The sequence below is a fragment of the Mustela putorius genome, unplaced genomic scaffold, assembly GCF_011764305.1.
Source record: "Mustela putorius furo isolate JIRA1106 unplaced genomic scaffold, ASM1176430v1.1 tig00003909_pilon_pilon_pilon, whole genome shotgun sequence".
NCBI classification, from domain to species: Eukaryota; Metazoa; Chordata; class Mammalia; order Carnivora; family Mustelidae; genus Mustela; species Mustela putorius.
The window spans coordinates 31,017,723-31,306,080 of record NW_025422057.1 but is presented as its reverse complement, the minus strand read 5'-3'; the positions used below and the strand labels follow the sequence as shown (position 1 = coordinate 31,306,080).

Sequence of the window (288,358 nt, the reverse complement as noted above, 5' to 3'; positions counted from 1 at the left end):
ACTCAAAAATCCATTTAATGTTGGGGAAATGGGGAGGGACTCTTGATGAGTAGGGATGTATTTTCTTTTGGGGTGATGAAGATGTTCTGAAACTGACTATGATGATGGCTGGTTGCACAACCCTGAACACACAAAAAGCCATTGACGTAAATACTTTAGACAGTGAGTTGTATTATATGTGACTCATATCTCAATGTTTCTTATGTCTATTCAACAGTTATTTGGTGGGCACTCCTTTATCACCAACACCACTTGAAGTTATAATTCTCCTTTCCCTTCTGAGAAATAGGAGGAGTGAGGTTCAGGGAGGAATAAAGGCCACTGTGGCCATTTCCTGATGGCCAACTGTGGATACATTCTTTGCGGAGACGTGAGGTAGAAGCTGCTAATCTCCTTCTGCTTCCTTCCGATTCTGGCCACCTGCAGCTCTCTGGCTCTGGTGAGCTTCACATTAAGTGAGATGAGCTGAAACTTCTGCCGAGAGTTTGGCAAGGAACAATCCATCAGAAGCCCATAAATTTTCCGTAATGGTTACTCCGGCATGGCCAATTAGTGTCAATTAATTCTTGGAAGACACCACGGAAACGTGGGGAAGTAAGTACTGCTTACCAGTGAGGAGAGAGGCTTGCTGAACAGCCGTTCAACAACGTGGGATCACAAAAGGAATTCCTTCTTAGCCAAACCGAGTTTCAAGTCCAAATTTCTCCTTTTAAAACCCCAGCTGTCACAGCCACTGGAGACTGTTTGCAAAAAACAGAGCGACTTCCCATGCCTGCCTTGCTGCCCAAGAACCGAACCAGATGAGACGAACCACCCACCACCACCAGACCACAGGACAACCCTGGTCGGCTCACTGCTCTGGAGGAGGGAGGAGTTACTGCCTTGGCAAACACAGACTGGCTGGGATAAATTACAGATTACTCCAATCGCTGTGTATTCTTAACTAAAACCTTCTATTTTGTCCCGTTTTCTCAACACTCCCATCTCCACCATAATGGTTCTAAGGAAAGCCTTTTGCTTTTGAGCTTGACATTGTCCTAGGTACCCTACAGACATTATATAACTGCATTCTGCTACCCCCAAATTAGGTACTATCCATAATCTAGGATATGAGAAAACCAAGGATTGTAGAATTTGAGTTGAGCTGCATTCACTTTGAGTTACAGTCTAAGTTGTAAGTGAAGTGGGATTTGAACCTCAGCAGTCTGGGATCTTGACCTTCACCATCAATTTCACCTCCTAATTCATCACCACTGTCACCATCATCAAAAGGAAACTTCAGTATTCGAGGTGCAATTCTGGACACGGTCCGCTTTTGGATGAATAGACAGGAAATCTGGTCTCTGGGAATGTACACATCATTCCCCGTTTGGACACAGACAGGAAGGAAGGTCAAAAGCCTCCAGCCATACAGCGAGCTTGTGGCGATGCCAGCCTTGGCTCTTTGACTCCCACCAACGTTCCTGCTCACTTGGGAGACGGCCCCCGGCCCAGGGAGCCCCAGTAGTGGGGCCATGCAACTCTGATCAGCCAGCCTGGCCTTTATGAACTTCCCTCCCCACTTCAGGGAAAAGTTGGGAGAGGGGCTTTGTGTGTACTGTGGTGGTACAGAGTGCTCAAAGACAGTTCTGCATACAAGAGTGCATTGTTTGAGTAATTCCTCCACCAGAAATAAGGGAGGGGAATCCAATTAACATGACAGTACTTAAGAGTACTGATAAATTCTCTCTGTAGGCAACCCCCATTCCTCCCCACTTCAGGTGCAATCTCATGAGTGACCCCTGAAACTGAAAAACCAATTTAACCAATGGTGAACTATTCTCATTCTACTTACACTTCTCTTTAATCACTTTGTGAAAAAGTGGGTCTCCAACAGCCCCCTTCCAAGAGAACGAACAGGCTGGGCAGAAGCGGGACTAGAGAAAAGGTGGCAAATCCCCGAACTGATGCTGGTTCCTGGCTTTCGAGGAGGAGTTTAATAAGGATATCAAGAAGAGGAAATGCAGATGAGGACACTACAAGTGGACTCCGTGGGGAGTCATAAAGGGTTCATTCATAAAAAGTTATGCGTCCATTATGCCTGGATTTTCACACACTGCCCTGGGAAAATATGCAATGCACAGTTTTTCAGAGCAAGATGCATACTTTCACAATCAGCCCTAATCCGCTCTCCCTCCTGCCAAAGGGGCATTGACCTGCCTCCTCCCAGCAGATTTCATGGCACTGACCCCTCCCAGGGACCAGCTCGGCCCACACAATGCACTTGTTCCAAACACAAAAGTGCACTAACAACTGCATTTGGAAACATCAGAGCAGGGCCAAGTCGTTGGCAAAGGAGAATTCCCGCAAACGAAGAATGACGGTTACAGGCACTGGGCCATGCCTTGGCTGCGGCACGCGGACACACACACACACACACAGTACAAAAGTGTGTAAAATATGAGCCCCAACCCGCCCCCCCCCAAACCCAAACAAAGCAAACCATCACCAACAACAACGAATGGCAAAAGCCCCATCTCATCAATGGAAGTGTAGTCAGAAATGCCAGGATCTGCAGTGAGAAAGTTCTTGTTTCAGGTTCAAGAAAAGGGAATCCCTGGAAATGCCTCTGGCTGTGCCCAGCCTCAGGAGCGTGTCTTGGCCCTCTCTGGGGAACCTCAGTTAACAGAGAGCTTCCTTCCCTGAGCCCTTTGGGTCTACCACATTCCTCTGGGGGGCGTTAGGGTTGCCAGATTTTGCAAACAAAAATAGGGGAAGGCCAGACGCATTGGAATTTCAGCTAAACAGTGAATCATGCATTTTATCTGACGGTCCTACTACTGGGATACCCTTCTCAGAGGCAGCAGTCCCCACTCCTCATGACGAGGCCATCGGAGTTCTGGTCTGATCTCAGCCCCTAACTGGCTGTGCGGACTTAGCGAGTTGGTCCACGTTCGAAGAGTGTGGACTCTGCACTTTCCTGGTGAAGGTGTGGGCTTAGGGACTCTGATCCCTGCCTTGTCGAGGGGTTCATGATTCCGTGCTGTCATGGAAACTCCCCCACCCCACACAACCCCTTGTATTAGTTTAATTAGAAAATACTACCTGAATGCATTCTTGTAAAAAAATGTAGAATGATCCAAAAGTATACAAACCAAACCTCCAAGCTGCCGACTACCTGTGCCTCCTCTCCTTTCTCAAAGGTAACCAGCTGCGGCTGTTTGATGAGCACCCCTGCCGTCCCCTTTCTATGTGGTGCTAAACAGGTCCCCATGCACCTACATTGACGGGGAAGCAGGATCACTCCCTGACCCAGCTCATGGGGATTCTGATGCGGTGGTCTCCCAGGGATCTGTATTCACAGAAATCTTCCCAGCCGACTCGGGTTCAGGAACCAGGTTCAGGAACCTCTGCTAACCCAGAACACAGCCCTCAGTCTTTTTGCCACACCCAGTCGGTACTACCTTGGAGGCCGCGCCTCCTGCTGGCTGCGAGCATGCGCTGTGTCTGCTTGCCTGAGACAGGAAGCAGAAATCCAGGGCAGGCAGCAGCCGCCCTGCCGTCGGGTAACCAATCCCCTTTGTCCTATAGCGTGCACGCTCCTGGCTGTGCTCGGCTTGCCTACCTAGATGGCAGACTAGCCCACCGATGCCACCGATGGTGGTGGTAACCTGGCACCCACTCTCAGAGCCTGCCATGGCGGCTTTCTTAAGCACCAGTGCACACAGATTCCTTTCTGTTTGGACCTCTAGGAATTGAGACTCATGGTCTTCTGGACGGAAGGGGTTTATGTGATCTTCCCAATGAAAGCTGACGTGGCTGAGTCCCTGTGGCCAGACAGAGCTTAGTATTTGCCAGCCCACTCGGGGCCACCCAGACCCTCTGTCCCAATCTCTTCTGACCTACCCAGAATCTGACTCGAAGGCACGCGTGGTCTGGCTATGGAACTCTCCCCCGGTTAACTCTCCCCATCTCCTCCTGATTCCGTCTTTCATCTGCTGTCCCAACAGCAGCTCACTCCCAGGCCAGACAGTCAAAGAATAACCAGAGCGGGTTTTCTGCCCTTGTGAGGATATGCCAGGGACAAAGACCTCAGTGAAGGCTCAGATTTATCAACCTGGAAGCCCACCCTGCTATTGCTCTAAAAATGAGGACGATCCACTAACAGCCAAAACCCTTCCATCTGGCTCCTTATAAATCTACATCTCTTCCTGGCTCCCCCATTGCTATTCTTTAGCCAAATGAGTCCCTATGTCCATTTCCAGGACACTGTGCCATTAATTCTCTATACTTTCATCTTTTCAGGTCACCCATGGGAGATTGCAAATTGGTGACCAATCCTGAATGAACGGACTTTTCTCCTTGTGCCACCTGCCCACTGCCTCTTGTGGAAAGGTCCAAGCTGCCTTGTCACGTATGAGTTTATGCACTATGCATCTACCAGAAAGGGTACACAGTTATTGTAGAAAAATTAGAAAATATAGCTAAACAAGGAAAAAAGAATTAAAAAATTCTTAAGAGAGAGAGAAAGTATGCAGGGTACAGGAGAAAGGTACAGAGGGAGAGGGAGAATCCTTGAGCAGACTCCACGCTGAGGGCAGAGCCTGACGTAGGGCTGGATCTCATGCCCCCGAGATCATGACATGAACCAAAGTGAAGAATCAGATGCCTAACCGACTTAGCCACCCAGGAGCCCCCAGAATAAACTAAAACAAAAAACAACAAACAAAACAACAACAAAATCTCTGTCATTCTGAAATAACCACTATATGTTATTTATTTATATTCATGATTCTACTTGATATTTGTACTGTAGATCACAGAATGGTTTCTTCCAGTGGAATCCAACCTGTACATGTTTTAAGTAGTTTTGTTTTGAGTAATTCTGGTCAGGATATTCACTTGGCCACACTCCCCACCACTCCTTCATTTATTATCCAATCCCCTCGTCCTCACGTATGCCTTATTTCTGAGGGCACCTGAGTTTGCAAAGCCTCAAAATATACATATAACAGTATTTTTATTAAAATGGAAGTCAACCTCATGTTGTCTTTTGTAACACCTTTTTGTGTAATGACATACAGGAACCCCTTTCTGTATCAATAAGCAGGCACCTCCAACTTTATTTTTAGTGGCTGGATAGTTTTCCCCTGGAAAGTTGTATCCCAGTTTTTTCAGCGAACCCCTACTGTTGAACATGTAAACTGTTTTCCATTTTTCCTGCTCCAGTGAATACCCCCACAGCTAGAACTTTGCACGCTTCCTTAATTGGTTCCTTAGGATACATTCCAAGAAGCAGAATTGCCGGGTTGAAGGGCAGTCTCGGTCTTAAAAGCTTTTAACACGTGCTGCCAAATGGAGTGCTCGGAGTTTTACAACGACACCGACCCTTGTGAGCTTCCTGTGTCCGCTGTCGGGATGGGCCCTTCCGCGTGTTAATGGCATCCCATGGAACAGCCCATCACCCTCTCCCAAGGCCTTCTAAAGTCAACTTACCCAATAAGGGGGCTTTTCTCCAGTAACCATCCCGGACCTCCACATAGTCATACCAGCACAGGCGGCTTTTAAACAAATCCATGGATGTGAAGTTCAGGACAATCTGTAAAGAGTGACCGTAAAGTGAGTTTTGGCAGCAGAGCCCGAGGACTCTTGAAGACCCATCTCGCATGCCCGTGTTCTCACATTACCTCTTAGCATACAGAGCTCTCAGACCACAGTGGGAGCGTCCTCGCAAAGACACGCTCACAGGAAACCTCGTGACATGAAATAATAAACCTTGAGCAGGATGGGGAGTAAACAGAGGAGATGAGTCCCCTGGTTCTGTCCTGGAGCTTTTGAAGTCACTCGGTGGTTTATAGGAAACAGAATACATTAAAACGACGGGCTGGGACGCACTGAGACTGGGGATTTAGAAGGAGGTAGGGGTCAGTGAAGTTCAGAGATACAGAAAGATCTTATAACATCATCCATCATTCCAAAGGCCTGGGGTTAGCCTGGGTGCATCTGAGCAACCACCGTGATCACTGTTCCCCCTCGGCCATGACCTCACTCTTCTGGGATGGGGTGTAGCCGAAAGCTTTCCTAGAGTCAGTCTGTGTGTTCGTTCATTCCTGCATTCGTTCCTTCTTTCGTTCATCACACCATTGTTAGCTGACCACCTACTGTGTGCCCGTCTGTGTTGGCCAACTGACATCGAAAGATCAGCAAGAGAGGGCTCTTGCTTTTAGGGAGTTCAGAGAACACAGAGGGTTCAGGCCAGTTAGACAGAACACTCTGGAATAAATGTGGAAAAGAGAGGGACGCACAGGAAGGGAATCCTGCAGCTCCAGGGAGGGAGAACTAGAGGCTGCCAGGATACATCTCAGAAGAGGTGGCATTTAACCTAAGGGGAATAGGGACCCAGTGGGCAGAGACACAGAGCAGGAGCGCATTTTGGCGAGAGGGACTGACATGAGCTCAGGCAAGGAGAGTGTAGGTCATGCTGGGTGGTTCTGGAATGGGGAGTGAAGGCTGGGGAGCTTGGAGGTTCAGATGGACTAAAAAGGAAGGTTTCAGTTCTTCTGGACATGCTGAGGCCATTCCATGGATGTCCTTGTCCACAAAGAGTGGAGGCAGGTGGGTGGCCCTGTGGACTTGGCACACAGGTACTCTTCCCATATACCTGCTACCCTTCCAGCTTGGGGCATCCCTGGCAGATGGCCCAAAGCAGAGTTCAGGCATCCCTCCTTCCTCATTCCATCCAGCCCCACCATGTAGGGTACCCATGCCATGTCTGCCAGGCTCGGCCTGTCTCTCTGCTCCATCATTTCTCTGCTCTCTTCACTCACCAGGGACCCCATAAAGGCAGCCCTGCCCCACTATTGCAACCAGGTCCCTCGGGTCTCTAAGCAAAGCCCCAGGCTGGAAGGCTGCAGGTCAAAGTTCCAGGGCCTTCCCAGCCAGACTGAAAGGGCTGTTATTCGTTTGTCCCATTCTCCATGCCTCCCCTGCTTTGAACACCTCTCTGGGCTTCAACACACCTGTCCTCTCTCCGCTGCCCTCTGGCCTCTGCTGGCTCCCGCCCTCCCTGCTCCCCGGTGACTGTGATGGTCCCTTAGTGCAGCAGCATTTCCCTTCCAGCTCCCCTGTGCGCAGGTGACACCAGTCACGGGGGTGCAGCCCTATGCTGTCATGTCTGCTTCACCCCTATTGTTTATCCCCGAAGCTGACAGACCTCTTTCCCTTAAGATGCCTGTGTCCCTGTTGCAGGCCAGTCTGGTGTCCCTTCAGCAGCGCTGTCTGCATCACTCCTGCCACGTCCTGGCTCCTTCTGAGCACTTGGGCTTCTAGATCTATCTTGCTCTGACATCTTATGTTCATCAAACTCCTCCTATGCTCAGAGAACTTCCATGGCTCCCCCTGCCCCATCTCATAAATTAAACTCTCTACTTACCTCCCAGAGCCTCCAGCATCCGTCCTATGTGAACTTATTTCCTTGTGTGCCCTGAGGGATCCCGCTAATGGACGCTTCCCCAGGTCTAGCTCCAGCATCCCCTGCCTCTGCCCTGAGACCCTTTCTGACTGCCCAAATAGACGCGGCCTTTCCCTCCTTGGGACCCTCTCCTTGGCCCCTTATGGTGACTGCAGAGCAGGCGTCTTTAAGAGTCAGGCAGATCTGGATTTCTGAGCTCTACCACTTACTAGCTCTGAGATCCTACTATCACTTACTAGATCAACCACTTACTAGCTCTACCACTTACTAGCTCTACCTCTCACTTGCCCACTTGGGTGAGTGATATTTAGTTTCCTTATCTGCGAAACAACACGCACACCACTGGGTTATTGATGGGCGGCCGGAGAAACTGTATATTGAGCGTATTGTGCTCTGACACACGATAGGCACTCGATAAATGCGGTCTTAAAAATCAAGCCACACTGAGTGCTCCACAAACCTACACACTAAGCACTTTTCACAAGCTGCCTGTCCTAATTAGCGTTAAGCGTGTCCACCCCTCCTTTGGGCCAATCCCACCCGGTGTTCAGGTCTCAGGACAATTAATACCTTCTTCCACAAAGCCTTCTGATCATCTATGAAATGAAGAGGGAAAATATAATAGGCCAGCTCCCCTCCTGTGCTCCTGTGTTGTACAGTGTGTGTGTGTGTGTGTGTGAGAGAGAGAGAGAGAGAGAGAGGTCAAAATTCTTTCAAACTAGACAAGTGTTTCTCAACCCTGCTTGCTGATTAGTAAAAATGTAAAAACTAATACTGGGCCAAGCAAATACTCTTCCTTCAATGAAATCAGATTCCCTAAAGGTAAGGGGGAACCCTACCTAAACTCTAAGTCTCTTGAAGACAGGGATAATAAATTATCTTTCATTTGTAGCTCCCACAGTGTTCACGTTTGGGCAGAAGAGCTCAGTCATACTGACTAGCTGGTTGCAATATAATTCTTTGGCTTTTCAAATTTTCAGAAAGGAAATATTATTACAACTTCCTTAGTAACACATTCATGATCGAAATGAATGGGATAATCATTCAGACTGATTATTTTAAATACGTTAGGGAACCATAAAGACCATAGGAAAAGAGGTGACAAGCAAGAAGTGACACTTGAATCGATCAAGTTTGCTAATTACTAGCAGCTCAGGGAAGGCTGGTGAAGCCAAAATGGAAATCATTGGTACAGGAATCTCAATGATGTATATTCTCCCTGCCCCCCCCCCCCAGTTAGCAATAATAATTAAGGCTGGAGGGATTTTCTGCATATCCCATAGCTTCTGCTAGGTAGGACAATTCAACGATTTGGGGGCTGGATCACTTCCTCTTCCTCCTCCTTCTTCCTGCCTTCCTCTCATTACTGCCTCCAGCAGGCACAGAGACAGCGCACGAATGCAAAGGGGACAAGCCTGGAGTCTCTCAGGCTCTGGATGACAACCACAGTGTCATAAATACTTAGAGCCAGAATAAGAGTCGCGCATGGGCGTTGTGTGTGAGCACACGTTACGTGAGCACGTGCACGTGAATGCATGTTCAGATGCCTTTTCACCTGACCCTTTTGTGAAATAATACAGGATGATGGGTAAGCATCCAGGTTCTCACCTGCACTCAGATCCCAACTTCGCAACAAACTGAGTAGCCTCAGGCAAATCCATTTTTTAATCAGAAAAATTAATGTGCTAATAGCTCCTATCACATGAAGTTCTGAGGATTAAAAGAGATAAACTGCATAATATGCTGAGAATAGCACCGAGGCCAGAGAAAACATTTAAGTGGACATTATTAACAATTATGAATTAGGACTACTCGAAGGTTGGCTTCAGGCCTCCGGAAATCCATCACCCCATGGCACCCCCAGCTGCAGGTTTGTCACTTGGCCTCTCATCCATTCACATGCCCATTCAAAAAAGACTTTTTTTTTTTAAGATTTAATTTATATATTTATTTGACAGAGAGAGAGAGATCACAAGCAGGCATAGAGGCAGGCAGAGAGAGAGAGGAGGAAGCAGGCTCCCTGCTGAGCAGAAAGCCCGATGTGGGACTTGATCCCAGGACCCTGAGATCATGACCTGAGCCAAAGGCAGCGGCTTAACCCACTGAGCCACCCAGGTGCCCTCAACAAAGACTTTTTGTGTGACTTTGTGCCATGGGCTCTGTTGGGTGCTGGAGACCTCCAGCTGAATAGTCTCTGTCCTCAATGAGGTTAGGGTCTAGAAGGTAGACAACCAGATAAACCAGCAATCATGTTATTGTGAGGCAAGCTACGGCAGGTATGACTGTAGGAAGCCTGACCCAAGGGGCAGAGAGGGCATCTCAAAGATGGCAGTGTCTAGTCTGAAGAACTCTTGGATTTGAAGGGAGGTGTGAAAACTCACACACACACACACACACACACGTTTTAGGAGTGAAGAAGCCCCAAGTTCCAGTTCTATATTTTATTGTGAATTTGGGCAATTTTTTAAGTGTCTGGGCCTCAAATTCCTTATCCATATGATGGATGTGAAGAGATGCCAGAGGATTGAGAACTTAACACCCTTGGACCACGACAAAAGACGCTGCTGCCCTGGCTCAACTCTAGAGGGAATCTGGAGGGAATCGCAGAACCTTCAGACCCAAAGGATCGTGCTCACCCAGAGCTTGCATAGCTCCTAGACCTCACTGCAAGTGCCCAGGACCCTGGAGTTCCTGTCCAAATGGTCCTGAGCCTACTTCTAGATCATGCAGAGATCTCGGTCCTGGAACCCACCCTCCCAAAGGTAGACAGCATATCTAACCAATCTGCTCCTACTGGAGGAATAACTGTTTGCAAGGAGGGAGTGCAGAGTGTTTGGGAGAGTAGGCTGGGGTGTCACCATGGGTGCTCCTGAGATGAAATGGGGGTGCTGAGAAGAGAAGGAAGAGCCAGCTGTGGGTTGGGGGCCAGCTCTCCCTACATTGCTACCTCCCAGAGCAACACTCTGACATGTCAAGGAATTCTCAATTGGATCCTCACCTTCCAAGGCATTCTGATGGTGTCCTTATTAAGGAGAAAGGCTAGAGTCTACTTTGTTTTCCAAACTGTGAGCTTGATTTATAATTCACATGGACATTTTGCTTCTAGCCTCTATTTGTATGACACCAGTCAGAAGTCCAGAAATAAGCAAGCTGGCACACATTGGTGCTCATAGCATCGCAGCTGTTTTCACTACTGTCAATAATAGTACAACCCCCACACCTCAAAGAAAGCTATGTCACTTCCTGAGGTGGTTTCACACGTACCTTTTCCCCTGGCGTGACCGATATCCTCCAGACACAGTGGGAGTAAGAAGGGTAGCCATTTGGGAAACCAGGTGCAGAAAAGTTTCCTGTTGTGTCCTGCAGGGTCTCCCCACATGCTGCACAAGTAAAACAACAACTGTGATTCAGGCAGACACGCTCCCTATCCCAGAAGCTCCCTGTGCCAGGCCCCGTCAACACCCTGTGACCAGCCAAAGCCCCCGGGATGCCTCTGTGAGAAGCGTGTCAGTCAGACTGATGATTTTCTTCTGGCTGATAGAAGTGAAAATAGGGTCTGGGCACCAAAGAGCAATACCTAGGGGTTGCTGAGGTTCCTGAGGCTCTCACGATTGAGCATGGACTCAAGTGGGGTGCAAGTTTCCCAGACTTGCTGGGCCTTAGTTTTCTTGTCTGTAAAATGGGCCGGAGCTTCCTGAAGGGTTAATGACATGGATCCACTCAGTGCTTGGCACACAGTGAGCGTGCCACACACAGCGGCCGTTGTCATTATGACTAACATCTGAGGCAGTGAGCACAGAAAAGTACAAGTAGGTGAAGCAACAAGACAAAGAAAACACTCGGAAACCCATTTCATGAGAAACTCATTGGGTTGAATCTTGCCTCTTCTTTTTCTGCTGCCTATCTCTGAATGAGCTACCAAATAAACACTCAAGAAAACTCCAAGATGACCAGAGGTATGGGAAGCTATTCTGCCCTTGAATATTGGAGGGTTGCCTGGTTGCAAGTCTAGAAACTAGTCCTTACATATGTGAAAAATATTTCCCATGAGTCACCCCCAGAGTGTGGGAAACAAGCATCCTTACCCGTATCTGCCTACATGCAATTCAACCTCCACTGGGCAACAACCCTGCTCTTAGCTACTAATTGAAATTACTGGAAGCTGCAGTTTTAAAGCTGCAGGAAGGAATAGCTGGAGAGCGGCCCGTCATCAGCCTCAGGAAATCCTGGATGTTGGGGCTTCGATATCATGTTACTGAACAACTGCCAGGCATCACGAGGATTATGCCCAGCAGTCAACACCCCCAAGGGTTCCATGGAAATTATTTTCGAATAATCATCAACATTCTGCAAGAACAGATACATTACTCTATGGCTCCATGGTATTTACCAGCTGCCTCCAATCCTTTGGGGATGTAAGAGGCATATACATTATAACTAAATAAATACTATGGCATTTCCCAGAGAATGCTATAATGTTTCTCTTTCAATTCAGCTAGGTTATATGATATGTGCGTCCTGCACTGCAGCCCGAACACGCCCCCACATGACTAATAGCTGGATGGACATGTTTCCTAGAGTTTTGTGATGGACCAAACCCCACAGAGTCCTTTGCATGCTCTGTGATCCCACTTAGTAGGGTGATGTGATAGCCTACATTTTCTAGGATGGCCCCTTTTTCAAATATGCTGTCCCATGATCCAGCTGTGTGTCTGGTCTAGGGTCTAAAAAATGTTACTGGACCTGTGGGTCATGAATTTCCTTCTTCCTCCCCAAACTACTTAATTGTGTTCTCTTCCATCAGTGGTAAACCCGGGCTGCTGTAACAGATGTTTTGCACTGAAGTTCAACAGCTTAAAGGGGTCAAAGTGAGCTCACTCCCAGGACAGCAGGTTGGGGAGGTGGGGGGTGGGGGGGTGTGTGATGCTAAAGCCAAGGGGATGGAAGGCAAAGAGGGCACTTTCAAGGGGAGGGGCTTGTGGCTGGGCACGGAAGCAGACTCCTCAGACCCCAGGGTACTGTCCAGGCTCCGATGGCCGATTTCTAGCCAATGACCAGCACGTCGCATGGCTAGGGAAGCCCCAAGGCCATAGAAACAACCTCATTTACAGCTCTGAGGATGTGGGAGGTTGACCCCCCCTCCCTAAGAACTCCTTCATTCAAGATCTTTCTGCAAAACCCTTGGTTTTTATTCCAACAAACCCACATCTCTCACTCCCATAGGAAGTGAGGGGCATTCAGAGTTACGCACTGCGCCAGGCCCATGGTCACTGCTGCTATTCCTCTAGGCCTTCTTCCTCTTCGGGCTATCAGGGCTGGGCCAGAGAATTCCAAAGGTTCCCACAGACAAAGCTGTGAGCTCCCAGACCTATTCTTTGTGTCACTCCTGGCAATCACCTCCCCAGTTTGGGCCTCCTATGCTGTCTGGAACCTTCCTGAGAGCAGCACGCCAGAAATTACAGCAGCCTCGTCAGGTCCCCCGAGCTGCTTTCCCAGCAAAGAGGCGAGCTTGCAAAGCGTGGTCAAGTCACACTCCGAGGGTGCCCGCATGGCCCCGGGACTCCCGAGGACTCAGTTACCTGGGCATTTGTACAGCTTCCTGGCTTGAGCGATGTCTCCCTGACTGAGCCGCACGCGCTGGCCAATGGTTGGCCTGATGCCATTGTCGTCTCGGCGGGGGAGGATGGTGTCTAAGAAAACTCCTCTGTGGGAAGAAAAGAGAGAGAGAAAGGAGAAAGACAGGTCAAGGCTGGCTGGCTGGCCGCGCTGGGATGTACAGTCTTTATTTCCCTGCCCACAGCTGCCTCGACGTCCCTGGCCCCTGGGCTGCCTCTCCACAGACCCGTATGACTGAAAAGATTTGCTTTACTCATCCTGGCATGTGGGCTTTCTATTTCATGCGCTGCCTACTCACTTCCGATGGGAGAATGACTCTGCCACGTTTGCTGATCTACCCTAGTCCACTGGCCTGGGGGCTTCCTTATGGATGGGCACTGAGTATTGCCACGAAGCCCCTGATGGGTCCAGGCCCCCGGGCCGCCACATCGTACAACTTCGGGGAGTACCATTCGGAAAGACCTTGGTGTGCGTGGAGCCCCCTGGAGTTGTGCAGCGGGAACCACTGAGCATGGATAAATCTTGGAGAGGCTCCACAGAGAGCCTGGGAACCAGCACAGTGCGAGGCTCTCAGGGGCTCAAAAGTTAGTGCTGGTTGACGAGTTTGTGAATCATGGGAATCAGGGTTTGGGGGCCTTTTTAGCAATGGGGATGATTGCAGAGAGCAAAGGGTAGCTGTGAGGGCCCTGGTCTAAATATTTCCATGTACGGCCTGGCTCTGCCACCTGGGTGAACTTGGACAAGCCCCATCCCTTCCTTGAGCCTCAGTTTACTTCTCTGACAGTAAGAGACTGGCCCCGACAGTCCTGGCAGTCCCTTCCAGTTCTAACATCTTATTCTATTCCCACATGAAGGAAATGGAAATTGACCATAAGAGAGGAGCAGACGGCAGGCTGCCGGGCTGAGCACAGTCTTGGACCTCCATGACATGGGCCTGGTAGACCCCTGTCCGAGCCTCCTTTTCTGCCTCCAGACCCCTGACGCAGGGCCTCTCTAGAAGGGAGGGCCTTCTTCCGAACCAGCTCCTTCTCCAGTTACCTGTGTCTTCCCTCCCTTGTTAACCAGGTTTCCAGAAAGAACTATCTCCATTCTGTCTGACTGCCCACCTCCCATTCACTCCTCAATGCAACTGCAACCAGACTGTCCTACAAAGGTCCACAGCCACCAACTGACTGATGACCCCGATGGACACCTGTCACCCCTCACACACCCTCCCTGACAGCACTGACATCAGCTGCTCCTTCCTTCCTCAGACTCTCTTCCCCTGGCTCCCAGGGCACCGACATCTCTGAGCAGCAAGGGGACATCCATCTACTTCCCGTTTCCCTCTCTGGGCTCTCCCTGGAGGTTCTGCCTTCTTCTTCTTCTCCTGCTCCACTGGCTTCTCTGGGTTTTCCCCTGCCATGGAAAGGTATACAGAAAACTCTCTGATTCTGAGCCCCAGAATCACCTGCTAAGCTCCAGATGCCCAGTTACCCTTCCCAGTGACCACACTATCCTCTGGGTCTGACATCCACACTCAACCCATGAACCCTGTCTCCCAAGACTCAATCCAAAGGTGCCATGGCACCTTCCATCATGCCTCGATCCATGCCCTCCCCCTCATTCCAGACCACTGCCTCAGCTCAGACAGCATCCCCTTCCTGACTTCTTCCCAGCAGCTTCTCAACTGGCCTCCCTCCCGTAGACTCAGCCACCTCTGTGGGGCCCCTTTAACACGACAATGGGATTGTCCAGAAATTTGAGAGCAGGCTTGCATCCTCTCTGCTCAGAAGCCTCCACTGATCTCCAGTTACCACCTGGATCCCCAGGCTCTTGGCCCACTGGCCTCTGCCTTCCTCTCTAGCCACTTCTGACCCCTCTACCCCACTTGGTGTCTGAAGCAACACCAAACTGCTGCTAGCCCCAAATGTGCCCTTACTCATGCTGCCCATCTTCTTGTCCACCAGCAAACTCCTGTTCATTCGCCAAAACCCCAGTAGATGGCTTTCCCTCTTAAAAGTCTTCTTGAACCTTTTTTATCCAAACCATCTCGAGTTACTAGTTCCTTTCTCTGGGCTACGTCTGGGCCTTATTTGTCTCGTCTCTTTGTCTCATACTCTATTATCTTTTTTGAAGGATGAAGGTATTTGTCTTCTCTGCTCAATAGTAAGTTCCTCAAGCAGAGACACCAAGACCTTCATCTCTATGTTATCAGGGACTGGAGCATAACAGGTCAAGAAATGCTTTTTGAATTAAATTATGTAACCAAGGTAAGGCAGTGTCTTCAGAAAATCTTGCAAAGCAATGTACCCCCAAAGGAAATGTGAAAATCCACATTACCTATGTATTAGCTGAAATTCTGTACTACCTTGAAAGTTGCCCCAACTTTGCCAAGTTTTAAACCTCAAGTAATGACTCCCCATAAAATTCTAAATTCAATCACCTACTAAATCTAAAAAGAGGCACTTCTGCCCTAACATAAAATATGCCCATTTGTAATTATTTTCTTGATTCCCCTGAGGGAAGAAATTTCGCTGCACAAAATGTAAAGCTCCTCACAATCTCTCAGCAACCCAGGCCAGCCAACCCCGCTAAAGCCCCCACACACAGGTGACTCTGCCAGGAACGTGATGTGTGGGTGCCATTCTTATTAGAGTTTCCTCCCCACAGGTGAGAAAAAGCCTGCAGAGCTTAAGCATCTCTTCCAGAGTCCAGAGCTAGTAATGGCCAGCCAGCCCTGGGACGCAGGCAGGCCTGGAGCCCATCTCCCACATCCCCCTCCTTCCAGCCAGTGTTTCCCATGAGGGCGACTTCAGACACCAAAACAGCAGGAAAAACATCAGCTCACGCTCGGACAGCACTAGGGGGCTGGGACTCCCTCCCCAACTTTCCCCTGAGCTGCCAGCAAGGCAGTGGGCTCTGGAAGATAATTACCGCAAGAGGCGTCCCTTGCATGAACCACTGCAGTGACATCCCTCTTAGGTAGGACAACTCTTAGCATTGACATTCTGCTAAACTAAGAAAAGGTTGGGCAGATGCTTTAGGGAACAAAGCTGTTGGCTCTGAGCTCTCCAAACAAAGAGGTCCCTGGACCACAGAAGTGCATCCTCAGCTCCTGGACACCTGTCCAATGAAACCTGTAGAGATATCACTCCCCAGAGCCCGGGTCCAACCACGGGGGAGGAGAGAAGGCCGGCAAGAAACTAGAAACTGGGGGCGCCTGGGTGGCTCAGTGGGTTAAAGCCTCTGCCTTTGGCTTGGGTCGTGATCCCGGGGTCCTGGGATGGAGCCCCACATCGGGCTCTCTGCTCAGCGGGGAATCTACTTCCCCCTGTCTCTCTGCCAGCCTCTCTGCCTACTTGTGATCTCTGTCAGAAAATAAATAAAATCTTTAAAAAAAAAAAGAAAGAAACTAGAAACTGAAGCTGGAAGGAGACAGATCAATCATAAAGACACACAAAGATGGGTTTTCCTACCAGTAAATGCTTGATGGGCCATTCTCTACTCTTTAACAAACTCAGACGATGTGCAGGCTGGCTCCAGGGAGTAACGACATGGAATTAGGGAGTTAGGGACTGTGAAACTTGACAAAAAGTGGGCCAGGAAAGACCATCAGTAAGGAGGCTATTGATCCATGTCCCACTGAACAAATGAGTTTCCTGAAAATCCATGCAGAAAACTGGCAGAAAGGACAGTGAAGGGATCCACTTGCCACAAAATAGATTTGCCAAAAATCATTCCAAACTCTGAGGCAGGGGTAAGCATGTAGCTGTCAAAATAATGAATGGCGCCTCCTATTGTCCATATTCTGGGCCTTGCACCTTGCTTGGCCAATGGAAATGATGTCCTGCAGGTTCCAGAGCCTGGGTCTTAAGAGTCCTGCAGCCTCCCAGCTTGTCCTACAGGAGCTATGAGTCCCAATGCAGTGAGGAGTCCAGTCTAGCCTGTTGAGAATGAGAGGCCCCAGGGAGGAGAACTGAGGGGCCCCCCCGCCGGATAGGCAGCACAACAACCACACATGGGACCAGCCATCCTGGACTTCCCAGCCCAGTGGCACGGCCACACGACTATTGCCATGGAAATGATCCCAGGCAAAACCAGAGAATGAGCCAGAATGACCCACAATGTCACAAAAATAAGTGGTTGCTGTGACCCATTGGTTTGAGGATAGACTGTTCCGTGACACTGATGACATCATGGTGGCAGAAGGAGATGGCCACTTCCCTTCAAGGACTTCAGGGGAGCTGCTGGACTCCTATGTGGCGGCCCATCATGCCCATGGGCTGCTCCCTCGCCCATGTCTCCCTCTGAGGGATTCTGGGTACGCTTGGTGGTGAGCTATTATTTCAGGGGTTCGGTCTATGGGCTTCCACTGGTCTGTGCCGATAAGCGGCACCATGTTGACAACAGTGTTAATGAGGGTTATCTCCTTGAGGGGCAAAAGGGATGGCGTTACGAACTACAGATCACAGGAAAAAAACTAAAGATTTTTTTTTTTCTTAAAAGAAAAACAAGAAAAGGGGATGCCTGGCTGGTTCAGTCGGTGGAGCACGCAACTCTTGATCTCAGGGTTGTGAGTTTGAGCCCCACGCTGGATGGAGAAATAAAACCATGGGGCACCTGGGTGGCTCAGTCAGTTATGTGTCTGACTCCCGATCTCAGCTCAGGTCTTGATCCTGGGGTTGTGAGTTCAAGCCCCATGCTGGGCTCCATACTGGGCGTGGAGCCTACAACAAAACCAAACAAACCAAAAAGACAAAACAAAACAAAACAAAAAAACAAACAAAAAAAAGAAAGAAAGAAAGAAAGAATGCTGATGCCAGAAGCCACTAGCGGCATTCTGGCCCTGGCCTCTGGTTTCAGAGCTTCTCCTAGTAAATGGCACACGGTAGGTGCCAAGGAGGCAGTGCAGTTTCTGGAGCCCATTGGAAGTAATTTATCCCCAACCCCCCAACACAGGAGATGCTATGTAGATTCTCCTTATGACGTGACCACCATGTCTCTGGTATGTGGACAGAAATGCCTGAAGATAATGGAAGTTTCTTCCTTCACCTAGTCCCCAGCATTTTGGATCTCCCAGGCTCCTTTGATTGATTCATTCATTTATTTAAGAAATATTTATTGAGGGACACCTGGGTGGCTCAATCAGTTAAACGGCTGCCTTCAGCTCAGGACATGATCCCAGCGTCCTGAGATCGAGTCCCATGTCAGGCTTCTTGCTCAGCGGGGAGCCTGCTTCTCAACTCTGTTGCTGCCTGCCTCTCTGCCTGCTTGTGCTCTTTCTCTCTCAAATAAGTAAGTAAGTAAGTAAGTAAGTAAATAAATAAATCTTTTAAAAAAAGAAGTATTTATTGAACATCTATCGTGTTCTAGGCTTCATATGGTGCTGGGAATTAAAAGAGGATCCCCTCAAAGATCTTAGTCTAGGGAGAGAGAGGAGTTTAGATGAATGCACAAGAATTATTAACAGACAAATGATAAAGCAATATGGAGAGTTAGGACAGCTATGGAGACAAGATCCAAGGTATAACCTGCTCATTTGGACCAACTTGACAGTGGTTCTCTACAGAATCAACACTTTGTCTCTATTTAGCAGCCTGCAACCCCAGGGCTGATGTGGTGTGACCCCATATTTCCTACACCATTTCCCAAACCCGAGAGTCAGCCCAGCCTCCACACTCAAGCATCCTGCTCTGACCCCTGCAGGGTGGGCTAACATCCTGCCTATCCCCTTGTTTCCTGAGACACCCCCCCCCAAAGGTCCCCAGGAAGGTCCTTCAAAGTCTCTGCTTCCCAACATGCAAGAGGAAGCCTCGAACGTCCACATGGCAATGAAGGCAACCCAATCTGTCGGTGCCTCACCTGTCTGCACCAGATTCAGAAAGCACAATAGGAAATGTCTGAGCTGGGAGGGGCTCAGAGAACATCTAGTCCCACCCTCTCACGAGGAAACTGATGTCCAGGGAGGTGGCGATATGATCCAGCACAAAGCTATCCCCAGTTACTGTCTACATATCCCTCAATAGCACCGTGTGTGAGAGCACTAGGATTGGAACCCAGTCTTTGATTCTCATTTCAGGGGTCTCTTCATTACATGGTGCCCCCTGTGTCCTCTGATAAAGAGCCAGGAGAAGAGTAATAAGAACAGGGTCAGTCAGTCGCATGCCAGGTGTTCAAAGATGCTGACTTGGACACAACTCCACCCACCAGAGCTCCAGAGAGATCCCGCCTGGCTGCACGCAGATGACAGCTAAATCAGCTGTGTGCTCAGAGGGACGGCACCAAGCTCCCCCTGCAATGGAGAGCTTGGGGTGGGGAGGTTTGGAGGATCTCTCCCCCAGTCCTGTGACCTCATCAACAGCAGACTTCCAGCAGCCCTACCCAAGAGCCAACAAGCCCTGGGTGCCCAGTTCCCTGTTCACTCCCAAGAGCGCTATGTCACCCGAAAGAATGGCTTCCATTGATCTTTATGGACACAGGGACTCGTGAAATTATTTCCGTCTTTGCTATAACTGCTAAGAAGTGCACGGCGAGATTTGCTGCCGATCCCACCAAAGTGTACATGACTTCATGGCATGTATTCCCAATAGCCAGCTGATTCCAAGCTTCAGCGTAGCTCTCTACCCTTACTCTCCCCTCCCCCACCCTCAAGTTCCCTCATTTATTTGTTTCTTGTCCTATGTATATACTTGAACCCATTTCAAATCTTTTTTTCCCCCTCCGTGATCAAATAGATAAATAAAAAGCAAACAAGCTAGTTTTAAGAGGTAACTGACCAAAAAAAAAAAAAAAAAAAAAAAAAGTGCCGAGAGAAAATATTTACCCTGTGTCTCCTCTAACTCGAAGGTTTCAGAAAGACCCACAACACTGGGACCAGAGAGAGAAAACTTCTCTATACAAAACACTCATATGGTCTAGAAGCAAGGGCAGTACTGGCAATACTTAACATCCAGTCCAGCACAGCAATAACTCATTAGAACAGATCCCACTGATGCCAGCCATAAATCACCAGTCTGGCCATCCTTGGGTACACGGGCTACCATCGAGCGTGACCAGCAGGCAGGAAACCTGGATCTTTGTTCTCACTCTGACCCCAGCTACCTGTGTGCCCTCAAGCCGGCTGGAGTCTCATTTTCTTCCTCTCAAAAATGAATCCATGATTTACGACACTCCCAGCCCTCCTCTGGTCTAGCTTCCAATAAAGCACACCTCTTGGAGAGAAGCGGTAAGCGTCACCAGGCTTACACCAAGGACATGCTTTGGAAGACTCCCCCGCCCCCTGGATATTTTACCCAGAGCCCCTAAGTTATTATCCTGGCCAACCTCTCGATAATTTCCCCTTTCCAGTTTGCTGCTTGTGCCATTAGGGCGTGATGGAACGCCAGCTTCGCGACAGGATTCAATCTTATTAGCGGGAACCTGATTAGATTGTATTTCATGGCAGCCCGGAGGCCACTGTATTTCAAGGACAGACAGGCCAACTGTGCAAAGAGCATGCAGAGACCCACTCTCAGCACACCTCCAAGCATCCGACCCAAGCCCGCGGCAGGCACAGTAAAACACAGATGAGGCAGAAGCACAGATTCCGACCTTGAGAAGGTGTTCCGGGCGTAGTGCATGATGCTGTCAAAGTCGTAGGTTTCTCCCAGAGAGCTCACTTCCCCAGCTTCCATTTTTAAGAAATTATACTCCTGACCTGTGACACAACACTCTGTTAAGGCCTTTGAAAACAAGGCAAGTCCCTGAAAGGAGGCAGAGGGGGAGGAGGAGGCCCCATAGCCACTTCTGAGAGCTTCAGTTGGCCCAATCAAACAGCAAGGCTGCGGTTGTCCCCCTTGTCTTTAACAGACTGGAAATTTGAAACTTCCAACAGCCCTGTGTTCTCCCAACCCCACTCCCCAACAGCCCCTCCCCAGGTGCCACTGGAAACCCTTACTCTACGTTTGTAGACAGGTTCATTATTGATCTGATTGCTCAAAAACTTAAAAAACAGATCTCTGATCTTGCTACGGAAAGAAAAGAAGAAAAATCAGAGAGCTAAATTCGATCCCCAAGAATTCACTATTCGGATTCTCAAAAGCATTTAAGGCAACCAGATGACTCAGTGCTACTTTCAAGTTCATTATGAACTTCTATATAAAATTATTTCATATGAGAATTTCTGGGTTTTGTTTTCTGGTTTTTAAGGGTTTTGTTTTGTTTTGTTTTGTTTTAAATCTAGATACCCTATCTGCCTTGGGGCAGGCAGAAATTCTGCAGGCAGAAATACTGCATTTACATGTACTCATGTCCTAATTGTATTTGTTTCAAAAAGATGGGCTGCTGAAGTCAGCAAAAGGGGCTCTTAGAAAAGCTACCAGGAGAACTCCTCTTTTGGCTTCTCGGCTTTGATGCTACCAATAGTGTTCTGGTCCACTCTGTTCCTGTTGGGAAATGGAGCTGGATTTCATGGTCCTTTACAACGTAAAAAGTCATTTTGTTTCTGCTGTAACCTACAAGCTGGGGCTTCCTCCCAAGAAGGACCACAGAGGACACTGGCAATGCTGGTGACAAACGCCTGCACAATAGGGTTGCTGCCTCCTTACAGAACAAATGAGCATTGGTCGGCTCCCGGAAACCCCTCCCCTTCACAGCTGCCTGCCCTGGTGGATGCCAGCTTCCTGGTCAGTGGCTTCCGGACTCCATACTGGCTCCTTACCTGGTTGGATGTTCTCTCTGATGATGGTGACATGCTGGTCTCTATCTGGCCGGGTGTGTTCATGCCAGAACCCAACCACATGGCCCAACTCGTGCGCCACAATGCCAAACTTGTCACAGTTTTTCCCAATGGATATGGCCTGTGGGCCTCCTCCTCGGCGCCCAACATAGGAACAACAGCTGGACAGTTGCAGAAATACCCAGGTTAGCAGGTCAGAGAATAGGAAGAGTCTAATACCCTCCCCAATGTGTGTGTGTGTGTGTGTGTGTGTTTGTGCGCGTGTGTGTGTGTATACGTGTACACACATATGTATCTATGTGTGCTGAAAGCACTCTCATTGTCTGAGTTCCCTCCCAATACAGAAATACCCTCCAAAAATGGTTCACCTTTTTGGTGGTCATGGATCTACTTGAGAACCCAAGGAAAGATAAGGCCTAGATTCCCAAAATAAAGACCACACCCTTTCCAACCCCTGCACCCCCAAGTCTCTGCTGGATCATCTCTGATGACAAGGAAAAGAGATAATGAATGGAGTAAGCTGAGTTTCTGTGAAGGATGAGTCTTGATATCCTTATCAGAGGAGCCTTAGAAATGATGATTCCTCTTCTGGGCACAATTATTTTTTTCAAATAACATTTATTCCTAATATATTATTATATATTATTCCTAATATAGAAAGATATAAGAAATTAAAATGGCCCACAGTCCTACTGCCTTTACCACCCAGAAAACCTCTATCAAACATTAAAAAAAAAATACACAGTTGGGGCAATTGGGTGGTTCAGCTGGTTAAGTAAAGTGACTCTTGGTTTCAGCTCAGGTTGTGATCTCAGCATCGTAAGATCACGTCAGGTAAGTTCACGTCAGGTAAGTTCATGTCAGGTCCCACACTCATCAGGGAGTCTGCTTGAGATTCTCTCTTTCCCTCTGCCCTTACCCCTCCCCCACTCTCTCTCTTTCTCTCAAATAAATAAATTAATCTTTTAAAAATATATATGTTCAGGGGCGCCTGGGTGGCTCAGTGGGTTAAAGCCTCTGCCTTCGGCTCAGGTCATGATCCTGGGGTCCTGGGATCAAGCCCCACATCGGGCTTTCTGCTCAGCGGGGAGCCTGCTTACTCCTCTCTCTGTCTGCCTCTCTGCCTCCTTGTGATTTGTCTGTGAAATAAATAAATAAATCCTTTAAAAAAATAAATAAAAAATAAAAAATATATATGTTCAGAAGATTGAAGTATTGTCTCTCATCCCCTCTAATCTCTTCATCCAAAGATAACCATTGTTAACAGTGTCTCAGACATCCTTCATAAAAATTAGTATACATTTTTTAAAATTACAAAATGCATTATGTACATTGTCCTTCATTTTTTATATTTTTTCCTCCTTAATTTAGAGATCTTTTTATAATAGTGCATAAAGACCTCCTTCATTCTTTTTAAAGTACAATTAACTTTTATTTAATCAGGCTCCTAATAGGTATACATTTAGGCTGATTCCAATTTTTGCTATTTAAACAAAGCCTCATGGGAGAGGAAGAGAAAACAAACAAACAAATAATAATAAGGAAACCAAGAAATGGTTGGACTCTTGTTCATGTCAGGGTAAAGTCTTAGCATTGGGACTGATAGATAAAAGGGTATATGCATTTGAGATTCCGATAGATATTATCAAATCGCAATCCCCAAATGTGTCTACTTACATGCCCACTAATAATATATTAAAAAGCCCTATTTCCCCACAACCTGGACAACACTGGTTTTATCAAATTTTTTTTGGTCAGCTGGATAGGTGAAACATGGCATTTCACCATATCGAGATTGGATAGCTTTCCATGTTTTATAAGACATTTGTATTTCTCTTTCTTGTGAACTTTGTGATCACATCTTTTCCCTATATTCTTTTGGGTTGTCCATCTTTTTATTATTGATTTGTAAGAACCCTTTATGAATTAAGGAAATGAGTCTTTTTTTTTAAAACTTTTTATTTTTGATAAACATATATTTTTATCCCCAGTGGTACAGGTCTGTGAATCGCCAGGTTTACACACTTCACAGCACTCACCAAAGCACTTACCCTCCCCAATGTCCATAACCCCACACCCCTTCTCTCAACCCCCCTGAAATGAGTCTTTTGATTGCCAAATATATTGACAATTTTTTTTTTCACTTTATTTCTTATTTGGCTTTTTGTTTGTTTGTTTATGTGTTGTTTTGGTTTTGTTTTCACCATAGACAATTTTAAAATTTCAGTGTATGTAATGACTTCATTTTTTTTTTGCCCTGCTTAGAAAGGCCATCTCTAGGCCAAGATTATAAGTAAACTTCACTCTTGTTTCTCTCTAATACTTTTTAAATTTCTTTTTTTTCTTTTCTTTATCCTTTTAAAAATGTTTACATCTTTGATCCAGCTAGAATCATTTTGATGTAAGAAGTGAGGTAGGAATCCAGATTTTCTATTTTTTTTTTTAAGTTTTATTTATGTATTTGACAGAGATCACAAGTAGGCAGAGAGGGAGGCAGAGAGAGAGAAAGAGTGGGGAAAGCAGACTCCCCACTGAGGAGAGAGCCTGATGAGATTCGGGGCTCAATCCCAGGACCCTGAGACCAGGACCTGAGCCGAAGGCCGAGGCCCAACCCACTGAGCCACCCAGGTGCCCCCTCCAGCTTTGTTTTTTTCACAATGAGCTCTCTACCCCACTGTTAAAATATCCAAATGACTAATATAGCTCATTTAAGTAATACTCATTTAAAATGCTACCTAAATCTGTGTATAGGCATATTCACTTTAAACTCTTTTGTTATGTTCTAAGTGATCTTAATTATTATCATCTTCACTTGCATTTTAAACCCTAGATGTTTGACTAGACCATCAGACCTCTTCCCATAATCCCACACTACTTCTGTAACTGTTGTTACTGTTTCTCTCTCTGTGCCTCTTTCCACCTCCTCTCTCTCCCTCTCTCTCCCTCTGCCTCTGTCTCTGTCTCTCTCCTCTGTTGGCTATTTCTACATGGTCATTCCTCCAGATAAACTTTAGTATCATTTGTTAAATTTCTAAAACATAAATACACATATACCTACATATGTATAAATGTAGATATTTGCATCACAATGGCATGCATTTATAGGTTATTTCAAGGAGTTGTGACATCTTTACTATGTTAAGTATCCCTATACAGGGAGTGGTATGCATTTCCATTTTTACTTTTTTTTTAAGTTTCCTTAGAGTTTTAGCATTTTCTTCCTATAGGTCTGGCATATTTTTGCATTTTCGTTAAGTTTATTCTTAGATGTATTATTTATTATGTTTCTATTAAAGTGATACTTTTCTCATTACAAAAGTGTATCAAATTATTTCATTATAAGGAAAAGTAATTAATTTTCTTGTTACATTTGTAATCAGTCACCTCATCAGGGTCTCCTTTTGTTTCTAAGTTTCTCAATTGTTTTTCTGGGTTTTGGGGTACATGTTGCACTAACTTCAAACCATGCAAACACTGCCTTACTCCTGCCAATACTTACTGTGTGTATTTCCTTCTCTTATCTAATTATATTAGCTAGCATTTTCCAAAACGTGTAAAATAATTGTGGTGATCATGAATATCTTTGACTTGTTCCTGAGTCTAGAAATGCTTCTAGAATTATCATTGTTAAATCTGATGTGGGCTATTGGGACACACACACACACATACAGCTTTAGCCATATCTCTCTAACTTAGAATTGTAGGGCTTTTATTGCCTGGATAAGTTATAATATTCATCCTGATTCCTTTGTGACCTAAGAGTTGTACAAACAAAAAATGGAGCTTTTAACTTACTAGGTAATGCACGGGTATTTACTCTACTCTTTGTCATGATGTCCAGTCTCATTGCTTTGCAATCAGAGAACATGTTAATGCTCTTTCTGCCTTTGAGAATCCATCGAGGTGCGTTTCATGCTTAACAGATGGACAATGTCTATAAATGTTCAACACACGCATAAGAAGAAAAGATCTGTTATCAGATTGCAGAATCTGATAGATCCATAGGACCAACTCTATTCTATTTCTCCAGTCCGCTACAAATCTCTACTCATTTTTTGGTCACCTCAACATTGATCTTCTTGGGTGGACAGAAATGAAATAAGGTCGCCTGCTGCTGGTGTTTCTGTCAATTTCCCCTTGAATTCCCTGGGGCTGGTTTTATGACTCTTAATGCTGCACTGTTTGGTGCATAAAGATTTATGACGGTTATATTCTCACTGTAGCTTGGACTCCTTCTCAATATAAAGTGTCTCACCTTTTTTTTTTTTTTTTTTTAAAACACTCCCCTACTTTAAAAATGAAACAAAACAAGAATGAAACAAAAAAGGCCTTCTCTGTAACTAAAATTACGATCCTAACATTCTTTTTTTTTTTTTTTTTTTTTAAGGATCAATTTCTTTCTTTCTTTTTTTTTAAAGATTTTATTTTATTTATTTGTCATAGAGAGAGAAGCAAGAGCAAGCACAGGCAGACAGAATGGCAGGCAGAGGCAGAGGGAGAAGCAGGCTCCCTGCCAAGCAGGGAGCCCGATATGGGACTCGATCCCAGGACGCTGGGATCATGACCTGAGCCGAAGGCAGCGGCTTAACCAACTGAGCCACCCAGGCGTCCCCGATCCTAACATTCTTTTTGTTAGCATTTGCCTGTGTGCCTTCTTTCCTTTTGCCTGTAACCTTTCTGGGTCATTCTCTTCAGTAGTCATTTCATGCATATCCCATGTAGTTGGGTTGAAGTATATGAACCAGTAGGGGAAACTTTTTCTTTCAGTAGGAGAGGACATCACACTTATATTTCCTGGCATAACGGCTAAATTTGGTCATAATCCAGGCACCTTATTATTTGTTATGTTTTCTGGAGGAAGTCTCTTAGCCCAGGGAGCCCATAAAATTACATGCAGAATTTTGCATAAACGTATATCCATCATGAGGAAGCCATAGCTTTGTCAGACTCTCAGTACGATCCCGGGCCTCCAACTGGTTTGGAATCTCACTTCTCCATATGAAACACCCCAATTCCTTCAACTGCTCCCATGACAGGAGATCCAGACCCCTTGTCTTTCTAGAATCTTCTTCTTGACCGGCCTACTTTGTCCTGGGATTATGAGTTCATTGGGGGCAAGGGGAGTTTCTGACAAACCCTATGTTGCTATTGATCACAGCTCCTTGGAAATATTTGGTTTTACAGAGAAAATTCAATTCTCAGGAGCCATCAGATTTGTCTGGCTCAGGTTCCACTGAAGTGGCCTTGCAGGTGCCTACTTACCCACAGGTTCTGTAACTGAATACAATGAAGCTCTCCTCATCAGTCCTTTCTACGAAGGTCACACAGGTGTGCTTCTCCCAGTGTCTCATGGCCTGCTTGAAAATGGCCCTCTGGCTTCCTGAAACGACAGGGCAGGTCTCATCACTGTCCTGATGGGTCTTTGCCTCCCTCAGAGGCCATACGCAATGCTGACTCACAATGACGCTTTTTCCAATGAGAATTGGTCCCCCAGACTAGAAATGCACTAGGAATAAGGATTTCCCTTGCGAAGAATATAAATTTCCTGAATTGCCCAAACTCAGGGAGGAAGAGTTCGTGAAGGGAAAAGAGGATAAAAGTAGATTTTCAGAATATCCCAGACTCTCCGGCTTTTCCTTTGAATGGAGAGTACTTTCATCTAAACTTAAAACAAAAAAAGCTTACCCAGATTATTCAACTGGAAAATTTAAGGCTTTTGAAGTAGCTCACCAGCATTGCATTCTGAGGCTTCATTTTATTTTCTATCTACAGGAGTATGGGTCCATATGCTCTCAAAAGTTTGTTTTCAGGTACGGTCATGCTACTTTTGCCTGGGGCCACAGTGTTTTCTGGTGGCTCCTTGAGCGTCCTTTTCTACAAGCCCTTTGAAAACAGGTGAATTTCATGCTTTCTCTGAGCACATCTTCATATTTCCTTGAGTGGAAATGTGTTGAGAAATAGAACAGTAAGTAAACTGTCTGGGAGAAGAACAGAGTAGTAAACTGGCTGATAGTTACTTACAGTCAATATATGTTCTCTAAAAGAACACATCAATCTGTTCTTTATCAATCTGAGATAAAGAACACTATTTTGATTTTCCTAGAAACAATGAGAAGGATCTAGAAAAATAGTGTTTGGGGACTACAAAAAACAATCGGGGATGGTGTCTGAGTTCTAGAATGACCTTGTTGCCAAAAACAAGCAGAGCACTGGGGAGGCTTCCATCATAGTCTGGAAGACCTGGGTGTGATGTCATATTGTCCCAAAAACAAACAGACAGAATAAAGAATAACCTAGCCTAGCTGTCCACTTTTTTTTTTTTACATCTTGATATTTTTAGTTCAAATCATTTATAGCTCAATCACTCACCAAAATAGCAATCCCACTAATTAGAGAACAAGAAAAACCACCACGTTAAGAGAATTCTCTATATAAAATTAGCTAACTTTGATGAAGGTTGTGTAAATCTTTGGTCAGAAAAGCACACCGCATCTCAAAGAGCACGGTTAAGCACCAGGGAACAAAAGTCAACGCATTTCAGATAATGGGAAGTACTGTACAGACTAGAAAGTGGGGTGCTGAGAACAAGTAGCCAGTGGGATATTGGGGGTATCAGGGAGGCAAAGAGGCCTTTCTGGGGATGTGTCATCTGATCTGAGATGCAGTGATAAGAAGAAATCACGAGAAGGTCTGGGGAAAGAGTGTTCTAGGCGGATGGAGGGCAGGTGCAGGTGTGTTAAAGCAGGAATGAGCTGGGCATGTTCCAGAAGGGACATGTACCTGTAATGTCAACACGCAGGAACTGGGGAGAAGAGAGCAGGAGCAGGGCAGGAGACTGGGTGGAACAGGGCGCAAGGGCTGACCTTGGAGGCCATGGTCAGCAGTTTCAGTTTCACTAGTAGTGATGGGAAGCCACTGGCTGACCTACGTATTTTAAAGATAATAATACCAATAGCAAATGATTACTAATTACTATGTGCCAGGTACTAGTCAAGTGCTTCATCTAAATTAACTCGTTTAGTTCTCAAAACAACCCTATGAGCTAAAAAATATTATCATCCCCACTTACAGAAGAGGGACTTAACCTGGCAAGGTTAAGTACCTTCCCATAGGGTGTACTGCCGGCAAGCAGTACTAGCCGGGACTAGCCACATCTAAGGGCCCACTCTGCTTACCTTGCATATTGCTGCGGGGATGCGACCGGTGTGGGTGCCCACCCAGGCAGAAGACAGGTCAGCCACCCTGTGTGGCTTTGGCCTGGAGGGCTTTGCTTACCTACCCATTGTGCAAACCCTGTCCCTCTTTCAAGACCAGGATCATGTGTCATGAAGGCCTGGGGACTAGGTGATCACCACTGAGGACACAGTCCCAGCAGAGACCACAGTTTTGCCAGGCTTAGAGCACTAGCCCTGAAGGCATAATGGAGCACCAGCAGGTAGGACAGCCGTGTCCAGGCTCTGCTCCACCCCCCGGGGAGGACACAGCCCCAAAGGAGGTCTCCTCTGGGACTACTGACCAGTGAAGTTCCCACCGATGACGTAGGGGATGACCCCTCCAGGCCATATTCTCTCTGTCCTCGAGGTTGTGGCTCTTCGGACGCGTGGAGAAAAGGTCTCAGCTCGGGCATCCGAGGTCCGGGGGCTGTGCAGGAGCATGGCATTGTCCTCGCCATCTGCAAGAGAGGCACGCTGCCATTTACTCTGCCTTTAGTTCCTTCTGTCCATCATGGTTAAGACTATACTATCCATGAATCCACAAAGAACATGTGTTCTAAAGGGGGTGTTCGGTCTGCTCGGGGTTTTGAACCCCTGGGTGTCAGGAAGGGTGCCGGGGCTACGACGGAAGCAGGCTGGCTTCCTGGAAGCCTTGCACACCCTGTGGGGCTCCATGGAAGCCAGAGAGAATCAAGCAGGGACCGAACAAGGCATCCTTTGGGATGGAGTCGAGTCAGGGATGCGCTCTCTTCTCTGGGAATATCAGAGGGGACTTACTGAGCCAATCTCCAGCCCTGACCAAATACCCATCAATGCTGCAAATGTGGAAAATCATTTGGCCAGTCTGACAAAGTGAACCAGCTTGCAATGGTTCAGATACTCTTTGCAAGATGAGCCTCTGGAAAAAGCAGCGCCTCATAAAATCCCCCAGCTCTTCCCGATCTCTTGGCACAGCTAGACCTTTAAGAGAGGGAGGTGGAAAAGAAGTGGAGGCCCTTTTAAGGTTCGGAGTCCACGGTGGGGCCCCGGAAATAGTAGAGACAGACAGGTGGGGTAGAATCGCTTGAACCTGTGGCGCCCTAATCATCAAATCCACGTTCATTTTGTCCATCACTCAGACAACATAAGCTTTTGTTTTCAGCCTACTTATGTAGATTCCCTCATTATTCTCACTTGGAACATTTTCTCTTCAGTTTCTGTATCTTTTCCCTCAAAATCAGCTTTTGATTTTTTTTATCCATTTCATTTTTTATTATTCATTAATTTTATTTCTTTTATTACTTCCTTCCATTTGCACTTATTTTATTCCAATCTTTCCTTTCTATCTTCTTTTCTTTTTTAAAAAACTGGAGATATAACTCACACACCGTAATAGACATTCTTTTAAAGTATACAATTTAGTGGTTTTTAGTATATTCACAAAGTTGTGCAACCATCAGCACTACAGAACTCCACAACATTTTCATCGCCCCAAAAAGAAACACATTAGCAGTCACTTCCCATTTCTAGCCCCTGCCCCAGTCCTTGGCCATTAGTCATCTACTTTCTGTTTCTGTGGATGTGCCTATTCTGGACATCTCACACAAATGGAATCAGCTGATATGTGGTATTTTGTGTCTGGCTTCTTTTCCTTAGCATGTTTTCAAGGTTCATTGGTATCATACCATGTATTAGTACATTATTATATTTTATGGCTGGATAATATTCCATTGCATGTATCTACCACATTTTGTTTATCCATTTCTCAGATGATGGACATTTGGGTTGTTTCTGCTTTTTGGCTATCACGAATAATACTAGTATGGGCACTAATGTATACATTTGTGTGTGAATATATGTTTCCTGTTCTCCTGGGTATGCACCACAGACTGGAATTGTTGGGTCATTCAAGAACTTTACATTTAACAACCTTTTGAAGAACTAGCAGGCTGCTCTCCAAAGCATCATTTACATTCCCATCAGCAATGCATCAGGGTTCCAATGTCTCCATATACTTGTCAACACTTGTTATTGTCAAGCTTGTTGATTATAGCCATCTTAATGGGTGAACTGGCATCTCAGTGTGCTTTTGATTTGCATTTTCCTAGTGACTACTGATGCTAAACATCTCTTTATGTTCTTATGAGTCATTTGCATATCTTCTTTGAAGAAATGTGTATTCAAATCCTCTGCCTATTTCTTAATTGGGTTGTCTTTTTACTGTTATAATTATTCTTTGTATATTCTGGACACCGGACCCTTATCAGACATATGACTTATAAATATTTTCTCTTATTCTGTAGGTTATCTTTTCATTTTTACAATAGTATCCTTGGAACCATAAAAGTTTTAAATTTTGATAAAGTCCAATTTATCCATTTTTGTTTCTTATGGTTTTTGTGCCATATTTTAGAAATTACAGCCTAATCCAACCTCACAGAGATTTATATCTATATTTATAACTATGTTATATCTATTTATATCTACAGTTCTATAGTTTTGGTGCTTATATTTAAGTCTTTAATCATTTTGAGTTAATTTTTATATATGGTGTGAGGTAGGGGTCTAGTTTTATTATTTTGCCTGTGAATATCTAGTGTTTCCAGCATCATTTGTTGAAAAGATTAGTTTTTCCCCTATAGAACTGTCTTGGCACTCTTGTAACAAATCAGTTAGCCATCCTCTTCTGGCTTCTTGAGTTGAACATTCGGCACATAATTTTCAATTTTTCTTATATTCTACTGTTGATATTTTTAGGCTAAAATTTCTCTGAGTTCCTCTTTAGCAGCATTCTATCATTTGACATGTATATATCAATGTTAGACATTGATATATTCTGTTAGCTCCATTTAGACTTTCTTCTTTGATCTTTTAGTTATTTAAAAGTGTGATTTTCAAAATTCCTAAATATTTGTTTCTCTGTGGGTGTTACTGATTTCTAACATTGCTTTGTGTTCCAAGGACCCATTCTCCACGGTGGGGGTCAGCAAACTTTTTCTGAAAAAGAACAATAGTAAATATTTGAAGTTTTGTAGTTAATACATTCTCTGTTGCAACCAACCAGCTCTGCCACTGTAGTGTGACAGCAGCCATAAACAATATGTAAATGATTGGGTATGGCTGTGTTCCAATAACAGCTTATTTGCAAAAACAGATGGTAGGTTGGATTTGGCCTCCTGGCTGTAGATGACTAGCCTATGCTCCAAGGTATCAATTCTTTGGTATTCTGAATCTTCGTTTGCAGCCCAGTATGTGATTGGTTTTTATAAATGTCCCAAATGTCCTTGGATAATGTGTATTCATTTCTATAATTGATGGTTAAAGGATGCTACATATGTTATTCACATATTCTACCTACAACTATTTTGGCTCCTTGGTGTATCAGTTACTGAGAAAAGTGCCTTAAACAACCCTGACAACTAACATTGTGGACTGCCATTTTCTCCTTTATTCTTAATTTCTGCTTTGCATTGTTCAAGGCTATGTTGTTTAAGTAATACAAGTGAAGGACTGTTAAATGTTCCCAGTTGAATTATTTAAATGTTCCCAATAAATTATTTCTTTCATCATTAATGACCCTCTTTATCTGTAACAGTGTTTATCCACAATAAGGATTATTTTGGCTGATATGAATATTACTATGTCAGTTAAAATTTGATTACTCTTTGCCTCATAGAGCTTTTTCCCACTCATTTATTTTTGATCTTTTTATGTAATTATGTTTTTTTAAATGAGTTATTCAACAGGCATTATTCTGTGAGTAAATTACATTTCCCACAATAATAACACAAACTTTGCAATGGTCTTATGGTTGAGTTTCAATTTTTTAATTATATATGAAATAGTTTTTGTAAATTGAAATTTTTATTGATATACTTATAGATTCACATGCAGTTGTAAGAAATAATAGAGAGATTTTGTGTACCCTGTACTCCATTTCTCCCAATAGTAACATTTTATAAAACTATAGTACAATATCACAACTGGGATATGGACATTACTGTACTCCACTGATTGCATTCAGATTTCCCCAGCATCATGTATACTTGTGTGTGTGTGTGTGTGTGTGTGTGTAGTTGTATGGAATTTTATCACATGTATTGGTTTGTTTACCACACTTTCAAGATACTGACCAGTTGCATTACCATAAGAATCCTTCATGTTGGCATTTTATAATCCTATCCACATCCTTGCCCCTCTCCTCTCTACATCCCTGCCCCTCTCCTCTCCTCCATCCCTAAACTCTCAACCACTAATCTGTTCTCCATTTAGAAAATTTTTCATTTGAAGAATATTACATAAGTGGAATTTAACAGTGTATCACCTTTGGGAATTGGCTTTTCTTATTTGGCACAATTCCTTGGAGATTCATCAGGGTTGTTTTATGTATCAATAGTTTCCTTCTATTGCTGAGTCATATTCCATGGTATTCAGGTACCACCACTTGTTTTAACCATTCACCTGCGAAAGGATATCTGGGCTGTTTCCTGGTATTACAAATAAAGCTGCTATGAACATTCATATACAAGATTTTGTGTGGAAATAAACTTTTATTTCTCTGAGATAAATATCCAAGAGTGGAATTGCTGGATTGGTAGTTGATGGTAAATGAGTTGATTTCTGGGTTCTGTATTGTGTTCCATTGAACTATGTGTTTATCCCTCTGCTAAGAGGACATGGTCTTGATTACTGCAGTTATATAGTAAGCCTTAGTAACTGGGAGAGGGATTACTCCCATTTTAGACTTCTTTTCTATGACTGTTTTAGTTATGTTTCCATATAGAGTCTATGGCTGTCCATATAGATTTTAGAATAAAGTTGTCTCTGCCTACAAAAAAAAACATGCTGGGATTTTGATAGGAATTACATTAAAACAATAGATCAGTTTGGAGATAACTTTATCTTTACCATACTCAGTCTTCCAATCCCTGGACATACTATGTCTCTGCATTCATGTAGGCCTTTCTTGATTTCTTTCATCAGTCTTGTGTGATTTTTAGTATATAAATATTGTACATGTTTTTTAAAAAATGTATAGGAATTTCATTTTCTTTGGGTACTTATAAATTGTATTGTGTTTTAAATTTTTATTTATGCATAATTATTCTTAGTATATAGAAATGTAAGCAATTTGGGGGTTTGGGCCTTGTATCTGCCATGCTAAATTCACTTACTAGTTCTAAGGTTGTTTTGTTTTGTTTTTGTTTTAAGATTTTATTTATTTATTTGACAGAGGTCACAGTAGGCAGAGAGGCAGGCAGAGAGAGAGAGAGGGAAGCAGGCTCCCTGCTTAGCAGAGAGCCCTATGCGGGACTCAATCCCAGGACCCTGAGATCATGACCTGAGCCAAAGGCAGTGGCTTAATCCACTGAGCCATCCAGGCGCCCTAAGTTTTGTTTTGTTTTGTTTTGTTTTTTTTGTTGTTGTTTTTTTAGATTCATTAGGATCATTTACATAGCAAACAAGTCATTTGGAAATAGAAACAGTTTTATTTTTTCCGTTCTGATTTTCATGCCTTTAATTTATTTTTCTTGTGTCAATGCAGTGTCTGTAACTTCCAAAACTATGTTGAATAAGAGTATGACAGCAGACGTCTTTGCCTTGTTCCTGGTTTTAGGGGAAGTAGTCAGTCTTTCACTATTAAGTAAGATGTAAGCTGTAGGTTTTTGCTTTGTTTTGTTTGTTTTTATTATTTTTTTAAAGATCTTATTTATTTGAAAGAGAGAGCAAGCGAAAGAGAACATAAGCAGACTACCCACTGAACAGGGAGTGTGGTGTGGAACTTGATTCCGGGACTCTGGGATCATGATGTGAGCTGAAGGCAGATGGTTAACCAACTGAGCCACCTAGGTGCCCAGCTATAGGTTTTAGGCAGATGCTCATTATCAAGTTAAGATTATTTCTCTCTATTCCTAACTTGCTGTGTTTTTATTATAAATGTTAGATTTTGTTAAATGCTTTTTTTTTTTTTTCATTTAAATGCTCAGTTGATGTGATCATGGGATTTTTCTTTTTTAGTTTATTGATATGGTAAGGTTACACTGATTGATTTTCAAATGTCAAACCAGCCTTGCATATCTGGAATAAATTCCACTTGATCATGGTGTATAATTATTTTTTACATGTGGATGGTTTTGATTTGATATTTTGTTGAGGATTTTTGCATATAATTATAATTACATTTTAAGTATATCTGTTATGAACACCAAATATCTACATTTTTTTCTTGTTGTTCAATCCAAGAATCTCTCTTTTAACAGGTGAATTATAGTTATTTTATAACTGACATACCTGGCATTATTTCCTTCCTCGTGTTTGTGTGTGCATTATTTGCTATTTTTTTTCTTTGCTTCTTTTGTTTCTCCTTGACTGCTTTTGTAGGAATAAGATATTTTCCGTATTTAGTTTTTATTTCCATTATCTCCTTTCTAGTCTTTAGCATTGATTCTAATTTTTAACATTCAAACTGGACTTAAGAAAGTACAAAGAATTCACAAACTACAAGATAGACCTGAAGAAATCAGAATCTCCATTCTCATTCTGAGAATACAAGGATCTCAAGGCATTTTAATTTACAAAGAGACCTTTTGCTGTTTCACATTACTGTTTACTTGCTTTTAAGACCCCAAATAAATTGCTATTTACCAATGATTTGTTTTTAAGACAGATTTATATCTGCCTTCATATTTACCATTTCCTTGCTTACTGCTACTTCTTGCATTCCAAATCTCCTTCCTAGAAATGCATTCTTTATTATTCTTTGATGATGACAATAAACTCTCAGTTTATTTTATCCTCAATCTATTTCATCTTCACTCAGTTTATTTTATCCACACTCTAGAAATTAAGTCTAGCTGGAAATGTACAAAATCCCAAGTTGACAGATGTTTTTCTTCAAAGACAGTATTCCAGTATACTTCAGTCTTCATTATTAACAACAGGAGATATCCTTATAGTTTGATGGTCATTCCTTCACCTGTTATCAGTCTTATCTTTTGTTCTGTTCTCCTTTTGTTTTTTGTCTTTCTCAGCATGATTATAATTGTCTAAATATGGATTTATATGAATTCTCTGCTTGAGACCCAGTACAATTCTTCCTTCAACCGTGGAAAATTCTAATTCCTCATCTGTTTGACCACTGCCTCTTCTTTCCCAGTATCCCTATGAAATTTATCTCATTTTCAAGAATTTCTACTGATTATGTGCTTAACAGTCTCACTTTACCCATTGTGTCTCTTTCCCTTCTTCCATATTTTCTTTGTCTCTCAATGGTGAAATTTGTGTGGTTTCCTCAGATCTATTTTCTACTTCACTAATTCTCTCTTCATTTGTGTTCAATATACTATCCAATTTCAGTTTCAACAATATATTTATCATTTCTAAAAGCCCTAATGGCTTCTAAATCTGTCAATTCTTTTTTCCTCTCTACTATAGTTTCAAATTCTTCCATTGGTTCCTTTGTTATATATACTTATTTACTCCTTTAGATTGTCCTATTATTCTTATATCTCTGGGTACCAATTCTCCAATTTATTGTCTCTGCTGATTCTCCTCAATGGATTAACTTTTTGTGTTCCTAATGTTTTTATTTAAATCTCATTTTTAGGGGAGATCATTCCTTTCTAAAAGAGCCCCATATGCCATCAATTATGACTGTGAGCCCATTTTTTTTTTTTTTTTTTTTTTTTTTTTTTTGGTGCTGTGGGGATTTTAGGGTCCTAGATCAGTTTTTATGTTATTTCTAAGTTTAGGGTTTCCATATTTAGGAAATGTAATTTGAGAACTTATACCAACATGGGGAACAGGATTTCAGATTCAGTTTCTCATAGATGATATATTTTTACCCACACTTAGAGCCTAGGAAAGAGAACAAGATTTCTTGCCACTCCTCTTAACCATTGGGCAGAATTTTTTTTTTTACTCTCTCTCTCTTTTTTAATGAGTATGAAGCCCTTTGAGGGTGTTCATTTTATGCTATATCTCGTGCTTCACATGGACCAAGGCCATCTCTCCTATATTTATAGGCATGAAGACACCAGCCCCCGTCCCCCAAATCTTAGCCCAATTTGAATGCCCTCTACACATTCTTGCCACCATCTGAAGCTTAATTCTGTGGATTTGTGTTCCCTCTTCTCTTCTAATCATGGAAATTTCTCTTTCTATCCTTTGTTCTTAACTCTGTATCTTTTATTTGGGATGTTGGGAAGGTTATATATTATTTTCAGCAGTTCTGTTTTTGTATGGGGGTTCCTACTAATTCAATTGGTCATACGAACAAGAAGCCTGTCATGTAATACCTTTTAAACATGAAAATAATTGTTTTACTGGTAAAATTTCTAGATCAGAAGTCATACACTTGCAACTTTTGGGATAAACCCAACCCACAGATGTGCTTTGGTTGGCCTGGACACTTTTGGCCCACAATATGGGTGTTTGTTTTTTTTTTTGGTTGTTGTTGTTGTTTTAATATCACTTTAGAAGCCAACTTTTACAAATCAAGGGATTTCACATCAGGATCCAGATTTTCTAGTTTTTCTTTAAAGACAGAAAGATGTGGCAACACTGGGCCCACGTTCCCTCCATCATTTACAACCCCTTTGAGTTCAGTAGTACCTGCTCACCATAGGTACAGCATATGTTGTCCTGGTTGTGGGAGCCTCTCCCCCACTTCCCATTGTCCTATATAGCCCACACACACCCCCGCCACATTACCTGCTGGGCCTTTGCAGCTATGCCAACACCAGACAACAAATTGCATCCAAATGCATTCAAATGTGAGTTGCCCCCATCGGCGGGGAAGCTCTCCAGGGAGGGCACCCATCCCGGCAGGCCTGCTCAGTACTCCAGGCACACCCAGAACAGCGCCTACTTGCTGGTAAGTACGCACTGCTTTTGCAGTCTGAATGAATTAATTAAAGAATGGAAGAGTTATTCTAAAAATAAACAGCCCAACAGTCCAAACAATTCCGTGGCGGAAACGCCTCCAAAATGTTGGCAGCCCTAAGGCCCTTAATGTTTAAACCCTGAGAATCATCATGTCTGAAGTAATCACAGGCAGCGATGTAGCAAGTGGAAGTTTATTATTCATTTCCCAGAGGGTTTTCAACAAGTCTCTTAATTTTCTTCTGCCGCCAACTCTCCTTTGGAGAATGGGCAGAAATAGTCCCCTAGTCGAGGGACCAGTGCTGAGACAGCCCATGTTTCTCAGACAAGCTGGGCTGCGTCCGCACGTGGGCCGCTCTGGCAAGGGCTGGGCTGCGGCCGAGTCAGCGTGGGAAAATCTGAAGTGCACCTGGAAGGAGACGGGGCTGTAATTTCCAGAGATGGGTTATTGAATGACAGCTTCCCCCTCGGTCCAGTGAGAAATTTAATTTGCCGAGGACTCAACACAGGAAGCATTTGCCGATTAAAAATATGTCTAAACAGATGTTCTGCTGAGCCTGGAAGAAGGATCTTAATGCAACTGTCATTATTGGATTTTCTTGGATTACTACTATCTGGAATCAGAGTCCACAGAGAAGGATGTAATTATTGATTATGGCCAAGAGTCCTACATTTGAAGAGGAGCTCAGGGGCATCTGAAAGGATTTAACACGCTGCGGGGGGAAGGCAGGGGGTGCTGGGGGATAAAGTCCATTTAAATTCTCTGGCTCGGGGAGCAGACCCTGTCCTCTGCGGCCACAGCTCTTCAAGGTTCCATCTCCAGCGGAAGGCACAGGCGTGTCATAAACAGAACCAGGCCCACCCCAGCCGTCTCAAGTGAGGCACTGGGAATTTTCCATGATTCGACTGGTCAGCCCCACACTGGGAGCAAACATCCTGAGAGTCCAGCCGTCCACAACACCCCCCACCCCAGGGTGGTGGGCAACATAGCAGCTGGCCTGCGAACCTGGAGAGGCTCCTCCTCCCTGAGGAGGCCCTCCATGAAAGTGGAGACTGAATTATTCCCCATGACAGTTTTCGAACCTGGCTGCACATGTGAATCGGCTGGGGAGCTTTTAAAAAATTCTGGTGTCCGCCCCCTACCCCGAGATTGCCACTCAATCAAACAAGAGTGGAATCCAGGCATGATAGTTTTTAAAGCTCCCAGGTAGTTCCAAAGCACAGGGACGTTTGAGAACCATAGATAAGGTTAAGAGCAGGGGATTGTTTAGGGTCTGAAGAGACTTAGGTTCAAGATAAATGCTGCCATTTGCTACTTGTGTGGCCTTGGATAAGGCACTCTTCTTGCCTTCGGAATCTTCCTTCCTGCCGCATGCTGGTGTTGTGGGCACTGAACCAGGTAATTAATGTCAAACGCCTGCCATGGTGAGGGTTCCAAGCGAGCTTCAGTAATCGCTAGCCAGGTCTGCATTTGGGGACGGGCTAGAAAGAATGCCTAAAATTAGGTTCAGTGGTAACACCCATTACTGACATTAGTGACATTCAGGGGTTTGCGTGCTGGGCAGTGCTTTGTAAGTGCCAACAGTGCAAACAAGATTCCACTGTGATTTCCTGCAGCACAAAGCCCTTAGGAACTGTTACTGGGAGTGAAAGGTCCATTCTCATCTATGAAGATGGTTCTGGAAATCGGGCTCTATCGTAACAGTCAACAGCTTCATTGGAGGAGCAGTTACACACTCCATTTCATTAATCCCATTAGCAGCCCTGAAATGCAGGCTGAGCGCTCATCTCCAGGGGAGGGAGACTCCTCGGACCAAACAGTCTGCCAGGGGGATGCTGAGTGAGCAATTCTCTGAGCCACCCCCCACCTCCCCGCCCTTCCCAGAGCTGGGAGCACAAATCCCTGCCGTCAGGGCTGAGGGGAGCCACATAATGCCAGGAAATAAGCCTGCTGCTGAAGCCAGGGGGCCATGGTGGGGAGGGGGGCTTCCCTCAGATCCTTTCTCCTGCTTGGGCGGTCTCTTTTTCTGGGGGTGTTGGGAGGGGGTCGGGTTGTGATGAAAGGGGAATCTGAGATTGACACAACTTGTCTTATCTTTAATTCAAACAAAACAAGCAGCACCCACGCTGGAGCCTGACAGGGCCCTGGAGAGATGGATCAGATGGAGGGATGGCTGGAGGGACAGGCTAGAACAGCCTACCTGCGGCTCACCTCTGAGGGTGCCAAGGGTCTCCTTCCCCATCAGGCTTGCCCGAGATGCTTAAAGATGTGTCTGTCTGCTGCTGCAATATGGTGTGGAGAAACTTGGCCTAGCCTTGACTCTCTTTCAAAAAAAACCGGGGTCACTGGACGGTCTGCAGACTAGGATTTAGCCCACTGTAGGGATGTGAGGCATGGTGGCTAGGGCAGTGCTTTCACTGTCCTCCTTAAAAAGCCCAAGGAGATCTCGTGTTTCTGTGCAGGTGCCAGGCACAAGGCAACCTACCAGAGGCGGCATGGTAATGAGCTGCGGCAGCCATATTCCTTCCAGTCTCCCTTAATTGTGTTTCTGTGCAGCTGCTGCACAGCTGTGGAATCCCAGTCCAGAGGTGGAGGGTGTCCTTCCAGGGCTGCATAACATTATTCTTGGAGGTGGAGGTAAAGAGGAAAAAGTGGAGAAGCTACAGTCACTGAGTACCTCTTAAATTCCAGACACCTGGCTATGCACTTTGCATAAATATTTCTAATTCTCTCCAAACCTCATGTGAATACTTACCTGAGGTCCTAACTACTAAGTGGCTAAGCTGAAGTACAAACCCACGTGCGTCTGATGGTCCAAGTTTATTTGGTTGGGTCATTTTACACCAACAAAGGAGGCAATACTACGAACCCTGACCCTGTCCATTGCTGGTGGGCAGGTAAGAGGCAGTGAGAGAAGGCTGGAGTTGGTCTCTAAGCATGGCCACAGCTCTCCTCTCCGTGAGCTCATGATGCTATTCGCATTAAGGGGTGGAATCTCTTTTCTTCCTCTTGAAGCTGAGCAGCCCTTTTGGCTTGTCTGACCAATAGACTATGGCAGAAGGAGCATTCTGGGTACTCTTGAGTTCAGGCCTTAAAGAGACTGGTGGCTTCTGGCTCTTCCCTCTGAGAAGCTAGCCGCCATATTGTAAAAAATGGCAAGTTAGACAGCTAGATGAAAACCCATGTGGCGAGAAGAGCCACATGGAGGCCCATGTGACTACAGCTTTTTTTTTGGACCACCCAGGCCAGCCCAGGCCAGCTGCTAGATGAATGCAGTCAAGTGAGTGACCCAGCTGATGTCAGCCAAAGAAACACCCCACGGAATCCAGTCAACCCACAGGATCGTGAAAGATAACAAATCACTGTCTGAAGTCACTAAGATTGGGAATGGTTTTAGGCAACGATAAATCACTTAGGAAGGAAAAATCAGGTGTGGCATCTACATTACTGCGGTGCTAGCAAACCCCTCTAGTTTCGGTCCCACCTCCTAGGCTCCATTGTCGGCACAACGTGATGGTCATCCGTGGCCAAATCAGAGTGCCATGGAGATTACGAGATGTCTGGGGAATCTGAGAAAGCACAAGTCAAAATACTTTGAAAAAGCAAAGCAGGAAACCACAGATTTTCAAGGAAGCCCTGCACACGGTCCCAGCAACATGCTATGAGAGGGAGAAACAAATGTACATTTGACAAAGGAGGGGGTGCGACGTGGGAGCTGATGGATCTGCCTTTGTCTGAAAGAGGCCAAACTGGTAAGTGGGGAGGATCAGCAACCCAACAGAAAAATGGGCAAAGACAGGAAGAGGCAGATCACAGAAGTGCACCCCTATGTCACTGGCAAAGGCAGGAAAAGAGGCTGGGAGTCAGCAGCAGGCAGGGAAATCCAAATTCAATAATAATAAACTCCTATTTACATTATCAAAAACAGAGAGCACGTAGTGCTGGAGAGGATGGGGTAAGAGGGGCACACTCACAAGTCACTCTGGAAATGTGAGCAGCTTTAAGCCCACTCCAGGAACACCTGTTAAAAACATCCCAAATGCGTAGGATTTAGGTTTGGGAACGTCTACTGTGGCATTGCTCGTGATGGCAAAAACTTGACAGGGAGTGAATGTTAATAGATAAGGGAACCATTGGCTCAATTATGGCCCATCCACGCCAGGAATATTTTGCAAAATATTCAGAAGAATAAACCGAAGCTATCACCAGTGCGTTATTCAGGGATTTTCCCATGACATACTGCTGAGTGAGAAAAGCAGGATTCATAAAAAGCACGTATCGAATAGGATCCCGTTTTGTAAAATGATGAAGCTTATATTTGCATGTGTGTTTACATCCCTACAGAAGTGTCTGTGTGAACACACGTGCATGGAGGAAAATACGAAGGGTGCCCACAGAACCATCGGCTGGGGTTACTTGGGGAAGGGCAGAGGAGCGAGATGTGGGGAAGAGAAGGAAGGAAGGTAGCCCAATTAAAGGGAAACGAATTTTAAAAAAAATTAAGAAAGGATATGATGGTACCGTTACATGTATGCATTTGTGTGAAATGATATATATGCATATGTATGTATAAAATACAAAATAGCATTCATTAAAGCGAAAACATAAAGCAAATAATGATTTCTACTTTATCCCTAAATAGGCATCCTTGAAAACAAGGATTCTGGCATGTAAAAATTATTCCTTTTGACAGGGCCAGTGGTGGGATGGATAACCCATCTGACTGTAGATCAGAAGATTCTAGAAATTATTTCTTTTGACACTGTGTGTCAACTCTACTTCAATAAACAAAATTTATTCCCTCTGCCCTGCATTTATTTTATGTAGAAGAAGCGTCATCGGCAGCAGCAAGCCCTGATTCCTGCAGGGTGCTGGCCAGACAGAAGCCCACCCAGCAGCTTCTCTCAGCCAGCATGGCTTCTGAGCGGGAAAAACTCCTCCACATGGAGATGCTTCCAGTGAGACGCCCTCCTCGCAATCCCGGGAAGGTGCACACGTGTGAGCGTCAGTATGTAGACAGACAGACTTCCAGGCAGGCACCTGCTGATGAGTGTCCCTGCCCACAGGCAGGCACAACCTCACCAGCCCCCTCCCCCAGCCTCTCACAAGGTCTCTGAGCTACACCTTCTCCACAGCTCCCATCCTAGCTTTATTTTCCCTCCTTGCCTCCCACGCCCACTTGTTCTTGTTCTTGTTCAGATGTCTAGTCCCCAAAGCCCCATGATCCCTCCTGTCAGCCCTTGGGGGTTGCAACTCACAAGCTAAGCAGCGGTGAGAAAGGTCAAAGCCAGACTGAAGACCATTCCGTCCCTAAGTAGCCAAACACCACCCTCAGCCAGTCCGTCCTCAACAAAAGGACACACTCCCCCGTGCCCAGAGACTTTGGTGCTCCTAGTCCACTAAGATAGCAAGTAAAAAGTGGAATAAGAGGTTCCCAAAGCTGGGGCACCTGGGTGGTTCAGTTGGTGAAGCATCTGCCATCCACTCAGGTCCTGATCTCAGAGTCCTGGGATCGAGCCCCGGATTGGACTCCCTGCTCAGCAGAGTCTGCTTTTCCCTCTCCTTCTGCCCCTCTGCCTGCTCATGCGCATGCTCTCTCTCGTTCACTCTCAAATAAAAAAAATTTTTAGACCACAGTTAACGTTAGGTTACGTACACCTCACAACAAAGGTAATCCGCTTGGTAGCTAAACACTTTAGACCACAGTTAACGTTAGGTTACGCACACCTCACAACAAAGGTAAAAAAAATTTTTAAGAGGTTTGCAAAGCCAGGGGCAGGGGGAAAAGGGGAGTGACTTCTTAGTGGCTGTGGGGTCTCCTTTGGGGTGATGAAAATTTTATGGAACAAAAATTTTTCTGGAATGAAATAGTGGGATGGTCATACAACACTGTGAATGCACTTAATGTCACTAAGTTATCCACATTAAAATGGTTAAAATGGAAATTTTATATTATGTGAAATTTATCACAGCTGAAATGGGAAAAAAAAAAATAAATAAGTAAAAGACCCAAAGGCCTGGGAGGGCCTGACATTACCCTTGCTAGCTTCCTCACTGCTGGTGTTGGCAGCTGTTGCATTCTCCCAGCCCTCAGATGGCTGTTCCTCCAGTCCACCTAAAGGAACGAGAAAGAAAAGTGAGGATGCATCAACCTTCTTTGTAGGAGCACCAGGAGCTCGGGAGCAAACTTGATCCCCTGGGGGATGACCAGGATCCCTGGCAGAGCAGGAAAGATTTGACAACACGGGTTGATTGAGAGCCCATCACGGGCGGGGCACCGTTCTAGATGCTAGGGCAGAAAAGAACCCGCTTTTTCATACCACGCACATAATTCACCAGTTAGAAATGTATTACTCTCCTCTGTCAGTTCAAGGGTACTTGGAGTCAAATATACAAAGTTAGGAGGCAAATCCCAAAGTCAACCTGGAAGTCAGCTTCCTTGCGCTTACCCCCATTAGGAAGCCCGCATCGCATGTAAACAGGACACCAGCTTCTGAATGCAGCGAGGAGCCTCAACACTGCTTTTAAATACGTGATGTGGTCAGCTACTGCCTTGGCTTAAGTAGGCATTTGGGTTTTCTCTTTGGGGTGAGTCTCATTTTAGAAATTGTTCTGTTGACTTTATATATCAGACTCTGCAAACACGGCCTCAGTCAAAGACAGGCATGCTTGTCTTTATTTGCGAGTAGCCCTTGTGTATAAACCTGGTTCACATCTGTCCCCACCAGGAAGGCGGTCAATCAGCCATGAGTGTTAGACCTATGGTGAGCTGGACCTGTGTGCGGTTCCAGGAGCCAGGGGACTCAGCAGTGAGCTAAGACAAGACAGATGGGTCAAATGGGCAGCGGGACGAGAAACGCAAGGTAAGAGAACAAAAGGACAAAGTCATTGTGGGTTCAGAAAATCTGAAGATTGGATGCAGGATAAGGTAGAGTGCTCAAAAGGGGCCTTCCCTGACCATGGACGCAGAGGTCTGGACCAGGACCAGGAAAGAATCTGGACTGGGAATTAGCTTGCCCCACAGAGGGGCTCATCGTGGTAGGCAAGGGGGAACCAGGCAGCGAGCCAGATCCACAGGGATATGAGGAATATAGTTGCATGCAGGGAAGCAGGGAGCCTGATGGATTAGATAAGAGGGACTGAGAGAGGTCCCCAGTGACTCCCACATTTGGGGGTTGAACAACTGGGTGGGCTGTGACACCAGGGAGCAGATCTGAGGACAGAGCCCATGTCCAGAAGAGACTATTGTACATATGAAACCACATCCAAGCACCTACAGTATAATCAATTTATACAAAAATAATTTCTTGCGTCTGTTTAGAAATCTGCAGCTCACGGAGCTGTTTCTCCCTCATTAAACATTCTGTGGCAGAGGGAGTGTAACCCCATTTTACAGAGGAGAAAATCAAGTCACAAAATGAGTGGCCCAGGGTCGTGCTCAGGACACCGTCTCCCGGTCAGAAGCCTGAGGATCTTCCCTGTGCTCCACAGCCCACAGGCTTCCAGCAATGCTCAAGGTAAGGTCCCAAACAGGTGACCCAATGACCTGGCCCGGCACAACCCTGGGAGCCGGCCCCGAGGCCCCTCAGCCGGACCTCCACCACACAGCCCGCCTCTTTCCCTCTCCTGCCGGCGACCCTGGCGGCGGACCAGGCGCGCGCTGACATTTTTGCGGGCCTTCATCCTGCTCGTTCTGTGGCCTCTCTGGCCAACTTGGAATCCGCTCACACACTCCCTGCAGCTGCCGGGGGGTTGGCTGCCAGCTCCGAGCCCTCTGGGTATTCTTCCAGCTGCGGTATCATTTCCTCTCAGGCTGAAGGTCAGGGGAAATCCCGATGGTGTGAAAATCACAGGCCGGCAGAGGAATGTGGCATGTGAGGAGCGAGGGGGAGCCTGAAGCCAGAGCTCCGGGACTAGCTCCGTCTCTGCTGCGTAACTGCGGCTAAGACCTTGGGCGTTTGTATTTTTCATCTGTCAAATGGGCAGTTTGTTTTGAAGACCAAATGAGGTAATGGGTTTGTTTAGGCACTAACTCATTCAACAAATATTTATCCAACACCTGCTACAGGCCAGATGCTGTTTCTGCTGCTCAGGATACAACACAGAACAAACTCTACCCTGACCTCATGGAAATTATATTCTGATGGAAGGGAGGGGAGAAAACAATAAGCAAATAGGCGACTAAATATTTAAGTCAGTTGCTGAGAGGCGCTACAAAGAAAATAAATGAGGGTGAGGGGGAAAAGGGGAAGTCTAGGGTTAAGGGGTTGCTGTTTCGTGGGAGACGGAAAAGCAGAAACCTGGAGAGTGTGAAGGAGAGAGTCTACCAAAGACTGGGGAAGAACATTTCAAACTGGGAAAAACAAGGGGTGCAAAGGCCCTGGGGTGGGAGTGCGGGCTTGGTGGTAGGGAGGAGGTATGACTGGAATGGAGCAGATGAGAGAGACAGTAGTAGGTAGTGTGGCCAGAGGGCAGTGGAGAGTCTGGAGGGTTGGCTTGTGTGGTGCCATTTCCAGGATTTGGCTTTTATTCCGAGGGATCCAGGCGGGAGCCAGAGAACACGAGAGGGCTCTGGAACGGCACCAGTTTGAATGTGACCAGGGTTACTAGCAGTGGACAGGAGAGGACTCAGAGGCTGGCTTTCGGAAGGAAACTCCACACAGCAGCAGCCCCGCAGAGAAGGTCGGTCAGTTTAGATGTGCTTGGCCCCTGAGAAAGGGGTGGAGGGAGGCGAAGGAACGAAAGCTGAAGGACCCCTGGGCACAGCCTGGGTTTAGGGTTAGCTGTAGGCTGTGGCAGAGGAGGGCCGGGGTGGAGGACTTCTGACCCACTCGGCCCCCTGGTGCTCAGAGCTATAAAAGGAGCTCGAGCTCTGATGTTGAGGCAAGAACGGGCCCCTTAGTAGCTAGAGGGGGGAAAGGATCGGTGTTTACCAAGTCCAGTGATGGAGCCGAACACGCACTAAGAATAGGGCTAAATGCCCTCGTTGTATTGTGTTTAATGATTGTCGCCTCACAAAGACACAATGACAAAACAGCCATAACCATCCGCATTTTCCAGGGAGGACACAAGGCTCCAAAAGGTGAATCGACTTGCCTGTCTCGAGGGAACAGAGATGGTTAGCAAGGGAGATGGATGAAGGCGGGGGTGGGGGGTGTCTTATCCGACTCTCCAAATCTTTACTCCTTCCACTCAGCTTCGGGACCAGAAAGAACAAGTGCGGTGCCAGGGTCGCTCTCCCTGATGAAACCCTTCCTGAGGCTCCCCACTGCCCTTGGGATGAGTTCTAATTCCTTGGGGCCTCTCCTGCCTGGTGCCCTGGGGCTTCCTGCTACTTCCCTGCTGTCCTATTCAGCCACCCATTCTCACCTATAGCACCTTCATTTCTATTTTCCTCAGCCACACCCACCTCTCCGCTGGCCGGATCCTAGTGGTGCTTTAAATTTCCGCAGGGACACCACTTCCTCTAAGACACTGTCCCACAGTTCCTCCCAGGTTAGCAGCACTCTGTGTGCTCGTGCAGGGCTCGGGCTGATTCACGTCCCAAACCGCAAGGTGTGGACCTCTCCTGTCCATTCTAGTTTTTAGCATCTTGATGAAAGGGCCCTTGTCTTGTCCAACAATGAACACTGCGCCCGGCAGATAGCAGACACTCAGTAAAATACGGGATGGACGGATGAATGGACTGATGGACGGATGGACGAGTCAGGTAGACAGTTCTTAAAAAGATAACTCAATCTTTTCTAACTCAGCCTAACAGATGGAACAAATGGTTTTCATCAGCTTTTATGGAGAAAGGGAAGCAGATATTCTTGGGACAATGGTTCTCAACCTTCACTGCAATTTGGGATCACCTGGGAAGCTTTTTAGACAAACCAGCCCGGAGACCGGGACCCACCCATTCAGAGGTTCTTATTGAATCAGTCTGGGCCTGGGCTGGGCCTCAGGATTTTCAAAAGCTCCTGAGGGGAGTCTAAGGTACAGCCAAGCTTGTGATTCTCGACTCAGAGAACCTGTAAGAGGAAGCCTTATCTTAAATTTTCTTACAACTAAACTCTTCCTTCCCAAGCTCCCCAGGAATGAAGATGTGGAGCTGGAAACACATCAAACACTAAACAACAACAACAACAACAACAAAACTCCTTTCTCACATCTGTATCAATGAAAAATGTTGCTCTCTTCCAGTAAAAGCTAGCAAGTGAGTAAGGCAGGTGTGACAGTGGCTGGAACAGCAGCCCCAGGCACCATGGAACAGGAAGAAAAATATAGCCTGCCCGAGACAAAGATTGGGGACAAGGGCGGAGGGAGCATATTTCAGGGTGTGGGGCTATATTTTTCCTTGGGTGTAACTGCAAGACAAAAAATATTTGAAAAAAAAAATACATATATACGCCCGTATTTGATCTTTGGTTAATTACTCTTCGGTGAGAGGATATGCAGAGACCTTGTAGATTTCATTAGTCACAGGGGCTTATTCAAACGTCTCCTTTGCATAAGAAACCCAGGCTTACAGCTGGTCTCTGGGAAAGAATGCCCTCCAGGCCTTGAAAAGAGAGCTACAGGGCTGTTCACGCTCTCACTGAAACACAGCAGAGGTCAACGGCCCGTGATGCATGGGGCCAGGCTGAAATGTTTCTATCCAGCATTTGCAATTCAATCCCACAGTTTCCTTTATAGAACAATTCACTAAATTCAGAGTTGTTCTTTTTTCTAATTCACCATATAATTCACCTCCCAAGTTCAATTAAGAAGCAATCTGTTAGCAACTTTGGGAGCAAGCTGCTTTTCTTTGGGAAAGCCCAATTTTCTTCCGCTCCCAACAAAAAGTAGCTTAATTATATGCATCATACGAGACATTGATGTATATACAACACTCCTCCACCATAATTAATGAAATATTAACTATATACATCCAAAGACATCTAGGCAAAAAGAGATGGGCTCTTCCAAAGCCCAGGAGGACAGAGCCTTGTCCCAAATATCAATACTGATCATTTGAATATATGTTCATGCATAATGACTATGAATTAATATTCATTAATATGGTTTTATAGACAAAACTTGATATCAGTTATTCCTTCTATCCCTCATTCATAGAATCTAACATTACGTAGTCCTTGCTTTTCTTAAACACAAGAATAACTATGATTTAAAAAATTTTTTTATTTTTTATTAACATATAATGTATTATTAGCCCAGGGGTACAGGTCTGTGAATCGCCAGGTTTACACACTTCACAGCACTCACCATAGCACACACCTTCCCCAATGTCCATAACCCAAACCACCTTCTCCCTACCCACCTCCCCCCAGCAAACCTCAGTTTGTTTTGTGAGATTAAGAATCTCTTATGGTTTGTCTCCCTCCCTATCCCATCTTGTTTCATTTTTTTCCTTCCCTAACCCCCAAACCCCCCACGTTGCCTCTCAAATTCTTCATATCAGGTAGATCATATGATAATTGTCTTTCTCTGATTGACTTATTTCGCTCAGCATAATATCCTCTAGTTCCATCCAGGTCGTTGCAAATGGCAAGATTTCATTTCTTTTGATGGCTGCATAGTATTCCATTGTATATATATATACCACCTCTTCTTTATCCATTCATCTGTTGATGGACATCTAGATTCTTTCCATAGTTTGGCTATTGTGGACATTGCTGCTATAAACATTCGGGTGCATGTGCCCCTTCGGATCACTATATTTGTATCTTTAGGGTAAATACCCAGTAGTGCAATTGCTGGCTCATAGAGTAGCTCTATTTTCAACTTTCTGAGGAACCTCTATGCTGAATAACTACCATTTTTAAAGTGTTGATTATTTTCAGGTACTATACAGACGTAAATCAATTTAATCCTCAAGCCAACCCTTTGAGGTAGGTATCATTCCCATTTAACATGCAGGGTAACTGAGGCTTAGGGTAGTTAAGATATCATTGGACACACACAGCCATTGGGTAGAAAGGTTGAGATTCTCTCCAGACAGTCTGGTGTCAAATGCTTTAATATACATTACACACTGAAGTAACCCTGCCAGGCAACCTATACTCTCCATTTACTGACTTTTATTTCGTTTAAAAAAAAAAAAAATTATTTGAGAGAGAATGTGAGCTAAAGAACACAAACAGGGGTAGCAGCAGAGGGAAAGGGAGAAGCAGATTCCCCACTTAGAAGGGAGCCTGACATGGGGTTTGATCTCAGGACCCCAGGATCACGACAGGAGCCAAGGCAGATGCTTAACTGACTGAGCCACCTGGGCATCCCCTCCATTTACTCACTTTTAATACACCTGTATTTACAGCTATGACGCACCAGAGGTGGGTAAATCTATCATGAAACTGCTTTGCTTTACTCTAATAATAATAATTTTAAAATCTCTAGCACAAGATCCTAAAAATCGCTTTATTACTAGTCTCTTCAATAAATCCTGGTTGAGGGTCTGCTTTGGGCCGCACGGGGCTGGGCTCCTAAAGACAGGACAACCAGGGCATGCCTTTATGGGGCCTTCATGGTTCTCGTGCAAAGCATAAAAATCAACAATAAACAATGACATCATTCCACAGAGGGATGAAGCACTTTGAAGAAATCAGAACAGTTTTATGAAAGAGCAATGGGGGATGAGAGCCCAGGGATGGCATTTGAGCTGAGACCCAGACTCTCCTCCATCTGGGGAGAGCACTCCAGCGAAAAAACAAAACCAAAACACAACCAAAGCAGAAACTAGCAAACAAAAATCCAGCAAGTAAAACTGAGTCTTGCTGGCTGGAGCCAGGGCTGAGAGCAGGCAGCATGGCAGGAGGGCCTGAGGAATGCATGGCCAGCTCCTGTAAGCCTTTCTGATCCTCACAACCATGCCTTAAACGGTCTTAATTTGCCATGCCCTTTGGTCAGATGTAATATGCACAGCAATCCCATGAGTAAGTAACATTATTCCTCTTTTACAGAAGAGAAAACAGAGGGTCAGCAGTAAGTTGTTGGAGGTCACCCAGCGGCTAAGTGATGGGATCTGCATTACTGGTCTGGCCCATCTGACTCCAGAACCCGTGTTCCTCTGCCCTCTAGCCCACACCTGTGTGAATGTGGTCTGAGTGAACATCTCAGGCCAGGCTGACAGATGACATAGCTGCCTACCTCCGTCAGTATAAGAAACACCTGCTCGGCGGAGGTTTTCATTATTCATTAGATTAAAAAAGGGGGGTGCCAAGACCCCTTAACAGGTTGATTTGGGAATGAACTAGTCAACCAACCACTATGGTAATCAATGTGCAATCCTCAGCAATTTGGTGCCAAGTAAATTTTATATCTATGCCAGATTTCAAATGCTACAGAAGGGAAAGGGAAAATGAGTTAAAAGATCATTGCCAGCTTTCGTTAATGAAATGATTTAATATCAGCAAGTGTATAATAAAAAGGGAATTCTTATACACTGCTGGTGGGGCAGGAATATAAATTGGTAACATTTATGAGGTAATTTAGCAAGATGTATCAAAACAGGCAGTAAAATGACTTTGACCCAAGAATATGACTTCTGGATATGGGCACAAAGGAACTGATTGACAATAAAGACAAAGACTGTTTCATCTCCACATTTTTACAATAAAAACTGTGCTAACTACACCCCCAATTGGGGGAGGGTAGTAAAATGAATTACTATGTAATGGAACACTATGTAACCTCAAAAACTGTTTTAGAAGAGAGTTTACCAAGTGGGAAAAATGTTCATATTGTAAATCAAAAAACGGGTAAGGAAATAATGCCCAGGGTGATTCCAGTAGAACTGGGTATGATCCCATCTCTCCTGGAAAAGCATCACAAAAAAAATGGCGGAGAAAAGACGGGGATGGAAATACCCACAAGGCTCATCGTGATGATCTCTGGTCGGTGACGTTTGGGTGAATTTTCTTTTCCTACATACCTTTTGAAACTTCCAAATTGTGATTACTTTTATAATCAGGAAACAAAGGGATCCCCACCCAAAAAGAGCTAGATTATAGCACACACTTGGTTATGACATGTGCTCTGACTTTGTCATGCACATTTGCACACACACGTGCGTATACACATGTATGCGCGCGCGCGCACACACACACACACACACACACAGAGGCGGCTGCCAGGAAAACCTTTCTTTGCTGGGAACAGGGAACATAGTTGCAAGAAACAGAGCTGTGTTTCTGCAGATGAAAATGTTGTGGGTCTGTGGTATTTTCTGCTTTTCTGTTCTGACCATGGAAGGAAAAAGTCATGAGTCCGCACCTTAGCAAGATGGAAGGCAAGGAAAGCTCATGGCTGAGGAGTGAGAGGGCCAGTCAGAACCTTCTTCCCTCAGGTAGTGCTAGGTACTCGATTCCCAGATCCGGCCCTCCCTTCTCCAGCCAGTCACCTGGCTCCCACCCGTGTTCGAGCACTGGCTGATGAGGCCTCAGGACTTGCTTGGCTCCAGGGGCCAGCTCATGGACGGCTTCTTCATCACGCAAATTAGAGCTGCTCTCTTTCCAGAGCCTCTATCCAGACAGCCACTCGGGTTGGCATTGGACCCTCCTCCTACCCTGAATGCTGGCTCCTGCGTTTTTCCTGGTCCCTGATTTTTGTTAGAATGAGGCCAGACCTTTAGCCTAGGTGTGATCTCGAAGTGCTCGCTGCTGCTCACCTGGCTTCAAGCCTCCAGTGTTCTCCTGAGCCTGGGCTCTGGGGACTCTCACACACGTGGCCCAAGGCCTTTCACACCCAGCCTGGCCTTGGCTTCTCCGAAGGCTGTTTCCATCATTTATTGCTGCATAGCAAACTATCCCTCTCAACAGAGTGGCTTAAAATCATCATTTTATGCTTGCTTCTGAGTCTGTGGGCCAGGAATTGGGGGCAGAGAACCAGTGGCGTTGGCTTGTCTGCTCCATAGCGTCTGGGGCCTTAGCGGGGAGAATTCAGAGGGCTGGGGGAGGACTGTACATGGCTCGTGTGCAGCTGCACGTCTGGGGACTCGGCTCTCTTCCATGTGGCCTCTATTTCCAGTCCTCTTGGGCTTCCTAACAGCATGGCTCTCCTGGCAGGATGCTTCCAAGAGGCAGCATTCCAAAACGATACGTCCCAGTGTGCCACTGCTTTGTACAAGCCCCTGCTTCCATCACGCTCTCTAGGGTTCTACTGGCCAAGCAGGTCCCACATCGGAGCCCAGGGTCTCAGAGGGAGAGGACAGTACCAGGGAACGGCAGTGCCTGGGGAGGTCTGCACGAATGTAACAGCCTACCTCCCGCCTACCTGATCTCTGTTTGCCTGAGGTTCCGGGAAATCGGGGTGGGGGGGGGTGCAAGATGAGCCTGCAGCGTAAGTGCCAGGGCCAGAGGGCTTCGGATACAGCCTTTACTTCACCACATCCTAGCTGTGTGAACTTGAACAAGTCATTGAACGCTTTGCTCTTTCAGATTCCTCATCCATAAAGTGAGGGTAAGAGGATTCACCTCCTAGGGTTGTTATGAAGATTAAGAGAGCGAATACCCGCAAGGCATAGAACAAGGCTGGCCCCAAACCAGCACTCAGAGTTAGCTACTCCCACGATTACTATGATCACCATTGACTCTAAGTCATCCTCAGTCACACAGCCAGAAAGAGGCAAAACTCAGATGCAATCCCAGGCTCCAGTGAGGCTTTTATAACATGGGGTGATTTGGAGGCTTCTCCCATGCATAGATTTCTAGAAGCTTCTGAAGGCGTGCTTCTAAAGCAGGGAGTGGTCAGGTATGTCAGTGGTGGGGCACTAGAGAGACACGGGGGTAAAAATTCAGATGATCAACAAGGTGCTTGTGTGTTAACTGCCTGCCTCCATGACACCCTCTAAAACACCAGCTCCATCTTCCATGATGCATCCCAGGCCTGTGACGGGCCTGGCAAACAGGGAGGGAGGGAGGCAAGGGAGACCAGAGGACATGGAGTTGGGACTCCAAAGAAGAAGTGAAGACATCCTCAAGCGGGCAGACCATAGCAATGGAGAGGAGGGTGCTTAAGTGAGCTCGTTAGGTGATGGCACTCCAAACACTGCTATGTTTGGGGCACAGATGGCTAAGAGAAGCAGGTAGAGGAAAGCCCAAGTCTGGTCTGAGATGTGATCAAGGCACTCCCTTCCACAGTCATCATGCCAAAATAGGCCATTGGAGAGGAACGTTTCAGATGACCCAACAGAATAGTCAACGCAAGAGACCTGGGGTAAGTTTAACAGGAAATGTGTCTCACTGCACTGGGAGAATTACACACTTTATTGCAATCTGTAAAGATAATAGTAAGTGAGGAAGAATAATTCTATGTTCCTGGATGGAGTGAGTAAATGATATAAATGGGTCAGTTTCTCCAAAGGAAGTTAAGAATTTAATGCAAACATGATGCAAATTCTAAGAAGATTTTCTTGGGGTCCTCTTAGATTTTTGTAGAAATGTGATTCCTAGACTCACCTAGAAGAATAAACAAGTGAGATTATCTAAGACTTTAAAAAAAAAAACAAAAACAAAAACAAAAAACCCAGAGCAAGGGCGATGAGGAATAACACAGCCCATCAAATATTAAACACACGAAGAAACTAACATGACAAGACACATAAGTGAATGGAACACAAAACACACACTACATGATAAAGGAAAATATCGCCAAACCACCAGGAAAGAAGATGCGGTAGACGGTGTTGAGCTTATTATTTAGAAATTAGGGGGAAGAGTATCGAACCTAACCTCAGAGAAAACCCAAATGGATAGAAAGAGTGAAGTGTAAACAAACCAACCATAGGAAAACATTAGAAAAAATATTATTTCCCAAAGTTATAGAAGGAAAATTTTTATATGTTCATTAGCATAAGAAAAAGAAAAATTTGGTTTGACACATTCAACTTTAAAAACTTTCAAACATTTGTGTATCAGAAAGATAAATGCCTTAAATTGGAAACAAATCACCCAGACAGGGGAAGATGTCTAGACTGACGGTGACAGTGGGTACAATCCTTATTATACAAATATTCCAAGCAACTCAATGAGAAAAACTCTGTATCCAGTAGACATTGGATAAAGGAAGTTGGTGAACACGCCACAGAAGAAAAATCTAACCGGTAGGTAATTATACAGACGTTTACCCCCGAGAAATGAAAATAAAAGCAAAATGAGATACCATTTTCCCAACAATTTAAGTGGCAAAGTAATGAGGTTAATGGTAACAATTATGCTGAGTCTGGGGGAAATGGAATTTTCCCTTTGTGAAGAGTTGTTCATGCAGCCGCTTCGGTGACCATCACAGGACTAGGTACTAGGAACACACAGACACATGCTAGTTCACAGAGCTCACTGCCCCGCCTGGCAGGAAAGGAAGCGATCGGGGCATGCGGGGGCTTCCCAGAGAAGGGGTGGAAGAGTTTGAGGGAAAGGAGGATGGTAAGGGGCAAAGACATTGCTGGCCATGGGGCAGGGAAGAGGACAGCCTATGGGGGGACACTTCAGCCCAAGTCCCACCAGAGTGTGCTCCCAATGCATCATCCCAACTTCTCTCCCTCACCTGCCATGTCCCACCAGCCCGCCAGCCAGCCCGCACCACTCCATTCTCCCTGCCAAGCTCCCCCTGAATGACAGCATTCAACCTCTGCCTTCCCCCTGTAGCGCACAATCCTTCCAGCTACAGCCCTCGTCAAAATACCCAGGCCCAGCTCTGCCTCCTCCAGGAAGTATCCCCTCCTCCATGCTTTATGACCTCTCCTTTTCGTGACACATGCTTAACAAATACGTCCATCCGAGTTGAACGGGATGGGACTGGCGAATGTTGGCATGCGTTATCCCAACCAATATTCACTGCACCTGCAGGGGGTGAGGATTTGCTATTGTCCCCATTACAGGTGAGGAAACCAAGTTCCCCGATGTAAAGTACTTGATCTGGGGTCAGCAGCCGGCATGCAGCAGAGCTGGGAGGTCTAACCCCCAGCTCTTGGTCTTTGCCTCTGGGCTCTGTCCCTTACTGTGTGACAGGAGCAGCGAATGAAGGGGAAACCCCAGAGGCTGAAGAAAGGGTTACCTAGACACGAGGGGTAGGAGTCTCACTGCGCAGTAAGAAGTTCAGAAGAGGCACATGTGTGTCCTCATAGAACAATCTTAGAAGGGTTTTATCACATGGCTTTTGCACAGATGATCAAATGACCGGTAAAGGTTTATAGATGTCTTAAAGAGCAAGCCCCACAGATTGGATCGCAGAAGGAGTAGCAGGGAACTCAAGAAAACAGAGGAAGACCAACCCAAGCCCTCTCCAGGGAACTGGAGAAGAAAAGCAGAAAGGATCACAGAGCACTGTGGCCTGTCTTTGACCTTTCTGGGGAGAAGTCAGCTCGGTTCAAGGAGAGTTGCAGGGCAATGGCTTCACCGTTAGGACATGATACAGCTAAACAGAGGTTAAGGTGACTAGGGTTTTTCTAGGTGAAGGCATTTGTCGGTGAAGTGTAATGGCCCCTTTGCTTCAGAGCAGTTAATATCTATTAATGGTTCCATCTCAATGACTCACTAGGGCACAAAGACCCTGTTCTGATGCCAGGGCATTTGCTGGGCCATAAAACATGCCCTCCAAGGCCCTGAGTGTGCCCTGTCTGCCCTTTCCTGTGTTTCTTCCTCAGTGCCATGCAGAGCCCCAGACAAGGCACGCTGTATTGCAAGGAGGTGCCAGAGACTGAAAGTTCAAGAAAAGAGTCTCCAAAAGAAGGATCTTCTTTCACATTGCCAGGCAACAGCTGAAGCTCTGGGACACTCCTTCCTTGGCGGAGAAGAGAGAAGCGGCATGGTCAATGCCATGAGAGCTGATTTGGGGCCCAAGGATGGTGTCCTTTACCCACTGGCCAGTATGCAAACTCAGATGTCAGAGCTGGGGGGCCAGGCAAGCAACACATCAGAGTGCAAAAGCCTAGCCTAGAGAGATGAAGAGGGCTAGTGGGGTCTGTGGCAAGCCACAGAGCGCGTGCTCCTCCGCAGGTCAACCCATCCTTATGCAACTCCATTGATTGTTGCCACGTGGAAATTCTGGATCAGCGTGGCCAGATCTCCCAACTTTTCAAGAGAAGCCAGAGTTAGTTCCGGATTTTTATGAGAAATCTGATTTTTTTCAAATGTTGGCAGCAAGTTTAAAAATGTGAGCACTACAAAACAAACAAAACACATCTGCAGACCAGATTTGGCTGATAGGCTGAAGGCTTAGGACCTCTGGGCAGCTGAGGGAATGGGAAAGCCATGCCTCTAGGGGGTGCCAACGTCAGAAGAGACAGGAGCTCCTTCCTCGGGCAATGGCAGCCCAGGTCTAGGAGTGCAGGAGGGCAGCAGAAAACCTGGGAAGCAGAAAGCAAGAAGTAGCGGAAGCGAATTAGAGGCTCAGTGCCAAGGCCAGCTGGGGCTTTTCACTCACTGTTTGCGGGCAAACAAGCTCATTAAAGGACACCGAAGAGAAATAAGATGACCAGAACATAGGAGGAGAATTCCCTGGCAGCTCCGCCACCATCATCACCTCCTCTCCCTGGACCTCCTTGGAAACCACAGAAATAATGACCTGCAGACCTCGCTATAAACTGCCCCCAGAGAAATGGGATTTTGCACCGGCCATCCTGCACATCAGCCACAGGTTAGCACAATGCCGAGGAAACAGGAGTCTCATCACAAACACACTGGCAGGACCGCCAGCTGCCCCTGAGGCTGCATCTCCAGCTCTCTGGGCCCACCCACTTGTCACTAGTGCTTGGTGGCTTTGCCGTGGGAGACCGTCACGGCTCTCTTGACCTCTCTCCTGCCCATTGTTGTGTGTTGCTGTTTTCTAAGAAAGGATGTAGGGAGGCAACAGCCAGGTTTCTGCCCATGCCTAGGGGAGCCCACTGGAGCATCTCAGGTTCGATACAATTTGAGCAGAACATTCTGAAGTTCCAGGAGTCATCAGCTGAAGGAGGAGTCAAAGGTCCTGTGGTTCTCTAAGCAGCGGTGCATGCAGCAGAGAGCACACATTAAGTCTCCATACATTTCCAGATTATCATTGGCAAAAGAACCAAGAGATGCCTTTGTGGCCCTTAGGAAGCTTAGAATGCAACCCTTCATTCTATAGATAAGCAAAGTAAAGTCCCATGAAGCAAAGTGACATGGCTAAGGTCTGTCACAGCAGCTAACTTTGAAGGGCTGTGGCCTTTTGTCCAAAACAACTGAGTTCATTATCACACCCAAGAAGAAGACACTTGAGTAAAAAGTACATTTGCGACAGAGGTCATTTTCCCACTGTGACAAAATCTAGAAGGGCCAATTACAAAAGCAAAGGTGCGTAGCTTTAAGAAAACAAAATACTAACTTAAAAATATTTGGGGGGTGATTTTTTGTTGGATACAAGCATCCTTTATTTTATCCAAAAGGATTCACCACCAGGTTCTCTTAAGTCAGTATGGGGAATATTTTTTATGTCTAGGTCACTGATACTAGAACGAGCGATTGGAAGGCAGCATAAATAAGCAAGGATGAGTTATTTCATTTTGTTCTGCTCTAGAGATCTACTATTTAAGATCCACTTTAAAAAAAAGATTTTATTTTATTTATTTATTTGACAGAGAGAGAGATCACAAGTAGGCAGAAAGTCAGGCAGAGAGAGAGAGACAGAGAGAGAGGAAAGCAGGCTCCCAGCTGAGCAGAGAGCCCAATGTGGGGCTCAATCCCAGGACCCTGAGATCATGACTCAAGCTAAAGGTGAGTGACCCACTGAGTCACCCAGGTGCCCCAAGATCTACTACTTAAGTTAAAAACAGGCAACATAGAATTCCATCCAATAAATACAAACAAAGACATACCCAGTTAAAGGGCAGTAAGAAACAGAATCAGATTATGAAGAACCAAAGAATGATGTCTGGGGAGGTAAGGCACAGCCTTTCTGATAGCCAAACTGAGGGACAATGACTGGGTCCTCCTCTGCTACTGGCAATCCCCCGCTCCCGTGAGGGTGTGCTCCCAGAGCCCATGTATTAAGATGGCTGATGGGAACTCATAAAGTATTTCCTCATGGAAATAATATCAATGGCAAAGTGGGTGTGAGGTCACCAGGCATGGCCCCAAGATCAAGTTAACCCAAAAGGGGCTGCCTCCACAGCTCCACTCCTGAGGGTTTCACTCATCACCTCCTCAAAGGGAAGGCTGCTCCATCATTCATTGTTCTCTGGAGTGACGGACACAGACTCACCTGTTTCCATCATAGCTTTGGTGCCTCCACCTACCTCCCTGGGGCTCTGTCAGCTCTCTGGTCAACTCACGTTATACTCTCTCCTTGGGAGACTCCTTCTACTCTTAGGACTTCCACAGTCCCTTGCCTAGGGAGGCACTGAAGGCATCCAGCAGAGGACACTTGAGTTGAGGATCATGATGGAAACTCAGGCATGGCGGCCACGATGGGTCAGGTACAAGAAGAGGCAAATGCAAAAATAAGGCACTCTGTGGTCCCTGAGAAGAGGTGCCAGCTCTGCTCCTTTCTCTCCAATTCCTACTCCAGTTCCCAAGAGGCTGGCTCTTCTCTATTTCAGTCTATAGGTGGCCCTGAGAATATATTCTTTTTTTTTTTTTTAAGATTATTCATTTATTTATTTGACACAGAGAGAGAGAGATCACAAGTAGGTAGAGAGGCAGGCAGAGAGAGAGTGGGAAGCAGGTTCCTGGCTGAGCAGAGAGCCCAACTCGGGGCTCAATCCCAGGACCCTGAGATCATGATCCGAGCCACCCAGATGCCCCCCTGAGAATATATTCTTAAGTAAATTCTTCACTTGAGCTATCTTTTTTTTTAAAGATTTTATTTATTTATTTGACAGAGAGAAATCACAAGTAGATGGAGAGGCAGGCAGAGAGAGAGAGGGAAGCAGGCTCCCTGTTGAGCAGAGAGCCCGACGCAGGGCTCGATCCCAGGACCCTGGGATCACGACCCGAGCCGAAGGCAGCGGCTTAACCCACTGAGCCACCCAGGCGCCCCTTCACTTGAGCTATCTTGAGGGGGATTCTGTAAAGTGAAACGGAGAGAACTTTGCCTACAATACCAGGTGTTAAATCTTATTTGTCCTGGCTTCTCAAGCAGATCTCCCAATTTTGACTCAGGCTCCTGCATTCAAGGCTCATGAGGGGCCCCGGATTGTGGCTCCCTGAATGAGGGCCCGAGGGTGGTCACTGCTCCTCCCTCACCCAGCCCCATATCCCACTGTGGCTCCAAGTGGATGGCCCGCCCAGTGTCCCCAAATTCTGAGAAATGCAGTCATAACAAAAATCAGCCGAAAGGTGAATTTACTTTTCCCAACACTTCAAGTTCACAGCGAACTCTGGCTTCAATCCAAGTTATAAGTCAGCCTCTGAATGAGGCCCCAGGGAATGAGATGATAGAATCCTTATGTTGCATTCTTTTTTTCTTCCCAAAGAACAGATGTGCATTTTATCAGATGCCTTTTCATCATCTCAAATCATCTTACTAAATTGAAGACTTTATGGGCAGAATAACTGCCAGGCCTTGCCCAACTCCTGCCCCACTGCCCTCCCCTTCTCGGCTGTTAACTCTAGTCTGTGGGGTCAGTCCCGCCCTACACTGTGGCCAGCCCTGTCCTAGGTCAGGGGTGGGGGTGGGGGTAGATGTGGAGAGTTTAGGCTCAACATGGGAGGGTCTCGGCAGCACTTTACCTTTGACCCGGTTTGGATCTGTGTGCTCCTGCCTAATTTCTGACCCTTGTCTTCATTTTATTCTCTCGGGCCAAGTCTCCAGCTTATCATCCTCCCTAATATTTATGCCCCAGAAGGATTGGGGGGTCCTTGCCTTGTCCTCCCAAGCTCACAGCACAAAATGAGAACTTCCTACGAGTTCGACTAAAGGTCCTTCTGATGCTATTTGCCTGGGTCTCCACTCTTGCCCTCCTGGTGGCCCTGCTTTGCCCCCTGGCAGGCCCTGTGCCCCAGGCTGGATCCCCAACACCAACTCCTGCCTGGATGACAGCTGTCACCTGGGGCCTTCCCTCTGCCTACTGGACCACACCTCCTCTGGGAGATCGGTGGCTGCCCCACACCAGCAGGGGCTTTGGATCTCAGTTCCCCCCACTCTAGGCTGCCCCATTCCTCCCATACCCTAAAACATGGCCATAATCACATCCATCATTAACGCACCATCTCTTGAATGCCAGAAGAGAAAGTGGGCATCCTTGGTACTGAGCACAGAAGGGGTCCCCCATTAGCATCTGCTACCTGAAGGAGGGAGGGACGGAATGTTGGTGTCAGAGGGTCAGGAGAGCTGTGAGGCAGACACACGCCAGAGTAGGAGTTCAGCAAGTAAAGATCAAGTTCTACCCCAGGAGGCAAGGAGAATTCTCAGAGGAGGGCAGGGATGATGGGAGCGGTCAGCTGGGGGCGGGGAGGGGCTGCAGGTCTCCGGGGGAGAAGGGATAAAAGGAGCCCTGGAGGAGTGAGCAGGAATGCTGGCACTCCCTCTTGGGCATGGAAAAGACTTAAGAACCACATTCTCCCTCTGCGAATTTATGTGAGGGGCACCACAAAGATAAGCTTTCAGCCACATGGCTAAATGATGCCTTTTTTGGACACTTCCTGCAAGGCAGTCAGGGCTTGCCGAGCCCGAGGACATCACTCCAGGCATCACTCCCTAAGCATCTCTTCCACAGGGCTGGTACCCCACATTCAGTGCATCCTGCATTCAAGCAAACAGTCCTAACCCCAGCTGACCTCTGGGGGGAGCAGAGGAGCAGGGAGGCGCAGAGGCCACCAAGCACTCCTGAGACTGGTGGCCCCATCCGCAGACCACAGGTGTTTTGTCTGGCACCTTTCTCGAGCAGAGCCTGACGGCAGAACGAAAGAAGACGAGACAAGACCTAAGATGAGTCACGGCTGGGATAGGCTGGGGGATGTGGCAAGGCACACAGTGACCATGACCGGAGACCACTGAGGGCACGCTGAGGTGCAGCCCCGATGGTACACAGAACTCTTCCACGTCTTTCCCCATCAGCTCTCAAGGGTGCTGATGGGGAGAACCAGTCTCCCCAGTTCAAGGGGACAGCGTCAGTGGTGAGGTCAGCAGCTGTTTCCAGAAGCAGTGGAGTGTAGAGGCTAAAAGGAGGGCCTTTGACCTGAAAGTTAAGTCCTAATCTGGGTTTGGCCAATAATCCCTTGTATTAGAGTTAGTTACACACCTCTCTGAACGCTAGCCTTCGTGTCTATGCCAAGAATGCCCACCGCCTAGAACCATTGTGTGAAGGTTAAATGAGATCACATGTTTAGAGTCCGTAAGACATTCGCAGCATATAGCAAATGCTCGCTAGTATCATTCTCTTTGTCCTCACTACTAGCATCCAATCCATTTTCAGGTCTCTCTCTGGCCAACAGTGCAATCCTAGAGTTTGACACAGGAGGACCGGAGAAGGCTAGGGAACTGACAGAGATGTCCCAAGGATGGCCCAGCTCCAGAGACCGCAGGGAGGATGTGCAGAGCACACAGAGCAATGACAGAGAATTCTGGGGCTTACGGGGGGATGTGAAGTCAGAGACACAGAGGTGGCCAAGAGAAAAGAGAAGACAGAAGAGGCAGCCCAGGGGCAGCCCCAGAGGCTATGATTATGGGCCACCTACCAGGGGTCAGGCCCTAGCCTAAGTGCTTTTCCTATCACCTTTCAATCCCACTGCCAGACAGGCACTAATAACCCATTTTACAGATAAGGGACGAGTCACCCTGCGCCCCTCAGCTAATCAATACAGAGCCAGAGAGGAAAACTGAGGCCCACCTGTCTCCAACATCCAAGCCTTTCTACACTGCAGTTCTGCAAGGTCCGGAGGTCCCCATAAGAAGAACATCTCATGTGGCTCTTCAGTGGGCATGGTGAGGTCAGGTGATGGCAACGTGTGCCGTTCCAAGTCATGGGCAGAGTGAGAAAAGGAACTCTAAGAGCTTGAAGAATCCGCCAGGTGGAAGGGTCCTCAGGATTGGGAGAGGAGGCCCAGAGAAGGGAGGCAAGGCATCCCAACCTACGTCTTTCATGCCTGCTACTTCATTCTTTTGAACTCAGGAGCCCAAACCACTGGGCTCAGGCAGACACCCAAATGCTCAAACAGATAGCAGGAATTTAGGAACTGAGGTTTAGAAGCAAATTGGCTTCTTAAATAGAGCTGGACATGGCCCAGTGGCTCAGAACAGACAAGACGGGGCCATCAGTTGCCCTCAGAGCCAATAAGTCATTACAACCATCTCCCCTTTCCAAGTTCTCATGACAAAGCCCAAGAAATCAGAGCCATCATCCGGATGGAGGTAATGGCAAGGCGAGACTTCCTCTCTAGGTTTCCAGACATTTGCGAAGATGGGAACGTGCAACCCTGGCTTCCTGGACTCTTTGGGGAAGATAAAAACAAACGAAAGTCCAAAACATCAACCACGTTGCCCTCCACCTTGTGTGTTTAGCAGAAGAGGTGTCTCCAAACTCAGAAACGGGGCTCTCGGGCTCTGCTCCATCCCACTGAAGACGATGCAAGGCGGTCGGAGAGTGTGTGCGTGCCTGCGTGTGTGTCTGTGTGTGTGTCCCGCTAAGTACTTCCTTCACTACACAGCTAATCCGATTAGCTGCTTTAGGAAACTCGGCAATGTTAATTCAAGGGTCCCATTCATAGAACAGCTTGGCCCATGCCTGCTCAGAGCTCCCATTCTTCTATCTGCAAATAAAATGCACACAGAAGGACTTTCTCTCCGTGAAGAATGCGCTCTTGCCTCCTTACCCCGCACACAGCCCAGATGCTGCTGCCACTTCCTCTGGGAGCTCCCATGGTGGGGCCAGGGGCCTGTCAGAAAATGGGGAGAAAATATAGCTCTTTCCACCTTAAGTGCAACATGAAGCCCATTTTCATAGTGCTGTCAACCCAGGTGGCCTTTCAAGCCGGCAGCCGTGCTGAGTAAGTTGCATCATGAGAGCACGCCAGCTACAGGGTTCTGGTGGGGTCACTGGCTTTCCCTTCTTTCTTCACAGAATGGGGACCTGGAGCAGAGGGCACAGTTGGAACAAAAGGCTGAACAGAGGGAAAGTTGAGGCTTGTACAGACACGATGTCATTCTGTTTGGCTGGAGGAAAGGAGAGGGAACAGGGCTGGAGATCCAGGTTGTAGACAGAGCATGGACAACGCAGACCAAGGTCAGACTCAGGAATGTCTCTGCTAAGGGACAGGGATCCACGGAGGGTTTTATGAGACATAGCTGTTGTGTGGGTCTCTGAGGACTGCTCTAACAAAGAACCACAAAGTAGGTGGCTTGAAACAACAGAAAGCCATCCTCTCCCAGTTCTGGGGGCTAGCCGTCTGAAATTAGGGTATTGTCACAGTCCCACTTCCTCTGAAGGCTCCAGGGAAGGAGTACTCCTTGCCTCCTGCTAACCAGGAGTGGCTCGGGCAATCCTGGCCGTCCCCAGGCTCCTAGATGCTTCACTCCAGTCTCCACCGCCCTCTTCACACTCCCTCTTCCTCCTCGCCATGGCTGTGGGCTCCCCTCTTCTTCTAAAGACTCCCATCACTAGATGGAGGGCTCATCTCAAGACCCTTAACTAATTCCATCTGCAAATCCTCTAGCTCCAAACAAGGTCACTTTCTGAGGTTCCAGGTAGACATGAGTCTGAGGCGACATTACTCTACCCACTCCAAGGGGTTGCAAGGTCAGGGCCAGGAAGATCACCTGAAGGCAGGATGGGGAAGGAGGGACCAGAGGCAGGGAGACTGATTCCTCTAAGTGAATGATGAGCGGCTCCCTGGTTGGGGTCCCAGCAGCTTTCTTCTGGGGCCAGTGCAGGCCCCCATGTGGGCTCATAAACCAACCCAGGCACAAAGTCTTTGCTCACCCTTTGGCCCAGAGAGGCTCCAGCCTACCCTCCAAGTGATGGCAAAGGAACAATTACACACACATATGAGGTTCTCTGTTCCTTCTAACTGGCAACATGGTGGACATGTTGGTCTAGTGGAGGACACATGGGAGCTGGGAAAGCTGGTTCTAGTCCTGGTTCTGCCACTCACTGGATTTAGGACATTGGGCACCCCTAGGGAATGAGGTCACCTTGGTCACATCCAGGCCAATGAGATTGTTCCATTCTGAAGTCAAGAAAGCAGCTCCAAACTCACAGGAGGAACCAGGAAAAGAAGGCCTCTGGGGCTACACTGCAGGGTTCTGTGCCCTTTCCACTCGGATCTCCCTCCAGGGATTCAGCCCCACCCCCTCAACCCCCACCCCCCGCTTGAACCTCCTTCCCTCCCCTAAAACACAAGGGCACTAACCAAAGCTTGAAAAATGAAATAACCTAAATCTAAGAGCACATCCCTCCACACATTTGGAAGCAGGAAGACGGAGTAAAGATGTGGTTCCTTTTTATTTATTTATTTTTAATCAAAGCAAATGTTTAAGGATCAATGCTCAAAGTTGTTCACAGCACCATTGTTTCTAACAGAAAGAAATTACAGGAAGGAAAGGGAAACCCTCTCCGTGTCCGTCTGTATGGGACTAATTTGATGAATTATGGCAGAGTTGTGCATTAAGTGTGATAGACCACAATGTATCCCATGAAAAGATGTCTACAAGGTGGTGGTAACTGAAAGACGCAGGTTGCACCAGACAGTGTTGAGAAAAATCCCTTCTATGTTTCCAAAATATCTGTATGCACACAGCCTGAGCCCAGTGAGGCTGGAAGGAATCCAGTGAACAGATAATGACACGGATCCCTGGGGCTGGGAGAATGGGAGATTATTACATTCTACTTTGTACAATTTTAAGCTATTGGACTTAAAAAAAAAACGGGGTATTAGTTTCATCAACAAAAACAATAAAAAATATTCCCATTCTGAAAATAAAATAATGATTCTAGATGGAAGCGAAGTACTATTGGCCCACAGAGAAAAGTGATCAGGATAAAAATCACTTTGCCATAAAAGGGTACCAGAAAAAAAAGAAAGAAAGAAGGAAACAACATTCTAAGCTTGGGAAGGAGGAAACACCAGGTAGGTATATGTTACAAAGGCGTCAAACCCAAGCTGCCGACGTTCCTTCCCACACACAGCGAATTTCCCCCACTGTCCACGTTAGTCTAAACCCCTCAGGTCAGTGTGCTCTGCAAATAGTACTACTACTACTAATGAGGAGGTGGCAGAATTGATGTTTATTGAGCACTTATTATTAGCCAGGCACTGTGCTAAACACTTTATACGTGTTCTTTTTGTCCTAGTAACATCACTATTCTCATTTGATAGATGAAGAAACTGAGACCCAGCTCAAGGATCCAAACCCAGACAGTCTGATTCTAAAGCCCGTGACTACAATCAGTGCTTTACCCACACTTCTGGAAGCAAAGCCTTGATCATTTAGGCCACAGGAGATGGTTCCAGGCTCTGCCGCTCTCCGCCAACCCCTTCCTTCTTTCTCTGCACCTATGTTGGCCAATGCCTTGTAGATACAGGGGCCTGGGACACTTCCAAGGGATCCAAAGACAAATGTGAGATAGACCCTGCCCTCTCTGAGTTCACAGGGAAGAAGGAAAGAGAAGACTCAAGTTCTTAGACCAGAGGCTGAGTATGTTAGCCTTGGAGGAGTGCTGTGAGGGAGGCGAAGGCAAAGCTGTTAGGCTTCCCTTCACTGAAGCATCCTGAGAGAAACTTCCGGGCAGGCAGCTCTCCAGGAGCTGGCCTCCACCTGGCAGCTCCCAGCCTCTCCTTGGGGTCTCCATGGCTCTCTACCACAGCCTACCCCAAAGAGCCACCATCTAGTGACTCACACCTTTCTGCGGCTCCCTGAGGAAAGATGGGCCCTGTTATTCTCCCCATGTGGCTTCTCCACAGCCTGAAATGTTCTTTTCTCAATTCTTGACTTCAAGAACTCATTCTCTTCCTTCAAGACACAAGGCAAGAGCATCCATTCCCACAGTGCCTTTCCTGGCTCGCCCACCTGGCCTTCGTCCCCGCACTCTTCTCTCGGTTCATTACAGCCCTGGCCATGAGGAATCGGTTTATCTCTTCATCTGTCTGTCTCATTCCACTAGAGAGGAGCATCTCAGTGATAATATCTGCCATTGCCTGACAACTGGCTGCGAGCCAGGCACCAGGCTGGCCCATTACCCTGGGACTTGGTCCTTCCAAGCCCCCTGTGGCATGAGTGATGGTTTCATCCCCATTTTGCAGACAGGAAAACTGACCCTTAGAGATGTTAAAGAGCTTGTCCAGGTCTAAACCCTGTCTGCCTGACATGAATAGTCTCCCTGCTGGCAGGGATCCCGTCTTACTCTTCTTTTTCCAGTACTGCACTTGCCATGACAGGGCCGCCCAACAAGGGTACAAGGCTTCAGTTATGCAAGAGGAATAAGTTGTGGAGATCCGCCATGCCACACTGAGCCTATGGTTTATAATATTATTTGTGCACTTAAAAATGTATAGAGAGTAAATCTCTTGTGTTCTTAGCATAATAAGTTTTTTAAAAGTCTCAAAGGAAAGGAAAGAGGGGCACCTGGGTGGCTCAGTTGGTCAAAGCCTCTGCCTTTGGCTCAGGTCATGATCTCAGGGTCCTGGGTCCCTGCTTCCCCCCCCCCCCTCTCTGCCTGCCTCTCTGTTTGTGATCTCTGTCTGTCAAATAAATAAATAAAATCTTTAAAAAAAGAAAGAAAGATAGAAAGAAAGAAAGAAAAGGCAGGGGTGGGGGGAGAGGCAGCAGGGAGAAGTGGCAGTTGTAGCCTTGGGCACATGTGAGCCCTGGTCACCAAAAAGCCAGTCAGGGTAAGCCCCACCAGCCTTCCGCCTCATAGTGCAGCCCCTTTTGCTCCTGCTAAGAATGGGGGTTCCCCAGAGCTGAGATGTCTGAGCCCAGCTGGGAGAGAAGGGGGTAAGAACTCAAGAGACCAGTCTCACTAGAATTTCCCCCAGGATGGAGGTAAGGAGGGAGCCAAGTACTCAAAGTCTGAAGCCCATTGGACTTCTGGTTTGTTTGCAAAACAATGCACAGTGCCCCAAGCAAACATCTTTCCCAGAGCCTTGCCTTATTAACATTACCAACTTGGAGCCTGGGTAGTAATTCTCTCCAACCCTGGGAAGTGCTGAGAGCCCAGAGTGATCCCACTCCTGACAGCTTGGGCTCAAGCCTGAACCCTCTGAGCTGGAGCCTGAGCCTCCAGATAAAGAAGCAAGTGGAGATTCTCATACAAGGATCAGCAAGTCTGGAGGCTCTAGTTCCACAGCCCACAGTGCAGAAAGAGCGACCCCTCTGGTTTTCCCCAGACAGGTGGGCTTGGGACTGACAGGTCAAATACCAAAGTCTCGGGGTCCACATCCACCCTTGCCAGAGTCCCTGACCCTGCTCCCCAGAGAAAAAAAAACGGGGGACACAGTACTTACCTGTGCTATGTCCCCCTTCCTCTCCCGACTGCTTGATCCAGTCTCTGGCTTTGTCGATGTGAAATAACTTCAGATCCTCTTCATCTAAGGCAATGTCTCCCCAAAAGACAGCTGGAGAAAAAAATTAAAAAAATTTTTTAAAAATAAATGGGTCCATTTAAGCTGGATATCAGAAAAATATTGATTTATTAATGCCCCAGAGGACATGGGACATTGGGGAGCAAACTCTAGAAATAACAATACATCCAATCATATCTCTCCCTGAACCTAACACATAGAGCTGGTAGAGACAGAAGAACGGCATAGAATAATTCTGTGTATCAGAGCCACAGGGCTGGACTCAAACACCATGAAGATCAAGGCCTACTGTCGGGTATTTTGAAAGGGCACCCTATCTTACTCCAGCTCTAAGCAGCTCTGGGCAAAACCACCACATAGAGACAGCTGTTTCTTTCTTCTCCAGAGTCCCCAGGATATAAAAGAAAAGCATAATGTGATAAATGATACTATTGTTCACAATATTTGCTGCCTTACCCTGGGGGAAGATTATATTTCTTTGCTCCATTAATGTCGGAATTAGCCACTTCACCTGCTCTGATAAATAAATGGGAGAGAAAGCTTCAAGAGTTAGTGCACGATTCACATACCCTCTCTTCCCTTTCCCAAAAGACAAGCACCATTCCAGATAGGGATGACTCTATCAGCCTGGGTTCTAGAATAAATATGATGTGGGGCTGAGATATAGCCGATCGGGTTGCATATGTAGCATGAATGAGGAGAATGAAAACTGCTAGTTTTACAAGTCTCTGAGATTTGGGGCTATTTGTTACTAGAACACAATGTCTTTATCCTGACAAATACAGCAATTGCTATCAGGAGTAGTGTGCTTCTGTAACAAAAATCCACTGTGTTTGGGCAAGGCAGTGGGTGTCAAGGAAACTGTCACTGAAGCCTGGAAGGAGGTGACCTATGTTATGCAGTGATGGGGTGGCCTGGTAAAAATATGGGCAGATTCACTTGGAAGGCAGGTGATAAGCTGAATGAGTTATGGCTTTAAGTGAAGGAATTGAGAGTCAGAATGTTAGTAGCACACCTTAGTGGTTATTAGCTGTGTTTGATAAGGTATTACAAGAAAGAAAGGGGTTTTACAGAGAACTGGGCAGTTTATAGTGGAAATGAAAAGGCACAGAGAGAGTCCAGAAATTCAACACTAAGCAATAAAAGTAGAACTGAGAGGGCATTCAAGTAACAAAGGCTAATTAAAACTTAGCTTAGTGGTGTGGAGAAATGGGAACCCTAATCCATTGCTAGTTGGAAGATAAGATGGTATACTCCCTATGGAAAATCATTTGGCAGTTTCCTAAAAAGTTAAGTGTAATCTTATCATAAGATACCAAAGACTATATATTACATGATTCCATTTATATTAAATGTCTACAAAAGGCTAATTTATAGAGCTAGAAAGATTAGCGATTGCTAGGGTTGGGTGCAGGACTGAGATATGACTATAAATGAGCACAAGGGAGCTTTTCCATGTGGTAAAAATGTTCTGTAATTGAATATGGTGATGGTTACACAGCTATGAATTTACTAAAATCATTGAATTGTACACTTACAACGGTGAATTATACAGTATGTAAATTGTCCAAGAAATCTGTGTAAGAAAAAATAAACCATTCAACTTTATGGCAAGGACCAGTCAAGATGGTTCCCAGTACATTCTTTCAGTGGGATAAGAATGGGGAGGGATAGGAGACCAAAAGCATGGTTCCCTCACAGAGGCCTAGCAAATGTCAGGTGCCAGCAACTAAATCCAGAGAGACAGGCATGTCTAGAAAACAACCATGTTGTGACCACCCCACGTGCAGCTGAATCAAACAGGAAGATGACTAACATTTCAGAAAAGTATTGTGCCAGAAGAACCACTAGCACAGCCTGCAGGAGACTGCAACTGTTTGAGCCTTAAATGACCCCAAATGATCCTTGGGCCCCCAAGCTGAAAAAGATTGCCTCAGATACAGCCAATGAGAATAAGGGAAAAAAAAAGACAGACTCTCCCCTGAATGGAGCCATGGAGGGTCATGGAGGAAAGATGACTGGAGAACTACTCACAGGAGGTGGAATCAGAGCCCTCCCCCAGAGAGTACACATGGGGAAGACACCTCATTGTCTGCCACTGTGTCCTGTTCCTGCTCAAGAGCCAGGAAAGAGCAGGGCACTAAGGTATAAGTTTTGAAAACAACAATAGTTCAGGGAACAACAAAGAATGCTGTGATCGATTAGTGATGTCTGCCACGAGCAAGTGTGGGAGTGGCAACCCTCAGGGGGGTATGTTTGCCATCAGATGCTTTTATCTTTAGGAGGAAAATCTGGGTAATACTGCAGCAGAAAAGAAACCAGAAGTCTGGTATATAAGTGGCTGCTCTTCCTAGAAATCTAAAGTTATAAACCAAAAAGTGTTCCCAAATAAAATAAGACACTGTCACAACACATGAGAAAAAGTGATGGATCAACAATTAGGACTCACAACTGTGCACTAGTACTTTCTGCAATGGTGGTAGAGCTCTTCACTATGTTAGCCAATAACTACATGTGGTTACTGAGCACTTGTGGCTGATGCACCCGCGGAACTGAATTTTACATTTTATTTTCTTGTAATTAAAATTTAAATTACTATGTGTGGCTAATGGCTATATTCTGAATACAATGTAAATAATGTAAAATAAAAATGTATATCATATGAAATAAATAATATGATATAAAATAAATAATATTTAAAATAGCAGCAAAAAGCAACACATATCTAGCAATAACCTCGATACAAAAAGTGCGATACTATGTCAAGAATGTAAAATCCTACTAAAAGCTATAAAAAGTCACTTGACATGAAAAGAAAAACATACTATGTTGCTGAAATGCTCATTCTTTTCAAAGTAATGTGTAGGTTTACTAGACTTCAATCAAAATCCCAAGAATGCTTTTATTATTGACAAAATGATATTAAAGTTCATCTGCATAATTAAGTGATAACAGTGAAGAAAGAGTACTAAAGAAAGACTGGCTTCATTGGACTAATTAATGTTATATGTTATAATATATATGATATAAAAATACATGTTATAAATCTGTTATAAAGCTACAACAACCCTGAAACATGGAATAGTCTGGAACCAATCCCTAGGTTATATAAGAAAAGTCATATATGAGAAGCAGGCTCATAAATTTGTAGAAAGATGGGGACTAACCAATGAATTGTGTTGAGACAAAGAGGTTAACTGCTTGAGGAACTACCAGGTTGGCTTTGAACTTACACTACACCAAAATAAATTCCAAATAAGTAAAAAAAAAAAAAAAAAAAACACACAAAAAACTAAAATTTAAAAATTAAATCAACAAATTGGCCAAACAACATTTAGAAATAAATGAGCTAAGCCTATGCATTCGAAACACACAGCTACTGAATTCTGACCAAAAGGCAAAAACACGGCCCCAGGCAATCTCCTAAGAGAAGCTCGGGGAAAGATTCCTATCACTGGGGTAAACTTTCTCTTTCCCCCACCAACCCTGGCTACTAAAACGTAATCCATAGACAAGCAGCAGCATCACTGTCTCTGAGCTCCTTAGAAATACAAGATCACGGGACCCACACCAGACCGGCTGCATCAGAAGTCGTATGTTAACAAGAGTCCCAGGGAGAGCGCGGGCACACTCAAGTCTGAGAGGCAAGAACCCAAGGCACTAGAGATTTTGCTTCAATCCATCATGCCCTGAGGGACATAGGCCCCACTGAACCTCTTTTACTGCTTGTCAAGGCTGTAACGGCGAGGTCAAGTAGGGTAATTCTTCACAGAAATATAGAACCTGAGGACAGGCCAGAGGAAACATCTAAAATGCACATCAGTGAAAAAGCCATGGGCTTCCTTCTTGGTCCACCCCACTGAACTCCAACCTGCAATTTAGGGAGTTGTCACAAGGTGGTGGTGTTTTGTTAGGAAGCTCTGGCTAGGAACCATGTGGGGAATAGATTATGAAATACAGTAGGAAAAATGCTTTTTGGAATCCAAAAATAGAAATCTTTAAAGTAGTTGGATATAGCTTTAAAGCTATTATGTGAGAAATTTGCAAAGATAAAAGGGAGACTAATTTTAAAGAAATACCTTCTAATTATAGCTAATTAGTGATGTGCTAAGAATTAAGGATTGGCTAGGGGAGGGGAGAGCCCTGGTTTGTAGCGTTTGCTGATTTCCCTGTGTAACTCCCACCATGGCTGATTTCAAGGTGGCAGAATGTGGTGCTGGGAAAAGGAGCATACTATGGGCCCTCACAAGCTTGTGGATAAGAACCAGCTCCAGCACAGTAGTATAATAATTATGAGGAGTATCTATAATGTTATGTTCCCCCATATGATCCTGGGTGTATGCCTGACCCTCAAGGCTTCACACAATGACCACAAGTCAGCCTTGCAGGAAAAGGCTCCCATCCCGGGATTCTCACAGCATCTTGCCCTGCCTGTCTTTTCCCATCTACAACAGAAACAGCACTCTTGTCTCAGGTACCAGGACAAATGAATTCTATACATCAACCTCAAATGAAGGACCAGAGAGGAGAGAAGACTTTGTCAAGGTCATACCATCGGGAAGTCTTCCCAGATGTTTTAAGTTAACCAAGGCCTCCTAGATTCCCAAGCCAGATTTCTCCCTGACCAAGCCACTCTTCCCGAGGTTTCACATTCTAAATAAGAAATGTGGCATTAAATATCTTTCCTTACTGCAGAACTTCTCAGAGCCTTTACAACCCTAACAAATATCATGAGTCTCCAAGAGAAAGAAAATTCAGCCTTTCCCAACGTGGTTTGCCCTGGAATATATATTCACTGAATCGTGACCTAAGGAAAACGTTTTGGAGACTGTTCTGGAGACGGCTCAGCAATCCTCCAGGAATTATAGACTGTGAGGCCTAGAAGGGGCTCTACTGGTCCTCAGGTCCAACCTACCCACTGAATGGCCTCACACACTTCCAGTGACACAGAGTTCATGTCCTTCCAACACATCCCCCTTTATCTTGGGACAGCTCTCTCCTTTTCTCCCAAATCTGGTGCTTCAGTTCTTCACCAGGAGCAAGGCACTGAAGATATAGGGATTGATCATTCTTGAGCACCAGCCAGATACCAAGCTCTTACACTCCTTTAACCCTGCTGACAGCCAACTCCATGCAATACACATCATCACACTCATTCTTCAGATGAGAAAAGCCGGCACAGGTGATTAGGCAATTTGTTCTGGGCCACCTCTCAAGTCCACTCTCAACTGCTGTCCATCTTCGCCTTGAAATGATCCATGATGCTCTGTGAGGGAGGAAAGACTACAGAGGGACTAATTTAGCCTCGGGGTAGAATCAGGAAAGGCCTCAGAGAGGGGATGACACTTGAGTAGGAGGATGACTTATGAGCAGAAGTTTGTCAAGTGGACAACAGGAACAAAGGACATGCTGGCCAAAGAAGCAGCATGAGCAAAGGCCCTGTGGTGAGAAGCAGCAAAGCAGTGTCAGGACAGGAGCAGAAGGGACCCGATGATGGCAGCCTCCTTGATGTGGGGGACCTATTCATGGGACTGCCAATGACAGCAAGAGCAAGGCAGGATGTGAGGTCATGGGAAGTAAGGGGCTGGGCAGGGGGAAAAAAGGCCCAGACCCCAGGAACAGAATCTAGGGCTGTTAGAGCACCCACAGTGGAGCTGGTCAAAAGCAGCCCCTCACTTTGGTACAGCCCTTTACAGTTCCCTGTGACTCTCCTCTCCTCTCTACCACTCACTCCAGATCCTCCCCACTACTCACCCCTCCCCACCACTTACCCCAGACCCTAACTCAGAACCTGCTATGTGCTGGGCCTTCAGAACACGCTCATAAGTGACAACTGAAGGCATGCACACTCCCTGTTAAAGTCACAGGGGAAGGCAGAACCAGAATCGTGAGCCTCATTTTATGGGGGAAAGTAAGGCTTAGGGGAGTTAACAACTAGGCCACATTAACAACCTGTGAGAAGTGGGTGGGCCTTGAAATCAGACCTTTTGGCTCTAAACTTGGAGTTCAGTCCACCACCTCACACAGGACCCCGTCTCTCAAACTGGGGGCTGATCCCGTGGTGGAGATGATCTAGGTGGGGGCTGATACCATGGTCAGCAGCAAGAGACCTGTTTCCAGAGGAGCTGCTGGCCTGACAAAGGCTTCACAGCCCAGCAAGGCGTTTTGAGGGAACACAAGGGTTGGAGGGGTTAGCCAGGGTACTCCTACACACCCCTTCCCACCCGAGATTCTGAAAGTCTGGTGGGGGGTGGGGTGGGAATCCTCCGGGTGTTATGTGGTTCTTGGTTTGGGTCTTACAGAGCTGGAAGCCCGTGAGTCAGGCAGAAGCCCAGCCAGTCAGGGGAGGAGAGGACACCTTTGACTCCGCCATCACCCTTTCTCACCAGCCATACCCTCCCTGGGATCTGTTTCCTGGCACCCTGAGAGTGGGAAGCCCAGGGGGGCTGACCCAGCTTGGGGATGTCCCTGACCTTCCCAGTCCACGATGGCTGCAGGGCTCACTCCATCCTGGGGCTCACTCCCAAACCAACAGAGACCAGGATCTTTTGTCCCATGGGAGTGACCTCCCACAGGTGCTTACCTCCCCCTCCCCTCCCATTTACCAACCAGGCCCTTTCCTCACCTTCATATACAACTTGGGCCTGAGCTAAGAGGTGATCTATTTTTCATTCAGCTTCCCTCATAGGGACCTCATCACCCCTGTTCCACTGCAGTGCTGCATCTCAGGACACGCCAGCCCAGATTAAAGCAGTGTGGAGGCCCAGGCATCCCTATATTCAGAAAGAGGGGGTCTGGATGCTCTGTGTGACATGGGACAAATAAATTTTCCCTTTGATGGCATTTTCTTCACCCAAACAAGGAGAGAGCTGAACCAGCTCGGCGCTTCCCAAATCACAATTCACGAACCACTTGGGGTCGAAGTGTCTACGGAGAATGTTGATAGAACGACCCCCAGGCCTATGAAATCAGAATCTCTGGGGACAGGACCAGACCCCATGGTCTCATGACCCCCCCAACCCCCCAACACACAGGTGACTCATGCTCCCTGACCAAGCCCCCCATCACACAGGTGACTCATGCTCCCTGAAGTTTGGAGAACTACTTCCACAGCCTTTGAGGTCCCTCCAGCACTAATGTTTGATTTCCCTACAGTTTCTGTATCCACCCCCCAGGGCCTGTCCTTTGTCATCCCGATGACAAGCCACACAGGGAAGGATTGCGCTAATGCTCCGTTTAAGAGTCGCCTAGAGAGAAGCTGAGATTACCAGAGGAACTAAATAGGGCGCATTCTGACATGGGAATTCCTCTCGGCAAACAGGCTGAGGCAGGTAGGGTGTGAGGGCCCAAGGCCGGGACAGTGACAGGGAAATCCTACCCAGAGACACATTTAGTTCGCTTCAAGTTTCCAGCAGAGGGATTTAACAGGTTTAAAGCAGTTTTCTGTGAATCTTTGTCAAGGGAGTGTATGTACAAACAAACAGGGAGGGGTTTTTTTTTTTTGGTTTTGGGTTTTCTTTTTTTTTTTTTTAAGTAAAAAGTTAATCGGCTTAAAGTGTGCAACTAAATAAGCAAAGCTTACATTAAAGTGACCCACAGAGAAAGGACCCCATGGAAAGAAAGTTCTAGGAAATACAATATGGCCTCTATGTTCTTTTGTAGTTTCACGCTATAAATATTCATGGGGTGGTGTTAATGGGGTCCACAGCTCTATGCAACCACAATAGTTTTTTTGTTTATTCTCAGGACCATGAACTTTGAAACCATGAACCTAAATTTCAGGACTCTGCATTCAGGCGCATTTGCAGAGCACGAGGGGAGAGGTTCGGGCTCTCGGAGGACAGAAGAGAGGAAACCGGGCGAGATGTGAATCACGCCTCCTGGATCTTTTAGTAGAGATTAAAGAGTAGGGTCTGTTTAGTATGGGAGGCCTTCTGTCTCCGGGTGTCCAGCTGCTCCAGCTTTGGGAAATGGCCCTCACGAGGCACAGATAGCTTCGTTACTCAAGCATATGGCAGAGAGGACTGGGGAGTTGGAAATGTTTTAATTGGATCAGATTCATTGCAACTTTCACATGCTTTAAAAAAAACCTCATCTGAATCATGGAACTTCTAAGCTGGAGAGAGTTTAAAAGTCATCTAAGTAATGTCCTCCATGTGAGGAAACAGATCCGGGAAGGTCAGACGACGTGCTCAAAATATCACATCCAGAAGCCGTGTCTCCTGACTCTCCACCAGTGCTCTTTCCACTTACACCAGGGATGGCAAACACGAGACAAACATGTGCTCCTCTCCCTGCAGGGCAGATCTCCCTCATCGTGGCCCTCCCGTCCATCCCCACACAGTGCTGCAGAGGGCCCAGCACGAATTGATAGAGCTGGGACCTATTTGCCATCTACACCCTATGCTAGGCTGGCAACGTTCAGAGCCTATTATCTATTGGTTCCAGCTAAGGATTTTCTATTCAGAGTCACTTATAGCCTGAACTCAGCTGTCTGGGCGCACAGAGCAGAAACACAGCCGGCCTTAGACTCCACAGGGCTCTCCGTGTTAAAGGTCGGTCAGGACCGAGGAGAGCACCACATAGAGAGGGCTGAGCTCCGAAGCCTAGTTCCACCACAAGAGAACACCCAGCCCTGCCTTCTGCCTTGGTTGGCACCATCCTGTTTCACAGATGAGCCAACAGAGTCCGGCTGGTGCCTGGGCTGGTGGCCACCTAGCTCGAGGCAGATATGGCCTCCTGCCTCTCCATCACACTGTGGCTACCCCAGCGCATTGCGAGCCAGGCCACATCTGTGCTTTCCACGCAGGACTCGCTTGGTTTAAGAAACACCTGCTCGCCTATTTCCCAGAAAGAAAGGATTATCCACTAGACTGGCAAGAGCAGGAAGGTTGGCTGTATTTGCAAGGTTATTTAAGTTTTATAGCTCAGAATAGGTTTCATCTCATGCACCAAGCCCCCTCAATTAGGCATATTTCTTGGAGCACTGTGAGGTGACTTGGGCCCACAGAAAAGAGCACCATGGTCAATTAGCTATGTCTGCCTTTGGCATGGGGGAGAAGCGGCATCCTGGGTGCCACACATTGGCCATTTGGAACTGTATGTTTTAAAGATACTGCAAGCGCTTCCATCCATGTATAGGAATATGTGCAGCAAGTCCTGAGCTATGATTACAATTATTTACTTTATACCTCCTCTCCACCCTCTCCACCCTGCCCAGGAAGGCCGATCCTATGGACTGAATCCTCGACGGCCCCCTGCTCTCTGGCTTCTGCGGGCATTCAAACAGCAGGAGACCCCAGCAGACAAGACAGAAGAGGAGGGAGAGACACAAGCATGTCTTCCCTTCTCCCTCCCCCGGTTTCATGCCATGTCTCCCACAGCAGGTGTCCCTTCAGCCACAGGGGTGGCTTGCTGGCCTCTGGGTGCTTCCAGCTCTTCTTTGTTCCTTAACTCTGCCTCTGTAAGTAGTCTCTTCCTGAATCTCTTCCACTGAAACCTCTGGGGTAAACTCTGTTTCCCGCTGAGACCCTGGCTCGCCTTGTTCTAAGAAAAATCCTTCCATTATTTCCATAGCTAAACAGGAGGATGGCATTCAGACTGGTAAGGGGATTGACTACTTTGGCCTAAGAGCACACTTTCATGGCTTCACTCCAGTGGAATATGACTGACTGAGATCTCATACTCGCTGTGTTCCCAGCCGGAGCTCACAGGCCTCCACTCAGTGTTGGAGAGAGGGTGCAGTTTAGCTCCTAAGAGCCAGAAGCTTCTTGGGCTATAATTTTGCATCTTATGTGGCTGATCCCAGGACCAGGCATTATCTCATAAGCCCTAAAATCTCCACTGTGGAATGATCCTTCATAGGGCCACAAGTTACCAGGGCAATTATGCCAGACTCATTCTGAAGACAAAGGCGCACTGGAGATCCTATGTAATGCAGTGAGTGGGAAGATACGCAGGCCCAGAGTAAAGGAGACCTGGCATCCACCCCCAGGCCATAGCTGCCCACCTCCAGGCCATAGTGGTCCATGTGACCTTGGACAAGTTACTGTCCCCCTGTCTCCAGGCCCTCAGGATTCTCACAGGAAATGTGAAAAACTTAGAATAAGTAATGTCAGCAGTTCCTTCTAGCTCTAACAGTCTACAGGATTTTACTCTAAAATCTTACCTTGTGTATCTGTTTAATGTTCAGTAATAGTAATGAGCTTATCATCACTGTGATTAAATTTTCTTCATAAAGGTCCAGCAAGTTTAGTCTACTATGGCAGGGATCGCTTGTGGCCCACCAAAACTTCTTCTCCTTTCTTCCATAATAACAGAATCTCTCCTTTTCAGTTCCAGGCCTTCTGGAAGGAACATCTGCCTGACTCCCACATACCTATCTGTGGCCACATGACCATGAGATAGTAGAAGGTGGCGTGGCGAACGTCATCTCCTGTGAACGTTCTTTTCATACTTTCTTGGTCTCTCTTTCTTTTCCATGTCTGCCATGTCTAGGCTATGTTTGTGATGGCTTGAGCTCTGGCTTCCATCTCCAGCTTCTCCCATCTCTCAAGCTTGGGAGAACGGAGGGGTGAGCTGTAAGGAGACTGTATCCTGGAGGATTTCCTGGAGCAGAAGCTTACTGGCTGGCCTTGCATTTCAGAACCTCCAGACTCTGATGTGAGAAAGAAACATCTAGCTTATGTAAGCCATGTTCCAGCTACCAATATATTGTTTCTCAGCTCTAAATGGACCCTTTTTGGTCATGCTTTATGATGCTGGAGCTGCACCCTCAAACTATTAATCCTCTGCCAGCTGGCATGACATCAGGCTTTATCCGTAGAGGGAACCAGAGGAATAGTGCCCAAGGAAGGGGTTTATCTTCCTGGTTCCAGTGGTCTCATCTTTCTGGTTCCTCCAGAGTGGCTGCCAGCAATGTTCAGGAGAACCACGGTGTCCTTCCTTCAGAGTTTGGCCCACACTCCCATGGGCAACTCTCCACTCATCAGTCGTTATCTGTAGCACCTCAGTGAGCTTCGACAACTTCTGGTGAGCCATCGTCACCCCCTCTCCTATGAAGGTAGAAGTTTCTTCTGGGTGGGGAGGGCGGCCTCTCCCAGGTTTACTTCTTCCCTAGGGATTGCTCCCCATGTCTGCTGGTTCTATTTCCCTTCGAGTTCTCCAGTAGCCACTTCCCTTTCGCTAGTTTATAATTCTTTATATTAAATTTTTGAATAAATTCCTCAAATTACCAGTGTGATTTCAGTCTCCCAACTGGACCCCGACAGACATAGCCAATTAATATGAGTCCACTACTAGCAAACCCAAAATCTTAACTGATACAGCTGCGTAAATCACCATGAAAGAAATAAATGATATGGTACAGAAAAAACCTTCTGCTTTTTAAAAATATTTTCTCTAAAAATTGCTCATGACAAATATGACAGATAAAAGGTTGAAGTTCCTAAAATGTAACAGTTTCTACAGAATGTTAAAAAATGACCATCCAATTAAAAAAATGAGGAGGAACAGAACGGTGGAGAAAGCTCATAAATAAGAAATAAACTAGAGGAAATAAACAGCATAAACAGGAAATGCACATAGCAAAAGAAATATAAATGGTCAAAATAAGTTGTTAGAAGTTCAAAATCTTTTGTAAAGAACATATAATTACAATATAAAAGCAAACTGAAGAACTCACAAATTATTCTTCTCTTATCCAACCAGCAAAGATTTTTAAAACTAGACTACAGAATGCTAATCTTCATGGAAGTTGAAAGGAATGAAAAAAATGTGCAGGGCAATTTGAAAAGAAGAATCAGAAGCCCTAAAAGATTTCACACGTCTGCCTCAGCAATTCTACATGTAGGGATCTTTTCCAAAGAAATCCTGTTAAATGACAGAAAAATCTAGCAACAATGACTCCAGCATCATTGTGTATAAGAGCAAAAGAGAAGATTGGGGGACATCTCTATGCCCAACAATAGGGGATTGATTAAACAAACCATGGAGCATCTATACAATAATGTACAGAGCAACATAAATCAATGTCATAGAGGGGCACCTGGGTGGCTCAGTGGGTTAAGTCTCTGCCTTTGGCTCAGGTCATGATCCTAGAGTCCTGGGATCGAGCCCTGCATAGGGCTCTCTGCTCAGCAGGAAGCCTGCTTCCCCCTCTCTCTCTGACTGCCTCTTTGCCTACTTGTGATTTCTTTCTCTCTGTCAAATACATAAATAAAATCTTAAAAAAAAAATCAACGTCACAGAAGTACATTTATTACACAAGCCGCTTTACGATCACGGAAAGAGGGTCATGCTACTAAGTGAAAATGAAACACCAGCTGGCTCAGAGCAGTATGTACAGCATTTAAAGAAAAAACATAAACATGCATAAGACCTGTTTGGAAGAATATACAACCAACTGTTCAAAATTACTTCTAGACGGTGGAATTACTGGAAATTTTTAGTCTTGCTTGCCCTTTCTATTTTCTAAATGTTCTCTGGTGGATGTGTATTAGCTGTGTAATTAAGAAAACTATTTTATGTTAAAAAGTAATCTCCCTTGGGGCGCCTGGTGGCTCAGTGGGTTAAAACCTCTGCCTTTGGCTCAGGTCATGATCCCAGGATCCTGGGATCGAGCCCCACATCGGGCTCTCTGCTCAGCAGGGAGCCTGCTTCCTCCTCTCTCTCTGCCTGCTTCTCTACCTACTTGTGATCTCTGTCTGTCAAATAAATAAATAAAATCTTTAAAAAAAAAAAAAAAGTAATCTCCCTTTCCTGCCCACCTCCAAGACAACCCAATGCTTACTGAACTCATTCATGCTTCAGCTCTGATCTTGAGATGCAGCTCAGCTTGGGACCTCCGTCACACACAGACCCACAATCTCCCTCCCATCTTCTCTTCCTTTCCATCCCTGAGGACGTAGCCCAAGTGTACTCATGTTCCAGGCCTAGACCTCCTGGTGGTCCTCCTATTTCCTGCTTCTACAGATCCTAAACCTTATATGTCTTCTTTATAATAGTCCTCTGCTCAAGAAATATCAATAGCTCCCCATTTCTTAAGGGACATGTTTCAAACGTCTTAGCTTGACATCCACTGTTCCAAGCTTCTTTCAGTCTTGTTTCTGCTACTCTGCAAAGGAAACCAGAAACGATCCCCCAGTTCTAGACACATCAAATGCACTCCTGCTACTTCACCTTGACTCAGTTCCATTAACGTGCACCCCAGCTTCTTCAAATCCCATCCATCCTTCTAGGCTAAGATCGGGGCTTACCAGGAAGGCTTCCTTGATTTTCTCATGGTGATGGCTACCTTTTCCAAACCCCTCTGGTATCTCATTTGCTCAGGTTTTTATTTGGCAAATACCACTTGAGCTCCCACCTTGTGCCAGGCACTGTGTTGATGACTGGGAAACCAAAGGTTCTAATTCCTATGCCTTCTGTGCCTTGGAGCTCATTGTCACACACGGAGACAGACATTGAGGAAATAAATAATCACACCACTGGCTATATCCAGCAACAGACAGCGAAAGTGCCATGCAGGCGAACAAAGGTGATGAGAGATTAGATGGAGGAGTCCTGATGGAAATCAGGGCCCAGGAAGGCCTTGGAGCGTAGGGGTGGGGGGAAGCGATATGTAAGCGGAGGATCCTAAGCAGATCTGATTTTATAAACACGATCAAACTTGCATTCCAAGAGGCACGCTCTGCCTACAAAGCAGAAAAGTGATGGCAGGAAGCAAGAGGGGCAGCAGGGCGATGGGATCAGGCACTGCCGCAATCAGCCCAGCGGAGGGGCCACCTTAGACCAAACGGTGGCAGTGGAGACGGAGGGAAGGGGACTGGCAGGGCTTGGGTCAGACTGCACGAGAGGGGAAGGAAGAGACAGATATACGGATGGTCCCAGGGTTTTTCTGGTTGCAGCACCTGGATGGACTCTGGTACCACGTGTTACCTCCCACCACAGAGCCCAGCCCTCAGATGCCGAGCTGACTCTGCCTGAGCCCGGGGTGAGAGGATGGCAAACCAGGGCCCGTTCAGGAAGGAGGAGAACTGACCCAGGAACATGAAAAAGAGTTGGGTGGAAGGTAGCCTGCTCCTGTGGGAAAGGCAGGAGCTCCTGGCTCAGGCAGGACTCACATGGACTCAAAGCCAGTAACCCAGGTGGGAGGAAGGGGAGGAGGCTTGGGGCAAATTGCAGGATGAGCCTGGAGATAATTGACCCAGCTGGCGGAACGGGCAAAGACTGGGGCTAAACGTCAACACTCAAGTGCTCGTGCGGGCGAGCTTGAGAATATTTATTGGTAATTGACAGAAGTGGTTAGAGGGTGGCGTGATCGTAGATAGGTCTGTAACCAATCAGCAGGAAAGCTCGGTTCCTGTTGCTATGTTTGCATCCAGGCAGAACTGTATTATGAGCAGGCTAAGAGGATACCATGAGAAACCTGCTTATATGCATTGGGTTTATCTGTCATCCCCCCTCTGCTTCATGGATGAGAGCAAGAGAGCTATGGAGCAAGAAATTGTCACTTGCCTCGTGCTATGGGTCCCAAGAGAACTCTCCGTAGCCCTGAAAGGGAGAGATAAGCATACACAGGCTGCAGAGAGATTGTCACTTGGAGAGAAAATCTTAAATGGGGAACAATAGCAGGAGTAATAGTAACCATAGCAAAGAGAAGAGCTAACAGTTAATAACTGCTTGCGAAACACTTGTGTTCACTGCCTCGTTTCATCCTCCAACACACCTATTTGATGGGTTTTCACATCATTCCCATTTTCCACATGAGGAAACGGGTCCAGAGAGGTAAGGAAACTTCGTCAAAAACACCCACATAGTGAGGACAGAGGCAGGTTTCATGTCACAGGCTGCCTGAGGCCAAAAGCAGTCTCTTAAACATGACTTTTCACTGATCTGCTCTGTCTCCCAGATGGCCACTCACCCACAGCCTCCTTGGGAAAGATCAGCCATCTAAGTCCTCTCCCTCCGGGGTGGAGAGAGAGACTGGACCCACCATCCACGACCAACTGGATACCAGGCACTGCTCTGGGCCTTCAGGGAAAGGGATGGAGGAACAGAGAGGGGACAGATGCCATTCAACACTTTGTATCATTCTCCCCGATGCTTTGGGACTAAGAGTACTTTGAAGGCCAGAACTGTCTCATCCTTGTTGGAGTCCTAGCCAAGGATAGAGAGAAAGATAGGGAGGAGGCGATGGGCTATGGTGCTCTGGGAGCAAGTTCACCAACGTGACCTTCAGTCTGGGCAGCACAGAGGTGCTTGTTGACCATGTGGAGGGATCCAGGAGAAGGGAAGTGGCTCCAGGTCTGGAGAGGCCCTATGCTTAGGGAAGACAACAGAGGCTGGAAGTCCTTGCCTCACCGTGTAAGAGTTCAGCGTCCCATGCATGCCCTGGCCTCGCCTCTCCCCTGTGTGACACCTGGACCACATCTCCCAGGACCACAGATCGTAAGAGGCCAGACCAACTCCCGTGAGTGTTCAGATCATCTCCTGGCTATCGGAGACCAGTGGACAGAGGAGACGGAAAACAACTTTAAAAAGCATCAGGTATGGCCCAAAGCTTTAAGGCAGTGCTGTAACTACTGTGAAGGTTAATATCGTAGCTCTCCTTCTGAAAATCATGGTGAGGGGTAAGAAGGTAAACGTTTGGGCATCAGTGAAGTTACATCCTAGGTGTCCACGGCAGAAGGACTGTGCCACCATCAAAGGTGATGCGGGATCAAATCCTACTCGCACCTCAGCAATTTGCAACTTGGAGGAATGAATGCTTTTTATTTATTTATTTATTTATTTATTAAAGTTTCTATTTCATTATTTTTGAGAGAGAGAGAGAGAGAGAGCATGAGCCAGGGGGTGGGGGGAGATGGGGAGGAGCAGAGCTGAGGGGAAGCAGACTCCCTGCTGAGCAAGGAGTCCATGGGGCTTGATCCCAGGACCCTGTGACCATGACCCAAGCCAAAGGCAGCCGGTTACCAACTGAGCCACCTGGGTTCCCTGAGGAATGAATGCTCTTAGAAAGAGGAGTGGCTGGGGGGAGGGGGGGAGCCGTTGGCTGAATGGAGGTTCTGGCCCAACACCAGTCACGCATCTCCAGATAGTCAGGGGCTGGCTTCCCAGTGGGGCTTACACACCTGTCTGGCTTGCAGGGCACGGAACCACCCCTCCACCCCTGCCTCAGCATAATACCAAGGAAGCCAGCGACATTCATGGCAGATCTGTTTTCACACCAAGGTGTTTAGATACAGAGGATGATTAGCATCCGCGTCGTCAGGAAACACCAAACTCTGGAAAAACCATCGGGCTTCTGTTGTTCAGTTACTTGGTTTCCTGCCACTTGGAAACCTTGTTGAATTTCTGTGGGTTGATAGTAATAAAACAATAATATTTACTGAATATTTACCACGTTCCAGGCACTATTCTAAGGCTTTATCTGTATTAATTCGTGTAATCTTCATAACAACTCTACATGGTAGATATTAGTATCCACATTTTATAGTCGAGGAAACAGATTCAGAGGGCTGAAGCAAGTTGTTTGGGGTCCCACAGCCACAAAGTTGTAGAGCCAGGATCTGAAGTCAGGAGCTCTGTCTCTCCAGCCTGCACACTTAGCCCCCAGGTCTCTCACGGCATGGAAGGCGGTGCTGTTCTGGGACTCAACCTAATCCACACACTTTTTGTGCATGACGGGTTCTTCCAGGGCCACAGGATTATTGCAAGATTTATTGAGGGATTCCATTTGCTCCCAAGTTTGGGTGCAGACCCAGCAGGCTGGGGAGGAGCCTGCCCAGGCTGGTTCGTGGCTGGAGAGTGGCCAGAGAAGCAGTGAGAAGCAGAAGGTCCCGAACTGACCACGGGAGATGCTGCTGAATGGGACAACCTGTTGGCCTGCCCACACCCTGCTTCTATCAATCAGCAGCATCTTCTTGCTGAGGAGGCAGTGCCCAGCCCTGAGCTTGGTGGGTGCCCTGCAGATCCAGGTCTGCTGTGGATGCCTCTGTGGTTCAGCTCCTGGCCTCCTCTCTGTCCCACTGGACAGAGGATTAAAGGATTTGCTGCCAACATACATGTCACTCCCAAAGGAGGGTGTGGGACACTGGTCACTGTTGGACTGGCAAAGAGAAGGAAGAGAACAAGGGGCTCCACTGATGTCTGAGTCAGGGTTCCACGTTAGACGATACCATGGAGGACTTTGTGTGCGAAACCTGAGCTCCGTCTACAAAGACAACACCGGAAGTCACAGGACCATCAACGTCAGGCAGAAGGTCAGGACACGAAGCTCAGTTTCCCCATGAGCAAAATGGGAACTGCCACAGCTGCCTGTTTACTCCTGGGCTGGGTAAAGACGTATGGGGTGGCGTTCCTGCTATCACTCAGCTCTGGGATCATGCTCATCCCAAAGGGGCCAACGTGTTGTTCCCCTTCCAGGCCTCTCCTCTCCCAGACGCTGCCCGCCCCCATGTGAGTCTTGACCGCTGCTGGGACCGCGGGGCTCTGTTGGGCCTCTGCAGACCACACTGGCTCTGCTTGCTTGAGTTGCTGTGTCTCGGTATGACACTTACTCAGGGGCTGAGACCCTGCATCTCCTCCCCCAACCCAGCCCTGGCCCATCCACCTTCACCTATGTTTTTTGGTGTTTAGTGAGCTCTAACTCACACACCATAACATTCACCCTTCAAGTACCTGGGAGACACTGTTTGCCAATAATTTTCAGGCCTGAATTTAAGAATCTCTAACATGAACTCAATTATTCCTCTATTACAAGAATTCGAGTTCCTCTACAGTGTGTCAACAAGGAGCACTTGCTCGGTGCTCTAACGATGAACACGTTGGTCACTGAGCACATGCCCGAGGCCGAAGCTGTGCAAAGCACTTGACAAACACGGAATCATTTAACCCTTTCAGCAACCCCTGAACGGGGAATGTTAGCCATTCTTTCCAAGTGAGGAAATAGAGGCTCAGAGAGGCTAAGTAACTCACTCCAGGTCACAAAGCCCTGCACAAGGGTGGCAGATTTTGAATCGAGGTCCATCAGGTGTCAAAGCCTGTGCTCTTAACCACCTCAGGCCCTGCCCAAGTGCACTTCAGGGGTGACAGATTAGAAAGAGAGATGAGCCAGATGCCGCTCCTGCCTGGAGAAGTGGGAAAATAAACGTCCATTTCCATTCACCCCTGAAATTTTTTGACTCCATCAGATCAGCACCTGCCTATCAGTAAGGACACCAGAACAAGCAGGAATGAAAATAAAGTTGTAAATACCAGCTGCCCTCCCCTGAGCCAGATGTGACTGAACAAGGCTCCAGATGATTCCAGGTAGCCCCCTGACAGGTAACCCCCTATCCTGACCACTGCCCCAATCACCACCACCTGCAAACCTTGCCAGCAGAGGCTCAGACACTGCAGAGGAGAGACAAAAAAAAATGGTCGTCGTTCTATACCACTGAGTGTGGGTGGTTTTTCACACAGCCATCCAAAGACCAGGGAGCAAACAGTGAAGGACAGCAGCCTTTGGAGAAATGCACCAGCTCCCTATTGTACGGGCAAGAAATTCTACGAGACTTTCTGGAAGCTTTGCAGAGGTTCTGGTGGGTGCAAAACTCCACCGACAAAAGCAGCTACTTCAATTCACTTCCTTCGTTGGACTTCCTCCTTCCCTGTTCTACTCTTCCCGCTTCTTGGGATCACCTCTCAAACCATCGACACGCAAGTCCTTGTCTGAGGAATCCGGCTACAACTCGCCACAGGTAAGTGGTTTATTCCCATCTCCATTCTGCAGATGAGAAGACTGAGGCATGGAGAGGTGAAGTGACTTGCTCAAGGGCTCACAGGGAGTAAAAGGGATAAGGACCCAGGCCTTCTGGTCCTGAACCCAGCTAAAAAATTGTGGGTGAGAGCAAACAGGCAGGAGAAGCTCTTAAAAGCTTTGCAAAGACTGCTTTCAGAGACATGGCACTCAGGAGGATGTCTTATAATTCACTGTCATTTGAAGCCTTGGCCGCACTTACAGTATCAGATGAAAAACAAAATGGCAGAGCTGCAGACTGCCAGGCAGAGACCGTGCCCAGAAAGACCAGTGTACCTCAGCAGTCCCAGGCCAGGAGAGCTTGCACACACTCACTCCCACTCCACCAGCATCCGATTTGAAAAGCATCTCTTCTTACAGCATGAAGTAGATTGCTTATTAGTAAATTTGAATGTTCTAGTTTAAAACTTGCTTCAAAGGTCCACTTGAAGGTGTTCTTTCAAGTTTCTAGAAAACCTGTTTGTAAAGAACCTACATATATAGCAGGCACTGTTTTAAGCACTCTAATCTATCAGGAATCATCCTCATTTATAAACAAGGACACTAAAGCACAGAGAACTGAAGTGTCTCACCCAAGGCCACACAGAATGTAAACAGCAGAGGAAATGAGAAAAATCGCAAACAGTAAAATCCTAAAAATAAATAAATAAATAAATAAATAAATTTTTTTTAATGGTGAAAGTGGTGAAATAGTAAATAGTAAAACTGTAAATGGTGGAACTCTTACCAGTCTGGTCAGCCTCTGAGAGGCTGAGCTGGAAGCAAAGGTCATAGAACCACAGAACACTAAGTAGGAAGGAGCCAGGCCCATATATTCAAATGCCCGCAGGGTGTTAAGTGAGCACAGGACAAGAAAGCTGATGGACGTGGACCAAGAGAACCAGCTTCCTCAGCCTGTCAGTTTGCAACCCTAACAAGTCTAACCACTTATCCTGCAGATGAGCAACGGAGACCCAGAGAGGAGGCAATCTGTCCGAGGTTAACACAGCTCCACGAGGCCAGGATCAGATTCAAGCCTCTCCTCCCTGAACTGTGTCTGCAGCATAACGTACTGGCCCCCACTCAAGAAACAGCAGGTTTCAGAGCCCTGAAGCCCTCCTTCTTGGCAGACGAGCCAGAAGTTAGGACTTGACTTCCGTAGGATGACAGGCTGCCCTGAACATTTGATTTAAATGTGGAACCAGGAAATGCAGTGTTCCCCCTGAGCCGTGAGGCATGTCCTTCCACTGAGATCTCAGTGCCCTGGTGAACTTTTTGTCCTTCTAGAAGACTTTTCCTGGCTCAGGGAATTCCCAGAAGCAGGGACATCCTGAGAGGTGACCTTTTCCCCAGGTCTCCCTTGCCATCGCCCTCTGCTGGCCATTCTTAGAATGAGCACAGCTGGAGGAGAGGCCCCAGCCGCAGGAAGATCAAGGATGGCCAAGGAACATGCCTGGAGAGGGCCGAAAGCAAGCTCCCAAGATCCTCGACTCCCCAGCCCAGCCCGCCAATTGTATCCTGTGGGTGAAGAGTCACAGCACACACATGCCCTGGTTATCTAGCATTTTCTACAAAATTATTGGACAAAAAGGAGGCTTCAAGAGGCAAACCTGCCACCCGGTTATTCCACAAGGTTGAGCCTGGGAGCCGGGAGGGCTCTCCCAGACAGCCCTATGTCTCTTTCACCTGGATTTTCAGCATCCCACATACCTCGGTCCATACCTCAACACACTGATGGCTTCCCGAGTCCAGGCCCCAGCTGCCCACATGGCTGCCCAAAGGCCCCAGCACACAACTGTAGAGTCCAGGATCTGACAGGTTCATCGATGGTTGATTCAACCCCTTTAGCCCCCCGCCCGGTTTTCACAGCCTCGGTGTCTGTCTTTTCCAGGCAAGGCCACCCACCATTCCAACAGTGCTCCAGAGATCTCTCCCTGGTCATGGGCTGGGTCCCATGACGAACTGGGATGCCTCAGTTGGGACATGCTACCCGCTGACGTTCTCTCAAATGACCCAGGAACCAATATTCCTGCCTCTCCTAACTCAGAAGCCCCACCAGGTACAGTAATTGGTGGGTATTCTGGAGGACTATTCCTGCAGGGTAAGACCAGGCCCCTCAAGCCTGGCTTGAACTTCAACCTTCACAAGATTCTCAGGTCTCACAGCCTCTGGGTCCTCCCGCCTCCTAGTGACCTGGTGTTCCCCAGACTTCGGCCAATTCTGATCTGTCCGACCCCCAACTTTGCCCATAGCCGCTGCAGGGAAGACCCAGATCATTACAGGACCATCTATCTCATCACTCCATTCGCAGAGAATTTTCCCACACATCGTGAGACTTCCTATAATTACTGTCCCCAATTTAGAGATGAGGGAACTGAGGCTAGCAGAGGTCTCCAGAGAGTGAAGAAGTGGGGGTACCGGCCACGGCGCTCCCCCAGACCCAGCCGGCCACAGCAAGGGGAGAGGAGGGAGGCCGTGCTCTCCGCTCCGTCTGTTCGTCTCTGCCGGCCGCCGGCCGCGGGCTAGGAGGGGTGAGGCGGGCCTCCCAGCCCATCCTCGCCTGGGTCCCGGCCGGAGCTCGCCGCACTCTTGAGCTCTCCGGAACCTGCGCCCGGGCCCCCGAGGCGCTGCTGCCCGGAGCGCGCGGGCACGGAGGCCACGCCCCTCGGGACACCCGAGCCGGCTGGTGGCTCCGGGAAGGGAGCCGCGGCGCCCGGGCCGAATGTGCGCCAGAAAGACCCGCGCGTCCCGGCGCCGCTTCCTGAGGGATTAGAGCACCTGCCGGCTTCCATCTCCGCGACCCCCAGGCGGGGACCACGCTGAGGGGGCTATCGGGAACTTTGCGGCAACTCGCGTCACTCGCATTCTCCCTCAGCTACCACCTTCCCTGTGCCCGCCGCGCCGCTTTTCGGGTTTTGTTCTTCTCTTCCCAAGAGCAGGCGCGAGATTTCGGGAAACTTTGCGCACAACTTGCAAACGCGGGGAGCCGGGGCCAGGGCTCCCTCCGAGCCCGGGAGGGGCGCGCCCTGCCCCGCGCCTTCGGCGGCCGCTCGTGCGGAGCACCTGGCTGTCAGACGGCCCGGGCGCCCGCCCTCCTCCGCAGGGGGAACGCTCCCGAGGCTGCCACCCGGGGCGCGCCGCCGGCCCGCGGCCGGGACGTCCCAGCCGGAGTGGCATTGTCTTCCCGGGGAGCCGGGGAACCTCGGGGGAGGGAGGGAGACCCGCCCCACAGAAGGCAGCGCCCGCTTGCCCACCACTCATTTGCATTTCAAAGGCAAACTTCTGCCGGACTTCCCCGGCGGCGGCGGCGGCACCTACCGGCTTTGCACGGGTCGTGGTAATGCTCCAGCTGCTGCTCCGCGCCCTCCTCGCCTTCCAGCGCCGAATAGTCCGGGGCGGCGTCCGAGAGCTCCGCGAGCCCCCCGGCGCCGCGGGGCAGCGGCGCTAGCAGCAGCAGGAGAGGCGGCAACAGTGGCACCGGGACCCCGAGAGCAGTCGCCCGGGGCATGGTTGCGAGGGGCCGACGGAGCCCGCGGGAGCTGCGTGTCCGGGAAGCTCCTCTCGGGTCAGGGAACGCGCGCGAGGGTCAGGTCGGTGGCGGCGCGGCGATTACGCACGGCGGCCGCGCATGGCTCGGGCGCGGGGCGAGCAGGGCGCGGGGCGAGCAGAGCGCGGCGCCGCGGTCCGCGTCGGGGCGCTCAGGAAGCCGCGGCTCGGAGCTACTTGCCCGGCGGCCGAGGCTGCAGCGGCTGCGACTGTGGCGGTGGTGGCGGTGGTTGGAGCAGTGGCCGCTCCGCCCCTCTCCACCCGGGCTGGACCACACAGCCCTCGCCAGGGGCCCCAGGCAGCCAATCACTCGGGCGCCCGAGGCGAGGCCCCTCCTCTTCCCGGCACCTCCGCAACTTCGGAGGAACGGGAGCGAGGTGAAGATGCTCCAGGCAAGGACCGGGGGCCCGCAGGGCTCCCACCGAGTCGAGGGCGCCCTTGTCCGGGCGCCTTCTCTGGCTCCGGCCCCCGAGAACGCTGCTCCTGAAGATCAAGGCTGGACTTCCCGCCTTGTTTTGTCGGCATGACTCACTTTACAACTCCCTGATGCACACGTGGGCGAAGGCTGGCAGCAGCGGTTGTGGCTCGGAGCTCTCGGAACCAGGAGCCCGGTGTGAGCGGCCCGCGTTGTTACCAACTGGCTCTGTGCTTTCGGACAATCGTTTCTCCATAGGAATGAAGTTAATCTTCTCGCTGGTAGCTTTCAGCTCAGAAAAAAACAAAAGATCACGATTCTCTCAGCTTTCTCAATATCCCTCGTTTAGCCATGAAGGACCTTTGTGCCAGCACCCACCTCACCTAACCTAGTGGCTGGTGATGCGATTGCCTTAGGGGAAGAATTATTTAAAATGACAGATTTCCCCTCTTGGTGACCCTATCCTTCAGCAAAACTGTTTTAAGATGCTTCGTGCAGGCAAAAAGATTGACAAATGAACAGCTGTATGTGCTATTTGTGTTAAATTAAAGACATGTTTTTATTAAATATGCCACTCACCAGTAACTTGGATGGAATAAAAATGACCAATTTTTGAAGTCTGGTTATTTTTTGCCAATTAAAAACATATGACCAAATAATTTAGAAGAATAATCAAGAGTATTTGAAACCCACTCCCACATTGTACCTTAAATGTAAAAATTGTCAGAACTGAGCCATTTTGACTTATAGACATAAAAAGTTCTATTACCATGAGGCATTTCAAAGACCTTTTTATGCAAGCAAAATTACCCTAATCAAGAAGTAAAACACATCAATGTGTAGAGATTTTTCAGCATCCCACCCAGTAGAATATTTTTTCATTTAAAATATTTAAGCAAAATATGAACTAAACTTGCTTTTAGGTTTCCACATGACTTCACGGCCACTAATGACAAACTAGAGTTGGGCTTTATATACAAGACTCTAATTTCTTGGATTATGGTAATATCCTATCTATTAACTAGGATAACAAGTCCTTCAAACCAGTAAAGGTTTAAAACAACTACTGGAAGGTAGTGTCGGGGGTATTTTGTCTTCACCCTTAGAAATCCAAGTTGACCCTGTTTCATCATCAAATGGGCATATGCAGAATGGAGCTAGATTGGGCAAGAAGATCTGATTTGGAACTCCTAAGTAGGAGAAAGAAGTCTGGGGGGAGTGGATGCCACCAAATGGCAGTGAAGAGGCCAAGTGGCCATTAAACAGGCAATAGGGTGGGAAGGGGTTGAATGGCATTTCTGCCTGAATGCTGGAAGGAGTCAAACCCAACGCCATCGTTCCCTGCACTGAACCCAGTGAAGGTCACCACCTGTCAGTAGGCAAGTCCACAAAGTCAACATCTAAAAAGCCTAACAAACTTCTGTGACACTTCCAGGTCTCCAGATGGCACTAGGTAAACAGCCAACTGGCTTCCTCATTAGCAGGGAATTCCTCTAGAAAGTAGGACATTATAGGAGACCTCCTGTATAAGCCCTGAGGTTGTGAGCCTTTGTTGCCTCTAATCCCCACCTGGTGAGTAGCTGCCAGGTCTTCTCACCAACAGTCTTTGTCCAAATATTTTGAAGACAGTGGTGCTCCTGAATGAGCAAGCTGCAGTTTTATGTCAGAAGCCTTGTTTTCATGCTACTTTGGCTCTCCATCAACAAACAGCAACAAACATTTGGATTATCGTATTGAGAGGTTAGATAGGAACAACTGAAAAGGGATGGTTAATAATTTTTATCAGTTCTACAATTACTGATTTCACACACTAGTTTTATACTGAACCCTAATCTTGACCCATGTAATTTTTAAAATATGTGGTTTTTTAAAAAGATTTTATTTATTTACTTGACAAAGATCAGAAGTAGGCAGAGAGGCAGAGAGAGGAGGAGGAATCAGGCACCCTGCAGAGCAGAGAGCCCGATGTGGGGCTCGATCCCAGGACCCTGGGATCATGACCTGAGCTGAAAGCAGAGGCTTTAACCCGCTGAGCCACCCAGGTGCCCCAATAATTTTTATGAGTTCTACAATTACTGATTTCACACACTAGTTTTATATTGAACCTTAATCTTGACCCATATAATTTTTAAAATATGTATTTTTAAATTTAAATCCCATGGGAATACTAGAGGTAGATTTAGAGTAAAAGGCTTTATGCTCTAAAGCGGCTCAGCATAGTCCCATTACATCCATAATTATTCATAATTTTTGTGGTTTCCTCCCCCACTGTGGAAAAACTACCAAGTGGATACAAGCTTCCCCCCAGCCCTCCCGTTTAGTCAGATGTCTATCCATCCATTTCCAGATACCCAAAGCAGGCCGGTTCTCTTGCAGCAGCTCTCAAACCCCTGTGCAACCCCTCCAAGTGGCCAGCTACTCCACACAGGCCACTTTCTCCTCATTTTGCCATTCCAGACCACTACACATCATCGCCATTTCCTCCAGGGTAGGGAGAAGAACCTCTAGAATAAAGCAGGCACTCTTATCTGGTAGCTCATTCCTTTGTTTACGTTACCACTGAGAAGGCACTTTGAGTTCCTTAGAGAAGGTTATTAAAAAATATGTTATAATCTTTGAACAGCTGTTCAAAACCCCTTGTAGCTCTTCTCCAAAACCTTTGTCTGAGCTCCTCCAACACACTGCACCTCACTATGTACTGTCAGGTCTTCCTTCCACACTTCCAGTCTTGGCTCCTTCCACCTCTGTCCACTCTCCACTCCTGTTGCATTAAACACCTTGCCATCACCCTAACAGAGCCTTGCTGCTTCACACCTCCATGTTTCTGCTGGGGACACCTTGATAACCACACAGCCTGCATCCTCATGCCAACACCTACCGTAACCCTCAAGCTGACCACACTTACAACACTTACCTATGTATGTATGTCCTACTCCATTCACCTATAACCAACTCCCAACTTGGAACCAAGTTCCAATATGGAACCTTCCATATTTCACTCTCTAGGCCCTCCCTTCCCATCAATGACCTTCAAAGTTAAGTACCATAATCTTAGTAGCTTAGACTGAGCCACTAAGAATAATCAGGACATTGGCAGTTAAAATGACTTATATCCAACTTCTCCATATAACCATTTCCTCCACTTTTTAAATTTGAAACTTAACACCTTAAACATGCAAAATTTTGAAAATGACTTAAATACATTTGTAGACTATATTAGCACTGACCCCACACTCCTACTGGAGGCACATTCCCCCCTATTCTAACGTTAAACTGTAGATTAACAGTTTAAGAAAACAGTTCTCACTTTGAAATCCAAAAGCTGGCTATATAATAGAGTCCCTCAGACTCTTAATTTTCCATCCACACAGAAACTGTCCATTAGAGATCAAAAGCAATCCACATTTGTACTAAGTGAAACTATTTGGCCAACAGCAATTGTCAAGTATTTGTATTGACCGAGGTAGCTAAAATTAGGGAAAGAACTAAGAGGTTTGACAAGGACTGAAATAACTAGTTAAAGCAGGAGATGAAAAAGAGAAGTACCAATAGACCTGGGGAAATTACTGATTCTGATGTAGCACAATAAAAATAACCTCTTCTGTTGGAATAAAACACTCATCTTCAATGCGATCTTTCCCTATATTATCTGCTCCACAGGCTAGAATTGTGGTATTCGCATTTCACAGTGAGAGTGGTCGAGAGGACCCTAATCTCATATTGATTCTTTCCAGCCTAAAATAATATACTCTTTGGCTGCTCTAGCTTCTTTCCTAGAATATGTAGTAGTCTACCCTATCAGCTTCACAGAAGGGTTGTGAGGGAACATGGGTGGCACTACTTTGGCTAGACAATGTAGGATTAATCATAACAACAGGCCTGGGGATAGAAGGGTTTGAGTGTAGGAGTCAGAGCTTGTACACAGAAGTCAAAAGAATGATAATAGAAGAGAAAAATAATCTTGTAAAGACAAACCTTATACACTGTACCATTCTTTCAACTTTCTGTATATTTAATTTTTTTTTTTCCAAAATAAGCAGTTAGGTGAAAAATCGAATCTTAATTTTTAAATCCTTCATTTCAGGGGTCAGCAAACTGTAGCCCATTGACTGTTATTTTTATTGTTCGACAGTCAATCTGTATATCCAATAGCAAACAGCCATGTTCGCTGGTTTATGTCCTATCTACTTCCGCTACTGTGCTACAGTGTTAGAGCAGTTGCATCTGGCCCTCAATGCCTCAAATATTTCCTACCTGCCCTTCACAGTAAAAGTCTGCAGGTTCCTGTTTAACTGTGAAATGCTATCAGTAATCACTTCATATGCATACCAGTAATAATGGGTGATTCCTTAGGCCTGGTTCACTTGTTTCAAAAAGGAAAGAAATAAAGCATCCAAGGAAAGTACATTTAACTTTTTATTATTTTAAAAATCCAACTTCAGTTAGATTAACAGTCTAGATTAGAACCTCAAATGTATTTGATACAGTATATACTGGATATCTATTACTAAAAAGCCAGTTAGAATACGATCTACAGAAACCAAAGGTGGGTACAAAATGGAAGTAATCATCAATCAGTAACAGTTTCCTTCCCACTGGTAACAACTGCCCGTGCTCTGTGGAGATTTATAGGTTCAAATATGACACAGACGAAAAGCCCACATGCGACCGCTTTTCTGCGTATACTCTCCTGTCCTTCAAAACGGAATTCTATGTTATTTTTTCCTTGCCTGAAGATCTTACTTTGAACATTTGTTAACTTTCAAATGTCCTAAAATGAGGAACTGGGGTAAACACATAAAATACTGCCTTGTCCGTCAATTACCTGCAAGCCTAGTTCACCCTCACAACAGTTTCTGCTTCCATCTCTTGATACAGTAAAATAAAAACTTAATTTTTCCTTTTGTCTTTGCACAATTCTGCCTATAGCTCTAATAAGAATGTCAACTCAGTTTTCAGAAAAGGTTCCTAAGAGAGAACTAGAATTACTCCTCATATTGAATTTAAACCTTTTAAAATTTCTGCAGCTTTATGTTTTCTGATCTACCCCACCTCTAAATGTAGTCTATTTCTGTAGACACTTCCAAACAATCTTTATAAATTTTCACTGCTCTGATCTCTTTAACATCTTGATTGCGAAAATACAGCTTCATAGCCATCGAATTTTTATGAAGACATAAAACATTAATGAGTACTTGCATTTTCATACGTCACTGCTCCTATTTATTACATGTTCCAATAAATCAATAGACTGAAGCACTACGACATGCTGAAACCTAAACTTAAAACCCAGATGGAACTGCAGTGTATAGATTACAAATAGGCTTTTCTTTCCCAGAATTTATATACAGAAGCCCTTCGGTATGCAGCTTTTCCTGAACAAATTACATTAATACATTTCTTTTCTTTTTTACATTTGTAAAAATTCAAGGAAATTACTCAAAGGAATATTATTTGCAAGACATTTGGCAGAAGGTGGTTTGTAAACATTTAGGAAACACAAGCTTTAACAAACTGAATACAATTTGTGGGTAAATCCTAAATAAACTGGATTTTGGAAAAACTAGAATCTGCAGCAACCACCCTTATAAAGAGATCTGTCCACTGTCAACGAAAAACACCCAACCATACCATTCATTAGGTTCAGATATCAGCACAGTATAATGGATTCTAAGAGGATGGGGCTTGATTCGTGGTCAAACTTAGTACAAATTAGGAGCCCAACATGATATACCAAAGAATGCTTTACCATAGTTCCAGCCATTCCATTTCCACTTTATCCTACCCTTGTACTAGGATAGATGAATAATGATGCCAGTTAGTACTGTAGCTAAATTTTAGTAGAAGCATGCTTACAGATACAAAGAGAAAGTTTATCCTTAGTTTTTGGTAGTGTTCAAAGCATCAGTTGATAAGTTGAGCAAGTAATGTTAACAAATGGATGACAGACACACAGCATTAAGGAGTGGAAGAACCTCACCCTTTAACTAACTTAAGTATTTTATTTTACTACTCTATAACCCAGAGGTAGGGAGCTAAACTGTTTGTGGATTAAGTCTTCTTCAAGACACACACATGGCCAGCCACTCCATGAAGGCATAATCAATATATATTTTCTAAGCACTTTCAAGGCAATTTATATTCACTTTAATGACACAACATATTTGGAAATTAGAAAACTTTTGTTCACTGAGGATTCCAAAGGACTTGAAATAGAACTCAATTTAGTAAAAGGAATTGGTATACCCGAAAGCACCTGAAGCACACGTTTTTTAAAACCCTTACCTTACCTGCAAAATTCATGAGAAACAGATTTCATTTTACTAAGACAAAAGCTTGCTGCCCAACTGATACTCCATTAGATAGACTTTATGTTGTAATTACTTTACATAAGCCACTAAATACTGACATTCAATTTCTTGTAAGATCTTAAAGGCAGGTGAGAAGGAAGAGAAAATGGAAGAGCCACAGACTGCATTTAATACAACATTTTGGCTTGAAGAAGGATTTACCTACAGCTTCTGATCAAACTCCTGTTTGTTCATGTGAGCCATACTTAAGTGGTAAGAAATTAAACTTTTCACTCTTAATAGTCCTTATATACCACATTATATACCACAGAGTCAATTTACAGAAACATATTTTTGTAATGAAAACAGCTTATTTAACTATAAATGGCATGAGTTTCACATTAAAGTTTAAATACAGCGGTTCTGAGTCTTTCTAAAAATACCAATATACAGTATTGTTTTCGGTGGTCATTTGCATAGCAAACTATTAAACTAGAAACTCAATGGTTCTAGGAAAACTTCACATTATGGATAGCTCCAGAAAGACGTATTCAAAACTAAATCACTTCTCTTAGAAAACTGTAACCTTTATTAGCTCATCCAATAGCAAGCTAACCACTTTTACCCCATCCCCACTTGACACAGTCCACCAACCTGAACAGATTTTGTGCCACAATGTAATTCTAAAGGCTTATCATTTACTTTGTGACTCTACTGGATAATCTAGATGTAAGCAAGTCTGGAAATTCTAAGGTGTGGGTCTCCTGTATTAGAAAAGCACAGTTTACAGTATATTTTAAAAATTGCATTCAGTAATATTGCCTTTTGAAAAGATACCTTCAAATTGCAAACACATCTATTTTCACAAAACAATTTGGTCAGGAAAGTTTATTTTAACATTCTAAAGCAGTAATGCTTTAGATGTTACTTAAGTGCCCCAGACAGGATTAACAAAATTAAATGTTTCTAAATTACAAATTTAGCTCCTGTAGGAGACTCAGAAAAGAAACAGAAGAAAACAATCCCCCTCCCAAAGGAAGTATGACACACACATTTTGAAGAAACCCCAATGTTTCATGCAGTGGAGGGCAAGATGTAAAAAGCCACCCAAATTCACACATTTCTACACCAATCATCATCAGAAAAAAGTACTCCGTAGTCAATCTGTACATCCAAATGCATTTGAGAATCTACACCTACGTTACATTATTTAATGTTATATACATTTATTACCCACCCCCTTGTTTTTAATAATTTCTTATGTAAAACCTTCATTCAAACCCAAAAAAGATGTAAGACTAACTTGGGGGAAGGAAAAAGATAATCACTTTAGACATTCAGTTAAAATGTAGTTTATCTAAATCTCAAAATGTTTAATAAAAACAAATATCTTCTCCATTTAACACTTTGCTTTCTAACTGTACAGTAAATTGCATTGTAGAGAGTACACCTCTATCTTCAGACTGTATCTTCTTTGGATAGAATTAAGAATGAACTGAATAGTTTTACGATAAATAAATGGGAAGTTGGTCCAACTAAGATGACAGCAGATATATTACATGCAGGATTTTAATATTTTTTAATTCTCTCTTTTTTTAAAAAAAGGATGCAGTTGGATTGGGGGGGGGAAACAGGTCAAAAGAACCCAGATTCAATATATAAAAATGTCCCACAATAGGTTGACGATGGCAGTAAAAATAAGAGAAAAGAGTAATCTTTCTGGAACATCATTTTTCAATAACGTAGAAACACTAAGTGCCAGGAAGATTCTATTCATGTAATTTTAGCATCCAAGTTTCCCTCTATTTATTTTATTGGAACAAATGCTTTAAATAAACTATTTGTCCTCTTCACTGAAGAGAGCTGGTCTATTTCATCTTTAATAAGCTAGTTTTTGGGAAGATTAGCCATGTACTGTAGTAATGCCTACTGCATAAAATCCAAGCATTTGCTGTGAACAGTTGGAGAAAGCAGTCAGTAAGAACCTAGGATCAATGGAAATAGATGTTACTTTAAGCCATCCACGAAAGAGAGACCCACAGAGTACCCAGTGTGAAAGCCCAAATCTCTTCTTGCGCTTTTTTTTTTTTTGCTGTGCAAGTTCCACCCCATGAAAGAGAAATTGATCCGAAGTTCCAGGTTTTCTTGGGTCTCTAGTCAATTTTCACATTAGTATAGATTTTTCGGACAAAGGCACTTGTTCCCATGTAACCAATTGCTCCTGCAAAGATAAAATAAAATGTTTTGAAACTAATACATATAAGGCAATATCCATCATTTACAAATATTAAATGCTCTCTGCTCTGGAAAGTTACTCTTTTTTCAAGATAACATCTTTTATGTTAGTGTTCACTCTAAACTTACTAAACTGTATCACTTGTTTTGCAATCACCTATTACTGTCACATACCAAGTTAGACCCAATGTGATATTTTTAGAATTAGAACTATACTACATGTATAATAACTATATGAATTAAAATACATCACGTACAAAGCAAGAGTAATTTGATAATGACAAAAAATTTGTTAAATGAAAAAATATGTATTTAAAAAATTTGAGCATAAATTATTCTAGGTCATTTAAGCCATTTTAACATGTTCTCCAAATCATATGATACCTAATGGAAGTAAGATGTGATGGGATTCTCTCAGAAAAGGACTGAGAACCATGGCACAATCGCATTTGAAGCTCTAAAGAGGCATTTTCTGGCAGAATTTTTATCTTTAAATTGTAGAAGCTCTGTAGTTGGTAAAAAGGAAGACATATTTGAGGAAGTGGATGAGAGAGACAGCTCAGTACGTCAGGAGTTGTGAAATGTTTTGAATAATTAGCCTCAAATGAGGCTCAGAACACCAGAAAGCGAGGAATTTGTCTGTTTTGTTAAATGAGGTATTTATTTTCTATACCCTAGAGAGTACTTGGCACACGATAAGGTACTCAGTAAATACTTGCTGAGTGTATTAATGAACTGGATAGCTCTTCACTGCAAATTATACTAAGGAATCCTCAGAACAAGACAGGTAGTCAATCAAGCCAAAGAGAAGATTCTCCATTGGATTTAGAAATTTACTATCCGAGCCTAAAAGTAAATCTTCCATAAGTTAATAATGATACACACAAAACACACACACCCCTAATTAGTCACCTTTTGAACTAACTTCTATTCACCCAACTGGTGTATACAAGGAAAGAAAGAAGTCTACTCTGCCTTTCCTATATATGAACTGTACCTCAAGGTACCAAATAGTTGATGAAAAGAAGTTTATCCTTATAGAAGCACTCCAGAAATATAAAAGGAACGACAGAATTTGAATATTATAACCACCAAAGCATTATTTGAATGAGGCAATAATTAACAATGGCTGCTAACTTCACAGAAAGAATCAGTAACTCCTGATAAATTTATGAGCCCCTATTAAGTACTATTGGACAAGTATTCCTGAGTATGATTAGGCCTATAGCTCTAACTACCCCTTTACAGGAAATATGGGGAGAAACACATGGAGAAACATTAAATGACACCTCAGGAAAATTCAGAGTGTGGGAAACTCTATAAAAGTTAAAACAAACAAACAAAAACTCAAATTTCTTACAGAAATTGTAAGGGAAAAGAGAGGAAACATCAGTAGATTAAGAGTCCTAAGAAACATTTTAACCAGGGGGCTGTGTGGCTCATCTGGTTAAGTGTCCGACTCTTGATCTCAGGATCAAGTCCCATGTTGGGCTCCACAATGGGCATGGAGCCTACTTAAAAAACAAAACAACAACAACAACAAAAAAACAAAAAAAACCCCAACATTTTAACCAAGCAATGCATGGACCTTAATTAGATCCTGATGTAAACAAACTATATTTAAAAAGACATGGAAATTGGGGCGCCTGGGTGGCTCAGTGGGTTAAAGCCGCTGCCTTCGGCTCGGGTCATGATCTCGGGGTCCTGGGATTGAGTCCCGCATCAGGCTCTCTGCTCGGCGGGGAGCCTGCTTCCCTCTCTCTCTCTGCCTGCTTCTCCATCTACTTGTGATTTCTCTCTGTCAAATGAATACATAAAATCTTTAAAAAAAAAAAAAAAGACATGGAAATTGGTGGGGTAAATGTGAATACTAACTGAATATTTGAACATATGAAGGAATTAGATACATGTATATACTGAAATATGATTATTATATATCATTACAAATATTATTATGTAAGTATATAATTATTACATAACTATGTTATAGTTATTATACATGTACACACACATATATATGTACTGAAATATTTACAGTTAAAAAAGACTCGTGATTCATATGAGAATAAAAAGAGGGATGAGATGGGATTATGAATAAGACAAGATTGGCCATGTGTTGATAATTACTGGTATTAGGTGGTACATGAGGACTCAGTATATATACTTACTTTTCATTTTATATATATATCCATATATATAGTTGTCCCTCTTTCTGCATATATTTGAAAATCTCCCATAATTAAATACTAAATGTATTCTTTTTTTTAAAGATTTTATTTATTTATATGACAGAGAGAGAAGAAAGAGAGAGCACAAGCAGGGGAAGCTACAGGCAAAGGCAGAGGGAGAAGTAGGCTCCCTGCTGAGCAAGAGCCTGACTTGGGTCTTGATCCCAGACTCCAGGATCATGAACTGAGCCGAAGGCAGATGCCCAACAGATTGAGTCACCCAGGCGCCCCTCAAAGTATTCTTAAAACCCACCAAGCAACAAAGCAAACCTATTTCTAATTATTTTTGCAATTAATAGATGTTTATTATAATATGAAGTAGTTATATTACAATTACACTTGGAAATTGTGATATCATTCTGAAATAGTTGAAAAGTCCTTATAAAGTAAGGAAAAAGACCATTCAATTTGTAAATAGGAACCTAAATTCTTAGAACATAAGAGAAATCTATAAAATTTTAACAAGAAACAAAAATTTAACTGGGCTAGTATCATACCAATCCAATAACCAAATCTAATATTCCAGACTTAGAAAACATTGTACCCCTCTGAGCAGAGTGATGCTTAAAAGCCAAACAGTATCAACCTAGAGAATCATTTTTCCTGATCATATGAGTTATCTCAAGAATAAGCAGATAAAGATATGACTTTATAAAAGGAAAATACTAAGTACGCTCCCTAGAAATGTAACTGTCTTGAGAATAACAGATACACTTTTAATTTCCTTAAAGCTAAAATAATATGATCAAAATAGGAAAACTGTAACAATCTAATTATTTCCACCTTAACATATTTCTTTTTCCTGCATTAAAAAAACCAATAAATATTTTTCTTTCAATCACTGATTAAAAAAAAAAAAGCATTTTAGCAATATAACCTGAGGAGCATGTACAATTCTGTATTATGATGACATTTTAATCAGTTCATCTGAACTACTTCCTCCCTCCTTACCCCCGCCAAAACAGATTAGCACTGAAGGCACACACACCCATTAAAGAATACATGCTGGGACACTGCCAGGATAGCAAGGAACTGTGAATGTGCCAAGATTTTCAGGCAGCAAGATGAAATTTCAACAGAAAAAGCACTAAAAAAATTAACTAAATTCATTTCATTTTCTTTGTAAATGTCAAGATATTATCTCTCTAGGTCTTCCTAAGATCACATATAGAGTCAAGAAAAAAAATTTAACCCTCTGCATAATCTCATGGTTCTACACATCACTGAATGCTGGCAATAATCAAGAAATATCTCCTACTGGGGCGCCTGGGTGGCTCAGTGGGTTAAGCCTCTGCCTTTGGCTCAGGTCATGGTCTCAGGGTCCTGGGATCGAGCCCCGCATCGGGCTCTCTTCTCAGCGGGGAGCCTGCTTCCCCTGTCTCTCTGCCTACCTCTCTGCCAACTTGTGATCTCTCTCTGTGTGTCAAATAAATAAATATTAAAGAAACAAAGAAAAAAAAAAAAAGTATCTCCCATTAAATAAAGAAGAGTTGGAGAAGCAACATTCTGAAGGAAGGCAGGCTAATAACAATACTAAAGCAAACTTCTGACTGCCTAGAGATACACAAGGATGTTCCCTTGTGATACAAATCTAGTTTTAACCTGCAGATTCTAGCCCTCTTTCCCTCAAAGTTGGTTAACTAATTATCACAGAGTAAGGATGGTTATCACAGCAGCTACAAATAAAATATGTGATCATAATATAGAGAACTGTCTCCGCTTATAGCTTGTGGAATCAGTTTTACTACTTTACAGTCAATATTGTGTGTGTGTGCATGCACATGCACGATCATGCACGGTATATATAAATGGGACAGATTTTAACTGACATAAAACATTTGTTTTAGGTTAAGGTGTACAACATAATAATTTGATATATGTATATATTATAAAATAACCACCACAATAAATTTAATTAACATCCATCACCTCACATAGCACAGAGTTATGATTTTCATCTGAGAACTTTTAATATCTAATCTCTCAGCAACTTTCAAATATACAATATTGTTAACTGTAGTCGCCATACATGCCTAGAACTCACTCATCTTATAACTGGAAGTTTGAACCTTCTAACCACCTTCACCCATTTTTGCCCATACTCCTACGCCCCCTGCCTCTGGTAACCACCTATCTATGGAATGTATTCTTTTGATGGAGGTAAAAAGCAATCTTGTACCCCAAAGGGCCACAAATGCCATACCAGAACCTAGCTTTCAACAAGATTATTCTATTTCCCTTATTCTATTGACCTCCTTAGAGCCAAAGATGGAACTACCAAAAAAAAAAAAAAAGTCAGGGAGCCTGGGTGGCTAAGTGGGTTAAAGCCTCTGCCTTCAGCTAGGTCATGATCCCAGGGTCCTGGGATCAAGCCCCACATCAGAATCTCTGCTTAGTGGGAAGCCTGCTTCCTCCCCCCCTCCCTCTGCCTGCCTCTCTGCCTACTTGTGATCTCTGTCAAATAAATAAATAAAATCTTAAAAAAAAAAAAAAAGTCAATGGCAAATAACAGAGAAAGGAGAAGGGTCTGAATCATGAACTATCTAGAAATGTGTCCACAGTCATTCATTAGTCCTTAAGCCTGGCATTACTCCTATGGGGGAACCAGGGAATTAGCCTCATTCATCAAGCAGAAACCTGAATCAGAAGAAAAGTTAAGTTACTTGTATGCATTTTCCTTAAGGTACCTCTGCTTAAACTCAGTGTCATCAAGTTGTTCTGAGGTGAAAACACATGGTATCGGAATTTAAACAAACTATAGACTCAGAGACACAATCCCAGAAGAGAAGCGCAGGCACTGTTAGCCCTCTTCAGCAGAGGAACCGCGGCAGCCATGGCTCACTGAGCATCCGCCATCTACCTGTTTACCCACATCTAGTCACTGAAGCCTCCATACAACCCTGTGAGGTAGGTGTTACTATGTTTCGCAAATGTGAATGTTGAGGAAGAAAGGTTAAATAATTTGGCTGGAGTAACCTGGTGAGTTGGGTCACCAGGATTCCTACCTAGAACTAACAACCCCAAAAGGCCCCACTCTTCCCACTCCCTGCCGTGTCTCCCATAAAACCTGAGTCTCTCTTAGCACCTGATAACAGACCTGCATTACACTTGTGCTTTACACACGATACTATGACAAATAACTCTTCTGAAAGATATGCCCATTTTACAGATGAGAAAATGAGATTTAGAGAGGTCAGTATGACTTCTCATAGCCACCCACACAAAAAACAGTAGGGGAATTTAATCCAGGTCTCTCAGGCTCTCAGGTCGATGCCCTTTCCCTTGATCAGGTTGCTTCTAAAACTTCTTTTCTAGGTATTTCACACATGCCAGACACTCTATTATATGATGATAAATATTACTTCTTCTACTTAATGGAAGACTGGGACAAACCCCCCAAATTGTGGCATTATCTTATTTTACATAGTTTGAAGAGCTTGGAGAACTGGATCAAGGTGCAGAGCATACACGTGGCACAGCCAGAACTTAAACCCAGTCTACAGATATCCAAGTGTGTACTTATAACCCGAACAATGCCTCTTAGACACGGTTATCTCTGTGAACAGTCTTAGAAACTTCCAAACAAGAATCAAACCTTAACTTGTTCACATTATCTTTTCCAAAAAGACTAAGTTAAAAAACGGCCAAATTTCAACATGAAAAAGAAACTAATTGTGGTATAGAAAACAGTGTAATACAGATTAGGAACAAAACATTAAAAAAGAATCAATGATGAATTTTTGAGGAATAGTCAAAAGGACTGAAATCAGACTCTTGAGATTATTTTGTTGTTTCTGACCAAGCAACGGAATGTAATTTTCAATTACTGTATTTTTCTGATTCTAAAAATCTCGAAGATTTACACATGATATTCCCAAAATTTCAGAACTTACCACACATTATCCCCAAGGCTGTGCTAAATACCGCCATATATCCAAAGTAAAATGATGTTTGAAATAAGCCATACATCCTGAAATAAGACGAAAAAATATATATATATATAGTATATCCATTTTTACTATCAAAGAGGGCCTTAGATTCTACATTTATTTTTAAAAACTGAAGTATAGTTAGTTGACACACGATGTTACATTAGTTGCAGGTGTACACACAGTGACAAGACAGCTCTGACTGGACAAGTCTATACATTATGCTGTGCCCACGCAAGGGGAGCCACCATCTGTCACCGTACAGTGCTTAGGAGGATACCAATGACTACGTCCCCTAGGCTCTACCTTTTATTCTTAAATTCTGGTATTTAAATGACAACAGTTTCCTAAATACAAAATGAGGAAATGTCTCCACTTACTTTGTTTTGAAAAAATAGTAGTAAAAGGAATACATGTAAACATAGATCGCAGTTGATGCAGCAGAGAGAAAACTTGTCCATTGCCTGAAAAAGAGGTAACTCTTTTGAATAAACAGCGCTGAAACAGATTTTAAACCCAAGAATTTTATAAAAACATCCTTGAAAATCCTGTGTATTTAAAAACGAATGCATGTGGGGGTTTGAGTGGCATAGCTGGTTAAGCAGCCAACTCTTGATTTCAGCTCAGGTCATGATCTCGGGTCATGAGATCAAACCCTGTATGGGGCTCTATGCTGGGTGTAGAGCCTGCTTAAGATCTCCCCCCTCCGCACACCCCACCCAAACCCACCACACTCAAGCTTGCTCTCTTTCCCTCTCTGTGAAACAAATAAATCTTTTTAAAAATGCAGGTAGATGGCATTTAAATATATCTACAAGGAGAAAGCCTAAGAACTGGAAGGAGAGATCCTGAATTTTGTCAGATGCCCTATTATAAGTGACCTTAAATAAAACACTTCCTTCTTCAGAACTGCCTTTTGTTCAAAATGTAGCAATGTCCTCATAAAGTTCTTACCACATCAAGCACCTTGTAAAAATATATAACACACTGACCACTATGAGTACAAAATCTTTTTTTGGCTGTTATTACTTTTCCTCCAAAATCTTTAATTTGTAACTAAAAATAATTCCCATCCTAAGGACCAGAATTTCTATACAGATCTTTTACTCTACTTAATACATTTCGAATGGCATCTTACTTGAAAATAGGATCATCCCCTGAGGTTCCTCCCCAATATAAGTACTTACCACCTATAATCCTCTGCATTTAGTAGAAAGTACGTGCACACAATGGTCACACAGACAGTCACGATGCAGAGGATGACCAGCACCAGCATCATGAAGCCATACACATAATATATCTTATATGCCCAGAAAGACGTGAAGATGAAATACCTAAACAAAATGCAATAAACACAGTTTCTAGCCTTTATTCTTGAAGATCACCCGCTTTTGCTATAGCTCACGTCTTAGTTCTCACTTTTGTCATACTCGAATTTCAATTATTATTTTTTCAAGTAACTTCCAACTCTCTTACTCTTTTTTATCTATTAAATCCTCCAAAAATCTCTCAAAAATATTTTCTTGGATAATCTTTCAAGAACAGATTTTTTAGTAGGGCATTCATCTCTAAGCAAACTGAATAAATTAGAGTAAAATGTGGCAAAGAAAAATAGCTAAAAATTCCTATCTTTATAATAAAGGCAATTCCCTCATTCTTTCATTTTTTTTTTGTAGCTGCAACACTACTCAAGCAATGTATTTTATATTTTATAAAACACCCTAGTAAATTTTAAAAAGTAGGCTTGATAGAGTAATAATGTACAAAATTAGGAAAATAAAATTAGAAAAAGAAAGCTTGAAGAAGTTTCTTGCTGTTTCCAGACGACAGTAAGAGATGGCATTAACATTTTATATGAAGAACAAGACCCTCACACTAATTCCATTCCCCAAATCATCAGCAGAAAAGGGTCTTTTCTTTTAGCCTCTTTGCTTTCTCTTGTTCTCTTCTGTTTAGCTCATTCATTTGTCATTTATTCTTTCCACAGATATTTAGAGACCCTACCACATGTCCGAGAAGCAGTGAAAACAGAATCGTGACGATGACAGTCTCTCTTCTACCCTCAAGGACATTACTCTAAGGGGGGATCACCAGTAAGGAGGTAGTCATAATGCTCTGTGACAAGTGCTTTATCAATGCACCTAAGGGGGCATCTTACTGGTTTGTTTAGGTAGGGCTCTGGCGAGAAGGGGTAGCGAGAAGAATCAAATAAGGCATGTGGGAGTAAGGGGAGCCAGAAGAATGCTCCAGGAATAGGAACAGCAAAGGCAAAGCTTACAAATAAGGGAATTCACTGTATTTAGAAAAACTCAAAGTTACTGAATATGGCTAGAACTTCAAGTGAAGGGGTGAGAGCTAAGAGATGTGGATGGAGAAGAGATGTGTTATGAAGGTCCTCACTGGCTATGTCATGGGGTTGGAACCTTACCTCAATGAAAATGAAAAAGTCTTTAGTAAAGAAGGGACGTGATCAGATGAACACCTTAAAAAGATCAGTGTGGCTACCAAGAGGAAAATGGGCTTGACGGTGGTCAAAACAGAAGAGAACTTAAGGATACAGCAGAGAGGCTATCTAATGGAATGGAGTACTTGAGAAAGCAGGAAGAGATGTGATCTTGAAGGTACTGAGAATAGGGGTAAGACAGGAAAATAGAGCTCAAGTCAGGGTGAGGATACAAAGCAGTATATGAGCCTATAAGTACTGAAGAGGTTCCTGAACAGGCTTTATTAAACCACAAGCTAGAGTGACACACACTCCAGTCCCTCTATGGTACTGATTAATACCCACAGCACACTCACAGTTGGCAGGTGACTACCAGGGGTGGTCCAAATCTATGTCAATTGTGCTTGTTAGTATAATTATTTGATGTAATTGAATATGACATACACTGATAAATGTAAAAGCAAAAAGGATGCATGATTCCTACGAACATTATGTTGAATGTTTTGGAGAAATTTAACAAGGTGAGTCACTTAAAAAAAAACAACAACATGAAATTAGGTGTGGGTGAAACAACGATTAAAGTCTGGCAGAGAAATGTATAAATCTAGAAGGATTCTGCACTTAGAATGCTTAAGAAAGGTCTTAATGTTCTTGTTCCACTTTAGAAACACTGGAAACACAGAAGATATGTTATGAATGTCAAAGGGAAAATGATGGAAACATTGACTAGATATAAATCAAAGACTTTGGCTCTACATTTTTAAAAACATGAGTGAAAGATGTACCATTAGCTGTTTTAAGTTAAAATAAAATGTTATGTATGAATCTTTTTTTTTTTTCTTCTGTAATTCCCTTACATGATCCAACTTTCAATTAACCAATTATCAGATCCCATCCTGTCTGTTAAGAAGGTGTCCACTGTACGGGAGACAATCAGCAGTGAGGCATCTGGAAATGTGTAAGGGAGTTCTGAGTAGTCACAATGACTGGCATTTTGTGGTTAAGAACCAGAGGATTATGACGGCAGTTCTTGAGAAAGTCCCATACAAAGGAAGTGTCCTGCCTAAAATGCCAGAGCATTCTCATCAAGGAACACTGGAATACAAGCTGAGAAAAGAAAAGACTTATATTTTGCGGTAGTGCCAGGGATGCAGGTATGATGCACGGTACCTGGGCCCCAGGTGCGTACCTCCCACCCCCAAACACATACACATTCTCCAGCACTCCTGAAGACTTCTATGGAAGGAGACTTGGAATACATGTATCCGAAGATGTCAAGATCTAGAATGACTGGTAGGTAATGGTTTACCTAGTTCCCCAGACCCTCAGAAACACTTTCAAAATATAATAAAACCCAGAAAACCAGGTTTAGTACTCTTTAGCATTCATTTAGCATTCATTCTTTGATTTCTAAGCTCTCCTGTTAGGTAAGAAGGCTCTAGAACATAACATAAAACATAAATTTTACCTGCATATTTGAGACCACAGCAGAAAACTGCTTTTAGGTAGATTATGTTAGATAATTATGTTAGATCCCTTTCCGGGAGCCATGAAATTATCAGACTATTCTCTGTTAGATGCCTTCCCATCTGATGATTCTACACCTACTCCAACTCCTAAATTCTCTTATTACAATTATATCCCTCAAAACATAAATGCATTGCCACAACTTACATTTCAATAAAGATTGAGCCAAAAGGTAAAATTCCTCCCAGGCAAACAATAACTGCAGGCTCCATGAACCTGGAAAATATTAAAATTGGCAATAAACTTCTAGTATGATTTTCACATTACACTATATCAATCCAGGTAACAGAAAGCAGATGCTTGGTACTTAAAAATAACCCAAGGGATAGAAACAAACCAGTAAAAAGAAAAAAAAAAAAATTCAAACAGGTTCTAATGCAGAGGTAGGATTCAAATCAGCCATAGGTTTTAGTCAAAGTTCTTTCTGGCATAAGAGGCCGGGATAAGAATTTGGGGAATAGAAATTCTTTCTACCGACAGAACTCAGGAAAAACTCTAGATATTTGCTCCTGTTCTACATCTCTCAAAAACTTCTAAAGACTTTACAGGCACTTATTTATAGAAAGCCACAGGAAAAGTAAAGTCTTTAGAGCCCTATCTGAAATAATGTTTCCCAAACTGTGGTCATGCTTTCCTTGGTTCAATAATTTCTCTGCCTGTGAATTATACAATTAAGGTGTTAAGAGATCTGGGTTACGCTAGAGCCAGAGTGAATAAAAAATAAAATTCAAACCTCACTCATTCACTCAACAAACAAGGCAATTGGTAATTCTCCACCTGGAATGCCTTTTCTTGTCATACTTCTCCTGCAAGCACTGACTCCAGTGTTCTCCCTGTAAAATCCTTCTTAAGTCCCCCAGAAAGAGGTGGGTCCTTCCCCGATACTTGCCCTGCCTCCTGATCATAACCCTGTGCAGCACTTACCGCACCATGCGGAACTGTGTGATCACACCCATATCACACCTTACTAGTTTAGAAACTCTGGCAGGCAGAAGCTATTCCTCTAGGTATTCCCAGTGCCCAGCACAGTATCAGGCACATAAAAGACACTAAACTACTATCTCTGGGATAAACAAACTAAAAAACCAAGAAGAGGGGAGTGCCTGGGTGGCTCAGTCAGTTAAGAGTCTGCCTCTTGGTTTTGGCTCAGATCAGAACTCAGGGTCATGAGATCGAGGTCCCACATTAGGCCCCTTGCTGGGCCTGCTTAAGATTCTCTCTCTCCCTCTGCTCACCGCCCCGCACATGTGTGCACATGCACACACATACACACATACTCTCTTGCTCTCTTCCTCCCTAAAAAAAAGCAAAACAAAACTGAGAAGAAACTGGGAATATGAATGCTGAAAAAACAAAACTTTAAAAACCATTTAATCCAGTTTTCTTTCCTCCCTTTATAGGAATCCAAGATCCACAGAGGTTAAAAATAATCTGCCCAAGATAACACAATCAATGAAAGCCAGATCTAGTATACAGATTTTGGATCCCATGTAATTATATATGGAAAATAAAGATACACATGAGCTTTCCTCCAACTAACTGTTACCCAGGGTTTCCAAGGTCAGGTGTTGTTCCTTCCTCTCCTTCACCAGCCCTAGTGACCTCGAGTGTAATCTTGATTTGAAAGAGAAAATGGACTTTAAAAAACAAACTACAGAATTTCTCACAATCACCAATCTAAGGAAAAAATGGAACCTGGACAATCCTAAGACTAAAACAGATCACCCTCCTTTAAAAGCGCTGTTTTTATTCAGCCTCCACTCCTATTAATGACCTCCAACTCTACAAAAGACTGTGTATGTAAGTATCTGAATGCAAACTATGTCTATTAATAAGGTAAAATATCTAGGAACAGAGGCTTTTCAATATATATCCCTTATTATGGATATGTAGAGTTTAATGTACAACAATTCTTATGAAAGGGAGAATGTAATAAATGTATATATGGTAAGATTGTTCTACTTTTGTCCACTAGTAAGAATTAGGAAAATGAAGAAAGCAGAATAGCATAAATCAGCTCTAAAACATTTAATTTACTAACTTTAAAAGGCAATATATTTATATGAGTTCACATTTTGTTTAAATTTGAATTACAAAACATAGAAATACATTAATGACATTCCATTTTATGTCTGGAATTTGAAAAAATACAAATTCCCTCAAGTTAAAAACCCATCAAGAATCATACTTTCAAAGTTGATTGGTCAAAGAAATTGTAAACTACGTACATTCTGTTGCAATTAAAGAATGTCTTCAGCCATTTCACAGAAATACTCATCATCTTTTGTCAGGATTAATCTGGAATTCTAGGAGGACCTCAAGAACACATTTTGTGCATACAATGTGACAGAATGTATTTGAGAGATTCTGTACTCTCCCAGAAGTAAAGACAAAGAATATTAAGCCAGGAAATTGTAACTGGTCTTAGTCCTAATTCATCCCTCAACCCGTATGATATATGTAGCTATAAATGTGTGTCAGTTTATTTAGAATAATAAAATATCTGGAAAGGAAAATTAAATTATAAGCCAAGGTTGCCAAACTTTTTCTGTGAGGGTTCAGACAGTAATTATTTCAGGTTGTGACGGCAACACGGTCTCTGTCTGATGCCACAGTGTGAAAGCAGTCACCAATAATATGTGAATGAACAGGCATTGATATGTTCCAACAGAACTTCTTTCAAAAATAGGCAGCAAGGGGGTGCCTGGGTGGCTCGGTGGGTTAAAGCCTCTGCCTTTGGCTCAGGTCATGATCCCAGGGTCCTGGGATTGAGACCCCGCATTGGGCTCTCTGCTCAACAGGGAGCCTGCTTCCTCCCCTCTCTCTACCTGCCTCTCTGCCTACTTGTGATCTCTGTCAAATAAATAAATAAAATCTTAAAAAAAAAAATAGGCAGCAGGTCAATTTTGTCCTATATACAATAATAAAACTGTTGCAGCTTTAGTTCCCACCTACCTAGATGCACTAGTATACTTATCAAAGCATTTAACTTATCTGTAAATCACACCAATGTTCAGAAAGTGAAATAAGGATATAATTGATAACTACTACTAACAATATAGGTCAAAGGAAAAAGTAAAAAGACGAATTCTTAAGTTCAAACTTAAGATAGTCTTTCTTATAAATACATGCCAATTCTACAAGTTACATATACATAATTGCCTTTCTATATTGAATTTCTATATTGTGAGAAACAATGACATAAGATTTATCATTCTCTTTACCATTTTTTCTCCGGTATGGGACGAGGCACAGCATTGACACGACAAGGAAAGTTGGGCTGACCTGACAGATTTCGGCCAAGTATTGTACCAACAAGATTTAGAGGAAGAATAACAAAAAAACAGATGCAACAAACGGCCACCTGTAAATTAAATTAAAATGTGTATGATTACTCAGAATAACATTAATAAAAATAAAGGGGACACTTAAAAATTTAAACACAATTTGACCACAAAAGAAAATGTTTAAGTTCAATATAGGTTAAAATTGTATAAGATATACACTAATGAAAAGAGGCAAAGAATGTGCCTTAAAGTATTAGAATTGAACTAAATACAAGCCAAACTGCTTCTCGCCTGCAACAGCTGCTCCTGTGCCCCGTTCTGCCAGTGCTCTCTGCTGCCGTCCTTTTTAATCTCCTGATGTTACTTTCAGCTGTCGTGCTTCTAACATATCCTTTATCTTTTCTCGTTATAACCAACTTATCTATTTGGCTGCATTTTATTGAGCTCAGGAAGCTTTGCATGTTATTTCCCAACTCTACATATGAAGAAAATGAAGAGAGGCTAAGTAACGTCCCATGCCCACACAGCTAGGAGGCGGCCACACCAAAACCTCAGTTCTGATCTCCCTGTCTCAGAGACCGTGCATGTTTCTATTCCACACTGCCTTATTTCATACAAGCATAGCTCTGTTTATGCACAGGCGGGTCAATATTAAAACGGTAGGAGTATTTTTCTACCCATCAGCAGTTCGAAGTCTAACGTTACAGGGAAAACCACATAGAAATTCTAGAACCAAAGCAGTCAGTTAGGAAAATAATTATTTCTGTGCCTTTTTTCCTTATATAAATCTGGGTACTCAAGGACACACACTCAAGCTCTTCGCCAGCCAGGATATGGTTAAGACCACGTCACTCTGAACTCTTGTAAAATGGGAGGACTGAACTGCCTCTGAGATAACTTTCTATTATACATTTTAGGGTTCTAATAAAAAGTAAAAGTGAGAAAAGTTGAAAGAAAATTGTGAAGAAACTAAGAAAAATGAAGAAGCGTTGGGGTAGAAAATCCAGTTATTATACAAGAGAGTCTATTTTGAAGCAACATGAGTGAAACCACATCTTCATTATATACTTGTGTGTGTGTGTGTGTGCATGTGCTTGTGTGTATTAAACAAGCCAAAGGTCATCATCTTTCTTCCAGATAAAATTTGAATAAATGTATGAGAGTTAAGAGAGTCCTGGAATTCCATTTTAAAGATCAAGTTTAGGAACTCAAATTATTGGTATCTCAGTTTAGGCCTATTAATAATATGAATTTATACTCCTATAATAAGAATGTGAAACATGGAAAATAAGCTGCTTTGAGATATATTAATCGTTCAAAATACTGCAAATTTTACATTGTCTCATGTATATCTGGTGGATGAATTCTGTCTCAATTCTTGCTGTTGACTGCTTTCTTATTGAGATTTGCTATATCATTAAGTATACAAGACCCGTATGTGTTAACACATCGTAACAGAGTTCTATATATTTCCCTCTGAATTTACCAGAACTCTAATTTCAAACAAGAAACGAAGAGAAGCTGAAGAAAATATTCCTATGAGGAATGACATGGTCTAGGAAATGGTTTTCAAATTGTTCTACAAACCCCTCAGGTCCTGCTGAAGAGCTTTAGAAATTCCACAAGAAATTAATTTGAATATTCTTTTGAAAACAGTGTTTTTAAAAAATTAAGTGTGGTTAAAAAAAAATATAGATCCAAATGATTTCTGTACCAAGTATTAACACACTGAAGCTATCATAACCAGGCTAGCTCATTTTCATACAAATCTGAGAATAGTTTCTCCTGCCAACAACTCTGAGTACAGATTTGGACTTCTTATAAATGAGTCATTGATTAGGAAGGTTCGTGATGCTACACTGGTCTTTTTTTCTCCCCACCCCCAATCCATTTCAGGTCTGCACTCATTTGTTCACCCAAAGTTGTACAAGCAAATGCACTACAGCACATGTGTGTGACAGGCAAGTAAGTGGCAAATGATGTGAGAGCATATATTGCCTGTGTGCTCATTCAAAGCATAATAATAATCAATAAAAAGTCTCATAAAGACATTATCAACTGTTTGGTATTCGTCCAATTTCCCCCCTTTTCTTGTCTGTTTTCTTATACATGATAAAAAGAATGTGAGCAGTTTGTTAGAAACTGTTAGAGACTGAACTGTGGAACCAATTTCCTCTTCCTTTATGTTCAAGTTCTGGATGAGTTTACTTGAAGTACTCTGAGATTTTAAGGCAAGCTATTAAAAAAAAAAAAAGTCGTATGAATTAAATCATCCATGATGTCAGAATTCTTCTCAAGACTGACATTCAACCAAATAAATTGGTTACTGAAGAAGACATGACTGAACTCTTATTCATACCCCTTTATATCAGATCTGTATTCATCACAACTTTATTGCTCCTCATTAAGTTGAGAATGTTAAAATACTGAATTTGCAAAATTTATTAATACTAAAAGATTCATGCTTATATCTGTTTTCTATATTTGGCTTCCACAAAGTTTCATTTTAAAATGAAATTTAGTAGGGGCGCCTGGGTGACTCAATTGGTTAAGCATCTGCCTTCAGCTCAGATCATGATCCCAGGGTCCTGGGTTTAAGCCTCACATCAGGCTCTCTGCTCAATGGAAAGCCTGCTTCTCCCTCTCCAGGTCACCCTGCTTGTGCCTTCTCTCTCTCTCTCTGCCAAATAAATAAATAAGAATCCTTTAAAAAAATAAATAAGTAAAATGAAATTTAGTGGCTAAAAGTTAAAAAAAACATTAGTCTAATACACTGTGAAAATTCCGGAACTCAAACCAATATAGGTCTCTCCCCTAGCCTCCTTTCCTAGACCAACAGTAAAAGCAGGAAATGGAGGGAGGAAAGACTTACTCCAGGTTGAGCACCTCCACCATCTACAATAAAAGCAAGTTAGAAACAAGTACTGCCTATCAGTAGTTAATACCCCAAAGATGAACCAACTTGTCAGCTCTTCCCAATCTCAGTCACAAACAAAGAATTTGGCTAGTTCTTATTCTAGCTCTGCTTCTAGACCAGCCTTTTACGAAATCCATGGTGTGAATGGAATGGAAAGGGAAAATGCATTCGGAGATGGGCTATTTTGGAATGTTAAAAATATGCACTTTATTTATTGTGACAGACAGTAATTGCTTTCAGGTAAGTTGATTCTCAGGAAATATACTGTCTTATCGGTCATTATGTGTTTCTTCAACATCTGCTCAGACTGGACAATTTTTATCACTCTTTTTCTACCTCATACATTTTATGCCTTTAAATCTATATAAAAATTACTGAGCTTCAGTTTAAGCATTTCAACAATAAGATCTACTAATCCGGGCAAATGATCTATAAATCAAACACAAATGCCCGTAAGAAGTCTATTTTATGAGATTATTTTCAATATGCTAGTAAGTAACTTCTCACTCCACTTTTTGGACCTTAGTACTCTAACAGAGAAACACTGGATTTGAGGTTAAAAATGTATCTGATGGGGGCACCTGGGTGGCTCAGTAGGTTAAAGCCTCTGCCTTCGGCTCAGGGCATGATCTCAGGGTCCTGGGATCGAGCCCCGCATCGGGCTCTCTGCTCAAGTGGTGAGCCTGCTTCCTCCTCTTTCTCTCTGCCTGGCTCTCTGCCTGCTTGTGATCTCTGTCTATCAAATAAATAAATAAATAAATCTTAAAAAAAAAAAATGTATCTGATGAACCCAACATCATCCTGATACCAAAACCAGGAAAAAAGAAAACTACAGACCAGTAGCTTTCATAAATATAGACACAATACCCAACAAATTTTAGCAAATTGAATCCAGCGACATACAAAATAGGTAAGTACATCATAACAAATTGAGGTTTATCAAAGGAATGAAAAATCAGTTTATGATTCAAAAATCAATATTAATTGACCATATGACCAGACTAAAAAATGAGTTAATGATTATCTCAAAAGATGTAGAGAAAGCCAGTGCAAAATCCAACCACCATTCAAAACAAACAAACAATCAAACAAACAAAAAACCACTCTCAGCAAATTAGGAGCAGAAGGATTTCATCAACATGAAGGGCATCAGGGCGCCTGGGTGGCTCAGTGGGTTAAAGCCTCTGCTTTCGGCTCAGGTCATGATCCCAGGGTCCTGGGATCGAGCCCCACATCGGGCTCTCTGCTCAACGGTGAGCCTGCTTCCCCCGCTCTCTCTCTGCCTGCCTCTCTGCCTACTTGTGATCTCTGTCAAATAAATAAATAAAATCTTAAAAAAAAAAAAACAAACAAGAAACATGAAGGGCATCTACAAAGAAAAAATACAGGTAATACTTCACTTGATGGCACAAAAGTGGATGCTTTCCCTCCAATAGAAGGACTAAGACAAGAAAGTCTGCCCTCACTGCCTCCCTTCAACACTGCACTTGGAGGTTCTGGCCAGTGTGCAAGAAAAAGAAATAAAGAAGTATACAGATTAGAAAGGTAGAAATGGAAGTGTCTTTACTCACACATAACATAATAATCTATGTAAAAAAATCTTAGGACCCTACAAAAAAAGAAAATAGGATAAATGAGGTTAACAAAGTTGCAAGATGCAAAGCCAATATACAAAAATCAATTGTTTTTAAATACGCCATCAACAAACAATCTAAGTTTGAAATTTTTAAAATGTCATGTACTAATAGAATAAAAGATGTAAATTCAAAAAAGACATACAAAATTTAAGCACTAAAATCTATAAAAGAGAAAAATTAAAAACACCTAAGTGAGTTAAGAGCCATGCTGTATTCTATAAGTTAAAGACTCAATATTGTTGGGGCGCCTGGGTGGCTCAGTGGGTTAAAGCCTCTGCCTTCGGCTCAGGTCATGATCCCAGGGTCCTGGGATCGAGCCCCACATTGGGCTCTCTGCTCAGCAGGGAGCCTGCTTCCTCCTCTCTCTCTACCTGCTTCTCTGCCTACTTGTGATCTCTATCTGTCAAATAAATAAATAAAATCTTAAAAAAAAAAAACCTCAATATTGTTAATATGTCAATTCTTCCCAAATTGATCTATAGATTCAATACAATCCCAAGCAAAATCTCAGTAGGTTTTTTGGTTTTTGTTTTTGTTTTTTTTAAGAAACTGACAAGGTCATTCTAAACTCTACATGGAAATAAGAAGAACTTGAAAATACCAAAACAAAGTTGAAAAAGAACTGATTTCAAAACTTATTATAAATCTATAGTAATCAAGACAGTGTGACACTGGCAGAAAAACATGACAAATTAATCCATGAAAGAGAACAGAAAGTTCAAAAATAGATCCACATTAAATGACAAAAATACTAAGTCAATTCAGTGAAGAAAGCATAACTTTTTCAACAAATGGTGTTGAAACTAAATAACCATAAGCAAAACAAAATAAAACCCTTAACTCTTAACTCATACAATAAACAAAACTAACTAAAAATAAAATCACTGATCTTAAATAGATCATACTTAAGAGTCCAAACTATAAAATTTCCAGAAGAAAATACAGGAGAAAAGCTTATTGATCTCTACTTTGGCAAAGGACAGAAAAGTACAAACTATAAAGAAAAAAAAATTAATTAGACTTAATTACTTTTGCTCTTCAAAAGATACTCAAGAGAATGAAAAGTCAAGCCACAAAATGGGAGAATATATTTCCAAAATAACTATAAGGCAAAGGACTATTACAGACAATAAACAAAGAACTTTTCTACTCAACAAGATAACCTACTAAAAACAAGCCGAAGATTACAACATTCATTAAAATATAAAGAGATGACAAATAAGCACATAAAAGTATCTTCAATATGATTAGTTTTTAGGAAAATGCATATTAAAACCACAATGAGACAACAGTATGTATCCACTTGAATGACTAAAACTAAAAAGACTGACCACATCAAAGTGCTAGAGATCATGTGGAGCAACTGGAACTCTTATACAATACTAGTGGGAATGTAAAATGATGAAACCACTGTGGAAAAGTTTAGTGGTTTCTTCTTTACTTTTTTTTTTTTTTTTTTACTGTAGTTGACACACCCAATCTCACATTCTTTTTCAACTTAATCATCAAATCATAATGCCTTTATACAAATCATTAACAATTATTTGAACTGGCCAAAGTCAAAAGTCTACCGGAAAAGAGTATGTAACATATTATCAGGAATATCATCCCAATTCTTTAATTATATAATTATTTCATTACACATCAACCTGACTGTACTGTTCACCTACATTTCTCTATCTTGTCCAAGATCAATACTTTATATTCCTTTATTCTTCTCTACTAAAACGTACCAAAAAGGGAAATGAAGTTGTTCTAGCATTTTCGTTTTAATAAACCCATAATAGCTCTTAATGTTCATTATTTCTGTGATTTAAAAGATAAATTTTAATAATATTCTAAAATCTCGTGCTTTATCAAGTTCACATTTTATAAGGCAGAATCCACTTTTTTCCTTTCCCTCTGGAAAAGTAAGTTTGCTTATGTCCAGTTACATAGTGCTTCTGTTCCCTTACACAGTTATTTCAAACACTACTTATCAGCATGATCTTCAGTATATCTAGTCACTTACATAAGCAGCAGACTAAACAGCTAAGGTAGCTGGCTACTCCTGTACCATCAATCAATCTCCTTATCTGTCTTAGGCTTCACTATCCCCTTATCAGGGACTATTTTCCTCTTATTTTTTCTTGTTTAAAGGCTATTTTTTAATGAATAGAAAGAGAAAGACTGGCTTAGAGCCATTCTTCTTTCACTCTGTTATGTCACTGATCCTATGTAATGAGCCTGTGGTCTTGCTATGAAAGTATCTTTACAAATTCTTGTCTTAGCATTTGTCAGAAGTTCAGGTTGGTTAACAGAGTTTTTCTAACACTATTTTTACAGATCTTTATTATTCTTTTACACTTAGGTATACTGTATTCTCACAAACTTTGAGAGATCATAAAATCTTGGCCTCCACTGTTTCCTCACTGTGGTATTCTGATCACATATCATGAATTTCATTTTTGAGAGCCTCCAATTGTTAAAGCCATTTTCCCAGTTATGGTCCAAGACTTGGATCATGAAAGAGCATTTCCCTAAATATTTGTGAAATATGATTTTCTAAAACCGATGGCATATTTCTGATAATGTTCAAGATGTCCCCCACCCAAAATAAAACAGACCTGAAGATGACAGATACAACACGGTTCACCCATGACTGCTGTTTCTTCTCTACCAACTATTCTAACCACGGAGAGAAAAAACAATAAAGTACAATAAGTCAAGGATTTATCAGTACATGCTGAGCTTAATACTAGACTAGAGATAAGGTTATTAGTTCCTATGCTATTCTGTAACTTTGAGTTTTAAAACTCTGCAACTGCTCCTTTGTCCCTTGAAACCCTATAATAACATCAAACCTAGGATCTGAGATTTACAGCCCACAGATTTCATGCCTTAAAACTTGTTTTCAGAACATCCTGAGAAATCCCTCCTCATTCCCAAGAAACTCTCACAGGACCAAAAACTCTGGGTATAACACCTAAATCATTCTTTTATAAGGTCCCCCAAAAAGAAGGTTTTATCTTCTCAGAATCAATCTGATTTCTAGTACATGCTCTCCCCTGTAGCCAGGACAGACCTCTGGCCAGAACACTCCAACTTCTGGAGAGTCTCTGGAGAGTCCATGACCCCAGATTTCATTTAAATGCTCTCTTTAGTCTTCTTGTAATACTCTCTTGACTTTAGGCACCATCCCTTAAACCTAGGGCAGTAGATATCAGCTCAGATTATTACCACCACCCTCTACTTTTATCTTTATTAAGCTAAGAAAATTGATAATTGTTCAAGTTTAATCTGACTTGGATTTAACAGCTTTTATGTGTAATTTGGTACACTTGAGCAAAGAAGCTGGAGTCTGAAGATAAACCTTGCCCACTTTCAGTCTTATCTTGGGCTAGTCTTGATGATAAGAGTAGTATTCCAATAAAATTCGAGATCCCAGTGGGCAAAATCCCTATTATTCAGGTGCCTCGACAGGGCAAGTCAGAAGCCTAAAGTCACTTTTACCAAGGTTGGCTTAAACTTTCACTGTGGAATATCTGAGAAAACAGAGTACTAGAGACAAGATCACCCAAAGAAATGGTTCGATGTCCAAGTGATCGAAGGAATGGAGGACTGAAACAGCTAAGCCTTGGGGAAGAGCAAATAAGAATATCTGAAGACTGATTTGCAAACCAGAAGTTCAGTTAAGTAGGGGCATCCAGCTTCTCAGAAACGTATGCTCTGGGAGCCTCTCAGCTGACAGATCCATCCACAGATGCTGGGAACTAGAATCAGGTAAACACCAGTGATTGGATTTAAAGAAAATCTTTAAAAAATTAAAAAATATAATTTTTAATTGGCTTAGGATGAAGCCGTGAGCACTGAAATTATTAAAATTCCCAAGGATTCTAATGTGTACGCAGGGTTGAGAACCGTTGAATTAATGAGACAATACAACCACTTCCTTCATAATGTCAGTAAGTCAAATAACTAAAAATACGAGTTTCGGTAGTTAAACACTTAATGAACAACTAGGTCAAACATTAACTCAAGTTCTTAAGTTTCATGTTCTAAACAAATTTTGATACTTTTAAAAGGAGAAAAAAAATGTTAGTGCACACATCTGATTAAAACTTGAGGGCAATGGGAGTATCTTTCACTTAGCATTCCTTCACTCCAAATTAGAATGCAACTTAAGAACATGGTATTCTAGGAGCCTGCTAAACACCAAGAGCCATTCTTTTATATGCCACAGACCAATTTTATAAACCTTCTCTGGCTTAGTATGGAGCCTGGAACTATATTCTAGTAGTTATTAAGTTATCTAAAGGCAAATTACATTGACTATTAACATTTAAAACTGCATTTAAGAGTGGTAAAATTTATAATTTTAGTAAAATGAAGCAACTTTAAAATATCATTTTCACCACATCAATTCAATGAGGAAAATTATAGCAGAATCTGAATTTTCATTTTTAAAACACTATGAAAGTAATTAATTCAGCACATCATCTTTAAGAAGTCCCTAACTCCTTATAGATACTTTCTGATGGCCTGGAAGTACTATTAAGTAAATTATTTTCCAGTTCTGAATATAATTAATTACTTTACCCTATCACTCACTTCGGCTTGTAAAAAACAACAACAAAAAAAACCCCAAGCAAACAAACAAACAAACAAAAAAACTTCTTCAATTTTGAGGCAATTTTCAAAAATATCCCTAATTAAGAAGTATCAAAGATTCAGTAAAAGTATATATCCAATGTCTTTGAAAAACCTGGATTATAAAGCAAAATCATCTGGAACTTTTGTGAAAGCATTTGATAACTCCCACATAGCTAAAAGAAAACCAAAATAAGATTAAAATTCAGAAAGAGTCCAGTTACAGTGCTGCCATGATCTGTATGATCTTGACCAAATTACACAGCCTCTCTGAAAAGCAGTAACCATCCTGCACCTTGCACACATGTGTATATGGGCAACACATGTTTCTACCCTGTACATTAAAACTAAAGTCTACTCCAGGCCAAAAACTCTGTTTCTAGTAAAAAGGTAACAACAGGAGAAATTTGGAAACTGTGAGTTACCTCTGTAAAGCACTGGTATATATCTGTGTTACAGTTTTACTGTAGTTAAAAAATCTAAAATATTTCCAAGTCTGTAATTAAAGGTAAAATAATGAGATAGGATATTAATGTCCAAAGTAACACATATTATCAATATAAATGTTTAATGAGATTCTAAAAATAAGTACACTGCTACTGAAAAAAGAAAATGTGTTCTGGAGAAGATTCACTACCTAATTCAACCAACGCACCCACCTATCACCTTAAAATACACTCCTTTCTTTATTCTTCTACAATGTAGTCACCAGTTTCTCCCATCTCTGATAAAAGGCATAGTATTCTCCTGTCATACTTTTAAGTTGGACTTTCACTTTACTGGCTCACAGAATGAAGAAAAAAATCTTCTTCACCTAACTTTCCAGGACTGAGCAGGGACTGGCTGCAAATACCAAACCTCTTCTTAGTAAGAGTTACTTCAGAGAGACAGCAGGCCTCATATCCGAACATTTGCATTTTTCCAGTTTCAAAGTAAGATTCAAGCAACTTACCATTGTCCCAAAAGGAATGGCTCTTGAAGCATGGTAATAAATGGCTATAAAATTGATGAAGAAGGCAGTGCCACACACCATAGCTGGGATAAGAAATGCCCCAATAAACATCTGCTTTATCCATCTCCTTCCTGAAAGAAAAAGGAAACAATGAAAATCAGAGGTGGGGAGGGGGAGAGTCATATATTGATGTTTATAAGGTACCCAACTGTTTTTAGCATCAAATTATTTATTTAAAATTCTAATGTACAGGCACCTGGGTGGCTCAGTCAGTTAAGTGTCTGCCTTCGGCTCAGGTCATGGTCCCAGGGTCCTGGGATCGAGCCCCCACATCAGGCTCCCTGCTCCCACTCCCCCTGCTTGTGTTCCCTTTCTCACTGTGTCTCTGCCAAATAAATAAATAAAATCTTAAATAAATAAATAAATAAAATTCTAATATAAAGATCTTAAAATCTGCCACTCTAATAATTGTTTTAGAACAATGGCTAATAAAGACCAGTCTAGCTATGCAAGTATGTCCGGTGAAAATATAGCTTTTGAAGTGGGTATACTGGAAAAGAACAACGGACTATGGTAAAATATTTCAGTGTTCTGTCCTGACCCCGCCACTGGACTGCTGTGAACTTTGGTAAGTCACTCAATCTTGCCAGTCTACAAGATGGCCTAAAAAGATGTTTCCAAACTAGTACTGGGAGTCCAGGAGCTTCCTAGAGGTGCCCATGAAGTCACCGGTGAAGGAAGAGCCCCAAGTCCTGCTTCAACAAGAACAAGTCCATTTTCAACAGTTTTACATATTAGAGTTTCATGTAAGCTTTAAAAAGGAAAAAAAAAAATGGTGTAAGGGGTCTCTAAATTTACTTCTAGCTGTAATTATGATTATAAGCATATATTTACATTTATTTGTTTCAAAAGGGAAAAAATAGGGCACCTGGGTGGCTCAGTTGGTTAGGCGTCTGCCTTTGGCTCAAGTCATGATCCAGGGTCCTGGGATGGAGCCCCACATCAGGCTCCCTGCTGAGCAGGGAGTCTGCTTCTCCCTCTCCCTCTGCTCCTCTACCTCTGCTTATGTTCTCTCTCCCTCACTTTCTCAAATAAATAAATAAAATCTTTTTAAAAAGTGGGGGAACAACAGTGTGCATCTCACGAGCTCTCTCTCAGTCATTAAAACTATAGACTTATAAGTTTCACTATTTCTTTTCTTTCTTTCTTTCCTTCTTTTTTAAAATTCAGGTCTTGAGGGGTGCTGAGTGGTTCAGTCAGTTAAGCGTCTGCCTTCGGCTCAGGTCATGATTCTGGAGTCCAGGGATGGAACCCCACATCCAGCTCCCTGATTGGGAGGGAGTCTGCTTCTCCCTCTGCCTGCTGCTCCCTGTGCTTGCGCTCTATCGCTCTCTTGTTCTATCTCGAATAAATAAATAAAATCTTAAAACAATAAAACAAAATTCGGGTCTTGAATTCACGACCCTGAGATCAAGACCTGAGCTGAAACCAAGAGTTGGACACACTTAACCAACTCAGCCACTCAGGCACCCCAGTTTCACTATTTCTTTGTATCTCTCTGTATTGCCAAAATTCTGTTCAGTGAGCATGTTACTTAAATAATCAAAGAAAGGAAACTATGTCAATTTTAAACTCTGCAATAAAAAATTCTAGATGATGTTTGTATTGATCAAGAGAGTAACACAGAGCTATCTTTCCAGTATAGCAGAGTGTACAAGCAAGAGCACTACCAAGGAAACACCTGCATACCGCTCAGGAACAAAACACAAAAATTTCCTACTGGATCACTATTAGAATTCAATCCCACAACCAAAACCAATAGGGACCTAAATAGGAAGTATGATAAGCAAAACAAGCAATACCCTAACTTCTGTTTTGTCCTATGTAAAGCTCTTTTAAACATCTATCTCATAGAATTACTATCCCAAACTTTGACATTCCTCCAGAAAAATTCCTTGATTCTGAACTTTCAACTCTATTTTATTTCTTTCTCAGGTAAGTTTCAAGAGCCCCTCCTTTCCACATAAAGACTCAGTATTTAGCATTTGAACAACACAAAAAGGGTAGCAATTACAGTATTATTTTCCTCTTTAATTCTAACTCTTTTCTAGCACTCTCTTTTCCTATACTTTTCATTATCTTCTTGGATTCACATATGTATTTATAAATTTCATATTCAATCCTATTACTTCTTTCCCTCCAAAATCAAAAAGAATCACACATTCCACTGGGTACAGTTAGAAGCCCAGACATCTGCATTGTGTTCCCTGCTGCTCACCACACCCTTGGATATTTTGGTCAAGTTCCAGGCTACCTCTAGCTTTAAATTGGGTCTGGAGGATTATCCAGTACCTTGAGGACAACATGGAGACCTTGAGTTTCAAGATAACCTTGAGATAACTCTAAAAAATTCTTGACTTTCTGGGTTGATCTCTAACATTGACCTGGTATTTAGGGATCACTCAGACAAAAATATTAGTATATGACCAGACCTTCCAAGGGGCTGTCAATCAGATAATAACCTTTAGGGGCACCTGGGTGGCTAGTGAGTTAAGCATCCAACTCTTGATTTCAGCTCAAGTCATGATCTGAGGGTCATGAGATAGAGCCCCATGTCAGGCTCCATGCTGGGTATGGAGCCTGCTTAAGATTCTCTCTCTCCCCCTCTCTGTGCCCCTCCCCCAACCACCACCCGACCTGTGCACTCTCTTTATCTCCAAAATAATAAAAAAAAAAGAGTTAAGTTTGGCTGTGTTCTTAACTTGTAATCAATTTATGTCCAAGTACGAATAAATTTCCTGTTTTAAACAATTTGTTTCTGCTATGGAGATTTTTCTGGAGGCCACAGCTTAACTAGTTTCCAGGTCATATTCAAAGCAGAAGTTAACTTTGGCATCCTTAGTTCCTAAGGATGGTAGCCCCATATAAGACCTGTTTCCCATATCTGAAGGTAAAATACAGACACTGAACAGATAACTAAAATAATTAATCCATAATGATGCTCCCTCAGGCAATCTGAAGAACTATTTATACTGAAGGTACATACCACATTAAGTCTCGGAGGACCAATAAAAAAAGCAATGGTAAACCAGGATACCCTGGAGGAATTTTAAATGATCCTATGTATGCTCTGAGTGCCAATAACCTATAAGTCTAGTTGCCAAAAGGCAGGATTCCTTAATGCTGATTGCTTAGGATGAGTTGGGAAAATCACACAAGAAAGTCTCTATCCTTAGGAATACAATTTTAAGGTCTTTCAACAGCCCTTCATTCATAAACTGAAATATGCAAATCTACTACTTCCAGTACTTTTCTGATCCTAGTCACAGGGAAAACAAAAATAACCTGAAGACCCTCGAGTGCCATCAAAGAAAGAAACACCAAGGAGCAGTACCTTTGTTTATCCCCCATCATTTGCAGATGACAATAGGAAAGAAGGAAGGGTGTATTTAAGATGAAATGCTCTTGGCAAGATTATGACACAGAATAACAGAAATCTTTGTGCAGGATCCTTTGATAAATATTTAAGAGTCAACAGAAATAAAGAGCTCTCCTTCCTACTCTCCTTCCAGTCCAGACACTTTAACCATAGCCATTAAATGTGCCTTTATATCCAGCTGTAATGCTATGCAGTCTGCATGGAAGCCTCCCATGGAGCACATCTAGGGAGTTAGGCACCTCAAAGCAAAATAGTATCAATAACTTGAACACATACTCTTTCCCATGTGTTCCTCAGGGCTAACTTCACAGCAGACAATGGAGAAAATCTTATTAATTATTCATAATTTTCAGAAACAAAATGCAGGGATTCCATAAAAGATAGACCACAGAGCAGGTTTGGTGGAGATTATGTGAAACAGGATAACAAAGTCTTTTACAATGGCTGATCTGTCCCTTTTAAATTCCAAATACCTAGTAGTAAAATATTAGCATCAGGAATTAAAAATACAAAGTGATAACTTGTAAGTTACCTCCTTGTCTGGCATACAGACTTCCTCCAAAATAACCATTCACTGGAGATGTAGCAGCATAGACAAATATGGCTGTACTAAGCATTGATCCCCTCCTAAAAAGGCGAAACAACATATGTGGTAAGTTAAAGCCAGCAATTTAAAGAAAATATCACCGAGTCTATCACATTAACATTAGTTTAATTTCAAAGATAAATTTAACAGGAACACAAAAAATATCATCCTGGACTGTAAAAAATCTCCAAAGGTTGCCTGGTGAATGAATTTCTAGTTAATATTGCACAAGCTGATACTCATTTTTTTAATCTGCAGTTAAATTTCATAATATAGTCTAAACAAATACTTCGTATTTCTTTGGCAAAAATATTAGAAGCTGGCACTAAAATTGTTTTGCAACCCTGTAAACCAATCACATCATACGGATAGGAATATTCAGCTGTTAAGAAAAATAATTAGAATATTTCCCTTTATAATTTAATTGCTTAAGATTCTTGCCCACTGATAGAAATGAAAAATAAAGTAGAAGTTATATAGTCTATATTAGTGATATTACTTTAAATAGTATAACACTGAGACTTCCTATCCCATTTTCCTTATACTATTAAAAATTATTTTTTAAAAATCCATAGGTCCACAAATCAACATTAACCCAAATCAACAATTTTTTCTTTCTTCCTTCCTTTTTTTTTTGGAGAGGGAGAGAGCAGGGAGGGAGGGACAGAAGGAGAGAAAGAATCTTAAGCAGTCTCCACACCCAGGGCAGAGCCCAACTCAGGGCTCCATCTCACGACCCTGAGACCATAAACCAAACTGAAATTAAGAGTCAGACACTTAACTGAATGAGCTATCCAGGCACCCCTCAGATCAACAATTTCTAACTTCATCTTCCACTAATGACATCTAGAGAATTCAGACCAACTCTCCTGTTAAATAAAACTGAATAAAATATTTTATTTTTTTTTTTAAGATTTTATTTCTTTACTTGACAGAGAGAGAGAGATCACAAGTAGGCAGAGAGGCAGGAGGGGGTGGGGGGGAAGCAGGCTCCCTGCTGAGCAGAGCCTGATGCAGGGCTCAATCCCAGGACCCTGAGACCATGATCTAAGCTGAAGGCAGAGGCTTAATCCACTGAGCCACCACCCAGGGACCCCTGAACAAAATATTTTAAATGCCTAATTGCAAAGACAAATATTAAGATGACAAGTGACTATCATTTGCCATAATATAGAAATGTACTTAAACCACTAATAGTAAAGACTAATTTTGAAACTCTGCATAACTAGGAAGGTAAAATAATGTCTGTAGAAAGAACATATAATCTCCCCAGTCTGAGCTAAAGAATATTCTTTTAAAGAGAATTTACAAGAACATCACACTCATGTGTGTACTGGGAAGATACACAATTTTCATAAATTAACCACCTTCCAAATTAAAAAAATTATTGTATTTCACTGTATACCTATGTAGAATACAAAGATTTCATATAGTTTTGAAATAAGTAGCACTCCTCCGCATAAACAGCTACACTCAACTTCTTAAAGTGGGTATGATACCTAATAGTTAAAATATTATAGTGTTTAATTTCTGCCAATATATAGCTAAATATAAATGTGGCAGTAATTTAAGAATATATCATTCCCATGTTTCAAATCGTTAAGTCTCAGGGCACTTAATGGACTCAATCAATAGAACACGTGACTCTGGGTTTGAGGGTCCTAAGTTTGAATCCCATGTTGAGTACAGATCCTACCTTAAAAAGAAAAGAAAAGAAAAGAAAAAAAGTTAAAAGATTGTGGGTCTCAAAGTTTTTAAAAGCAAAATTTGTCTTTTCAGCAATTCAAACACTTCAAATACTGTCTCCTTTCAGATTATCATTAAAAAATCTGACCCATTCTCTCTTTGGAACTGGGTGTGTGAAGACTGACACGGGCCTAGCCATGCTGAAAACTAAAAGGCTGCTTTAGTTTAAGACCTGTCCATTACCAGTCAGAAGCTTTTAGTATCAGCAAAGAGGGTTCAAAAGGAATGCTGGTGTGACTGAGAGTCCAAAATGCCTAGCAGGGATTTAAGCTTGCAATCCCCAGAGACACTGCATTAAATGAATTTTATCAGTCACAGTTTTAAAAATCACACATACCCTTCATCTCTTCGTTTATGAATATTCTATGGGCATTTTCCACCCAAAATACACCATCTTCATCTACACTGAATCTGCTGACATAGGGAACCGCCTACTCGTTCACATCTCTAAGACTCGAGGCGGGAAACATCTCAGGAGCTGCTTACACTTGCCAGCTCACCACTGCCCGCCCAAAGTAAGAAAGCAGCAGTATTTTTCCAGACTTACCCACAGCTTCTCCCACACTATGGCTTCTCAGGAGTTAACATCACGCTCACAGGTCTCTATACTGATACTGATCCTCTATTTAACTAATTATTTTTTCTTCTCTGATTGTTATGGTCATCACCAACACAAAATAATGTTCACATGTTACATTATCTGCCTTTTATGTTTTAGAATCACTCTGACTCTGGAGTGAGTCTTACAAATGTCATGTGCAAGGTTTTTTATTTTCTTACTACTTTGCATTTTTATTATCTCTATTTTCACTTCCACAGCAGACCAAATTAGGAAACGAGTTGTGGAGTGAAGCTGCCTAGGTTCAAATCCCAGCTTACTAATACCCCTACAAACAGTTGTATGATCTCAAATTACTTAACCTCTCTGAACTTTACTTTTCTCATGTGGAGAATGGAGAGAACAGCAGCCCCTCCACATGATTGGCATGAAAATTAAAACAGCTAATGTGTATGAAGCACGTAATAGAACCTCAACAATGTTAGTCACTTTGATAGAAAAATAATACTCACAGGCTTAATACTAATGATATGATTAAGTATGCTCACTTCAAATAAGCAACAACACAGAAAGACCATTAATAATGGCAGACTAAAATAACAGTGCATGACTTGCCAGCTAATGCCATTTATTAGAAAGTTTCTTATTTCTAAAGTTATTTCTAAAGTATAAGCAAAAGAGCTTCTGCATTAAAAAATGAATTGTCAAAACTGTAACCCTGACATCTGAGAAGGAACAAGGCAAGAATCTGAATTCTAGGAGAGGTTGCCCACTAGTAATTCTGAAAACTAGTGACTGTACAGTCAATGTCAATGCCCAAGTAACAAATTTAATCCAGTATTTAAGGTAAAGCATGCCTTTACAGCAGATTTGAACTATTTTTCTTGTACTTGGGATTTAGTTCCCCTGAAATATACTATATCCAAAAAAATGAACTACCCACCAAAACACTGAAATTTAGGTTTTGGACAATTATTTTAAAGCTTATTCAGTAAATATGATCCCAAAACCAGACAAGGATCCCATCAAAAAAGAGAGCTATAGACCAATATCCTTGATGAACACAGATGCGAAAATACTCAACAAAATACTAGCCAATAGGATTCAACAGTACATTAAAAGGATTATTCACCACGACCAAGTGGGATTTATTCCAGGGCTGCAAGGTTGGTTCAACATCTGCAAATCAGTCAATGTGATACAACACATCAATAAAAGAAAGAACAAGAACCATATGATACTCTCAATAGATGCTGAAAAAGCATTTGACAAAGTACAGCATCCCTTCCTGATCAAAACTCTTCAAAGTGTAGGGATAGAGGGCACATACCTCAATATCATCAAAGCCATCTATGAAAAACCCACCGCAAATATCATTCTCAAAGGAGAAAAACTGAAAGCTTTTCCGCTAAGGTCAGGAACACGGCAGGGATGTCCATTATCACCACTGCTATTCAGTAAAGTGTCAGGATATAAAATCAATGCACAGAAATCAGTTGCATTTCTCTACACCAACAGCAAGACAGAAGAAAGAGAAATTAAGGAGTCAATCCCATTTACAATTGCACCCAAAACCATAAGATACCTAGGAATAAACCTAACCAAAGAGGCACAGAATCTATACTCAGAGAACTATAAAGTACTCATGAAAGAAATTGAGGAAGACACAAAGAAATGGAAAAATGTTCCATGCTCCTGGATTGGAAGAATAAATATTGTGAAAATGTCTATGCTACCTAAAGCAATCTACACATTTAATGCAATTCCTATCAAAGTACCATCCATCTTTTTCAAAGAAATGGAACAAATAATTCTAAAATTTATATGGAACCAGAAAAGACCTCAAATAGCCAAAGGGATATTGAAAAAGAAAGCCAACGTTGGTGGCATCACAATTCCGGACTTTAAGCTCTATTACAAAGCTGTCATCATCAAGACAGCATGGTACTGGCACAAAAACAGACACATAGATCAATGGAACAGAATAGAGAGCCCAGAAATAGACCCTCAACTCTACGGCCAACTCATCTTCGACAAAGCAGGAAAGAATGTCCAATGGAAAAATGACAGCCTCTTCAATAAATGGTGCTGGGAAAATTGGACAGCCACATGCAGAAAAATGAAATTGGACCATTTCCTTACACCACACACAAAAATAGACTCAAAATGGATGAAGGACCTCAATGTGCGAAAGGAATCCATCAAAATCCTTGAGGAGAACACAGGCAGCAACCTCTTCGACCTCAGCCGCAGCAACATCTTCCTAGGAACAACGCCAAAGGCAAGGGAAGCAAGGGCAAAAATGAACTATTGGGATTTCATCAAGATCAAAAGCTTTTTGACAGCAAAGGAAACAGTTAACAAAATCAAAAGACAACTGACAGAATGGGAGAAGATAGTTGCAAACAACATATCAGATAAAGGACTAGTGTCCAGAATCTATAAAGAACTTAGCAAACTCAACACCCAAAGAACAAATAATCCAATCAAGAAATGGGCAGAGGACATGAACAGACATTTCTGCAAAGACATCCAGATGGCCAACAGACACATGAAAAAGTGCTCCATATCACTCGGCATCAGGGAAATACAAATCAAAACTACAATGAGATATCACCTCACACCAGTCAGAATGGCTAAAATCAACAAGTCAGGAAATGACAGATGCTGGCGAGGATGCGGAGAAAGGGGAACCCTCCTACACTGTTGGTGGGAATGCAAGCTGGTGCAGCCACTCTGGAAAACAGCATGGAGGTTCCTCAAAATGTTGAAAATAGAACTGCCCTATGACCCAGCAATTGCACTATTGGGTATTTACCCTAAAGATACAAACGTAGTGATCCAAAGGGGCACGTGCACCCGAATGTTTATAGCAATGTCCACAATAGCCAAACTATGGAAAGAACCTAGATGTCCATCAACAGATGAATGGATCAAGAAGATGTGGTATATATACACAATGGAATACTATGCAGCCAACAAAAGAAATGAAATCTTGCCATTTGCGACAACATGGATGGAACTAGACCGTATCATGCTTAGCGAAATAAGTCAAGCAGAGAAAGACAACTATCATATGATCTCCCTGATATGAGGAAGTGGTGATGCAACATGGGGGCTTAAGTGGGTAGGAGAAGAATCAATGAAACAAGATGGGATTGGGAGGGAGACAAAACATAAGTGACTCTTAATCTCACAAAACAAACTGAGGGTTGCTGGGGGGAGGGGGTTTGGGAGAAGGGGGTGGGATTATGGACATTGGGGAGGGTATGTGCTTTGGTGAGTGCTGTGAAGTGTGTAAACCTGGTGATTCACAGACCTGTACCCCTGGGGATAAAAATATATGTTTATAAAAAATAAAAAAATTAAAAAAAAAAAGCTTATTCAGTAAATAAATTGCAAAGCCTATAAAGAAATATAACAGAAACTACAAAGAAGGGGCGCCTGGGTGGCTCAGTGGGTTAAAGTCTCTGCCTTCAGGGCCCTGGGATCGAGCCCCGCATTGGGTTCTCTGCTCAGCAGGGAGCCTGCTTACCTGCCTCTCTGCCTACTGGTGATCTCTGTCTGTCAAATAAATTTTTTAAAAAAGAAAGAAAGAAAAAAAAACTATAGAGAAATAGCCTTACTCATTAATACATTCACCGGCTCACAAGCACTGAGTAACTTTCACATGTTTAAGTAGGTATTTTGAGAATTCAAAGATAAATTAAGACCAAATCCTTGCTCTCAAGGAGCTTCTGGTCTAGAGGAAGAAAGAGTAATTTATTAATGTTAAATATTTAACATAAAAATCAAGAGCTATTCTTTCAGCAACAATTTACTGTTTGTCCACCAAATCCAGGCATATCTAAGAAAGAATGCATTATGAAATGTAACTGGAAACAACTGTCATGCTGAGAGAGAACTTCATGGGGCAGTGTCTAAAGTGCCTGAGTGAGAACCCCAGCCACCCAGGCTCAGAGTGTGTCTGCTTCGCTGAGGTTGTGGCTCTCTGAGCACAGGTTATAGGACCATTCAAGACGATGAGATCTTTGTGAATGTACAACTTTTTCTAATAATCCAAAAACTTTTCTTGCAACCAATTCTGTTCTCAAAGAAGAAAATGTACTAGACACTATGTAAAGGTAAGATAAGTCATCCAATTAGTTTTCTAACATCATGTGCCTTTTCTACTACCCTTTTTCCTATTAATTATTATTTAATAGTTAAATATTAAAATTAACAAATACAATATTAAATATTTCCTAAATATTATTTATTATTTCTCTTCTGCTCTGTAGAGAGTCTCCCAGTTTAGAAGATAAACATGAAGTACTAATTCAATAACTGTGAACTCCTTGTGTGTCTCATAAAGCTCTAATTGCACCTTCAGTTTTCAAGAAAATGCCTATTCATTTCGTCAAACAGCAATGGCTGATAAGTAACTCTGCTCATACCTCTAATGAAACATAACCTTTGTAACCAACCAAAATGTTCAGTTAGGCTAGTAAGTTTTAGCATGTGACAGAAAAATATACTCCTAGCTCAGGATAACTATCCATTATTTAATTTATCTGCAATAATAAGATTCATGCTATTTAAATTCTAAGATAATTGAAATAAGCAAATATTTAATTTTGATCGACTTAAAATGTTTAAGAACAAGAAAAAACAAAGTTAAATACATGTACTTACTCTGTATATAAATCTTCTATCATTGCAACAATAATAACAATAAGAGACACAGCAAATATCTGACATCCAGAACCAATGAGAGAAGAAAATATCAGTGGGTGACTTGAAGGTCTAAATACATCTCCATGTACCTGCTTCCATCCATACTCATCTCCTAGGTCTCTATCCTATATACATATATATGCAGAGAGAAAAGAAAACCATTCAGAATGAAATTAAAATACATAAAGTAGGTGAAAAGTTACAACTCCAGTTGAAAGTTCCCTCCCTTGGGGAGCCTGGGTGGCTCAGAGGGTTAAGCCTCTGTGTTCAGCTCAGTTCCTAATCTCAGGATCCTCGGATCGAGCCCCACCTCGGGCTTTCTGCTCAGCGGGGAGCCTGCTTCCCCTTCTCTGTCTGCCTCTCTGCCTATTTGTGATCTCTCTGTCAAATTAAATAAAATCTTAAAAAAAAAAAAGTTCCCTGCCTCCACACTTATACCTATTTAAAGGGTTTTAAAATATCTAGAAAAGACATTTCAAATTTAAAATAATCACTGTCTTAATAACTTATAAAGTATTATGGCATTTACTGGGCCTCAGGAAGGTGGCTCCTAGTTGTGCTCAGAAAATATCAAAGAATGGAAAAAAGAAAAGGTCTAGGAGCAAAAAGAAATGCTCAAAATAAGAGAGAAGCACACTGGTTCCCTGAACATTTACATCACACCTGTGGCACAAATATAATGAGGGGCCAGGTGGAGAACAAAAGAAAAAAAAGAAGATTGAAACCAGTACTAGATGCCCTAAAGATGCAGAAAAGTCCTTTATATTCTGGATTCTAAGAAAATATATGAGGAAAATATCAAAGTTATATATAGTATCTATTAAATATTATTTAACTATCTATAGCACTTCTTAAAAAAAGATTTTACTTATTTATTTGACAGACACAGATCACAAGTAGGCAGAGAGGTAGGCAGAGAGAGAGAAGAGGAAGCAGGCTCCCTGCAGAGCAGAGAGCCCCATGTGGGGCTTGATCCCAGGACCCTGGGATCATGACCTGAGCTGAAGGCAGAGGCTTTAACCCACTGAGCCACGAAGGCGCCCTCCATAGCACTTTTTTAAAAGTATTCAATTTTTCCTTTTCAACTTGAAAAAGCAAGTATCTAAAATAGTAGTTCTTGACAAGTATCAGTCCCTTAAAATAATCTGGCCTTTTAGGGGCTGGGGGTAATCCTGGTCAGATGTGTTTGAGAAGCACCAAATGTGCTTTCTACATTTTACACTGTGATACTTCACAATGCACATTTGCATATTAAAATTTTAATCTAACTCCTTTCCAAACTTACTTAATGAGAGGGCATATCTACATACAACAGCCATTAATATTCTACAGAAGGGGGGGCTCCTGGGTGGCTCAGGTCATGATCCCAGGCTCCTCTCCACTTTCCCACTCCCCCTGCTTGTGTTCCCTCTCTCGCTGTGTCTCTCTTTGGCAAATAAATAAAGTCTTAAAAAATATATAGTTCTAATTCTATAGAACACACTTTCACTTATTTACAACACTACCTGTAATACCATAGAGGAATTTAGAAAACAAGACCCCCCTCTGACCCTACTAAACTAAATACAAACTAAACCTTTCACCCACTCCCTAAATTTTATGCAGTATTTAACAGTATTAGAAAGATGTCAGTATAGCTCTACAACTTCCTTGCTGCAATTCTGAAATCAAAAGCTCTGAAAACTGAAAGTTCATTTCAGAAGCCTGCCACATTGTTATTTGGTGGCAAAACTTGAGAGTGAAGAAGAGGTTATTTGTATTGTTTATTTATCTCACTTAAGGTGAACATTCGTATGTTTTGCTGAAAAAAACAAATATTTGATTATGGGGCTGGTAATCAAACCATGCAGAAACATTAATATATATGATTAGAGATCCTTTAGGGAGTTTTACACCTTTCTAAAACCCAAAAATGCTGAATTCTGAAACTCATGTAAACTATATTCCAACATTCAAAATAACACTGAGTTAAATCATTTTTATAAATACAACGTAAAATGTTTGCTTACCATATCATCCATTTCTTCTTCTTTACTGTACCGGGCATAATCTTTTCTTAAAGTTCTCATTAAAATCATTGAAACTAAGCCCACCAAGAAGATAACCATCATGAAAGAGTTGAAAATTGAAAACCAATGAATCTAAAATGACAGAAAATAAAATATCACGAACATTAAGTATCAGTCACAAACTTCATAGGTTTCATGATAACAGCAGCATGTTAGTGCAAAAAAAAAAGTTTTTATTTTTAACTTTTATATAAATATCCAAACTTAAGACACACTGGGCTGAGTAGTCACTATGCAAAAAGACTGGCTTTCTTTACAGTAAATTTCAGATGCATTAAAAACATGATTATTGTACACATATATTTTCCCAATCAATTTTATTGTACAAATAAAATACAATTGGACCACACGGCATATGCTATTTAGCACCATACACAAAGAACACGGAATCTGAAGTCAAACAGGCCTGGGTTTTAACCTAGACTCTGCCAATATCTAGCTATGTGACCCCAGCTTTCCTATATCAAAAAGGAGGACAATAATACTATCCTGATTTGTATGGCTTCATAACACATATAAAAAGAATGATACCATGACTGGCACAGAGCAGTAAATATTCAATAAATGTTACTTTCTTTCCCTCTAACTGAGCAACAACCTGGAAAACTCTTCAAAATTCCAAAGACTGAACCATCATAGTTGACTGCCATGGATCTGAGCCACCCTCTGGAATGCTATGCTTCACTTCCTCCATCCAGTTCATCTTCTCTATCCTATTCCCACCCTTATCTGCTCCCTTCTACATGAGCTCTCCATGGTAGAGAGAACAATGAGGTATCCCATCATGTCCCAGTGTTCCCAAGACTCTTGATTTTGATTCACTCACCCGTATGTCATAGAATTATGTCCAGATTCTGATTTATAATCACAAGGTACACGATCTCTGAGTGCATCTCAGAACTCAGTGCATCTGACTTCAAATTCTTCTATATTTTAATTCTCAAAAGTTCCTGAAGGATAGTTCCAAAATTTCTCTTCTCTCAGCAAGGCCCCAATTTCATTTATTTTTCTGCATTTTTCTCCTAGCCTCCCATTCCTTCTGTCAATCTCCTAGAAGTTGTTCCACTCTTAAATCAGTCTTTCTGCTAGACTCTACATCTCTTTCATTCCCTGAGGTGCTATCCCCCCATCTCATTTAGCACCCCTGAATTTGCACCTTTACCCAGCCATCTGCAATTGCCAAAGGTCCCCATGTACAATGGTATCTATGCTCTGGAGTGATTATATGGTTCAAATAAGATAATAAATGTAAAGCACATGGAAAATTTACAAGTTGTAAACTGTTGTATTATCATCTTTCAAAGTGTGTGCATGATCTTTTGTTCCTTCATTCTTCCTATCTTCTTATCTCCATAAAACCTCTCATTTACATATTCCATTATTCACAGATGTACTCCTACTCTAAACTACAGGTACATATGCAGAAGATTTAACTTGAGTTAATATGCTAAGTATATGCACTAGGGTGAAGGGCAGCCCTAGCTCTGTTCCCACCCTGAGGCTTCTGGCAAGGGACAAACTCTGTGACTCTCCCTGAAAAACAAGAGATAGCCAATTGCCTCTGCCTCTTTATAAAATCATTTTTTCCTATATTTAATAATTTATTTATTGACTACCTACTGAAGTTACAAAGGAAATGACGACTGCATTATATTCTGAAATATTTACAAAAAAGGGTTATATAAGATTTAAGTTTATCATTAAAGTATCATTCAAGATTTATAAAGCATTCTGTAATTATAGACTTTCCCAAAGATTTGATTTTGTTCTCACCCTGAGAAATTAATGATCCAAAAAAAGATGAGAAAAAATATATTTATGTTTCTTAGCTTCTCTCAATTTGTCAAATTTCTGAAAAGTAGTTTTATATAGTTACTATTTAATAATAAGAAAGATACACCTAAAATGCAAAACTTTCTAACAAAGCTCCCTCCTATTTTCTAATCTGAGACATAAACTTTAAACCAATACCCATTATAAGGTACTACCATTAACCTGACATTTTTATAATATCCTTTTATTCCAAAAATTACAAAATGCTGTTATGATTTCAAAATTATTATATCAAGGGAAGTATTTCTTAAAAATAATGAAGAAACCAGATATCACAAAAGGCTTACTAATCTTAAGAACTGCTGACTCCAGCACCCCCTAGTGTTGCTAACCCAAAAGCAGGACATTGGAGAAATACATACCCGAGTGGTGCCACTCATTAAGCACCAGCTATGTGTCAAATTGGAACTAAGGCCTTTATGTGCACTATCGAATGGAATATCCCAACAGTGCACAGTACTACGATCTGTGCTCCACTATGGAGGAGGCAGAAAGCTGAGGAACCAAGTGTTGTGCCCATGGTTACGTGGGTGCAGCAACACTGTGTGTCCAGCTCATGCTCTTGAGCCTGTGTTGGTAGTATTAGAAACCATCCCTACTGTCAACCAGTAGACCCTGCCCCTCCCGCCTACTTATGGAACTGGCTGCAGTAATTCTCCTCTCTCTTTTCTGCACTGTCAGTTTTGCACTCGCTGCTGAACCCTTCCACATATAAAAGTGTTCCTTACATCTCAAAATAAAACCTTCCAATTCCATCCTTCCTACTTCCTACCACATCATTTCTCTGCTCCCCTTAGCTGCCAAACTTGTAGTCTCCAACTCCTCTCCTCCATGCTCTTATACCAGCTCTGTTCAGATCCTGCCCCACCACTACCCCCAAACTGCTCTTTGTCAAGTTTATGGATGACTCCAAATGAATCTTGAAAGTCACTTTCACCTTACCTGACCCAGCAGCAACAATGCAGAACTAATCTCCCTCTCCTCCATGACACACTTTCTTCTCTTGGCTTCCAGAACACCACAAAAGCTTTCCGTTCCTACCTTACTGGGATCTCCCCAGAGCCTGAACTGGTTTCACCTACTCTCCCAAATCTTTTCTTACCACCCCCAAGTGCTCAGTCCTTAGTCCCCTTCTATTTCTACTGTATACTCTATTTATACTCTTCCTTGGTAACTGCATCCAATCTCATAGCTTTATTAAATACCATTTTTATGCCAATGGCTGCACAATCCGTATCTCCAGCCCAGACCCCTCTCCTGAACTGGCGACTCATATACTGGGCTCGGTGCTAAGTATCTCCATTTGGATGTCTTAAGACACTTCAAAACGAACATGTCCCCAACTGTACTCTGAGCTTCCCCTCTGCACCTTCTCCAAATATGGACTCTCTGCCTCAGTGATGGTGGCTCTAACTAATAGTTGCTCAGGCCAAAAACTCTGTAGAGTTCTTGTCAACCTTTCTTTATCTTGCTCTCCACCAGGAAATCCCACCCGGCTCTCCCCTTCACAATATGCTCACAGTCTGACACCTTCTCACCAACTCCCCCACTACACCTTGGTCTGAGCCACTTCCCCTCTCACTGCACTGCTGCAACAGCCTCTTGGTCTCCCTGCTTCTCCCCTTCCCCGACATGGCCTCTTTTCAACATAATAAGCTGAGCGATCCTTTTAAAAAAGAAGTGCGATTTGTCATTCCCTGCGGAAAACACTACCAGGCACTCTCTGCATTCAAAGCCTCCCCAGCAGCCATGGATGGTCTAGCTCCCACTGCTCTCTGACCTCATCCACCCCTCCTCCAGCCACACTGGCCTCCTTGCTATTCCTCAAGCTCCCCAAGCACATTCCCACCTAACAGACTTTTCAAAGGTATTGCCCCTGCCTGGAATACTCTTCCGCTGCCCCCCATATCCATATTCCTGATTTCCATCAACTCCTTCAAGTTTTGACTCCAAAGTCCATCTCAGGGGCTTACTCTGAGCACCACAGTCAAACTACAACTAGCCTCGCCTGTGGCACTCTTGGTCCACTGCTCTTTCTTGAAGGACGTATCTTTGAACACACTATACCCTTAACTTAGTATGCCTATTACGTGTCTCCCCCTACTAGAAGGGTAAGCTCCAAGAGAATGCAAATCTTGAACTTCATTCTCTAAATGTAGTCCACTTAGTACCGTGCTTGACACATAGCAGGTGTTCAGTTAATAACTGCTGAAAGGAGAAATATGGGACCTTGTTCTACTAGTGAAAATGCCAAATGGCAGCCTTTCCCTCAAGTTATCAACACCCAATGGCATGAGAAACAAGGCAGGCTCACATGTTCCAACAGAAAATGTTAGTTGAGAGCCCTCGTATTTTCGATTACTATCTAAACATTTAAGTTATTTGTGCCTATACCTCAACCATGGTCAAGACTGCATGAACACGACATCTGAAGAGAACACTCTGCTGGTAGGGGAAGTGGAGGAGGTTGGGGAGGAAATTTTAGCTCCAGGAGTAACATGCTAGGACCCAGAGGAAAATTAGAAGTAGTGAGAGGTTCCAGTGAAGTCTGGCAGCAATGATAAGAATACTAGACCACAAAAATTTAGATTACCAATAAACTTCAGAATTCCAGTCCAAAAGATCAGATCAGAAGACAGAAGATGCAAGTCAGGAAGAAAGTCAGAAGAATGGATATATCCCCTTATACTCCATTATCCTCCGATGTCCTCTCATCTCTATCCTTGAAGGAGGAAACCACTAAAATAAAATCCATTTTTTCCTATAAAGAACCAAAGCTACCACATGTACAAAATCAGCAACAATGCCAGGGGACGTAGGAGCTGAGCTCCATTTGAATCTGCTGGTGGGAAGTGGGGGCATTTCTTCCTGATGTTCCTTTTTATGTGAAAAGACTTCTACCAGCAAAAGTTTCTGGTCGCGCTCCACTCTCATCCCTTCCTTTCTAGAAGCACACATTCTGCTCTGTTTCTGCACATTGTAAGTCTCCCAAGGGCAGGTGCTCACATACAGAAGCTTGAAGTAGCCCAGCACTGAGCACAAGAAGTCAGTCTAATTCTGAGTTTCAATATTAACATGGCCACCTGCCCACAAAATAAGTCACATTTTTCAGTATCAGCATCATTAATAATAAAAGTAAAATTCTGGCTTTTGGTTTGTTTCATCTTTCCTGTGTTACTCAAAATTGGTTTAAAGCATAGGCATGATGAAGGGGGCTTTTGACTGCTCCCCTAAACTCTCTTATCATCCTAGGACTCTAAGTTTACATGTGAAATCACAAGTCCAATGTGTCTGAACTCCACAGCCTTAGCACAGTGCCCCGAATATGGTAGATGCTTGTTAGTGTTTGTTAAACTGACCGAGCACATAATCAATGTCTCAAAATACACAATTTACCTACCCTGTGTTGAAAAAACGATGGATCAAGATATTTGTCAAATCGATCTTCAAATTTTACATCTGACTTTTTCCATTTCACCTGAAAAAAATTTTTTTCACTTAAAAGTAAATGCCAGTAAACAAATTAATAAGCTTATAACAAAACCCTGAGCAAAATTAGTAAAGATCTGGACACTTAGAACAAGAAGCTAGAGAAATTGTAGAAAGCTACTGCCAATTTGAGAAGCTGAAACATCTAAGATAAAAAACTAACCAACTTTCTTCTCTGTGTATTAACAGAACTTCCAACTTTACCTAGAGGGATCACTCCAGTTTTCAAAGACTATTAACTATTGCTGACTTATATACTTTGACCTGATAAATACGTTAAGAACGAATTAACTAGCCCAATTAAAATAAGAATCTATCCATTTTTGACTTTAGATCGAGTTAGTTTTACTACAATTATCAAACTTCTTTAGAAGTTCAGTTACATAAATATCATTTGCACTAGTTACATATGCATGAGTGAAAAAAAAACTTTCAAAAACTGGCTACTAGCAATGGATTCATTCCAGTTATCAGGGAAAAAACTGGCAAAGAGAGAGGCTACCTACATCAGATTTTTCTTCTTTCCACTATTTTTAATCCTAATGGAACAGAATTAACTTGACAGTTGCAAAGAGCTCTGAGAAGCTCTTACTCTGCAGGAGTATCTTATTCCAACTGATAAAGCAAAACATGGTAAACTATACCCATCCAGCAATTTTCAATACAGCATCATCTCTATCTGCAACAGTAAAAAGGAAAGAGAAACAACAAGGTATGCTGCAATCTAAAAATGTAACCATGAAAAGACATGGCAAGCTTAGCTCTAACTGCTCAGTTGCAATGGTAAACTTTGCTGTAGCCAATGGTAAGTCCTGCAAATGCTGAAATTCTGTAATACAGACCTGAGGCAAATCTCCCTGCTTTTAGAAGGCTTACTTATATACATTAAGGAAATACAGTTTTAATAATATTTTGTTTTACCTTATTTTCATTTATTAAAGTAGTAAAACACACTTAACTGTTGCTATTAGGTCACAAACACTTCTTCTATACATTTTAATACTTACTGAATATGACATCTGGATTTTAGTATTGGGAACCAGTTTCACCTTTCCTTCACTAGTTAGATTAACATCAACAATTCGATTGCCATTAAAACCTATTTCGAGTTTTTTATAGGTCCAAAGATAGTAATCTTCTCCATTTTCATCTGCTTCACCAACAATACCTACAAAAGAAATAACACTTTATACAAGGTAATATCGCTTAATGTTTAAAATATGTTAGAAGCTAAAAGCCCATTTAAAAAGTTTTTATAAACAAGCATATTCTTCATCATTAGAAAAGGCACAAGTACAGGCTAGACTTCTACTCTTTATTAACTACTTGGCAGACCTTCAACAGACAAATGGGTAAAGAAGATATGGTCCATATATACAGTGGAGTATTATGCCTCCATCAGAAAGGATGAATACCCAACTTTTGTAAATCAACATGGACAAGACTAGAGGAGATTACACTGAGTGAAATAAGTCAAGCAGAGAAAGTTAATTATCATATGGTTTCACTGACTTGTGGAGCGTAAGGAGTAACATGGAAGACATTAGGAGAAGGAAAAGAAAGGTGAATTGGGGGCAATCAGAGGGGAAGACGAAGCATGAGAGACTGTGGACTCTGAGAAACAAACTGAGGGTTCTGAAAAGGGAGGGGGGATCAGGGGATGGGTGGGCCTGGTGGCGGGTATTAAGGAGGGCACGTACTGCATGGAGCACTGGGTGTGGTGCATAAACAATGAATCTTGAAACACTGAAAAGATAAAATTAAATTTAAAAAAATAACTACTTGGCAAACATAAACCATGGTCATGCCATGAACAGTCAGCAAAATCCATCACTAATTTAGTCCTCAAAGTTCATGTTTTGTCATGAGTATCACCTTCATTGTACTAATTATCACCGTATTACTTCCTAATTCCTGAAAATTTCAGGGAAGTATAGTCAACATCTGCCACGGTCACCCAGTTAGTAGTAGTCAAACTAAAATTAAAACCAAGTTCTCCAGAGACCCAATCCAGTACTTTCTCTAACAGCCTGAGATCTACACTTTCCTAAGTAAGCTGCACATATGTGTATATCAATAACAAAACTTAAAATGCCTCCTCTTTATGCTTCAAGTACTGGACCTATCCTTGGGATATCACCAAAACAAAAGAAGCATTGAGGACAAATGTTAATGAGGCACTAGTTTAAAATGATCATTTTGGTTTTGGTGGGTTTTTTTGAAGATTTTTTATTTATTTATGAGAGAGAGAGAGCGCGCGCACAAGCAGGAGGGGAGGGGTAGAAGGAGAGTGGGGAGCAAACTGCCTGCTGAGCAGAGACCCCAACACAGGGCTTGATACAGGACCCTAGGATCATGACCTGAGCCAAATGAAGACACTTAACCAACTGAGCCACCCAGACACCCCTAAAACGATAATTTTGATCATAGTTTGGGATACTGAAAGAACACCCAAACAGTGTCAGGACAACAGGTGGTAGTTGAGATCTACCCCTTGTACCCTCATACTGTCAGCTAGTTATCTATGTCTATCTATCTACCAAACCTACAGACTTCCCAAGAGACGCATCCACTAAAAGCGACTCCTTAAGGCCTTCCCTCTTTGGTCAATGCATCTCATTAAAGTATTAGGGGAAGAAAAGATCATTTCTTCCTCTTCAGTTTATTTGCTTATTAACCAAAGTTAGTAAAAATAATTTCTCTCAAACTGATACAAATTCAAGGAATACAGTTAATCACTGTGTTTGGGGTTGCAGAGGGAGAATGAAATCTTTCTAATAATTAATTTCACCAAGGTTTATTTACCTATCTACAGTGAAAACTCTGGGAGTGGAGACACAATTACACCTAGTAAGAAGCTATTCTCTACGGGGCTTTTAAAAGACATGGAAACACTTACCCCCAAAAAAGCCAAATAAGAATTTTCCTTCTGCCAAAAATTCCCATAATGCAGACATTCTCGGACACCCAAATGTACTCTCCTAAACATGGCAGACCCTAGAATCCCAGGGCTAAGAAAGATTTATTTTAGGACAGGAAAGCACAGTTGCCATGTTGCTAAGGTGACCCACAGAAAAAACTGAAAAAACCCTAAGGTTCCGGAGAAGAAACCCAAAAGCAATGGAAAAGAGCACGGGAGGAACCTGCTCTCTCACCAAAAAAAGAGGAGACCCTAACTAATGGGTTCTCTTGAACTACAGGCTCAGAAATCTTGAGTGAATATTCAGCACGTCTTCTTGCTACCTGTGCTGATCACAGAAATGTCGGTGTTAATGTAATATTAATTACAGTCATTTATATGAAATGCTTACTATTTATACCTAATTAACATGCAACAGAGTAGCAATGATGCATACAATTATATCTTGAGATTGACTTTCTTACAAATTTCATCTTCGCACTACATTAAACTCTGGTCTGATATTTTCAGTATTTCAGGTTGCTGCTCACAAATATAGTAGTCTGCTAACAATTTTAAGAATTAAAATATTCATTGTAGATAAGAACAGGTGTCCAAAGGAAAAAATAAAACAAAACTAAGAGAATAATATGATCAAACACACTGTCTGATAGCTCACGGTGTTTTGCATTTAAAAACAATTTAATCAGATTCTTAACAAGTTCACCATCTTCATGCAGCCAAACCAGCTCTGGGACCTACCCAGTCACTAGTACACATCTGGCAGAGCCCTGTGTCTTGCAAGCTGTCACCCATATGAGAAACAAAGGGACAAAGAGCAACTGTGATCCCCAAATGCCCTGCCAACTGCAGTAAGTACACAACTACCCAGGTTGGGTATTTTTTTGGGGTATTTTTTTTTTTTGCCCCTTTTAGAATATTCACTTACTTTATACTAACTTGCTAACTCAGCTCAACAGTACATAAATGTAATTCCTTTCCCTAATATTGTTCTCCTGCAAGGTTACATGTAAATATATCCTTAAAAAATCTAAAATAATTTATCAAGTCCAATACAAAGTTCGGATTTTACACAGGTTTGTATTAACTACACCATAATTCCTCTCCATTAATACAGATAAGAGCTAAAACAATAAAAATTTTTAGGGGGACCTGGCTGACTCAGTGGGGCAGTAAGGCATGCGACTCTTGATCTTGGGGTTTTAATTCTGACCCCATGTTGGGTGTAGAAATGACTTAAAAATAAAAATCTTAAAAACCCATGAAAAAAATGTTAAACATATAGTGTTTTGGAAAATAACATAGGAAATACTAAAACAATTCAGGAGACTATCTTATCTAAAAACCATACTACCAGTTCCCCATGAGAGAAAGCCAAAATAAAACTTCAAAATCCTATTTAGTTCCTTTGGTTGTATTTGGTAGAATAAGTCAAAATAAGATACAAAAAACAAAAGGGAGAAGGGAGGATATTTCTGTTCAAAATACCTTTTAATTCCTTGAATCTGAAAAGTTATACTACATAAAGGTCGTATTTTGAGGGAGTTTCATACAAGGTTTGGCAATGTTAAAACCACTTCAAGTAATAGGGGACCATAAAATCATTCTGTGGAAAATACCAAAAACACATTTACTGATTCAGAGTACAATCAAACACCTTAAGACTCATTACATAAGTCATGTTTATTATGCAAATATTCCCAAACTTTAATTATAACACACAATATAATACCTACCCCATATTGGTAAGTCATCTATGTACATCTGGTACCAGTAGTGATTTTTGATAGCATACACAAATGCATCTCTCTTTTCTTTATCTAAGTCAATTTCACAGTAAGTGGCTGGCATCACATCATCTGTATAAGGTAAAAATTGCAAATTAGCATATTGGTTTGTAGGATAGTTATAGGAAGAAAAAGCCAACATCTCCTGAAGTTAAAATCTATATTCATAATTGCTGAATCTGGGTGATAAGTATATGAGGGTTTAGTATGTAATTTTTTCCCTTTTATAGAAGAACACTGATGAAATAATTTTACATGAGTAACCGGGCTTAAAAAAAAACAAAAATAAAAAAGCTTAAGACACATAAGAAAGTTTTCACTTAACATTTACAAAAACTCAAAACTATGATCCTAAATAGAACGATTTCTAGCTATAATATCTCTGAGATACAAATTCATTTTAATATTCTTAGAGATATAAGTCACTAGAGGCCATAGATTCTATGAGGAATCCCAGTGACTCTTCATAATTAGAAAGATTAAAATATAAATCTCTATCTAGCAGGTGTCACTGTTTATAAATTACCCAAAAGTCCCCTAGAGATGATTCATTTAAACTCTTGACTGCTTTCAAAAATACTGCTACCACAATATTGTTCAGATAGTCTCTAACCTATAAACCTCTCAAAAACGTACTTATAAATAAGCACTAGGGATCCAAAGTACAACATGATGACTCCAGCTAACACTGCGACATGATATATAGGAAGGTCTTCAAGAGTAAAACCTAAAAGTTCTCATCACAAGGAGAAAATCTTTTTCTTCACTCTTTTCTTCTTTCTACCTATTTGTGATCATTTTACAATATGTAAATCAAACCATCACACTATATGCCTTAAGCTTATACACTGATATATGTCTTTATTTCTCAATGGAAAAAAATGTGCTTATGATCATTAGTTTCTGAACAAAACAAAATCCAAAAAACCTGCAAACACTCTAGACGTCCACTGAAATTATTTTTTGTATATGACTTACACAATTAGAATAAAAGATAAATCTTAACAACAACAAAAAAAGAAAGCACAGTTGTTTAAAAGTTCTCCTGTACTGTATTATTGGTTATTTAGAATTTGAAATACAATTCCCCCCAAGAAACAATTTTAAATTTCTTAAATGTTGATTAAAACTTCTTAAATGTGCACTATACCTGAACCATGATTAGGGGCCAGCTACAGCATTATTTCCATGACAAATAGCAATCTGAGTTATAACTCCAGACACTAACAATTTGTCTCCCTAACCGTCAACAAGAAAGAAAGTTTCTCCATAATATAGCTCAGCTCAGAGTGGGTATCCCAAAATCACAACACCAAGATGGAAACACTAAAGTCCCATAAAGGAGGAATAGGGAAATACTCCTACTCCCAAAGTAGGAGAAGATCACGGTTTTCTTGTTTCCAACAACATGGCTCCCATACAGATTTCCTTTTTATCAATGGCCCTTTTAGGCAGGGAGAAATTTAGGATTTTCATGGCAAAAACTGAGGTTGAGAAGAGAAGGGAGGGAGGATTCGGCCATGAGATGGCTATAAAGGGCTCTTCCAGCAGGAGCTAGGAAAACTGGTACCAAGAGGTCCCCAGATAGGATTTCCATGGAGTGTGATAATGCACAAAGGACAGGAGGCAACTACAGCAACGAGAGATGAAAGAGAACCACAGAGCGGTCCAGGCTTCGGTAGCAACAAACAGCTGTGGGAGACCTCATAGCAAAACTCTGCAAAGCCACCAAATCCCTTGCTGCTAAAATTAGACAGTCACCGACAATTGCCATTAACAATGAGGCAGTGTTACGTATGAAGTTCTGAGATCCACAATACAGCACTGACCTGCACAAAGCTTTTAAGAATCCTCACAGTGTGAACTGTGTTCAGCTCTCTCTTACCCAACCATCTCTCATTCTCTCTCCTTATATTCCAGCCACACTCCGCTACCTGCAGATGCCACGCATCCTGTGCTCTCCTGGCCTCTGGATTTTTTTTTTTTTGCCTATGCTGGAAAGTCCACCACAAATGTCCACCCTAAAATACATCCCATCCCCCTACCCTCTTCTCCAGAGAAATCCCTGATTCCCCACCTCTCACACCTCTCAAACCCCACAGCCTGTCCCTTTCTCCTAAGTCCTATGGCTTTCTCTCCATATCTTCCTTTGGTACCTAGGTCTACACCACTTACAACCTCATACCAGTATCTTACTTCTTCAAAAGATCATCAGGTCTTAAGAGCCATGTCTATAATAACTGCATCATTTTCATCCCTAGCTATGCCCATTCTACAGGCGCTAAACAAATAAAAAATTTAGCAAATTTTAAGATGATTTCCCACTTATTTGGCAAAGGAAAACACGAAGTATATTACAGTACGTACGTAACATGCATGTGTGTATGATTAGGGTGTCTGCATGTGTGTATGTGTGTATGTGTATATATGTGTATTGGGGGGGAGAAAATGCCAATATAAACAAATGAAATTTCTGAGCAGAGTTATCTCAAAATGATTCACAAAGAGGTCTTGAAGAGTATCTTTCACTGATGTAAAATCTAGGAAAGAAACGTGGTCAATGGAAAAACCTATCTTTATGGCAGGCTAGAAAAAGGATCTTGGTTGATCATATGTTAATGAAATTCCCCTTGCAGGCATGTGGGCAAATACAAACATCACAAATAATTGAACAGTCTGGTTGCTTAACTAAAACAGCTTTTCTCTCAGGAGGGATCCGCTCTGAAGATAACTAATGTAATGTGTCTGAATATGCCCAATCATTATTCAGCATTCTACAGAGCTGGAAAACAATCTGAAAACTCTAGCGCCATAAATAACTGCTATTAAATTATAAAAGGACATATCTTTCTCAGATGAAATACACACCTATGAATTCTGAAGAGGATACCACTAACACTTCACCAATGTAAAAACATTACACAGGGGAAAAATACAAAACCGGAGGTATAAAGTGACAACTGTTTTATACAGATTTTTCAAGCAGAAAGCAAGTGCAGCTCCTGGAAACTACCTACCAACTACCTACCAATAAGTCTGTCATCTATTCACAATTAACACTCCAGACTAGAAACTGAACAGACAGTGAAAACACTGAAAAAAGAATGTGGTATTATTTGAGTTCTCTAAGAACATATCACACCTAGCTTTATTAGCTTCCTCTTTTGATAGCATTACCAAAATGGAAATCACAAATGCTCTACTTTAAATTCAACAGCACTGGACAGTTTTTCATGAAGTCACTATAGACAAATTTATTTAAAAAAAAAAAAAGGCAGAAACTTGAGTTTTAGTCTGGGTTCTACTATGGATTAGCTATGTGAATAAAATTCATTTAGCTTCTGTGAACCTCAGAACCCTCAGCCATAAAACAGAGATAACATCTATGGTATCTCCTTCCTAGAGTTGTTTTAAGGATTAAAAGTGTCAATACATTCACACTGCTAAGCTTCCTTGGGCCACATATCCCTATGAGAATCCAAAGAAAGTAATATCTTCCTGTCCCTCCCAAAATGTCCCCCATTCACAAAAAACTAAGTGTACAATTTCAGAGAACCCGTGGACCCCTGAAGCCATAGCTTCTGGTTCAACTTTGTACATCCAGAGCCTACCACGCTGCTGGAAGGCAGTGAGCATTTTAAAACTGCTGAATGATCAAAAAAATGGACTGGAAAATCTGGTATAGTCATGTTAAGCATATATATGAGTATTGATTAACTGACCAACCTATCTGCAATAGAAACAGTACAATTCTTCTAGATGACTAATTGGCAATACACATCAAGAACTGCCTTAAAAATGTTTATATCCTTTGATTCAGTAATTCCACTTCAAAGAATTTATCCTAATAAAAGACTCAGAGATGCATTAAAATACCCATGTGCTAGGGTAGCCAAATGCATTATTTCCAACAGGAAAAAAAAGGACAAGGAACGAAGGGAGGAAAGAGAAAGGAAAGGAAAAGACAGGAAAGAAGAAGGGAAGGGAGATGAGGGAAGAAGGAAGGAAGGAAAATAATCAGAATATCTTCTAACTGGGAAATGGGGGAAATTACAATATCCAAGTTGCAGAATACTACATAAACACATTTTTTAAAAGTAATTAACAATATGAAGATAAGCTCATAGAGGTTAAAATAAGAAGAGTAAAAACTAATTTACATATAACTTATTAAGAGTTAGTAAGTAGTTAGTATCTGACAAATACTAAACACTATGTGTTACAAATTTTTAAAATCATATATACAGCATTAACCCAATTTTAAAATATTCTAAATAATGTGGATGAATGTAAAGAAAGAAGGAAAGATGGAAGAAATGTTGATGGTAATCACATCCAGAGCATTTTTATTTTCTTCTTCATATTTCTCTGTAGTTTCTAAATTTTGTACACCAATCCTATATCACATCAAAATCAGAAAAAAATACATACATACACATCCTTTGGGGGGAAGGAAAGACATCTGGAGTAGAACAATGTTATCAATGGCTTGAATAAGAATTTATAAAAAGCCCACGCTATTCAAATTTGCAGGTAGCACAAGGTTTAAGGAACTGCTAACACCAAGAATACAAAACATCTAGATTCAAGATTCAGTACAAGATTCAAATTATTTGGCCTGGCTAAAACACTTCGGTTGAAACCAGGAGAACAAAATATGGCACTGAGCTTCCAGACTTCCAATTAAACAAGGCAGATTAACCACAAGTATGTGTCTCTTCCCTCCTGAAACTCCATTAAAATGTCAACAAAGGAATGAAAGGGATGTAGTACACAAGGACAAAAAGAAGACAGTAAGAAAAAATCTCAACGTACATTTGGAAAATTGAAAACGAACAGAAGATGGCAAAGCAGAGGAAACCATAACATAAGAAAGGGGTTTGGTGTCACAGAACCCAAGAGACACTTGAGACACACATCAAAAAACAGAGAACAGATGGAGGGCTGAAGACATAGGGGAACTGTATAAAAATATGTTTACGGAAGGCCTGGATGCCCAAGTCCCCTTCTCCACTCATTACAAAGCCAGATGAAGAACCTCAACTACCCCTTACAGTAGATCAGAGGCACCTTCCCCTAGAGAACTCCACCACAGAGGCTGCAGAATTTGGGACGGCAGGGAGAGTAGAATCCAGGGACTGAAAATAGGGTGGGGGGATCAACTTAAATAAAAATCTTTAGGCTTAATGAAAGAACCTGCCACTTCCCCAGCCCTTTCCCCACTCTTTGGCAATCAGGCATTTACCACCAGATGGATATCTGGAAGGACATACTGCATAGTGTTTAAAAGCTCAAACTCTAGGGGCGCCTGGGTGGCTCAGTGGGTTAAAGCCTCTGCCTTCGGCTCAGGTCATGATCCCAGGGTCCTGGGATCAAGTCCCACATGGGGCTCTCTGCTCAGCAGGGAGCCTGCTTCCCTTCCTCTCCCTCTGCCTATCTCTCTGCCTACTTGTGATCTCTGTCTTTCAAATAAATAAAATCTTAAAAAAAAAAAAAGCTCAAACTCTAGCACTGTGTTCCCTAGGTTCAAATCCTTATTCTGCCACTTTCCATCTGTGAATCTTTGGATAAGTTACTTACCTCTGGGCTCCAAGTCCCCATCTGAAAATACATCTTATAACATTGAGGATGAAAATCATCAAGAAAGAGAATCACTGTATTCAAAACATGTAGGACTCTAACCAGCTCCTGGCATTTCTCTCTACCTGTAGTACTCTCACTTATCATTTTACTCCAGAGAAGTAGAAGAAATACTTATAAAACAATTTCATCCCTCTGTTAAGTTAGGATATTCAAACAAAAGAAAATTCAAAAGATCAATAAAACAAATGGGAGGAAAGACTCCTTTAGAAGCCATCAATTTTTCAATAATATCCTTCATTATTCTGCAAGAGTTCTCACATAAGGAGAAGGGGAGTGGACAGAGACCTCCCCTGGTTAGGAACTACTATTCCAGATCATCTAAAGATCACAATGAGCCAGTTATCTAAAGAACAGATAGGCACAAATTGCCGTGCTACACAATTTGAGAGCTTCCAATGTCTTAATAACTAAGAATAGGAGAGTGAGCAAGAATGTCACATGCCTGCCTGGCATAACTAACTACAGTACCCAGCAGGCTAGTGCAACAACTTGAGGATAAATCAAATCCTACAATCAGTAAACTAATTTAATGTTTCATAATTGCTAGTACCAAATTAAGTCAGAACTACGGACCTACGTTATGTGCTATTTAGTATCCATATCAATGACCATTTTTAAAATGTAAACTATGTATGAGGAACTTTGATAAAAGTTCTACATAAATTACCTCACTTAAATCAAACAATTCTATCAAACAGATACTTTCCCTCACTTCAGAAGTGAGGACAATGAGATCAAAGAGGTAGAATAATTTGTCCACGACAACACAGGTAGGCAGAGGCAGCACGAGGATGCTGCAATTCTCTCAGACTTGTTTTTTCCGCTCCACAATGGTCAAGTTCCAAGAAGTACCCTCTAAAATCAGAAGATCACGAATTCAGGCCTGGCTGAAAGATACCCCATTTAATTCTGCCTTTTTAATTTTCTCTAAATGTGCTGAATTTAGTATTTTGTCTAGTGGAAGTATATAACATTATTGTGAGGGAAAAGGTTGTGCATAAAATCTCAAGTAAGAGGCATCCTACATTAGACTTAAAACTATTACTAGCTCCCTAAAAGTCTATTTAGTGACCTTCATTTTATGAAATACCAATCCATTTAGCCTGACAGAATCTACTAAATTTTAAAAAAGGTGTTTGTATACCTATGTGCATGTGTGTGTGTGTACAGTATTTCCTAGTTTCAAAATATTTCCAAAATTTTATTTTCTTATGTCCTCAGAAGAATCTTTAAAAATCAAATACTTGAGAGATGAAAAATTAACAATATGAATATTTCTATAATTCACATAGGGACAAAAGGTTCTACTTTCTGTGGCATTACTAATATGCTGTAATATGACTTGGGCAAACATTTCATCTCTGGGCCTCACTAGGGGGAAATCAGATGACACAATCTCTAGGGTGCATCCAACCTTTAAAATTCTATGATAGTACAAAGAACCAGGAAACCTCATAAAACATTCTTCAAAGCATGATCAACTATGTCTTTGAACAGGGCAAGCAAGGGACTACAGCAGAAAGAGAACTCTAATCAGCATTTACTTTTTCATCTCGACCATTTAATTTAGCAGCTCCCTTAGCACATCCGTGTTGGAGGGACAGAGCTGACAAGATTCCAAGGAACCGCCAACTCTTGGGGAATAACACCTGGCTAGTTCTTGTTCTTTTCATCTTCAGGTGCTCAGTCAGAAAGTAAAGTAAACCCCACTTTTATAGCCCATGAAAACTGTTTCTCTCTATCCAATCTTTCCATATCAGCCTCAAGGAATTAATAAAAAAAGAAAGGTGAAGATAGCTGAATGACTATTCTTCTTTAGTAAATAGGGCGAGGATTTCAAAACGCTACGAAATCTGTCCATGGTAGCAAACAAAGTAGAACTCAGAGTTTTTACCTATCTGCTCTCTCTGGTTCCTCTCTAGTAAATTAGAAATGTGCACCAAACATGAAAAAGGAGAAATTTAAGTGAATAAATACAGGATTGAGATTTTCAAAGATCCCACAATCTAGTCTTAAGTTTCTCCTAACTTGCAATTAAATATTTAGGTTACCTGATTAAATTAAAACACAGGCCTCAGGGCATGTTTACAGTAATTCATAAAGTTACAGGCCAGGCCCCTGTGGTTTAAATTTACAACTTAATTTTATAATTAAGCCTCAAAGAATATAGTGGAGGAGTGGAAAGGGGGAGAAGAACGCAAATACATATATCGATTTTGAACAACAGTAACAAAAAAAAAAATACTCTAAACACAAGAATAAAACTTAACCACCCAAAACTAAACATCTTTAAAATATTTTTTTAAAACATCTCAAATCAGGGAGGCTGGGTGGCTCAGTCAGTTAAGCCCCTGCCTTAGGCTCAGGTTGGTGATCTAGGGATCTTGGGATCAAGCCCCACATTGGTCTCCTTGCTCAGCAGGGAGTCTGCTTCTCCTTCTCCCTCAGCTCAACTCCACCCGATGCTCTCTCCCTCACTGGTGCTCCCTCTCAAATAAATAAAATCTCTAAATAAGTAAAATCTCTCAATTATATCCTCCTCTCAAAAGTGCAAAAATAAAAAAACTAATAAAGTGCAAAAATACCAGAAGTCAGTATTTTACGTTTGCAGACAATGAAGTCAAAATTAGAGTAAAGAACTTCAGTAAAATCAATACAGTAAAAGAAATAGGATTAAAATTCAAAGCTCCTGATTACAAGATCCAAGCTCTATTCAAAAATCAAGATGCCTCATCAAAGATCCTGTAAAAATTCAATTACTCAGGCTTCTGCTCACTGAGTTAAAAATGTCTATGCAGGAAATACACTCTCTGGCAAATTTCACAGAGGAAAATTAAAAGTTTAAACATACTTAAAGGGCCTGATAAAATAGATGCCAGCATAATAAACAGATGAGTATTTCTTCCAATTTTAACAAGTCTTTGACCCAAAATTCTTTTTAAGTTTTTATTTGTCAGAAAAAGAGAGGGGGGGAGGACAAGCAGGGGGAGCAGTGGGCAGAGGGAGAAGCAGGCAGGGGGAGAAGCAGGTTCCTCGCTAAGCAAGGAGCCTCATGAGGGACTTGATCCCATGACCCTGGGATCATGACCTGAGCTGAAGGCAGATGCTTAATCGACTGAGCCATGCAAGCGTCCCTGACTTAAAATTTAAAACCACACTACCCTATAAGAACTGAGGGAGTAAAATTAATACATACTGATTAATACATTCTGAGCCAAAGGTACAGTTTGGATTTGAGGCTTTACACAAGATATTTTAATTTTTTATTTTTTATATTTTATATAAACATATATTTTTATCCCCAGGGGTACAGGTCTGTGAATCACCAGGTTTACACACTTCACAGCACTCACCAAAGCACATACCCTCCCCAATGTCCATAATCCCACCCCCTTCTCCCAACCTCCCTCCCCTCAAGTATCCCATATACCCCACTATATCCCTGCACCTCCAAAAATTGTGAATCTATGAAGGCCTTTCCTGATCACATACATCCAGTCACTAGAGAGTTTACCAGAAATCACTTTTCAGAAAGAAATAGCATAGGGAAATAGAATTTTATTAACAATTATTTATTATTTTACAAATATTCCAAATAAATCTTTGCTACTAACATACTTTTCTAAATGCAATACATTTAACTTGTAGATTAAACATTTTTTAGAGTCTAGAGCTGTGGTTCTCTAAGATCAATTAGCAATGCCTGAAGACAGTTTTGGTTGTCACAACTGGAGGGTGCTACTGGCATCTACTGGATGGAAGCCAAGAACTCTGCTAAACATCCTAGAATGTACAGGACAGCCTCCCACAAAAAAAGAATTATCTGGCTCCAATGTCAATAAGGCCTAAAATGAGAAACCCTTATCTACAATCTAACTTGTATTACAAGGACTACTAAGGTTTACTTACCTTTGAATTTAATATCCAGACCACTAAATTCCAATTCAACTCCTTGAAGTGCTTCTCCCAGAGTTTCATGGTAATGACTGATACTTTTTTTTGACCCCACACAGAATGGAAGTGAAAAGTACTTATATGTCTCTTGGCGATTATGGTAGGGCCCAACAGTATTCATCCATAAAACGACTTCCTCTTTATCTTGATACTGAAACAAAAAAAAGCATATCATAATACTTTTTTTCTTAAATCTAATTCAAATTAAGGGAATATTTGTTATTTGTGCTAAACAAAAGTATACTGTCTCTGGGAACCTATAAAATAAAATACTTTAAGTTTACTTTAATCTAATGACCAATGTCCACACCTTAAAACAGACACTTGGTGAATTTTACAATAAAGTCAAAATCAGAGATCAAGACCCTGAGATCAAGACCTGAGCTGGGTTCAAGAGTCAGATGCTTGAACAACTAAGCTACACAGGTGCCCTGACACTTAGCGAATTTAAAAATTTTATCTTCTGATTGTGGTCTCAGGCAGATTCTTCTTAAACTTTGTTTTAGAGAAGGTATTATATGAACACAGTCCAATAGCACACAAAAGTCCAATAGCACATCAAATAATGATGAACCCAGAAACAACATTATTCACCGAGCTAATATGGTCATGGAAGGAAGAAAGAAAATCAATAGCTTACCCAAAACCCATGTTAATCATTAGAAACTAAAAAAAAAAAAAAAAAAAATCTAATGTTGCCAGCAAACACAAATAAAATTTCATCTACTTTCTAATTTTTTCCATGGCCACTGGTCAAAGTACTAGAAAGGAGAGAAATGACTGAACAAAAGGAAGAGAAAGCCACACTATGGAATCCCCACAGTCCATTCAAGCCATCATGCTATTCCCAGCCCCGCTGGGAGACATACATATAGCCTGAAAGACATACACTGTATGCATATCTCTTTGAATAAAAAACTATGGTTCTCCCCATCAGTAAATACTGTATGTAGCTAAATCTGGAGTGCAGTTCAATGACTTTGGGTAGGTGACTTCACCTTTCCAGCACTGGGGATGTACTAAAGATTTCTAAGATCTCAAGTTCCAAATTCCAATGATTCTATGAAAAGCAATTACCCAAATAATTTTAAAACTAGTAATCCTAATCAGCAATATAAATTGAAGACAACACTGGATACAATTTATGTCAACTAGTAGTATAGAAGTTAAGGCACTGAACAATTACTTAAAGAGTGCCTGCCACATACCAATAAATTATGTTTGTAACTGAGGATACAGCTTTGAACCACACATGTTCCCTGTGCTACTGGAGCTCAGATAACTGGAAAGATTGACACTGAACAATTATAATAAAGTAAGGTGCTACCGAGCATGTAACAGAGGAAGCTACCCAACTAACCAAACTACCAAATTCTTATCTCCAGTGCTCCATTTAAATTATACAAATGTTTTTGATCAAAATCCAATCACTCCAAAACCATACTCATCCCAACCAAATCTAGCCTTTCTTTCCTCTTTGTTTTTCTAATGGTACCACCATTCTCTCAAACAGGAGACTCAAACCCCAAGTTCCTCTGTATTCCAAAAAATACTGACTTGTCTACTCTTACCCAGAGCCTCTACCTCTTCCTTTTGATTCACACCACCAGTACCCTATGACTTAGATCTAATCACCTCTTCTTCAAATATAATAAATATCTCATTGTTCATATAAAATATCATCCAGATCATTAAGAAAATAATAAACTATCCTACTTTTTGAATATATGAGACACATACCACGCATAGTGGTGTTAAGGATACACAACTGACCCCAGAACAATGCAGGGTTAGTGTTACCAACACACCCCACAGTCAAAAATCCATTATGTAACTTCTGACTCCCCCAAAATAACAACCTACTGTTTACCAGAAGCCTTACTGGCAACATAAATATAAACAGTCAATTAACACATTTTACTATGTTATATGTATTACATACCATATTCTTACAATAAAGTAAGTTAGAGAAGAGAAAATGTTAAAAAAAATTATAAGGAAAATACATTTTATCATACTGTACTGTATTTATGGGAAAAAAACACTGCATGTAAGTGGACATATGCAGTTCAAACCCATGTGGTTTAAGGGTTAATGTACAGATAAATAAAATACTGTCCTTTCCTTTAAGAAGTTCACAATCCATAGTGGAGCCAGACAAGTAAATGCTTAACAATGAATATGTTAAAATTAAGGTAGAAAAGGGCTACTCTAGCAACAATAAAGGAATGATTAATTCTGCCTTGGTAGAGAAGAGTCAGAATGAATAAAAATACAGAAAATCATAAGTGGTTTCAAGTGAATTCAGAAAAACAATTGTATATAATCTTCACATATGAAGGAATGAATCAAAGGTCTAATATATCCATACATCCCCACTCAGCTATGCATGCCACCACTCTTCCATCCGTCGCTCACAGTCACACAGCACCAATCAATCAAGGTACTCCCTTCTGCTAAATATGTATGGTTATAGCATAAGAATTCTCAAAGCAGTGAGCTAAACCAATCAATTATCAACTAACCAGAACTGGTATTAGAAACAAGACCTGCTTGCTAGGCAGAAAGCTCTCCACATAGTGTAATGTACACAAAAAACATTTAATAAATACAATGGGAAAACACTGACAAATGGTGAAATGTAAAGTTCATTAGCAACTGACTTAAAAAAAGCTTGAAGTATGTGTACTGACTGATATGTGGCACTGCTTGCAACAGTACCCTTTTAGAGAAAAAAGTAAGAGGAGGTAACAAAATACACTTTGTTTTAGAGAAGGTATTGTATAAACATAGTCCAACAGCACACGAACATCCAATAGCACATCAAATAATGATGAGCCCAGAAACAACATTATTCACCGCGCTAATATGGACATGGAAGGAGGAAAGAAAAATCAACAGATTTTCTTAAGATTTTTTTTCCATTTAAGATTTGAATGAACAAGAGGACCCATCACTAAGGACCTTGTCATTAATCCTGCTGAGAACGCAGCAATGTTTAAATGTTACTTGTAAAAATAAGCACAAGAACACTTTCTATAAATTCCAATACTCATACTTCCTTTAAAAACAGACAAAAACTTGAACATAAATACTTGTTAAAATAGGGCTTTCGTTTATTTTATACAAACTGAAACATAAGATTAATATAACTGAAGGGTCACAGTGTATGTTCATCTACACATTCTGAAGTCACTTATTTTAGCCTTTCATGAAACCTGAACAGGGCAGGAGGCTTGTCATGACATGACAGAAACTGCACGGTCACAAAACCTACACCATTCTGTAGCCACAGAGTCCTTTTGGGAAGAGGACTGAAATAATAATTAGAAATATATGTACATATTTAATACACACATCTTCATACATATACAGACACAGACACATACAGGGGGTGTGGTCAGGGTTAACATTAAGTCAAAAATGCCCCTTTTCTTTTACACTATCCTGGTCAACATAATGAATTTAAAATATTACTTTTCATTGCAGTTCTTGATTATCCCTGACAGTAAGTGCTCCCAAGAGAAGAGTTCTTTTTCAAGACAGAAAATGTGTCTTAAAAATATCTTGAAATTAGAAAATATCGAAAGACTTAGAACAACTTTTTAAAAAGGAAAAAAAAAATCTTTCCGTAAAGCTGCTGAGACAGTCCCTGACCTCCACCACTCTGCGGGAAGAGAGCAACAGGTATCTCTCTACTCATGGCTAAAAGGCTAACCTCATTCACTTTCAAAACATTCCATGAAGTCCTAACAAGCTCTTTTAAATCCTTTCCTTGGAAGAACTCTGAGTTGGCCAATGACACTGAGAAAGATTGAGTTTTATAACTTCCCTGCAGAACATAACCAGAAAAAGGGGAGAAAAAGCCAAGGAAGCACAGCAGTGAATGAGGGGATCTCTGAGCATGGCGGTGGCTCCTTCCATGAGGCCTTCCTGGGAAGCAGCCGAATGAGAGACCAATTCAGACTAGCTGCTTTCTTCACCTCACCGTTCCTTTCATTTTCCAGTTCTCACTGTTAAAATGAATTTCTGAGCTGTCCACTCTAGCCAAAATGGCTTATAATACGGTCTTCCTTTCATTTCCTTTCCTACCTTGTTTCTCATGCCATTCTCCCAAATCTATAATGCCCTCCTTCTCTCCACTTAGCCACGCTCTACTTATCCTTCAAAACCACTCAAATTCCTCCTTTCTCAAACCCTTCAATTCTGATGAGGTAAAGCCTTTACAGACCAATCCCTAACATGATCTCACCATCTTTTCTGACAGTATCATTAGCTAACACTTAATAAACACATACTATGGTTAGGCATAGTTCTATGGTCTTTACATGAATATTTAATCCTCGCAAAATTTTTAAGATAGATCCTAGTATTTCCCCATTTTACACACACAAACTAAAGAACAGAGATGTTAAATAATTTGTCCAAGATAATATAACTAACTAGTATCATGCTTACAAATTTGGGACTACATTTTTTCTAATCCCTAGTCAGTTTCATTAGCTAAAAAGCAAAAACTAAATGAAGAAAATATGAAAAAAGTACAGTTGTACAAAGCAACTAAAGACAGTACTGAATAGCGAACAACTTTTCCATTTGAACCTTTAATCTGCCCCCAAGAAAAAACCTTCCTAGGAAGCTACTTGTGCTCTAATTTCCAAAGGCATGACCTTTATTCTCAAGATGTCACCAATGTTAGGCCTCTCTTACTTAAATACTGTTTATGTGCTGGAAAAGGGGAGACACAGAGGTTTCCCTTCTTGATAGAGACCATGAATTACTTTTTCTCGGGAGGAACACTTTAGGAGATAGAGTTACTATTGTACTCATGTAAAGAAATAAGAATTTATATATACAGGCAAAGCACTAATGGCTCAGAATAAGCACCCAAATGCCACTACTTTCATGGGATGAAGTAAAAGATGCATGTTTTAAAATTATGTATCTGAGAAAGCAAAAATCTAGTTCTGAAAGTGTTTCAGAAATCATAATTTCAATGTCTTATTTATTTAAAACACAGCACAATTTTAATACAAATAAATGATAAAATATAGAAGTATATTTTGGGATAGTCCCTTGAGATAACTGTGCTCTCTCCCTCTCTCTCAAAATAGCTTTGTACCTAAATAAACTTTGAGTCTACCATAGAGTACAGCTGAAAATAGGACAACGAATTATGGCATTTCCTAAAACTGATCTATATTAAAGTACTCACAACTTCACCTGTAGTAAAGAATTTGTTCTCTATAAATCTTCAAATAAGTTTTAAGAGTTCCTATACTTTTTTTTTTTAAAGATTGTTATTTATTTATTTATTTGCCAGACAGAGAGACACACACACACAGCACAAGAAGGAATACAAGCAGGAAGAGTGGAAAAGGGAGAAGCAGACTTCCTGCCCAGCAGGGAGCCTGATGGTGGGGAGTGCAATGGCACATCCCAGGACCCTGGGATCTTGACCTGGGCGGAAGGCTAACGCTTAACTACTGAGCTGCTTAACTACTGAGCCACCCAGGCGCCCCTCTTGGGGCTATTCTCTTAAAAACAAAGAAAAAGGCTGCTATTTGCCAAAGGAAAGCAAACAAACTATTCCTAAAATCACTCAGTGGTATAACTGTTTATAGCAGAGGCTGATTGTAAACTACACACAGATCAGATCCTTCTAACATTATCTACCAGAGCTACAATGGGCCATGAAGAAATGGGGAGTTTAGCCTAATTAGAGCCCTAAGTCACAAAAGGAATCCCAAACACTATGCATCTTAAATGAACAATGGTCTCGATTGGTTCACTGTGCTTTAAGCAATAGGGTTTCTCGCTTCCAACACCACATGTTCTTGTTCCTAGTAGCTCCCTAATTACTCCAGTCACTGAACAAGCACTGATGAAATACCACTGTGCCAAGCACAGAACTGGGGTATATTAACAGACTAAAAGAAAGAAAAAAAAAATGACTTTGTGACCCTAAGGAAACAGAACCCATAAAACTTCAAGACTAGTACAAACCATAAAATGCATTAAGATTCTGGTGCCCTGCATTATTGGTTTTTGGTGCTGACATCCTTACATACTATTGCTACAAGGCAAATAGAAAAACCAAGGACTAGAGAGTCAGTAGGCCTCTTCAGGTCATGGGGAAAATGAGTGTGTTGGATTAAATGATCTCAAGACTTCGGAGTTCTAAAATTCTGATTCTCAATTTGAAATCTTTTTAACAGAGTCCTTTGGAATCTTGGGAGACACAGTACTCTAACTACAGATGTTTCCAAGTTCTCTGAGTTTCAGAAAACCAAATAAGCATAAACCACACCTTCTACATCCTTGACTCACTCTAAAAAGTCTTTTTTATGGCCCTTAATCACATATTAAGGGCTATGTTTCATGAAAGCGCTCGTTATTTTTTTACGCCAAACAATATGTCCTGCAATCCATTTATGATTCTAGTGTAGAAAGGTGAAAGGACACATCTTTATATATTCTAGATGTTACTATATAGCCTCTAGAAGTCAACAGCGTATTTCCTTCTCATTATCCTTGTAAGAACATTATAAGAGCTCTGCATTAAAAAGTGCATAAAAAGGACGCCTGGGTGGCTCAGTTGGTTAAGCACCTGCCTTCAGCTCAGGTCACGATAGTGATATCCTGGGATCATGTCTGGCATCGGGCTCCCTCTGCCTGCCACTGCCCCTGCTTGTGGCCTCTCTCTGACAAATAAATAAAATCTTAAAAAAATAAAAATGAAGGTCTCCTTGTTCAACATTTATTAAAGAGTTCCTGGCTGGCTCAGTCAGTGGAGTATGTGACTCTTGACCTCAGGGTCATGAGTTCAAGCCCCATGATGGATGTACAGGTTACTTTAAAAAAAAAAAAAAAAAAAATTAAAAATTTCTAGATGGTGACAGAAGAGCATCAAATCAAGCAAAGTATCCAATGCTTGCACATAGTATGTGAGTGCACAGGTCAAATGCCCATTAAATGGGCCCTATCCTTCCTTAATGCTATCCAAACATTTCTTCAGTAACAACCCATTAATGGAGCTAGACTTACCCAAAAATTTCTTTAAGAAGTTAAAAATAGGGGCGCCTGGGTGGCTCAGTGGGTTAAGGCCTCTGCCTTCGGCTCAGGTCATGATCCCAGGGTCCTGGGATCGAGCCCCATATCGGGCTGTCTGCTCAGCAGGGAGCCTGCTTCCTCCTCTCTCTCTGCCTGCCTCTCTGCCTACTTGTGATCTCTGTCTGTAAATAAATAAAAATAAAATCTTTAAAAAAATAAAAAAAAGAAGTTAAAAATATTATCAATACAGAGAACTACTCAATTTAATACCAAGTGTTTTACTGTCCTATTTTTACAATGAAGGGCTGCAGAGCATATTCTATGAAAGTGTAAAAGACTATTAATTCAGACAGAGTTCAAATCCTACCTCCTTCCCCACTGGTTGTGTGGCCTCAGACAAATAACTTAACCTCTCTAGTGTTGGTTTCCCTATCTATAAAAAGGGTATGGAGCACCTGGGTGGTTCAGTAGGTTAAGCCTCTGCCTTTGACTCAGGTCATGATCTCAGGGTTCTGGGATCCAGCATCACTGAGGCTCTCTGCTCAGTGGGGAGCCTGCTTCCCCGCCCCCACTCTCTGCCTGCCTATCTGCCTACTTGTGATCTCTGTCAAATAAATAAATAAAATCTTTTTTTTTTAAAGGGTATATATTATCTATCTCACAGGTTATTTATATTTAAAATAAGAGTTAATATATGTAAAGTACTTAGAACAGTGCCCAGCACATGTTGCCAACAACAGTCCTATTAGTTATTATTTCTTTCTGGAAACTATCTTCACAGAAAGTTAATCTAAAGGGCAAACTAACTTCTGAGAATTGCTCTCTAATTCATAATTCAACACCCCCAAGTTTTTATTACATACCTACTCAATACCATTCCCTTGGCAATTTTTCTCCTCCTTCAATATCATTCTTTCTTCATTAGCTACTTCCATGCTCTTGGGGAAAAAATCCACTTGACCATAACCTTTTCAGTACTTTTACCTGACTAAGGTGAATGCCTAGTTTCCAAAAAATATTTTAAAGAAACTTGGGAAAAGTAAAAATTTTGGCTAATAGAAAAAAAAAAGACACTTATTTAAATCTTACACTTATGGCTTAATGTTATTCTTCCTACAACATTTTTGCTTTTTAAAAGCAAAATGGGGCACCTGGGCGGCTAAGTCATTAAGTGTCTGCCTTCGGCTCAAGTCATGATCCCAAGGTCCTGGGATCGAGATCAACATCAGGCTCCCTTCTTGGCAGGAAGCCTCCATCTCCCTCTCCCACTCCCCCTGCTTGTGTTCCGTCTCTCCCTGTGTCTCTCTCTCTCTGTCAAATAAATAAAACCTTTAATAAATAAAGTATAACCAAGTGAGACCAGTTCAATCTAGACACAAATAAAATGAAATGGATTCTAAATCTTTCTGCCCAGCAATTATCCCACACATACTATATCCTCTCAAAAAGCATTTCTCATATATTTTACATTCTATTACTGGTATAAAAAATTGAAATGTTCCCGGCAATAAAATTTCAGTGCAATCTGTGTTTATACTTTACATCTATAAATTAAAGTCAGTCCTTTCTATATACCTCAAATTTGTGAAATATTAATAGTTTTCCCTATTTATAACGGTCTATATAAAACACAAGATCAAAAAGAAGAATACTAATCTTAAACTTGTATGCCTGTATGCCAAGAAAGGGCTGTGAGTTTTATCTGGTAACTTTCCTTGAGTGTTCAAAAAACTGGAAAAATATTAGTGACAATACAACTGACTAAAAGGATGCCCACTGCAAATGAACATGTTCTTACACTTTCAGATTTTACCTGACAGAGAAAACAACAGGAAACAGTTCTTTAATTTTACTGTTTGAACTATGAACAAAATTATCTTAAGGTGAAGTCACAAATATAGCACGAAAACATATCACTGATTTCAGATTCGTGCCTCCAAAAAAAATACACACACACACACACACACACACACACGAAGTTTCTGGCTGTGACTGAAGGTAAAACAGCCAAAAGCTTAGAGCTTCCATTCGGTAAAATAAAAGCTCAGCCAACCCAGGAACTAGAGAAAAAGTCTGGTTGATGACAAATAAAATCTAAAGTAGGGTCACCGAATAAATAAGGACGATCGCTTCACTTCCTCACTTATCAGGAATGAAAGCAAGACTCACCCAAATCTTTCAGATCTAGTACGTACACAACCTCTCACGAAAAATCACGTCATTAATGAGTTACGATATTTAAAAAAAAAAAAAAATTACTCGCTAAGCAACATCTCAGTTTACAAGACTTCCCTGCCTGGTTCGCACCTACCACTCCGAAAACCATCGAGTTACAGCCCTCAGTGAAAGTCATTTGAAGAGTCGTTAACATCCAGGCTTTGATGTGAAAATGCCAATTAAATAAACCACCAATCACTTTTTAAGCCGAACGCGAAAGGGACTGTTCTCGGCCCACAGGAACCCTGGGAACTTCAAGACCCCCTACAGCCAGAAGCTGCCCGGGGACCCCCGGGATGGGAGCCTCATCTAGGGGCTGGAAAGGGTGCGCAGAAAGTTACAAGCAAGGCCCAGAAGCGACTGCGTGCACACTGAGTGCATGCACGTACACGTGTAACCTGCTCTTCACCCCAAGTTTATCGGTGCCGTCCCCATGCCAGGGGCTTGATCCCGTTTGGGCAGGAGAGAAAATAAAGGCCGGTGAGGACCAAGGAGCGGCGGATATTTCCTGGTTAGTGTATGACGGGTAATCGTGATGCATCCATCTTCCGCTGTGTCGTAGCCCCCGGTAGCCAGAGCGCAGCTCTCTTCCCCGGGGGCACCAGCCCCGAGCCCCGCTGCCGGCGGCCGGCTCCTCCCCGGGGAAGTGAGCGCCGACCCCCACCACGGTCCCGCCCCGGCCCCCGGCCCCCAGACCCTCCAGCGTGGCGCCATTTAGGTGCGGGTTGGACAAGGAGGCCCAGGCGCTGGGGAGAGGAGTCCTGCCCCGGGAGCGCCCACAAACGTCTCCTCCCAGCTCCCGGGGTTCCTGCTCCGCCAGGCCCAACCGGAAGGCGTCCTCCGCGGCCGCGGCGCTCCGCCGGGGCCGCCCAGCCCTCCAGGCCGCGCCAAGCCGGACTGGGCGGCGGGCCGGCCGGGGGTGGGGGGGGCGGCCACTCCGGCCGGGGGAGCCTCTCACCGTGTGCTCGTGCTCGTCCGCCCGAGCCCGGGGCAGCAACAGCAGCAACAGCGCGGCGGCCGCCGCCACGCCGGGAGCGCCCGGCAGCGGCCTCATCCTCCGCGCTCCCACCGGCACGGCGCCGGCGCACCGACTCCTCCTCCTCCTCCGCCTCCTCCTCCGCCGCCGCCGCCTCCGCCGCGGCCGATTCGCATCCACGGGGCGCGGACAGACGCACGGGGCCCGGGCCCAGCCGCTGGCTCCTCCGCGCCGCCGCCGTCACCGCCCGCTCCCGAGCCTCTCCCGCCCCCCGGCGCCTCTCAGCCTCTTCCTCTGACTCAGCCACGTCATCCGGCCACCCCGGCACACGCCGGAAGTGCCTCGCGACGCGGGCCCGCAACCGCCGCCGGCCGCCCCCGCCCCCCGGGAGCCGCGAGCCGTGGCCGCCCGGGGCCCCCTGCTCCAGCTGCGCCCGCTGGGGCCTCCGGGCCGCCCGTCCCCGGGGCTCGGGAGCGGCGGCGCGCACCCACGGCCTCGGTCTGGAGCTCCGCGCGGGTACCTGACCCGCGCGCGTTTCGGGCCGCGTCCGGGCGCTGGGAGCTCTGTGACCTTGGCCAAAACGTTTTACGTTTTCCTGGCCTCGATTTCCTCGGCTGTGTAATGGGTTGGGACCCGCAGCCTCTGGAGCTTGGGGGATCAGATCAGATAACGCTTTGCAGGCTCCCGTCCACCGCCATGAATGAATCACGCGCGCCTCTCATCGTCCAGGGAGATTGTTAGACCCGTACAGGAGTGGATACGTGTTTTAGAGTCACTTGACTATTTATCGGGCCCGTACTAATCGATCTTGTTGAAATTCTTACTCATTTATCTTTTCGATTATACCGTTGGTCACCTGTCCACAGATTTAAACTCCTCTTGGAACCCGATCTCTTCTCCTAAGCAGAGATCCTGTGTCCAGAACAGTGCCAGGCCCGTAGCAGGAACTTTAAAAATGCTTGTCGTGTAAATATGGCACCAAAATGCTGGAACCTGTAGTCGGGCAGTCCCTTTTCAACCATCATAAGTCAACAAGTGGATTTGTCAACAAGTAGGATTTGATCTTAGAAATGCCTCAAAATCTATTTTTCCTTTCTTCTGCCAGTAACAGCCAATCTGGCTGATTGCAACAATCTAACAGGATCCCTGCCACCAATCTTCCCTCCCCATTTATCCTCTCCAACAAGTGCCAGAGTGGTCTTTCTAAAAAGAAACCTGATTATATCACTCTCTTGTTTAAAACACTCCCTGAGGAGTAACTGGGTGGCTCAGTCCGTTAAGCATCCTACTCTTGATTTCAGCTGGTATCATGACCTCAGGGTGTTAGGATCCAGCCTGTATCCAGCTCCTTGATCCACGGGAGTCTACTGGAGATTCTCTCCATCGTTCCCCATCCTTCCCCCTGCTCGTGTACCCTCTGTCTAGAATTAATCTTTTTTTTTTTAATTATTTTAAAACACTCCTTGAATTTTGTTTAAATAAATCATAGAAACACAGCTAAAATTTTCATCTGCCAGGCACTATTCTGAGCCCTTTACACCTGTTGACTCATTTAATACTCAGAAAAACTCAATGTAACAGGTCCTATTAATATGTTCATTTTACAGGTATGATAATGGAAGCGCAGAGAGGTTAAGCAGTTTGCTGAAAGAGTAGTCAGTCCCAAGCAATCTGTTTCCAGAATCAGTCTTTCTTCCTACTAGTGGACCTCCACCTCTACAGTCATTTTTAAAAACGAAATAGACCTGTATGTACTGGCATGCAGTGATATTAAGATCTACTTTTTTTTTTTTTAAGATTATTTATTTTAGAGAGAGAGCATGTGCATGCAAGAGGGGTAGAGGGAGAGGGAGAGAGAATCTGAAGCAGATTCTGTGCTGAGCACACAGCCCAACGCAGGGGTCGATCTCATGACCCTGAGATCATGACCTGATCCAAAACCAACTGTCCACCCAGGTGCCTCAAAAGATACTTTTAAATGAAAATGCTGACAAAATAGATATAATCACTTTTAAAAATTTTTATTTACTTATTTTGAGAGAAACAGAGGGTGAGCAGGGGCAGAGGCAGAGGGAGAGAGAACTCAATACTTATGCTGAGTATGGAGCCTGATGCGGGACTTGATCTTGAGACCCTGATATCATGACCTGAGCTGAAATCAGAAGTTGGACGCTTAACTGACTGAGCCACCCAGTGCCTGGAATAGAATATCATTTTAAGTGGTCCTAATTTCTACCCAGGGAAAACAATCTGAAAGTTGATATGTAAGCCATTCACACCAGGTAAGTTTCTTTTTTGTACATACCTGTTAATATTTGGATGTTTTTTACAATGACCATGTGCTATGTATATAATGGGGGGGGGGGTTCTTGCTAAAGGACAGCCCTGTTAACAGGCAACTGCACAATCAGACCCCAATTTATCAGACTCCAACTGCCACTAATCTCTGTCCTGGCTTCATCCCAATATTTCCCCAAAATACCATGGTTTTTTTGTTTTTTTTTTAAATACTTGCCTTTGCCTAGAATACAAAAAAGTGGACAATTACTAGATACTCTCCTTACAGGCCTAAGTGAATTATCATCTCTTCTGTGAAACCTTTTATGACTCCCCCCTCAAAAAGTTGAGCATCCCGGGGCGCCTGGGTGGCTCAGTGGGTTAAAGCCTCTGCCTTCGGCTCCGGTCATGGTCCCAGGGTCCTGGGATCGAGCCCCACATTGGACTCTCTGCTCAGCAGGGATCCTGCTTCCTCCTCTCTCTCTCTCTCTCTCTCTCTGCCTACCTGTGATCTCTATCTGTCAAATAAATAAATAAAATATTAAAAAAAAAAAGTTGAGCATCCCTTCTCTGGCACTCCAAAAGCTTTCAATATGTTATGCCATAGTTACCACCCTTCATCTCTTCTTCTGTACTACATTCTCACCTTCAAAAAAAAAAAAAAACTTTAACAATTATTAGTCCAGTAGAGTTTTCAGGAATGTGAATATATTGTTTATTTTAAAGATTTTATTTATTTTAGAGGGAGAGAAAGAGAAAGAGTACAAGCAGGGGGAGCGAAAGAGGGAGAGGGAGAAGCAGGGAGCTGGGTGCGGGGCTTGATCAGGGAGCTGGGTGCGGGGCTTGATCCCAGGACCCTGGGATCATGACCTGAGCCGAAGGCAGACACTCAACCGACTGAGCCAGCCAGGCGCCCCTACATTCTGACCTTCAGTGATGGCAAGGATGATCATTTGTTCATCTTTGTACCTGTCCCAGCTGCTGGAATAGCGTTCATCACATATAGACACTCAAACTATCTGCTGACTGAATGAAGACATAAATAAGTGAAAAGTCAAACTGCATAGAGGATTTACACAATACTTTCTAGCCAGTCTAGGAGACATCACAAGGCAGTATGTGATTAATTGCTGAATGAATCGTACACCAGTAATTGCTATAGAAATCAGAGGAGGCGTCTTATACATCTTTGTAAATCCCCTAGAGCACCTAGCAAAGTGACTCGCTCATAGTGAAAGCTCAGTAAATGCTCCGTGAATGAATAATCACTGCTTTTGAATCGAGTGATGATGCACAATTGAAGAACAAGCAGTGTAAGTGCTGAATTAAGATGGATGAGTCGCTTCTTGCTTGAACATCCATTACCAGTCTCCACAGATCTGAAGCAGCAAGCATCCACTGGGTGTTGTGGGGAGCACTGGGTTGGCAACTGCTCGGGGGTGGGGAGGACACAAGAAGAATTTAAAGCATCCATGTGGGGAGTGTAGACTTAAAACCAGGAAATTACACATGCAACAGAGAACAGGCAGGTCAGTGTACAAAAAAAGATCTGCACAAAATGTGACCAGCTGTGCAAATGTTCCAGAGGCAGTAAGAGCAATGGACAAGTAGAAAAGAGGAACCCCTATTTTGGTGGAGTATTTGGAAAAGTTTAATGGTGGGAAGAGCATATAAGGTCATTAACTCAACAACTATTCACCAAGCTCTGCTATGTGCCAGGAATTCTGGTAGGTATAGGAAATGATGATGATAAATGGCTTCAGGAATGTGGCTTCAAATATCTTTGGAAACTGACAACTTTACCCTAAAAGATAAGACTCAGAAGCACCATCAAAATCAGGGCTGTTGCGGGATCTGGGTGGCTCAGTGGGTTAAGTGTCTGCCTTCAGCCCTGATCACGATCTTGGGGTCCTGAGATAGAGTCCTGTAGTGGGCTCCCTGTTCAGCAGGGAGTCTGTTCTCCCTCTGCCTTTTCCCCCATCTCATGCACTCTCTGTCTCTGTGTCTGTCTCTGCCTCTTTGTGTCTCTCTCAAAAATAAATAAAATCTTAAAAAAAAAAAAACAGGGCTGTTCTGTAAGACTAGGGAGTAAAAAACATTGATATATCTAATTCCACCAGTTTCTTCATCTAGATTAATGACCCCATTCCCTGACACCAAAATGAATGGGAGAAAACATGCTAGTGAAAGGGAACCCCCCGCAATGGCTGTACAGCCTTTTTACGGTAGTCCTCATAAGACTCAGTTAGTTAAAGGGCTTATGACCAGTAAATGATCCAGAAACCCACCATTTCAATCTTTTATTTTCATTTCTAATGAACATGATCTTCAAAAGTCTTGGTCTATAAATAACAATGTATATCTTCTGATTTCCAATATCAGGTACTGTTGGAGAAGGTAATTGAGAGAGTGTGACCGCCAGTCGACCCTTACACTGTACCCTAGCAGTTAGAGGATCCTCACCCCCTTCCCTGTTTTTGAAAATATACTCTGTCTACCATTTCCAAAATGGGAGCTGCTCCACGAACATAGCCTTGAGTGGAGTAAGATGTTGTTGAGACCATCTGGACAGTATATGTGACTGAACCCAGTTAAGGCCTCTCTTTATGAACTTTTAAGACTCTGGTGGGCAAGTGGGGGAGATCTACTTGCCTTATGGCTGCTCAAGACAAGCGTTGTAGAAGGGCTAGTTTCAGATCACCTTTTCTTTGAAAGTCTGTTTCTTCTTTCGGCTTCGTTATGTTTGTCTTTCTAGTTATTTACTTCTGGGGTGGGACAGTCCTTCTGTTGCTATTCCTTGCTGTGTACCTCTCTTTTCTGTTCTACCTGAAATGCCCTAGGCATGGAAAAAACTCTGTAATTGTTCTTAAGTTCTTTCTTTGGGAAGCAATGACTTAAAACAGTTGGTTCTCAGACTGAGACAAATCTGTTATTAATGCTTCCTCAGCCAATCAGCTGCAAAACCACACACTAGTCTCTGAAAGAGGACCACAGAAAACCATCTCATTCCCCGGTGCATATGGGAGCGGGATCTAAAAATCCCAGCTAGTGAAGTGATACAGGAAAGGCTAGAACCTCCCTTTTTTAGTAACAAAGCAAGAGTGGAGGGGAGAATAAGTACTTAGCTTGACTTGTAAAACTACTCACTGAGGTAATTTACATACTATCATTTTGCCTAATTATGGCAAAGCATTAGGGATTATTCACACCATTAAATATGTCAAGTTAAATTATTTGATTGCAACACCAACCTCTTATAGTCTCAGTCTTCGTGCTTTGTTGCTTATATTGTTGGGTTGTCTTCTCACAGGTTTTAATACGAGATGAAGGAAGAATACTGGCCTAGAAGCTGAAGGACAGTAGGCCTTGTACAGTTAGAAACAAAGGCAATGACCATGACTATAATGAATAGCTTCTTTCTATTGAACCAGCTCATAAAATCTTGGGGAAGGATGGCGGCCACTGAGTTGTCTCCCAGAGCCTCATACAGAGAACTTTTTTAACAGTGTCTTTGGATATCTAATTACAATTTCGTTTCTGATCCTCACTGTACTGAAATACATGGTTTTGTTACATAATGTATTCCTAAAAATGTGTATGAAAGTTGTGTGGAAGTTGAATAAGTTTATGTTATAATGGGTACTTCTGTTTCCAGGAAATGAAGAATTTTACCTCATTGTTGGAGCCATTCTTTACAACATGGAACAGTTTGGATATGCAGTGAACACCTGACCATTTTCACCCATGTCTCAAGTGTATCACATTTGTCAGACCCAAGTTTCTAAACAGCATTTTCAATTTTATGTTTTCTACTACTCTCACAGAAGAAGAAAATATAATCAAATATTCCAATATTGCACAAACAGTGATGTGCATACGAAGATGCTAACACCATGAGCTGGCAGTAAGTTTTGCCGTGTTATTGACCTAAATACTTATTAATCAGAGAATGTACAAAAATCTAAATTTGGCCTCTAAGAAGGGGCCTAGAGATACTGAATATTTAAAAAAGTGTAGCTTTTCTCAAAATTAAATGTGCTTAAGAGATCATCTATAAATAATAGGAAGGACAACCATACCAATGTTATAATTTCTTGTTCTCCCCCTACCCCACATTATCCTCCTTCTCCCAAATAAGTGAGAAGGAGGTTAAAGGAACCACTGCAGAATGGCTACAGTGTGCCAGGCATTTTGGTAGGTGATTTGCAAAACACTCTTTTAATGGCCACAGCCAATAGTGTATTTTATGTCAGAAAAAAGACCCACGACCCATAAGCTATTAATTTCAATATGAGTCCTGGTTTGCTGGACCGATGAATGAAACTGGAAAACAACCCACAACAACAACCCTGAATCATTAGAAAAGGACACAATAAAACTGTACTTAAATAGATCACTAATACTGGGCTTGTATATATCTGTGTGGGATAGAGAATAATTTCATGAACAATCACCAGATTTCTGATGTTTTTTAAAGAAATATGTCTGATACTAACTTTACTGTATGTTTAAGTATCAAATTAAGGATTTGTGCTTTAAAGGTAGATTTCTGTGCCAGTGACTCAAAATTAATGACATATTAGTGACATATGACAATTATGACATATTAATGGCTCTCTATTCTCTGCACAGATATTCCAAGTCTACTGGTAATAATAAGGAAATAGATAACTGTTTCTATTTTACATTCCTCCTTTCTCTTTTGATCTCTTGGCAGAGAAAGAGTCAAGGATCTTTCTTTCTCCTTATGGTCAGAACTAATAAGACCTATGAAGGCTGCAGAACAATAATGTGGTCATTGGTATCCCAAGCTTCTGGTTCCCAACCATTTACAGATGTTCCTTGGCAAAAATACTATTTTGAAAGCATATCGAAGTATAAATGCACAAGTTAAAAAAAATACTTGATAATCCCATGCCTGGGAAATATGGAAGAAGGATATTTCTGGAAGGTCAATCATCAGTTGGTGACCAAATTTCTACACGTGGGCATTTCTTGAGGGAGAGCGATTGGCTATCTAGAGATTGAAGTGTGGTGACTGAAATTAAGAGACCCAGATTCTACTGAACACATCTCTTCCTCTAACCAATTGTAAACTCTTAGTTTCTGTGGAACCTCGGATTTGCCTTCCACAGAAAAGGAGTTAGGACTAATCCATCTCTAAAGTCTTTTTCAGTTTGTTCTATGTGACCAGGTCTGGCATTTAGACACCCTCCTGATTCTATAGAAAAGTTGAAGAATCATTTAAAAAGCAGGATATATCTCCTTACACAAATATTGTAAGTCTTAAATCATAACCACTTCTAGAAGTTCGTCTGGACTAGCAAATAAGTAAGTCCTAATATAAGTGCATTTCGGTAAAATCACTTGTAAAGTACACTTCTGACCCATCTTTTCAGGCTTCTGACATGCCAGATTTGAGGTAAATATTCCAATTAAGTCTTTATCCTTTTGGCAAACAAGGATATGGATCAATATACTTGGTGATGGTGAATAAAGGCCTTTACTTCTTCATGCCTTAATAATATCTTCTCCAAGGAAAGCCCAAACCAGCTGGGCCACAACAACATCAGTCACGAGAGGAGGTCTTAAGGTCAGCAGTCCCGCCGTGAAACTCAATGCGAAGACATCATTAATGGGCTGAAATTGCAAGTCACCAAGTCCGGACATCGGCAGGTTTTAGGAGGTGGAATCAGCGACCTCTGGGTGGAACAGGAGGAGGAGGATGGAAGGTCTCCCTGGTTGGAGGCCTGAAATAAAAGATGAAGCAACTTTTTAAATGGATTAACTCATTCTTAAGCAACAATGGTTGGTTGCGAACTTGGTAGACTATGCAAAGAACATGTTCTGTAATTAGTGAAACCACATGGACCGCTGAGCGGCCTACCTGCCGGTTGTACATCGCAACCTTGGCAGCACCTTAGAATCACCAGGGGACCTTTAAGAAATACTAATGCCCAAGCTCTTTCCTAGACCCATTCCTTCCTAACTTCTAGAGGATAAGGCTCAAGCATCACAAATCTTTAATAGTGTCCCTCCCGCAAGAAGTTATAGTAACCATGTCTTTTATTTTCTGATGCTTCGATACTTGGAGCCTGGCTAACCCCTGGAGGGACTGCCCCTCCATGGCAAACTCATTTCTAAGGATAGCAACTCACTGATGAGTACACCGTTCATATGCAAACCACCCAGTCCCCATCTATACCCCAGCCACTCCCTTTATGTGTTCTCCCATTTGGGCCACTACCCACCTGCCCTAATCACAAGAGCACCAGGTGCCAGACAACTAGGAACCTTTGTCCCAGAGTCCATTGAAATTACTCAAACTAGCTAATCCTAAATCAGCTTACCCTACCTTCCTTGCACCCTCCTGCAGAAACCACAACAAAAGCTCAGGTCCATGTTCCCCACTCCACCACCTTTCTCCGGGACTAAACCTGATACTTCCCCAGCAGGTCCCCATGGCATAATGTGGCCCCCTCCTTTTGGGATCTAGGAGGACAACAAACTATCTTCTCAAGAACAGTTGTTTCCTGATCTGTTGATCTAATCATACCTAAATAATAATAAAGTCTTGGGTGCCTGGGTGGCTCAGTCAGTTAAGCATCTACCTGTGGTTCAAGTCATGATCCCAGGGTCCTGGGATCAAGTCGGGCTCCCTGCCCAGCGGGGAGTCTGCTTCTCCCTCCCCACTGCTCATGATCTCTCTCTCTCTCTTACCCTCTCTCTCTCAGATAAATAAAATCTTTAAAATAATAATAATTATTGTAATGATAATGATAAAGCCTATATTTTAAGACATCAGTGATACAAATATGCAGCCAAATATGCAGCCAAATATGCAGCCTCTTACATACTGTAAGAGGTGGTCCCTTGAGAGAAGAATTAAAAATTCTGTGCTTAGGGACGCCTGGGTGGCTCAGTTGGTTAAGCAGCTGCCTTTGGCTCAGGTCATGATCCCAGCATCCTGGGATCGAGTCCCACATCAGGCTCCTTGCTCGGCGGGGAGCCTGCTTCTCCCTCTGCCTCTGCCTGCCATTCTGCCTGCCATTCTGTCTGCCTGTGCTCGCTCTCTCCCCTCTCTCTCTCTGATAAATAAATAAGATCTTTAAAAAAAAAGAAAAAAAAAAAAGAATTCTGTGCTTAAAAAAAAAAAAAAGAATTCTGTGCTTCTCACAACTACTTCCTCATGGAGTCACTAAGTGTCTTATCCCAACTCCACATTTGCTTTTCCTAGAAGCCCCCCTTCATGTTATTCTGAATGGTTTTTAAACAATCCTAAATGCCATTCCAGATAGACCTGGGTGAGTCTATTTACAGAGAGGTCCAACAATTGTGGCTGGTGTTTCCACATGTGTGCCATAAAGCCAATATTTGATTCTCTCGGAAGCAAGTCAATAAGTCAAGAAAGAGAGCTTTGTCAGGTGCTGTAATTGAACTGTGCTATCCTGGAGTTGCGTAGTTGAAGACCGAATGAATCAATGATCAAATATTTACTAAACGTTCTTTGAAACGTTTAGGTCAAGGAAACGACAAAAGAGTTGAAGAAAAAAGGAAGGGCTATCTGAGGAACAAGGCAGGGACCTGCCACAAACATCCTCAGAAAGCCCTGCTGTGACCTCCGGAAGTAGATGGTTTTGTGTAGTTGCCTCTTCCTCCAGAAAAGACAAACAGACCATCTCCTTCTGCCTCCCCAATCGGCCCTATGAACCGGAGCTTACAGGAGAAAGCTGGAGGAAAGTCAGGAAATTCTACTTATTACCTGAGTAAGCTTAGGCTTCTTGGCTTCCTGGATTCTTTATTTGCTCGCTTCCTTCCTTCCTTCTTACCTTCCTCCTTCCCCTCCTTCACTCCCCCTCAAAACCATTTATCTACTATGTGTCTTCTCCTGGGCATAGGATATAGCAGTGAGTACAGCTGACATGGATCCTGCCCTCAGAGTGCTAAGAAAGTAATGGACAAAACAGTCAATGGGAACAATCAGTAAACTGCACTGTTTTGATAAAGGAAATTCAGAACCTGTGGGAACATAGAGCAAAGGCAACTACACAAACAGCTGAAGGACAAGTTCAACTTCTCTGCACATGTTTCCCATCTGCCCAACAGAAGTACCTACAGGTATATACATTGGAGTGTTGCATGAGGTTTGGAGATAACAACTGGAAAGTACGTAGCACAGTTTGTGGCTTAGAGTAGGCACTCAAGAAGTAAAGCTAGTAATTTTATTATTATGAATAAAGATCTGTTCTTAGTCTTTTTCCCATGTATGCTCCGTGAGCCTTGCAATTTATCACCCACCAATGAAGATAGTCATGATTTCCTGATGGCACCTTATCCTCTCTCTGCTGTCCCATTCTGAAGCTGGGTGGGCCTACAAGCAAATTATTTCTGTATTTTATTCTAATGAACGGTCCCAACCTAGGATTGGAAGTCCTCTCTCAGGGAAATGGATTTCTGATGGTAGACATAACAGAACCATGGAAGTAATCAGAATCAAGGGGTGGTGTGTGGGGAGACAGCCTCTCCAGGACACTGGGAAGCTGAAGTTGGAAACAAAAGTGCCCAAGACACTTAAGAACTGGCTGCTTTCTCCTCTCTGTTGAGTGTAAGGTCTTGTGGCTGATGAGTTTGGTTCCAGAACCCAGAAATCTTGATGTTGGTTAATGTTCTTTTAAAGCAGGACTGTTATTTAGCTGGTCTGCTTTTGTATCCTCATAACATTGTTGAAAATACTTTTAAACTTCCCTATTAGTAAATAGCTTCTGTCCCAAGTACCCTCACTCCCTGACCACTCCAGCCCCTCCTAGGGACCCCACAGACCTCTTTACAAGTCTGCATCTAAAGGATTAGCTTCTGGCACTGCAGGAGGCCTCCGGAAGTGTGTTCTGATTTTACAGGACCTTGGCTTTGCCTTAAAGGGGAGTGCACAAATTGTTAGTGCTTGATAAATCGCTAGTGAATGGCAAAATATGTTTTTAAAAAAAGCAGCAATGGCTCAGTAAGATTTGGGTTTCTTGTTTTTGTTTTTTGGGGGGCTTTTTGGGTCAAGTGGCAGGACCTCACCTGTGAAGAGTGTGATATTGTCAGCTGTCTATTCTCTAAGGACTAATGGCCCTCAAAGGAAATGCTATGCAAAGATATCATGCATCTGCTTCTGTTCTTGTCACCATCCACCTTCCCTGACTTTGAAATACATTGAGAACTTGAAGGTTGGCAGTGTGAAGCCTCTTTCCACTAATCTATGACCCACCTGCCCTGTGGCAGATGACCTGACGGCTAACTTTTTAAGAGATGTGTAGTCTAACACAAACAGTACCAATCTTTCTATCCATCCATTAGTTCACTTACATGATAAATATTTATTAAGTTCCTACTATGTTCCAGTTACTGTGCTACACACTGGGCCTGGGGACAGTAGAAAAAAAATGTTTTAATCAAAAACAGTTTCTATGCTTTCAAGGCTCACCATCCACTTGAAACAGATATGTACACAAGGGCCATAACATGGAAGGAAATCTAACAGAAGTATTTGGAGAACCAAAAGAAGGCACAGGAACATTAGGGAAGGCTTCATAAAAAAGGTGATGACTAGACTGAGTCCTAAAGGGTGTACAGGAATCTTCTAAGCAGAGGTTGGAAGGGAGTAGGGAGACAGCATTCCAGGCAAAAGGCACAGATTGGGCAAAGACACAGTTCTAAATGGCACGGCTCTCTGGGAATGCGGGGGTGGAACATCAGTGAATACAGGAGAAGGTGGGACTTGAGGCTGGACAGGGCCAGAGCACGCTATAAACTACAGCATTAAATGTGAAGGCTTTCACGCCAGGAAGTGACATCATCAGCAATTTCTGATCTAGAAAGCGCACTCTGGTCACAATGTAGAGGAGGGCGGTAAGTGTGAGTCTCCGAGCATGAACACAGGCACTGGCAGATGGAGAGGGGGAGGATCTGAGAGCTGAAAGGGCAGCAGAACGGACAGAGTCTGGAGACACACTCTGTGGGAGCTGCCCGGGAGGCAGGGATGGTGGGTGGCGCCTGGGTTTGGTGCAGAACCGTGCCATTATCACAGGCTAGGAACTTACCAGAAGAAGACAGTTTGGGGCAGAGAATGGCAGGTGGGATGAATTCAGTTTTGCCCCAGCTCTGTTTGAGATATCTGTGGGGCATCTGGGTCGAGGTCACCAGCAAAGAGTAGGAAACAGAGGCCTGAGGTAGACGTGGAAGCTTGGAGTCCTCACTGACAGCTCAAGTTCTGGGGACAGCAGGCGGAGTGAGCAGAGGAAGGGACCAGGACTGGGAGCGGCCGACAAGCACTGCACCCCCAGAGCTGTGTGAGAGCAAAGGCGTTCGGGAGACACAGGTAAAGACCAGTTACTGATTCCCAGATCTGGAAGTGGAGAGGAGAACTCCAAGGTCAGTCTCGCCTCCTGTCTGCCAGAGGGTCAAGCATGGAAGCCATTTATTGGCTTTATTATTTGTTCAAACATCTCCTCATTTTATTATGCGAATTGCATACATACTTACAAAACAACTGCATATTTGCAAGTCTTTCTTCACACCAAAAAGGAACCCAAATGCCAAGCTCTATCAATTACAGATTTCTTTGCAAACACCATTTCTTTAATAAAAGTGTTTTCCTCCTTTTTGCTCCCATTTTTATCACAACATGCTTCTAGACTCCCCCCAAATTTCGTCAGCCATCTCTTTTTACACACTTATATGCATCCCAATTTCTAGCCTTTGATTTCTGGAACCTGTTTCCCTGGTTGTTCTCTTTTTCTCTCCCATTAACAAAAGTCCTACAGCTATAGTTTTCAAACTTGACAACTATTTTCATCTTGGTGCAATTAGCAACTGCCTCCAAACTCCTCAATCTTCAGTAATAAAAGGTCTTAGGTCTTGGATCTCCTCCTAATGACACCTTGACCTTCTGGAACAGATGTCACCAAATGACTAAGACACTGCAGCCTCCAGTCAGGCACACCCAGATGTGCCACACAGAACACGTCTCAATCCAGGCCAAGCCCTAGTGTGTGCATTTGCAAAATAGGATAATCTTCAATATCACTGAGAGTTGTGGAAGGAACTGAGATAATGCATTCAGTGTGTCGAACATAATACCTAGTACATAGTACACACTCAATACAGATTAGCAATTATTACTATAGTTCGCCGTAAATACCCCTCCCCAATCATCAACTGTATAATAATTTTCAAGAAACAGCACGTTATGCCAATTCAGGGGACTGGACCAGATTATCGTTACAGGTCTTCCAGGACTAACATTCTACCATGTGACCTCTAGTCTACACCAAGGAAACATGCTGGTAAACCTGACACCGCTTATGATTACGGGGATGGGGGAGGTCTGTGTAACAGGTGTCCGTACGTGAATATGAATGTTACTGGGAGCACACGCAGGAAGGGTGAACAGCAAAGGGAAAAGTGGACAGACGCCTAGCTCAAAGTCAGCTTCTCTTTCCAGAAAACCAGAAGAAAAGCCTCCTTGTTGCACTTTCTCAACAAATTACACGGACAAGATTCATTTAAGTTTTAACATTAAAAAAAAAAAGAAAAAAAAAAGAAACGACCCTGGTTGAAAAAAAAAACAAACAAAAAAAACTTCCACCTTTAAATCATTTCCCCCCCACATTATACTTTAGACATCAAAGAAATAAACACCTAAGACAAACCTAGGCTTTCATTCCCGAGGGCCCTTTCTGCATGGGTGGATGCACAAGCTAGTTTTGACCACTTTTCCTGTTACTCCACAAGACCTTGAAAAGGTTCCTACCAGAGGCCAGACAACCATTATGAACAAAGACAGATACTGGAGCCCGGCAAACACTTCCAGCTTGTCTGTCTAATGCCCATCTCCAAACCTCCATATGCTCATTCTTTTTTTTTTTTTTTCATATGCTCATTCTTCTCCTGGATGAGAAAAGTCATTCATTCTACTGAGCTTTTACTATGGGCCCAGATACCACCCTTATGACTCTGTGAGGACATTCTCCTGCTATCCCCATTTTACAGATGAAGAATTGAGTTACATGAAAGTGAAATAATTCACCCAAGTCACAAGTGACTTCTGGACACTGTCCCCAGGTAGTGTGGCACTAGAACCATGCTCCCCACCACACTGAGCTATGCATCCCACCTCCATTTTCATCCCCAACTCCTTACCTCCTGGTCCCCAAAAGGTACTGTCCCCACAATACAGCCAAGGGAATTAGTTATGAGGAAGCTGAATTCTAAGCAAACGTACAAATTACTCAAAAAGTTGGTGTTTGCCAACATACTTCATTGATAAAATATTGTACTTGCTACTTAAAGTATCTGCACTTGGGGCACGTGGGTGGCTAAGCGGGTTAAAGCCTCTGCCTTCGGCTCACTCAGGTCATGATCCCAGAGTCCTGGGATCGAGCCCCACATCAGGCTTTCTGCTCCGCAGAAAGTCTGCTTCCTCCTTTCTCTCTGCCTGCCTCTCTGCCTACTTGTGATCTCTGTCAAATAAATAAATAAAATCTTAAAAAAAAATTTTTTTTAAGTATTTGCACTTGAATAAAGCATCATATTAACAGAGAGTCCCTGTCGAAACGCATCAAAAGTAGGCATTTCAGTTCACTCTGGACTCATTCTGAGGTCATCTTAGAGGTCCCCAAATCCTACTCTCCACCTGCTAGAATTCAGAGAGTGAGGAAAACGTTTCTTCTCGGCATCAATGTTACCTCTGTGAGGCAGCTCGGGGAGGTACTCTGGGGGGCCTTTCAAGGGGCACGGCGGGTGTTCCTTCCACTTGTGGGGGGCCCGGGCTACGACTTCTGGGAACCTCAGGGACTTCATTATCCTACAGCAAAAAAGGACAAGAAAGAAAAGGGAAAGTTACATTAGGCAACAGGCATAATTGGACACCATTTCCCAAAAGCCTCTCAGTCCTCCTCAGGCTTTGGCTAAAGGTTATCCGCAAACTGAAAATGAACCTAGCAAACCAGGTCAGCTTTCCATTGAGGCCTACACTCCCTGAGGAGACAATGGAGCCCAAATTATCATTAATGGCCCTTGTTCCTCAGAGTGCCCCCTGTGGGCCATCAAATTAGCATCTCCTGAGAGCTTGTGAGAAATGCTGGCTCTCCACTCCTCCTCAGACCTGCTTGATGAGAACCTGCATATTCACAGGAGCCTAGGTGATTCTCACGCATATTAAAGTTTGAGAAGCCTGCTCTGTCCAGCCAGAGAGAGCTGGAGAAATTTTGTTTTTAAACCCAAGTCCCTTTTCGAGACAGCGGAACCATGAGTGGTTCTCAGTCATGGGGTCATTAACAGTAGCTGCTCACTGGAGGGGTAGCCCACCCAGTGACCCCCTCCTGTTCATCCCAGCCACTCGTCCCTGGATCAGAATACACACTTCAGTCTAAGGGAGTAGCTCACCCTCTCCTACGAGGCCTAGTGGCTCTCAGGGGACTATTTGCCACCATGCATGCAGAGGAGCAGAAAAGGCCAGTGTACAGTGAGAGAAGAAAGCAGGTATGTCCAGGAAGAAGAGAAGAAAGAGCATGTGGCCCTGGGGATACACGGAGCAGTGGCCTTGCTCCACCATTTCTCACGGCTTCTGATCCAGGCCCCATATGTGATCTCAACCCAGATTCCCTGATAGTCCTGCTTCTTCTCAGAGATGCCCTCTTGGCTTAACCAGTCAGATAGAGTATCGATTTCTCTCCTTTCCTCCCTCTTTCCCTCCCTCCCTTCTTTCTTTCCTTCCCTCTCTCCCTTTTCATTGAGGTAGAATTCACCTAACATAAAATTAACCACTTTATTTATTTTTTTTATTATTATTTTTTAATGTATTTGACAGAGAGAGAGAGATCACACGTAGGCAGAGAGGCAGGTGGGGGTTCGGGGGGGGTGGTGGGGAGCAGGCTCTGAGCAGGGAGCCTTTCCATTCCAGCCATCCAACATTTCCATCCAGGCAGGGAGCCTGATGCAGGGCTCAATCCCAGGACCCTGGGATTATGACCTGAGCCAAACAAAGGCAGAGGCTTAACCCACTGAGCCACCCAGCCACCCCAAAATTAACCATTTTAAAGTGAACAATTCAGTAGCACTTAGTACATTCACAATATTATACAACCACCACCTCTATCTAGTCTCAAAACATTTTCATCATCCCAAAAGGAAACACTGTACTCCCCATGTCCCCCTCCCCCCAACCTCTGGTAACCACCAAATCGGTATTCTGTCTCTAAGATTCTACCTCTTCTGGATATTTCACATAAATGGAATCCTACAGTATGTGACCTTCCGTGTCTGGCTTCTTTCATCTGGATTTCTATTTCCTGCAGTGGCGTGACCCCTCAGACAAGGAAAATGGGGGGGGGCCGCTCTCACCTCATTGTCTCCCTCCATCCCACTGCTCACGCTGAGGAGGCTCCGGGTGCTGGATCGGTTACTCGCACTGCCTGAAGGGTACAGACAAAATTAGCTGGACTGTGGAATCTCTCAGGCTAAAATAAAATGCAGGACTCTAGCACTTACTTTTTTTTACTGATAGAAACAATACAGAAGCTGTGAATACGGGATCTTCAAAATGCTGCCATCTTATATCATTTTATTAGCGTTTAGATTTTCTTTCAGCATAAAATGAAATGGTTCACCTTCTTATTACCTCTTTTTTCTTCACTTTATCAGCGCCATTTACTGAAGGCTTACCACACATTACATGCTTTAAAAACATGACTGCACTTAATCCCTGTGAAAATCTTATCTAATACTAGTGATCTGGTTTGTCAGACAAGGAAGCAGAGATGCTCTCTTTCTTACTTGTTCAGTGGTATTTCTAAAATCTGCAAACATCTTGTTGTTGAAGTGTTTTACTTATTTATGAATTACAGCAAGCATGTACTCACACACACAAACACACACACACATATACCTTCTAATAAGGGGCCAGTTTGACACAGACAAAATACAAACTCCAAAGCATAATTTATGCTCACAGTAGGAACTATGATTGTGTGAGTTTAGGAGCTCAAGGTTTTTGAATTGGGAATGTATCACCTACCTATCTTATGAGGACAGCTCTATCCAATAGAACTTTCTGGAAATATTCTATTGTATACTATCCAATACGGTAGCTTGTGTATATCAGAAATGGTATAATTAACTTCAATTAAATAACCATATTTGGCAAGTGGCAACCATACTGGACAAGGAGAATTAGAACAAGCTCAAATATGTGATGATCCAGGAGCAAAAAAAAGAACAACAGTCAGTCAACTAAGACAAAAAAACCTGACTTTAATTTACCACTGTCGCCACTAGCAGTATTGTCAGATCTTGGGTTTACTGAATTTCCCTTAAAACAGCCCCTCATCATATTAGTTAATAAGGAAATAGTCTTAGTTCCAACTTCATTATGGCATCAATTTTGACCTAATTAATTCAGATGTGTGTTGAAATAGAGCAAGTTAAGATTATAATTTTGGATTATTTCTTAGAAGTAGATGTTTACATTTAAAATAATATATCAAAATACTTAATAAGCCATGGGATTCAGAGTTTGCTTTTTAAGGAACATGTGACCTTTTCCTTTCTAGTCAGTCACCTGTACATAGAAGTGTCCACTTGGCCAGAATGTCCCCATCCTACCCTTAGCCACAAGGCTAAAACCTCAGGCTGCAATGCTCAGGGCAAATGCTATGGAAACCTTTCCAGATTCCCCCAGTGGAAGCAACCCCTCCCAGTCCTGTGGAGCCAAGCCTCCTGTCCTTCACCATTCTTCATGCCACTCCCTCACAACAAACCAGCCTCCTTCTGAAAGTTGTCCACTGAGAGAGAACAGAAAGCTGTCCAGGCACTGGCTCCAGGACCCTAGAAATTCACACTCATCAGTTCTCATTGTGCCTTCCCTGGGTATTCCTAAATCTTGAACTCCCAAGTTTGGCGTTGAACCTTGGCTCCCCAGTTCATCTGTCCTGGCCCTCTCCCCTCCCCAGGCTGACTTTCTTACCCACATCCCCTCTGGACTGCATGGTTCGTAGGAGGCTCTGGCCCCTGTCATCACCCCTCTAGCCCGGGGTGGGAGGGGCGGCAGTGCCTTCCTCTTCCCAGCCTGTGTCACCAAGAAGAAAGAACAGACAAGCATCTAGCTCATGCTAGTTTTATGTTTTCTCTACTCCACTACAAGGCCCTGAAGGTGGTCTCCATTTCTTTTTCATCTTTATGTCTCCAGTGTATAGTCTCACTCAGAATGCATAGAGCAACCCTCAGATATTTGGTGGATAAATGAATGAGGGGGGAAAAGTGACCAGATACAATATGACCCTTAAAAACCATGGACCCGACAATCTATGAAAAGGTTAAAAGTCTTTCTGTAATAAAATGTGTGTTCTGTTAAACATAACATTAATATCTTAACTAAAATCTTGGCTATGACCAGATTTAACCTGCAACTGTTCTTCTGTGGTTCCCAAGAGATGACAGCTGCTCTGATCAATATGACATTTGTGAGTGCGATGCAAGGCAAAGCACGATAAGCACCTGCACATCAGGGTCTATCCTCCTGGAATGTTCCCTTTCTGGACTGTGTTACCATATAAGTATAAGGAGTTCAGGCTACTGACTTAGAGGCCATAAGGGGAAAGGTCCCAAAGGATGACAGAGCATCTAGGATGGTCCCACCCATGCTGGGCTTACAGCTGAGGACACACGCAGGAGTGAGTGACCCCAACTCACCCATGTGGAGTGGAGTTAAACCAGCTGCACCGAGTCTTGCCCAAGTGCAGTATCAAGTATAAATAAAGGTGCATTTCAAGCCACTGTGTTTCACGGTAGTTTGTTACACAGCAATAGATAACTGAAACTGTATAGCAGGGACTGGAGTAAAATCCACTGGTCTGGCATTTCATAACATTCTCTAACCATCTACGAGGTAGCCATCCCTGGGCCATAAACTGTTGCACAAAGTAAAAAGCACACTTTATGCTTTCCATTCCATCTTTACCTTAAAGTAAAACATACACATAACATCATTTAAGTTAATCTGAACCTGAAATGAGTACTTCCCATTTGTCTTGTTAAATTTCCCCTCCTCTCCACCCCGGAATGCACAGAGGATCTGCACCACTGTGCTCCTCCACCTCTTATCTGAGAGATGGGCCACCTGCCTGGTGCTTCCTCAGCCAGCTGCCATCACTGGGAAAAGCTCTCCCATTTCGGAACTTGTCAGAATTCTCTAAATTGCCTCAGGAGGGCTTTAGATACACATTACCACGCCCCATTATGGAAGGAGGAGTTTTCTCTTCTACCCGGGGTCGAAGCGTCCCCCGTGGTCACGTGATAGGCTTTGGGTCTGTTTCAACAGGTAGCAGTGGCAGGAATGAAAAGCCGAGGGCACCGGGGTGGCTCAGTGGGTTAAACCTCTGCGTTCAGCTCCGGTCATGATCCCAGGGTCCTGGGATTGAGCCCCACATCAGGCTCTCTGCTCCGCAGGGAGCCTGCTTCCTCCTCTCTCTCTGCCTGCCTCTCAGCCTACTTGTGATCTCTATCTGTCATATAAATTTAAAAAAAAAAAAAAAAAAGCCAAGAGAAGATTGGGGCCTGCTCCCACCCTGGCTTCACCGACTGTGTGACCTTGCACAAAACTCTTTCCTGCTCTGGATTATACCTGCGCAATCCATAAAGTAAGAAGAGAGACAGGGGCGGGGTTCTTGACGTAAGGCCATGGATGGGCAACCCCGTGTGTGTGTACATACACGCTCCCATGCATTTCTCTGGGAAGAACATCCAGAGCACAGATCAGATTCCCAAACGGTCCCTGATGCAGAAAAGATCAAGAACCCCTGGGTTTAGATGATCTTCCTACCCTCATATCCATTTGGAGGTTTTCTGCCTGACATTTAGGAAGCCACGAGTCCTGAAATTCAGTCCCGAGTCTCCTATTCTTTCCTTGTTTTCCTAGCTCTTTTGAAAATGCTCAACTGTGCAAAAGAAGGGAAACACCATCTATTTTGCTGAAGCCGGTGTGCCTGAGGTGCGCTACCGCCACCCTAGATATGGAACCAAAGCCCCTGCCTCCTGCATGTCCATAAGCAGGTGTTGTCTGTTGCAATCAGACTCCATCAAGCTTTTCAGCCAAAATGTCTCCCACATTTCCTAATTGGATCCTCAATCCTCTATAAGGTTGGAATTCTCAAATGTGAGTCCATCATTTTCTCATGTTTCTGACTTCGCACCCTTTCCTTCTCCTTACCACAGCTGAGGAAGCAGAAGGGACAGTGGTTGAGGGTCTGGGCCTCGGATCCAGGCTGCCCAAGTTCAAATCCTAAAACCACCACTTATTAGCTATTTAACTTGGGGCAAGGCATGAGGACTCCTGTTTCCTCCTCAGTAAACACAGGTCATGGTGCCTATGCCATAGAGCTATTGTGAGAATTAAATCAGAGAATATATAGAAGAGGCTTAGCATATAGTAAATGCTCAGTAAATATTAACTAGTGTCATTACTAGGTTTTTCTAGTTATAAAAGGAACAGTATAATAAATTATTACACAAACCTGGCTTTAGGGCATAATGATGTAAAAGATCTTTGGTTCTCTGAAAAAAGGTAAACTGCACAGGCTAAATGTCCCCCATTTCTTACACCCCCAAACCCAAATCAAGCTCCAGCTAGGGTTTGCTGGGCTCACAACAGACTGTTCCCAAAGCCCAAAGGCACCGCTGAGAATGCAGATGTGAAGGCACACCCCCTCCCCCGCTCACTTGCTGTGCTGGAGGTACTATCTGTTTTCCAGTCTCCTCGCCTTAGCTCCGTCCTTGGGGGAAAGGCACTTTTCCTGGGGCCGCTCTCATAGACTCCAAACTCCACTTTCCCAGGCAGGTGCTGTGAGTGCCGAATTGGGACGGTGATCTCCAAGTCTGGAATTAGAAGAAAAAGAGATAAGCTTCGAGGCACCTGCGACCAGACAAACTGCTCGTCTGCTCCCTCTCCGCCCGGCTCCCTGGCCCGAACCTGGTGGGTGCCTGTTGGGGAGGGAAAGGAAGGGAGAGAGTGTGGGAGGGGGGCCTGCCCAATTCAACACTGAAACTTCACAGACTCCTGTGTGGCCATCACTATGTGATAGAGGAGAGGGGTGGAGGCATGGGAGAAAGCAAGACTAATGCTTCCACATCAGGCAGAGAGCCTGAGCCTGGGGAGAGGTCTGGGGCTGCAGCTCAACCACTTTCCAGCTGTGGGATGTGGAGTACTTCCCTTTCAGAGGGAGGGCCCATGAGCACTGTTGACCCTAATAGCTGGTTATCCTATGCACCAGCAGAGTTCTAGGAGCTTCCCAACACCCACGAAGTAAACAGTATTATCACCATTCCCAACGGAAACTAGTTCCAGAGAAGTGGAGTAGCACATGGCTGGTAAGTGGGACAGATGGGACTTGAACCCAGGCTTGGAGTCCAGGCTCCTAACCACTACTCATACGGCCTCTGAATCCCTCAACAAATGATGGGTGCTAGGTGCGCAGTCTGCAGCTGACAACAACGGCCCAGAGGGCTAATGGAAGTGAGTCCATCAGCCCCATAAAAGGTTCTGAGACTTGTGAGGCTGATCAGTGACTTTGGACCCGACAGACTTAGGAAGAGATTATTCCTTCGCTCTGCACAGCATTAAACTGGTCTCTTGACTGGCTTAGCCCACCCAGTAGTTGATCTTCAGTCCTCCCTAGATTTCCACCCTGGGTTCTAGACTGAGCAGAACAAAATATCTGTGAGGGCCCATTGCCCACTTCCTCCCCGGGAGAGTGTGAACACCAGGTGAGCTGGCGTCACAGGGCTCCCGTGATGCCCTGATCGTTCCCAAGTCCGGGCACAGGGCCTCTGGGAGAGGTGTGAGCTCCGTGTACTTTCCAGCCAGGTGCTCTTATCTCCAGGGCCCCACATCCTCCTCCGCCTCTCCTCTGCGGTGGGATGGGTGTGGCCAGGGGTTCAGGGAGTCCAGGAGCAGAGGTGGCTCCTCGAACCAAAGCCAGAATCTGCCTAAGAACCGCGAATAGGGAAATGACAGCCATAGGAAAGAGGAAGTTCGAGGACAGGGTAGACTGAGCCTGTGGGAAACACTCCACACAAAGGAGTCCACAAAGCTGGACTGTGGTTTGCATGGACCTCACACATGCCTCATCCTGGAGACGGGTTCCAAGGGCAGTGTTTGGTCCTAGTATTAAACCAGCTTTCTAGGTCTCAGTGTGACACAGATCCTTCCCACACCCTCAGGCTCTCCTCATTACCACGGCGCAGGGCAAACAGCCTCCTGAGCCTGGAACCACGTGGGCAGAGACCCGCCGGCTGTTCTGCACCTGGGTGTGGGCCCAGAGCGTCTTGGGGCCCAAATGGGTATCAGCCTTTTATTATTTTTTTTTCTTCAGCTTTGACCTGGTATTTTTTTTTTTAACAACACTCTCTTAAAGGGAGGTTCTTATCTGCTTAATTCACTTCAAGGCAGCGATTTCCCACCCTCAACCGGTTCTAGGAGGAAGGAAAGTAAAATACACAGGAAAAAAAAAAATAGGAGTCAGAAGTTCAAAAAATCAAGTAGAGCCAGTCTATCAAAGCCTGATATTCTTGGAAGAAAGAAACAATGGCAGGAATAGCAACCAGTACTATATTGCACAGTACTTTTCCCAGAGCGTGTCCACATGGGTCATTATACCTGCTCCGAACTTCACTTCTTCCCCGTGAACTTGATAAGTCAGGTACAGCCATGGGTGAGGAAACTGAGGCACAGAGTGGTTTAAGGGATTGTCCTGGATCATAAAGGGATGCAGTGATTGGAGTGGAGGGACAGGAGCCCAGGCTGCCTGGCACCTGGCCTGCTCCTCCCCGTCCTGCCACAGATGAGCCCCCCACACACCCAGAACACAAACACAGACTGTCTTCATTGGGGTGTCCAACAAGCCACGGGCCGTGCCAGCCCCTCTGAGTTACACCATCCATGTTCTACACCATCTCAGCAAGAATAAAACAACTCCCCAAGGCTGAAGAAAGACTAGCACGTTATTAAGAACAGAATCTTACTTTTTAATTATCCTTGGTATTCTAACCCAAATCAAAGGAAAATAGTTACCGCTTTTCTTTCCTAAGGCAAATGAGATTTCTAAATAAACAGAGACAGCCCTTATGTTTAGAATGGGCTCCGTTCCTAGAAAAGGTCCTTTAAGCAGAAATGCCATTTGTCAGCCCTAATTTTCCTACAGATCGATGTTACCCTGTGTCACTGGTTTCTAAATGCTTTTCTTTTTTCTTTTTCTTTTGGCAAGGGTGGGGAGGAAGTAGAGTTCTTTTCTTTTCTTTTTAAGATTCTATTTATTTACTTGAGAGACAGAAAGAGAGAGAGAGATTGAGAGAACAAACACAGGGAGGGGCAGAGGGAGAAGCAGGCTTCCTGATGAGCAGGGAGCCTGATGTGGGGCTTGACCCCAGGACCCGGGGATCATGACCTGAGCCGAAGGCAGATGCTTAACCAACTGAGCCATGCAGGTGCCCGGGAAAGCAGAACTCTTTCCTCTGATAAAAACAGAAGCTCAATGTGGAAAACAGATTTCTTTTTTTTAAAGGAGATGCAATGGTCAAAGCAGAGTAGGTTGCCCTAAACCTGTCACAATCCTAATCTCTTCCCCTGCATTCCCCTACCCCACCCCAGATGTCTACCCTGTACTTCCACAAGCACACACAAGCAGCCCTGGGGCTATGCAGTGAATATAACATGGAGCATAGGGTCCAACTTCCAAACTGCCTGAGGCTTTCTCTGGAAACTAGATGACAAGCACCCCTCCCCCAAGGGGCTTCCCCCAGACATGGGAGCTGGCGTATAAATGCCCCCACTTTTTGGCCCCTCCCATGGTGCTGTCCATTGAATCCCAGTGTCTCCTGGGACAAGAAGCTCCAGTCTCCACAGTGGTAACTGCATTTTGCTGGTCCACTCTCTCTTCCTCTCTCACTTCCCCACTCCCCCTGTGTTCCCCGGGATCATCTCCCACATCAGCTCTTTGCTCTCAAATCCTTGTTGGGGAAGAAAACGTTTTAGAAATGGATCATGGTAATGGTTGCATGATATGGGTGTATTTAACACCACTGAATTGTACATTTAGGATCAAGGATAAATGTTATGTTATGGGTATTTTACCACAATAAAAAACAAAAACAAGGGGAGCCTGGGTGGCACAGTCAGTTAAGTGTCTGACTCCTGGTTTCGGCTCAGGTCCTGATCTCAGATTGTGAGATCAAGCCCCAAGTCGGACTTTGCATGGAGCACAGTCTGCTTGGGGCTCTCTTTTTGTCTTTCCCCACTGTGCTCTCTCTCTCAAATAAATAAATAAATCTTTAAAAAAAAAAAAAAGTGAACATGAAAGGAAATTCTTGGGGCTAATGGGTCGAACATTCTCCCTATGGGGAAATGTGGTCGCCAGTTGTTCCGGTCTAGTGTCAAATTAGATATGGTTTGATTTTCTACTAGTTATGACATTAATCAAAGCCCCTAATGTAAAAGTAAAATACTGAACACCTCCCCCTCAAACCTAGCCAGAGGGTCTTCCTCTTGAAGAGTAGAGGGGAAGGGAAGCGAGGGCATTTAACCATGTTCCTTTGAAAAAATGTAGACCTTGACCATTCTAGTGTAACGACACTGACAGGTATCACTTATTCAGAGCTGATTAGCTTTGGGTGAACTTTGTATAATGTTCCAAAACCCAGGAGTCCAGGACTGGACCCTGGATGGCGAGTCTCAGTCCAGCGCATGCTCCCTGGGGGGACCTGACTGAGAGGACGCCAGCTGCTGTGTAGGTGTGTGGTCCGTAGGGTGTGTCCACGTGCCAGGCATCTGCACAAGGCCCCAGCTGTCCCCTAACTTGTTCAATCCTCACAAAACTCTCATGGGGGAGGCATTTTTATTTGTGCCACTTTGTAGATGAGGACTGAGGCTCATTCGGGGCACTTATCTTGTCTGGTTCCCAGCTAGTTGGGGAAAGCAGCAGCTAGGAACTTGACCCCAACCCTGAATGCCACAAGGCCCACTCTGGTCCCCTTTGACTCTCTACCATGTGTGTGGGTCTTGCTTCCGCGTCTCCATTGCCTGGGTGGTAAAGGTGTGAGAACACCCAGCGGGCTCAGTTCTGGACCCCCGCTGCCCAATGCCTGTAATTCCAACACTACAACTCTTGGGACTTCAAACACTCACGTACCACCAAATCACAGCTGTTTTTGAGGCTGTCTCTGTGTCTAAGTATGAAATGTTTCATTTAATCAAGGCTTCTGTCTTTGGGTTTACGCATTCTAGTTTTAAAAAGCACCTCATCCCTTTTTCTACCTAGAACCTATGGTCTGACCTGAAGATTACTATGCAGATCTTGAACCAGATTTTCTGCCTTCTCTCCTTTCTCCTCCCTTCAGCCGGGAGGACAAACACGTGTGAGTTTCGGTAGCAGAAGCATACATGTAAAATCTAGCCACCCAAGCAGACATCTTAGGATGACCTCTCTGACCTTCTGCCATGGTTATAACCTCTGTATGCCTCTTTTCCCAAATGGTCAAAATCATTAATATTCAGTAGGCTAGGGCCATATGCAAAACACTGCACTAGGCATTGTGGGGCAGGCTCTAGCTGGGAAAATCAGACCTACACAAGGAAAAGACTAACTCATAAATTACCCAATGGTAAAGATCTTGCTTTATGGGTCTCTATGTCTGGCAGAGAACCTGGCGTTCAGGTAGATGTTTGTGGAATGAATGAATGGTGTTACCAAACATTTTATTCCAACAGAGATTCCTTGAGCCCAATCAAAGTACTGTCCTATATTCTGGGGATTCAGGAAAGCACAGAAGAGCCAAGCTCTTGCCCTCAGGGAGCTTACAGGAAATGACGGGAATGGGCTAGAAAATTTCCGGGAGAATAGGCACATAATTTCAGTCTGTGATATGTGAAAAGAGTATGAGTAAAAGCACAGTGAGTGGCAGACGGTCACTCTGGAGAGAATGTGGAGAAGGCCTCTCTGAAGAGAACTTACAGCCAAACTCTGAAGGAGGAAAGAGCCAGTCAGTGAAGACATGGGAAAAGTGGAGGAGAGACAAGTGCAAAGGCCCTGGGGAGGGCTGCTCTTGACTTGTTAGAGGAACAATAAAGGAGTCCTTTTGGGATGAGAGCACAGGGTTGAAAGGAAAAGTGGAGGTCAGTGAGGTGAGCTCAGGGCTGAGACCACGTAGGCCCTCTCAGGCCACAGTGAGGAGGGTGATTTTACTCTGGGTGGGACCAGAGCCCTGGAAGGTTTTGAGCAAGGGACTGGCATGATCTGATCTTTTATTTTAAAAGATCACTGGTTGCAGTTTGGAAAATTAACTGTAGAGAAGTGAGAGTAGACATGGGGAGACAACTGAAGAGGCGCCTCATTCATGCAGGAAGAGATGATGGCAGAATGCATGCAGCTGTGGCAAGGGAGACAGTCAGAAATCATCAGACTGAAGATGCATTTTGGAAGCAGAACCTCTGGGAATTGATGGTTTGAATGCAGGAATGAAGTAACAGCAATCAGAGGCAGCAAAAGAGAAGTGCTGGATGAATGCAAGGGATAGTAGGTCCTATAAATACTCATGTAGGGAATGGGGTGCAGGGGCCCGAGAATGCCTCACAGAGCAGGGTCTTGCAGCCCAGGAGTCTTCACATAGGAGAGAAAGAAAAGGCATGAGCAAGAGGCCCGTAGGAGGAAGATGTCATTTTTAAAGACTGGGGTGTCACCTGTCTGGCCAGGGTCATGAGAAGTCAGGCTATTGATGGGAGTTGGAGACAGACTATGGAAGTTATACACAAACTTAGTCCTTTATTTACTGGGGCTCTACTCAAGATCCAAGAGTTTCTGGAAGGCTTTTATTGCCAGCTCTACTTGGCATAGGCTAGCCAAAATAAATCACAGAGACCCACCATGCCAGAGGCTCTTGGTGGAAATATTCAATGTAGGCAAATGCCCGTGACTGCTCAAGGCTAGTGGTGTCAAGAGGCCTGGTCCTCCGTGTACACAACTGGAATGTGTGGCCCTGCTATTGGACCCCTTCTCCACCTGGCAGCAGCCCTGCCACTGCTGGGTCCTGGCTTCTGAAGCACTGTGTGCTGTGGACACCCAGGATGCCATTCCCTGCTTCATTCAGAAACAGATACTATATGCATGGGATTTTCTCCTTTCTCTGCTCAAAAAACATGTCTTCCTAAATGCCAAGCGGGGAGAGACAGGTGCCTGGGGAGAAAGTTTTATCCTCCTCTTTGAGTGAGAGGACGAGAGATGCAGAGGTTAATCTTTTCATTTCCTTGGTGACACGTCTTATGGGCCAGGTACTAGAGACACAGAATAAACAAGACAGGGGCCCCTGGGTGGCTCAGTTGGTTAAGCATCTGACTCTTGGTTTTGGCTCAGGTCATGATCTCAGGGTTGTGGGATGGAGCTCTGCACCACACTCTGCACTGAGTGTGGAGCCTGCTTAGGACTCTCTCTCCCTCTCCCTCTGTCCTCTCACACCCCACATGCCCTCTTGCAGTGAAAAAAAAAAAAAAAAAAAAGACAAAGCCATTGCCCAAAAGAACCTCAGAGTACAGTGGGATACCCAGAACTGTAAACAGGGTGATAGGCACTGGGCAAGCATTCTGCCCATTCCAGCCACAGCAGAAAGGAGAGTTAGAAACAACAGGTGCCAGCAGACCCCACAATGCAGCAACCCCAAAAGCTACATACCTGCCTGCTTCCCTGATTTTTGCTTCTCCCTTTGTCTTCGGGTGATGCTGTCTCTCAGCCGTTTAAGATTTTCCTGGAAAAAAATTCAGTTCATTTTCAAAGTATATAGGAGAAATAATACCCTCTGGGCATTGAGAGTTTCTTTCAGATTTTATGCTGTTTGCAAGATACATTCCATTGCAATAACATCTCCAACATGCAAATGAGACTGAGTGCATTTGCCATCGGCCCCTAGAGAAACTCAAGTACTCGTAGAAGTTGTGCCTGAAGAGCAGACCCCTTTCCTACAACAAAGAGTCTCCCCTTCGCTCTGGTTCCCATCTTCTTCCCAGCCTTAAAACCCCCTGCCCTCCTCCTTGTAGGCTCCTTTACCAAGCCAGTCCTGTAGTGTTTGGAAATACTCCATGCACCCATCTGTCTCTGAGACCCTTTGAATGTGAAGGGCGATGATTCCTCCCCATCAGTTCATTCCAGGTCTGGGTCAAGGTCCACCTTCTGCCTTAAGGCTCTCCAGACCGCCCCAGGCCTTAGTGACCATAGATGCCACCTGGCCCTGAGATATGCGGCCTGGCCCAGCTCATCTGTGCATGTGTGTGGCCTTGGGATGTGTGTGTGTGTGTTGAATCTTCACAGAGACTGTGCACTCTTAAAGGCCAAGACACCAGGCCTTATAGCTTTCCGAGAGCAGGCAGTCAAGTCTATCAGTCATTGAGCAAAGGTTGAATAGACATGTGAGGGCTGTAATTTGTTGCTATTTTAGTAACAACTACCTCAAAGTATCTGAACATCTGAGAGAAAATGCCCAGGGACTAACATCTAGACATCCAGAAAGGTCCCCTGAAGGAGCCAAAGGAGGCCAGCGTGGGAGGGGTGTTTGGACTGTGACTACAGCTGAGACTGAGCTGGGTCCAGGAAGCAGCAGGGAAACACGGGAAGGTGTGGGCTGGGCACAGGTTTAAGGTCTGACAGAGTGGAGGTGGGAGGAGTCGGCAGCAAGGAAATCCACCACCTAGAGACTATGTGGCAGGCCCCACGAAGGTGCCAGAAGCTGGCACCGGAGGGCATAGGAAGGAAGGAGCCAATGCAAGAGGAAGGACATCACAGAGCAAGTCCAAGCAACACATGCAGCTGGCTGGAGACAGGGCAGTGAGGGAGAAGAGCCCAAGGGATGGAATGTCTCAACCTCAGAGTCTGGAAGGTAACAGTGCGGTGAACAGAAATGGGGAGCCAGGAGAGGGAAGCAGCCCCAAGGTATGGTTTGTTGCTGGACATGCTGCAAGTCGTGAGCGCCTCAGCAGGACACACCCAGCTGGTGGCTGCACCGGTCCACAGGTGGGACCGGAAAGGGGACACGGACTCAACACCACCTGCACAGAGAAGGACCTGAAGGGAACCTGGGTGGTGCCCACTCACAGGAGGGGAAGTGAAGGAGACAGACAAGTGGACAGAGGCATAGAGGAAAGGGAAGATGGGGGCAGCCCCCAGAACAGTCTTCACAACCACCAGTCCTGGGATGGGGGATGCTCTAGAAATATCCAGAGGCTCTCAAGGGCACAGAGTAGGGTCAGCTCCCACGGGCTGGGATTGCCTGCCATGGCAAATATGAGCCCCCGTTGTCAACCATACCCAAGAGTTCTAGGCACGTTCAAGGGACCAGCAGAAGCCTCTTGGATACAGACAGAGACAGCTAACATCTGCTTTGCATTTACTGAGTGCCTGGTATGCTGAGTCCTTTATGTGGTTTACTTTGTCCAATGTTCTCCCTTCACATGTGAGATGGGAAACAGAGGTACGGAAAGGCCGAGGTCATCCAGCCCCGAGTACCAGAACAAGAATGTGACTTGGGCTGCCAGGCCCCGGAACCCTGACTGCTCTTAACTACCATGCTCCGTGGGCCAGGGACTGGCCAGGAGGAAGAAAAACGTTGTTGGCCCAAAGCCAGGCTATTCCCATAGGACCGCAGCTTCCCTGCATCTCCTAAAAGAGGAGGACCCCGGGTTCCTGTCGGCACTGGAGCACCACCTCACTGTCAGATCTCCAGGAGGAGGGAGGTCGGCCAGCAGAGCAGGGGACCCTCTTTCAGGGAGCACTAAGAAGGCATAAAGTGTAGTGAAGGGAGCATATAGACCCTGGTGTGAGAAAGGGCTCCTCTGCCTCACTACTATCCAAGCCTCAGTTATCTGTAAAATGGGAACAATGGTACTCCTCTTGCAATACACACTCTGAGCAACAGAAGAGGTTAGGTCATTCAGTGCTGAGCATTGTCAGTAGACTGTTGGCCCAGCTGGACAAATGCTGCTCGATGACTCACTACTCCCATGCTAGGGAGACAGGACTCCATCTCTGCAGTAGGTGAGTGCTGGCCCCCCAAAAGCAGGTGTGTCAGGTCTTCTGAGGACAGAGGACAGAATATACACCTTCTGGGAAGCACCATGGGGAGATGGAGAGAAAAAGCAACCATTCTGATCCTGCCTTTCCCTCCACTTCCCAGGTGAGGGGTCTTGGACCTGTCCCCTAACGCCCTAGGCACAGCTTCTTCTTTCTAATACGAAAGGGCTGGACCATGGATATGCTTCCTAAGGTCAAGTCTGAGTTCTTCCAATTGCTTTAAATTGTGCATGAAGTACACGTATGGAGTTATATAGATTCTTACAAAAATAACACGAGTCTTGGGTGCCTGGGTGGCTGAGTCGGTTAAGCATCTACCTTCAGCTCAGGTCATGATCTCAGGACCCCTGGATCGATCGAGCCCTGTGTTGGGCTCCCTGCTCAGCAAGGAGTCTGCTTCTCCCTCAGCCTATCGCTCCCCCTGCTCACACGCTCTCAAATAAATAAATAAATAATATTTAAAAAACAAAACAGGAGGGCGCCTGGGTAGCTCAGTGGGTTAAGCCGCTGCCTTTGGCTCAGGTCATGATCTCAGGGTCCTGGGATTGAGTCCCACATCGGGCTCTTTGCTCAGCAGGGAGCCTGCTTCCCTCTCTCACTTTCTCTCTGCCTGCCTCTCTGCCTACTTATGATCTCTGTCAAATAAATAAATAAAATCTTTAAAAGAAAAAAAAAAAAAGAACAAAACAGGAGTCTCCTCCAGGAGCCCCATCCTCCAATCCCAGACTCCTGAATGGTCACCCTAGCGATGGCCCTGAGGTACCATCTCCTGACCTCTGGCTCTGCTTTTGTATATGTGCCTACAGAAATACTGTTTGTGTGTGAGCATGCTCTAATGTGGGTGATTTTTGGTCTGTGACTTGTTTTGTTGTCTTAGTTCTATTTCTTGGGAACAGTCCAGCTTCTCTGACTTCAAAGGTGTGACGGTTCTGTGAGAGAGCTGGCACTAGGAGTAGAGAGAAAGGTTCTGAAAAGAAAAAAGGCCAGAAAGCCAAAGTATAGGACCACATGCAGAGGGAAGGGGCAGCTGAAAAATTAGGGTTGACAGGTAAGTCTTTGTTCCTGATCCCTAGACTCACGACAACTGGCAAAGCCATCCAGTTCTCAGCCTGGGGGCCGTGTGGGTACAGATGACAGAGGACAGACATATACACGCATGGATTCACAATGACACTCAAAACACCCATCCTGGGCCTGGCCACAGGGGCTCCATTACAGCAGCACACAAGACAGCGCTGACCCCATCCTCCCCTTTGCCCAGTGATGAAAAGGACCTGAAACCCACCAGACAAAGCCGGTTACCTGCTGGAAGCGGAAGGACTCCGACCGCTTCTTCTGGTTGAGCTGCCACTCTTTGAAGTGGAGCACAGCCTCGTCCACGTTGACGATGCCCAGCTTCACCTGCTCCTGGAGGGTGATCAGCTGCCGCTGGCCTGGTGTTTTCATCCCAGCAAAAGGGTCATATATACTTGACTGAGGCCTGTCCCTCCATGGTCGGACGAGAGGCTCTGCAAAGGATGGCAAAACTCAGGATGACAGCTCCCCGATCAGGGAGGGCAGGCAGGCAAGTGGGGTTAACGAGGCTGGTCACAGGCTCAGGTTGATGCATCTCAAGAGAACGATTCCATGTGGAATGAAGAAGGGGGGCATAGGACAACGAATCAGGGAGGGGGGAGCAGCTAATGACTTCAAAGCCTGTTATACTAAAGTAGACAAGGCCACAGCATTTTAGGAGGCAGGAACAGCACCCACTGGGCAAGTCAACAGAACCCCCAAACCTGAATGACCAAGAAGCCATTAGCCATTAGCCATTGAGACTAAATTTCTCAGTTTCGACACTATTGACACCTTGGACTGGAGAGTTCTTTGTTGGGGCGGGGGCATCTTATATGCTGTAGGATATAGCCTCATCCCAGGCCATCCCCTCTACCCACTTAGAAGCCAACAGCCTCCCCTGCCTCAGCTGTGACAACCAAAAATATCCCAGACATTGCAAGTATCCTCTGAGAGGCAGCACAGTGGTTGAGAACTGCTGCTTTAGACTAAAATCCACTCCCAGAAGAGAAAATACAGGAAATTCAGAGAAGGAGAAAATACAGGAAAGCAGGATGCTCCGGCCCTTTACTTTCCTCCATGCCTCCAAACTGCATGGGCACCATGACTGTGGACCCATGGACATGAAATACCCAAGAAGACTGGAATGTCAATGGAACCAGGATCTATCTCCAGTGTCACCAGGTATAAATTAAGTGGTTCTCCTTGGGTTGTTCCTCTGCCAACCTCTCCTCCACATGACGAAGTCATGGTTCTCTGCTTTGGAGATTCTCAGAAAATATGAAGGCAACCCCTATCTTTCTCCAGCTGTGAGTCCATTAAGTTCCGTGGAGAATGAGTTCCCTGCAGACGTGATCGGGCCACTGGGGCTTATGAGGATGACCTGACATTTTACTGCTCATTTCACACAGGGCTATCTCTGAATCTGAATTTCTCTAGCAGAACCCCCTCTGGACATTGTGATTCAGGGAGAGAGCAAGAAGGAAAATGAGAGAGGACTTCAAAGAAGTTCATCTGTCGTTCTTCCCAGCCATTCACTCATCTGTCTATACACACCTACAAACCTTTCTCCCAGACTTGCCTTCTTCGAGGCTGTCTTTAATTGTGATGAAAGGGGTGTGGGGAGAAAGCAAAAAGCATATGCCCATCAATTCCACTCTCCTGCTACCTAACTCCTTGGGATGCCTTCCAAAGCTTAGATGGTGTCGTGTCTCCTTTTCATAAGAATCTTCGATGGGATAACATGGAGTGTCTCTCTTTAGTACACAGAAGTTAATTAAGAAAAAAAGGAGGGCATATCTCCTCATACTTCCCGAAAAAGTCTTTTGAGGAGGAAAAAAAGGGAAGAAAAATGTTACCCAACCGCAAGCAAAATGTCTCTTAAATAAAAGATGAATGAAAGTGTTGCCTAGCCAGTACAGCTGGTGTAAGTAAATAGCAGGTAAGGCTGTATCCTTAGATAAAGCCTGGGGGCCAAGCCACCCACTTTCATCCTGTTGGCACCAATCTCACTATTTACACTGTTTTGTGTGCTGTCACAGATACATTCTAGTATGTTTGTATTCTCGGTATGATCAATCTGTACGCTATTCTAAGGTGCCCCAATCTCTACTCCTCTCCCCTCACCATCAGTACAGACCATGCAAGGTGTCCCCTGGACCTCTCTGTGTTTCAGGGCTGAGGAGTCGTTACACCTGCGAATTATTGAAACACGAATGCTCTCGCCACCTGGAAGTTCAGGTCATACGAAAGGAAGCTGAGCACATGGGACTTACCTTTCCGGATGCTCTCTGAGGAAACGTAAAAATTCCCAGGCCGCTCTTGACTTTTTTCTGCGAAAACTATGAAATAAAGAATATTCTAGGTAAAAGCCAAATCAGATTTCTTTCTAAGAGGCTTCAAAATATTTTAGATATTTACTGGAAAAATGACCAAAATCTTATGCAAAAATGGAAACGGTGGCTCACATTTTGGGCCACTGTATGCAGTTCTGTAAAACACACCTCCCGTAGGAGGCAGCAAAGGTGCCAAAACTAGAGGGATTATGGAATAAAGGCATCCCAAACAGACAGGATCTTGATGCCAGAAAGACAAAGCCAGCCAGAGGGTATGATGGGTCGTTAAAGAAAAGGGTAACGTGGACAAGAACATGGGCTGGGCCTGGAGCACCTTGAAACTGGAGAATAAAAGGAAGTGCGACTCAAAATCAAAACTGAAAAAAAAATGCAATATTTGAGATAGAAATTACTTGCTGTTTGTCTGAATTTCATATGTAGCTGGTCACCCTGTACCTGAAGCTCTGGTTGAGGGTTACTTTCCCAATTCGTGATCTCCTTTTGTCACACCTCCCACAACTTCTTAATGCTATTAACAAGGGAATGGAGGTCAGGTGCATAGATCTGCCAATTCCTAGCTCTTACAGCATCTGTAATCCTCTCAACACAATTGAGTCTTAAAAGAGAGCGAAACTGACAATGCGTCAGCATCTAACTGGCATCCCGGGGACCACTGTGAAGAAGTCAGACCTGGCTCTCACCAGTTTGTATTAGTGTATGTAGGTAGACAGCCTAGCATAGTGGCTGAAAGCCAGGACTGTGGAATCTCATGTCCTGAGTTCAAATCCTGACTCTGCTACAAGGTAATAGTCACCCCAGTAGGTCTCCGTCTTCCTCAACTGTACAATGGAGATGATAACAGCCTTTACCTAATACATTACTGTAAAGATGAAATGACATGTTCCAGATGGAGTACTCTTGGTAGATTTCAATAAATGTCAACTATTAAAAATTAATAATAGTTTAATAGTTTGAGGAGATAAAAATATACCAGCATTCTTGCCATCTGGAGTAGAGGTCTGTCTTCATACGGCACGTGAATATGTCTGGGAAAGCCAGAAGTGACCCTGACCATGGCCCGTGGGCCAGCTCCAGAATCTGCCCTGAGCTCTAACCCCATCTCCTAGGGCTGGTTAGAGACCATTCAGATAAGCACAGTCTCAGCACAGTGGTTCAGAAGCTAAGAGGATGAGGGGAATTCTCGTCAAGTAGCCCCAAAGAGCCCACCATCACTCCCTGCCACACTTGCCTTTAGAAATGTATGGCTCATTGTCAGGCAGGTGGTGAGTGCTAGGGGCACCGGCCTCAGGCCTGGGCACCGGCACAGGGGGTCTGTTGGCCAGGTCCACAGTAAAGGCCTCATCGTCATCCACCGTGTGATACACATCTTCTTCTGGACCTCCGTGGTGCAGCTCCTGCTCCAAACCGGCCATTCCCATGCTGTTACCTGGAAACACAGAGAAAAGTGCCGGAAAGCAATGACCAAACAAACTGGGTGATTGACAGTCATAAGAACAGAGTGAGTGACCATAACTTATTTGCCCAGTACTGCCCTTCAGCAAAGATCTTCCCCTGTACCGTCTCCTGTATGTGCTACTGAGAACCCCACGCGAAGCAACTGAGAAAACACTGATATCACCATCAATGCAGTGAAAGGGAGTGAGCACTAGGCTCTATCATCTTAATTTTACTGCTGGCATTCAGTTATTCGTCCTACTGGGACTAGAGAAAAGGGAGCATAGCCCCCAAAGCCAAAGGACCCTTGGAACCACCCTCTGGTGCCTGGGCAGCAGCATGAGGGCAGCCAGGAGTTGTCGTCAACAATGGCTCCAGCAATAAAATGACCACAGCAAATGCTTGCTGTGGACTTCTCTGTGCCAAGTGCTGTTCCAAGTATATTACCCGCATTGTCACCTTAGACGGTGTTAACGATACTGTGGAAGAACTATAATCACTCTTGTTTCGCAATTGAAGAAGCTGGGCCCTCGGGGATTTAAATAATAGGCCCATAGTTACGTAAAGCTAGTTGGCATCCAGGAAAGCTGGCTCCAGAACCTGTCTCAACCTCCATGCTCTATGGGTTTTTTTGCAACCTTTGCCCCCCACTCTGCCATCCATCAATCAGAAAGATGCTTGCCTCTCCCCCTCTGTCCCTGGGGTCCCACAGCCATAAGGTTTTTGCTGCCCACTTCCTGGTGCGATACTCTGTGCTGGGACCCGATTGCAGTGGGTTTGAGAATCTTGGCAGACCCGACCATATGCCTCGCCCCTCATCCACGTGAGCTGTGTGACCTCGGGCACCTCATATACCCTCTCTGAGCCTGATTTCCCTCTGAGACCTATTCACAATGTACTGTGAGGACAAAATGAGACAGTAGAGGAAAAGCACCCAGCTCAGTGCCTACACATAGTAGGGGTTCTCCTCTCATTTCCTTCTTCTCCCCAGCACCACGCTGCTATCAATAGATCTTTATTAAATGCCTGTTTGAGATACAGAAATGCATAAAGCTTGGGCCTTCTTCCTACAAGATTTCCAATTCAGTGATTTATCAGAAGCTTTTTAGTTGCCTCTTTTCTGAGCTGTGGGGAGACCACTCTTGGCTTCCCTGTGTCCTGGATCCAGAAGACTCATTGACCAGGGGTCCCAACTTATCCAGGGGCTCTGAGTTCTAATGTTCTCCCTTCGAGAAAGTTTCCAACTAGTGGAGAAGTTCCCACCTGTTCATCTTTGAACATCTTGTACAAGGGCATGAAGAAATTCTGGAGAGGCTTGTCTGATGTTAACAAAATGAGGCATCCTGGGGGAGCAGGTGGCTACCCTACTAGTGACAGTGATTCCCAAGGTGCCTGTTCCCTTCTGCTTTTACAGCATGAGAACAGCCATAGACAATAATAAGTGAATGGATATAAAGTGTTCCAATAAAACTTTTTTATAAAAACAGGCAGCTAGCCAGGCTATGGTTTACTTACCACTACTCAGAACTGTTCTTTCCTCTTCACTGTCAAAACTGCTTCTCCCATCCTGAACCCCATCCTCTTAGCATCCTGCTTTCTATGCCTACTTCATCAACAGACCCCACTCCCATTAACTGTAAATGATTGGACAGAGTTAAGAAATCAGCAACACAACTGAACACCTTCCCTCTCTGACCTTCCATGATAATAATAATGACAATAACAACAACAATCATAAACCTTCGTTGCTTGCTCTATGCCTAGCCCTGCTCTGAGGCCCCCTAGACAATACATCATTTAATTCTCACAACATTCACCTGAGGACACGGAGGCCCAGAGGAGTTGAAAGTTTATCCAAGGTTTTCCAGCCAGCTGAAGGGGGAACTAAATACAGATCAGAGTTCATGTTCTTAACCATGACGCAAGATAGGCTCAACTTAACAATGTTTGCATCCACTCCTTTGTGTTCTCCACCTTCTCCAGAAAGTTGTCTCCTGAGGGCACTTGATCACATTTCATTCTTCTCTGTGCCCTCTGGTCCAACATCCAGAGCAGTGAGTAGCTCATAGTTAGTAATCAATAAGCTTTAGTCAAATAAAAATAAGCCCATGCATTTTAAAATAGGTCTAGTTGGATGCAGCTTATTACCCACATGAGTGGCTCCGGTGGTATGAACTCCTTCCTGGCCTACTGTGACAGGCTGATGGGCAGCTCACAGGGATGGAGTGCCTTCAATCACGCCATATGCCAGGTACGTGGCAGCCCATTCCATGAATGGAGCAACTGTCACATGGAACCAGCCAATGTTCTTACGTTTGCTTCTCTTTCCCTCTTTTTGTTTCCCTGCTCACAGTTGCGAATTACCTTCTAAAAACTTGCGGATCATAGAGTCCTTAGTGGTCCGAGAGAAACCATCTCCAGGGATTGGATTAGATGTACCGGCTTGAAGCATTTCAACATCTATAAGAGAAGGAAACTAAGAGTTTAGATATTGTTCTTTCACATAGGCAAGGAGATTTTACAGATGGATGTACAAGATTCGACGAATCAAGAGATCGTGAACCAAGAGATCCAAGAATTCACAAATCCATCCATCTTCCCACCCACGCATGCATGCGTCCACCCATCTGTCCAACGATCTATCTACTTAGTAAGAACCCCCTGTGAGTGTGAGGTATAGAGGAGAGCAACATTCACAACTGTCAGGCCCTTTCCTAGACCACAGGACTCAAAAGGTATAGATATTATGCTTGTCTTCATTTGAAACAATGGGCTTAATTTTTTTTTTAAGATTTTATTTATTTATTTGACAGACAGAGATCACAAGTAGGCAGAGAAGCAGGCAGAGAGAGGAGGAAGCAGGCTCCCTGCAGAGCAGAAAGCCCGATGCGGGGCTTGATCCCAGGACCCTGGGATCACAACCCGAGCTGAAGGCAGAGGCTTAATTCACTGAGCCAACCAGGCGCCCCTGGGCTTAATTTTTAAATGGATAATATAGCATTGTTTATAACAACCAAACACCAATGGGAAGCAGAAGTAACAAAGAACAGATAAAACTGGTTTACTCAAACAATGGAACTGTATGCAACAATTAAAAAGAAGATGTTGGAGCCACTCCTAGCACCGTAGTGCCATCTCAACAGCATAGCAGAAGAATTCTATTTCTAGGTCACCCAGGGACATGATTATTTATAAGGAGGAAACACACTGATCTTTAGTTTTCATTATTAAACAAGAACCCACAAAGACCAAAACTGTGTATGAAAACCATTCAGGTCTCACAGTAGCTTTCTACTATAACCCAAATAACCAACAGGGCCTATTACTTTATGACTCTGAAGTATCTGAAGTATGCTTTTGGGGAGCAAAATTTCAGCCTTATATTAAAAGTAGAGCCTTGATATTGTCAAAGATTGCACTTTCACTGAGTCATATCACTGAGTCATATCACACAATGAGGACTTAGGCAAAATATGTAGACTGAAGTTGAAATAGTAAACTTGGAGAAAAAATGGTTTGAATTTAATCAATATACATAGATATGCCATTTGCTTACCACTTTGATCTTTGGGGACCAGCTAAATAAAATCTGGTGGTTGTATGAAGACTTCAAAGCAACTATTTATGTCACATTTCCCAAGAACAGTCCCTGAAAAGAGGTCCTGGTCATGAAGTAATGTTAAGGATGATAAATGTCATATGACATAATCCTTGTTTTGAAACAAAATATTTATTTTTTTTTTTTTAGATTTTTTTTTCATGACAGAGAGAGAGAGAGCAGAGGCAGAGGCAGAGGGAAAAGCAGGCTCCCCACAGAGCAGGGAGCCTGATGTGGGACTCAATTCCAGAACCCCAGGACCATGACCTGAGTGGAAGGCAGATGCTCAACTGACTGAGCCACCCAGGTGTCCCGAAACAAAATATTTGTATATTCCTAGGAAAAAAGACTAGAAAGGAATATGCCAAAATGCATATAGTGGCTATTTCTGAAGTAGTATAGATTATGGACATTTTATTTTCTATTTTATACATACCTTTGTCTTCCAAATTATCTATGGTGGCTTTTGGAGCTTTCATAAATGAGAAAAACTTTATTAACACTTTTTTTTTAAAGATCCATATAATTAAATCAAATATATACAATTAGATTTTCGAAGCAAAAATAATTTCAGGTTATTAAAAAAATAAATTATGGCTCACCTGTCAATTATCAGATTAACTGATTTTTTTAATTATAAAAAATGACAGATTTTAAACTTTCTAGGGACCAGACATTACATTATTACATATCACAGCTCTTAGTTTCATACTTCTGTGATAATCAAAATATAAATTATATGACCACAAAAAAACATAAAATTGAATGAAAAATTTGCAGACTGGTGTTTTCAGTATGATATGGTTTATATAAAGTTTTAAGGCCTATAAAACAATACATGCTGGGAAGGATAAACATTGAATTCATGGTAATGGTTACCTCTGGAGAGGGAAGGAAGAAAATTAGACTCCAGAGGGGGTTCGGGGCAGGCTATGATATGTAATTTTTTAAAACTCTGAGACAAAAAGAAAGAAAGGAAGAAATACTCTTGATAGATCAGAATCTTTAACAAATAAAACATTTTAGAAAATCAATATAGTAACTATTGCCTCCAAGAAAGGGAGAATAAGATTCTATTTTTGTATTTGCTTATATATGCAAAAAGCAGCTCTAGAAGTAGATGGAAAAAATTAAGATCAGCGGTTTCCCAGAACTCAAAAGATTAGGGACAAGGACTGGAGAAGGATTTTTCACCATTCACCCTTTTAGAGTTGAGTTTTTTAATCTACTGAAAAAAATAGGATAAAGAAATAAAGTACTTGGGTCATGTTTATGTTACCTTAAATGTTATGCAAAAAAAGAAGAAGAAAAACCAATTACTTTTTTCTACCTTTTCGGTTTATTGTTTCCTGACACGGCGGAGACATCACATGGGCTGTAATGGACCTTGACACTCTCTAGTCCAAAGCTCTGCAGTTCCAAGTAAGGAAACTCTCCTGTCACCACTGAGTTCTATAACGTAAGCCACAGAAACATCAGGGTGATGGAACTGATTCTGAAACATACCTGGAGGTGTTTTAATTTTAAAACTTAAGTTTGTGATAAGAACTGACACATAATTCACTTTTTAAAAAAATACAAGGCCAAAGGCGCCCAGGTGGCTCAGTCAGTTAAGTATCTGCCTTCGACTCAGCTCATGGACCCCAGGATCCCTGGATTGAGCTCCGCATCAGGATCCCTGCTCAGCGGGGGAGCCTGCTTCTCCCTCTCCCCTTGTTCCTCATCCTCTGCACATGTTCTCTCTCTGTCAAATAAATAAGTAAAAATCTTTTTTTTAAAAGATTTTTTTAATTTATTTGACAGATAGAGATCACAAGTAGGCAGAGAGGCAGGCAGAGAGAGAGGCAAAAGCAAGGCTCCCTGATGAGCAGAGAGCCCTATGGGGGTGGGGGGCTCATCCCAGGAGGCTGAGATCATGACCTGAGCCGAAGGCAGAGGCTTTAACCCACTGAGCCACCCAGGTGCCCCAATAAGTAAAAATCTTAAAAAAAAAAAAATTCATAAGGGGGGCCTGGGTGGCTCATTCAGTTAAGTGCCTGCCTTCGGCTCAGGTCATGATCTCAGGGTCTTGGGACTGAGCCCCGCATTGGGCTCCCTGCTCAGCGGAGAGCCTGCTTCTCCCTCTCCTTTATCTGCCACCCTGCCTACTTGTGTGCTCTCTATCTCTCTGTCAGATAAATAAATAAATAATCTTAAAAAAAAATTCGAGTCCAGATAATTTTACTTATTTGAAATTTGCTGTTCAACTCACTGAACTGTGGTTTTATTTCCCCCATGGAATTAGAAAGGTGAGACGAAAGGTGTATGCCAAAGACACTGTGTTACTCTGCCTCTAAACACCCCTACCCCAAACCGCACCCTCCTAGCCACCTGACCCTGACCCAGCCTACTTTTGAAACTCCTCATTCACACAGCAATAAAACACAGAGGAATCCATCCCAAAGTAAAGATTTGCTTGGATCAGACACCCTAGAGATGAGGGGAGGGAGAAATTCCGCAGGCCTGGTGCTGCACCCTCTAGGAAATCACAGCCCCCTCAGACTCCAGCATCTCCAAAAACCTGGGTAAAGCAGCACCAGGACAATTTCTTTTCTTTCTTTTTTCTCTAAATTCAACTAATTAACATGTATTATTAATCTCAGAGGTAGAGGTCAGTGATTCATCAGTTGCATACAACACCCAGTGCTCATTACATCACGTGCCCTCCTTAATGTCTGTCACCCAGTTACCCTCCCCTCCAGCAACCTTCAGGTTTTTTTCCCCATAGTTAAGAGTCTCTTATACTTTGTCTCCTTCTTTGTTTTTATCTTATTTTATTTTTCCCTTCCTTCCCCTATGATCCTCTGTTTCGTTTCTTAAACCCCACAGTCGAGGACCAGGACAATTTCAATCACCAATAACCAAACCCCCAGGCTGGCAACACCAGAGTGTAAGCTTCACAACCAACCATTCCCCTTGACAATGGTAACACAGTCACCCAACAGCCTAGCTATTTTTACTAACAAAGTTCAATTTGAGAACTGATTTCTACATCCAAGAGGTCGATGCACAATTAAAGAAGCTACAAAGAGTCTTAGAAAAATAAAATGTGGAAGAAACTGGCTGCAGCATGACCAGGCCTGGCTGGACCTGGTGTGCTAATGTCACAAGGGTACAGGCTTCTGCCCCCAGTATGATGACCCCCATCCTAATATGCTGGGGGTTTTGTGGATGAAAGCATTAAAAAGGAAAAAACAATGAGTACTATTAATAAAACATATCAACATCAAGATCCCTTGATACAATGCACTGAGGAGGACACAACACCATTTCTATGGTATTCTTCCAAAAATTTACAACCTCAGTGTACTCACAGAAAACAGGTAACCAACCCAAACCAAGGGGCAGTCTACAAAATAAATGATTAGCATTCAAGACAAAGAATGACTGAGGGACACTTACACATTGGAGGAGACTAAGGAGAAATAAACACATGCGTTGGGAGATGTTCTGTAGTCTCAGCATCTGAGATCCCATCAGCGTCTAGCATCCCTCCTACAGGGCAGGGAAAACTAGTATGACATGAACAAGGCCTAGAGGTCTGTTGGTGGTACTGCACCAACACTGATCTGGTTTTAGTAGTTACATTGCGGTTATACAAGAGCTAGTATCTGGAAAACCTGGATGAAAGGGATACAGGAACACTGGCATTTCTGCAATTTCTAAGTCTAAAAATAGTTAAAAATAAAAAGGGCTTCTTTAAAAAAAAGGGGAGGGGAGAAAGAAGAGGAGGGGAGGAGATTTGAAAAGCAGAGGAGGAAATGCAATGGGAAAACTAAAGAAGCACGGCCCCCAGGGATGACCTACATTGACCCTTTCCTGTTCACCTATGGACTATGTCACCTTCCAGAGACACCTGTGAGCCATGCACATTGGGTACTGTGACCCAGGTGGAACTAAATGGGCCACCCGTGACAGATCTTTTTCCTTTGTAATCACACCTTAACTAGACCTGCTAAATATAAGTCCTGTGACCTTACTAGAGTCATTTCTTCTCCCTGAGCCATGCTGGAAGGGTGAGGAGAGGCTTGGACACTAGGGTCAAAATGCAAGGCTCCAATTTTGATTCTTCCACTCCTGGACAAAGGACTAAGACACCCACCAGTCTGACACCAAGCAGACTTCTTAGATCCATCTGTTGGTTCAGTCTCCCAAGATGACCAGGGGCCATGGTGGCACCAATCTGCTCAGGAGGACGCAGGACGCAGGCCAGCAGGTCGGCGCCAGGCAGCATTCCTCCTCGAGGGCAGTTGCCAGTCCAGGAGTTCGTGGGCAAGGAGAGGAGATCCGGGTCAGGCAGGTGGAGGGGCCACCCTAGTGAAAAGCCTCCCAGCCCACAGGAGTGACATTACTCATGGCCACTCCCCAGGCAGCCTTCCAGGGTCTCCATGAGCAGGCCAGAGTCACTGCTCTCAGGGAAGCCCAAAGTATGCCATCCCTTCTGGGTCCTCATAGTGCACACATAGCTCCTCCCAGTTCCAGATGCAATTTACCAACCAATTAGGGGTCACTTTTATCATAAGCAATGTTGCCTAGAAACATAGTTGACATTTGGCTCTTATCACGTTTCCAGGGTAACAGAGCTGGAAAGTCAAGCGAAGGTCAAATTCTCGAACAGAAGGGGAAATGATAGCTGTTACATTAACACTTTGCCCATGATTTTCTTGGGTCAAGTTCTTTAAATCCTCTCAGCTTCTCTCTTCCTGTCTGTAAAACGGTGATAAGAGTAGTACGTATCTCAAGATTTGCCATGAGTATTACGTGAGAAGGCGGCCAAATGCTTAGCACAGTGCCTAGCCTAGAGAAAAGTGCTAAGTAAGGCAAGCAGTTATTACTACTACTATTATTACTGTTGTCTTTATTATTAAATTCCATTCCCAGGCTAATGTCCTAAGCAGAGAACAGTTTATGCTCAATTTATGCTTCTTCTTTTTTCTTTTTAAAAAAGATTTATTGCTTTATGTTGCAGGGGAGGGGCAGAGGGAGTGGGAAAAAGAGTCTTAAGCAGACTCCCCACTGAGTGCAGAGCCTGATGCAGGACTCAGTCTCACAACCCTGAGATCACAACCTGAGCCAAAACCAAGAGGTGGATGCTTAACCAACTGTGCCTCCCAGGTGCCCCTATATTTATTCTTCACAGTAACTTTGTTTGAAGTCAAATCTCCATCAGAGTAATAAATGCTTAAATTCAGTAATATCTGAATTTCCACACATATTCTCAAATATCATATGTATTACATTTCCTAGAGAAGAATTACATCTATTACACCCATAAAACATTTTTCTATTTGAATATACTTAGAGCATAGGGGAAATCTTAAGATAACAAATGCCAATGTTTTGTAATAGATTTATGTGTGGAAATCTGACTCACACACAAGGCTTGCCGGGCATTTTCTGCACCCTGGCTCTGGAACATCAAGTCCGAGACGGACAGAGCTGCAGGCCTCTCTCCTCCTTTGCCAAGGCTCTGCCCATGCAGTCCAGACCTGAGCTGGAGGTCCCGTGCCCATTTATCCTGTGCTTTCCTGAGGCCCATCATGTTCTTTATTTGTGGGCTCAGCAATGAACATGGAAATTCTAGTAGCTCTTCAGTGCCTTCTGGTTCCATCCTATGCTGCCAGGATGGTAGTAGAGGCTGATCTTAAAGCCAGAGGCTAAACCAGAGGCATGGCCAGAAGAATAGGACAGGTGCAGGGTGCAGGAGGGTGGTTTTAAGACACAGGAGAAAGCCTGGGTATCCCCAGTCAAGACCCTGACAAGGGCTGGAACCAAGGGAATCATCCACACTCAGGAGACCATCATAAGTCAGAGGAGAGCAGCAACTGAAGCCAGACAAGCAACAGAGGTGAGGACACTATTGACTGAGTGACCAAGGCAGGTCGGCATCACAGTCAGAGGTGGTGGTTACCTGCATGGACGCTGGTATCCAAGAGAACCAGGCTCAAGGCCCGGCTCTGACTCTTACTAGCTCTGTGTTCTTGGGCAAGATACTTGAGATCACACAGCTGTATATGTCTGTAAAGTGGGGATAAAGAATGCTGCTACCCACCACATAGGAAAAATGTAGGGGCTGAGGGAGACAATGCTTATGAAATATTTAGCAACAGTGCGAGGCACTAAATATTAATGGATGCCATTATTATATTGAGGCAGCTAGTGAACTAGTTTTCTGTTGTTGCTATAAAAAATTCACCACAAACACAGTGGCTGAGAAGAGCATAAATTTATTACCTTATAGTTCTGTAGTTTGAAAATCTGAAATGGGTCTCACTGGGCTGAAACCAACGTTTTGAGAAGACTGCCATCTTTTCCAGGAGCTCTAGGGGAGGACCTGCCTCCTTGCCCCTTCCAGCATCCAGAGGCTGCCTCTCTCTACTCCTCAGCTCGAGGCTCTCTTCCTCTACTCTTGAGGCCAGCAGTGCCAGGCAGCACACTTATCTGGACTGAGTTGTTCTCATGGCACCATCTGTGGTCTGTTTGCTGCTTCCTTCTTTCACTTCTAAGGACCCCTGTGACTACTGTGAGCCCACCCCCCATCATTCAGGACATTCCCTTTATGTCAAGGCCAGCTGAGTAGCAACCTTAATCCCAGCTGCAACTTTCCTCCTCCTCCGCCAGGTCTTCTAGCTCATTCATAGATTCAGGGGCTCTCACTCTGCCTACCACAGATGGAACCAAGGATCAGCATAAGTTTCCTGCCCCAAATTTCCTCCCCATATGAGGCTGCCAAGGGCAATACAACCCAGGGATTAGGGCCACCTCAAGCAAGTCCATCATGGCCACATGGGGACTCAGCAGCCCTGGCCAGACGTAGGCATTGCACACTGCCTCAAATGAAGTTACCTAAAAATGACTTTCGTTCTGCTTATATTTTAAGTAAAATGATTCTTTTGATACTGGATTGAACATAAGTGTCCTTGAGTAAGACCAAGAACAGCAAATACATACATTGGCCTCCGATTCCATACACTCAAGGCAAACACTCAGCAGTCATGGCATTCTTTCTGGTCTCAGGATCCTCAGCCCAGCCCCTCAGGCACTTGATACCAACAAACAGACACTGGCACATGAAATTATTTTTCAGGCACTATTTGCCATATCTGTATTAGGGAGTAAGTCCTAGTAATAATAGACCCTACCTTTGTAATAATAAAGAAAGTGTCCAGTTGTTGGAAGTTCGTGAGTACTGAGACTCTCTCCAACTCTAAAGGTGACAACCCCTTGTGCACATACAAATCAGGCATATAGTGAGGGCCACAAGATTGACTGAGATATACCCTAAATTCCTCAGGTGAAGACCTGCAAGTGTGGTTCCAGACAAAAAACATTTTGTAAAGGAATCCTCCATTTCTGGATGCTCAAGGTTTGTATTTCCGATTCCAAGCACTTAACCATCACCACCTGTCCGTTAAAAATAAACTAAAAAGCCCAGAAACATGCTGGTCTAAGGAGAAAGGACAAAGTTCTTTCACTTCAGCAGAGACAGAAGGAAAAAAGATACACATATAACAAGGAGATGAAGGGGCCAAAGTCCCCGGGGAAGAGCCAGCAGCATTATTACGCTGTACCTCATTTGGCACAATCAGAAAGGAGTGATGGCAGTCAGGAAGAGCCCATGCCTGGGAAGAAAAGAGCTTGAACAGATGAGAGAAAGCTTAGGCAGGTGTTTAATTAAGGAATGAGTTGAGAGCAATAATGAATTTTCAAGGAAGCCCATAGGATACTCCTCAGGGGACATAAATCTAGATCATTTAGCTGCAGTGGAAACTCATCCAGATTTTGTGTTGTTAATTTAATATAAAACCCAATCAGTATCTACTATAGTAAAATGTCAGATGCCGAGAGGCCATTCTCCTGGAAAGGCTCTCAAAGCGTGAAGGCAGGCCAAGGGAATTATCTTTTCACCCAGTATTTTTATAACCAAAAAAGAGCCTTAGGGCAAGAAGCAGGCTGGGAAAGCATTCGACAAACCTGGCTGGTTCTACCAGCCAGGGGGGATAACGTGCTTTCGTGGGCGACGACGGCAAGGCCGTCCAACTTCCCCACACCCTGACGGAGAAGTGATGGGAGGGAGAGAGACAGGGAGAGGGAGTGGCGGTCACACACACCGGGGAGAGAGAGACAGAGACGGAGACAGACACAGAGGGAAGGGAAAGAGCAATCTGAAATGACGGGCTAAGGAGGCATGGGTCACGACGCAGGAGGAGCTGGGGACGGACAGGCTAGGAGAAACAAGAAGTCGGGAGGATATCTTATGCAGTCGAGTGCCTCCGTACAGCACTCTGTGTCAGCCCACAGACCCTCTGCTGGGCAGGAATCCACCCACGAGCAGAGTTCGTGGTGGGCATGCAGGGGTGCGGGGGGCGCTCCACGACTTGCTAAGTCACACACCCTCCTCCCCTCACTCTCCACATCCGTAGCTGCCCCCTCGGGCCACCGCGGGGGGTTTGCAGTTCTAGATTTAGCATCGTGGTGTTTTTGTTTCATGCCCAGCTCTCTGCTAGAAGGACAGCTCTGGGAGGCAGGGATCATGCCGGCTTGTTTACTGACTCCCCATCACCCCGCACAGTGGCTGAAACACACGAGAGGTTTGAGAAATACTGCTGAAGGAATGACCGTGCAAAGGGACAAATTAGGGAGGAACAAACACATGAATATGGACAGGGAGGTGTCCGGGCTGCAATCCAGGCAGCGGGAACAGCACGAGGAGATGAGAGGAGACAGGGTAGGAGAGGGCAGCCGGGAGGGGCGGCTCCCACCCGACACGTCCTGCACTCAGGCCGTCTACTAGGTGTCTCGCCACATCTTTCAGGAAAGTCTTTGCACTGGAAGGTCAGCAAAACCACTCCACCCCACAAAACCCAAGAGGACTTTCTATTTTCCAGAGCTCTCGCACATCACTGTGGATGATGCGGGCTTCCTAACTGAGGTGGAAGGCGGTAACCAGAGAAGCAGGTCCAGAACCAGAGTGCGAAGCCATCTGCTTGCCATGCCCCCAGGAGAGTGTGACCCATGGCTCTCCAGGTCTGGTGGGGAGCAGGGTCACTGCTGGTGGTGGAGATTTTATCTTATTAGCTTTTAACACAGTCAGTCCCGCGTGCCTTCACCAAGGGCCTACAACCCCGACACAGTTCTCGCACACCGGGAGGAAGAGAAGCATCAGAACTCAGCCAGTGCCTTCAGCCTCCCTGGGCCCCACTGGGTTGGGGTCAGCCTTCATTTCTATTTAGCATCTGAATACACTTACCTCTAACAAGGAGATTTATTTCTTATATAGTAAAGTTAGGAAGCTGATGGTTTAAATCTGTCTTGAACAAAAAATTCTCCAGAGAACCGGGAGAGAAGTTGAAGGTCTGGTAACAAAGACCGGGAGCTACCACCTGGTGGCAGCATAGCTAAACTAAAGACAGCGAACGTCAAGGGTGTGAGTGTGTGGGTGTGCATGCTTGTGCACGCGTGTGTATATGCCCCCGCAAGTTCAAAGGAAGGAGAGCCTGGAGCGGAACCATAAAATCTCAGTGTCAGAAGCCAACAGCATGCCCACACCCCGCTTCATTCAACAAGGGCCTTTCCCTCCCAACCTTCCTACTTAGTGCTTCCTCATTCCTACCCCTTTTCCAAAACTCAAGGCAGAAAAGAGGCAGATTTATCCTGACACCACTGGGTGACCTCCAAAGAAGCAGTAAAGAGCTCGCCTGAAACCTGCCCTCCGTAATGCTCGTCCTGGGAACAAATGCAGGAATGAACATAGCCTACACTCCTTACTACATTTACTTTCAGCCTCTAGGGTTCAATGGTAGCGAAGGTGGGACATTGATCAACATGGCTCTTAGGACATTTAGAAAGAGCTCCTGTCTAAGTGTCTCTCCCAGGGCTGGAAAATGCAGATCTTAGGAGGGTAGGCCAGGAGAGTCCTCTGTTCCTCCGGGGCAGCAGACAGACTTGTCCCCGGGAATGTGCAGACCCAGATTCTTGACCCAGTTTTCCCTCAGTGGGACTGGCACAAGCTACTGCATTTTGGAGCCTTAGTTTTCTTCCCTGTGAAATAGAGCTAATTCTATCCACCAAGTCCGAGGATGCTTGGACAAAATAACAGATGAGATGAAAGCAGTCTGCTTACTGGAAAGGCCTGGCAGATGTTGCAAGCTATTACTGTGCCCAGTGGTGTTGCAAATATGTGTCTGAGATTAATCAGTTTGACCCGCATTTTAATGAACTAGACTGCCTTCTCTCCTGGAGGGTCACGGGTAATAAAAGGAACAGTTCCTCCCTAGGTCCAAGTTGCTGCTCCTCCTGGGCCAATAGGTAAGTGGTCCTTACCAAGATTAAACCACAGAGAGAGAAACATAAACCGAATCAGGTCTAGCATCAGAAAATTCAGAGTTTATACGATCTGGCAAATGAAAAATTCAGTGATCTTCTTTTCCCCAGCCACAAAGCAACCAAATTCTGTAGCCTGCCTATTGGTGGTCTCCTTCTAGCTCCAGGGCAAGTAGAACCCCCCACCCCCTGTAACTTTACATGTCACCAACAGCCACAAACCAGGCTCTCTCCCTAGTCCCCTGCTGCCCTGGGGAGAGCTGGAGAGGTTCACTGCCCTTGCTGTGGCTGCCTTTAGCAAAACCCGCAGCTTTCACGGGGCTGGAGTGTCCAGGGGGAAAACAAGTGTTAAGCCTCTGTGTCAACACGAAACAGGTAGTGAAGTGGGGGCATTCTTTAACCTTTCAACTGCCCCACAGTAAGGACACAAGGCAGAAATGTTGATACACAATCTTGGGCCTCCCAAGTAGGTACTGACTGTCCTTCAAATGTTCTTTTGTGAATGGGTCTCTGGTCCAAATTGGAAAGTATATTGGCCCTTCTCATCACCCCAACACCTGGAAGTGGCAAGCAGCTAAAACACAGGAGATGCTCCAGAAATGCTTGTTGGAGAGACAGATAGAAGTCAAGTGCTGAGATCACCACAGGCCACTTGGTGAGCTAACCTCACGGCCGGGGCTGTAGTGGCTAGATGACTTCTTCAGAAGAAACCAGGACTAACACTTATGGCATTTGATGGAGACTTCTGACCAAGAATAAAGAATATGGCCCTAGAGACAGAGATCTGAGCTCAAAGGTGAGCTCTGTCACTTAGCCACTGAGAGACCCTGGGACTGTTGTTCAACCTCTCTGTGCTGCAGTTTTCTCATTTATAAAGGGCAGGCTCATCAAAGCATTCTTTTTTTTTTTTTTTAAGATTTTATTTATTTATTTGAGAGAGAGACAGTGAGAGAGAGCATGAGCGAGGAGAAGGTCAGAGGGAGAAGCAGACTCCCAATGGAGCTGGGAGCCCGATGCGGGACTCGATCCCGGGACTCCAGGATCATGACCTGAGCCGAAGGCAGTCGTCCAACCAACTGAGCCACCCAGGCGCCCCTCATCAAAGCATTCTTATGTGGCTTAAAGGATTCAGTGAGATAGAGGATGTGGATGGGGGGATGATGCCCTCTCTCCTCACCGCCCCGCCCCCCCGCCCCGGGCAGGTGGTGGCTCATCCAGGAAGAGCTTCTACCATCATGTCCAGTCCTCCCCATCAGGTGCAGGAAGGGAGCCTCTACCGAGGAAGGGAGCCTCTACCGAGCTTTCCCGCATTCTCCCCACTCTCCAAGAGGCAGCCAGTTGAACTAGCAAGCACCTCACAATGACTGGACCACAGCTTCCAGGTGCTGGGGCTGCCACGTCAAGGGCCCTGCTGGTGTCCGGGTCTGCCTCTGGCCACACCCCTCCACTCCAAGGCAGCTTCTTGGCACCTGCTCTTCCATTCATGGGTGGGAAACACAAGCCCACCCCCCCTTCCCATGCACCCAGAGCCCCTCCATCTTCTTCTCAGCTGAAAGCTGGCAATACTCGATCCAGACTGTCCCAGAAAGCCCTGTCAATAAAGCTGATACACTGATGGGTATTTGTCTCGCCTTTCTTGAATCTGTTGAATAGCCCAGAGGGAAGGAAGCCTAAGTTTTAGGCCGTGTTTCAGAGTACTTAGCGTTTCATAGCAAATGGTAGTGACATATAAAGAAGGTTCTTTAAGGGCCCATGGCAGGTCTTCCTGCTCCAACACTGTGCACTGAAGTCCAACATTATTTAGACCAGTGGTTCTGAAGGGCAGCGGCACTGCCCTCTAGGGGAGGCTTGGAAAATCTAAGAAGGGGTTTTAGGTTGTCACCAAGATGGAGGGAGCGATAGCTCAGAAGTTCCTCTTATCCTTCGAGGGGGCTACATGCTAAGCCCCCCCAGCAGATGCCTGAAACCACAGATACTACCAAGCCCTACATACGCTGTATTTTTTCCTATACGCACATACTTATGATGAAGTTCCTAATTTATAACTAGGCACATTAGGAGATGAATAATAACTAAGAATAAAATAGAACAACTCTAACAATATGCTGCAACAAAAGATTTATGGAAAAAAAGTTTATATGAACCTAGTTTCTCTTTGTCTCAAAATATTTTATTGTATTTACCCTTCTTGTGATGACAGAAGATGATAAAATGCTGACATATGAGATAAATGACGTAGGCATTGTGACATACCATTAAGCTAGCACTGACCTTCCAAAGATGAGTCAGAGGGAGGATCCTCGGCTTGTGGGCCAGCTGTCCATGGGAAGGTGAGACCTTAGCTAAGGGGAGACTACATACCGGCATTTAGCAGAAGCAGAAGAGATGCAGACACTCTGCCCATGGACGGCACTGTACTAGACTATGAAGTGTTTTGTGCCCCTCATGACTTCTAAGGATTTCCCTAGCCATATATATAGGTTTAAAAAAACTGCTTAGGGGCGCCTGGGTGGCTCAGTGGGTTAAAGCCTCTGCCTTCGGCTCAGATCATGATCCCAGGGTCCTGGGATCGAGCCCTGCATCGGGCTGTCTGCTCCACGGAGAGCCTGCTTCCTCCTCTCTCTCTTTCTGCCTGCCTCTCTGCCTACTTGTGATCTCTGTCTGTCAAATAAATAAATAAATAAAATCTTTTTTTAAAAAACCTGCTTATGATATACATTTACATATATACATGCATTTGTACAGATCTGTACAAATGTACATACGCATATGTATTTCTTAATTTAATATTAGTAGGTACAAAGAAAAATATGGACAAATATCCCCAACAAACCTTAGGAGTGCTACAGAGGTTGGTTTTGGGTGGAGTCATAAAGACTTTTAATAACTGTTATAACATTCTTCTTTTAAGCTTTTATAAGAATGTATTACTTTTACAATTGGAAAAACAAGTTAACCCCCCAAATGGGCAAAATTTGTTAAAACAATTTACAAGAAAAATCATGTCCTACAGATGTGACATTTTAGCAAATCAAAACCACAATGAGATACCACCTCACACTAGTCAGAATGGCTAAAATTAACAAGTCAGGAAATGACAGATGCTGGTGAAGATGCGGAGAAAGGGGTACCCTCCCACACTGTTGGTGGGAATGCAAGCTGGTGCGACCACTCTGGAAAACAGCATGGAGGTTCCTCAAAAAGTTGAAAATAGAGCTACCCTACGACCCAGCAACTGCACTACTGGGTATTTACCCTAAAGATACAAATGTAGTGATCCAAAGGGGCACGTGCACCCGAATGTTTATAGCAGCAACGTCCACAATAGCCAAACTATGGAAAGAACCTAGATGTCCATCAACACATGAATGGATAAAGAGGTGGTATATATATACAATGGAATACTATGCAGCCATCAAAAGAAATGAAATCTTGCCATTCGCTATTATGTGGATGGAACTAGAGGGTATTATGCTTAGCAAAATAAGTCAATCGGAGAAAGACAACTATCACATCATCTCCCTGACATGAGGAAGTTGAGAGGCAATGTGGGGTGTCTAAGGGGTAGGAAAAGAAAAAATGAAACAAGATGGGATAGGGAGGGAGACAAAACTATTAGAAACACTTAATCTCACAAAACAAACTGAGGGTTGCCAGGGGGAGGGGTCTAGGGAGAGGGTGGTTGGGTTATGGACATTGGGGAGGGTTTGTGCTATGGTAAGTGCTGTCAAGTGTGTAAACCTGGCGATTCACAGACCTATACCCCTGGGGCTAATAATATATTATAAGTTTATAAAAGAATTATTAAAAAAAAGATGTGACATTTTAGAAATAAGTTTACTATATATGAATCTATTAGAGCTAGGTAATAAAAAAAATCTGCTTATAAATTTCTGTGCCTAGAAACTAAACTACTTCACATATAACTACAACTTGTATTTCTGCATGGTTTTAGAATGCATGGAATTTTCCAGGAATTCAATTACTATGAAAATGGAGAGTGTGAAGAATCACTTACTACATAAGAAAACCCAGGCGCGGGTGCCAATGTTGCCGGAGGTACATGAGTCGCAGATACAAGAGACTCACGTCAGTCGCTCAGCATTTGATGCCGTAACGTTGGCAGTGATTCTGGGTGTGGGTGCCTGCAGCTGACCATTTCATGATGTCCTCATGCACAGGCAATTTGAACCCTCCCTCTCCTTTAACTTATATTTCAATCAGGGCACATATTTGATTTCTAAATTTTCATGCATAGGTAGGTTAGATTATTTATGAATGGCACATCAGGGTACCAAAGAGAACATCATGCAATGTTCACCACAGAAAAGGGCCCATTGGGACTGACAGGGCTAAGAGCCACAGACTTCGCCCCTCAGATCCCAAGTCAATGCCTCCATCAACTCTGACCTCCAGTCCTTGCCTGCACTCTCCCGTCACTCATCAGGCCCAGCAAAGGAAGTTTGGAGAAGGAGTGTGCTTGTCACAGCCCGTGATGACAGCCATGACTTTGTGCAAAACAGGATCTTCGTCTGTTTGGGGTGGAGCGGGGGTAAGCAGGGACTTCCCCCCTGCCGTCCACGAGAAGGAAGAAAGCCATGGCTCAGCAGAAGGATGGAGGCTGGGCTGTGCTACTTACAGAGGTCTTCGGTGGCAGCAGGCACAAAGGCAGCCATGGACTCGTAGAGCTCCTCATCACAGCCAGGGTTGAGGGAGCATTTCATGAGCAGGTCTGTGGAGAGATGGGCCATGGACTCGTACACGGCATCAGCCTCCTCCCCTTGCATCAGTTCCTCTTTGATGTGACTCTTCAGCATGTCCACAGTTTCCTGAAAGAGAAGACGGGACTCACAGGCACCTGGAGACACTCTGGCCTTCTGGGAAGAGGGAAGCCTTCGTGCACTTGGGACAGGCAAAGAGGAAAGGTTCACACGGGTCAGCGTTCAGCTGTCCCACCAGCCCGCAAGCTCCTGGAGGCCAGACTCCAAGTCTGTTTGTCTTGTGTGCTTTGTTTTAATCTTTGTGTCTTCTCCCAATGCTAAGCACAGAGTCATGCACACAAGAGATGGGCAGTAAACGTCTGAGGAGCTGAGGGTACAAATTAAGGGCTTCCTCAAGACCACCTACTAAGAGTCAGGTGCGATGCCAGGTGTTTGCCTATACATTACCTCATGTCATTCTTTCCATAGCTGCCTGAGAAAGTTGCAATATTCACTAGTTCACCCATGAGAAAACCACAGTTCAGAAAAAACTAGCACCTACTTAAGGGCATGCAGTCCTGCCTTCTGACCTCTCTACTACACCCTGGTTCCTCCAAAGGAAATCAATGATCTCCAAGGTGGTAACCCTTGTAACAACAGACATCCAAATGAAATGGTGGCCGCTAAGTTGTTCTTGCCCTGATATGTAGTCAGATGGCCCTCAGAAGCTCACTCCCTAGTCCCTGTTCCTTCCAGCAGGCTGCTGCCAAGTGCTTGCCTTGGTTTCATACGCAGTGTGTCCAGAGGAGAGACAGCCTTAGCTGAAAGGCCCTGCAGTCAGACAGACTGCCCATCCTTCTGCCTCCCTGTGGTGGCACAGGCAGAAAGCCAGCTTCTCTGAAACTCTGCACAACTTTTCCTGGTAAGAAATTTTGGTGTTTCACAACCTTATTTCAGCAATACCCACAAAAATCCTCATTTTCATCACACCACCTCGAGGGAGCTCATCTGCTGTTGACAGAACCTGCTGGTTTCTTGATGCGACTGAACGACTGGCCCAGGTGACGGCTGTGAGATGTTGGGAGACTCAAGGTCTGGCATTTGGTTTCAATGTGGTGGAAAGAGGAAACGGGACAGTCCTTAGAGGTCATAAAAACATGCAGGGCCCTTTTGGTAGCAATGCTGAAGATGCATTGGCTGAAGGTGATTACGGCTAGAGAGCAAAGAAGGTATGAGAAACGGGAACCCGATTAATTTTGGTGCAAATCAAAAAGGCATCGTTCCACTTCCCTGTTACGTAGAACAAAAGAACAAGCCCCAGAACTGGCATCAAACTAGGTTCCTGTCCCATCTCCACCCTTGCTAGAGTGCAACCCGGGCACAATTATTCTGCCTTCCTAAGCCCCATCTTCTCCTTGTTTGTTAAAGACAGACAACAATACTGTCAACTTCCAAGGGCTGCAGTGAGCATTAAGTAAAACATGGCATTTCAAATAGATTCAATAACTAGGAGTCATGACTGTGAACACAGTATGTCCCCAATAAAAACTACTGGCGTGGAAATGATGCGCTGCATTTTACACGTTTGTGACTTCAAAGTAAAGCAGAATAAATACTCCTGGACGGTGAATACTTTTTAGCGTCATTTATGTCAAAGGTGCCCAAAACGACACGCAGGCTATTCTACTTGTTCAACACACTTATGCAACCCCCAAACTGTGGAGAGCCCCCCCTCCATGCCTTAGTGAGTCACTGCCTTGCAGACTGTGAAATAACAGCATGAAATTAAGTTTCTGGGGAGGTGTAGGCTCACTCCTTTATGGAGATACAGAGCAAGATTAGATTGTCTTTATGGTTCCTTTGAGGTCTCTGCCCCCACGCAAGAGACTGAGAGTCCCCACTATGACTCGTGAAGATGAAGGAAAACCAGAAAAGGGAAGAGTCAGGAAGGATGGGGGTCTCTAAGACAAGAGAAGTAATACTGGGGCATGGAGCAAAGACTAGACAGTGGATGAGAACTCGAAGATGTTCCCAGAAGTCGATGATTAAGGAGGATCTGGAGGTCCAAAACCAGGTGAGCCAAGAAACGGGGCATATCTCTCTTAGGATCAGCAGAGGCTCAGAAAGAGAGACAGGCCATTAGCATAACAGGGGACCTCCCAATTGGCCTGACAGGAAGCCTCAAGTGCAGAGCTTTGTTGTGGTCTCTGCTAAGAACCAATCCCAACAGTTCACCTGGACATGATGGCGGCAAGGCAGCTGGGAGCAGCCCACCAAAGTGCCTTGGGGAATGGGGTGGGGCTGGGCAAGAGGGATCAGCATCAATCTGCAGCATATTCAGTCTTTAAATGTCTCTGCAAATCTCTCTGGGTGAACCTCAATGCTTTACATCCATTATTTCCTTTTATCCTGAAAACCACCCTATGAGCAGAACTAGCATTACCTTCCTTCTGCGCTTCAGGAAACTAAAAGAGAGAGGGTACGTGATATGTCCAAAGTCACATGGCCAACAAATGTTGGTGCAGGAATGTGGACCCAGGTCCATGGGACTCCAGGGAGCATCTCTTAAGCCCACACAAACTGGCCCTGCCAGAGAAGAGGCACGTATCTCTACTGAACAGGTAGGCCCTAGGACCACAGAGTGCATTTTCATTCCTGGGACCTCTCCCACCTTGACCTTACCACATACTCATCGATGAACTGCCGCAGGTCCCTGAAGCCATGTTTCTCAGCAATGGTGTTGGGATAGTGGCCATGCTTGTTGGCCACACTGTATGCCTGTAGGGCTCCCGGGCAGGTGAGCAACAAGGCAGTGAGGTTCTTGAGCCCATACTTCGCAGCAAAATGCAACAAGGTAGGCAACTCTTCATCCCTCTGATCTGAAAATTGTTCAGGAAGACAATGGACAAATAAGAATAAAGGCATGGGCACCCTTGTTCATGGAGACAAAGCTGGCAAGCCTACCATGGCATCCAGCAGGCACTCAATCATTACTTCTGGGTTGATTGACCTAACATCTGACAGTTTCCTTTGAGGAATAGCTGAAGATTCTGCCCTCGGATGATGTAAGAAATGATATGTTAATTAACTAGCAAATCTAATAATTAATAATCCACCTTTTTCTCTAAAAAGATCAAAGAATCCTGAAAAATAATACTAATTCAAAATGTGCTGATTTTCTAAAAGCTTAAGTAGCAGCCACAAAGTACAACAGGAATGATGTCTTGACCTTCTCTGCAAATGTCACAGCATTTTTACACAATTGCTTTGTGCTGCTTTAAAAAAATTAAGTCCATCTTCTTAGCTCTTATTCCAAATTTCATAAAGTATGCCGAGTCATCCTAGGTATGCTAATTAGCCTTTCCGTGGCCCTTAGTTTTGAACTAGAAGATATTTCCAAACTATTTCAAAAGGGCTAGGAGGATTAATAAGATGGTGGTATTCAGTGAGTTCTTTGTTTAGGACAGGTTTTGAGTGTTGGTATTAACACACCTGAACCGCAGGATATCCGTGAACCTTTTGATTCAGGAGAAACAAAGTACTCCTTCGGGTCACTGGATCCTCGTGACCTCCTCCACCTACTAATATCTGGATTTAGCAAGCTAAACTCTACCAAGAAAATAGACGTGTTTGCATTGTGGAGTTTGGGACAAGTCCTTCTTTTGTTTTCATAAAAGTTGATTTCTTTTTTTTTTTTTTTAAAGATTTTATTTATTTATTTGACACACAGAGAAAGATCACAAGTAGGCAGAGAGGCAGGCAGAGAGAGAGGAAGAAGCAGGCTCCCCGCCAAGCAGAAAGCCCAACACCGGACTCGATCCCAGGACCCCGAGATCATGACCCGAACCAAATGTAGAGGCTTTAACCCATTGAGCCACCCAGGCGCCCTAAAAGTTGATTTCTAAACCCAACAGTGATAGACAAACAGACTTATATATACTACTATGCACACACACACACGCACATGCAGATTTTTCTTAGTAAAACAAACCCAGCTTCCTATTCATCAGGAAATGATCCTTGGGACGAAAGTCTGAACATGTCCCCAGGACCCCACATTGGCAGGCTATAAATACTCTTCCTGAGCCTCAAGTGTAAGAACAGAGAATATCAACACTGCAGGAAGTAATGCAAGAACATTCCACAGTAGAAAAATGGGGAGAGACAACATAAGAATGACCCCAGGAGAAGGACCTGAGGGTAATATAACCCCATTCTTACGGCTCTCTTGGCTAGGGAAGGATGGGACATGGGGCAGGGGGCAACCAGTCTCCATCACACACATGAAGAAAGAGCAATATCCACAGAAGCGCCCTACCAGTCTTCCTGTCAGCCCACCAGGCACCATCCCCCACAGGAGCCGTTATCCAGCCTGTCACATGCGCACAGGAGACTGCTCCTCCCTCACTGAACAAATGTTTGTTTCCAGCCTACAATTAGCCACCCAGGCACTGCCTCAGCCCTCACGGAGCTGACAGCCTGCAGAGAAGACAGACACAGCTGAGAACTAACACAGAGGACACCCGACATGCTAGGGGAGCCCACAGCACGTAGACAGAACCCACCGAAGGATCCGAGAGGTCTTCCTGAGGAAGTGCTACCTAGGCCGCTGTTCGGAAATGACGAGATGTTAGCCAGGTGCACAGCAACCAAGGAGGACAGGAGGAAACTGAATTCCCACAGAGTTCAGGCAGCAAGAGGCAGGGCAGAAGTCTCATGAGATGAAAGAAGTGCAGACTTTCTGTAGAGCAGAGCCCAGGGACAGCGTAGGGATGAGGGCAGAAATGCAGTGGGAACCTCTTGGGAAGGCTTGCAAACATGCTAAGGAGTTTGGGCTTTATCGAGAAGGCAAATGGGAACCACAAAGGGTTTTGAGCAAGGGGCTGAAGTATTCAGATCTACAATTCAGAAATCACTCTAGCTTGTCAGTGAAGGAACCATTCTCAAAGAATGAGCTGTGGAGAGGGAACCAAAAGGGTCCAAGCACCGGGGGATTGGATGCTGAAACTCACAAACTAGAATCACCCCGCAGCTGGTCTGAATTTCTGACTTACTTGTCATCATATCTTCTTCTTCCAGTTGGTTAATTCCAAAGAGGTGCAGTCCACTCGCAGGGATGTTGTTCTTCAGAGACTCAGTGAGCAGTTTATCAAGGGTCTCCGTGTTGTAGGGCACAATTTTAAAGGCCTGAACACAAAAGTGAGGAAGGTCAGATTTTAAATCCAGCCATCTTCCATCCAGCAGATTCGAAGCCAAAGAACCACGAGCAGAAACTACATGTCCAGAAAATGCAGGTTTCCTTTCCACATCCTTACCTGACACATGAACTCCACTGGATTTGCTGCATTGGACAATAAATTCCCAATCTCTTCCATGTCAGTATAATAACTGATCACAGTTTCACACACCACTAAATCCCCGGAATAGATCTTCAAGGAAACATTTCCAGAGGAGAGGCCTGAAGAGAAGAAAAAAAAAAACAAAAACAAGAAAACAAAAAAACCACGAAGGTGCCTAGGAAGAACAAGGGCCAGGGGAAACTATCCGTGGATTCACCTTAGTGGTAAAGAAATTAACTGGGGGCTGGAAGAAAGATTTGGGAGGTAGGTGCGGGATAGAGAAGTAAGGGGAAAGGTAGAAGTAGGAAGTGAGGAGACTGGCATCTGAGAGGCCCAGAGTCAGAGGAAATGTCCCCGTTGGTTTGGCAATTTCATTTTTGGAAGATTTTCATCTGTTTTGGTAGCTACAGTAGGCCCAGGACCAAGACAAACAAGAAGAGTTGAGTTTAAAACACTTTCTACAGGGGCACCTGGGTGGCTTAGTGGGTTATAAAGCCTCTGCCTTTGGCTCAGGTCACGGTCCCAGGGTCCTGGGATCGAGCCCGGTCCTGGGATCGAGCCCCGCATCAGGCTCTCTGCTCAGCGGGAAGCCTGCTTCCTCCTCTCTCTCTCTCTCTCTGCCTGCCTCTTCACATACTTGAGATCTCTGTCTGTCAAATAAATAAATAAATAAAATCTTTTTAAAAAAATAAATAAATAAAACACTTTCTACAAAGGTCAGCGGTGGCCGCTAGGTGGGAAAAGATCCTGGCCGGAGGAATTCAGTGCTTTCATAGCCCTGGACTGGGAGAATTGATTCACTGGCTCTGTGGCTGTCATGACTCTGTGCTCTTTAGCTCTCCTCCACCACAGGAAGGGGTTTTGAGGGGGAAAGAAAAATTAAAAATACACCAACCACAAAGATTCGATTCACAAAAGAGGAAATGCAACAAGTAGAGAACATGGAAAAATAGCTTCAATAGTAATCAAAGAAATGCAAATTAAAATAATGGGCTACTCTTTCAAAAGATATCCAATTAGCAAAGATATTTAAAAATGATAATGCCTAGGGTTGGCCATGACACAGCAAACTTGATAGATAGGAGTAGTATTTCCTAAAGCAAGGAAGCCCTGTTTTCCAGGATCCTTCAAAATGCACCACATTTCAAGGGTTCCATCTTGAGGAAATACTCCTCAATCCATGCAAGCATAAAGATATTTGATATATCAGAATTTAAAACAAAAGAAGACAATAAGAAATCAGAAATGACACAAATACATAACAATGAGGAAACGAAAAATTAAAAGATGATACTTTCTTTTCAAGGGAGTATGATGCAGCTTTAAACAAGATGAATTATAAGATACAAGTTCAACACAAGGAACTGGTTTTATAAATTATGATACATCTATACAATGGATTAGTTTGGAACCATGAAGAATTATGTTGTAAAAGAATACTTACTAATGTGAGCAAATACTCATAGGTATCTTCCAGGTAACAAAAGTGGCCTATGAGACTATACGAAGCTATGTATATAGACGCAGAAAATGTACAGAAATCACTGATTTCCTTTGGGGCATAAAGGCAATTTTCTATTTATTTTCCTTTACCTTGGCTACATTTATTTACTTTCCGTTATTTTCTCTTTTATTCTTTTTTTTTTCAATTTTTTTTTTTTTTAATTTACTCGACAGACAGAGATCACAAGTAGGCAGAGTGGCAGTCAGAGAGAGAGGAGGAAGCAGAGAGTGCAATGCGGGGCTCCATCCCTGGACCCTGAGATCATGACCCAAGCTGACAGAAGAGGCTTTAACCCACTGAGCTACCCAGGTGCCCCTGCATTCTTTAACTTTTCAGTATTGAGCTCACATAAGTTTTATGATAGAAAAAATATATTATAAAATGGAAAGTTACAAGGTCCATGTAACATCAAGGGGCAAGGGGTGCCTGGGTGGCTCAGTGGGTTGGGCCTTTGCCTTCGGCTCAGGTCATGGTCTCAGGTCTTGGTCTCAGGTCTTGGTCTCAGGGTCCTGGGATCGAGCCCCACAATAGGAATCTCTGCTCAGTGGGGAGCCTGCTTACCCTTCACCCTCTGCCTGCCTTTCTGTCTACTTGTGAACTCTCTCTCTCTGTTAAATAAATAAATAAAATCTTTAGGGGAAAAAAAACAGCAAGGGGCAAAAGGATGCTGAGAGAATAAATATTGAAAACAACTCTGTTTTTAAAATTGTGAACAAAGGCCAAAAGACAGGGTAGTAGTGTGATGACTTTTTTCTATTTTTCTCTAATTTCAAAAAAAATTTTTTAAGATTTTATTTATTTGAAAGAGAGAGTGAGTGAGAGACAGTGCACAAGTAAAGTTAAGGAACAGAGGTAAAGGGAGAAGCAGAGCAGATTCTTCTGCTGAACAAGGAGCTGACGTGGGGCTCGATCCCAGAACCCTGGGATCATGACCTGAGCTGAAGGCAGACGCTTAACCAACTGAGTCACCTGGGTAGCCCTCAAAAAATGTTAATATGTTAACTTCTTACAGATAAAAATTTTATAATATCCATTTTTCCCCCATCGCACATGCATGTTTCTGCGACTTCCTTTTCGTTTAAATAGAACATGACAACAAAATCCAAATCCTGGCTGTCACTTTTCTCAGCTGCTGAATAAAGACAGGGCAAGAAAAAGAAAGCAAGAGTGGACCTCTTCCTGAACAGGACGCCTAATTTCTGGAGGTAGACGGGGCTACTTACTGGGAGCCTTCACAGAAACGGTGTATTCATTCTCCAGCTTGGCTTCCACCCGGACGGAGGGAGAATCCTCAGGAGAAAATTCTGCTTCTGTTGTCACCCTCTCATCCAACTTACATCTCACGATGACGTAGACAGTGGTTTCCACCTGGAGCAGGAGACCAGTTAGTGTCCCCGCCCCCTCCTGTGCCCTGTCAGGGTGCTGGGCAGAGGGTATCCTGGCTCCCCAAGCCCCAGCGCTAGCACGGAGGGGTCTGCAGTCCAGCTCTGGGCCCGACCGCCACGGGTCCCAAAGGGACGAGTTGCAAAGACCAAGAGTGAACATTTATCAAGTTTTACAGCAGTTTGATAGGAGTAATCTTATGTCTGTTGGACCTAATGTAATAATTTAAAATCCGACAGCTTGTACCTCTTTTTATTTCATTTATAGCATTTCTCTTTTATGGCACTTTTAAAAGCACTGGTGTATGGCAGAATTGGGAATTTTGTAGAACGAAATAAAAGGGGTCTTCACCCATAGTCTGAGAAGCACTATTCGGACATGAGCCTGACTGCTCCATGGGAAGCCGGCAGGCTGACACAGCCTTGGAAGCGGTTTGAAATGCAGAATATAAGGCCCCTCCTGGACCCACTGAACTATCAAAGACTGAATTTTACCAAGACCCCTGGGTGACACATGGACCTTACGATGTGGCAGGCGTCAGCCTGGAGGACCCCTCCTGGGGTCTGCTTCTTATACTCTTCTTGAATGGACACAAATACCTTACTGGAGGGCTGATTTTCCCCAGGCATGGAACAACCTGAATTCTATTTCACCTTGCTCCCTCGATGATCTCTTGCCAGGCAGGCCACATACAATGATCCTTTCTTACTGTGCAATCTAAACCCAGCATGTTTATGAGCTTGTAGCCACAGGAAAGCATTCTGCTGCTCTGAACTAATAAAATCACACATTTTCATCAAGAAACAAAAGATAATAAAAAACTACCAGTTCTATGGAAGAATTTGCATTACAGTGGTGCATCAATTGGGCCATCACATTCAAGTCACCTGTTAACATAGGTCCCATCCTGAAAATGTTAGTCACATTACACTCTGGCTTTTATCTTAGCCCTTTTGGCAAACAATACTGGCACGTTGCAGCCAGCAAATTTCAAAGCATCCACAGTGGTCAGCTGATGGAGAAGCAAGCTTTCAAAATGCACCCCCCCCCCTTTCCTTCCAGCCCTAGGCTGGCAGGAACAGATCCAGCCCTCTCCGTCCAGGGTTAGCATAAATGTCTGGTAAGCTGCCACACATCTATATTTCTGATCTATGAACTTAAGTCTTAGAGGGATGACACACACTTTCCTGAGCTCGCCTCTCTCTCTCTTTTTTAAAGATCTTATTTATTTATTTGACAGAGAGATCACAAGTAGGCAAAGAGGCAGGCAGAGAGACGGGGGAAAGAGGCTCCTCGCTGAGCAGAGAGCCCGATGCGGGGCTCGATCCCAGGACCCTGGGATCATGACCTGAGCCAAAGGCAGAGGCTTTAACCCACTGAGCCACCCAGGCGCCCCTCGCCTTTCTCTTATTTAAAGGACTGAGGTGTGCTCAAGGGCCCAGGTACTGGGAATCCCAGGGCAGCTAATCTACAAGAGAATCCCTGAGGGAAGGCTAAGATTACACTCCCTTTACTGCCACAGAAGCAACCACTGAAAAGGCTGTGCACTGCCATGGATCCACCAGCCCCAGGAGCACCTACCCCACAGCGAATACGGTCCGGCTGCACCACCATCAGGTTCCCAGGTGAAGTCTGCTGTGGCAGGTTCTGATGCTTCGAGTAGGAAGGGACCTTCTCGTCCTCAGTCTCAGTGTCAGTGACTGAATCACAGCCAGAATCTACGGGACAAAGGACATCGCTGAATGGGAACACAAGGAAGGAGAACTGATGGACATGTTCCACCCCATGAAAGCCCCAAATATTACCAAATAGGAAATGGCTCTGAATGTCAAATAAATACAAGCTGGAGGGAGTGACTCAGGAAACCGTGAAAGACAACCTACTGGGAAAAAGTCAATTACCCGTTAGGGCACAAGGGTAGGGCGACAGCAAGAGGAAGACTGTGGAGAAGGCCAGAAAGTCTGAAACAGGATGTTGCCCAAGGCTGGCAAGTCTAGTTTCAACCAGTAGGTTTCTGGAAGCTTTACCTCCAGGCTTCCTGCACTGCTGGCTTTGGTGGCTGCGAGGGAAGAAGGCCCCTTCTCTTCAGGTGGGGTCAAGCATGGGCTGTCCACTTAAAGGTCATCTTTTGAACATCAAGTAAAACCTGTGCTGTGCAGGAAGCCATTATTCCTTGGGGTCATGGCTAGACCATGGCACCACTTTGGAGCAACTGTGAAAAGCAATCATTCTCAACAAATCTTGGATCAAAGTAACTGGGTTCCAGATCGGTATCCCAGCCAACACCTATATTGTGCACGGGTTCAGAGCAAGTGAAGGGGGTGGGCAGATGTGTGGGGCATGGCACAGAATGAGATGATGCTGAGGTGATGTAAGTGGAACCTACCAGAACTCTGAGGCAGGGGCTCTTAACCAGGGTTCATCAATTGATAGGCTGTGTGCAAGATTCTGTGTGTGTGTGTGTGTGTGTGTGCGCGCACGCACGTGCAATGCTTGTTTATACTTCTCTGGAGATAGTCCAAAGCTTTCATCAGATCTCCCAAGAAGGACAAAATGGTTAAGAATCATTAAGGGAAGGAAGGTTCATCCAGTTCCTTTCTTGGGCTGCCTCTTCCTCACTCCTAAACCACTTACAGATCCAGCCCAACATGTCAGGCACTGAGGGGACATGAAGATGAATGAGGCATCAAGCCTGCCTTTGGAGAGTCCACGATCTAAAAGGGCAGGTCTAGTGAGAGGCAGGGGTTCTCTTGGCTGATTCCTGCAGGCTGGACTCCCAGGAAGGAGGTGGCCTCTGGCAGAGCCCACAGCACTCAGTCCTAGTAAAATGTTGGCGTGGTGCCTCAGGCCCCCAGAAAGCTGCACCCCCAGACTTGCAGATTAGACCTCAGGTCATACCAGGGGACAGGCCATGCTCCCATGACAATGAAGGCTATGGTGAGGGAGCTAGGCTGAGGGGGCAAGGCACCATCATGTCTTACCGCTGTAACTGTGAGGCAAGGACCTCCAGGACCTGCTCAGGCTGGGGAGAGGACCCAGGCCTCCCAGTTATGCAGCTTAAAAACCCCACAGCCTGAGAGAGTAGTCTCATTCTAGAGCCTGACATCTGTACTGACAGTTGCCTCTGCATGGTCCCAGACTGTGATGGGCGGGAGACACACTCCTGCTGCTCTTCCCATCTCTGGGATTTCCCCCATGACTCACTATCCCACAAGGCCTGGCAGAAGCAGCCAGGTCTCTGACCTTGCTTGTGCAATAGGAATCCCAGCAGAATTTAGGGCTAAGAGACAAGGTCAAAAACCCTGGATGTTCCAAGGAGGGTTGATGCTGGTTTTCAGTAGGCAGAGCCATCAATATGCTATAGCTCTCCTTTCCTTTCCAGTCCTACTGACTCCTCTATCAGTGCTAATTATCCCCCTCAAAGGCTAAGTGCAGCAGCTGCCTGCCTCACTGCTGTCCAGCCATGTTAACAGAGGTGGCCATTTTCTCCTTCTCTGCTGCCTTCTCTCCTTGATGCGTGACTCCTACAACAGCCAGGACACATCCCCACGAACAGAGCTGTACATGCCACCCAAGCAACAACCACCCAGTGAGGAAGACTATTTAGGAAAGAACCAAAAAGATCAGTGATAATTAGCATTCTTCTTCTGAATATAATATCACATCAAGCATTAATATTTTCTTATTAGATGCCTGAACCATCCCGTTTTTTTTTTTTTTTTTTCCATTTCTGAGGTTCTTCCTGGATAAGAAAATTACCTCGTTGACTTAAAACACCCCATCAGTTACTTAAAACTGCACAAAGTTCCCTGGAATTCCCCCAGAATTGTTTAGACACTACCCTGAATGGTCCAGTGCTAGGCATCAACTTTTGCCAATTCCCTATTCTAAGTTATTTTACAGGTATAAGCTCCTTGGAACAGACCCATTGTACAGTCTTCCTTTGCTTCAAAAAAGAAAAACTCTTCATTTTTCCCAAATTACTGATCTATTATTAGTCAGCTTGCCAAAGACTCAAAGCTCTAATAAATATATCAAGGAAAGTATAGAGAAAATATAAGTAAACCAATGAGAAAGACATGATAGTGACAAATAAGGAGAAGAATTTTAGAAACATACTGATGTGAAAACTTCATGCTATGAATTTTTAAAATTTCAATACAATTTTTATAGAAAAATATGAATTACCAAAATTATCTCAAAACAAGCAGAAAATCTGACAAAATCAATAATCATGGAAGAAAAAGTTTCAGTTTTCAAATAAAATTCAGAGCATAAGCCACATACCTCTCTTCTTGCGCTGCATTTTAAATTATATTTGCAACAATGTTCTTCTTTATAATAACCAATTTTCCTATCTAGGAAAATTCCCTTTATATAGGTTTTATGCCTCTTACTAATATTCAAGAAACAATAAAATTTAATCCCATTTTATATTACATTTATAAAAAATTAAACAGCAATTCAGTACAAGGGATAACCCCCAAATCAAGCTTTAGTCTCATAAAAACTTAATATGTGATAAAGAAAGCATTAGAAATCAGTGTAGAATAAAGAAAATCATTGGTGAGAAGAATGACTCAGCAGATAGTGCTGGAAAAATTTAGCTATTTGGGGTGGGGGTGAAGGGACAGAAGGACTATTTAGACGCTTCCTAACTCTCATATACTCCAAAATAAGGTTTGATTTAAAGTGAAAAATAAACTAAAGTGAAGAAAAACAAAAAACAGATCTTAAAAATTTTAAAGATGAAAAAAAATTAAAAATTAAAAAGATGAGGGGCATCTGGGTGGCTCAGTCGATTAGGCAGCTGCCTTTGGCTCATGTCATGATCCCGGGGTCCTGGGATGGAGCCCCATAGGGCTCCCTGCTCAGAGGGGCACCTGCTTCTCCCTCTGCCTCTGTTCTTTGCCCTGCTCATATTCTCTCTCACTCTTTCTCTCTCTCTTCAATAAATAAAATCCTTTAAAAAAATTAAAAACTGCAAATGTTATCATTGGTTTGGGAAAAGATTTGTTCATCTTAAACAACTAATGAAATACAATCTAAGCAAGCAATAGGGTTGGTATGAATTTAGAACTTTAGTAAACAAAGTTTTATAAAACTAAAATCTAAATTGTATTGCTTTGGCAGCGTTAGCCATAATAGCCAAGGGTGAAAACAACCCAAACGTCCCTCAGCTAATGAATGGATAGACAAAACATGGTATATTATTCAGTCATAAAAAGGAATAAAATATTGAACATTGAAAACATGATGCTGAATGAAAGAAGCCAGCCACAAAAGACCACACATTGTGTGATTCCAAATATATAATAATGTCCATAGGAGGCAAATCTATAGAGACAAAAAGTAGATTAGTGGTTGCCTATGGCTGGGGCCTTGGTGGGGAAGTAGGGCTTGGGGTATGATAGCTAAAGTGTATGCTGTTTCTTTTTGGAGGGTATGAAAATATTCTAGAATTAACGGTGGTGATAGCTGCACAAGTCTGTGAATATCCTAAAAAATCCACTGAATTGTACACTTTAAACGGGTAACTTGTTTGATGGAATGAGCACTGGGTGTGATATCCAACTGATGAATCACTGAACTCTACCTCTGAAACTATTAATGCTCATATGTCAATAAAAATTATTTTTTGTTATTTTTGGGGTTTTGGAGGGTTGTTTTTTCGTGTTAATAGAATTTAAATAAAATTTTGAAAAAACTGGGTAACTTGTACAACATTATGTGACTTATACCTCAATAAAGTTGTTACCAAAAAATCCAATGGCATATCATAAACTGGTTTAAAATTTGAAATAAATATGTATGTCAAGGGGATAATCTCCTTACTATATGAAGAGATCATAGAAATCTCTTTAAAAACACCAAATAAGTAGATAATTCACAGAAGAAGAAATACAAATTACTTCCCAATCTAAAAAAAGATCTTCATTAGCACTAATTATCATGAAAATGCACATAAAAATAACATATCGCTAGTCTACCTTTTAAAATTAGGAAATGTATGAAGGTGAGGGAAGACAGATACTTACTCTCATTTGATGCTGAGGGAAGTATAAATTGGTAAGACCTTTCTGGAAAGGCATGTGTCCATATACAGAGAAAGAGAAAGTCTTTAAAATGTTTGTAGGGCGCCTGGGTGGCTCAGTGGGTTAAGCCGCTGCCTTCGGCTCAGGTCATGATCTCAGGGTCCTGGGATCGAGTCCCACATTGGGCTCTCTGCTCAGCAGGGGGCCTGCTTCCCTTCCTCTCTATCTGCCTGCCTCTGTCTACTTGTGTTCTCTGTCTGTCAAATAAATAAATAAAATCTTAAAAAAAAATAAAATAAAATGTTTGCATCCTTTGGTATATAATTCTACTGCAAATTTCTCTTAAGTAGGAAAATAAATGTTCAAAATGTAGACAAAGATAATGAATCAAGGCGTCTACTAATTCATTCTCTGCATCCGTGAAAAGTGGAAAACAACTTCACTGTCTGATGAAAGAATACTTAAAAATATTATTTTCGGATGCCTGGTGGCTCAATGGGTTAAGCATCAGCCTTCAGCTCAGGTCATGATCTCAGAGTCCTGGGATTGAGCTCTGCATCAGACTCCTTGCTCAGCATGGAATCTGCTTCTGGCTCTGCCTGCTGCTTCCCCTGCTTGTGCCCGCCCACTCTCTCTCTCTCTCTCTCTCACAAATAAATAAAATCTTTTTACAAAATATTATTTTCAAAGAGTTTTAAAATACAAGCTTATGACATTATGTCAAGCAACACAGCAAGATATAAAACCATATATCTTCTAGTGTAGGGTAGCAACTATATTAAGAGAAATGCATATAAAAGGTCAGAACAAAATCTGTGCTTGGCTTGTGCATGACCCTTCTTCCCTCCCTCCCCCTATTCTTCCTGCCTTCCTACCTGCCCATCTTTCATATGTTCTATGAGTTTACACAGGGAGAAAGCACCCAGATACTGGGGGTAGGGTAGGGTAAAGAGAAAGCAGCCACTGAATCTTGTGCCGAATCGTGTTACTAGCTTGGCACAAATGAGATTGACCCTAAGAGTGTGGCACTTGGCAGATACTCGTCAGTGTTCAGATGGGCTATATAAACAGTTCCTTCCAGTAGATCTATCCATTCAGTCACCTGAAATGAATTCGCTCCCAGCAGTGAATTCATTTCAGCAAGTCAGGCAGGATGCCATCCATCCTGAGGCCGACTCTGGAGGCGCTGACACCACTACCACTTACCCACTACTACCTTCCAGGGAAGAGCAAACCCAAGGTTTCCTTGGAGGAAATTCTAAGCAAGATGAGAGCACCCCTGAAACCCACCTGACAGAGAGAGACGGCACCACGCGTGGCCACTGCAGGATGCAGACCCCTTACCACCCTCCCCACCTTGGGGTAGGGCGCTGTCCTGGGTCTCAAATAAGAAATGTTTGAGAGAAGGTGCTCTGAAAACCCTGAGGACCCCCCCCCCACACACACACACTGTGAAGTATTATTAAGGCACCAACAATATCCTCACTGCTTTAAAATTGAACAGTATTTCCTCAGCTTTTATGAGGTCCACAGGAACTCTAGAGAAATTATAGACAAAGACTTTCTTGGTGCCTCTGGATCCCTGGAGTCTCATCTATAAAGGATTCATGTGGCAAATACTCATTGGATTCAGAGGCAGGAGAAGTTCGTCTCTCTCTCTCTCTCTCTCTTTTTTAAGATTTTATTTATTTATTTGAAAGACAGAGATCACAAGGCAGAGAAGCAGGCAGAGAGAGAGAAAGGGAAGGAGGCTCCCTGTTGAGCAGACCGCTTGATGCAGGGTCAATGCCAGGAGCCTGAGATCATGACCTGAACTGAAGGCAGAGGCTTTAACCCACTGAGCCACCCAGGTGCCCTGAAAAGTTTGTCTCTTGAGAGAACTTGCCTGTTTTCTCCTATTAGACAAGAAGAGGCTAACATGTGCATTTCACACTTTGCCCTCTCTGACAGATAATTCAGTGACCGTTTTTCTTAACTCCTATTACACTCTCATCCAGGGCCTGGGCTTGCCTGTTACTCTTTTTAAATATTGTGTTTCATTTTGGAGTCTGCTCCAGATACTCTAGAGATTTAGGCCAGACGTGAATCCACGTTTCTCAAACTGGCATCTGCCAAAAGGCCTCAGATATCATCCTTATGAGAATTTGTGCTCAGGCTTTTCATTCAGTCCTTATGAGAATCAGTGCCTCTGAAGTAAGATGCAAAGACATTCCAGATTCTCAGGATGGCCATGTTATAATTGGGTCCTGCCAAAAGACTGTGGTGCCTGCGTGTGCGTGTGGGTCTGCAGCTATACAGGGTTGCACGGGAGGTCAGGGGCCAATGAGGGAAGAAGAGAGGCGGCAGAGCGATATGCACTGGAGGCGTCTGAGCCCCACGAACACCAGAAGGCTTCCCTGTATACTACTTCATGCAGAGAAATGTGATGGGAGATCCAAGCCCCAGGATAACCCAGGGGAGTCGCAGCAAGCTCCCTCAGTGGACAGAGAGAGCAACGCAGCCTCAAGCCAAGCTCGCGGTGCTGCGGCAATAAGCCAGCCTCACCCAGCGAAAGAAGCCCGGTCCGCCTGCCTTTTATTCATTTCACACCGACATCAGTATCTTGCTCATGTTTTGCTTTCCGAGTTGGGAAGGAACAGCAAACATAAGGAGATGAATATGTTTATACATATTTAAGAACAGCAGAATAATCTGTCAACACTAAGGGTTCGTAATTTTTATCCTTTATGAGGGCGTCTCTATATTGTCTGGGTCAACAAACTGCAGATTGTGAATGCAACGCATGAGTGTGCGCAGGGACGGCCACCACACCCCGTGGAGCCACGCATGCTCGGTGACAATGTTGGTGACAGACCCTTCCCTACTAATAGTAACAGTAGAAGTTATCTGTTACTGAATACTGTGGGGACTGTTTGATAGTCTTAATCTCATTTAATACTTGCGACAACGCTGGGAGATTGGAACTAATATCTTATCCTTATTTTATAGATGGAAACCCTGTGCCTGAAGGAGGGAAGGAAGCAAGCCCACGGGAACTGGTGCCCAGCGGTCCAGGCCCTGCTGGTTCGTGGCCGGGTCCAGGGCAGGAAGCAGCTGTCACTCGCTGTTCCTGGTGTGGGCTGTGGTGGCCACGTAAGGAGATGCGACTGAGCCGTTAGCTCGCCAATGCCTAGTGGGGCTGCCTCAGTCTGAGCCAAGACGCCCCAGGTTAGATGTGCTGCGACCCACCACCTGGGCCAACGGGCACATGCCAAGGATGGGGTTTAAATCACGCGACACTGAACACCCATGGATCCAGCGGGGTCCTGTGAGCTCAAGGGGCCTGACCCTAGGCTGTATTCTCTTCCTGTCCAGTTGAGTTTTCAGACCAGTAAGTTTGCTGTCTTTTTCCTGCACACAGTCTGTCAGTCAGTCAGGACCATGGCTTTTTGACAGCCTGTACAGGGACGGAGGATGGTGTTTGCTGGTCTTGGAGAGTTTTTTCAGAATACACAAGCTAACTTCTCTTGTAAGTTAATGCTTAGCTCCGAGAAAACTGTAAATAAGGATCATTCATTAAAACAACCACATTTGTTGAGCATTTACTATCTGCCAGGACCCAGGCAAAACCCTTAACATATGTGATTCTATTCTATCACAACTAAGGCATTGATATGATTCTTCCCATTTCCCAGATGAGAAAACTGGGACATAGAAATTTAAGGAAGTTGGGACGCCTGGGTGGCTCAGTGGGTTAAAGCCTCTGCCTTCAGCTCAGATCATGATCTCAGGGTCCTGGAATCAAGTCCCTTGTCAGGCTCTCTGCTTGGCAGGGAGCCTGCTTCCTCCTCTTTCTCTGCTTGTCTCTCTGCCTACTTGTGATCTCTGTCAAATAAATAAATAAAACCTTTTTTAAAAAATAAATAAAAATTAAAACAATAAAAACTGGTAATATACCGAAAAAATTGAATTTTACACTTTAAATGGGTGAACTGCATGGCATATGAATTATATCTCAATAAAATTGTTTTTAAATAAATAAATAAATAAATAAGTCTTTTGAGAAAGATAAACCAAAAACCATGTTGATGGTTCTCAACTGACCAAAGTTTGAGGAATGCTGAATTATGCTATACAGTTTCCATTACGTTAAGCTAAATTTATTAGTGATTTTTTAAGTAAGGGAAAGTGAAGGGAGGAAGGGAAGAAGAAGGCCTATAGCATAAATATATTGAGTTATTTTCTTGAAGTTTTAGGTGAAAAGGAAAAAGAAAGTGAAAAAGAAAGAAATTAAGGAGGCACATTTTTAGCAGAGACGAAACAACTTTCCGCCAACCTAGACCCAAAAGGAATGAGACAGAAATGCTCACTGGAGCCAGTCCAGTTGTGGTCACTGGGGAACATATATCTATGGGCTGGAATGAAATAAGTGATCATCAGTTGCATCCAAGATTTCCAGTGTAGGTGATAAAAGAAAGAGTGAAGAAGAGTCAAAGATTTCTTAGAATAAAATAGAAATGAATAGCCAAGCAACCTAGTGGCAGGGTCCATGAAAGAAAGGGGCCATGTTCCCTCTGTATTTGCATTCTAGGTCTGGGACCCAAATTTAACCATCACACAGATGAGGCAGGAATACAGAGAGTTGCTTGAAGTCTGGAGAAACTTCCAGTGGCTTTCCCACTCAGGATGAAACTTCTCAGGTATTATGATTCTCACCCATCCTAACCAAGCCACCATGATGAAACTATAAAACAAAGATACCTGAAAGCCAGACATAAAATGTTCTGAAGTCTGGGTTTCCAAATCACCTAGCAAATATCTACTGAATATGTCTGACATGGGACCCACTGGGGAGTGCCAAGAGTGTGTCCTCTATAGTCTTGGCCTCAAGAAGCTTACCACTGAGGGGGTGCCTGGGTAGCTCAATTGGTTAAGTGTCTGCAGAAGGGAGCCCCACATCAGCAGAGAGTCTGCTTCTCCCTCTCCTTCTCCCTCTATTGCTCCCTGTCCCCACCCCTTCCCTGCTCCTGCTCTCTCTCATCTGCCTCAAATAAATAAAATCTTAAAAGAAGAAGAAGAAGAAAAGAAGAAGCAGCTGACAGCTGAATTAGAAACAGGAGGCTCCACATGGAAAACCTGAGACAACTATCAAATCCCTTACCAGCAAGCACCAGCCTGTGTGATAAGACCCTGACTTCACCTCAGTGATGTAAGTTAAGTTTCCAAGCGTTTAAAAGTGCTGCCACACGAAAAATAGAACAGAAGTTTAGGAAGTTGAGAACAACTTCCTGAAGGATGAAGGCAGCAAGTTAACTTACTTTAACTAAGTCGAATAGCACTTGGAGGCTGAGATTACCCTAGTGAAAAAGGTACATTTCCATTTAATTTAATAAAATAAATCATAGCTCATTCCTTCAACATATATTCATTGCCTATCCATGAATAACCAAGATTCAAAGCCTATCCTAGGACCTCCAAGAAATGTAGGGGTGAGAACATTTCTGGCCTCCCTGACAGTGGGGGGGACCACATAGGCCAGAAACCCGGGAGAATTTCTCTCAACTTCCAGAGACAAAAGAGAACAGGAATAACTTGGAAAAAAAATTATGAGGGATAAGCAGGAATTTATAAACAAAATATAGTTTATGACCACCATAGGATCAAAGTAGGAAGGACATCCCCCAAAGAAATGGCAAGTAAGGCCTTGAAAGACACAGAGAATGCTGATGAGGGGGTCAGAGCAACTTTCCCGGCAGAGGTAAAGGCATGGTTAAAGGCACAAAGGCTTGACATCAATTTGAGCCACAGGAAGCAATGTGGGAGCACCTTGTATATAGGGTGAGAGGGATAGGGGAACCTGAGGGTCAGCGAGGATGCTTGAGTGCCATTCAAGGACTTTAGTTGTATATCAAAGACCTGTCAGCAAACACTTCATGAGAAAGGGAAAGCCTATAAAATATAGACTGAAAATACAGCTTCGTTTTTCTAAAAGTGGAAGGACTTTGCTTGTTCTCTGGACTAATTCCAGAGACACAAGCAGAATATGTCAGCTCTTCTGTAAATCTTAGTCAGAATCGAGAAGGGGAGTGGCTGACCAGCCATCACACCCTAAGCAAACAGTGCCTCCAAATATATAACAACATAAACCAGTGGCTAACAAACTGTTACCAAGCCAACATCCTGCTCTGCTTACATGAGCAAACGAGATGCTATAATTAACCCGATGTCTGAAAGTGGACCACAAGCATGGTTCACACAATGCTTAAAGAATTGATTTTCAAGTAGACTAAACATTTCTCCTACCATGTATCTGGTTTCTAAGACATTAGCTCAGAAAATCAGTGTCGTGGTTATTATTGTATCCTTAGAAAGCACGAAAGGAGACCTCAGGCCTGGCCTCATCCCCAAATTCCAAAAGTGTGGATCCAGATGAGGGAGATTTTGCTCTCCCTGCGAGAGCATATGGGTTCTGGGGTGAAGTGAGAGGCCTGCAATGGTGGGACTCAGGTTTTGAGTTTCAATACCCACTCCCCCCCTCCCCGCTTCCTGGCAAACATCAAGACTGCTTATTCATTTTAGTCAACACCCATGGGTCTTTCTCCTGCCTTGTTTACCCACCTCAGTTAATGGGTACTGAATTTCCTGTCCAATGAACCCCTTTCACTTAAAAAAAAACTCCCCAAACAGTAACAAGTACACCAAAGCCACAAGTCACCAACTCCCGGCAAAGGCACATACAGTCATCAGTCCGAATGACAGTAGGAGAGTCAGAGGAATGCCTTACCCGCCACGTATCTTACTGGCGGGGGGAATCATTTAGCAGTGTTAGTGTGTGTTCACTAAAGTGACATCAGTCATTGTCCTTGTCACCTTCCTCACCATCATCATCCCCATGATGCCAAAAAGGTAAGGCAGAGTCCTATAGGCATATCCTCAACTCAGATAGCCCCGTGGTGGCCACTCTGCCTCCCTGGAAACAAGGAGAAAGGAACAGAAAGGAGGGGCAAGAAGGCGCCCCCTCCTCCTGCAAGCCCGGGCTCGCTGCCTGATGTAGTGGGTGCCGCTGAGTTTCCCAACACTCGCCAGCTCACCTGTCACATCCAACCTGCTTTGCCATCCTGATGTTCTGTGCCAGCTGCAGGTTCCTGAGGCTACCCAGTTTCCTCACACATCAGTGGATCCGTAGTGCTAGCTAGAGGGCTCTGGATCAGGACTCCACATACCTCAACGCCAGTCGTTACCACCAACTCACATGGACAAGGAATCCTTCCTCCTTCCTTCACCGGGTAATTGCTCTGGCCCTCCTCCAGGGACCTGAAGTTCAGGACAAGGAAGCTTCTGTGCAGGAGGAGAGGAGACCTCGGGTCTCTCAGATCTCTATCTAACCCTCACCCAGTGCTCTAAGTGAACTATTCAAAGTGTTAGTTTTGTTTTGCTTTAAAGCAAAAGATGAGGGCTCTTCCCTTCCCCTCCCCAACAGTACCCTACCTGCTCTTCAGCTTGCATAAAAATAGCCCCACAGCTGAGGTTGCCATGACAACGAAAGAGACCTTGACAACAGGACTCATGCCCCCCAGACTTGCTTGGCCTCTCCAGCCCTCTTCCAGGTTCAACCTTCTGGAAACTTCCCTCAGTAAGTGAGCCAAACTTCTCCACTCCCACCCAAGAAGCCAGGGGTTATTTGGAGTTTTCACACCACTTGGTGCCTCAGAAAGGCTTAATTTGTTCTCACTTCTTCCTCTCAACGGCCTCAGGTACCCATGACCGATGTGACTATCTCCCACTTTGCAGACGGCAAAACGGAGCACACCAGGACGTGAACTGACTTGCCCTCGGTCACCAGCAGCGGGTTTAATGGTAGAGCCACATTTAGAACTCAAGGTTCCCATCCCCTAACCAGTTCCCTGGCTGAAGGAATGGCTGATCTCAAGAAAGAGGACCCCACTGGAGAAATAATTCCTCTAGGTGAGCTGCTTCCTGGCCAAAGACAGAAGTGCCCTCAACCAGTCTCTGACATAAATCTGGGAAGGGTTGCAGAAAGCCACGTTTACCCTGGACCCAGCATGTCTCTGGGGATGCTCCCAGCACAGTTTTCATGGGCCAAGTTTATCAAGATCCTTAAGAAGCACTGTCCATACCTGCGTTCCAAAAGCCACCACTAGGGACAAGGGTCTCCACCAGGACTCTCGGGGCTGCAGGCCTGCAGGCCCCTGTTTCACCGTTCAGGAAACCCCAGTGTTGCTAACCAAGCAGGAGGTACCGCAGCCCCTGTGAAGATTTCCTCTTTCTTCATCTCTTTCCGATACTTATAAATGTGCTTCCTCTCTCTATGTAAATTTCGTTCAAATGGCAGGACACAGGCTTGTAATGAGGCCATTAATAACTACTCTTTAAACAGCCTCTTCTGAGTTTCCTGGTTCAGGAATCAATTCTAATCTAAACAGACATTGACGTCTGGATTTACTGGTGTGAGGATAGAAAAGCCGGCTTTGTCTAGGGCTGGCCACAAAAATGCAGTTTATTTTCACCTGGCCAAGAACTGAGACACCAAAGGCAACTCTTTCTTTCTTTCTTTTTTTTTCTTTTCTTTTTTCTTTTTTTTTTTTTTTGAGAAGGGGGGTGGAGAGAGCAGGAGGGGGTGAGGAGGCAGAGGGACTCCCTGCTGAGCAGGAAGTGGACTCCAGGCCAGATCCCAGGACCTCAAGATCATGACCTGAGCTGAAGTCAGTCGCTTAACCGACTGAGCCACCCAGACACCCCTTGGTAATAGAAATGAGCTTAGGACATTGTGAAGAAAACTCCTTTTGTTTTTCCTCTCTACCACTCCGCTATCACACAAGAAAGGCTAAGGTGACGTTTACTTTTCCCGCTGTTGCTGACCGTTAGCAGTCTACCCAGCTAGAACAGGAAACTGGACTGGTCAGTTTCACTTTCCGTTCTTAGGAAGCGTAACTTTCCCTCCTCAATCTGAAAGGCAGCATCTGGACGCACAGAAGAGTCAAATCGGGCGGGGGACAGGCTTCTCCTCAGCGACTGCCTTAAAAAATAAAAAACAACAACAACAAAAAAAAACAAACAAAAAAAAACACGATGGCATTCCAAATTGCTTAAATAATTATGGGCCAAAATAGAAACTCCTTTAACCCAGGGGCTGCTGATTGCCTCCCACCCTAGCAATTAAAACCTGCTCCACTAAAGGCAAGACTCTACAGCTATTATATCCTATTTTCTAGCAATATAAATGCAGCTGTTGGTGGGGTTCTGGAAGAGTGCAGTCAGCAAAACCACAGGGGCCTAGATTCAAGTCCCACCGCTACCACTGACTGGGTAATCATGACTTTCCTAAGCTTCAATTTCCTCTCCTTTAAAATGAGATTATTTATACCTGCCCGACCTGCTGCACAGGCTCATTGGGATTAAGTGACAAATGCAGAAGCCTTTGGAAAACTGAAAAGTGCCTGACAAAGTTAAGTATTTGTTATTTTTGTTGTTACTCATTTACCGAATGAGAGTTCTGCAAGACAAGTGCCCCTGTAGAAATGGGCAGGAGTGTACCGCTGCATCTGTCCAGAGCCAGACCCAGGAAGTGAGGGTCAGACGGCCCAGGCCCAGGGATGCTCCTGGTAGCCAAGGGGACAGGAAACAACAGAGATCAGGCTACTCCCAGACACCGGGCAGCAAGCGTTGAATCTCCACAACAAAAGAGGTGTCCGAGCGCACCAGATCATCTAGTGAGATGGTTCTCACCATGGTGGCAGCCGAGGGGATTTTCTGTTGCAGTGGAAGCCTGCATCCCCAGGTATGGTCACACACTGTTAGAACAAGCAGCACGGTCAGGAGCCATGGAGCAGAGCAATCAATAAGTCCGAGAGCTTTCTGCCTGCGTCCAGACCCGAGCTCTGCCACTTCCTTCTGTCTGCCTCAGCTGCCCCTTGTGTGAACAGAAATCATCATACCATAGATCTCCCACAATAGTCATAAGTACATCATGAGTTGATTCATATACAACGCCCAAAGAACATCTGACAGAGAGCAAGCCCTGGAGAGTCCTTAGCAATTAGTATTGTTGATGTGTTGACCAAATCGCTCTTCCACTGTGATTCCTTCGAGGCCAGATTCCCTGACATTCGTCTTTTGATCCCCAGAGCCTAGAACATAGTGAAATCGATGAATGCTTCTTCCATGAATGGATGAATCGATGAATAAGATAAGACTGATCACCTAAGTAATTACCAGGGAGAAACTACAACAGGGAGGACCAACACTGGGCTTTGGGTCATGGGGCTTTTAGGGCAGGATCTGGAGAGAAGCAGGAAATTGTCCGACTCTCCAGTTCACGCTCGCAGGCTGAGCCAAGCTGCCCTGGGAATTCGACATGGTACACACACGGTGTTGGTCCAGGTCTTCTGAAAAGCAAACACTGAGGTGGAATTAAACATGTAAGAATTATATCAGGGAAAGTACCTGGGGCAGAAAATGGGGAGGAAAGCCGGAGAAATCATCCCATGGTCTGAGGCCAGATAAAGAAGAGGAGGAAGGAAGGACGACTGCAAGCGGCCTAGACCACCTAGCTGTCTAAGCAAGTTCCACAAGCCTCTCTCAAGGAGTTCTCAAGCTGCAGGTGGCCCCTGGAGGAGTCCCACATCTCCCGGGAGCCAGCCTGCTGCAGTAGCCCCACAAGCTCAGCCGCTAGCTGGGAGCGAGCAGGAGTGTTGCCAGAACCTTGGGCAAATGCTGGTTTGGGTTCAGATTGTAGCCCTGGGGTGCGTGGTCAATTCCACTCAGCTGGAGGTCTGCCAGGCCCATTTTCAGGGCAGCCACCCATAGGGTAGTCCTTAAGAGAGCTGGACTCCGGATCCAGAACATCTAGGTTGAATCTCAGCTCTTACCAGCTGGTTACATTAGGCAAATTGTGCAACCTTTCAAAGCTTCATTTTCCTTACTTGCCCCATGGAAATTACAATCCCAGCCTCTCAGGATTGTTACTGTTGTGCACTGTGCCTGACGCACAGTGAGTGCTTCCTAAGAGGCGGCTGTCATTTCTCTACATTTACTAGTAATCATGAAGCCCTTCTATTAGCAATCAGGACATGAAAATAGCCCCATGGTTGCGTACTTGCATTTGAGTCTTGTGAGTCTACTACAGGGCTAAGGGACAGAAGCCTAGAGCCATAGTTAGGCAGTATCACAATTTAAACAACCAAACCAGTCTGTCTACAAATGAAAGGTCCCAGGGACTTCCCTATCTGGCTGTTTCCTGGAGGAGAGGCCAAGGGGAGGTGGTGGTGGGCCAGAATCCACCCTGAGCCACATGCACATCCTCTTTTGTTCCATTTGCCATGGTTTGTCTACAGTGTTGTCAGCCTGTCCCCGGCTAGCTGTCTGCCTCTTAAAGACAGGGCGCTCAGCACACCTCCCTGCTGAACAGGACCAACCCTGAGATCGGAGAGACAGGACTCTGCAGCCCTACGTCCATTCCAAGCACCAGCTGGGGGACTCTTTGCTTGCCTTTGTTTCTGGGACAAATTAATTTTTTACTTAAAGCCTTGGCCAGCTTTCTGCTAGTGGTCATTGCCTGGCTACTACTGGCTTCTGGCCCCTACACCTGCCCACTTCTTGGGGCTGGCTATGACCTGCAAAAGCTCAGTTCAGCTACCCTGGGCCTCAACAGCCTTCCTGCTCTCAGGCCTTGGTGCCCCCAGACAAGCAGGAAAACATTCTTAGGACTTCCACCACCGCCTCAGAGGACTTTTTGCCAACCTGCCATTTCCCAGAAGGAGACCGAAAACACACACTGGGATTTTTTTTCCTTCGGGTGTAAGGGTTGTCTATAAAGGAATGACCTTCAGTTTTTCTAACCGAAAAGAGTCAAAATTAAACTAAAAAATATTGATTTTGTTTAATAATTAACAGCTTGACAGAGCTGATCAAACTGTATCTAAGTTTCCATTTTACTGGGACTTTTTCAGGAAACGTTAACTCTCTGTGTTGGAGCTGGAATCCAACACAAGCCGCCTTGTTAAGTCAGAGGTTGGAAGGCCAAGGGCACAAAATAAAGGAACTCGTTGAACCTTCCCAATCAAGCTGAAGTGGGCCTTTCCAACTGAGGCAAGGGAGGGTCACTCCGGGAAGTGAAAGGAAAGAAAGCTTCCTGGCAGTAAACAGGCCAGCCTCGTGCTTACATGGCCTCCAATGGGAGCACCGAGCCCAGCTCTGAAGGCGGCTTCTTTCTCCCCTCCGGGTCCCTAGCTGGAGCTGGGGAAGCACGAGGGCCAACCTGACACCAGACATAGCTGATGTCCAGGACAAAGAATTCCTGCCACCAGGGAGAAATGTTGGCTGGGCCGTCTTCCCCCGCCACTACACGTAAACATATTTACAGGCTTAGTAATTATCTTCTCCACAACATCTCTGCCTCTTGCATTGCATTGATTGCCTTTGCATTGATCCCTCTTACCAACTGAAAAATCAATCAGATTTGGTTTCCTCGCAAATCGAAATGCTTGAAAACTGATACGTTGAAGCAAAACCTGGGCATTCTCACACTTCGACCCTCTCAGGTCAATGATCCATTAACCACCTGTCCCTGGTGAGTCACATTCCTACTCCCAGTTGTCCGCCTTTGTGTTAAGACAGTGTGGATGACACAATGTGATTTCAGGGGCCCTGTCCAGCCCTGACACTCTGGGTGACATCCCACCTGCCACGTGATCCTCTGACCTTCTGGAAACACCCTTCCCCAACAAGCCCAGTCTGGGTAAGTACGTACGAGATACATAGCAGGAGGGCACGCTTCCTGCCTCAGAATCACAGGCATGAGAGCAAAATACAGTTTGCACCGTGATTTTATATTTAACTACAGGAACCACTAGAAACCTAATCAACATTGGGATCAGAATAATAATAAAAAAAAAATCTACCCAAGTGATTCACACTTCTCGGAGGAGAAGGCAGGAGTGTTTGCAAATCTCCTCATTTGCAAATGAGGACATTTGTGAACCAGGGTCATAAAATCAAATGGAGAAATTGTGGCGCTTTTAAAGCACAGTCAACATTCTATTACAACATTATATTTTAAAATAGCAAAACTGTTATTTTTATAATACAAACGATGAAAGGTGGACGTCAAAAGGGGTTCCAACAAAGAGAAAAATATTTCCCCATAATCCTTGCAGCCCTGTGTCCACCACTCCCGCCATGCCCCTCAGCCCCTGGGCCCCTCCCTCCAGAAGCTCTCAGGGCACCAGATCCTGCTCTTTTTCACTTTTCCTCTCCACACACTGTAGGCCCTCTGTATGTTGTGTTTTGCAAATCCAATAGTCACAATATAGCTTATTTCCCCTTTGGTCAGGGTTCAACAATCTTCCAAACCTGGGGGTGGCAGACACAGGCCCCATGAGGGGCAGAGAAGAATGTTCGCTCATCTGAACTGGGCAAGGAGCACCTGGAAGGTTCTCATGCACAAAAACCTCCCCCACCTCCACATGCTACTAATAAAAACTTCATCTGCGTTATCACACTGGGGATAATGCAAATGTCCTGAGGAAAGGTTCAGCTTCAAGGTCACTCACACCTTAGTGAGAATTATTTTTGAATCTTAGATCATGACGTCTGAAACACACTAAAGAATCGTTTAGAGCAAAATTCTAATCAGTAAAAGATTTTTTAAAAATCATAGTGAACCTGTACTTGAATACTTACAGTGGCAAAGGGGCATTCTTGTCTACTTTACAAATGGGAATTTCAAATTATCTGGGAAAGCTCATCCTTGTCTTCAGCCCAACCCCTGCACAGTTTTAATATTAAGATGGTCGGCTGCAAGTAAAGGAAATCCCAACTCAAAAGCCTTCAGCAGATAAGGACCTTGATCTCTCAGAGCAGGAAGTCTTGCAGTCAGGGCACATTTGAGGGCTGGCTGTCACAAGAGTTCATTGACACCATCAAGGCCCCAGGTTCTTCCCATTTCTCTATCCTATCATCCTGCCACATAAGCCTCATTCTCAAGTTGGAAGCACAACAGGTGCAGTGTCTGCAAGTTCACTCCAGCCACAACAAGGCCCAGAGGAAAAAGAAAGATTCCCCCAAGCATGGAATATAAACTCTTCCCTTCCCTCTGACCGCTCCAACGCTATCACCTGTCACCGGGGGAATGCCATCCACTCACCAGCTCCGCTAATCATCCAGGGCGGAAGGATGTTGGAAATTCCACCATAATGTCCATCCCTCCTGCCTGCCAGCAACTTCCACCTCGAACAAACTTCTCCGTCACCTGGCAACTCAGAACACAGCTACCTCACTTGGTCTTTACTCTGTGAATGCACACATCCGGGTCCTAATCTCCTCTTCTTGTGAAGACAGCAGTCATCTTGGATTAGAGCTCATCCTACTGCCCTTACTTTAACATTAAATACTTCCTAAAAAGACCCTATCTCCAAAGGAATCATATTCTGAGCTACTAGGAGGCAGGATTTCAACAAATGAATTTGTAGGGGGGAGAAATAACTGAACCCCTAATAAACTTGATGTCTGTATTCGCCTCAAGGTTAGAGAAAAACTGGACAGGAAATCTAAAACCAGAGGCTCTGAAAATCTACTAGCCACTCCTCTGATGACGATCATTAGAGAAGAACCATTAATTCGGTTATCTTCTCATTTTGGAGAGAGGATTCTGACAAGGTTTGAGAGAATGCTGAAGAGAAAGACTGTTCTGGAAACCGGAGCATTTCTAGTTGAGCAAAAAGAGGATCTCTACAAGGGTGTTTCCCCAGTCAGAATGGGTGACTTTGGATATGAAGGGGACTGCTGAGTAGAGTCACAGTAGAGCAGGAAAAAGGAAAAAGAGCCAGAAGTTTCTCAAAAGGCAAATTCAGTTATTTCCCAATTTTACTTAGAATCTGCACAGCAGCAACCGCAATCAGTACACTGAAAATTATCCTGAATGCCTATAGCCCAGATCAACTATACCAGTCTTCATTATTTGGGTCTGAAATTAGCCAGGTGGGCAGTGATAACTCGGCATTTTGCCCAGAGACCTGAAGATCCTGTTGTTACAGGTGGGATGAATGGAAAGCAACTGGTATGCTTTCTCAAGTTTATCCTCTTTAAAAAATATACACACATAATTATAGATCATAAATAAATAAATGGAGGGGGATACTCTTAGAGCAACTACACATAGATAGTAAAGAGTTAAGTAGGTAGGCTGAAGAGTAAGACTCAAAGAAACAAATGCTAGTTTGTAATCAGGTTGGTTACTCACAGATCCATGACTGTTCCTTCTTAGATTAAATCGCTTAACTGAAGAGGCAAAAAAGCCTGCTTTCCAGGTAGATTTACAATTCTAATGCCTGAAAGCTTTAGGGTAACATGATGTGATTAACCTTTCCGCTATTTTTCCCCCTTCTTGCTGCTATGTACACATACTCAAACACTGGAAATTGAGGCTAGAAGGTCTACAAAGGTCACTCAGCCCAGCTCTTGTATCTGGTGTTCGAATCACCTTTCCCACAACCAAAAACCTACTTAAGACCAATGAAACAGGCACATTGGAGCTTAACATTGCAAGAGCTGCCTTCTCTCCCAGGAAGAGCTCCTCTAGGAAGAAACTGTCAAGGGAGAAGGGAAGCACCATTTTTTGTTCCATGTTCCAGTGTTGTCTTGCTTTAGTCACTATTATGAGATTAGTCTGTGACAAAATGATACCTGGGTGGGGAAAGAGCTGTGTAATCCCATCTTTCCCTCCCCCTCCCCTCATTAATGGATGCTTTTTAGCCACTTCACCAACTGACACCAAGCCTCACCTCAGGTCTCCAATCAAAACCTTAGCAGGATTTTACATAAACTGAAATTTACATTCAATCATCACCATAGCAACCATCACACAGCATTAGATACAACTTTTCCCTCTCTAATATAATCTTTTTTTTTTCCAAGAGCTGCTTTTCTCTTCAGTTGCAAATCCGAGCTATTCAGAAAATAAACATTAAAAATCTATCTTGAAAAAGTACGTTTAAACAGACTGCAACAAGGTTCTAAGAACAGGCATTTGAAATGGTTTCTAGACACTAAGCACCATATGCTTTCTACCTCAACTGATGGTTGTACATTGAAGTCTCAGGGATGCAGCCCTAAGCTGAGAATTGTTAAAATCAAAACAAGGCTTCACTCATGTGACAATCATTCCTTGAAAGATGTCCCAAGATAAGAACCATGAGCTTTGGCAGAAAATTCTGCTACTTTCCAAAGAGACACGTGTATCATGTATAAATAAAATGTTGTTTGGCTTGACTATTCAATGTGCAATTGGAAAATTTGAGATTTTTAGGATTCACATGTTGACTAGAGGAGATACTCAATTGGGAACGTGGTTCAAGGCCATGTGGGAGAATGCAAAGGTACTGGAGAGTAAGCTAGAGATAATAAGATAATCCCCACCCAAGAGGCCTATTTTTTTTCTTATTCTAGAGTACAGTACCACAAAAGCCCTGAATATTTGTAGATGTCAGAAATATATTTCAGATTTAGAAAAAGGTAAGAAAAGAGACCTTTCTAAAATTTTACTAAGACCAAAAAAAAAAAAAAAGTTTACTTATGACACTAGCTCCACTAACAAATTAGTAAGTATCCTTCCTATCAGTGCTATCCATCTTACTCTTTTACTACTTAGAGTCCCAGACGGTGGGCAACTCAGATGGACTGGCAGTCGAGACAGTAAAATTAAGTCCTTTTCCATGAGCCAAATAATTTGATCTTATTTCTTTAAAGCCAAACCATAAGTATGATTCTCCAATCATTCATTGACTCATTCATCAAATATTATTGAGCATGAGATATCAACATATGCTGAGAACTCCATCTCATAAAGATGAGTGAGACTTTGTCCAGGACCTCAAGATCTTCAGTTTTCTAACTCCATTGTATGGCAGTCACTTTAAGCCAGCATGTCATGGAAATCTTAACACATTTTCTCAAAATGAACATTCAAGTTTGTATCTATATATGGGAGGTGATGCCCATCTCATGACTGTGCCACTCATTTTAATGACCCCAGCCTGGATACCAGAAACTAGGCTGATGGTTAATCGTTGTTTGGGTTTTTTTTGTTTTGTTTTGTCGTTGTTGTTGTTGTTGTTGTTTTAGGTACTAAGACATAGTAGAACTCACCAGAGGACATTCATTTTAAGATTTCTGAAAATTCTGTGTCTTTTCTTGAATCTAAAAATGAGGCAACTTTGATACTTAGGAGATCTGGCTGAATTCTACCCGAAATGATAAAGAAGCCTCCCCCAAATGAACAGTCAGATGAGAGAGGCAAAGAAAGGCCAGTCTTTCTCATGTAATACCAATGACATAGCTAGTTAGGCAACCTGAGCAAGAGAGAAATAGGGATTTAACTTTCTTTTTTTTAAAGATTTTATTTATTTATTTTAAAAATTTTATTTACTTATTTGACACACAGAGAGAGATCACAAGCAGGCAGAGAAGCAGGCAGAGGCAGAGGGGGAAGTAGGATCCCCGCTGAACAGGGAGCCTGATGCAGGGCTCGTCCCCAGGACCCTGAGATCATGACCTGAGCTGAAGGCAGAGGCTTAACCCACTGAGCCACCCAGGTACCCCAGGAGTTAACTTTCAAATAGATGCTAAAATATTTTATATGCCTAGAAGTAAAAAATATTACATATTAAGATAAGATGTGTAGGAAAAGTGCTAGAACAGAAATGGGATGCTGGTTTCATCTCAAATTTCAACTCCAGGGGAATGGGGATGGATGCCTAGAACCCTGAGTAAGGCCAATGCTGAGTCTGATCCCAGCTCAGTGAGAAAAATTACCTTGATCCTTTAAGAAAATCTGATCTGGGATCAGGCACTCTGCACAGTATATACGAAGACCATGGGAGGAGGAGTTTAGGCTGTGCTGAGGGAGGAGTGAGGAGATACATGCTACTGAACTACCTGGAAAACTATAAAGAAATAATAATAACTTAAAAATCCCAATGCATTTGGGGCACCTGGGTGGCTTAGTGAGTTAAAGCCTCTGCCTTCAGCTCAGGTCATGTTCCCAGGTTCCTGGGATCAAGCCCCACATCAGCCTCTCTGCTCAAAAGGGAGCCTGCTTCCTCCTCTCTCTCTTTGCCTGCCTCTCCATCTACTTGTGATCTCTATCTGTCAAATAAATAAATAAAATTTTTTTTAAAAAATCCCAATGCATTCAAAGACCAATGAACCTGTGTCCTCAATCTTTTGAAAAACTTCGAGGCACAACTGGCATAATTTAAGACAGAATGGGTACGTTCCAGATGCCTGGCCAAGAGCCAACCAGATACACTCCATATTAGAAAAGAATGTGCCAAGGAACACAAAAAAAGGAAAACCTAAATATGATTACAGAAATCAGAGATCAGAGCATTTGAGGTGACACCCTCTGACAGACCCACCATGTTGCCAAGTAACAAGACAAGCCGCGAATAAGGTAAAAATCCTTTGGTGAGAGCTGAGGAACCCAGCCGATACATGCATTGCAACTGACACCGGAGTTCTTGGCTTTTCATTTGTTTTTGCTTTTTTGAAAGATCAGTAGGAAGATCACAACCTCCTCAACACAACCTCCTGGTAATGACGTAGATGTGTGGCTTCTGTGGTCAGAGGAAGCAAAGAATGTCATTTTGGGTATCTTAAGCTGCAGACTTACTGCTTTTGAAAAGTATAAATAAATATATCCACAAAAGCCGCAAATTCAGCTTCTGAGCTATTTACGTCTTGATTTTTTTCAGAGTTTCTTAGATGACCGACACTGAATCTAAAATGATCCCCGTGTGGTTATCGAGTGGTCATTCCATGGTCATCAAACTTGAGATACACAAACCTATCACTGGTGTGAATTAAGCAACAAAAGGATATTCCCAGTCTCCCCCATTCTGTTCAGGTCCCTGCACCAAGGAGAAGCAGAAGCTGCCAGGTTGTGGTGCAGCAAGAAAGGAGATGGCCATCGTCACCTGCACACATTCCCTGAGGCATCTTCCCAAGTTAGACTGACGGCAAATGATAGGCCACACTGATGGGCCCCTTGCCACATGGAAATAACTTCATCGCCCCCCTGCCCCAATCACAGATGAAATTTTCACACCTGACATGTGTTCTAGGGATGAAAAGTTTTTCAAGCATTCACTGTGCACCAGGCTCTGAGCAAGATACAGGAGACAGCCCACCTGGACACATTTTGTTTTGCAGCTTGCTTTCTAGCTTAGCTTTTGAATACAACCATCATCTACTTGGTCTGCCTGTTCCCATACTCAAGGCCTCACAGTCTTTGGATCATGTTCATCTAAACATAATAATAACTCCAGGGCAAAGAAAAAAGGTCAGCAATAAGAGAATACCTAATATGTTCACCAGGCAAAAGGACAGAAAACAAACAAAACTAAGCTCTTAAAAACTGGCTCTCCAAATTTCGATGTCTGAAGTAGGCCATGTAGAATCACTCAAGACATGTCAACAAAGAGTTAATAAACACGTGAAATTCATTTCCTCTAGGAAAGAAGGTTAAGAAAAAGCTGTTTAATACATTGGGGTGTACAAAGGTTTTTTCCAAAGGACAAAAAGCTTCTGCCATGAACAGCAACAAAAATTGAAGGAATATGCCAAAGGAACCGCCAATCAGCTGGGGCAAGATAGTAGAGGGCTTTTAACTGTCATATTAAGGAGTCGGGACTTTATTTTATCATCAAAGGCTCCCCCATTTGGGAACTATTGAAATTTCATCAAGATCAAAAGCTTTTGCATAGCAAAGGAAACAGTTAACAAAACCAAAAGACAACGGACAGAATGGGAGAAGATATTTGTAAACCACATATCAGATAAAGTGTTAGTATCCAAAATCTATAAAGAACTTATCAAACTTAACAGCCAAAGAACAAATAATCCAATCAAGAAATGGGCAGAGGACATGAACAGACATTTCTGCAAAGAAGACATCCAGATGGCCAACAGACACATGAAAAAGTGCTCCACATCACTCGGCATCAGGGTAATACAAATCAAAACCACAATGAGATATCACCTCAACCCAGTCAGAATGGTTAAAATTAACAAGTCAGGAAATGACAGATGCTGGCAAGGATGCAGAGAAAAGGAATCCTCCTACACTGTTGGTGGGAATGCAAGCTGGTGCAACCACTCTGGAAAACAGCATGGAGGTTCCTCAAAAAGTTGAAAATAGAGCAAGCCTACGACCCAGCAATTGCACTACTGGGTATTTACCCTAAAGATACAAATGTAGTGATCCGAAGGGGCACGTGCACCCAATTGTTTATAGCAGCAATGTCCACAATAGCCAAACTATGGAAAGAACCTAGATGTCCATCAATAGATGAATGGATAAAGAAGAGGTGATACACACACACACACACACACACACACACACACTGGACTACTATGCAGCCATCAAAAGAAATGAAATCTTACCATTTGCGACGACGTGGATGGAACTAGAGGCTATTATGCTTAGCGATGGGGGGAAAGTGAGGGGGCTATGCACATTGGGGAGGGTATGTGCTATGGTGAGCGCTGTGAAGTGTGTAAACCTGGCGATTCACAGACCTTACCCCTGGGGCTAATAATACTTAATATGTTAATCTAAAAAAAAAACGAATCCCCCATTTGGGTTTTTAGGAAAACCATTTTGGCATTTTGGTGGAGAGGCATGAGATGGAAACAAGAAGCCCAATTAATCTATGAACTAAGATAAAAGACTATCTGCAAAATAAAATGTACACAATAATCTACTTTATACAAAATATTACCATGTGTATATATGTTGTAAATTCACAGAAAAGGATCATTTGATTGAAAAATCAAGCTGGAGAAAAGTATGTATATAATGGTTCTATCTATAATGAAAAAAGGCCCATGTGGGTTTGATAAGTTTATAAAAAGGTTCTAAAAAAGATATACACCAAGCTGCTATGGCAGTTACCTCTACAGAAGCAAATGAAGATTTGGGGAAGTAGACAGAAATTTTTGCTTTTTCCTCTGTAGACTTCTGATTGTTAGAAACATGCTTTATAACAAACATGTATGATCTTTATCATTTTTAAGAGATTTCTAAAACTTAAAAAATAAATTGGGTATTGGGCATTAAGGGGGGCACACGAGATGGGCTGAGCACCAGGTATTATACGCAACTAATAAATTACTGAACACTACATCTGAAATGAAATATGTACTAGTTGGCTAGTGGAATTTAAATAATTTTTAAAAAAGAAATATTTTTTAAAAATTTAAAATAGGGGTGCCTGGGTGGCTCGGTGGGTTAAAGCCTCTGCCTTTGGCTCAGGTCATGATCCCAGGGTTCTGGGATCGAGTCCCGTATCGGGCTCTGTGCTTGGCAGGAAGCCTGCTTCCCTTCCTCTCTCTCTCTGCCTGCCTCTCTGCCTACTTGTGATCTCGGTCTGTCAAGTAAATAAATAATATCTTTAACAAAAGTAACAAAAAAAATGGGGGCACCTGGGTGGCTCAGTGGGTTAAGCCTCTGCCTTTGGCTCGGGTCATGATCCCAGGGTCCTGGGATGGAGCCCCGCATCGAGCTCTCTGCTCGGCAGGGAGCCTGCTTCCTCTCTCGCTCTCTGCCTACTTGTGATCTCTTTCTCTCTGTCAAACAAATAAATAAAATCTTTTTAAAAAATAATTTTTAAAAAATGACCATAACATAAAAGATACAGTTTCTGTGACAACAAATGATCAGGACTTAAAAGTAAAGCAGTGGCCATGAGAATAGAAAGTGCGGGAACAAATAGATGCTGACCCAGAGAAGAGGTGAGCCCGGCTGAGGCAGGCTGGGGGACGGGGGCAGAGGGAGCCATGTGTTTCCAGTCATCCTCTCAGACACATTTTCTGAGAGTCCCCTGAGGTGCACATTTCCACCCATTTTACAGGTAACGAAGCGGAGCCTCTGAGAGCTCAGAGAGACTAGAACTCCCACCCACCTGGCGCCAACACTGATTTCCCTCTCAACCACCTTTCCTGCATACAAGTCTTCCTCCGATGCAGCAGGAAGGCATTAGGAAGCTAGCTCGGACAACAGAGGCTGGGTCGTGAGGAGACTGGCAGGCTAAATTGTGCGCTCAGTCCTGTTAAACAGTAAGTCCCAGGGGCACCTGTGTGGCTCAGTCATGAGAGCATCAGACTCTTGATCTCAAGAGTTGGGAGTTCAAGCCCCATATTGGGTGTGGCGCCTACTTAAAAAAAAAGGTGGGGGAGAATAAATAGTAAATCCCAGATGCCCAAAGTGACCTTTAACAGATGAATTCCCACTGGCTGGCTTGGCTCAGGAGAATTCTTGGCAATAGGACTTGTGTTTTTCTCAGATTCTGTAATGCCTTTCCAGCATCTGTTGGAGTACAAGCCCTCCCCAAATTCACCGTGCACTCAATAACTCTGTATTGATGGGAGGGCAGCAGGATAACCTGAAGCAAATGGTGAAACTCCATTTGAGTCCTTATTTAGATCATGAGTGCTCTGAAAGCATTTTTCCCCCTCAACAATTCAGCATGTAGGTAGTCAATGCATATTTGTGACAACTAATAATTGTGACCCCACTGAGAGAGTAATTTAATCGTCGTAACACTCCTTCAGCTAAAAAGAGACTGTTAAGATCTGTGCTCCAACACTTCAACCAAACAGCCAACCAAGCAAAGAGTACTTACTGAGATCCCTGTGTGCCCACATGGTGCTAGGCACAATGGAGAATCATATGGAATGAGAGTCATGGGATCTACTCCTAAGGAATTTACTGGTGGCAGAAGCAAGCTGAAATTCAAGAAGCGATTAGATAAATGAGCATGACTTCTGGATGTCCTGGCAAATGAGTCCCACAGGAATCCAGAGAAAAAGGAAAACAAGGATACTAGAATCTAAGGAAAAGCGACTTGGGCCATGGGGTAAAGAAGAGAGAAAAAAAAAAGACAGGGCTTCCCCGTACCCCACACCCCCTTCTAGGAACAAAATGGCACTCTACAGTATCCATTAAGAGCACCCACAGCTTTCAAGTTATTCACTCCCCAGCACGACGTGGCTGCTGACCAGGACTATTTCAAACCCTGACCACGTCTCTGTACGTCTGTGTGCCAGGAAGCTATTGCACATTTAGGAACAACCCCACCCCACCCCAACACCCCTTAGCGTTTCCACTCTTTGTTCAAGAGGCAAGAAGGCACCTCTCGGTCTTTGCTCATACCAGCCAGCCACCATCCCCACCCACAGCAGAGATGAGGCCTTTTATAAACAGACCACCTGAGATCTCTAGGGGGCGTAACCACTCATAGTAAAGGCGGGTTGGTGATAAGAGTCACAGAACGAAGACAAGATGTCGGAGGAAACTAGCGCTTGACTCCATCTCAGTACAACACTCATAAGAGCCTATGGAAGGAAATGCACGGATATTTCATCCGCACATCACGTTGCAATAGGGGTCCCATTTCTCCTTTAAGTAGAATCTATTTACATTTGGCTCTACACAAAACCGACTCTGGGGAAAAGCCTGCCTCAGCAACTAGGGTAGGCCCTCAATGAAGGAATAAGCGAACAAAAGGAGAAAACAAATCTATAATAAATACAGAAAGCAAACTGATGGTGGCCAGAGGGCAGGGGTTGGGGGGGATGGAGAAAATGGGTGAAGGGGAGTGCCTTCCAGTTATGGGAGGAAGAAGTCACAGGGAGGAAGGGCACAGCATTGGGAATAGAGTCAATGGTACCGTAATAACATTGTATGGTGACAGATGACAGCTACATTTGTGGTGAGCACGGATGACAGACAGACTTGTCCAATTACTAGGCCCTACACCTGAAACTAATGCTACATGGTGTGTCAACTGTGCTTTAATTAAAAACAAACAAACACCTAGGGTCGGTCCTTTAGTGGGGCGGAACCATCTCTCCAAATGTCATTTTGGTCATATTGCTGCCCCAAGAGCAAAAAGCTGAGACAAAAGGCACAAGGCTCTTTATATTGACATTGAAATGCCTTAGCCCCGCTGATTCAAGTTGATCTTTATAATCCTTTTCCTCCACTGTCCCTCCCCAACCACTTCTTAGCCCAAATTCAAACACATCCTATGCTTATACCCCTCTGCCTTGTGCATAGAGTTCCCTCATCCTAGGATTTAGTCCGTCCTGTTCTCACGAATTCCTCCTCAGAACCAACAGTCTATTTCAGTGCCATGTCTTCCATAAAGTTGTCAACTAATCACCTGCTGAAAGTGCTTCCTTACTTTTGAATGTCCGCATGCAGACATCTTTCATTCCTGTGTCCTGAATTCACACACTAAGCTACTTGCCTCTGGATATGCCTGCTTTCCACCCTCCAGAATGTCCCTTCTTCTCTATTCCCACTGCCTCTGTTCAGCTCAGGCCCACATCCCCTCTCCCCTGGAAGCTGCCCTCTTTTCCTGCCCAGTCTCTAGCCTCCAGCCCTGCCCACAGAGCTGCCAGACTGAACTTACTAGAAGATGAATCCCAATCATGCCAGACACCAACATTCAGACCATCAATGTCTCCCCATGGTCTTCAAAGCAAAGTTTCAGCTGTTTAGAGAAATATGAGCATTTTCAGCATCTGATCTCCCCTCCAGCCCTTCCCCGGAAAGCTCTAGACCAGTGGTTGTCAAACTTTAGTACCCACCAGAATCATTAGCATTCATACATATTCCCAGTCCATTCCACCCAGATATTCTGGCTCATTGGGTCACAGGGAGGGCCCAGGTACATGAATATAAACAAATAATGTAGGGTTCAAATATATGGGGAACACGAGTATTTATAAAAACATGAGGTTCAAAACATTTGGTTCTGCATCAAAACCAAAAACATATGGTTCTGACACAGGTATTCGGAGAACCACACTTTGAGAGCTCCTGAAGGAGACACGGTGCACGTGGGGCTGGAAACAAATCGTTTTTAAGAAGCCACCGACCTGGAAAAGGCTAGAAGTTGGGGAGCAAACCTGAAGTCCCATGTGCCACTGGGAAAATAGCAGTGTCTCTGTGTCTCATGAGCAGAAAGAGATGACAAAAGTCTCTCTTATGAGTGAAGGTTAGAGGAGATGATCCCTGGAAAATGGTCAGCACAGCACTTAGCACAACTGGCAGATGCTGGAGGAAAACAGTAAAAAGCAGCATAGTCCAGGGCCCGGTGTGTCACTGACACTGCCTCTGGTCTGGAAGGGACTTCAGGGAATACTTCAGCATCTTTGGCAGATTTTATCCAACTGTAGCCTGAAGGCTTCCCGGGACAGGGCCTCTGGGTACTACCTCCTCCATCAGCCCACTCCGCCCTTACACAGGCGTTAACCTTCTTCCTTCAGTCTAGCAGAATTCTGCTTGTCAGTCACTGCCATCCATCAATCCTTATCTGCCTCTGGAACATCACCAAACACCTTCCTCCTTTCCACATAACTGTCTTTCAGACATTTGAAGGTCGCCATCTTGGCCTGGCGTTTTCTTCTTGGGGGGAGACGATAAACTGCAGTGGCTAGAACTCTGAGTTCAGTGCTAGAGGCCTGGGCTTTTGTCCCTAACTGGCTGGGTATCCCTGGGCAAGTCATTTGACAGTGCTGAGCCTCAGTCTCACTGTCGCCCCCAATATTGTCATTCTGGGACGACACATCCCTCCCTGCTTACTCCTACCCCTCAGGCACAAGCATGATCCCAGCTGCCTCAGGGCAGTTTTTTAAATGTTGCTCCGCAAGAATACAACAGTGGGGACGCCTGGGTGGCTCAGTTGGTTGGACGACTGCCTTCAGCTGAGGTCATGATCCTGGAGTCCTGGGATAGAGTCCCACATCGGGCTCCCAGCTCCATGGGGAGTCTGCTTCTCTCTCTGACCTTCTCCTCGCTCATGCTCTCTCTCACTGTCTCTCTCTTCAAATAAATAAATAAAATCTTTAAAAAAAAAGAATACGACAGTGGTCTGAATGGAAGCTGCCAAGCTTTTAGAAACTCCACCATCCAGACTATCAGTATGGACCATTCACAGTCCTCCAATCCCCTGGCCACAGTTAACTGGCCTAGAGTTAGGCACCCAGCCCAAATTCAACAAATTAGACGCTACTGTGGGGATTTTTAAATTTTGGACCAGAGAGAATAAGGAGCAGTTCCTCTTCAGAGTTGGGACTGGAAAGAGTAAGGTAGGACAGCTCCTAGGGGATAGAATTCTCCTTGGAGAGGACTCAGAAAATAATGTCCTAGGGGCCCACCTAGGGGGTGAACCCGCTTAAGATCCTCTTTCTCCCTCTGCCCCTCCCCCCACCCCTGTGCACGCACCCATGCTCTCGCTCACGTGCGCTCTCTCTAAGAGAAAAAAATGACACCAATATGCAGAGAGACACAGGAAGGAGAGGTGAAGAGGTAATGCAGAGTTCAAGTCCTTAGTTCTAGATTATTTCTCAGGACCAACTGCACTCCTGACCTTCCTCTTTGTTAATTTCCCTTTTGTCCAACTTGGGGTTCTCTCCTTACAAACAAGTCTAGAGTAATACCCACACCTTTCTAAGTTGGCCTTAAACGAAGAGAGCTGGCTTATCTGTTCTTTCTGTATACCAGCCCCCCCCCCCAACCTAACTCTCCACACACCCACCTTCTGCCAACAGCTACTCCAGATGGGTAACACAGAGTCCGTGTACAATACAAGAAGGGCTGCCGCTTCGTCCAGTCTGACCACTATCCAGAAGGGCAGTTCAAGACTGCATCTTAAAGCAGTCGTGACACCTTGCAGATTCACAAAGAGCAACAAACCATCTCAAACCCCCAGCGCTTTTTCCTGGAAACCAGTAAGCCAGGACTTTCTCTCTCTGCCATGCTACAATGGAATAATCCAGTTTGTTTTCTAGTAGGGGTGGAAATGGGGGGAGAGATGAGGTTTGGGACCTAATTGCAAATAAACTGTTAGACATCATGCATTGGCTTGGGGCCAGTGTTCACACCAACCAAGACTGTTGTGACTCAAGATTCTGTCATCAATAGCAAAGGTTCCCAACTAGTCTAGCAATGGAATGGGTTACAAATGTGCCAGAATATTCATTCCCTCAGTTATCTGCTTGGTGGAACAAAGCTTGTTAGAGGCTTCTAACTGACAGCCTTATCATCTTCCCAGTATTCCTATCTCAAGTCTCCATAGCTATGGTAACATAGAAAATTCAATTTTTCATAACATAAAAGTATTTACTAACAAAATGATCATTTACAAAATTGGTCTCCACTTAAACATCTCTGCTTGCTTAATCATGGTGTATATTCTCATCCATTAAGTCATGTTTTTATTGCTTGTTCTCATTCAGATTTAGGATTTCTCTATTACAAACCATGAATGCAATGTGATTTGCTTGTATCAGGTTATTCAAGATTTTGCAAAAGACGCAGAAATTTATGAGGTTGATGAAAGTAATGTTGGAAAACTGAATCACATGTAAAGCTACTGCCCATGGGTAAGGGTACCAACTGACAGGAAAAGTCCACAGGAATGCTGCCTAATAATCAAAAGTGAATTATAAGAATACATAATGACTGAGAGGAAACTTTGAAAATGGTAAAAGTCAATCATATTTCAATACAACTGTTTTTATTTTTTTTAAGATTTTATTTATTTATTTGACAGAGAGAGATCACAAGTAGGCAGAGAGGAGGAAGCAGGCTTCCTGCTGAGTAGAGAGCCCGATGTGGGGCTTGATCCCAGGACCCTAGGATCATGACCTGAGCCAAAGGCAGAGGCTTTAACCCACTGAGCCACCCAGGCACCCCAATACAACCGTTTTTAAAAAGTCAAATATGAACTAAGGAAGGTTATCTTGTGCTAGCATCAAACTGTCAGAAATTTATATTTAATCCCTCTTACATAAAACCCAGCAACAGCTGGTTCAGTCTTTGTGTGGCTTAATAATTAGCATATAGCTGAACTTAAAATCAAAACTGTGTCATATGATCAAATTAACTTACTTTCTTAATGTTTAGTTTTGCTTTCCAAAATAAAGCCCAATTTTTAAATTTTTATTTATTTACTTTTTTTCTTTTTTTTAGTATTTACTACAAAATTTTGACCTTTGCTTAAGAATTTCCACTTTGGAAACGTTAACAAAACCAAAAACAACTGACAGAATGGGAGAAGATATTTGTAAACGACATATCAGATAAAGGGATAATATTCAAAATCTATAAAGAACTTATCAAACTCAACAGCCAAAGAACAAATAATCCAATCAAGAAATGGGCAGAGGACATGAACAGACATTTCTGCAAAGAAGACATCCAGATGGCCAAAAGACACATGAAAAAGTGCTCCACATCACTCAGCCTCAGGGAAATACACATCAAAACCACAATGAGATACCAACTCACACCAGTCAGAATGGCTAAAATTAACAAGTCAAGAAATGACAGATGCTGGTGAGGATGCAGAGAAAGGGGAACCCTCCTACACTGTTGGTGGGAATGCAAGCTGGTGCAACCACTCTGGAAAACAGCATGGAGGTTCCTCAAAAAGTTGAAAATAGAGCAAGCCTACGACCCAGCAATTTATCCTACCCAAAGTAGGGTAAATACTACTGGGTATTTACCCTAAAGATACAAATGTAGTGATCCAAAGGGGCACGTGCACCCAAATGTTTATAGCAGCAATGTCCACAATAGCCAAACTATGGAAAGAACCTAGATGTCCATCAACAGATGAATGGATAAAGAATAGGTGGTGTATATATATATATACAGTGGAATACTATGCAGCCATCAAAAGAAATGAAATCTTGCCATTTGCTATGATGTGGATGGAACTAGAGGGTATTATGCTTAGCAAAATAAGTCAGTCAGAGAAAGACAACTATCATATGATCTCCCTGATATGAGAAAGTAGAGATGCAATGTGGGGGGTTTGGGGTGTAGGAAAAGAATAAATGAAACAAGATGGGATCGGGAGGGAGACAAATCATAAGACTCTTAATCTCACAAAACAAACTGAGGGTTGCCAGGGGAGAGGGGGGTAGGGGGAGGGTGGTTGGGTTATGGACATTGGGCGGGTATGTGCTGTGGTGAGTGCTGTGAAATGTGTAAACCTGGTGATTCACACACCCATACCCCTGGGACTAATAATACATTATATGTTTATTTAAAAAATTATTTTAAAAAAAGAATATCCACTTTGGGGGCACCTGGGTGGCTCGGTGGGTTAAAACCTCTGCCTTCAGCTCAGGTTATGATCTCAGGATCCTGGGATCGAGCCCCGTATTGGGCTCTCTGCTCAGCAGGGAGCCTGCTTCCCCTTCTCTCTCTCTCTGCCTGCCTCTCTGCCTACTTGTGATCTCTGTCCATCAAATAAATAAATAAAATCTTAAAAAAAGAATATCCATTTTGACCTTTTCCCAACATCACCTGTCTTCGGATTATGAACTAAACTCGTGTCACTGCCATCACTGCAACTTCCCTTGATGGCTCCTTGCCCCTTCCCACCATGGAAACAGAAAAGTCTCACCCCCTGCCTCCCACGGGACAGAAACTTCAAAACTCGGAAGGCAGTTTCCATGGCTCCAGTGAAACTTCTTTTCTCCACAAACTTATTTCCTTTAATGGTTTATCATGTGACAGAATGTGAAATTCTCTCCTTCACTCCGTTTGGTCATTTCACAGTTTCCTGAGGGTCTGATACATGAGCAGCACTGCCAGGCACTGGGTATCCCCACTCTCCTGACGGGGGATGATAATGGATGGATGGACAGATGAATATCTGTACGTGCCTCCCATGAAAACAGTAAACACGCCTCCAGGGAAGCTGACTAACCCAGGATAGATGAATAGCCTCTTCTCCGACCCTAGTCCTCCTGTTCATAAACCTTCTTGTGGCATTTACTGTTTTTGGAAGGTGGTGTTGCTCTGTCGACCACGTTTAGCTCGCCTCCAACTAAAACTACTACATCTTCTTACAAATGTTATTCTTAAAATATTTATTCCTTCACTCTGTTTTGCACAACTGTTCAATTATTTTCTTGAACCCTGTGCTGAATTTTATATTGATCCTTACTAATTTCCAACTTATCTTTAGCCCACCCTTCCAACCAACACACATTTAGATGAAGTAGAACCCCTAACATCACTGCTGTCTTCAAATTTAAGGAAAGAAACAAAGCGCTCATTTTAAAACGGAGTGCTTGAATAAAGCTACTGTAGAATTTTAGACAGTCTAACCATTACTCTGAGAAAAATGACTAACCTGCCTGAAAGCCATGGTTAACTGGGCTCTGTGTTATCATTAGGCAACCATACACATAGCTTTTTTTTTTTTTTAAGTCAGGAAAAGAGAGAGGAGTGGGTAGGAGCCGACGGAGAGGGAGAGGGAATCTTAAGCACGTCCCACACCCAGTGCAGAGCCTGATGCAAGGCTCAGTCTCAGGACCCTGAGATCATGATCTGAGATGAAATAAAAAAAGCTTAACTGACTGAGCCACCCGAGTGTCCTACCAACTGCATAACTTCTGCCACCATTGGAAGACACAGCCTTCCTTCTCTTTTCCAAGGTGGACGCTCAGGAAACTCATTCTTTGCTCAGGAAACTCATTCTTTCCGTAATGGATGCATTGAGGAACTATCAAAGAAGCAGTCAAGATATCTCAGGTCCCCTTTTTATTCAAAAGGAGCTCTCAGACTTCTGCCTCATAACGCTGGACATACCTGGCATTAGGTAATTAATGGGACAAACAGTGGTTTAATGGCCCTCTCCTAAACACAGACTCTTTGCAAGGGCAGGAATCAAGTTGACTTTTTCATCACATCTTCTCAGGACCTTGCAGAGTGCAACTCCCATGACAACCACTCCATAAACTCAATAAATATTTTTAAATATAAACATAAATTAAGTCTCATTTCTGCCACTAACTGTGTAACATTAGTAAGTCCTCGAATTCCTCTGGGTCCCTCTTTATTCATTTTAAAGTAAAGGGAATAGGCCATATCATCCCATTCTAATATTATATTAGAATATTAATTCTAATATTATTAGAATATATAATATTCTAATATTAATATTCTATATTTTGATCCTGTGAACTCAGAGGCTCTGTCCCTATTCTCCCATCAGAGACTCTTATTTCCAGAGTATGGACAAGTTATAACCACATGAACACCCCAGCCCATAAAAGTGCCTGGGGTGAAATGATGCTAAATGAAGGGTTTCTACAAACCCTGGGACTCTGATTTCCAAGTGAATACAAAACAAAAATAAACATTCAGGCAGCCAAATGAGTGCACAATTCTTTCAGTATTAACATTTTTCCTGAAAAGCTTCTAACACAGAAACACTTCACAATTACAGCCGGAGACCTCTGGCGACACAGAGAAATGCTTTGAGAAATGATATTCACAAAGTTCTAGAAAATGAAAGGGGGAATCCGTTCCATAACAAGTAACAGGTTGACTTCGTCAGGAATGCTAAATCTGTATCCTACACAAGAAATGTTTCCCCACATTTTACATGCTCAAAAAAAAGTGGGGGGCGGTCAGCAGCTTGCATGAATATTCTTCTGTCTGCTAGCTTTGATGGGTGTCTGCCTTTCTGCAAGCTTTAACTATAATTATGGCCTCAGACATTAGCTGTACATGTAAAAGGAAACTTATTTAGTCCACTTTTAAAATTAGAGCACTTTCATTTCATCATCAGCCTCCCCTCTACTTCCTGTGTTATCAGATGTTCGAGAGAGAGCCAGCAGGCTGTTTGTGAAACTGGCAACTTGGCAGACAAAATATGTATGTTCAACCAGAATTCTTTTAAATAAGAAGCTGCTATAAGTCTAGCCTTGTAAGAGCGATAGGGAAGATACACATACGCAGAAGGCATAAACCCAGAAGAAAAAGTACCAAGGAATTTCCAAAATGACTAAGCCAAATCTAGAGGTCTCTTTTGAACTCTTCAGATATCTTCACTTTAATGATCTCCTTTAAAGAGGACACATCGGGGCGCCTGGGTGGCTCAGTGGGTTAAGCCGCTGCCTTCGGCTCAGGTCATGATCTCAGGGTCCTGGGATCGAGTCCCGCATCGGGCTCTCTGCTCAGCAGGGAGCCTGCTTCCCTCTCTCTCTCTGCCTGCCTCTCTGACTACTTGTGATTTCTCTCTGTCAAATAATAAATAAAATCTTTTAAAAAAAAAAAATAAAAAAAAAATAAAGAGGACACATCCAATTTAATCTCTGCTACAGAGGGACACACCCATACCCCCTCATGGAGCAAACGATTCTGATTGTTAGTTTCTATAACAGCGTACTGATTCTTTTGGGGAACAGGATGTCATACATGGTCTGTTTTTACGTATGGACCCAATAAAAAAGATGTACTCTATCACCCTGTCTTGCTTTGAATCAGCTTCAAGTTTCTCTGTAGCTACATCCCTACTACATGACGCAAGACAAACCTGCTCTAGGGAAATGGTTGATGATCCAAATGACACCAGCAGCACACACGTCTAAGGAGGATACTCATGAGAGGGATAGCTTCCTCTCTAACAGAAGCATTCAAAAGTAAGTAAGATGGGGCACCTGGGTGGTTCAGTGGGTTAAAGCCTCTACTTTTGGCTCAGGTCATGATCTCAGGGTCCTGGGATCGAGCCTCGAGTCGGGCTCTCTGCTCAGCCAGGAACCTGCTTCCCCATCTCTCTCTGTCTGCCTCTCTGTCTACCTGTGATCTCTATCTGTCAAGTAAGTAAACAAAATCTTTAAAAAAAAAAAAAAAAAAAAAAAAAGTAAGTTTCCCTACCAAGAGTAAGGAAAATAGACAACCATCCATGAAAGCACCCATGCATGCAGACATCCATCCAACCCCCATGAACTGAGTGATAGGGAATTGATATTCTATTTGTCATGCTTAAGATATCAGCAGTGTTTTCTTTAAAAACATAAACACAGTGAAACTAAAATAGCTTCCAAGCGCTTTTTCCCCACAGAAAAGGCAATTTTATCAATTAGATTTTGCTCATTTCTTGGGTGTCTTGGAAAACCAATCAACCACTTTTTGCCTAAACTATAGCAAAATAGCTAAAACAGGAAGTCTTCCTCTCAAAAGTCCATATGACAAGCCTCCTGTGGTTCCAGTAATTTCTCCAACAGGCAGATAGAGTCATGTATAGCATAAATCATCCTATTTCCTTGGTCATCTCGGACACACTCTCAGTCATGTGAATGGCAGTGGAAACTAAATTGAAAAGCTGTCAAAACATCCTGTAATAATTAACAGACCTATTCTGTCACGCATATTTGCCTCCATTTCCCCCCCACCCCATTATTTTCCTATAGAGCCACATTCATAAATCCACACATGGACCATAATAAGCAGTATGTGTAAAATATTAAATACATGCATTTTTTCATTCCCACAGCATCATGTTATATTCTCCTAAGACTCAACTTGGAGTAACGTCCATAAAACTGAAAGCTATTATGATGTCGTTTAAGGTTCTGTCTAAAATACTATTGTGAACGACAACTTGTTCGCTGAAATAAAACACTATACCTTGATGGAATTTTGAAAACTGTCAGATTAAGACTCAGCAATGCAAAGTAAGCCATGTTCAACCACACACAGTGGAAACACATGGATTTCATTGGCTGTAAAAGTCTCAGATGTTAACCTGCAGTCGCCCCAGCTTTTTATTATTTTATTTTTATTTTATTTTTAATTTTTCCCAAGTCAGGTTTATTAAGGTGTAATTTACACACAGTAAAATTCATACTTTTGGTATACACAGTTCTGTGAGTTTTAACAAAGATACATAGTCATGGAACTACCACTGCAATCAAGTATATAGAGCATTTCTATCACCCTGAGAGTTCTCTCTTTTTTCTTTTTTATTAACATACAATGTATTATTTGTTTCAAGGGTACAGGTCTGTGATTCATCAGTCTTACACAAATCACAGCACTGACCATAGCACTTACCTCCCAGCTTTTTGAAAAGGATAAGAACAGATATAGGGTGACTCGTCCAAGTGACGTGCCCAAGGAGGCAAAAGCAGTTAGTGTCAGAGTCCGTGAAATATACACCCATGTTTTCTTACTTCTCATCATAAAGACAATATGTAGCACCCTAAGAGGCCATCAATCCAGATTTGATTTGACAAGTGTAAAAATATGACTTAATGATAAGCAGCAGGCTTTAGCCCACATGGAGTGAGTGAAGGTACAGATATCACAACTGTAAACAAACCAATGCCCTATCTCTCCCCCTTACCCAGAAGATCAGTCCCATGACTCTGAGAAAAAGGCCAAGGAGTTCATATAAACGAATTTAACCTGAATTCAACCTACTTGGATTAGCTGGGTACAAACCCAACTCCTTCCTCTGGATCCTGGAATTCCCCACAACTCCATCATTTCTCTCTTTTAAAATTCCTAACTGAAAGTAAAACATGAACATAGTAGATAAAGGGAAACGGCAGAGAAACGTCTAAGACAAAAAGCCTTCCATCCACCCAAAAGCAACTACTACCAAAAATTTCTTGGGGCCCCTGGGTGGCTCAGCAGGTTAAGCCTCTGCCTTCGGTTCAGGTCATGATCTCAGGGTCTTGGGATCGAGCCCCACTTCAGACTCTCTGCTCAGGAAGGAGCCTGCTTCCTCCTTTCTCTCTGTCTGCCTCTCTGCCTATGTGTGACCTCTCTGTCAAATAAATAAATAAAAGGTCTTTTAAAAAAAAATTTCTTGGGGCACCTGGGTGGCTCAGTGGGTTAAGCCTCTGCCTTTGGCTCAGATCGTGGTCTCGGGGTCCTGGGTTCAAGCCCCGCATCGGGCTCTCTGCTCAGCAGGGAGCCTGTTTCCCCCACTCTCTGCCTGCTTGTGATCTCTATCAAATAAATAAATAAATAAATAAATAAAATCTTCTTTAAAAAAATTTCTTGTGTATCCTTCCAAGAAAAAAAGCTCTCTATGCATATATTGGTATAAATGTAACTTTTTTTTAAATTATATATCTACAAACACCCTGGTTCGATTGTCTTCACTTAGGTAGCCAGGAACTCAGTCTCACTGGTCCGGATGATAACCTGATCATTTCAAGGACAGAAATCTGTTGTTAATCAAAGCTAATACTGTCTCAACTGACACTGAACTTCTAGAGCCTGGGAATACAGCTAAACAGCTAACAAAATATAGAAAGGGAAGAAAGGAAATAAAAAGATAAAGAGGTATTATATATAGGCCAGCACCTGGCAGACAGATGTTCATTCAAAACTTTCTAAATGACTTATTGACCAAATACATGAATGAATGGAAAAACCAGGATAGGCATATTGTTAACACACATGACATTTAACGTATTAAATTTTAACTGATAGGGTTCCAATTCTCCAAAAAGTAAGCACCGTTCTTGATCTACACTGTCCAGTATGGTAGCCACTGGCCACAGCTGGCTGTTGAACATTTGCAGTGTGTTCTCGAAGTGTAAACTACGTACCAGATTTCAAAGACTTGGTATTAAAAAAAAAAAAAAAGATGTAAAATATCTCATTGATACTACTCATATTGATTATATGTTGAAATGACAATATTTTAGATATATTGGCTTAAGTAAGCCATATTAGGGGCACCTGGGTGGCTCAGTGGGTTAAGCCTCTGCCTTTGGCTCAGGTCATGGTCTCAGGGTCCTGGGATTGAGCACCGAATCAGGCTCTCTGCTCAGTGGGGAGCTTGTTTCCCTCTCTCTGCCTGCCTCTCTGCCTACTTGTGATCTCTCTCTCTGTCAAATAAATAAATAAAATCTTTTTTAAAAAATAAAAAGAAAAAAAGTAAGCCATATTATTAAAATTTCTTTTTACTTTTTTCTTTTTCTGCAGCTACAAGAAAACCTTAAATACCACATGTGGCTCACATTGTACCTTTTTTGGACAGCACTGCTCTAGAACGTAGCCCCCATTACAGCAGTGACTACATCTGTCTTTTCCCTGCTCTATCCCAGCACAGGACATTGGAAATGGTAGATGCCCAGGGAATATATATCAGATGAAAATCTGGTTGTGGTATATAGATAAGGCCATGAGTAGGCCTTGGATTGGATAACAGGAGGTCCTTGTCCTGACATTTTATGGACAAGCAGCTGCATGACTTTGGATAAGTCACTGTACCTGCCTAGGCCTTGTTTTCCTCATCTTTAAAATGGGCATAAAAATAAGATCTTCCTTACAGGGAAACTGCATGGACCAAATGAAAGAATGTCTATAGAAAAGGGTAAAACCTGGGTCAGGTTCTCCTGAGTTCTAGTATTTTCTACCACCAACAGTCCCAGAAGAAGCAAGATCAAAAACATACCGAAATAACAGGGTAAGAAAGTAACCAGAGAAACTCCTATATCTAGTATTTCCATCCCAGCGTGTGATAGAAAAATCGAGACAAAGACAGGTGTGAAGGATATTTTCCCAGAAGAGGAAACTTGAACATTCATCACTCCCTCTTCACTGCATCTCACCAACCAACCAACCACAGCTGACAAAGGGACTTGCAGATACCTTCCTCCAGGGGCAACAGGAAAGCTAATGAACTGGGAGGAGGCAGCCTCCTCCGGAGCCGCTGACGAAGCTGCAGGGGCAGCCAATTGTACCGCGCCACCTGGGGCTCACGGCTCTGTGGGAAAATTCATAATCGTGGGGACCTCAGAGGCCTCAGCGGGGGAAAGTTCCAAGGGCCCCCACGTCGACTCGCCCTTGTTAATTGTTTCAGGCGCAGCTCCCAGGGTGAACTTACCTTATTCTACAGGGCGGGCAGGGCACCTGGCAAGGGAAACCCAAAGGACCCTGAGTCACGCTGTGACTTTTTAGCGAACAGCAGGGTGGATGTCAGTCAGCTACCCCAGCCGGGCACCTTCTTCCCCGAGTCAAAGATTATTGCGGAAAGGGAATGAGGGTACTGAAGAAAGTCTCCTTGCAGGGGGACATTTCGGGAGGCTTCAGGAGCCCACTGCAGAGTGGTTAAGCCACAGCAGAGAAAGAGCAGATCCAAACACCCACAGCCTTTAGGCAGGAGAGCAGCAGAACAAAATTTAGTCCGATTCAAGAGGCCAAAGGTCAGATTCTCCCCTCAGCCTCTGCAGGGAACCACAGAAGCCCCAGAAGTGAATGACTTACCATCAGTATGGCCACCGCATGAAGGAGAGCAGGGAGGGTGCAGTGACTTCCCCTTTGCTACAAGGGTCTGACCCTCCCCCCTTCTCTGAGGGCTGCTCCCTGTGACGTGGAAGCGAGTCATGCGTGTGGCCAAGCTCCAAGCCCCTGGGACCTCTGCCCCGTGACCCGCCTCATCACAGGGCCCTGAGCTGCCGCCTGCTCCTCTAAGCAGAAGGCTGAGGGACAGGGCACCAGGTAAAGAGCAGAGCCCCCAGAACACGGCTGTGCCTCAGAAGCAACGGGCAAGGCTTGTGGAAATTCACTTTCCTGGGACTAACCCCCTGAGAGTCTGGTTCAGTATGTCTGGGGCAGGAGCCCACTCACTGGCCCTTGAAACAAAGTGGTCTAGAGAACTCAGGGAAGCTTCCTCATCCCTGATACTGCTTCTTCCATGAGCTTTCTTCATCCCTCCTGTCTCCCCATGGAAAACAAGGGCAGTGAAAGGAGACTTAGGAGAAAGCAAGGCAACGTGGAGAGCATTCTAGAGTCCGAAGGCCCTCAGATCCAAAGAGAGCTGTTCCCGTCTTTGTGCAAGTCATTTACACTCTCTGAACCTTAGTTTTCTTGTCTGAGAAATGGCAATAAAACTATCCACCCACGCAGGGTCATGGCAGGGGAGAGGAGGAGAATAAATGCACATAAAGTGCCCTCTGCGTTACTCCTAATAACTGTCAAAAAAGCATTTCTCCACATGTGTATCTCTACGAGAAAAACTGTACATGTAAATAATGGACTTAATCAGGCATAAAGGGAAAGAAAAAAAATTAAAGCACAACAACAAAAACCTGTAGTAAGAGAGGCCACGGATTCAGGTCATAGGGAGACAGGTAGGAAGACACCCAGAGCAGTGATGCCGCTCTGTCCCAGGAGTCTACAGAGAGAGGAGCAGGGAAATCCATAGACCCACAAAGATTTAGGCACAAAGCTGCAGGAAGATATGCTGCAACATTATTTGTAAAAGGGGAAAAGTGAAGAATAATCTTAAGGTATTTTTTAAAATTTTTTTAAACATGATGAATACACGTTTACTTCATTTCAGAAAAAAAATATTCCTTTTTATATTTAGGAAAAGATTTTGGAATCCATATGATGAGCTGAAAGCATTTTTAAGTATCTTTCTTCTAAACTCCAGTAGAATATTCAGATTAGAACATTCAAAGGAAGGCCAGATATGCGCATATGCCTCTAAATGTTCCCCATGGGAACAAAAGGCAAAATACACTATAATTCTGGGTACCACCTGGAATTGCTGAAGTACAAGCATGATGGGGGACAGGGGAGACAGAGGGAAAACAATGCATATAAAGAAACAGGTGGGATCGCCAGTATAATACTGAATAATATTAGAAGAATAAGGTTTACTGCTTCTCTTCCCCCTACACACACACACACACACACACACACACACAATGATGAGAACTTTGGAAACCAAACTCAGCACCACCTAACAAGTCTTTTCCCACACAGACTAACAATCTATTTTTGTATTCCAGGGAGATTTGCAGCAAAGAATACAGCTCCACTAAAAAGAGGAAATAATTTCTATGCTGTACCTGGGTTTTTCTCACTTCCTTATTTTAAAATAATCACCCAACAAATTTAAAAAAAAAAATCCAGAACAATAGTTCAGTGTTCTGTGCACTGGGTATATGTCACTGCAGACATTTTGCAACTAAACAGAATCAATTCCAGTGTTCTGAGTAATTTGCCATCTTCTCGGAAAACTTATAATGATATATTACAGTGCTGGGGGCTGGAAGAAACCTTCCAAATCATGTGGTCCAACCCCATCATTTTACAGATGAAGATCCTAGGAAGCAAACTGCCTGCTCCAACACACTAAAGACTCTAATTAAAACATCTGCTCAATTTTAAGGTAGCTGACAAATTTGGAAAGGAGGTGGGAAATAAAATAAAACCTCGAAAACACTTTTTAGTGGAATGGTAATTATGATCAGCAGGCCTATCAAACGAAAAAGCAGTAAGGATCGTGATGGAAGTATAATCTTCCTCTAATGTCAGGACCACTTACATCTGGAAAGCTGAGACTAGAAGTTGCCAGAGCTCACACATCGAATCTGTGAGTAGGGGCAGAGGAAGAGAACTCAGGAACTTGGCTCTGAAATCTTTTGGCCTAAGCACCAAACAGTGGCCGAATTTTATACATAAACTGACAGGTATCAAGCAGTCACCTGGATGTGATGGTGCCTCTACTTCCAGAAAAGTGGAGATTGGAGAAAATGGTCCATGCACTACAGAGGGACCTGACCACCGACCTGGCAAAGGAAGAGCGGCTTAGACCCTTGCTCACATACCCAGTGGACCCTTGACCAGCAGCATCAGCATCATCTGGGAACTTGTTAGAAATGTGGAATCTTGGGTGCCTGGGTGGCTCAGTTGGTTAAGCACCTGCCTTCAGCTCAGGTCACGATCCCACGGTCCTGGGATCAAGTCCTGCGTCAGGCTCCGTGTTTAGCAGGGAGTCTGCTACTCTCTCTGCCCCTCCGCCCTGCTCGTGATCTCTCTCTCACATTCTCTCTCTAAAATAAATAAAAACTTTAAAAAAAAAAAAAAAGAAGAAGAAGAAGAAAGAAATACTAACTCTTAGGCCCCACCCAGACCTACCAAGTCAGAATGTGCATACTGACAAAATCCCCAGGTCCTCCTGAACACAGGAAAGTTTGAGAATCACTTGTTTAGATAATGCAGCAGCAAAAGAAGTATAATTGACTACCTATAACACCATTTACTCTAAGCTTCTGGAATAATTATCTTATTACCAGCTCTGCTCTCTAAAGTTTTAATCTTTAAGTATTAAATATTCTAAAACTTAGCCTAAATTTCAAATAGTCTCAGTGTATATCTTCATGAGTAGTCATGTTTTTCCAAAAGGTACTTCAGTGTTAAGAAAATATACATATATACACACACACACAAACATGCTGGGAGCTTTACCATTTTTAAGGATTACAGGGATTGTAACTTGAGGTCTTTTTTTTACATTTACCTTCTGCTGAGGTCATAGGAGAAATGTGACCACTATTTCTTCAGGGGAAAATTAGAACCCCCAGGGAGACCTGGTACAGGAGGAAGACAAGATTTACAATATAAATGTGTTTCTAGGGAGCCTGGCTGGGTGGCTTAGTCTGTTAAGTGTTTGACTGTTGATTTTAGCTCAGGTCATGATCTCAGGTTTGTGGGATCGAGCCCCGTGCTAGGCTCTGTGCTCAGTGCAGAATCTGCTTGGGATTCATTCTCCTCTCTCTGTGCCTCCCCCCCAATAAATAAATAAAATCTTAAAAAAAAAAAAAAAAGAGGGGCGCTTTGGTGGTTCAGCAGTTAAGCCTCTGCCTTCGGATCAGGTCATGATCTCAGGGTCCTGGGATCGAGCCCCACATTGGGCTCTCAGCTCAGCGGGAAGCCTGCTTCTCCCTCCTTCTCTGCCTGTCTCTCTGCCTAATTGTGATCTCTCTCTGTCAAATAAATAAATAAAATCTTTTTTAAAAATTAAAAAAAAAAGAAGAAGAAGAAATGTGTTCTTGCTGAAAAAGAGGAATTTCATGTAAGGGAATTTTGTGGTCAAGAGGCTGTGAAGGTCACATGGCCCACCCATGACTCCAAAGCTGAATCCCTTTAGGGCACATCGACGGTCTCCACTCACATACTCCCAGGGGTGTGGAACTCACCAACTCCAAAGGCAATCTGTTCCACCTTTGCACGCTCCATTAGAAAGGTTTCCAGAAATTTGTGTCCCTATAACTTTCAACAACCCTACAATCAGTAACTCCATAATTACTGTCCCTACTATTAATTCAACCCCATTATCAATTTCCCATTACATTTCCTACTGGGATTTTCTTTCTTAACACAGAAAGTTGAAGATACAAGTCTCATGTATTTATGTATTTAATTTTATAAGAGAAGGGCATCTTGTTGTAGTGGGGTATATGAAAATTTAATTTTTTGCTTTTATTTTGAGGAACCTTAGGAAAACCTCATGTGTACCAGAGAAGTATCAGAATAAGTTGTCACAAGTTATAGAGAATATAACTCAGGGCATAATCATATCAGAAACCTAGTTTAGGATAGTACTGTTCTTAAACATTGTTTTAACCCTAAGCTTCCTGGGAGTCAAAGCATGTGTGAAATGGTGATGAGAAGGTGATGCTTCAGAAATGTTCGAGACTCTCTGGCCTTGGGGAATCATCGGTTATCAACCCTGATATATCTCAGATCAAGTCTCATTCTGGCCTCTTACAGGGAAGGAAATGGAAACCCGGAGAGGGTAAGTGACTTGCCCAATACTGGGCACCTAGTTAGCGCCATGGAGTGTCCCTATCCCTGCTCAATGCTCTCTCTGGCATACTGCCAGACTCTTGAGTCTGGAGTTTGTTCAAGAAGCTTGCCCAGTGTAAAAACCAGAGATACAGCACCACATTACTGGGTCGACCAAGGGCCATGGCTATGTATACCTGAAAAGCAAGCCATCCTGGCACACACAGACCCCTCAGATCCCAAAGCCCACAAGTCTAACACCACAGAGCCATAAGCCACCACTCTTCCTTCTCTTTCCTAGAACTCCATCTGTCCCTACCTATCCACTGATGCGGAACGGCAGAGTTTCCACCGAGAAGCTTATTTTAATCTCCCATTAAAATAATCTCTTTCTGATGACAGGTTATTTGTTCCCAGAACAGAAGCACCACAGAACAGAAACACTGTGGAACACTTCATTCTTTCGGAAACATTTGAAGTTGAAGGCTCAGAGCATACAGAGCCAGAGTCCTTAGTAAATAGTAAATGATTATAGGCGATCGATTTATCCACACATCTAAACATTAGGCTCTTTGAAACGATATTAAAAGCATCCTTCCTATCATGTATTTTTTTTTAATAACAGGAATATTTTAAAGAGCAATCTGTTAGGTCATGCAGCATGAGAAGATAGCACAGGGACAATAAGTCCACGGAGCCCTGAATGATGGGCTGGTGGGTCACAGTGACCTATCCACAAGATCGTAAGGGACCAACAGGGACAGAAGCCCATCTGCAGAAATAGCTACTTGTGCTTCAGTTCTTTATAAGTTTAGGCAAATCAAAACTCCCTCAAGGCGACGAGGAACAATCATGTAGGATGGGATTATGTGCATTTTCTATCACTGTGATCCTCTGAAGTAAGGTAAAGCAAACCCTAGAAGAATTTCTTATCCAGGTGAGACATGTTTTATATTAATGCTTGTCATTTATATCACAAATTAGCCAGGATCCCACTAGGCTAAGAGATCTGGCCCTATTTATTGGTTTAGAGCAGCCTATTGCTGGATAAAAGTACCGAGGAAGCTATATCAGCTTTGTGAGGTTACTGGGAATTAGTGAATTCTTGATTCAGCCCATCAGAGGAGACAGGTTGGATGAGTCCCAGCAGGGATAACTGAGCCCTGTTAAATCAACCCATAACTGTCCAGGCTTCTTGGCTGGCATTAGGTATGTAAGACCTCAAATAGCAAGAGAACAGAGATAAACACAGAGCCCACTCAGAGCCCACACTGAGGCAAAAATAGAAAGCAAAAGAGGAAGAGCTGTGACATGCCTCCATCCCAGAACGCGCCTTCCGCTACTGTTCATCAGAGTGTAGGTCACACTTCCTGGGGCCAATGAAGTCATGAGCCCTGGCCAAGGGGACCAGAACCTTCCCACTTTAAAAGGAGAAACAGGACAAAAGACAGAAGCTCAGCTAGTGGGAAATAGAGAAGAAGGGTATTTCTCTCTAAACATGTTGTCCAAAGTGACACGTTTTCCACAACAGTCCTAAGGTCCCTGATGATAAACTGGAAGCAGCTCACAGGCAGGAAAGCTGTCTCACCTAAAATGCCTGGGGCCTGGATGAGCCTTTTTTTTTTTTTTTAAGGCTTGGTTAGCTTTCCTTAAGAAGACAACCTTACCTTCGGAAATGGCCTTCTTCACCGCTGCCACGTAGGTCTCAGGCTCGTCGTCACAGGTGAGCTCCTGCCAGTGCGCCCAGTCGGGAAAGTAGTCCAGGAACTCCTCGCTGTCCTGCACCCCGCACAGCAGCCGCACCACGCGGTGGGGCGGGTGGAAGGCTCTCTGCAGCGGGGGCAGCAGGGCCGGCCGGCAGAAGCACTGCGCCATCTCGGCGGACAGGAGCACCACGACACAGCGGGCGCCGAGGAAGAAGTTCAGGTCCTTGGCCGAGAAGGAGGTGTCGGAGCTCAGCCTGTAAGTCAGCATCTTCTGGCTGCGCACCTGCCGGCTGGCCAGAAAGAGGTCCTGGAGGTACTGGCACCACTCCTCGGCATCCGGGCTGTACACGATGAGGATGTCGCATCTTCCAACCGCCCCTGAGTGAGAACGAGGCGGAGAAGCACGGTGATACACCTGCTCTTCCTAGGGCTCCCACGCCCTGCGCGATCAAGCATGCAGACGGGGTCCTGGCCCCACCATCTTTCATAGTCTGTCCCTACCGGAGCCGTCATACCTCTCCCCTACTTCCGGGCTGCGTTCCAGCCGGACCTAGACAGGTCCCTGTCTCTGCCCCGAGTCGCCTCGCCATTTCTAGAACTTTCCATAAGCTGTCGCTTCTGCTGCCATGCTCTTCCACCTACAGCTGACGCCAGATAAGATGATGACGGATGATGATGACAACGATGACGACACCAAGAGCAAGCACTTTATGTAGGGCTTCCTGTGTTCCAGACGCCCTTCCAAGCACATTGCCTAGTAAACTCCTTTAATCATGGCAGCAACCTTACAAGATAGAGAATACTAGTAGCCTCCCTTTTAAAGACGAGAAAACAAAGGTGTGGCAGCTTATGTATTTTACCCGTGGTGACAGAGTCAGAATTTTTTTTTTTAAGATTTTATTTATTTATTTGACAGAGAGAGAACACAAGTAGGCAGAGAGGCAGGTAGGGAGAGGTGGGGGAAGCATGCTCCCCGCTGAGCAGAGAGCCTGATGCCGGGCTCGATCCCAGGATCCTGAGACCATGACCTGAGCCGAAGGCAGAGAGGCCTAACCCACTGAGCCACCCAAGCGTCCCAACAGAGTCAGAATTTGAACTCAGACAGTTTGGCCCCAGAACATGGCTCTTTCCCAAATACAGTGGTTAGAAGCACAGGTACAGAATCAGGTGGCCAGAGTTGGCATCCTGGCTCTGTGAATTGTTAGCTTTGTCACCTTAGGCATGTTACTCTAATAGTCTAAACCTCAGTTGACTTATCCTGGAAATAGAAATATAATGGCAATATTTATCAGTGATTTGTGAGAATTAAATTAGATATTTCATATAAAGTGCTAAGCACAGCACTTGACATGTGGTAAGCCTTCAATGATTGGTAGCTGGTGTCCTCCTCCTCACATTAATAGAAAGAAGGCATAAATGTAAGCAGCAGCTGTGGGTGATTTAATGCTTTGATATACATAATACCATTGGTGGGGAAGGGCGCCTGGGTGCCTCAGGTCGATTAAACGACTGCCTTCAGCTCAGGTCATGATCCTGGAGTCCCAGGATCAAGTCCCGCATGGGGCTCCCTGCTCTGCAAGGAGTCTACTTCCCCCTCTGACCCTCCCCACCCATGCTCTCTCTCTCTCTCTCTCAAATAAATAAATAAGTAAAATCTTAAAAAAAAAATACCATCAGTAGGGTGTCCCTCACCATGGACATAGGCTTTCTTCCTCTCATAAGACATAAATGCCAGAAACAGAGTCCAAAGCCTTAGAGAAGCAGTGAGTTAAAAAGAGCTTTGGGGGATCACCTGGCCCAAACTCCTCATTTACAGATAAAAGAAACGTTTCATCAGGGAAGATGAAGGGACTCGCTTAAACTCACACCTAGCAAACTAGTCACGAAGCCAGGACTGAACCTCAGGGTGTCCCCTGGTCTCTTGTCCAGTCCTCCCACCAGTCCACCTGCTGCTTCCCATCAGGGATTCGGTCAAGAATCATACAAATAGGGGTGCCTGGGTGGCTCAGTGGGTTAAAGCCTCTGCCTTCGGCTCAGGTAATGATCTCAGGGTCCTGGGATCAAGCCCCGTGTCTGGCTCTCTGCTCAGTGGGGAGCCTGCCTCCCCCTCTCTCTCTGCCTGCCACTCTCCCTACTTGTGATCTCTTGTCAAATAAATAAATAATATTTTTTTAAAAATGCAAAAGTAAAAAGCAGGAGCTTTTTACCAACACCCCCCACCTATACTGACAAATATACTAGCAAAATCATGTCAACAATTTTTTACAAATGGGCTGGAAGGAGATTAAGATCTTGGGGAAGGCGGGCTGTGGTCCCACACATTAGTGATGAAGCTACTGGTAACGTTTTCAGTGGATGGTAGAGAAATAAGGAAGAGAGAAGAGTATTTCCGAGAGCATAATAAGTACTCTTAAGAAAGCAACTCAGATCTTGGAACAATAACTGACTTAGCAGGAAAAGCAAGTAGCAACTTTAGAATGCTCCAACATGTGGCCATGATAGATGCCACTTTTATGAGGAGACAGTGCCCCAAAGCAAAGTCAACCAACAATTTCAAATGACAAGTTCTGGGATCAGGGAGGGAGTGAGTGTTCATTTCATCCTGAATCCTGCCTCAACACGACCTGTTCCTCTGTTACCAGGGCAACGTAGTATCTGCTGGGTGTCAAAGACCTCTAGTCATCAAAGGGAGCGCAAATATTAATAATGACGGAAACTGGCTATGGGATATATGAGAACTCTAACATCTTCAGTTTTCCAATAAATCTAAAACTTCTAAAATAAAAATTTTAAAATACAATTTAAATTAAAAAACACTTATGGGGTTAACCTCTTCTGTATGGAAATCATGGAAAATGTCTCATTCCTGGGGTTCTGGTGTTCAATTTGACACTCGACCCCCCCCCCACACACACACACACTCCTTTGAGCAAAAGTACTTGAAAACAAAGTGTTTAGTGCCTCAGACTCATTAATATGACAAGCTACCTGGTCACCCACTTGTGCCGTGACTTGAGACCAGTACACTAAGTCTAAGCAAATTTTGCCTCAGTGTAAATGAGGACAAGGAAATCTATCACCTTCTTGAATTTTGCTTCACTGCTGAAACTGAAAGCTGGGGAAATTCTAAAAAAAGTTCCAAAGTGGAAGTTAAAGTTCCTCCATGATATGCTAAATAACATCACAGGACCAAACACTTTGTCAGCAACTCTCTCTTGTGCGGGGACACCCCTTTCGTGAAGGATAAATCCCTACCTGTATCCACAGGTCATTTCCTCACACGTGCCAAATCAATTCTCCCAGTTTGTTTGTTTATTAAGAAAAATGAAATCTCTGATCTCACGGATACGTGGAATTTAAGAAACAAAACAGAGGATCGTAGGGGAAGAGAGAAAAAAAATAAAACAAGACAAAACCGGAGAGGGAGACAAACCATAAGAGACTCTTAATCATAGGAAACAAACTGAGGGTTGCTGGAGGGGAGAGGGATAGGGGATGGGATAACTATTGAGGAGGACATGTGATGTAATGAGCACTGGGTGTTATATAAGACTGAAGAATCACAGGGGTGCCTGAGTGGCTCAGTGGGTTAAGCCACTGCCTTCGGCTCAGGTCATGATCCCAGGGTCCTGGGATTGAGTCCGGCATCAGGCTCTCTGCTCAGCAGGAAGCCTGCTTCCTCCTCTCTCTCTCTGCCTACTTGTGATCTCTCTCTGTCAAGTAAATAAATAAATTCTTTAAAAAAAAAAAAAAAGACTGAAGAATCACAGACCTGTACCTCTGAAACCAATAATACATTATATGTTAATTAACTGAATATAAATTTTTAAAATGTTAAAAAAAAAAAAGGAAGAAGAAGAAAGAAAAAGAAAAATGAAATCCATGTGGGCGCCTGGGTGGCTCAGTCCATTAAGCCTCTGCCTTCTGCTCAGGTCATGATCCCAGGGTCCTGAGATAGAGCCCCGAGTCTGGGTCCCAGCTCAGCAGGGAGTCTGCTTCTCCCTCTCCCTCTCCCCCCTGCTCATGCTGTCACCCTGTTTTCTCAAACAAATAAATGAATAAAATCTTTTATAAAAAAGAGAGAAATGAAATCCATGAACCAAGAGGTGTCCATAAATCCCAAACAGAAATGAGGATGGGTCTTTGTCCTTGTAGAGCTTTAAGAACAGCCTGGGCTATAGGAGAAAGCAATGTGGGTAGCAGTGGGCGTGGGTGGAGTGGGGTGGGAGGCGGGGGAGAGAGGCTTGCAGCAACAGCGACAGCAGTGGTTAAGAAAGACAGTGACTGAAAAAGAGCTTCCTTAGAAAGATTCAGAATCCATCTGAGAAAAGAAAAGGGAGGAAGTGGCAGGCAGTTTTTCAAAATACCCAGCCCAGACCATTTCTTTAGTCTGCAAGTGACTCCAGTTCCCCGGTCATCTTTCCCGAGCACCCTACTGAAAAGGGTTGTGAGCTAGGGAAGGTGATCAGGATGGGGAGGGGTCTGGTAAGGACTCACAGAAGGAGCTTCCAGACTCTGAAGCTTTCAAGTTTAAAGACTTGATGGGAGTACTGAGAGAACTCAAGAATCAGATGGGAGTTACTATCACAAAAAATTAAATGTACCTTCAATTTAAAAAAAAAAAAAAGGGCAAGAAAAAGTATGCAAGCTTTCTTCAAAGATCTGAAGGCTGACACACGGAGGAAAGGATTCTGGTCTTCACCCAGCCACAGACTCAGTCACTTGGGGAAGTCACTTATGCCTTCTTCGTCTCCTCTCTGCCATGCGTAAATGCAATAGATGCCATCAGGAGCCAGGGTAGGCTCATTCCGTTTCATTTCATCTTGCTTCCCACACTCTTTCAAAAACAAGGAGCCAAGATTCTCCTTGATTTCAATAAACAAAGATGTCTTTCGAAAAAGTAAAATCCAAATGCTTTCCCTTCAGCAGAAGGAAATATGAAGACCACACGATTCAGCCTTAAAAAGAAATGAAGTGCTGACACATGCTACAACTCGATGAACCTTGGAAACGCTATGTTATATGAAAGAAAACACAGAAGACCACAGACTGTGTGATCGCATTCATATGGAAGTCCTGAGTCGGGAAATCTACAGACACAGATGTAGCAGGAGGAGGGAACAGAGCGTGATAGCCAAAGCAAAGAAAGTTTCTCTCTTTTTTAAAATGTGCACCCCTCTTCACGCATTTCTCAAAATGAGTTTCTTTCTAAGGTGATAAAAATGTTCTAAAATGGACCATAGTGATGTTTGCACCTGTGAAGATACTAAAAACAAACAAACACTGAATTGTACACTTTTGGTTGTTTGGGGGTTTTTTAAAATTGTATTCTTTAAATGGGAAGAGTGTATGGTATGTGAATTATATCTGAATAAAACGGTTTAAATAAAGGAAAGGAGGAGGGGGGGGAAGAGAGGTAGAGAGAGGAGGAAGACGAGGAGCCAAAGATCGCATGAATGAATGGCCCAGGTGACGCCGCACCCTATCCTATCTTGCAAGAGGTATTCTCACGGCCACCATGAGTCCTTGCACCTCCAGACCTCAGAGAGCCCCCGGGACTTCAGAGGCCCAACTCCCACTTGTAGGACCTGAAGTGGTGTCTCACCGCAGTGCATGCTGAGAGAAGCAGGGTTTGACAGCCCTAACCATTACCGACATCAGCAGAAGCCACTACAGAGCCTATAAATAGCCCCAGGTCTGGCCACTGAACTAGAGTCCCCATGTGAATAGGAGCACACTCTTCTAGCCCCTTCCGCCATGCCCTTCTGGAGTCATGCACACAGGACCCTAGACGAAGGTGGTTTTCTCTGTTTCCTCTAGCCAAAGGCTCTTCCAGCTTGCTATTTCTTGCACGTAACAGCCCAGGGCCTGTTCTCAGCCATGGAAAGAGGTGGGAGCTTCACTGACCTCATCTCCTACTTCCCCCCAATCACCTACTTATTCCACCACCTGCTCCTTGTTCCTTAAATACACCATATACACCCATTTACTGTTCCTCTGAATGGAACACTGTTCCCCTACATGACCTTTCAGATCTTCACTCAAATGGCCCTTTCTCCATGAGGCCTAATCTGGTCGCCTCCTTTAAAATTATAAACCCAGGCCACATGGGTGGCTCAGTCTGTTAAGCATCTGCCTTCAGCTCAAGTCATGATCTCAAGAATCCTGGGATTGAGTCCCACATTGGGCTCCCTGCTCAGCAGGGAGCCTGCTTCCCCCTCTGCCCCTCCCCTCCACTTGTGCTTGCTTGCTCTCTCTCTCTCATAAAAATAAATAAAATCTTTTAAAAAAATAAAAAGATAAAATTTAAACCCAACCTCCTCTGCCCCTTCCATCCCCTCTACTGTTTTCCCAATGCACTTAACATATCATGAATTGCCTTATCAAGCATATTGCCTGCTTTCCCCACATTCCATAAGCTCCCTGGGTAAGAGGCTTATGTTTGTTCTGACTGTTGAATATACACCTGATACCTACAACACTGCCTAGAAACGGTAGGCACACAATAAATAATTATTGAATGAATGAATTTCCTCTACATAACTCTATTTCAGCTTTTGAAGGGAACGTGTGGACTCTGAGACTACTGTTACCACAATACAGCTTCTTCTAACCTCTGGAGCCCCCCTGGAGAGCCACAAGGCTAAAGCTAGCCATTTTCCCACTCCCTTTAAAGAAGGAGCCTGTATTACCAAATCTAATAGAACTCTTACCATTGACCTTCTCTACCCCCACCCCATAGCTCTCACCCCCAATAATCCCCCAAACCCACCCACCCCCACCCTGCCCCAGCTTCCAATGCACCATGAGAAGGCTAGATAGACCTCAAGGGATACGGGGACAGCTGGCTCTTCATTCTAGCATCTGCCCACATCCTTCAAGCACAGTATCTTCTCCCGGCTGACTAGATTTTAGTTTTCAAGAGGTTTACATCCTGTTTATACATGTTATCTCTACTAAAACATCATAAAATGGGTGAGGAAAATACAAGCAACCCCACTTGCAAATACAGTAACCCTCATCTTCTCACCTAGCAATTCCCTGTTTACTCATCGCCTTCTTGCACAGGACTGTAAACTAACTCCCTGCGAGCAGAGACCAGGCTGTCCTGGTCACCACTGAGAACACAGGTGGGTGCACGATAACTATCCTAGTGCATAGTAAGTGGTCCTCAGTTGTCTCTGTTATCATCATTATCACATGGTTTGTCCGGGATCTCAGAGAGTGAGTAACTTTGGCGAGTGTACAACCCATGAACCAGAGAAGAACCCAAGACGAATCAAAAGAGACTCCTGGCACCTTTCGATGGGTAGATTACCCAGTGGACTTCACTTTTCCCCACTCCTCAAAATTCTGCAAAAGACATAAGAGAACTAAAGATAACGGAACGGTGTTCCTAGATTTCTATGGAAATTCTAGATGGAAAGCAAAGCCAGGGTTAGAGGAAGGTGGCCTGGGAAGGTGGCCCAAGGGCCGCCCTCCTGACTGCCTGAGCGCCCCCTATTGGCCCAATGGGGCCCTAAGAGAGGCATTGCCCAGAAGTGGGCAAGTGGGCTCTCTCCGCCTTGTTTCCACGGGACTCGGGTTCACGGAGTTGGAGGAACAAGGGAAACAACTCTAAGAAGCAACTAGAGCCAGTCGGAGAGAGGAAAGGAGACTTAGAAGACGGGGGACAGGGGAGGCGCAGGCGGGGGCAGGAGAGAATCGCGCCACAGGCTGGGAAGGGGCACGTGGGAAAGCTGGGTTTGTGCCGGGGAAGCGGGAACGAGGGAAAGAGCAGAAGCGCACAGATCCCGCGCGGAAGACGCAGAGCAGGGAGCGGCCGGGTGTTCGGGCCGCGGCGGTGGGCGAGAGGGCGCGCCAGCGGGGAGGCTCGGGAGGGGGCCCGGGCCCGCCTACGCACCTGAGGCTGCCATGGCGCCGGGCGCAGTTCACCTGCCCCGCTCGCTGCGCGCGCGGGGCCGGGCCCGGCGGCGTCCCGGGGCGCGGGGCGGCAGCGGCGCCGGGTTCCGCGCAGCACCAGCCGCGGCTCTGGCGCTTCCTCCCGACCGGCTGCGAGGACCGGCCGCGGGGGCGTGTCCACAGGACCCGCCCCGCCTGCGGGGCACTGCCCGCGGCACCTGCACGCGTGGCCGTTGGGGAGGGGAAGTGAGAACCCCCACCCCACCCGGGCCGAGCCGCCGGCTGGCTCCCCGCACTGCCAAGGGGGCTTCGCGCCACGTGCGTCCCACTCCAGGCGAAACCGGCCTGACTGGGCGCCAAAGGGCAGTCCAAGGCGAAGTCCAAGGCGAATGGGGGAGAGGGAGGGAGAAGGTGGAGCTGCCGGACCTCTGTGACCTGGGTCAGGGGTGTATCTGAACACAGCTGGCACAGCTATCTCCCCATCCCCTGGAGCTTTCTCCCTGAGCGGCCACCCTGGCAGGAAAGGGGAGGGGGCAGGAAGAGGAAGAAGAACCTGGCCCTGGGTGCTTAGCGTTGCCCTTAATTACCCTCCAGTGATTTTTCTGTAATTCCTTGGACCTGGTCTCCTGATGGCACAAAGGATAATCTCCTGTGACAAATGCATGATACAGTTACTGCCTTTTAGGCCTTTGAGGTGGCACCTATCATGTCTTCATGTTTGAGATGAAGAAACATGCCAAGCACCTTGCTCCCTTGCTCATATGCACATAGGGAATAAATGCTCCCTGAGCTTCCAGCAGGCCTGAGTCCAGAACCAGAGCTCTCCGTGGACCCTTGTACTCACCTGCCTGCTTTCTGCTCTCCTGCCTCTGCCTGCCTCTATATCTGATCTAAACAGCCCTGGACCCTTGGAGTCCTCAAAAATGCAGGATCCAGAAGATGGGTCCGGAGAGCAGAGAGGAGGGAAAGACCGGGTTCAGACGGAGGTGGAAATAAATGAAGTGGATTTAGAAATGGAACTATCAGGGCTCAGGCCTATAATTATAATTTTTTACAGCTGCCATAAAAAATTACAGCAAACTTAACATCTTAAAATAACACAAATTTATTCTCTTCCTGCTCTGGATTTCAGAAGTCCAAGAGGAGTCACACTGGGCTAAAATCAAGGTGTCAGCAGGGCTGTGTTCCTTTCTAGAGGTTCTAGAAGAGAATGCATTTCCTTGCCTTTTTCAGCTTCTAGAGACTACCCACTTTACTTGGTTTATGCCCCCCTTCCAAAAACCTTAATTAAACCCAGCCACATAAAATCTCTTTGACCCAGCTTAGGATATCACATCTCTCTCTCTCTCTCTCTCTCTCTCTCTGACTTTTTTATTTCCTCCCTCTTCCACTTTAAGGACATTGATCCCACCTGGATAATCCAGGAAGATCTCCCTTTTTTAAGGGAGACCAACAACCCTAAGACCATCTACAACCTTAATCTCATTTGCCATGTGACATGACATATTCATGGATGATAAGGGTAAGGACGTGGACATCTTTGATGAACCATTACTTAGCCTACTACAGACCTGGAATTCTGAAAGAGGAGATGAGATCAATCCTGCTATACCTCACACCTATTTTCCATGTTCAGGCCTTCTCTGGCCTCCAGATCAGATTAGCTACACCTTCTCCCTCCCACTCTCTCCACTCCGCCCCCCCTCCCCGCCATCAGGCATTGTCGCAGCCCTGTACTATTTTTTAGTAGAAATTATATAGCTATGTTTCTGCAATTACTTATGTTAATTTGTGTCCCCTCCATGCAATTTTAAGTCCCTCAGAGGCAGGATCCGGGCTTGTCTTTTTCACCATGGAACCTCTAGCACTTGGAGCTAACTCTGGCATAGAGAATATTAATATACTCAGAAAGTATTTCGATGAGTGAATTAACGAATATGGCCTGGAAAGCCTTTAATTTGAGACTGAAGGATAGGGAATTTTCAGGCACTGAAAATCACTGAACTTGAAGGAGGGGAATATGAGATGTCAAAAATGGGCTGTCCATAATAAAAGCCATCAACAATAAGGAAAATGATGAGCTGAAGTCTGGAAATGTTGAGTTTGCGGGACCTGTGGGGTGTCTTTGGACCTCTGTCCTTACACAAGAGGTGAGGGCCTACGACTGACCAGGGTCGACCTCCTTGGGGTTGAAGCTGCATGAGTGGATGGGGGAGAGGCGTGAAGGGGAGAAGAGCAAAAGCCTGGTCTCAAGGGCAGAACCTGAGGGAAGGACCATGCTCAGGGGCCACAGGAGACTGAAATAACCAGAAAGACAAGAGAAGAGGCAGACCAAAATAAGCAGGAGGCCAAGGAAGAGAATTCTGAGAAGGGAGTCAGTCATGTGGGTCTCTGAGGAGTCTGGGAGAATGAGATCTAACACAAATGACTCCATAAGTCCTCCTTTTCCTCATGTGCACAATGAAGGCATCCCAGCTCAGAAAATGCTAGGGCTCTGAGGATTACCCTCCTCTTCAGAGAACTTTGCCTGAACACTGTCTACCTCTCTGGCACCTTCCCTCACTCTTCACAAGCCTGGGGCCCTGGCCAGTCTGTATTTCTCTTGTGAGTCCTATCTGAATGCAGCTCTGGATGTTAGGGGGTGAAAGCCCTTTCTTGCCTCCTAACCAAGAAAATCTGGACGACTTTGAACTGAAGGAATATTTCTAGACTTCTTACAACTCTTAGCGGGCATCCGTCAGTTGTGGGTAAGGTCTCTGGTGCTGGGTCAGGAGTCCAAATTCTGAATGCTCCCACTGTTCCACAGCATGGACCTCTGGGATTTGGCTGGGAAGAGGACTCAGAAGCCAACATTCCCTCGGTGAGGTGTCAGCCAGTCCCCAATACTGGCAATTCCAGCCAGGTCCCTTATACAGCAGGTGGGGCTGGATTGGAGGAAGTGGTGTCTGTTTTTACATCTCCATTTGACAGTTTTTGCAGAAGATGGAAGGCAGGGTGACTGTTCCTCTGAAAATCCCTGCTCTGGCACGTGGGCATTGGGTCTAGGGGCAAGCTCTGCAG

The 288,358-nt window shown here is 43.8% G+C and overlaps 3 protein-coding genes across 6 annotated transcripts in view; all 3 read right to left on the bottom strand.

Annotated features, from left to right (window-relative positions):
• The window catches only part of TLL2 (tolloid like 2), a 121,442-nt gene extending 28,549 nt beyond the window's left edge, over positions 1–92,893 (bottom strand). Inside the window, exons 1-10 of the mRNA XM_045068820.1 lie at positions 90,390–92,893; positions 68,216–68,326; positions 43,879–43,956; positions 29,281–29,436; positions 27,027–27,144; positions 21,747–21,925; positions 20,639–20,744; positions 13,030–13,154; positions 10,715–10,830; positions 5,476–5,578 (exon numbers count right to left, since the gene is read on the bottom strand). Of these exons, the coding sequence (XP_044924755.1) occupies positions 5,476–5,578; positions 10,715–10,830; positions 13,030–13,154; positions 20,639–20,744; positions 21,747–21,925; positions 27,027–27,144; positions 29,281–29,436; positions 43,879–43,956; positions 68,216–68,326; positions 90,390–90,579 (1,282 nt within the window). The 5' untranslated portion in view covers positions 90,580–92,893. The remainder of the gene's footprint in view (positions 1–5,475; positions 5,579–10,714; positions 10,831–13,029; positions 13,155–20,638; positions 20,745–21,746; positions 21,926–27,026; positions 27,145–29,280; positions 29,437–43,878; positions 43,957–68,215; positions 68,327–90,389) is intronic.
• Positions 92,894–95,435: 2,542 nt separating this feature from the next.
• On the bottom strand, positions 95,436–166,302 carry TM9SF3 (transmembrane 9 superfamily member 3). The gene is made up of 15 exons (XM_045068960.1): positions 166,076–166,302; positions 155,803–155,998; positions 146,200–146,322; positions 142,551–142,711; positions 141,455–141,532; positions 136,162–136,293; positions 134,111–134,277; positions 127,078–127,172; positions 123,107–123,237; positions 112,909–113,048; positions 109,832–109,900; positions 106,902–107,048; positions 106,095–106,178; positions 105,679–105,755; positions 95,436–99,543 (listed from the first exon to the last, which is right to left on the bottom strand). Exons 1-15 carry the CDS (start codon positions 166,169–166,171, stop codon positions 99,476–99,478), a joined length of 1,764 nt encoding a protein of 587 aa, XP_044924895.1. The 5' UTR covers positions 166,172–166,302; the 3' UTR covers positions 95,436–99,475.
• A 4,355-nt stretch (positions 166,303–170,657) lies between these two features.
• Positions 170,658–285,437, bottom strand: PIK3AP1 (phosphoinositide-3-kinase adaptor protein 1). 4 transcript variants are annotated; one of them, XM_045068981.1, is made up of 17 exons: positions 285,300–285,436; positions 277,358–277,774; positions 229,821–229,957; positions 228,080–228,224; positions 225,329–225,471; positions 225,068–225,200; positions 222,696–222,892; positions 219,953–220,142; positions 203,718–203,813; positions 201,148–201,345; positions 199,839–199,904; positions 197,812–198,017; positions 194,122–194,194; positions 187,127–187,282; positions 182,756–182,826; positions 181,099–181,217; positions 170,658–174,120 (listed from the first exon to the last, which is right to left on the bottom strand). In XM_045068981.1, the coding sequence occupies exons 1-17, from the start codon at positions 285,310–285,312 to the stop codon at positions 174,063–174,065; spliced, it is 2,418 nt and encodes an 805-aa protein (XP_044924916.1). In that variant the 5' UTR covers positions 285,313–285,436; the 3' UTR covers positions 170,658–174,062. The 4 variants fall into 4 exon arrangements, with proteins under 4 accessions (XP_044924916.1, XP_012910133.1, XP_044924918.1 ...); XM_013054679.2 differs by lacking the exons at positions 277,358–277,774; positions 285,300–285,436 and adding an exon at positions 271,377–271,512; XM_045068983.1 differs by lacking the exons at positions 277,358–277,774; positions 285,300–285,436 and adding an exon at positions 248,418–248,448.
• Positions 285,438–288,358: the final 2,921 nt, after the last annotated feature.

What these genes read in the sequence shown, in the direction of transcription:
- TM9SF3 (XM_045068960.1), bottom strand. Translation starts at nt 166,171, where the DNA reads ATGAGGCCGCTGCCGGGCGCTCCCGGCGTGGCGGCGGCCGCCGCGCTG. An exon ending in CGGACGAGCACGAGCACACG is followed by an intron (nt 155,999 to 166,075) that starts GTGAGAGGCTCC and finishes TTTTTGTTTCAG; the next exon opens with TATCAAGATAAAGAGGAAGT. An exon ending in CATCGTTTTTTCAACACAGG is followed by an intron (nt 136,294 to 141,454) that starts GTAGGTAAATTG and finishes CTGTCATTTTAG; the next exon opens with ATTCATTGGTTTTCAATTTT.
- PIK3AP1 (XM_045068981.1), bottom strand. An exon ending in AGTTCATCGATGAGTATGTG is followed by an intron (nt 220,143 to 222,695) that starts GTAAGGTCAAGG and finishes CTTCTCTTTCAG; the next exon opens with GAAACTGTGGACATGCTGAA. An exon ending in TAGTACCTCCAGCACAGCAA is followed by an intron (nt 182,827 to 187,126) that starts GTGAGCGGGGGA and finishes TGTACCCTTCAG; the next exon opens with GCAGTGCGAGTAACCGATCC.